We start from the raw sequence: 224,635 nt of genomic DNA, 5'->3' as shown, positions 1-224,635 counted from the left end.
ACCCCCCGCGCGCCCACTGAAGGGGGCAGCTCACGCCGTGGAATCCTGATGGAGCCCCCTCGAGGGAGAGGAGAGGACACGTTAAAGTAAACCGCCGAAAGCTCGCGCCTTTGCACACGGCCCGCTACCGGGCTCTTTTCCCGCCTTTTCTTTTCCTTTGTACTGTATACTCCTACAGCCGTTTGAGGCGTTACACACGCATATACATAGAAGTATGCATATATATATATATCTGTCCTTCCACTTCGTTTTCTCAGCCTATAGCAGTCTCGCTCGTACAGGCTCGCTTACCCACAGTCTTAGCTCCCACATTCGCGTCAGTTGGTGCGTCTGAAGGGAGAGGGTAATACCTCTTAGATCTGCGCGCCTGACTCGCAGTTTCAGGCAGCAAAACGATGCAGTCAGCGCTGCTGTCGTTTTTACAAAATGCAAAAAACAAAAAAAAGGGGGGGGGAGCGCCTGCACTATTTGTGTGCAAGCGTGAATGCTGGTAATGGGGTGGTAGGAAGAATTGTGAAATGTATCTAATATTAGCCACTGTAGTTTACACGTGTGAGATGCAAAAAGTGTCTTGTGTGGGAAAGCGCTGTTTCATATGACCCTCAACTGTGTTACTGTATTTGATTTTTCCCCCCATTTCTTGCAACAGTAATTGGAATATAAAACTTTAAAGTTGAGTCTGATTTCATCAGCAAGATTCACAAGTCACATATAATTGCTGTAGAAGTATCTCATGGTTTATCACTGTCCATGTACATGTTGCTTCACAAACTAGATAACGTTAGGGAGACCAAAGAAGGGAGTGATGGAGACTGGTAAACTGAAAATATGGTATGGAGTTCTTTAAGAGACATTTAGGCTACAACATTATGTGGGGACCAAGAGGTTATATGCAAAAGGTTTGATGGAAAAGATGAATGGAAATTGATGGAAAAGATGGCTTTCACAGAGGTTTGAAGCACTTCCACCATAAAAGTCCAAAAGTTTCAGACTCACTATTTTCTGGTAGGATACAATACCTACTTGCAAATTCACATCACACAATTAGCATTGATTGGGAGGTCTTGCACAGCAAACCTACTTCCCACAAATATTTGTTTTTTGTCCTAAGGAAAATCATTGGAAAATGTACTAAAAAGTGTGGGATAACCCTTGATTTGACAATGTTCCAAGCTGATGGCACAAAATTAGGATGAATGCTCAACAAATAGGTTGTTTGGAAGCAGCCATATTTTTAAATTTTCAACTGTTTGGTTCAGATAGAGGTACTATGGGCAAATATTATTATGCCCAACTGTTTTCATATTTCTGTTCAACATTATCATTCACAAGGACTGCATTTTAAATTCTCATATACAGTGTAATAGTGCTGGATTGTTTGTTGCACAGAGGTGTATGTTGAATTCAATAGATCTACAATATTCTAATAGAGAATGATGAACACTATCAATTGATACAACTTGTCACAATAAAAAGTTTATAAGTATTACAAAAGGCTTGTTTTCCAAACACAAAGTAAATATTTACAAAAAGTAAATATAGCTATGTTGGCCTACAAGAAAATTTCCAAAATCCATATTAGGGAAACACCTTGATTAGCCCAATCAAAATATCACAAAATAGTGTGCATTACAAGCTTTTGAGTTCCCCAGAACTATTAATCATTTACACATTTAAACAATCTATGGCATTTTAAACTGTATTGGTTTTGTTTGTTATTACAGTATGCATTTTTGTGTTTTTATATTGTAAACTACGCTGTGATAGTTTTGGATCCCCAATTTTATTGGGGAGGGAGGAGGCAAGCCCCACGCTGCATAATCAGTCACATGATGAAGTGCAATCACACCTTTTGAATGGCAATGCCATTCAATTGGGGGGGGGGAGCTCAATTGGGGGGGCACAAAGTTGTATTGGTCCCTAGGAGTTGGCTCCTATGCTTCAGATGGTGGTATAGAAAATTTATAAATAATTACAATTATAAATAAACCAATAATAAATAAAGCGGAGTGGATGGGAGAAAAAAAGTTGGCTATGGAAATGATTGAGTCTGCATCTCATCAGTCTTCAGATGGAATGTGGGAGGAGTTAGGAAACATTAAAAGGAGGCTCCTTAAGCACAATGCAGCTTTCAGGTTGCACCAAGGGCTACAGGAAAGAAGGAACAAAGAATAAAGTCTTCAGGAGAATTTGAAAGCTTATATACTATTTTGTAATATTTTGGTTGGTGTTGGCCTAATAATGCACAAATGACAACGTTGGAATTATTTTTCTGTTATTTTCTGTTTAACTTGGGAAATCCAATAAATCAATAATTCTCCATTTTCAATATTGCAATACTAGTCTACTTGACAGGGCTACTGTAAGGATTAATAGCATGATAAATTATATTGTTCTGCAGAACATAGAAAGGGATTGAAAATAATGCAACATATTGAGTACATTTTATCATGAATTTAGTATTGCTAGTGCTATTTTGAGAGTTAAATTATTGTGTCTTTTAGACAGAAAATGGAACAGGAGAAATCTTTTAAATTGATTGTACCACCAATACTGAATAATACCCAAGTATCTGCAGTCAAACCACAGACAATCAAACGAGATGGACGATGTTTTCAGGTAAATAAAAACTCTTACTTTAAAATATATATAGCAAGTTTACAAAAGCTGACCAGTGTTTTAAAAATTAAAGATTACCTGTATTTCCATTTATCTACACTTAAACATTTTAACTCAAAATGCAACATTCCAGAGTTTTGAAATTTGAAACTAAAAACCAAAGGAAAATGCCATTCATATGAAAATTAAAAGTAGACACTCAACTCATTCTAGACAATGTTGGGCTACATGGACAAATAATCTGACACTATTATAATACGGCTTCCTGTGTTTATTCGTGTCTATGTGTTTATGATCCTATATCCTAGTATGTTCCACTTGCACTTATGGTTTGCCCCAGAGTCACTGGGGCCACTCAGTCAGATGGGTGGGGTACAAATAATAAAATTATTATTATTATTATTATTATTATTATTATTATTATTATTAATTCCTAGTTCCCCGTATGTTCTACTTCCTCATTAAAATATCTGAGTTGATCTTTGCCCACATCTACATAACCTACTCTTAGCCTTTTGGAGTGGAGTGCTTGAAGTTATGAAATTGCCCAGTATGAATATATTTTCTAAGACCGTAATACCCCTAAATTAGAATTAGTTTTAATGACAGCTTAACCTGATTTTATAACTTGGCAGTAAGTCCTATTGATTTTAGCATATTGCATTTCCAAGTAATCTGTTTATGATTGGAGATGAGCATGTCCATTAAAAGGTATTATTATTTCTATAATGTTTTATTTTTCCAGGATTTTAGCAAGGGAACTGAAGATGATTATAACTTGCCTTTTGGGATGAAAAGTATGTCAAAACATATAGAAGTCATAGGTAAGATTATAACATAAAAATAAATATTAAAGAAGATGGAATGGCAGACCTTGAAAAGTGAAGTAACCATTAGAACTAGAGCCAGTTTGTGCTGGAGTCATCGTTGAGAACTTCTGCAGTATTTAAAGCTGTGTTGTTTGTATTAAAATTGTACTTTGTTATATATGTCGTTCATTTGCTTTCTATTATTTTTTGGTAAGTCAGAATCCAATATATTCTGTATTCCATTTGTAGCCTATGATGTTTGTATGGACATACACTTATTAATAAGTGTCAGGGAACTGCCATCGGAGAGTCAGGTGGTGGAAGGGCTCAAGGAGGCTAGGAGACCCTCAGATGCTGAGGAAGGGACCAGCAGGGGGAGAGGGAGAGTTCCTGGAGAAACTCAGGCAGAGGGATGGCTCCAAGATGCTTCCAGTGAGAACAGCGGAGAGGGCTCAGGACCTCCGCTGGGGACGCCTACTGTGCGCAGGAAACTGTCACGCAGAGAATGCAGACGGAGAGTTTCCGTTAAGGAACTCTTATGTTGGCGTAAATTCCGGAAGCGCCCACTGACGGATTCTGCCAGCGATTGAGGTAGCCATGCACCCATGGCTCCGCGGACTGGGAGAGTTTAGAAACTGATTTGCAGAGCCTGGAGGGCTTAAACGCTTACGCACGAGTAGCCCCCCTAATCCCATAACAATAAGATTAACACATAGCAATTTAGGAATTAATACTGTTATTCAGTTGTATTGTTATTATAATGTTTGTAACTTATAATTAAGCATATTTATTGTTAAATAACCAGACATTAAATGTTGTATTTCCAGAACCTGTAAAACCTGTTCTTGAGCTAGAAATGGAGGTGAGTTAAATATACTGTTGCACGCCACCCATATCTCTGAGTGGTGCAAGATTCCAGGGGTTCCAGGTGCTCACCCAGGGTCAGAGTTTCCATTTTGAAATGAGACACAGCAGAGACTGTGGTGTCTTTAGGATATATGGTTTATTTACACATACTGTATATACAACCTAAGCCTATGATGGAGGGGTTCATAGTATCAACACCTTAAGAGGCTCTTGTTTCTCCCATAGCTGCAGCCTTGGATTCAAACAGAAATCAAACATTGTGTTCTGACCCTCTCTACAACTTGTTGCCTTTACCAGCCTGCAACATTATTTCCTCTAGGTTACATCATAGCTAACTCTGAACTCTGGCCTTTTGTCTTATAGCTGACTCTCAGTTGAGGGAGGGCCCCACCCATTTGCTTTCTGGCACAGAGCCCCCTCTGCTTAGCTTTTAAAATGACCTATTACCTTTCCTTTGTTCTCTTAATGGCCCATCTCTCAGGCGATCTCCTGACCACTGGAAGCTGGGTCCAGGGATTAAAAATCTGGCATTCAGTTTAACCCCCCAAGACTTGATTAAATTCTAACATCTTCCTTTAGGGGAGCCAGGCACACTCAAACTCATAACACTACATTTTATTAGCATTATCTGAATGGTTTGGATCACATTAGTTTCAGTTCTCAACTTTCCACCTATGTTCTTTCACCATGCTGACACCTAGTTTCTCAATTTAGAAATATACAGGCACTGTTGAAAGAAACTGATTTTATAGATCAATTTCAATCGGAGTTTAGGTCCAGTTCTGGCACAGAAACTGCCTTGGTTATCCTGTATGATGACTTCTGTTGGGTGAGAGAGACAGGGGAAATGTGTCCTTGTTAATTCTCATTGAACTTTCCATGGCTTTTGATACCATTGACTATGGTATCCTTCTGGAGTGGCTGTCCAGGTTAGGAGTGGGTGGTACTGCTTTGCAGTGATTCTGGTCCTACTTAGATGTACATTTCCAAAGGATGATGCTTGGGGAGTGCTTTTCAGTCCCTTGGAACCTCACGGTTAAATTTTATCCTCTATGTTATCTAAACATGCTAAAAACATTCCTGTTCACAGAGGCCTTTGCTGGTTCTTGATACCAACTAATTGTCATAACTTTTTAGTTCATTTTGTGGTAACTTGACTTATTTTTATCATTGTTGTATTTTTGTTGTTGTTTAGTCATTTAGTCGTGTCCGACTCTTCGTGACCCCATGGACCAAAGCACGCCAGGCACTCCTGTCTTCATTGTATTTTTAAGGGACTTTATTCTAAACTGACTTAAGACGTTTTCATAAAAGGCAGTATAGAAATGTTTTAAGTAAATAAAATTTCAGTCACTGTCACAATACTAAGTTGTATATTTCATACTGTCCTTGGTGCACACAAGGAACAGTTTTTTTTAATGGCTAATGTGGGTATCAAAATTTAAATGAAAAGGCATTTCATTAAAGACCTTTTAATTAAACATTATATAATAAATTATTAAACCTGCCTTTATAGAACATGGAGACAATGAATGAGCTTTATTCAAGGCTTTACAAAGAAGCTGAAAAGATCAAGAGATGGAAAGTCACTACAGAATATGAATTAAAGGAAAAGGAAAGAAAATTGCAAGAAAACAGAAAGATTATAGAAGCACTACGTAAAGCTATTCAAGAGTTACAGGTGAGTGTTTATAACATTTTGAAATATATAATTTTAAGATAAGAATAAAATGCTTTAAAAAAATTAGGGCACAGTCCATCCCAGCACGGGTGCAATGTCTGCACATGAAGGGATTGTCATAGCCTGCTACACTCTCCAGCCTCAAGCTGTTGCAGGGATCAGACTCTGTTGTCCTGCCCACTAGTCTGCTGTGGCTGCTGTGAGTGGCCGGGCTGTAAATGTGATTGTGGCTGCACCATTCTGCAAAGCCCTGCGGGTGGGGGTTAGGATTGTAAATGTTTGCTGACATTGTCCAGCCCTCCTCTCTTCTTCCCCAGTCCCTGTCATGAGTTGAGGGAGAGGTGTTGTACATGATTTTGCAGGAAGAAGAAGTGGAGTCTATTTGTACAGTATCATGTTGTATATATTATTGAGGATGACCTATTTGCTTACAGATTACTTCTTGCTTGGGTATTAAATAAAGATTGGTAAAATTAAAACATGTACTGTACAGATTACATATGTAAATCATGGGATCTTGCCGGAATTTTGTAACTTTCAAGCTTACTTTCATTTCAAGCTTTTAAAATGCACATATAGTTTGTGATGTAATAAATGCAATAATACCCAAGTCTAATAAATATGTATTTTGGGAAACTGACATTTCCCCCCTTTGATAGTGATAATTATTAGTTCATCCAGACAAAAGCATGTTTTTTATATCTTTGTTTTATAAATTTAGTTTGAAAATGAAAAACTAAGCTTAAAACTGGAAGATGTAATACATGAAAATAAAGATCTTCTAAAAGAGTAAGTAATGTTAGGATAATAATTTTGTAGTCATTTGTTTAATCTATAGTATGAGGCAATTACTAACTCCTTCTAATTACACTCATTGTCATGAGAGATCTGTAAGATAAACCTTTATCTTTTATAAAAGTAGAACTATTCCTATCTAGGACTCATGAGTTTTTCAGGTTGTTCTTCTGTCCTTGGTACCACACTGGCTCATAAAGTCACAAAAAGTAATCAAAACCTGCATGTTTTTGCGATACTTTGTTTGCTCTTTTTTTTAAAACTATTCTTCTGTGTCTTCTTTAGTGTGTTTTAAAAAACACCACTTTTCATAGCTGCATTTCTGTGTGCTCCTCCCTTCCTTATTTCTTCCCTTCCTGGTTGTTTTCAAGTGGAGAGGGCTTTTCTCCTTGGCAATCAGTGACTTTTGGCTTGAAACCTTGGGCAAGGTTTCTAAGAAGCTCAGTGTGCTGCAGTGCTAGAGATCATTGGAGTATTACAACTCCTCTTGTACTTTGTCCATAACAGTGGTGATGGGAGAGTGGCAGGCAACATGGCTGGTGTGACTTCAGTGGTCCTGCTGAATATGACCAATAATAGTTCCACAATGGCTTCTGCAGTTCCCCCATCCAACTTGACCATGGCAGCAGCCATTTCTCAGCACAGTTGTGAGGTGGACTGTGGCAAAACCAGCTGCTGTTGATCAGTGGAAAGCCTGATATATGGTGGAGCCTGTTCAACCACATACTGGCCAGACTCAATGGCTGTCTCCCTGCCACCTGACTGTATGTGACAGGTGTGCAGTGGAGGTGCTTCTGGAGGAAGAGGGGCCTGCTCAAATGCAAGTACAAAGAACTTCTGTTATGGCTTTCTGTTCTTCAAGTGAAGATTTTTATGAGTTTCAATCATCTCATGTAAATTAATTGCCTTTTGCTCTGTCAGACCCATCTATTACTGTGTTTCCTTTTGATCAGTTTGTCCCTTTGCCATAAGGGCAGCCTTTGCAACTGACAGATTCCATATTGCATCAAATTACAGAAGCCTTACTAGGAGATATTTCTTAGCACTTTATAAGTCTTAATGTGGTTTCTAGGCGGGACATGGGTGGCACTATGGTGTAAACCACTGAGCCTCTTGGGCTTGCTGATCAGAAGGTCAGCAGTTTGAATCTGTGCGACAGGGTGAGCTCCTGTTGCTCTGTCCCAGCTACTGCTAACCTAGCAGTTTGAAAGCACACCAGTGCAAGTAGATACCGTAAATAGGTCTTGCTGTGGCGGAAGGTAAATGGCAATTATGTGCGCTCTGGTTTCTGTCACAGTGTTCCGTTGCACCAGATGCGGTTCAGTCATGCTGGCCACATGACCTGGAAAGCTGTCTAGACAAATGCCAGCTCCCTTGGCCTGAAGCGAGATGAATGCCACATCAAATTCTCCTTTCTATATATTATATTTTTCCTTGCCCACCTCACGAGAAAAGAAGACTCCCTGGAAAAGACCCTGATGTTGGGAAAGATGGAGGGCACAAGGAGAAGGGGACAACAGAGAACGAGATGCTTGGATAGTGTTCTTGAAGCTACCAGCATGAGTTTGACCAAACTGCGGGAGGCAGTGGAAGACAGAAGTACCTGGCGTGCTCTGGTCCATGGGGTCACGAAGAGTCAGACAAGACTAACCGACTAAACAACAACAATTTTTCCTTGCCACTTTCCCTTGTTCAAGCAAAGTGCTGGCTTTATTTATAAAGACAGTGCTGCATATGCATTGAACTCAGTGTTATATAAATTACATGGAGACAGTGTTTTGTAGCACAATTTGAACCCTTGTCCTAGTTGCTAGGGCACCGCTGGTTTCTCCAGGCAAGCAACCCATCTGTAGCCTCATGACAGCTTGTGCATAAGGAAATGTTGTGGTTTCTTTGTAGCTGTTTGTCTGTTGGGTGTGTCTACTGGGTGACATCTTGGGTTTTTTTTTTTTTTTTACTATTTCCCCCCTCCCCTTATTTGCCTGGGTAATACAGATTTCACAGGATTTCAAATTTTCATTACTTATTTCTGTAAAGCATAATGGACACAAATAATACTAGGGATATAATGCTGATATAACTGTTTTTCTCCCCAGAAACAGTGCTACAAGACATTTGTGCAATTTGCTCAAAGAAAAGTGCATGCAATTGATGGAGAAGTCTAACAAATGTAAATATCTCTTTAAAAGTGTTTGCATTCCCCCCCCCCCCAAGATTCTCATAGACTGTTTATAACCTCCTTTCCCATGTTAGCCTTACACTGGGAACTGCTTTGCTAGTCAGTTCTGCAGGAAAAGCAACAGCTTATAGTCTTACAAACAGGAGTTCAAGGTGCTGTTTTTTAAACTCCAGATGTTCCTTTGCATCGTTAAAAACAAGTAGGAGAGCATTATTTTGTTGGGATGAACTGAAGAGCAATTCCATATGATGGGAGTACTAGAAAGGCATTCTGAGTTGTGACTCCTTAGTTGCAAAACATCTTGTCTCTAAAGACTCACTTGAGTTCAGGAATTTTAGTAGAATAACAGGTCATTGCTATTCTTATTACTTTATCTATGATTTTTTTTACATATTAAAATAAATATTTAATCTTTTATATTGTTAATTTTGTTTTAGATGAACATGAACAAGAGGAAACCAGACAGATGTATGTGGATCTTAATAATAACACGGAGGTAAAAAAGACACATATTTTATAGTAGCATTATATATACACACACAGCACCCTGGTGTCCTCTGTGATGGTGCACACGTGCTTTCAGTTCCTTTTTGCTCCAAACTCTTGCCTCTCATAGTTCATTTTCCTTAAATTAAATATAGAAAAAACACCTTTTAAAAAGGAGAGGTGTGAGCTGTGGTTAGCCCAGGATTCAGCTGATAGCATCCTTCAAGGATTTGGTCTTCGGTTTACAGATGTTATATTGCCTGAGATCCTACAAGTATCAGCACTGTTTTTTAATATTTATGTGCAGTTGCTGAGAGCAGTTTTCCATAGGTTTGGGATTACTTATTATCAATAAGGTAATGATGTGCAACTGTTTATTTCATTAACTCAGGGATGAATTAAATATTAGATAGTAGACAGATCTGGGAATCTTGGTCTCCACTAACCATTTAAAAGGTGGTTAGAGTGCATGATCTGTGAGAGGTGGCAAGTGGTGGTGGTGGGAAGAGCACTTAGCCCTTATTCTTCCCATCACTTGTTATTCCCTTCTCCTCCCTTACATTTTCCTCCAGCTAGGGTAGATGTGTGTTTGCTGTGTTTGGCAGAAAAGCAGATGGGGAGTGGGTTATTCCCTCCTCACTCATCTGTTGCCTCTCCCCTCACAAACCACATTATCCACCTACCTTTTTAAAGATGAGCCAGCAATGCTTTCAATTAGTAGGTACTCTTTAATGTCTTAAGAAAAAAGATTTATATCAAGGGATTGTTCTAACTGTTGAGTGAATAACTATTGGTGTCAGGGGCTCCATCGGGGTGGGGGGCTTTGACCCCCCCAATTTTCAAAGAGGGAGCTGGGCCCCCTCAAAATTCTGTGGCACCTGGATGTGTAGTGGCTACCACTGCTAACACAAGGCCCACCAGGCTGCTGTTGCAAGGCCTCCCAAGCCGCTGCTAATGCCATAAGAACTGCTGGGCTACTAACAGACCTGCTAGGACACCAAAACCAATGCGGAAGTGCAGCCGCAGAGGTTTGCGGTGGCTCCTCCTGCTGCTGCTGCAGAGGGGAAGCAGCTCCTGGGCCATGGCAGCAGCAGCAGCAGCAGCAGCAGCAGCAGCAGCAGCAGCAGCAGGAGCTGCTAGCGCTGCTGGCCATGGAAAACAAGCTGCTGTGGAACGCCTGGACATGACATCATGATGTCACATGCAGTGCCAACCCCCCTCCCCCATTTCCTACCCAATTGGTGTGAATTTTAAATATTTAAAAAATAAATTCAGCTTATATTCCCTGGCATTATAGGAAGTTTGTTGTTACTAATTGTTTATTTACATCTGTTAGAGAATGATACATGCCTTTGAGGAACTTCGTGTACAAGCAGAAAACTCCAGATTGGAAATGGTTTTTAAATGTGAGAATCTTTTTTAAATTTATGGCATTTGTGTAATTATTTGAGAGAAGAAGTGGTTACTGGTGGGAGAAGCCTGGGATGAGGGTAGAGCTTGGATGAAATCAGTAGTAGCTAGTACGGCAGCACGGGTGGGACACAGTTGCTGTCCTTGCTTCCAAACATGGATTGCAGGTGCTTATTGAGAGAGAGAGGAGATGCAAGGTACAGGGAGCTTGGCACACAACAACAGTGTCACACACTGTACCAAACTCCCTGCACCTCACCCCTCACCCTTCCCTCAGTAAACGCCAGTGATCCACTGTTTTGGGAAGTCTGGAGAGCAGTGGTGCCCTACATGCAACTCCTCACAGGCTGGTTGAAGCTTAGTGGTACAGTAACTTCTCTGCATACAGAAGATCCCAGGTTTGATCCTTGGCATTTCCTGGTAGGGCTGGGAAATACTTCTGTCTGAATCCCTGAAGAGCTGCTGCCAGGCACTGTAGAGAAAACTGAACTAGATGAACCTAAAGTGTTGAATACCAGAGCCTTTTCACAGGTCCAAAACCAGGCCATGTCACATTACATTGAGATCCATTGTTATACAGTAGAAAAAAGCTATTTAAAGATTGTGGAATTACACCAATACGTGGTGATGGCCACTGATTTAGCTTTAAAATGGAATTTGATATATTTATCACTGCTTACTAGTCATGATTGCTAGTGACTAGTTAAATGCTTCCTCTAAGAGGCAGAGTATCTCTGTATGCCAAATACTAGGGAACAATACATTTTGCTTATGGACTTCTCATAGGCACCTGGTTGTATACTGTGGGAAACAGGATGCTAGGCTAGACAGGGCTTTGATCTGGTGTTGCAGGAATCTTATGTTCAAAAGGGTTGAGAAAATGATATAAATGAAAATTTTACCTGTTTTCTTATTTGATCCTATACAACTGCCATGTTTGTAAATCACCTTAAATAATTGAATGAGAGAGTATTTTAAATAAGTTTTAAAGAATCATTTTAAGACTTCCAATTATGATTCCCATTTAGCTTTCTATTTATTATAAAAACACAAGAAGCAAACTCAGTGGAAATGCCTGTGTTTCATACCTAGGTGCTGATGATAATAGAATTTTCTGTAACATGAAATTCATAGTGGGGAGCATTATGCATGCCAAAACCATGTGCTGTGTCAGGAATTATTCCTTCCTGCCATGTTGTTTTGGAATGCAGGTACACCAGACACCCAAGTTTTCCTGTTCTTGTCAGCTACAGTGTTCAAGAACTCTTCAGTCAAAGGAATTAGAAAAGGGTAGCTGTCAAGTTGCTCAACTTTTTGTCTTTTGAGTTTATTGAATGTGCCTTCTTCTATGTTTTTATTTCTGAACTGGACTGGTGTTTTTTCCCCCTTTTTCCTGTTCATTTATAGCCAGAACAATCCTAATCCCCGGAATTAGGAAGTGTTATTCCATCTACCTTTGCTAAACTTTACCAGACTCTGCAAATGCAGACCTCAAAGTGGGCTGTTTCTGGGGTGGGGAGTCAGCAGGCCTGAGCTGAGCATGATGTGCACAAGCCAGAATTATCTGCAGCAATCTTGCACTTACATACTCACGCTATTTATGTACCCCCATCTCCTACCCTGCATCATCTGAAACAACAAACTGTGGTTAACATTAATTATGGTTTGTTTAAAACAAAGCAAGCCAAGGAGAGCGCACCAGCTAGATTCATGCTGCAACTCATTCTGGGTCATGCACATGGTGCTAAACTATAATTTAGCATACGGGTGAGAAACCTCAAGCATTGTAGCCAAATGTTCACATCTCTCTATCTGGCCCTTGGTTGATCCACATCCCTCCTGAAACACACCCACTCTCCCACTGATCCTGCTTTATACCCTCCTTGAGTGTTTTGAGCCTAGCTGACCTCTGATAATGCCTCTTGATTAGAAGATAGAGAGGGGTGAGTGAATCTGTGTAGAAATAGCCTACTGTACAAAACAAAAAATAAAATAAAATTCATTTGTTGATCCATCCACTTTTGCTTCTGGCCCATCAGCCACTGGTATGTGATTCCTGAAAAGTTGCCATGAGTGAATGTAGTTTTGAGGCTGAAACAGGTTCTCCATAATTGGTTTAGCAGGATGTGTGTGAACATACACATTGACATATGAATGAGTGATATATATAAATGTGTGAATCATCTTCCTCTTTTAGTATTTTTATTATCATGTAGTTACTAAAAATATCCATGATTATTTTTTTTTTGGAAGTAAAAGAAGAAGCAGAAAAAATAGAACAACTTGAAAAAGTCCACAAAAGAGAGATGCATGCAATGGAAAAACAGGTTTGTTTTATTGTTACTGAGATTAATAACATTATGTTAGTTATTAACAAGACCCCATATGAACCAACCAGGACTCTGCATTCATAATCCAAGGCCCTTTTTCATGTGCCTCCTCAAAGGGAGGGTGTCAGCACAAGAAAGGGTCTTCTTAGTGGTGGCTTCCCACTTACTGAATGCTTACTGAATGATGGCCTGGTGCCATCATTATCTACCTTTAGGTGCCAGGCCAGAACATTTCTTATTTTGCTAGGCTATTGGCTTTTAATTAGCTGTGGCCTCAGACAGTTGGTGGGATGTCTTAATTCTGCCTTTTTATAAGTATGAATGTGTTTGTTAGTCACATGAGTTACTTTTTGTAAAAAATGTAACTAATAAGTAAAAATAAAAAGTGGAACATGCAGCAGAATATTGCAGTTTCACATCTGGTGCAGTTTTATACCTGGTTTTACATCTCTCTCTCCCCACCTCCCTGCCACAACAGTTATTCAGCATTCCTCAGTCTTCATTGAGCTACAGTGGTACCTCAGGTTAAGAACTTAATTCATTCCGGAGGTCTTTTCTTAACCTGAAGCAAAACTTTAGCTAATGAGGCCTCCTGCTGCTGCTGCTGCGCCGCTGCTGCACGATTTCTGTTCTCATCCTGAAGCAAAGTTCTTAACCTGAGGTAATATTTCTGGGTTAGCGGAATCTGTAACCTAAAGCATATGTAACCTGAAGTGTATGTAACCCGAGGTACCACTGTATTTGGGGGTTCTTCTACTCTAACACTGTGACCATGCCACATTATTGAATATGTACATACTCACTTACTCACTCACTCACTCACTGACTCACTCACTCACTCAGAGGCATATAGCTCAACCTCCTCAGCTGATCCATGTAGATCAACTGATGGTGGGGGTTATATTGCCCTCCTCCATCAAATGATCAGTCTGAGAACCAGGAATGGCCAACTTGTATCTGCTTCAGGGTGCTGGACTTCACCCACCTCAGCGCTGTCTACTTTATATTTTCCTCTTTTTGTCAGTCGGTGGGGTCTTGGGAGCCAGATTAGATCTCTGAATGGGGTGTTAGCCATCACTGGTTTAAACTAACCACAGATCCCAGTTCAGATGACACAACACTGTGGTTAATTATTGATAAAGGCATGTAAAATTTTGCATGGTGGAAAAAGTGCATAGAGAGACATTTTTCTACAACTCTCATAACATTAGAATCTGGAGTCATTCAATGAATGTTAGAAGATTCAGAACAGCAAAAGGATGCACTTCTTCACATAGTACATAGTTAAACTATGGAATGCACTGGCATAAGATTTAATAATGACCACCAGCTTGGATGACTTTATAAAAGGATTAGACCAATGCATGGAGGAAAAGGCTATCAGTGATTGTTAGTCATGGTGGCTGTGTAATGCCTTGAATCTGAACTGCAGCTAATTTTAACTATGGTTAGTTGCAACAAACTGATTTCAGACTATAATTTATGAGACTAGCTTGCTTCACGTAATCACGATTAACATTAAACACAGCTTAAGAGTTTGAAATAAATGCTAAATTGTGATTAATCTAAAACAGAAGTGGAAGCTTCTGATCTCTTCATGGCTGCGCAGGAGGAGGAGCATGCAAGCCCAATATGAAATTCATAATTCTAAACCATGGTTTAGCCTATTGTCTGAATGCAGCAATGTAAGATTATGTTGTAGAATGATCTTTCTCATATCTCCTGTAACTGATAATGGTTTCTATATCTAAAAAGGCAAATATTAAACCATGTGCATAACACAGAAATGGGAAGCTGAAATGGCAAGCATGGCTATTTATGTGCATAAATTATTCTTTTTATTAGGTGTCAGATTTGGCAGTGCAAAATGGTGAAAAAGATAATAAAATGAAACACATAAACCTACAGTTACAAGAATCAAGAGAGTTCATTGCTGAGTTAAAAGAAATCAAAAGTAAGCATTTTTATGATTTTATTCCAAATAGCCTTATTAGAAGTAGTGGTACAGCATACTGAACCAACTGGTTGCCCTCAGATTTTTTTTTTTTTAAAGATTTTATTTATAAACACTATTAACAATTGCAAATGTTGTAAACTGATGATTATACAAATAACTACCATCTTTGATATACCAGTGGTATTGATATGGAGATTGTTTAAGCTACCCAAATTTCTCTCATTGATGCAGACAGACAAATTTGTGCATTGGGACCTGTAGTATTTGCAAATGAAATGAAATGGCTATTGTCCACATGTTCTTACCAGAGTATGATTTGCAAGTTCTTTAAATTTTTCCATTTTTGTGTCCTTGAAATAATAGCTGCAGCTAGCATCCATGTTACTAAATCCTTCAGTTATTTATTATTTATTTAATTTCATAAAATGTATATACCACTTGATTGGAGAAAACCTCAAAGTAGTTTACAAAAAGTTATAAAGTACCCACATGTCCATCCCAAAATTCAACAAAGCAAGTTCAGGAGACATATTAGTTTTACAGATTTTAGACATTTATTTATGGATAAAACTTAGAGATCCTTGGGTTTCCCACCAGAAATGGTAGAAGGTACCTTTACCACCACCTCCATGGCAACAATTTGTTGAGATGTCATTTGGTAAAACCTCACTGGCATGCACTGCCACCTATGGGTGACTTTTAATGTACACTCCCTTACATATGCTCACACTGACCTATATGTACTGTACAGTCTAAATCAGAGCAGTCCAACCTCATAGACCAAGTGGGCTGCAAAAGACTTTGGCACAGAACCCACAGGCCACACACTGAATTAAATTTCCATATCACTAAGTACAGTTTTTGCAATATTGTTAATACTATTTAATAAATACAATGAATATATTCAAATTAATAGCTTTATTTTTTATTAAACAAATCTAATACACAAAGTCAGGGTGAGTCCCTGACAGATAGATAGACACAAAGCATGGATATGCCGAAGGATCTGTGATTTGAGTGTGTGTGCGTGTGACCCCTGAAATCCTGCCCAGGGAAGATCCGAGCACATGGAATGCGAGTCAAAGCGATTTCAAACAGGAGCTGAGTTTGCTCTTCCTGCCAGGCAGGTTTTTTCACACAACTGAGATCTACCCACTGTGATTGCCCCAAACCTCAGAAATGTCTGAAAATGTGTTGTCTTTTACTTTTAAATTTAGAACAACATGATGAAGCGTTAAAAAAAGCACAGACCAAACAAAATGACTTATTGACTGAACTGGAAGAAACTAAATGTTCTTTGCAAAAGGCAGAGGTATGGACTTGCAATATTTTTTGTACAATAATACAGAACAGAAGTGAAAATTTTCTGAATTGTATTTTAATTTCAATATATTCTTTATTCTGTTTAGAATACTTGTAAGGGTTTAGAAACTGAGTTGCAAACTGCAGTAAAAACATTAATTCAAGTAACTGAACAAAAGGAAGAAACAATAGAAGAATTTAAAGAATTTAAAAGAACAAGTGCATCAGTTATTGATGATCTCCAGGCCAAAGTTTCCAGTTTAAAGGAACTGCTAGAAAAAGAAGAAATGAGGTAAAAATGACCTTACATGCATACATAAGAAAGAATAGCACTATTGGTGATAACAGGGTTTCACAGAATGACAAGAACATTGAGAATCTGTCACTTAATTACAAGCTTTGCCCAAGTCTTAGGCATTTCAATCAGTAAATATATGTCTCTTAACAGTTATACAAATATGTTTCTCTCCCAAGTTCATTGCTATATGATTTGCTGATTTAATCAATTTTTTATTTCTTATTAAATCATACGCTGAATGTTTTCAATGAATTTAATAGACAGAAAGAACTCAGGGATGATTCAGATATATTGGTTTTGGAACTTCAAAAGAAATCAGCTGAATTAGGTATGTTGAGAAAATGGAGGTACTGTGTTTTTTAAAAAACTAATTATTATTATTAGCAATGATAGTTCTATTATATGAATATTAATAAGTCCTGTGTTCAGTATGGTAATTCAGTAGTGCAGTAGTTATTGTTTCCTTTGTTAGGCAAGAAAGAAGGAGCCAGTTGTTTAGAACCAACAATGTTGGTTCTCAAATTGTTTTCTGCTAATCCTTCTCTTTCCCTTAGGTAGGAAGTTTTAATATTCTCTCTTTTCAATACACAGTGATTTCTTTCCAGGGAAACTGAGTAATTCTGTCTTTCATTCTTGAGTATCAGTGGCTCTGTGTTGGGACCAAACATGATGCTAAATGTAGCATTGGTAACCACATTGGTTGGGGTCGGGGGGAGTAAATAGATGGTTCTGGGGAACTGATTTTTGTCTTGATTTCAGCATGCAGGAAGGGGAAGTTTAATTCTTTCCTCCCCCACCATGCCCCATTGAAAAATCCACTCACACACTTGCTATTAGCTCTAGGAGGGAAGTCTTTGTTAGAGAATTTTATCTGCTAGGACTAGAAGCAGGAGGGAGACAGTTTCATTTGGGGCATGATGGAAAAGACAGGGCACAGAATCACAGACCTGTAGAGTTGGAAGGGACCACAAGTGTCTTTTAGTCCAACCCCCTGCGATGCAGGAATCTTTCACCCAATGTGGGGCTAGAACCCATGACCCTGAGATTAAGAGTCTCATGCTGTAACAACATCTCAGCACATTGTGTTCCTGATGAAAATAGGCCCTCAGAAGGGCCTAATACAGCTGAACTTCAGGCTTGGATAGTCTGAGGCACAAACAAAATTGATGGAGTGCAGAATGAGGCCCTCACATTTGGCGTCTATACCCTCTTTGTGCAGATTGATATCATCTTTATTTTGCAGGTAGATTTAGGTTCATGTTAGCAGATATGTATCAAAGTAAATATCAGGTGTTTGGTTTGTTTTTGTTTTTAAATCCAACTGTATAATGTCAGTCTGTAAACTTGATTTGGAGCCACTTTTGTCCCTGCAGATCCTGACTCATTGGTGCTTGTACTTTTATTTTTGGGTGTACATGCAAAACATTTTAAACATACAAAGGGTGCTCTTAAAGGGTCTGCTCCACCTATCATTGGATATTGCTGAATACTTACTATTTTATTTATATAAAAGCATTTCTAAACTACTTAATACTTAAAATGTGTGATGCATTTACAAAAATACAATATAAAAACAATAAAACAGTATAATAAAAAAACACAGTAAAACAGTATCAGGCACAGGTCAAGAAGGCACATGATCAAGAATATAGTTGACAGTACTCTTTCCACAGCATCTGTTGTATTAACAAACTGATCCCACAACACATTTGAGATAACTTCAATAACTTGCTGAGTTGAACTTAAAAGCAAATAATATATGCTACTTCTTAACAAAGAATTCATTATTTTGTATTATTTGCATTTATATTTGTTGCAGAAGCAATGGTCAAACTGAAAAATGATAAAGAAAAACAACTTGAAGAAATGGAAATAGCCTTGGTAAGGGACCTCTTATTTACACCACTTCACCATTTAGTTGTATTAAAAGTTCCATTTCCTTCATTATACTGTGGATTAATTCTTCAAACCTCTACCAATTTATTTTAATTACCAAAATACCCAAGAACTATTCATACACATAGTAAAGCATACTTGTCCTATGTTCAATTCTGCATTGGATTGTGATCCAAGTATATATTGCCTACAATTTTATAATCTAAGGCCATTATCCAAGTTCACAATCATCATTGTCTTCTTTGTTTTAAACATAATTGGTATTTAAAATATATTATTACTATATGGTTTTAAAATATCTGTATTATTTAGGAAAGTTCAATCAAAGTTCAAAAAGATTTGAAGAACCAGTTGGAGTATGCACAGTCAGAAAAAAATCAATTAATAAAGGAAAAGGAATCTAGAATTGCTGATGACTCTACTATTCAGGTTAGTTTGTTTAATTTTCTTTGTTGTTGTTTGGTGCAGCAAACCCGCTTAACAAAAAATCAGACAAAAGGAAAGTGATGGGAAATGCATGAGAAAGTGTGGGATAATGATCAATTGATGGGGAGACATATAACCTCAGTTATGACTGAAGTTGCTAGATCATGTGACCACTTTGAAAGGGGCTTGGAAAGGGGCTTGGAATAGTCTCTTCATGCCCTGCCATATCCTGGAATGCCCCCTTTTGTGGAATTACACCACAACTGAGCTGTGGTGAAGAACTTATGCTGGTGTATCTCTGGCTCAGCCAGGGTAAGGGACTTATGCTGACATAACTTAGCTGAACCAAGAAAGCTCCAGACCCGCTGAATTCAAACTCTTTCATCCTGGTATGTTTGGGATTTGGATTGCACTGTTTCGCTGGATCATGCTCTGAGCATAAAACTCATACAGAGCACCATGGAGCTTGCAGAGCCCTTTTGCCTGTTCTTAGCATGTGCACACATGGTAGTGGCCAAGGCAACCCAGAGAGTGGGAGATCTGTGTGCTCAATCTAACTCGCTGTCAAGTTACTTGAGCTCCAAACTACTAGTATCTTGACCATGTATAGAGGGAGAAATGAATGGAGATGTGGGGCGCATGAACTAGTGCTACTCAAGGATTTCATTCCATCCACATTTTAAGCAGGTATCCTTCAGTTTTCACACTTTTTTAAACTGCCCTGTCTGCTGTGGGAAAACTTCAACTAATATAACACAACTTGTTTCATTGAAGTTGTTGGACACAGTAGGTGTAAAGTGCAAATTCTTTCATACTTTTTATCTGCAGAAGAAAATGCATGACTTGGAAATGGAGTTATCTAGAGCATTTGAAAATAAACAAAATTGCTTAGCGCAGCTTACAGCAGTGACAGCAGAGCTCGAAAATGAAAAGTATGTTCTTATTATACATAAAAACTAGCAAAATGTTGCTTATGAAAGGCTATTTCATTTCATGTTTTGTTTTTAGTGAACTATGACATGTAAAACCCTAACAAAAATTGTTTTATTTTTATTATTACTGTTTATTATTTCAGTTTGTCACATAATAAAAAAATTCTCTTGGCAACTGGCACAGTTTTTAAAAAACCATCACATTTGACCATGTAAAATCAAAATAGCATCTCATGCATATGTACAGAAACTGCAGTTAGCATGATAATCATATCCCCTTAGAATTTTTGAGAAGAGGTACATTTAAACATAGCTCTGAAAGGATGTTAATGTTGGTGCCAGGTGGACCTTGTTGGGTAAAACATTCCATAGACATGGGCCACATCCAAAAAGGCCCTTTCCCTTGCCACCATCCTCTGAACTTTTTTCAGAGGCGGTACATGGAGAAGGACTCAGGTGATGAACACAGGGTCCTAATATGTTCAAGTTGCAATCAGTGAAGTTGTGCCAGAGCTGGTATTATATACTTATTCTGCAATGTTCCTGTTAACTCTCTTGCTGCTGCATTCTGCATCAGCTGTGGTTTCCAAGTTGTCTTTAAATGCAGGCCCACATATAGTGCATTGCACTAATTTAATCTATAGGTCACTTGAGCCGAGATTACTGAAGCCAGGTATCCTATCCAGATAGGAACGTAGCTAGGCCACCAGGCAAAGATGGTAGAAAGTCACTGAAGTGTGCCTTCATTGACAGTAGTAGATCCAGGAGCTGTGTCCCCAAGCAGACAATATTGTAGTTGCAAAATCTACATTGACTTTAGTACACATTAAATTTCTTATATACACTACATTCCAGCTCACATTAATACTATTTTTATTTATATACGAATAATGTATAAATAAAAATAAAATGTTTACATTATTCTATCTGATGCAAGCTAAAAACAGTGAGACACAATCCAGCCTACTGATTTCACCGAATAGTAGCATTGTATAAACCTCTCTCTATGAAACTATTTAACTGTAGGTGGTATCTGATGAAGCGCTTTTGCTAGCACAGGAAGGGGGGGAGGGAGGGAGAGGAGAGGCAGAAGTTCCATTGCACAAGTAGAAATCATTGAACTAGTAGAAGCACTTCATTGGATACCACCCAATGTATGGATTGTGTCTATAATCACACACTTGAGAAGTACATATAAAATAATTCTAATATTTCTTTATTATTCTAATAGAGTAAAGAATGAGCAACTAAGCCTGGATTTGAGTAGACTTTTATTGGACAAGGAATGCATTGCAACAGAGAAAAATAATATAGTTATTGATTTTAAAAAGCTTCAAGGAGATCTTAAGGCAGGTTTCCCTTATTTTCATTGTAATAATGAAATATGGTTATGATTTATTTTTATATTGTTTAATGCCAAAATTGACTTATTTTTATATTTTATAAGCTGCTTATGATTCCACAAATGTTAAAATGTAGACATCCATAATTAAAATAATTATAGTAAAACAACACCATTAAACAATATTTCAGTTAACTGAGTTCCATTTGTTGACAGTTTTACCTGGCAATGTAGGAGACGTTGGTATTTCACTAATGTGATTCATAGTTGTTTAGGACTTTATATGTAAGTATCAAGAAAAGAAATATTTGGATGGCTAACAGCTAGCCAGAACAGAGATGGATGGCCAACAGGTAGCCAGAGCACCTCCCTTAGGCCTGCTGTGATATGTGCCCAGCAAGGGACAAAACACACCACGCTGGCCCACCCCAATGGCTTAAATAACATTAGTTATTTAATAGCATTAGGCATACAACAGTGCCTTTTGGCACCCTGTTACTGAGTTGCCAGGGTATAGGCACATAGCCCCTGTGCTATCATCGGAGACTGGCTATGCAAGAAGGAATGGAGCTACGTGGAACAATGCTCCTAAGCACCAGTTCACAAAAACTCTTCAGGAGGATCAATGATACTAAAAGTTGCTGGGAGAGCCAGCAGAAGCAATATGGTTGCACTGTGTCTGTCCCTCCTCTGGAGATTGTCATTTGTCCAGGTGACCAAGGCTAATTCTCTGCCAAACCAGGCCTAAACCCAGATTGCAATGGTCCATATAATCAATTTCTTCCAAAAAAGGTCTGTAGTTGAACTTGCACCACCCTCTTGAGCATCCCCCCCCCGCCCCGGGTATGAGCAACTGGGCAGTAGTTATCAAGTACCTCAGGGTCCAGGAAGGTTTTTTCCAAGAGTGAACACACCATTGCCTCCTTTAAGGTGGTGAGGACTGCCCAACACAAGAATGCTTTAACCACCCACTGAATCCACCTTGTCTCACTCACCAAATTTTCACGAACAAGCCAGGATGTTCAAGGACTGAAACAGTAAGAAATGGGATGCAGTGGCGTAGAGTGGGTTATCAGCACCCGGGGCAAGGCAAGTAATTTGCGCCCCCTAACCCACGGATTTGCGCCCCCTAACCCGTGGATTTCCCTAACCCCCAGATGTTGCGCCCGGTGCGGCCGGCCCCCCCTGCACCCCCCACGCTACGCCACTGATGGGATGGAAGGACAAAAGTACATTGTCCACATCAGGCCTCAATAACTGGAAATGTTAATATAGAATTGAATAAAATAGCATACTGGATTCCTCACCAGAGACTATATTATCACTGGCATCAAGATCAGCATGAAGATGATAGATTTTGTCCTCAAAGTGCCTAGCAAAATGACCACAGCAAAGTCTTTGACTGTATCAGTGTCCTATTAACAGGGACAGGTAATACCAGCTTTTTTTTACCACGCAAAAGAGCTCTGTTGAGTGACTACTTGAGGACATGGAGGCATCAATGGTTCTTTTTTGCTGACAACTGCTACATGGTAGAGGCGGTTATTTGCTCTAGTTTTATTGGCTTCACACTGAATCTTACATCACTTACTCTCTAGCCCTCATCCAACCTGTTTCATTGCTCATTGCTCATCACTCAGAGGAAAACCAAGGAGCACAATGTTGGAGTGGGGTAGTCCAGAACTATCATGCCAATAGCCCTCCTCATCTCACTGTACCAAAAAGATGCAAGGATTTTCACAGGTTCATCAACTGTTTTTACTGGAATATTTATCAGATTCCATAAATCTCCAGGGATAAACCATCCAAATAAATCTCCTACCTCTATATAAAGGGCTGGTGTCCTAAGTCCAAACTTTATCAGATAGAGGTCTAGTCATAACAAATGGGTCAGCTCTATTCTTCCACTATCCAAACTATTCTTAACTTGCCCTGAAGTAAATAGTATATCAAGCATGTACTGTGTATTGGCCCAAGACAACTTGAAACAGCTCCATAGATGTCATGGAGGCCTTGAAGTATTGAGCTGGTCCAAGCTAGGCAACCTCTGTGTGAATGTTGAAGTCATCCAGAACCACTGTCTGCACCACTGTTGAGACTACTTCTGCCAGCTCAATCAGGGATAACAACACAAACAACGTAACAGGCTGTATGTAACTATATAAATTCTTTTTCAAGTGTGATTCAACATATCATATCAAAATATATGGTTCTATAGACATCTCATTATGTTCGTTTATATAATCCAGAGTATGCACAGCTGATGAAGCCCGGTTGGGCAAAACAAGGAATTATCCTGGAATCCTTGTATTATTTTCTGTATGTGCCATTCTTCTAAGTTCTTCGTCTGATACCTGCATACAAGGAAAGCTAGAATTCTTACAAGCATCTTCACGTGGAACACTACAAGATTGATATAAGAATTCCACACCATGGATATTGCTAATATAAGAACTGAATAGATTGTATTTCCTGGTCAATCTGCTGGGCTTTAATTTCTCACAGTATGTTTAGTTTATATGATAAGTTGTTCTATAGAACCATTTATTTTGATATGATATGTTGAATCGGACTTGAAAAAGAATTTATATAGTTACATACAGCCTGTTATGTTGTTTGTATTGTTATCAGTTTTGCATATACGTGACAAAGGGTTGGGTAGTGTTTTGAATGAGCTCAAGCAGGGAGGCTATTGGGCAGTAGGTACACCATCTGCAACCCCAGTCCTGTTGACCTAACAACAGGTAGTATCTCTCAGGATGCACTGCAAGGCAAACAGGGTTTTCTGGTAAGCAGACGAGATGGACCACAGAGACTCTCAACCCCTAGTCCTTTAGCCTTGGTTGGTGCTGTACTGAGTACCTAGAGGTGTGTGTGTCAGGGTGGGAATAACTTTGTCAAATCTACTCCACCCAGCTTACCAACCAGGTCTTGCTTATACAAGCAAATTCAGCTCTCTCATCCATAATTAAATCATAGATGAGGGTGGACTTATTATGTACCTGGCATTGAATAACAGTTCCACCAATCACCAAATCACCAGTTACTTGGCTGCAAGGTAGAGGGAGCAGCCTGCAGCCAATCCCCCTCTCTATTTTTTTTGATACCTATATTTTACCATATAATAACTTCCCCTTCCAGAAACATGCCAATACCCTCCACCTCACCATGCTTACTCCACCATATCCCACTGTGCTCATTATGTACTTCCCAACAGTCAAAATGCAATATTTGCAACCAATCTTTCAGTGGCAACTTACATCATTATCTATCCACCCAGGTTATCCAAGTGTGTAAACAGGAACAGCTCATCTAAGTTCTTACCAAAGTTGTTCCTCCCCATGGCATTCCCCTGGGCATCTAGAATCTGAATTGGAAACACATTGTGACTTCTGCCTCTCACTCAATAGCAACCCATTCTCTTCAGAATATCAGAAGATGGCGCTCACACCCTTGTTGCTTTCTGTATTGCATATTCTATATTGCATTCACATTTTTACTATGTTTGCATATTATATTGTGAAATTTATTTGTGGCAGTGGGCTATCCAAGGTAAATGTTCCATTTGTGGCCATTTTTATATTAGTATATAAAGTTCCATGCATATCATACCTATTTTCAGTAACAGATTGCTTTTAATTTTGTTCAGGACAATAAAAAGATTGGAGAAAAGGCTGAAAAGCAAATACAAAACCTAAAAGAAACAAACATCCAGTTAAGGCAAGAAAAAATGAGAATCTTTTCACTATATTATAGAATGTTTTACTATAGAATATTTTCAGTTTCTATTATAATTTCACAGTATTAGGTTCTTACTGCAATCCTAATCTTACTAACCTGGGAGTAAACCCCTTTGAATTCAGCAGGCCTTACATCTGACTAGACACCGTTAGGATTGCTTTTTAAGATAGTTCAAGTCCTATTGAAATTGATGGATCCAGTCAGTCATGACGTAAGGCCATTGACTTTCTTAGGAACTAAGTGCAACTAAGGTCCATGACGAAAAGCTCTGTGTCTGAATGTTGTTGTTTTTGCCCTGGAGCTTTCCCCGCAGAAATCCTCTCTTCGGCGCTCAATCAGAACAAACATTGATTTGGGTTTTCCACAGATTGCCATTTGTTCCAACTGAGCTTTAAAGTGCAGGTTAAGTCTGGACTCAGCCTATTGTCTTTATTCTTATATACTAATGCCTCTTTTGTTAAACTTAACTGACATAGATCAGTTTGAAATTAGTACATTATTCAGAATCAGTTCTTAGCTGTTACTGAAAGTTTTTAAAATTTCAAATCAATTTAATTTACCCTCACATTTAAAATGTGGAAATGAAATAGGTGTAAAGATTAATGATATCTTATTAAATAATGGGCCTTGTCCAGTTGAACCCTTGTATCCATCACTGGACACTAGATTTCTTCACCAAAAATGAATCAAATTATTATCAAAACAATTGGTTCATTGCCTGAGACATTGAAAATAAGACCACCTCCCTAAAACATTGTCTTACTTTCAAAGACTGTTCCACAAAAAAACACCCTGCTGCTAGAGGGAAAAGCCTACCTCGCTGGGGGACCCCCTAGTCTCAGTTCTTCAATGCAGCATGTAGCAAAATGAAAAGAGACATTTCCGTAGGTTGACGAGGGGTTAGCTGGGTTGGGCTCTATTCTGATCACATCATTGCCTTGCTAGGTAGAAGCTTTTAATAGTTGGTTTAGGGAAAACTGAGTCTGTGTATATACCTTTAAACACATCTGAAGCACATTCTTTCCTTCAAAGAATTCTCAGCATTTGTTAAGGGTTTCTATGTATTATAATTCTGTAAGTAGTAAACTACACTACCTATAATTATTTGAGGGGGGAAATGTGTTTGTGGTTCAAAGGTATGTTAGGTACACAGTCTAAATTTACTGGGCAAAATTCCACCCACTGTTTCTGGAGTAAAAGGGTTCCCTGGGGACTTTTACCCCACCTCCCCATGATGTTCTCCAGGATCAGATCTGCAAAGAAGGAGTCAGTCAGGAAGTCTTCTGGCTCAGATTTTGATCTGTGTCAAACAAGAATTTAGAGGTTTCAAATGCTTGCTTCTCCTTTGAAAGTGAGCATTAGGGGAACCTTTGGCTCTGCAGATGTTGATGAACTACAACTTCCATCAGTCACAGCAAGCATGGGCAATGGCCAGGGATGATGGGAGTTGCAGGTCAGCAATATCTGGAGGGCCAAAATTCCCAACACCAAACATAGCCTGCAAAGTTGTTTTTTTTTCGGGGGGGGGGGGGTTCAGTTCAAAGAACCAATAGGTTGGATGGGGGCAGTGGAAAGAACTTGCCATGCAAAAGGATGTCCATATAGGAAGGAAAGTAGAATCATAGAATAATAGAATTGTATAGTTGGAAGGAACGATGCGGGTCATGTAGTCCAATCCCCTGCAATGCAGGAATCTCAATGAAAGTGTCCATGACTCTGCTTTAAAACCAACAATGAAGAATCCATCATCTTCTATTGTCTGTTCTGTTGTTCTATTGTCAAACAGCTCTTATTGCCAGAAAGATCATACCTCAATAACATCGGACTTAGAGTAAATAAAGCCACTTTTTCTGTTCTATATATTTAGTCAGCTATTTGTTAACTGTAATAACCCTTTCTGTTAATTTGTCATGTAGCAATGAATTAAAGTGCCTAAAAGAAGAGATGAAAAAGAAAAATGAAGAGGCAAAAAGCAAACTTGATGAAAGTGAAGACAATGTATGATATTGGTCCTTCTTATGTAAATATTTTAATTGTAAACTGATGAGCTAAAAAATAATTTATTTATTATAAAGCTTACAATGTAGGAACATTAATTAATTGTAACAATGTAAGAAACAAATGTTCCTTATAATCTTACTTGGCAAGAGCAGAAGGGTTAGGGTAAGCCCCTTACTATCTATATCAGGGATGGTTAACCGCCAGTACATATACGTGTGTGTTACGTGTGATTGTTCTTGATCATAAATTAATGCAATTCAGGAATCTTGTTTATACCTTTTTCAATAACTGTGATTACTTTCTGTATAGATAAAGTGTTATATTGAAAGCTGGATGTGAGGTTTTTTGGTACGCTTAAAGACAGTAAAAGGCAGGATTTTAAATTATGAAAATATTATCATTAAAAAAATTTGTCAGATTTTACAATATAATTTCAGGTTCGAAATATTGAAAATGAAATTTCTAAAAAGGAAAAACAACTGAAAACATTTGAAAGCAAGGTATGAAAATATAATTTACTTCATGTTTGTTCAATGCTTTATTCTACAATGTTTCAGTTTCTCAGAAACAGTATTTACATAGAAAAAAAGCATATGCATAACTGAAATGCTTGTTGCAATCATCACTGGTTTATTGTTTCATTTTTAATGATTTCATAGTTTAATTATTATTAAGATAACTTATAGATGTACATGTTTCAGAAAGTAGTTACAGGTAAGCAAATTATTTTATGCACATACTTAAATACAAATTAAAATAATCTTAGCACAACTACTCTAGGTTACAATCCTGCCTATATATGCCACATTTACTTCAGTGGATTTATAAAGAGATAACTATTCACAACAGCAAGCTTAGCAAGCTCATGAGTAAATTCTATGCAAAAGGATTTGTTCTAACAAAATAATTACAACTAAAATTAATATTGTAATATCTACCTGCATTTTCTTAAAAAAATCATTTTTATTGAAGTTATCAGAACAAGGAACAAACAAACAAACAAACAAACAAACAGAACATCAGTAGGGTACATGTTTGTCAGATGTTTTAACAAAAGTAAAGTGATCATTAAGTACTTATTTGGTATCTTATTGTTTGAAATATATTTTTATCAATTTTTAGATTAACAGTTTAAAGAAACAAATTGAAACAAAATCCAGGAATATTGAAGAATTGCAGCAAGATGTAAGTACTGTTTTAGAATTATAAAAATATAGATATAGAATTATATCATTTATAAAATGTAATTGCATACCAGGGTACCAGGAAGGATCCTCAAGCAACTTCTGGTAGCATAGAGTAGAACTGCTGTCCTTCTACAGTCATATGTGGTTGGCTACCCACAGTCTTTATGAATTTTCTCAGAATTCAGTACCCCAATATTTTCTGTGTGTGTGTGTGTGTGCACGCGCGTGCGAGTGCACGTGCACACTGGCCATCCTGTTGAATGCTCTACATTGTTGGGAAAAAATAAAGACAAAATAACTGAATATTTTTACTGGCCCAATTTGCTTATTATGTATCATAGCTTTAGTGGCAGAAAATCACAATATAATTTTAATTTCGTAAATATAAAACCTTACTTGTTAACAGAACAAGGCTTTGCGAAAGAAAGTTGCAACAGAGAGCAAGCAATCCAGTATTACAGAAGAAAAAGTAAGATGTTTGATTTCTGTGTCATTTGAATAATAGTTGCAGAGGAAAGAAGTATAAAATTTGAGGAATTAAGACCTACAAGATGTTCACTTTTGTGAATGAAATAGTCAGTGGCTAGGGAAACCCAGCCAGATGGGTGGGGTATAAATAAATAAATTATTATTATTATTATTATTATTATTATTATTATTATTATTATTATTATCCATTTCAAGTTCTAGTTTTGTTCTTCTGGAATGTCTTCAATACTTGTTTGCATAGTCAGCAGAGCACCAAGATCATTCAACAAGTTGCCCTGATATGATCTTCCACTAGAACTGGGATTTGGAGCAGTTAAATTACAAGTACATGCTTGGCTCTGAAAAGTGGAGATACAGTTTGTCATCTTTAAAAGAGCAGCCAGAGACATAGGAAGCTGCCTTATACTGAGTCAGACCATTGGTCCATCTAGTTTTGCATTATCTATACGAACTGAAGGTGGCTCTCCAGGATTTTAGACAGGAGTATCTCCCACTCCTACCTAAAGACAGTGGCCGCTCAGGCCCCTGGGGTGGCGTGCCCAGGAGTGGGGTGAGCTGCCCATAGGGTCAGGGCACACTGTGGGGCCTCCGGAGTGTGCCTGCCTCCGCCCACTTAGCCACCATACAGCTGAGGGGGGGGAGGCAGTGGGCGGACCGTTTGGGCAGTGCGGAGCCTGCATGCACTCAAGCCACCATGTCTCTCCCAGGAGAGATGCATGGCTCGGGCGTGCTGCAGGCCCTGCAGTGAGTGCCTCCCGGCATTTTGTCACCCCCCTCAGTGGTGACACCCAGAGTGACCCACACCTACCACAAACCCCTTCCTCTGCCCTTGCCTAGAGATGCCTGGTACTGAACCTAGAGATGCTTGGGATTGAAGCTGTACTTCATATCTTCCTTGGCACTCCACCACTTTCATCAGAAAATGGCAGCAGATCTGATTCTGCATATGAGTTCACTGCTACTAATTCTCTAAAACTCTGCTGATATATGCTTTGAGTACAGAAAAAGAGCTCTGTGAATATAACATACAGTACTTCATCTAATAACAGAATAAGAGCTACTTTCCCTTTTGAAGGCTTCACTGGTTGCTGTCTCCTTACTGCTGCTTCAATTGCAGTTACTTCAAAAGTCCATTTGGGAATACTTTTTATCTCCTTTGGATCACTGCAAGGGAAAACCCAAAAATGACAGGGGTGTTCACAGTATGCTAAAACAGGCATCCCCAACCTTCGCTCCTCCAGATGTTTTGGACTACAATTCCCATCATCCCTGACCACTGGTCTTGTTAGCTAGGGATCATGGGAGTTGTAGGCCAAAACATCTGGAGGGCCACAGGTTGTGGATGCCTGTGCTAAAATATATCCAGCAGATTAGAGATTGCATAGGCCAGTCTTTTGACTTTTGTGATTGAGTCATACATTTTAAATTACAGGTGAATAAATTACAATTAGAGTTGGAAAATATAAAGAAATTGCATAAAGAAACAACTGACAACTATAAAAATGAAATAGAGAAGGCTAGAGAAGCAGAAGAAAAACTTTTCAAAGAGGTAAGAGTTCAAGTTTTTTTTACATTTTGTAAACTTGCATAAACTCGTTTTTATTTACATGATTGGGATTTATCAATCTGCTTATCAGTTCCTAGCAGTCTCTGTTTATCATACTCTGTCTTACTCATAATGTACCCCACATGTTATGGTTCGGGATGAGGACAGGAAGCTTCAAATGCAGGTTTTTCTTTCAGGTAGAGAGCTTAAAAACTTTCACACTGGGAAAACCTGATGGAAAAAGAGCTTTAAGCTCTGTGCCTTGGTCAGCCAAAGGAAAGGTTTATCCTACAATCTTGAGCTGTGGGTGTTTGATTTCTGAGATGAGAGAAATGAAACTGGGAGTTCCTTTCACAAGTATAAAAGATACTAAGGCTAAATCCATAGAATAAGTGCTACCCTCCTAGACTGTATTAAAGGCACAGTAGTATTATACCATGATCAGGAACTTTGGTATGACTCAGGTATTTCACTTGCCAGTGTAGCATCACTGTTCATTCAAAGCCTGTTGTTTGATCCACTAACTAGAACTAGGGTGGTTGGATTAATTACTCTCTTAGAATCTACAACTTTTTATAATAAAAGAAACAGATTTTTTTGTTTTGTTAAAATTTAGTCTTTAATTGTTACTTTAAAAAATGATTTATTTTTATCCATATTGGTTCAGATGGTCTGTTCCATTTGTGCAGCCACTGAATTTAACTCATAGGTTCCACATATAATTATTGAATATCAATATTATTTCATTAAACTATTTCATTCACATATGATATTAATAGGCAGAGAGAATGAAATTCGTAGCTGATGAAGCAGTAGCAAAGCAGAAAGAAATCGACATTCAATGTCAGCACAAAATAACTGAAATGGTAGCACTTATGGAAAAGCATAAGGTAAACACAACTTATTTTTATACATACAAGCTAGAATCAAGAGAAGGGCCATGTGGGATGGAGCTGAGGATTGCTATATTTGCTGCATTGGTTCTCATTTTCCAACATACGAACTATTATTTATATTATATATATTAAAAGGTACATTTAAATAGTGAGATCTGCTGCAGCAAAAAAGTAAGTGTAGCTCCAGATGTAGCAATTTAAACATTTGCATTTTCATGAGGTACTGTATTTTTTGCTCTATTGGACGCAGTTTTTCCTCTCCAAAAATTGAGGGGAAATGTGTGTGCGTCCTATGGAGCGAATGCAGGCTTGTGCCATAGCCGCGCACAACCCCTCCGGCAGGGAGAGGCTGAACAGGGCTATGGCTTCTTTAGCTCCACGCAGCCTCTCCCGGCAAGGAGAGGCTGCACGGGGCTAAAGGGGAAGCCAAAACAGCGAGCGGGATCCATTCCGTTCGCTGCCTTGGCTTGCTCCATAGCTGCGCGCAACCCCTCCAGCAAGGAGAGGCTGCACGGGGCTATGGCTTCTTTAACCCCACGCAGCCTCTCCCGGCAAGGAGAGGCTGCACGGGGCTAAAGGGGAAGCCAAAACAGCGAGCGGGATCCATCCTGTTCCCTGCCTTGGCTTGCTCCATAGCTGCGCGCAACCCTTCCGGCAAGGAGAGGCTGCACAGGGCTATGGCTTCTTTAGCCCCACGCAGCCTCTCCCGGCAAGGAGAGGTTGCGCAGGGCTAAAGAGGAAGCTAAAACAGTGGGCGGGGTCCATCCTGCTCGCTGCCTTGGCTTGTGCCATAGCCGTGCGCAACCCCTCCGGCAGGGAGAGGTTGTGCGCAGCCTGTACGCTGCTCTTTGGGGCTGGGGGAGGGAAATATTTTTTTTCTTGATTCCCCCCCCCCTAAAAACTGTGTGCGCCCTATGGTCCGGTGCACCCTATGGTGCGAAAAATATGGTATTTAATTCCCACCTACTTTGGTGTGTCAGTGATTTATTTATTTATAACAAAAAAAACCACACCCACAAACTGGGGACTGAAATCTTGGTTGTGTGTATTATCTGATGGGGGTGTAGGTGTTATATTGATTTATTTATTTCATTAAATTTGTACACTGCATGATTGTAAAATACAACCTATCAAAAGGTAAAACATTAAAATAAAAAAATACAACCATACTTAAAAACATATCCAAGTTAAAATACTAAAGTAGATTAAAATTACCTTGATATATGTGCCGTTAATCTTTCAACATGTATTTATTTATTTATTTCATTTCTATACCACCCTCTACCTGAAGGTCTCAGGGCAGTTTACAAAAAATATCAAATGCATAAAATAAAAATAAAACAACAACTCAATTAAAAAACCCGCAAGCGATCACTTGCTCCAGAACCTTGCCCAAGAAAGGGAGAATAGCCCCTGTCCAGTAGTTTGTTAGGTTTTCTGAATCCAGGGAAGGTTTTTTTTAAGGAGTGGTTTTACCACTGCCTTCTTCAAACAGGCAGCGACTACCACCTCTCGTAAAGAGGCATTGATCACCTCCTTGGCATAGCCAGCTGTTCCCTCCCTGCTGGATTTTATCAGCCAAGAAGTACAAGGGTCTAGAGAGGAAGTGGTCACCCTGACTGATCCGAGGATCTTGTCCAACTGAAACTCATCCAACACAACAGGACTAGACTGTGCTCTGGACACTCCATGAGATTCATCTGCTATAACAGCAGAGTCAAGGTCTTGGTGGATGCAAGCAATTTTATCCTCAAAATGCTTTGCAAAACAAGTCACAGTGAGCTACCATTGGTTCTATCACCTCCTTTGAGCCAGCCTGTAAAAGGCCTCATACAACCCAGAAAAGCTCTGCTGGACTACATGATGAAGATGCAATGGAGGCAGCAAAGTATGCCTTCTTTGCTGCCTTCACTGCCACTGGGTAGGCTTGATAATGAGTCCTTACCAGTGTTTGGTTGCATTCATTCAAATATTTCCTCCACTTGCGTTCACTTGTATACTTAATATTTTGTTTTGTTTTTTTATATCTTTTTCCCAATGTGAAATTAGTGCTTATATTCATATAAATAAATATACATGTATACTAAAGTAGAGGGGAGGAATCAGACAAAATCTACACCCATCTGGAAGCACCCATTCTTTTAGGGTAGGATTATATACTCACTTACCTCAGAATAAACCTGATTGAATTCCATTAGGATTTGTGCATAAACAGATATTATGCTGCTAATTATCAGCTGAAATGAAAACAGTTCAGGGAGAGGGAAAGCAACTGGAGCTGGTCTTTCAGCAAAGCTAATAGACTTGTGCTGCTTACCACCTTCCTCTGCTGCAAGCAGGCAGAATAAGCAGTTAAATATTATATGTGAATTAACATATGACCATCTCCTCTATGCAGCATCAATATGATAAGACAGTTGAAGAAAAAGATGCAATATTAGAATGCTATAAGACAAAAGAACAAGAGGTATCATCAACAATAGGATCTTTGGTAAGAATATCTCCTATTTCAGCCATGGTGTGGCTACAGGTTATCCATTACTGTCCCATCAGTACCTATTTCTATATTTTATTATGATTCACTGTAGTTTCTTTAATCCAATGGAGGAATTTTTGTGTGGGAACTAGAAGTCACTGTCCAATTTTGAGTCAAAATGAAACCGACAACTTTCTTAAATGTAGACAAATGTTATAACTATTTATAGTACTCCTGTACATCTATAGGAAACATGAGGGACAAACTGAAATGAAAATAAACGAGACAAGGAGTACTGATGAAGATATATATTAATGGTGAATTGAATTCAATAATGTGGCTTTTACTGTTGCTGTCAGATCACTATCTGCCATGCAGAGAGAGGCACTTTATTTTGCAATCCTTTAGCAAAGAAAGGTTGAGTTAAAAAATTTTTTGAATTGTATTTAATTTAATTTAATGTATTTTTTCTGAAAAAGTTGAGCATGTGAACGAGTTTTTAAATAGAGTCTGAGCTACTAAGTTTTTATCTAATTATCATTCTCAGAAAAGTGAACTTTCCAATAAGAAAAAGGAACTCTCCTCCCTTCAGGAGCAACTTAAAATAGAAATGGAAGAGAAGGTATATCTTCTGGTTTTTTAATTTTATGCACACAATTCTGTGAAAATAATCTGGGTTACATAGCTGCTGCTATGGGAGAAGCAAGACCCTCTTGGGTTGTTAATGCTGTGAACCCCTCCATTATAGGCCCTGGTTATATATGTGTGTAAATAAACCATGTATCACAAAGACACCACAGTCTCCGCTGTCCCTTATTCCAATGGAAATACAAACCCTGGGTAAGCACCTGGAACCCCTGGAATCTTGCACTCCTCAGAGATTGGAGTGATGTGCAGCAATGCATTTATGATATATATAACATGATTAGCCATGCACTGGCTAATCTGTGCTACGTAGAGACCTGCTCTGTAAAAGTGGTGGTGATGCAAGCTGAGCAAATCACATTCAGATTGAAATGGAATTCAGACTTGTCAATTTGTATTAAGCACCCAAGTGATAGTCCAATCAAATAAATCACTAGAAGCAATTTTTACCAAGTTCATGAGGATGCCTGGGGGGCAGTAGAGCTGTAAGTCTTGGCTTTGGGATCACTGGTGCTTATGATGAGAAAGTGGGGGGAGGCTGAGGTGATGGGGAAACTGGCATGGTTTAGGTGCACCAGTTGAGCCAATCCAGCATTCCAGCACCCTACCTGTCAAACAGTAGCAACCTGGCTGTCAAGAAGCTAGCATTGCAGCTATCCCACCAAGAAAGCCACTTCTGGCACAGTAAAGAGAATTACCCTGGAAATCCTTACATAGAAATTGCAGAAACAAAAACTAAGTACTTAGTTCATTAGTTTCCCGCAGATTTGCAGTGATACTTTTGTGCTAGGTAGCATATACTCAGTGAGGTCAGGGCAAGATTAAAAGAAATATATATTTGGACCTTAAAAATTATTTGATCTAGCTTGACTATGGAGTTCTCATCTAGGTAATGCTTCACCAAAGATAAAGGATAATTTTAATTGGCCACAGGATTCCCCTATACTAGAGGTATCTAGCCCATGTCTTTAGTCATTTTAGGAGTATAATCTCCTTGAACCTTGACCGTTAGCCATGCTGCCTGGGACTGGTGGGAGTTGGAGTACAACAACATTTGGAGGCTAGGATGGCCATCAGAAAGGGGCAATGGTGCAGACCTGGCCTCATGGTATTGGTAAATCACTGGGAGGGAGGGAGAGAGGAAGCGGCAAGATGGCAGGGAGTTTGGTGCTATGAAATGTACTGGTGGAGCCAGTCCACCTGTCCTGCTGGTGTGTTTGCTGAATGCCAACCTCCCCACCACCTTGCCTATTCCTCTTTCCCTCCTGATAAACTGCAGCAACACTGCTGCCAGGAGGCCAGGTCATGCAGTTGCTCCCCCCCACTCAATTTTCGCATTGGCTGCTCCTGTCAGGAGAGCAACAGGTTATTGTAGGAGCCATTAGCTTAAATCCATTTTGTCTGTCTTTTGAGGAATTGGAGTATTAGACCTCAAGAACAGTTTGAAACCACCATTCTATTTTCTGCTATTCCACATGCAGCGAATCAGATTTCTGATCTTCTAAGATCATTCCCTAATAAATGGAAGATGACTCCCTATATGAAAATAGACAAATGTGTGAAATCTGAAACCCTACACTTTGGAACCTGTGTTTTGTTTTGTTTTGTTTTTGCCTCATGGAATGTACAACAGCTTTGGTGGTGGGGTAAGCACATTCTTTCCACAGTACATGAACCTAATCCACTTGGGGTGTAGGGGGTCCTTCATAGCTGATTTTAACTTTTAAAAAACAACTGTGGTAGAGCTGATAATGGTTTTCTGAGCTTCGCACTTAACTGCTCCCTTATTGTCTTGTGCTAATAAAAAAGTATATTTAAATAGAAAACTTCAAAAGTTTTTCTTAAGTTGCACTATTTCCCTCTGTCTAGGAAAAGCTAGCAAGAGAAGCAAATAAAGGTGACATTTCTAAAAAAGAAAAAAGGCATCAGGTGACCATTACTTCTGTTTTTCAAAATTATTATGCTTTGCTACAATATAGCATTCAACTTTTATTGCATAAGCTACCTGATACATGCATTGTGAAGTAGTAAAATTTTCTAGTAATATTTGTTGTTATGGTAGTTCTGTTCTTCTCATACTTACTCCATATTTTTATGCTTTCTGTAATTAATTGTAGAAAACACAAACATCCTTCATCGAAACACCTAAAACCAATAGCCTAGATTCTCCATCTCTTCATTCCAAAAAGAAAATGTCCCAAAAATTTACACCTGCTAACGTGAACAAGTTGGAATACAAAGAAAAGTCTTCTTGGACACCTGCCAGGGTTTGTTTCTTAATATATTACGTTTCAGTTTTATGTACTTGTTTGTTATCTACTTGTTTATCTATATTTGTTCAGGGTTTGATTTAAGATTCTCATTTCTAAATTTTGTATGAAAAAGTAATTTTCTTTTTCTTTTTAAAAAATCACTATTTAGAAAGTAATATTTAGTTTAAAGTTTCTATTCTCCAAATTTCACTGCTGCCCTGTCCCATCTGGTAAGTGGCAACAGTGTCACTGTCAGGAGGGCAGTGGCATGGCATTGCCCCACTGCACTGGCTGCTTCTAGATCCATGTCTTTGTTGTCTTGTGTTACCTTTATTTCCAGATTTCTGATTATTTTATTTTTTGTGTTGTGTATTTACCACTTTATGTACGGTAGTTACTGAGTGATGCAATATTCCTTCACTTTATTGTGTTTTGATGGCTTCTCTATCCTCAGCTAACCAGTAATGTAGCTTGTCACTTTTAAATGCTGTAAGTAAGCAATATAGATCAGAAGCTCCAGCCACTGACATTAACTTGTTTAGGCTGTAGGTTTAATGTGTAGGTTTGTCATCTATCAAAGCTTCACTAAGCACCCAGATGGTAGAGTACTAGCGAAAATAGCCCCCATCATTTAATACCGATAAGATAGCTGGGTTGCAGAGTTACGTACTGGGGAAGATCACTTGCCACTCTTGTTGTTACTTCATAATTGCCTTCCACATATATGTCTTAAGGCAACATACACACACAGAGAAAGAACACTCATCATTGCAACCAGCCAAGAGGTATCTGTAACCCATACACAGAAGTGGCTCACTCAGTGGTCCAGAGCTGCAATGCTACCTTGCCAGCAGCAGCACTGCCACTTACTCAGAGGGAGTACAGTGCAGGCTGGAAAGCTAGCTTTGCATTTCCATTCACTAGGCAAGTTGCTTATACTTATGCAGCGCTAGCTGAGAAAAAAGGTTGGAATCCACTTCAACCACATGCATTTATTTCACAACAAATTTTTATTTTGGGAAAGCCTAAGAAAGTTTGTAGGGACCACTCCTTTACAATCTACATATATCTTTTTGGGATTAATATTTTCCTTTCTCATTAATCTAAATGTTTTTCACCTTAACCAATCAAGACCTACAAATTTCCTTACAAATCAAGTCTTCTGTGAACACACAAAAAAGTTACATATGTAGTTGAATCTCCATATTTTGGGGCTGCATTCATGGTTGCTTATATTGGGACAGGTCTCACATGCCCAGAAATTACAGGGCATAAGGAGCTGCCTGACAGTACTATCTGTACACAGCATAATTCTAAAGAAAAGGATCTGTGAACAAGGGCTTCTAGGTTTAAAAGAGTCTTTTTTAAAAAAAGGTTAAAGTTAGCATCATGGATTTTAAAAAATATATTTCTTTTATTCCATATAGACTTACACTGTGAAAACACCTCCAAAATCTAAATTACTAAGAGAAAGCACCAGCCTACTTTCAGAAGAAGTAACAAAGAAAAAAAGAAAAGTTCTTTTAGAACTGGATACTCAGTCAGATACCTCTGAGAACGACCTCCTGGTATTAGTTTGAAAATAAGAAATTGTGTGTGTGTGTGTGTGTGTGTGTGTGTGTGTGTGTGTGTAAAGAGGCATTTGAAGTGTTTTTTGTTATCACATGCCATTTCTTTTGCTTTACAACATAAAAATATGCCCCCCCTCCTAGCCATATAAATGATTATCTCATTTATTATTTGGGGGGGATTATCTCACCAGAACAGATGATTACTACTCCCTGATCCAAGGAGCCCTTGGAACCTATGAAGTAACAACTAACCTAGCCAGATCATTTTCCCCTCAAGGTTCACATAGGTCTGAACAAAAAAACAAAACAAAAAACCTTAGATAGAGGCATATATTATGTTTGGTAAATTTCTTTTGATACCCCCCTTGGATTGGACCCCCCCCCCACAGATGCTGGACTCCTATCATTACTGACTGTTGGTCATGCTGTCTGGGTGTTATGAGAGCTGAAGTCCAACAACATCTGAAGGATTACATGTCCCTGATTTAGAGCTTTCCAAAGATCTTTCTAATTGTTATCGGAAATTCTTCCTAATTTGAAATGTCATAGAGTAATATAACTAAGCAAATTATTTCTTGGTGTGTAATGAAAGTCATGTCTATCCAGTCTTCTGTAGTTTCCATTACATACTTATATGAAACATAACACTGTTTTTAGATTGCATAATATTGTTATGTGTTCCCCAGTTCTCTGAACAGTGAGATGGTCTAGAGCTGGTCTAGAAGCAGTGCTATAGGGTTTCATTTCCTTAATGAGAGAGCTAGAGATTCTTGTAATAATTGTTTCTTTGTTTTTCTCCTATATACATACAAAAAGCAAGCAGTCTCCTAAAAGCAGACAGCGCTGCCACTCGGCCTGCTTTAGTTCCCAGAAAACAGCTTATACAGCCCCAGCCTTGTGGTTGCACTTCAGTTCTTAGCTATTCCCAGCTAAGCCCTCTCAGTGCCCTTCTCTTTGGGTGGTGTCCAGCTAAGTTTTAATCAGAGTAGACCAAATGAAATTAGTAAACATGGCTAAGTTAGGTCTACTTATTTCAATAGGTCTACTTTGACTGAAGCTCAGTTGAATACCACATTTTGTTTCCTTCTTGGTTCTGGACCAACATACATAGTGATAACATAAAGCATAAGGAGCTGCCTTACATCAGGTTAGACCCATAATCCATCTAGCACAGTACTATTGATATGTACCTAGCATAATGCTGCACACAAAGATCTGTGAACACAAAGATCTGTGAAGTTTAAAAAGTCATAGGATGTTTTCCCTTATTCATAAACTGGATGTGTGTAATGAAATAATTTTTCCATGTTGTATATTGAAAAAGGAAAAGAAAGACTCTAGATGTTATTATGCATTTATTTTTAAAAAAACAATTTCTTTTCAAGAGCATCGTTTCAGAGGAAGAAATGTTTAAAAAGCTGTATAAAGATTATCCACAAACTTCTTGCCTATGTGTCATGACACCAAAAAAGGTATCTTCACAATTTTACTAAAAGCCAAAACATATATCACAATAGCCATGTTAATAAAATTAAGTGAAGTTTTCAATTTTGTGTACAGGTTCACATGCCACCAACTTTGAAAACTCCTGGATCTTCTGTTAAGGTTGCAGCTTTAAGAAAGATGCGAGATGCTGGATGGACTGCAATCTCCAAAGTGGATAGAAAGAAAAAAATGAAAGAAGCTGGAAAACTTTTTGCATAAGTGAAACTTACTGTAATGTTGAACTAATTGTTTAGTTTATCATATTTGAATACTCTGCCTTCATTACATTTTTGTTCCAGTAACTTTTTTTAAAAAAAGATAGGGTGTCCTGAGTCTGTTAAAAGGGCAGGAAGTGTTGGAATAATTTAAATATTATAAGCTTCCCCAAGAACTTATGTTCTATCTCCTGTAGGTACAGGTGCATGTGTGGAAAAGAATCAATGTAGGGCTCAGTAGAGTCCTCTTTCTTCCCATCCCTCCCTTGCTGGATCTAGAGTACTTTTGCACAGGGCCATCAGGAGAAAAGGTTATCTGGATGCATACATGGTAGGCTTGATCAGGGTTGTAAGTAATGACCAATGCATAGCATTCTATGATCAGCTAAGGACCAGCAGGGGACAGAAGAATGAAATAGTGCTCCACTAAGTCCTCTGCCAATCCTCTCCTGCATGCTCATTTGCATGTATAGGTTAACATAAACAGATTAGAAATGTAAGGTTAGTGAAAGAACGAATCAGAAAAGGCTCATGTTATTTAATTAAGCACAATATTACCAATGAAATTGAAAGTCATTCGTTGTCACTGAGTAGCAGATAACTGTATTCCACTGCTGGAAGTGTTCCTTGTTTTCAAATAAATATACTTTATTAATTTTATTTTCTTATTTTTATTGAGCTGGATAGAAGTTCAAATATTTATTGAAGCCACTTTAAAAGAGTTCCTGTGCTCCAACAATTATATGCCTCCTGGTGGTATTTGAAATGTTCCCTCATAAGTTGAAGAAAAGTCCACTTCTTTTTCACCAGGCAAAAACTCCAGTCTGTATTGTCCAGGTTGAGCACTAAATGGTAACTGATCAATCTGAAGCTCATCATCGTCATACACTGTCATGTTGGAATTAGAAATTCTTGGTGCATCATATAAGCCTCCTGATATTACAAGTGTGTCATCTGGAGTAGCATATCTATCCACTGTAAACAGTTTTTAAAAAATAAATATTACTGGGAATCCAAGCTTTTTCTGATCAATCCAAATCTGAATCAATCCAAAAAGCTAAAGACTTAAAATCTTTCTTGTGCAATGATACAATTTAAGTAGCATTCATAGAAAATTGCCAGTATCCAGTTCAGATGTACAACATACCCAGTGAGGATAGAAATATGTTGGCATGGATTCAAAGCAGCACATGTGAATGTTCTAGTTCTTCCTTTCAGAGGCAGCCCCTTACACTGGTCAAAAGGGTCATTTGCCTTTTGCAGTAGCACCTCAGGGGGCTTTGATATGAGCACAAATAAGTTTTTTGCAGCTGTGCACCCAGTACTCTGTGCCACAGGCCCTTGGTTATAAACATTATTCCTTTACATATTTCAAAAAAACAGAAATATTTTTAAAGCTAAACATTGATACTCAAAAACTTTCTCATACATGCATCTAGGCTGTATCCTTTCCCTGCAGGAAACTGTCACATTGTCTGGTAAACCCAATGTTTCCTGCTGCTGAAACTCCACTTCCATTTCAGACTCTACACTCCACACAACAAACAGCTAATTTTACCACTAGACTGAGAAACAGCAGTAGTACCTCTTGGAGCTGTTTTAAATTGTTACCATTTGCTGTGCCATTCCATTACTTAGCATGTAGTGGTTGGTAAGTGACTAAGGGAAGACAGCTACTATGAATGAATATAAAAAGCTGAGTATTGCCCCTTCCCATAATTACTCATTAGTCTTGTACATGATATTGGTATTTGATTTAAAATATACTAACCTGTTTCAAAAGAGGCATCATAAAGTGGATGATGGGAAAATTGGTCTCTTCGTTTTCGATATTTATTGAAAAAATATATAATGAATCCGAGAATTGTCAGTGCGAGAACAATGGCAAAAAATATGGTTAGGATGGTATCTGAATTGCTCAAACCAGCTCCTTCTGCTGCAATGAAATAATAAAGAAAGCCTACTAATACTTAGTTTAAAAAGCTCAGTAAAACTTAGACCTACCTGCCCGCGGACTGTCTCGCCAGAGTCGTGCATGCTCTAGTTATCTCCCGCTTGGACTACTGCAATGTGCTCTTCGTGGGGCTGCCTTTGAAGAGATCTGCATTGGTTCCCAGTACATTTCTGAGCACAATTAAATGTGTTGGTTCTGACCTTTAAAGCCCTAAATGGCCTCGGTCCTGTATACCTGAAGGAGCGTCTCCACCCCCATTGTTCAGCTCGGACACTGAGATTCAGCACCGAGGGCCTTCTGGCGGTTCCCTCATTGTGAGAAGAGGTTACAGGGAACCAGACAGAGGGCCTTCTAGGTAGTGGCGCCCGCCCTCTGGAACGCCCTACCGTCAGATGTCAAGGAAATAAGCAACTACAGTATCCTATTTTTAAAAGACACCTGAAGGCAGCCCTGTTTATGGAAGTTTTTAATATTTAATACTGTATTGTTTTTAATACTCGATTGGGAGCTACCTAGAGTGGCTGGGGAAACTCAGCCAGATGGGCGGGATATAAATAAATAAATAAATAAATAAATTATTATTATTATTATTAATATTAATATTAGTTTGAAATAGCTTAGTGTTCTGCTGACTGCAAATCAGTGTGGATGTTTATTCAGACATTTGTCCAGTCAATGATAATGGGACTTCTCGATAAGTATATTTAGGGTCTTGGGGGTTACTACTAATATAGTCTAGTTATTGCTACAGATGCTTTCATCATGTGTCATTTTCAATATCAAACAATTTAAGAGTGACTCTTCGAATGTGCATACAAAGGAAGGTAAACATTGTTCCAATATGTCCTTGTAGTCTGATGGGATACCTTTTCCTAAGAACAAACATGCTATTTGGAAGCAATAGGGGAAAAGCTAGGTGTGGGAAGGGTGATTTGGAGCAGATAAACAGGAGGCACTCCTCCTCCTGCCACTTCTCTACTCTTAACATAGCTTTTCACTATAAAACAACATCACAGCATCAGGTCTCAGTTTACATGTGTTTGCCTGTAACTTTATATTTTGTCCATCAGACCTACCTGGAAACTGAATTGCTGAAACTGAAAGGTAGCCCTTGCTGGTGATAGGTGGTGCGGTACTAGAAGGCTGGACTGTCGGTTTTAATGTGGTAGCTGAAGTTGTGACATTGAAATCTTCAACTGTGGCTTGATGTGTAGAATTAGTAGAGAATGACTCTGTTGGAAATGTCATCTCAGTTTTGGCTTCAGCAGTCATAGCTGATGTTTCTGTATGAGGAGAATGGGTGCTTTGTAGAAGCGTAGGAAAGTTGGTAATATTCACTGTTGTTGCGAATGTACTCAAGCTGGCACTTCCATTCTGCAATATAGTGATGTTGCCTGCTTCTGTACTGGAAACGGTCAGCCCTTCAGTCCTAGATGTGGTATTCATTGCTGGGATGTAGTTTGTAGTCTGAAGTGAAACTGTCTTCAGTATGATGGAGACTACAAGGCAAATATATGTTCTTTTGTCCATCATAGCTTTCTGTTTTTTCCTCGTCAATTATGTTAGCTTTTTCTTCTGTGGAAACATATTTAAAACAACAATAACAGAGTTATGGGTATAAATTAAAATTGCTTCTGCTAGGTTCTCTGCAAAAGCATTTAGAGGTGTAAAAGAGCAGAAGGCATTAAACTTTATCTTCTCAATTAATAGTTCTTTCATATAAGGCATACACCTCTCTGAGAGAGACACTGAGAGAGACAAGTAGGGTTAGAAACACACATCCCCTGTTATTACCAATTGATTCTGCCCCTTGAGAGGTAAGAGACAAACATGGATGCTCTGAGTAGAGCCAGCAGAAGCCTTTACCGCCAAACCAAGTATTTCAATGCTTCATTGTCAATTCCGTGGCTTATTGAAGGCATGTACCTCAGCAGAAATACATAAATGGAGTCTTAACGTGTCACAACTGTGATAGCATGTTTTCCTTGGACTTGGGTTAACTTTGATATATGCTAGATTTAGCCCTGAGCAATTAATTTACTGAGTCTTAGATTCCTATCAGTAACATGTGAAAGGTAGTGTCAGACCTCACAGGGCAAATAGGATGAAGATGATTGATGCAGTTTGTAATCATGAGCTGTGAATGTGGAACAATAATAATTGGCCTTTGGCATACTGAAAACTTGTAACCTTTGCCTCCGTTGGGGCTTATCAAGACTGTACTCTGCTAGGGTATGAATACCCTGTGTTAATGTGAAGGGCTTAACAGTTTTCATAGCACTACCAGAACCAGATATTCAAAACAACTACGCTGGTAAGTTATAAGATAAGATAACATTCTTTATTTTGGTCCAAAGACCCACAGAAGAATTTTCAAAAGCAAAATAAAACAGAAATATAGGGAAAGGATTCCAAGGCAGCCAATATGTTTTATCCAGAGCATGTAAGTTTCTATTTCTTATTACTTCTAAGAGGAATTTAGCCACGGTCAGGGTAGTATTGTTTGACATATCTCCAAGGAGGTACTTAAAGGTAGAAGGCTTCAGATTTTCCAGTTAAGTTTACCAATAAGGGTTTAATTAATTGATCTCTGGCTTGTTTGAACTGCTGACATTGTAGTAGGATATTCTTCATAGAGTCAAAACCCTGAGAACATAAGGAGAGCCTATTCTGATAGGGTATGCCAGACAGTCTGCCATTTAGTACTTCTGATGGAAATACATTTAGTCTGGCTTTGGTGAATAATCGACAATAGAGACAGACAGATTCATGAAATACAATGGTAACTGAAAATCATGGCCATAGTGGATTCCATATGCAAATAATATTTGGTTAACAGGTTGTTAACTTGTAGTTGACCTTTATCTTTGAATCTACTGCTGAATCAGGAGACAAGGAAACATCTTATTCTCCATCTCCTGTTTGCTGGAAAGAACAGGACTTGAATTATGAATCTAAAGATATGCATCAGGGCCAGCCCAAGACATTTCGGCACCTGAGGTGGACCCCAAAATGGCTCTCTCCTCCCCCCCAGGAAAGAAAAGGTGAGGAAAGTTATACATCAGGAACAGGGGTGGGGATGGGGGGAGAGATCAACATTGGGACCCGCTGCTTCAGTGGATCCTGCCGCCTGAGGCACAGGCCAAATCAAAGGCTGGAATAGGGAGGGACAACAGAAGGCACGTCTGCCTACTCCTCCAGTTCATCAGCATAATTCAAGTTTAGAAGGCAATTCCAAGCTCGCAACCTGGCAAACTGACAAGAAGCTGCAGCAAGTAGATTTTTTATTTACATGATTTACGTGCTGCTCTACACTTTCTCTTGTCCCATGCCTAGAAAGCTCGGGCCCAAGGGGTTTTCCACTTCTCCTGTGCTTTCTGGGCACGGGTCTGAGTGGTTTTCTGTTTGTCCCACAGCTTTTTCTAGGAAAACCTGCTCTCTACTGCTGAATCACAAATCCATGGAAGACTCGATTGACATTTGCTCTGATTCATCAGTACGGAGTGGGTTTTCCTGGGGGAAAGTGGTGAGACAAGCAGAAGTGTAGACAAACCCATACTTATGTAACTCCTGCTTCTCAGACAGGCCCAGAATCCCCCCAAAGCACTCTTCTTCAGCTTGAGATCTGTGATTCATCCAAAGCAATACACTCCCCTAACACACACACACTCTCCAAATCTCTTGAAACTCACCAAAGATGATGACGGCAGCAACGGCCCGAGTAACAGATACTTAGCCTTAGCGTGTTTCTGTTTGTTTAATTACTTGGGATATGTTCACTGCAGGGCTGGGCAAAGCCCATAGAGATCTCTATGGTAACGGAAAACTATAAAAGAATTCTAAGGTTAGTCATGCAGAACAATTATTGGCTGGGCTGGGCTGGCCTGGCCTGTCATTTGAATATAGCTGAGAAACTTAACAAGAAATGATATGTATGTACCATAAGATTGTGTTTCAGCACAACATGAATTGACAGGTGTATCAACAAAACAGTTTCTACAACTATCCCCATGGAATGATCTTTCCCAATTCTTAAAAGGAAGACTTTAACAATTTCCTTCTCAAGAATAAGAAGAGTATTAAAGCCACTGTGCTTTTGATCATAGCCCTACTTATTTTTCAGAAACAAGAGAGATGGTCACATGATAGTTGCATCATAGAGACATTCCAAATCAGAACAAAGTTGGATACATGATCTGCATAGAAAGAGGGCTACAAACAAGAAGGTGAAAAGAACTCAGTGCAAATAACTAGCACATGGGTGGTTAATGGGTGGCACTCCAGAGCCTGTTGAACTGCAATTCCCCTCAGTCCCAGCCAGTAGCGAGAGATGATGTGAGTTGTACTCCAACCACATTTGGAGAGCCGCCCATTAACAGAGGCTGTTTTAGGGGACACAGACACCCTTCCGGAATTTCTCACCAGTTTGTTTTCTGATGAGTACAGAAATAGTTTAGGAAAGATGTAGTAATTAACCAACAATCTACTGTAGTCTGGTTTACCTTGGGCTGCAGAGATATGACAAGAACGTTCTAGGTGACCCTTCCCAGATTTGCCACAGCAGAAATAGAAGACTAATTCATGAGGAAACAGAAGCAAAGTCTTGAAAAATGAATCTTGTTTGACAAACCAAGCTGCTCTTATGTTTGCTGGTTATTTTCCTCAGACTAGAAACTAAGCCAATCTTTCACATATGAAGAAAAGTAACAACCATACTTATAGTTCTGAAGTCACTGCCACAAGTCCAAAGCTGCACCATTAATATTTTCTTGTGCTCATCCTTCAGAAACCAGCCACATCTGCTCCAAGATTCTGGGAACAATACTTTACCTTACATACAAGCAGGAAGTAAATGTACTCAAATTGTTAACCAATTAGGCCTGCAAAAACAGTTTAATGATTCATACTGCAAGTGAATGATTAACCTGTGACTAGTGCTGGCAAGGATTAAATCAATCCATCTTTTTCATACAAAAGGTCACAGAAAAACAATAACTCAGTCTCAAACCCAAAAGCAAAGCACGGATAACAGCAGCCCAGTTCTAGGACACCTCACTTACCATGTGTTGATCTTCTAATCCAGTCTAAGACATGCTTGAGTTTTGGCTCTGCATTGGATGCATTCAGATGCTAATGGCAAGAGTGTACTTTTCCAGGAGTGGATACTGGTCCATGGTGATAATGGAAGTGAATGCTCCTACATCAGCATACCACATATGGAAGTGTCAATCTAGAATCAAAACCTACCAACATCTGGCAAATCCCTGTTCTAGTTCAGGAACAAATTCTCCCTAATTGGACATTCAAAATATTGTGTATAATCTGCATGCTCACTTCAGAAGCACAAACTGCTGTTGCTTCCTCGCTGCCCATTTTTCCTCCCCAACCCATGCTATGCTTATTCTGATTCATTCCTAGAATCTTAGAATTGTAGAGCTGGGAGCGACCCTGAGGATCATCTAGTTCAGGCATGTCCAACCAGTCTATTGTGGGGTGTCCCTGGTCGATCCTGGTTGATCGTGTGATCCTGGCCTGGCAAAAAATAAAGAAATCACTGCCAGTTTTTTTATAGTGGGAGTAGATCACAGTCTCTTGGGAGTTGGACATGCCTGTCTAGTCCAACTCCCTGAAATGCAGGAATAGGTATTTAGATTTATTTTATTCTACTTAATTAGATTTAGTTTATAATTTTATAATAAAAAGCACAATAACCAAAGAACACAATTTGTACTTTGAAACTTTGTAAGCCATTGCAGCTTCTAGACTTTGAAAGCAGGAGACAACATTTATCTGTTCCTACTTGGACAATATAATGTGGCAGCTAATGCTGGAGATGGGGGTGATTGCAATTATTGATGAGAGCTCATTATGAATTCACAGTAAGGACACTTGAAGGGACCCTAGATTCAGTTTTCTGACAACTTAGGGACTATCCAGATGTGGGGGTTTTTAACTGTACACTCCTGATGATTTGTGCTCAAGGTGGTTGGCTGCTTCTATGCAATCCCAATTTCAATAGTGTTTCTGCCTTCAAAAGTTTCAGGGCAGACATATTGTTTCATTTTCCATTGTGACTTCCTTCTGAAATCCGAACTTTTCATCCCACAAATCTTCCAGGCTTTGTTTTGTTTTGTTGTCCCTCCGTTGTGTGCTGCAGCAGAATAATTAGGTCTGCATCCCTTAACAATCTTTTCAGAATACTGGCACATTTTTACAACAAATGTGACATCATCGTCTTGCCTGCTTTTAAATAGTCATCTTTTGCATTTTCTGTAGCATTGCTTATCATTGAGGCACATCCAGTGCCCTGATATTTGGGTTCCTGGGATTACTCATCTGACGGCAACACGGCAGCGCTATCTTCTGTTTCATGAAAGTGCAACTCGTTGATGTCAGTGAGAAGGATGTTTTGCTTAGGAGAAAGGTTAGAGATGAATGATTAATACCTAAACTGGCTGTCATTGGATGGAGATCCTAGAGTTTAAGCGGCACATGGACAAGTCATGTAACCAGCTGGGAAGCAAGTGTGCCTTAGATAAATCAGAAATGGAGCTGGACTACCACGGTATAGTAGATTCTGAAGAGGTCTCTTAATGAGGGGAATTGTGGAAAGATCTGGTACATGACAGAGGAGTGTATTCAGAAAAAGGCATAACTACAACCTAGTGCAAGGGACTTTTACTATATGGAGTCTCTTGCTTCATTGTCTTGGAGTGAGAATTTGTCTCCTAGATGAAACCTCAGAATCTTCAGCTGAGGAGCTGTGAAGCTGGTCTGGTATTTAAGACACCTAAATACGTAATTTATTCTAACATAAATAATAAATAATAATATTTTTATATTAAAATATTTACATGATGGCCTGCACAAACCCTGCCAGCCGTTTCACAAATTTCATTAGACCAAATATGCATTTGCTCAAGCATAGGATAGGCACATTTCAAGCATCAGCCTCACCCCATGATGATATCTGTTTCCTCTTTAGCTAAACACATCTGATAGATGCCCAAGAGGAGATTCCACACCCCAGTTCACACCCCTTCCCTACCTAGGCAATGCAATAATGGCCCAAAACATCTACCTCTGATGTTTGCCTGCTTACAAGCCCTGCCTTGTATTGTTACACATCCTCTCCCCATTTTTTCAGACTCCCTCATCCACTCCCTTTCCACCAAAGATATAAACAAAGGCTCTTAAAAATAAATAAATGAGATTTTGTCTTTATTGGAACAACTTAAAGAGCTATGCATATTCCTGGCATGTTAAGTGGACCTTGATCTGATGTAGGGCAAACTAGACACTGAGTATGTCTAGAGCCAATGTAGTGTAGTGGTTAGAGTGTTGGACTAGGGTCTGGCAGAGCAGGGTTCAAATCCCTACCCGGCCAAGAAGCTCACTGTGGGTCTATTGGGCCAGCCACTATCTCTCAGTCTAACCTGCCTCAAAGGTTGTTGTGAGAACTGAGGGGGGCAGAGAGAGAGAATCTTGGAGAAAAAGGTGATGTTGCTGTGCTACAACTCCCATCATCTTTGATTACCGGCCATGCTAACTGAAGCCGATAGGAGTTGGAGTCCAACAACTTTTAGAAGGTTCATCTACTGGCTTTAAAAGTACATTTTACCTACTTCTAAATATTGCTGCTTTTTCTGTTCCATACTAGTCACTTCTTCCTTCCTTTCTTGGAATAAATTTTGCTGAAGGGTGCAATAAAAATGTTTTAAATAAATAAAATAATGTCCCACCAGTGTTTCAAAGCTGAACAAAAGAAGAAATAGAACCCGCTCATGTAAACCCATGGTGATGATTGCTGCACTCAATCCAATGCACCATTATCTTGCTAAAATTAATAGGACCGTTGTACTGATGCTGTACTTACATTTAGATCTGGCAATGTTCCAAAGATATCATATGTGAAGACTCCCCTTGATTCTCAGACGGAGCACCTGACAGTCATTCTCTGAATGTACCCCTGCTTAGTTCCTCACTCTCACACAATTTATTTCCTGCAGAAATCCAGGGTCCACCCATCTGCTGAGGGCCCCCATTTCTGAATTAGGGCCACCTGGGAAAGATTATATAACAATGAGATAATAACAAACTCATGTCCATGTGGCTTTGGCCAGCAGGAAACAACGGAGCATGCCCTTCTTTATTGCCAATATTATATAGACATTTAAACTAGGTTTATCCAATCCATCTTATATAAGTTTCCTGGGCATTCAGAACAACACAACATTTCCCTATTACTACATGACGAGACCCCAGAAGTTACATATTCATTCACCAGATTTTGCGCTGCCATGATAGATATTCAACGGAGAATGGTCTATGCTACAATGCCACTACCGAACTTCAGGAGGAGGGGGGGTTGCGGGCTCCCGACCCTGCCCACACTCCCGCGGGGCTGGCGTCAGCCTCGCGGGAAGCAGGGATTCCCTTAATTTACATTCCCCCGCAGCGCCAGCCAATAGGCTGGCGACGGGGGCGGGCCTTCCAGAGGCCACTTAAGGTCGGGGCAGCCCTTGGCTCGCCCCTTTTCTCCTTCGCAGCTAACTAGGTTTCCCACCCACCCACCCACCCACCCTTTAGGTTTTGCCATCGACTTTGCTATGGGCTTCGGCTGGTCGCCGCAAGGGGCCTGGTAGGAGTTTTTCCATTTGGCTAATTGGCTGGTTTTGAAGCCACTTGGTTTTTTCGCCTACCTCGTAGCAAATCGTCACAACTCCCTCGGTTTTGGCGGTAGGCATTGGCCGGTGTATTGTTATGCAAATGAGGTCGGGGGGGAGGAACGCCATCACCTCCCCCAATGCTTGAAGGGTAGTTCGTTCAAGGACTCCGAGGGGCGACGCCTCGTCCGAAACCTACGGAGGCTAGGGCCTAAAGCGCGCCCCCGATCGGTAACCCCTCGGGGAGCGCCTAGGGATATGCATCTTGGGTAGCTCCCCCTGTTGGTGTTTAACCCTTCCCGGTTAGACCAGATAGTCGGTTAGGGGCCAATGCCTAAAGTCAATACCTCTCTTACCTGTAATCAATAAAGTTGTGGCCATTTTTCGCCCATTAACCAAAATACTTGTGTCCGGTGTCTTTATTTATTCCACCTGGGGGGGGGGTATAGCCACGCAATTCAATCCTGAAGGCCCATATTGTTAGATCTGCACTTCTGAAGCCCACCCCATATCGCTGTGTTAACCGATCTTTTAATTTTTCTTATAAATTTTTACTCACCCATTATCTATGCCTAATTAAGTATTCTATGTATATGTTTGGTTCTTGCTCTTATTTATTTAATAATTATTCACTTAGATTCATACTGTTATGCTACTTATTTAGATGTTTTGCTAATGCTGGTCTATGACCGTAATAAAGAACTTGACTCATCATAGCATAGGTTTAAGAGATTTATTATAGAAAGTCAAATTAATTAGTGTTGCTTTTGGACACTTAAGCCCCTTTTGCCATGATGTAGATCTATTTTTAGAGACCTTGAGAAGAGAGGAGAAAGAAAAATGTCCCACAGACTGAATAATGAAAATGACTTCTGGCTTTCCGGTCAAATAAACTAGTCACCAGCCCTATGCAGCCAGTCGCATGATCCACACTTACCATTTCTAGGCACAGTCCTGAACTACAGGGATGCATTCAGCTGAGGCCACATACATGCTATACCTTTTAAAAAAAGGTAAAGGTAAAGGATCCCTGGACGGTTGAGTCAAAGGCAACTACAGTGGTACCTCGCAAGACGAATGCCTCGGAAGACGAAAAACTCGCAAGACGAAAGAGTTTTTCGTTTTTTGAGTTGCTTCGCAAGATGAATTTCCCTATGGGCTTGCTTCGCAAAACGAAAACGTCTTGCGAGTTTGTTTCCTTTTTCTTAAAACCGCTTGAAGAGGTGCAGTTGCGACTTGACCGTGCTTCGCAAGACGAAAAGACTCGCAAGACGAAAAGACTCGCGGAACGAATTAATTTCGTCTTGCGAGGTACCACTGTATTGGGGTTGCAGTGCTCATCTCGCTTTCAGGCCGAGGGATCCGGTGTTTGTCCACAGACAGCTTTCCGAGTCATGTGGCCAGAATAGAACACCGTGGCGGAAACCAGAGCACATGGAAACAGTTGGCAGGAGCTGGGATAGAGCAACAGGATCTCACCGCTGACCTTCTAATTGGCAAGCCAAGAGGCTCAGTGGTTTACACCACAGCGCCACCCATGTCCTATGTCCCATGTCCCCACCTTTACCTATACCTTTAAGGCACATTCAAAGCACATTCTTTCTCTCAAATAATTCTGGCCTCTGTAGTTTGTTAAGGGTTGCTGAGAATTTCATATATAGACCTCTATGTTCTTCCATCACCATTCAAATCTATCCTAAGACCCCCTGATCTGCAAACTGGGCTTGCTTCTCTCCCATGGCAGTTCTTTCCCGGCAATTGCCAATGTCAACAAAGGCTTTCCTAAATCCATATATATGTATTTTCATGTTGTGGTAAGTGAAGAATGAATATTAAATTAATTAGTTGTGCCATCCAGCTGCTAGGCGGAGATGTTATAGTTCTCCATATCTCAATTACATTTCCTGAATGGACAAGTATGAATCTTCAGTAGATATTACAGAGATTAGAAGTAGCAATTAATGCAATTACATAAACAGGTAGATCAGCCAGGAATTAACCAGAGGAGTATAAAATGCACTCAGAGTTTGTGCTGGACTTATTGCGTCTGAAGCAGAATCAATGAAGAATCTGGTTCTTGTGTGAAGGAAAGAGCCGGCTGACGGTCTTTCCAGTTTGGCATCACTTCACGGCTGATAGGTGGGTGTCTGGCCAGTGTTCTATGTAAGTATGTGGGGAATTCAGGAATGAATGCATATTTGTAGATGTTGGCAACTTGTGCCCTACTGTCAGGGTGCCTCCAGAATCCACACTGTCACTATTTTGCAGGAGGGATTTAAGTGTATATCATAAATTTAGACGTGTGCAATTAAATTGCTTGCTCACCCTAGTACAACAAATCTACCTTTTTAAAGACAGGCTGTTTGCAGTAAGTTAAGTCACAGGAAATGTACTGAAAAGCATGGCATGAATTAATGAGTTGCAGGAAGATGTATGGACACTGCACAAGCAAATCAGGATGGATGATCATTAAAGACCAGACATGGGCTTGTATCCATTATAGCATTAAGTAAATGTCTGCACAATGCAAGGATTTCTGCTTGCACAATAGAATTCACCTTTCTCCTCCCTTGTGCCCCGCTAAATCTGTTCTGGCAGTTCTCCCAACTTTTCAAAGCAGATTTGGTGAGGCTGCAGAGTATGCATGCAGGGAGAAAACAGAGAAAAATCCTGAAGAAGTGTGCATGCACACGAAAGCTCATACCAAGAACTAACTTAGTTGGTCTTTAAGGTGCTACTGGAAGGAATTTTTTTGTTTTGACTATGGCAGACCAACACGCTACCTATCTGTAAGAGAAAAATCCTGTCGCACAAGCAGTTATCATTGCACTGACAGGATGAGGAAAATTGATACTGCCCAGTGTCTAACCTCTGTGTAAGCTTTCTGCAAGCAAATTCGAATGAATGTTCAATGAATCTGGAGAAGCCCTCAGAAAAAGGACTTTTCCTAGGGAGCATTCTGTGGCATCAGCCAGAGGCTTGCCATTCTGTCATCGCTTTGTTCATTCAACCTGACACTCTTAGCAGAAGGAGCTCTATTTTCCCAAGCGATACTATATTACTAGCTTATGGCTTACAAATCCTGAGCATTATGTTTGACCTCTTTTTACAGTATCATTAACTTTGGTTTTACTGGGGCTGTTCTTAGTTTGCACAGAGGTTTTAGACTGAGGCAACCATGTACTGAATTGTTATGTGTTTCTCTGCTCAGCCTAGAGAAAACCTTCCATTGCTTCTTTATTCCAACATTTAAGAATGCTTGCTACTGTATGATTGGCAGAACATAATCATTATTGTCCAAGTTATATATGCATGCACCCTGAAGCTCAAGGGTACTTTTTAAGCATTGCTGATCCTTAGATATGCAAGTGCATGGGAATGACAGAAGGAAGAGAAGGGCAAGGTAGCCTTGATGCAGAGATTCTGTGTGTCAGGACAACTGTCTTTCTTCAAGATACTCCTTGTCTTTGCAGATGTACATATTATAGTTTAACTAGGAATTTCCCACTTGGACCTGCCCTCCATCAGTCTAGCTAGGGCACAAATAGCTTACTAGTTATTCTTTATGTTTATGTACACAGAGAACCCATGTACCTGATTGCACAGAAAGAAAAGATCAGAGAGTTTGGCAACGGAGACTGGGAAAGTCCCTTATATTCTGTTAATAAGCTACTCCTGACTTCACAATGTCTAATGTGACTTTGCCTTGCTTTGTTTTTGCATGCAGCATGAATCCTGCCCCTTTCACCTCTCTCTTCCTAGTCTTTGCCCTGACTTTGGGGCAGAGCATGTCCCTTTGTGTCCCCGTTGAGTACATCATCCACGTGGAGAAGAGAGAATGTGCCTTCTGTCTGGCCATCAACACCACCATCTGTGAAGGATACTGCATGACACGGGTATGTTCTTACAACACACTATTGAGTCCCTTCTTGGTTGGTTAGGAAAAAAGAGAGTGTTTAATAAGTAGCTTAGGACCTATGGAGTAAATAGGAAAGGATTATTAGACAACAGGGAAGACGAATGAGGTGATATAACGGTTTGAGGCATTATACTGAATGCGAAGGTGAAATGGGAGACACTGGGGTAGTCGAGGCTTTGAATCAATGGACTTTTCAGAGACATGGAAGTGATCAAGGACAGTTATCTGTTGCTTCTACTATGACATTTTCTTAATTTTTGAGGAAATGATTTTCCTTGAGCACATTCAATAATTATTTTTTGCTTTTTTTATTCTCATGAAATTTGGGTTAGCCATGTGGATTATAGGGCACTAAAGGAAGTGGAGAATGTGACTTCACCCCACCAGCACACAGCAGGCCCTCACCCATTACATGATGCTGGTTTAGGGTTGGTGTTGTACTAGCTCTTCCTCATGGTCTTCAGTAATGGAGTGCCAGGAGTGTGGGTAGAGAGAGGTGGAATCAATATGACCCTCATAAATATCAACCAAAACAAAAGAACAGCGATGAAGGGCTGTAGGTGAGAAGAATGTGGCCGGGGGGGGGGGAATTGCAATTATTATGATGACCATCAATAACTGATGGGTGGGAACTAAGAGCAGTATGTATTGGCAACAAATTGGATCTGAAAAATTTAAGGTCATGGTGAAAGATTGCACTCAAAAGGGTACCTGAGCAACAGGTTGAAAAGCAGGGTTAGCAAAGTTCCAGCAGTTTAATGAAGGTAAATGTTGAAAGAATGAGCAGATGTTCAGGAAGCAAATGGCCACTAGAAAAGTGGAGGGCCAATTCAGAAAGTGAAAAAACCAAAATATATAATTTCAGATTAACTGAATGGGACAAACCAAAAGAAGAGGGCCAAGAGGTCACAACCAATCTGTGGATATTTAGGAATTTGATCCTGCTCAGCAACCCTCCCCCAAATAATCATGCCAAGGAACCACACAAGGAACCAAGCTTGTACCACAAATTCAACATTATGGTGGGACTATGCATATGTCATAGCTTGAAAACCCCTCACAAGGATGAAATGGCCTTTCTTGCTTCAGCAGCACGGTTACAAAAATGTGACCGTTGGGGAGGGATGAGATGGAGAGATTTCTATCTGAGCACAACATAAATTATGCGGGTAGGATTAAGCAAAAAGCAATAACCACTGCCATTCTCTTACAGGACAGTAATGGTAAGAAGCTGCTGCCCCAGAGCGCCCTGTCCCAGGAAGTGTGCACATACAAGGACATGGTGTACAAGACTGTGATGATCCCTGGCTGTCAACACCATGTCGTCTCCTACTATTCCTATCCTGTGGCCGTGAGCTGCAAGTGTGGGAAATGCAACACTGACTATAGCGACTGTGTGCATGAGGCAAGCAGCACTGATTATTGCACTATACCTCAGAAGCTACATAACCTATAAGGCCCCTTCTTTTTCTCTCTCTTGCGCACAAAGACACACTATCCCTCCTGTCACATGGCAAGTTTTGGGCATCCAAGAATAAATAGAATGGTTAGCATATCCAACACTTGTTATGTAAAATTATTTAGACATTTTTTAAAAAAAACACAATCAGCTGCTGTTTTCCATTTTATCCAGGACTCACAGAAACAAAAATAATTTTCAGCAGTGTTACAAAGGTGCCTCTGACCGTGTGGTTGTACAGACACAAGGAATCCACATTCCTTTGTTGGATTCATTCTCCTTCCTGAGGAAAAGCAAAACAAGCCAGCCCCTTCCATTCATGCTTTGATAGAGAAGGGAAGTTGTATGTTCGGCCAGAATTGCTATGCTGTTCTCAGCACTGACAGCTACACCAATATTTCATTAGCTCCTGTGATTTGCTTGTCAGTCTTTGCCATTGGAGATCAAGACCCCTGTGGCACTCCAAAGACTATATTACTATATCGCAAATAATTGTAGACAGCATCTGTCATGGATGCTTTAGCTGGGATTCCTGCATTGCAGGGGGTTGGACTAGATGACCCTTGGGTCCCTTCCAACTCTATGATTCTGAGAAATTTCATGCCATAATAAATTAGGTACCACAGGACTCTTGGTTTTCTTTGGACTAGAGTGCTAGTTGTGTTCATTACAACATTGTTAACTAGCCATATAAAATAATCATGTGTATAATGAAGGTAGACAACTGCGGGGGGGGGGGGGGCAGGCAGGGTATAGCTAGAAACTGAACCATCACCCAGAGCATAGCAAAAGCTACTTCTGCTGAGTAGACATAGTGACAGGTGGTTGCCTAGTGAGCTATATGGATAAAGCACATCTTTCAGAAGACTAGGGTCATTTCAATTCATTTAGAAAATTGGCAAGGCTTACACAAATGTATTCATAATAAATAATAATAATAATATTTTTTTATTTATACCCCACCCTCCCCAGCCAAGGCCGGGCTCAGAGCAGCTTACAAGCAATAATAAAAACAAGATGAATGATTACAACTTAAAAACTAAAATAAAAAACATTAAAATAATTGAAGATTAAAATATTAAAATGTAGCCTCATCGCAGGAGAAGGAAAAGAAAAAAGAGAGGGAGGGAATCAAATTGGCTCCAAGCCAAAGGCCAGGCGGAACAACTCTGTCTTACAGGCCCTGCGGAAAGAAATCAGATCCTGCAGGGCCCTGGTCTCACGGCACTCACGGCGAAGGTGGAAAAATGTCGCCTTGGCTGTTGCTGTAACTTGTGCCTCCATGGAAAGGGAGGCGTCAAGGATTACACCTAAACTCTTAACGGAAGGCAATGGCACTAATTGGGCCCCCGCAAGAGAAGGGAGTTGGTCCCTCATCCCCATGCCATCCCGACCTAGCCATAGGACCTCTGTCTTCGAAGGATTTAGTTTCAATCGGCTCCCACGAAACCATCCAGCCACAGCTTCCAAGCATCTGGTCAGTATGCTTGGGGCTGAGTGTCATCAGCATATTGGTGGCAGCCCAGCCCAAAGCTCTGGATAATCTGGGCAAGGGGGCGCATAAAGATGTTAAATAGCATCGGGGAGAGAATTGCGCCCTGTGGCACTCCACACACCAAGGAGTGGCGCGACGACATTTCCCTCCCTAGTGCCACCCTCTGTCCCCAACCAGAGATAAAAGAGCACAACCAGTTACAGGCTATGCCCTGTATCCCCACGTATGCGAGGCGGTGGTCCAGAAGATCATGATCGACCATGTCAAAGGCTGCTGACAAATCTAAAAGGATCAGCAGTCCTGACCTGCCTCGATCCAGTTGTCTACGGAGATCATCTGTTAGGGCAACCAGAGGCGTCTCCGTCCCTAAACCAGGATGGAAACTGGACTGAAATGGATCTAATGCCGATGTTTCCTCCAGAAACCTACCAAGCTGTTCAGCAACAATGTGTGACGATAGAAGAATAAGCGATTTAAGAAAAATAGAGAGTTTCACCCAAGTTGTCAATAACACATGTAAATAGCAAAGGGTACTTAGCAAAGTCACAGGAAAGACAACACACACAGAACTGGTCTGAACCATTTTATTGTGCCAGGATAAGAGCAAAGAAAAATGATCATTCTTGCGCTGCCAACACATTATTCATGGTATGTCTAGAGACCATCTTATAATTCATTAGAAAAACACACACCTTTGATAGAGAAATTTTGTAGTTAATTATGAACAGTAAAACCTACAATATAGCTTTACAAAAACATAGCTGCAACAGCCCAAGAAAAACTGCTTAGCAGTTTATCTGCACAACATGTAGCTTACAGAGATCGCTAGTCCCTATAACTAGGTTCCAGAGAGCATTTCTGAAAACCTTTAGGTTGATAGCCTACCTTGCTTCCTTCACCTGTTAACCCTTGTATTGTATTACATTGCTCTGTATTTAGCAGTCACCACAGGAACCAAATTCTTTACTCTATGTAAAGTTATAAGTTATAAAAGACAGATATATAAAAAATTCACAAAATTTGTTCCCATTTTTTAAATCTTTGCTAACATGCTTGGAACGATTGCAAGTGCCCTCCCCCAATAATTTTGTTTAAAGTTTCTTTTCCTGTTCCACTCATAAAAAAAGGTTTTCTGACATATCCTCCCATAGCCAGGCTTAATAAAAAGTAGCCATTGCCATTCCATTACCAGAGGCTTCAATCTTCTAACTCCCAGAATGCATCCTGCATTCTACATATTCAGATGACTGTCCTACTGTGTCACAACTCTTGGCTTTTTACTTCATAAGAAAAAGAGACACATCACCATTAGAGAACTATGTGCCTAGTCAGTCTGGCTCCAAAACCTGATAACATTTAATGAGCTCAGGTGGACTTGGCTTTGAGTCTAAGTTTTGACAGAAGAAACACTGATAATTCAATCTGAAATTTCTCTGTTTTCTTGGTGTCTTGTCTGGTGATTCTTGTGGATTCATTCCAGTAAGTCCAAAGAACAAGGGGGAAGTCTAGGGAGAAAGTCTTCCATACTGGTATAGCTCAATAAGAAATTCTCCAACACCAATAAAGTAAATACCTTGAGCTATACCAAAAAGAGGTGCAATGACCAGGGCTCGGCAACCAGCCCCTTTAAGGAAGGCTAAGGGACCCTCCTTCATCCAAAGTTTCCTGAAAGAGAGAAAACAATACCAGATATATTGACTACTAAATTCTGCATCTATCATTTCACAACTCCTGTGTCCAGATCTGAACATTCACCCAGAAAACTCTATGCATTCTCCTTCCAAAAGCTTGAAGACCTGACTCCCTCCTGCGGCTGTATTCATCTCTCACCCTATAAAAAGAAGTCTTAAAAGAGAAAGGAACACACCAGAAATTGGCATGATTCCTACAAGTTTATGGCCAATTCAAAGGGTATAGCTTCCATATGGAAGCTGCTGAAAACCATTTCTGTATGGTTATACTTCAAGCAATGGTTGTGATATTTGACAGCTGGTTCTTCAGCACATATTCCAGGATAAAGCATGTTGGAAGTAGCTTTCAAATGCTATAGCCATGTGCTTAGGGTCAATGAGTTACTCCTACTTTTATCAGATTCACAGCTGCCTTCTGACTGCAGAGGTTATAGTGGCAAATTAGGGGAAACTGCCTTCATATGTCTGAAGATCAGCTTAAAAGGCCTAGTGTGAATGCACGTAAGTACTTTTCATGTCTTCTCAAACAGGAAACCTCCTCCACATTTGACATACTGTTTAACATTATAAACATTTGCTTACACTCTGGCTGAACAGTCAGTTATTCACAGTGCTTTTATTACTTACCGTGCACAATCAATAATTCCATTATAACTCTCTTCGTTTCTTCCCTTGCCCATTGACTGAAGACGAGTTTTTATTACTGCAAAATAAAAATATTGTTTGCCAGGTTAGAAGACTAATGCAGGCAAGCCTGAGAACATTATGACTACAGCATATTAAAATTCGTTCTTTTCTAAATTTATTAAAGCACTGTGTTATTCTGAAGACAAAAAGCTTCCCTATACAGAAAGCCCTAACAGATGGAAGGGTAGCTTCCAGAGATTCACAAGGAAATCCACTTTTCCCAGTATTTCCCTATAACTACTGTATGGAGAAGCATGAAATACATGAAACACAGAAACACAAAAGAGATGAGATATAAATCTTCTCTTACCATCACAGGGATTGACAGACACAGCTGCCACTGAACCAGCCATGCAACCAGCAAGAAAAGAACGAAAGAAAGGGGCTTTCTCTTCCAGGGAATCGTGTCCTGCTCTGTTCAGATGGGCAAACAGTGGGAAATAGATGACCGAGAATGGGACATCCCTAGAACACAAGAGTTATTGCATTTTTATAAAGCCACATACTGTAAAAACTGGGCTGGGAATGGGAAGGACAAGATGTTCCATCCTTACCTCAGCAAGGTGGCTCCAAGACCCTTGTAGAGTCCTTTAATGCCCTGGGTATGCAGAAGCTCGACTGCTATCTGGGTGGCAGATATCCTCCTTGGAAAGGCAATTGGTCCTACATTGTATGCTCTGGCTAGAACAGGGCTGACAGCTAGAAGCTTGCACCCAGGAGATGAACAAGGAACTCTGCTCACAAGCTGCTGAGATGCTGAAAGCACAATTAAAAATATGTCAGCCTCATTGGTCACCTGAAATTTATGATTTCACCCTGAATATATACAAGTCTGAGATGCATTCTAAATCTGATTACCTGAAGGTCTGATCCCTGGAAATCCCTTCAACTCCTGTATCAGAATCTATAAGCAGCTCTGTGATAGTGAAACATAAACACTATTTGGACATTCTAAGGGCTTATCCACCCTTACCTTTCCTCCACACTTTCCAGGTGTGGCTTGTGGTTTAAAGCTCTGTATCCAAGTATAGTCAAACCTTGGTTCTTCAACGTAATCCGTTCTGGAAGCCCGTTCGGCTTCCAAAATGTTTGACAACTGAGGTGCGGCTTCTGATTGGTTGCAGGAGCTCCCTGCAATCAAGCGGAAGCTGTGTCGGATGTTCGGTTTCCGAAAAATGTTGGAAAACCTGAGCATTTACTTTCGGGTTTTCAGCTTTCGGGAGCCGAAACGTTCCAAAACGGAGGCGTTTGGTAGCCAAGATTTGAAAGTTTGAGTGTACTCTCTTTTCTGCTCTGGAGCCTTCACTGTAAAAACCTGCTCTTTACTGCTGAATAGGAGCTAACAACAATCTGTTGAGAACTTAAATTGCCATTCATTGTGCTTCAGCTTTAAATAGTGTGGGTTTTTTTGCGGAAAAGTTCAGGGGTGGGGGGAAGCACTTGGGCACAGAGCTTTAAAGTGCAGACCTGTGCCTGGAAAGCATGGGGCAAAAGATAAGTGTTGATACAACCACATGGAACAGGCCATGCCTATTGGCCTTGCCATCTATGAGCTGAGGGAAGGTCTGAAGAAGGGAGTCTGTTATATGCACATAGGTTCCCCCTGCAATCTGAAATCCTGATTTCACAGCAGGGAGCTCTAGCTTATGTGCTGACTTCTGGTGTCTTGCCTTGCTCTTTAACAGTGTTCCATATTTCTGGGTCATAAATTGCCTCCATAAGACTTTGCTCCTATACAGATAACGCAGTACAGATACTTATTTTTTCACTTATCTGGCTCAATAACTTAGAAGCATTACTGAGTTCTGGAACTGATTAAAGCACTGTTGTGCCTTAGATTACCATTTCTTGTCAATTAGGCAATACATTCAAATGATCCCTTATGGTAGATAACTTTCTGCAGCCACCATCCATAGCAGGATGAGATAAAATACCAGACATTTATTCTACACACACACACACACACACACACACACGGTAGGGACAATATTATTACCAATCCCTGTTCTTGTTTTACAAGCCACCAAGTTACTACTGACCTCGCTTATGACAGCCAAAACTAATGATAATTGAAACCTATGCCAAACTGAACATCTCTTGTTCTACAGTTCATGTTAGTTTGTACATAACACCAAGCCAAATCATGGTGTGTGCATATGTGCTCAGTACTTGCAGCAAAAACTGCAGCTACTTAACTCCTCCCCTGGGTCCTGCTTAGTTTGGCTTAGTGTTATGTCTCAACATGGAGTTGCAGTTTGTCTCCTGTTACAGACTACAAGTCCAGGTTCACAAGTAATGCTAAGCCAAACCATAGCTTAGCCTCAGGTAGCCTAGCAGTAGTAGGACTTGGGGAAGAGTGAAGTGGCCATGATTGTTACCATGAGTACTTGCACACTCACATGTTGATAGTTTGGCTTAGTGTTATGTGTGAACTGGACTATTGTATGAAATGGCATTTCCGTGCACTCTGGCACTTGGCATGGTGTCCCGTTGTGCTAGAAGCGTTTAGTCATGCTGGCCACATGACTCAGAAAGCTGTCTGATGACAAACACCAGCTTCCTCAGCCTGAAAGTGGAGATGAGCACTGCACCCCATAGTCAAATCTGACTGGACTTAACCATCCAGGGGTCCATTACTTTAGCTTTGTGTGAACATCCAAGAACCTGTTCTCAGAGATGATAGGCAAGAACTGTTACCTAGTCGTCCTGCATCTTGAAGTTGGATCTTCAGCATCTCCATTGGAGTGGTGATAATAACTTGGCAGGTTCCAGCACCACAACCGGCCATCATCTCCTTAGATAAAGAAAGGGCTACCCTGTAATAAAAAGAGTTGTTATTATTATAGTTATTATTATTTTAAACACTAAAGTATACAAGCATGAAATATCCAAGAAAAGGAAAAGGCTGTATAAAGGAAATACATAGTTTATGTTCAGACTAGCAAGGGGATTTGAGAATCAAAACCATTGAAAAATGACACAATAGCTTCTTGCAGTCAATATCCCATCAGGACACAGGATTATATTATTTATGTTTACAATCAAAGTCACAAGATTTTGTCAGTCCATATAGAGTTGCATATTGGATTGTCAATGCTCTGTGTTAGATCTTCCCTCCCTTTCCCTGCCCATCCTGCAGCAAGCTATGAAGTTTTTCAAAGATGTGCTTAATACATACATATTATCCTCCTTGCAATATCTGGATTTTGACAAAGTTCAGCAAAAGAACTTGGGAAGTAGCAATGATCAAGAAAATGATGGAGTAGCTTGGGATAGAAATGCATAAATAATTGTGCATTACAGAAGTCATGAGAATGAGCTACATCACAAAGATAAACTGTTCTTCCAGCCCATTGGCCCTTCAAAGTAATTTATCCAGCGCACAGTAAGTTTTGCTTTCTGTTTTCAATAATTACTTGTCTTCTGCTTATTCAGAAGATTCATAATATTTCATGCCTTGCTATAAACATATTATTGTTCATTCTGCTCTCAAAGGTGATCAAAAAACTATTTAATGAGCTTTGCACAATTTGTCACATTCACGTAATGGAATCCGCAATGAACACAGACTTAACTTATGTATGGTACAAATGAGACAGCTCTAGTATCTCAAGTTAACATACCCATCCTTGGCAAGAAGGTGCCTAAAATAGTCATTAGCAGCCAGTTTGATAGCCTTCTCGGGTGTTACAAGGGTCAGATTCACTGCTGCACCTAAAAATAAATACATACTTAAGCTTAATTGAAATTAGGAGATTTTCTTTGTTTTAAAATATATTTTGATTATAGGTATCCCACATCATTTATTGTGACAGGGACTCAGATTCCAGTTTTCAAAGTTATTGGAAATAGCCCAGAAACTACTACTGGAGTTATACAGTCATTTACAAAACTCTAATCTTAAAAGCAATAGCAGATTGTGGCAGAAGGAGAACAAATGGAAATCCTGTTGTGTGAGCAGACTGCATCTCATTTTGCACATCTTTGTTTCAAATGTCTGAGCTTTGAACAGCCAGCTCTATGCATGTTTACTTAAAAGTAAGCTCCAGAAACAATGCAGCTAACTCACTAGTAAATACATTGAGATCTCCAGCTCTGACCTTTCAAGATGAGTCCCTAATCATAATGGTTGAGACCCAAATGAATAAGTCCCCAGTTATCATGAAGTAGTATAACTGTGTTAGTTACAGCCAGTTACATGTACAAGGAAAAGACTTACCTCTGTACATTCCAAAATAGCCTTCTGAACGCAGTGTTTTCATTAGACAATCCAACCTGATCAAGACACAAGAGATTACCTGTTGCTAAGACACTCTTGTCATATATACTACAAAAAATATATCATATCAAGCCTTAATAATATGTGTTTTATGAAGAAAAATAAAATAACCTCATTATAGCTATTTAAATACAACTTATAATTGCTTATTTATAACCTTTATTGTTCCCTAGTATCCAAAATGAGGCTACCGTAATTTTTTCATTTTCTATTTACCTTATTTCACTCACCGGTACATTATTCTTTATTTTATACATGCAAATAAAGACCCTTACTTGATGGAATCATTCCATTAATAACTGTGGATTTCTACTTTCCCAACACCTACATCTATCTGTAGGTACTTGCAAATGGTGAAAGAGCTGCTCAAATATTAAGTCAATCTAGATGCAATACATTTCCAGTGATCACTTACATGCTTTTGTAGACTTGCTGTCCACTTCTCTGGTTCTGTAGCCTGGTTTTAACCAGGTCAATTGGAAATATACAAGTAACGCCAATGATCCCTGCAGCTCCTCCATTAATAAGTTTAGCGGGCAAACTGAACAAGACAAAACAGAATTCCATTGTATGCAATTGAATCAAGAATTTCCAGAACTAGGGGCTGGAGAAGAGTTATGCTGTATATTTATTTCATTTATATCAAATTCAGCTCTGTGATGGACCAAATTCTGGCTTCTTTGAGACTGGCCACAGACTATGTGTTGCTTTCAGCATTGCTACAATAAAGCTTTTATAACACTTCATATGCAACAATGGTACACATCTGTGACATACATGAAAAAACACAGGATTGTAGCCAAGGCTGCTGTTCCACTCACACAATGGAACTTCCTTCTCTTCTCCTTTCCCCTGCAGTCCCCTCACCCTCAAAATCTATTCCAGAGTCTTGGGGACCTTTTACAATGTATTTTTTGGACTGTACAGGGAGAAGTCCAGTTGTACAAACAGAAGTGCAGTGTTGGATACAGTCCATAACATGCAGTGTTTCTAAGTATGTGTTTAATGTATGTACATCCCTCAAAGAGCTTCTTATGTGCTCAGTATAAGCACATCATACCGAGACTCTTGCATGTTAGGGCTGCATCATATGCACAGCCTTGCATTACATTTATGACTCTATGCCACAATAATCTCTCTTTTCTTGTCTCCCTTACTCTATTCCATGTCAAATCAGACTGGTTCCTTTGGGTCTCTCATTCCACCTTGTCTAGAGAGACAAGAGAGACTATTTATGGAATGAAGAGAGCTGCCCTGCTACATTTCAGACCACATGAAGTTATTCTTCAGGAGTATATATACTTCTAGCTATTATGAGGTATGTAAGAATAGCCATTATAACTGCTCTTAAATACATCTTTGTTGTAATTTAATCTCAAATATTTTTAAACACAGGTCTTTGAAATTTGTTATAAAACTATTGATCAAAGAAAGAAAGAAAGTTATTTGTATCCCCCCCCCCCCCCGCTGGAGCTGGGCTCCGAGCGGATAACATCATATAAAACACAATATACATAAACAATCGATTAAAATGCATCCCAAAATTAATTCAAATAAAATTAAAATTAGACTGGACAAATGGCCATCCTCAAGTTAAATAAAATAAAAAACCAAACATTTTACATACTTCATTTTGCAGCATTTGTTGTCATGTTCATTCTGTAAATCAATTGCACTGTTTCTCCAATGCCTGCTTTGAGGCTCACTATATTTCTAAAACTTGGGAAGGACACATACCTAATCTGTTTCTCAGCCATCTTCTTTGGGATTACAAAGGAAAAAGTGCTCCAAGATCTTTTTGGTCAGTAAGTAATACAAGCTGCCGATGGTGAGAAGTTGGTTCCTCAAGGAGACAATTCTGTCTAATATCTGCAGAGTGAATTGAAGCTTTAAAATCCATCAGTGGTCCTATAAATAATCCAAAGTTATCTCATTGGCTGTTTCAACATACAGGCATTTCAAACAGCTCACAGCATCTCAAATTCAGTATGACAAATCAGAATACCCTCTAACCACTACTGTTACACCAAGTGTCATCATCCGTTATTAATACCTAGGTGATTAATTTATACCGTAAGAGATGCAACTGAAATATATTATATTGATGTAGGAATGACTGAGGAACTGTGACATTATAGGGAAGATGGTATCTTTAGTGACATAGGGTTGAGGGTGAGAAGTCATGCAGAAAACAATTTAAAATCATAATGTACTATTAGCACAAATGAAAAAATAGTAACTTAGGCTGCAATCCAAAAACACTTACTAGGGAGGAAGTGCTACTAAACTCAATGGGAGTAAAGCAAATTTTGTATAAACATACACAGGATTGCATTGCATGACTTCAAGGAATGGGCATATCTGTGAAGAGGAAGAAAATACTAATATTTCCTAGGGCAATTATGGAAAGTACCCCTGGAAGGCCATGCTGAAATGTGTCAGAGCAATGCCATTATCACATGGGCAGCCAGGTTAGTAGTTGGGGTTCCCCATTCCCATGATGAGACAACACACCAGTGCTTCCAGGGAAGACCATGCTAAAATGTGTCAGAGCAATGCCACTATCACATGGGCAGCCAAGTTAGTAATTGGGATTCCCAGTGCCCACCGGGGGTGTCATGCAATAAAGAGCAAATGACCAAGAAGCAGTGACGAGCCTGGAGGTAGAGTTCCCATTACTAACATCAGAGAAGAGTACGTTGCACAAAAAGTGAGATATTATTAGCCTACTATCCGATCATCTGATACGCATAGTCTGTAAAGCTCACAGGGAAATTTCAGTTGCGGCATTAAGGTGTCTCCAGTTTCAAAAAGGCTCTTTAATTTTGTACAACAGCAAAGAAATAGAGCGACAGTTTTGATTTATCCTTTCCTGTGACTGCTCAAGGTAGTTGTAATTATATAATTACTCTTGCCTAAGAAAAACAATGAAAAGTGATCTCTGCTTTGCTCATCCCATATTTCTTTTGTCAATTCTTCTTGTACCAAATTCCCACAATGGTGCAATTTAGCAAAGCAATACTAAAAACACATGCACCACAAATAATTAAATAATAAAGCTCATAGCAAAATATTATTTAAAATGCAATTATTTGGATATGTGAGATCCTGAAATCCGCTGAATCACATTCCACTGCTCCTGAAACTCTTTCTCAACTTCCAAGGGAGGTAAGATATGAAATTCACTCTCTCTGTCTGCGCAGTGTGCTTTAGCTCAGGGGTGGGAACCTTCAGGGTTGCACAACCTTTTTAAAAATAAAAATAAAATCCTGAAGTCCACCAACTGGAGCCAGTTGCAAAATAGTACTGGTTGGAGGGTGAAAGAAGAAACAACATACCACATGAGCAGGGTGGGGAATCTTAGGCACAGGGGCTGAATGCAGCCCCCCAGGCTTCTTTACCTAGCCCCTAAAATTCTCCCTTGGCCACACCCCTCAGTGGCCCTGCATCTCCCCTGGAGCGCTGTTGCCTGGCTGGAATATGTCCTTGAACTCCAATAAAGACTCTTGCTTCTCTGGATGGATGGAGGGTTTGAGACCCATTGGCTATCTTCACCTGATTTAGCTGGCCAGTTGAAGCTGTTCCTGGGGTGTGGCCGTTGTTGCATTCTGACAGCTTCTAGGAGCCACAGGTGAGAGCTGAGTGCAGGGTGGAGATCAAAGGTGGACAAACTACCCCAGAAGCAGTAGGACCTGTCCCCCACCAGAAGTACCTCCCCTAACACATACACCCCAGAACAGGTACAATACACAAAACTTGGAGAAGCTACTGACTGTAGAAGAAGCAGGAAAGTGATGAGATGCTGTTGTGCTCTGAAGCCACTTTTCATCAGAACAGAAGTGAATACTAATGAGAAATGGATATGGGGCTCAACTTCTAGAATGCAAGGCAAGCCCAGGGTGTTCTGAGCTGGTTCCAAGGCTCAGTTCTGGGCCATTACCATTTTGGGCAGGGAGAGACACACTAACACTTATATGCATGAAATTTCACTCCTTCCATCAGCAGGAGGCAGAAGTAGGAAGCACTGTAGTTAGAAAAGTAGTTGGTTCAGAATTGGTTAGCACTTTCTAGTCAATTATTTTTTTCTGAAGCATTTTGCCAGCAGACTTTCTGCTGGGAGTACAACAGAGGATGCTATGTACAGGGTTGCAAGCAATGAGCCCAGCAATGATAGCTTATTCCAACCTCGTCCATGGCTGCTTCCTTCAAATTCACCCAACGATGGTCTACATACAAGTACTGGCTCTCTCAACCTGCATCTTACAAAATGCTCCCAGTAATTCTAATCCATATACTCTGCATACTGTTCTAAGATTACAGCCTTTTTCTGGCAGGTCTCCTGGGCCTTTTAACAGCTCCATGCCCTGGCAACAGTTATACACATAAAGCACTCTCCATCACTAAACCGTCATGACAGGCTGCATTTGTCACATTTCTGTGTCCTTTTCTTTTCGGCAAAAGTTGATACTTTCTACATCCTCCAGGCTTTTCCATGCTTTTTAAAGCTGCATTTAAATTGCAGTCATATACTCACTTACTTTGGAGTAAGTCCCACAGTAGGGTCTTAATTGCGCTTAACTGTTCTGCTTTTATTGTTTTACTAATCCACCTGGTTTTATGCAAGCCATTCTGGGAACCTCAAATAACTAAGGGCTCAAATAACTAAAGGCATGCAGGGGAAAGCAATGGCAGGGGGTTTGTGTTGTCAACTTTAATACTGTTTACAAAAAAACCAAACAAAAACGGTACCAGCCCCACTACCCTTTTGTGGTTGATTCCTCTTATTTTCCCAAGCAGAGAAGGTGAGGTTGAGTGGGGAGAGGTCTGCACAGAATGTACATGGGGTGGGGTGGGGCTAGTGGTTATGTTGCTTCTCCCCCTTTTCTCATCCCCTGGTGGTGGATGGGGAAGAGTGCCATTTCACAAACACCATGCCTCTGATGGACTATACCCCACAAAAATTTAGCCATAATAAATGGGGTGGTTTTAAGGTGCCACCCCTTCTCTTGGAAATTATGTGGGGGTTTATCACCCTCTCGCTGACAAACAGATAAGAGGCTTCAAAGAAAGGGTGCTATATTCCCCCCCCCCCGCCACTCTTCACAGCTTCACAGAAGACATAAAAATTGAGTTAAGTGCAGCTTTATCAATGCAGCATTAGGAACATCTGTTTTTCTGCCTGTCAGCCAGCAGTTCAGTGAGACACAGGAGCTCTAGAAAAGGGCATTTTAACACAAATACTTGTACCCATATCCAGTGCATAAGCAAAACAAGCTATAGCTTAGCCCCCCCCCAAAAAAAATTAAAGAAAAAAACAAAACCTGGATGTACATTTCCAAAATATAAGATAAAAAACAACTAAAATAGATGAGTCTTTGTAAATTGTTTCTAAAGGCATTTTTGTTATTTCCAAATGCCAATGTGTTTGCATTATTACGTTTGTTATGAATAAAAATCAATTTAAGTTAGAGCTTAATAATTTCACTATTAATATACTTAACTGTATTTCACTATTAATATACTTCTTAATTGTATTTCAGTTCAACAATTACTTTGATAATATATATATTTTGTTATGTGCAAATGGCTTTAGATACCCATTAGGTCCATAAATTACCATACCGTATAGCACATATTCAACACAAAAAACAGAGACAAGTTGTTGTTGACAAAGGACAGCTGGACATATAAAGGGCCCCATTACCTCCAAAAGCTTAGGGCCTCATCAAACCTAAATCCGGCCCTGCCCATATCCCTGCCCCTCAGTACCATTTATCTCAAGGAGCCACCCTTGGCCATGAATATTATTAGCCCTTATATGCCATGCCAAGGAGGGGGTAGGTATTTGAAATCAAATGGCAACGGAGCGGTCACCAGGCAACACGAGCTGTCCCTCCCCTCGGGTCAACTGACGGCCAACGGCTCTCGGTTTCAAATTCTACGCATTTACTCACCCAGCCGCCGCTCCATTGGCAGGCAGGTAGGAAAGAACGGCCGCCGCCGCCGCTCAGCCGGCTGTGCGTCTCCCGCCTCTACAGAAGGCGCGCTGCGATTGGCCAGAGCTGCCGCAACCCACCCAATGGTAGGAAGAGGCTGGGCTCGCACGCTTCCCCCCGCCCCCTGAGTCGCCGGCAGTAAAGGCGCGCTGCTCAAAATACACTATGGGTCACATTGGCAGCCCGTTCACCGTTAATCTCCTTCCTTTCAGCTCCCCACTCCTTCCTAACTTCCTTCTGCACTCGCAGCTCCGCTCTTCCAGGTCCTCAGCCTGGAGCATATTTTAAAGGCGCGGCTTGTGTGTGTTTTGATTGGTGAGCAATCAATCAATCAATCAATCAATCAGTCAATCAATGGCTTCATTCTGCAGGTGGCTGGCAACAAGGCTAGCTGCCATGATCTCAGAACCAGCAGAGCCGTTTGAACGGGCTGCTATAAGTCCACATGTATTCCTGCTTTCTTGTGCACTCCTTTGTCCAATGTTGCTGCAATGTACCTGCCAATATTTTGGGAATAGTTTCTGCTGAAGGTGCATTGGCTGGGTTGAAGATGTAAGATGAGAAGGCACCCACTTGAGCCGGTGCAACGATGCAGGCAAGAATTTATATATCGGGTATAGGGTGGTATATAAATTCAATTCATAAATAAATGAATAAATGTTTCATGGATGGAGCTTATCTATGTGTGTGTCTCTTGGGGGTCGGTGGAGCCCTGCTTTTTTTTTACCTTGTCAGCCTACATCTAGGATAAAAGAAAAGGGCTACTTTTCAGATAAATAGTTATGTTCATAGCTGTCAACGTTTCCCTTTTTTAAAGGGAAATTCCCTTATTACTAATAGGATTACTCACAAGAAAAGGGAAAAGTTGACAGCTATGGTTATGTTACATCTCTGTTTAGAACATGTGAGGGGAACTTTTGGCCTTCCTGGTTTTGCTGAACTACACCTCCCGTCACCCTCGGCCCTTGGCCATGCTTGTTGGGACTGATGAGAGGTGGAGAGTCAAGGTTCCTCAAACCTGCTTTAGAACCACCGATGCCTTCCTGCTGTATCTTGGCAGCAGAGAAAGCTATAGGGCTCTCCAAGAGAAGTAATGTGAAACTTCTCAGGAACTTGGTTTGTGGGGCAGGCAGTTGCTCATCTCAGCACAAGCCCAGATACCTCAGTGCAAGACCAACTTCAGTTCAGCGTTATTTGATACTCTGTACTGCCTGAGGGAGAAATGAGAAAGGGATGGCTTACATATAATGTTCCGTTTTTCCCTGGCTTTCTCCCCTTTCCCCAGCCCCTATTGGGGCTGCTAATGAAGCAGCAGTGCAAAAAGGCACATTGTTTTCAATTACTATGTATGCCTCTATTCCAGGAAAATCTGCAGAGGTGAGAGAGTGAAAGGTGCAAGATGGACTATGTTCAGCACGGGATAAGTTAATGCTCCACAACAACAGAAATCCTAAAACAATTTGCCTCATGCCAAAATATTTTGTTTTTTTATATTGTAGGTTGTACTGGACCATTTGAATCTATTTGTTTTGTCACTGTTATTAAAGAGAATGCGAGCCAATTTGAGCATAATATGTACAGAAAGATTGTCTATCAATAAAATTGTGTCGAAAGTGTTCTCCCCCCACCCCCTTGAAAACTTGCTGTGGTTGTGTGCAAGTTTATTCCTACTGCTCAATTACTCTTACTGGCTGCAGTTCGGTACACTGGTGCATAAGCCTTGAATGTCGCTGAGGTCAATGAGAGAAAAAGCATGCATAATAAAATCCATAGTTTGCACCAGATGTGGGGAAAGCTTTTCAGACCATGTGGGGAAAGCTTTTCAGACCAAAGGCCACATTCCCTTTTGGGCAACCTTTCAGGGGCCACGTTCCAGTGGTGGGCAGGGCCCCAGGTAAAAGTGGGTGGCGCAACAAAGGTAAATGCTACCTTTGTACAGTAATTCAGTTTTAAACACACATATCTGCTCCATCTTCCATCCAGGTAAGCAAGAGGCATTATCAGTGTTCAGCAATATATTCCAGCCATTCCGGGACAGGTAAGGTTAGTGAAAGGTGTGGCTGGGGGGAGAGAGGGTGCTGTTGAGAAGCAGGTTACAAGGGGAAGAGTTCAGAGGGCCAAATTGAGATTCCTCACCCTTTGTTTATGCCTTCTTCTTTTGCAGCTTGCTGGAGCTGATCGGAGTTGTTTAGCGAGGTTCCTCACACCTGATTTAAACACTGTATGAGCTTGGAAATACCCTGTTTTCCCGAAAATAACGCAGTGTCTTATATTAATTTTTGCTCCCAAAGATGCCCTAGGTCTTATTTTCAGGGGATGACTTACTTTTCCATGAAGAAGAATGCAGTCCACATTTATTGTCTAATTGTGAGTCAGCCAGACTCCGTCAGGGCAGAGCGAGCAGCAGGTGGCAGCTTGTCGTGGCAGCGGCGTGGGCTCTCTGATTTATAGAGACCTTGCACTGCCTGAAGAGTTCTGGCTGTGCTGCGGCCAATCAGTGAGCTGCGCGGCGGCGCCCGCCGCTATGGTCCAGAGGAGTCAGACGCCTCATGGTAGCTTCAGGGGCCTTATATTCTGGGGAGGCCTTATGTTCGGGGGGAGGCCGTATTATACGGGAGGTCTTATTTTGGGGGGATGCCTTATATTATGGCGAGAGGCAAAACTGGAAGTAGGTTTTATTTTGGGGGGATGTCTTACTTTTGGGGAAACAGGCACCTCTTGATATCTGTGTTCTTGAGGCTCATCCTAGCTGATTTGATGCAGTTTTGAACTACATCTCTCACAGCCAAGCCTCTTAATTCACGGGTAAGGAACACACATACATACTATTAATTCAGGTGGGATCCTCTACCTACCTGTTCTGTCTAGTGCTTCCAGTCCAGCCCATCCTCTCCTTCTCCACCAGTGGAGGCTGGCATGGTCGTCCAACGAACATGGAGCACTTTAGGCTGCAATCCCTATACCCACTTACATGAGAGTAGGTTCCACTTCACTCAATGGGACTAACTTATGAATAAACATATATAAGACTGCAATATTAAACAGGCAAAAAACCACCAGCAGCCATTTTGACACCTATATAAATATGTATCACAGCTCTCTCAAATTGTTTTCCTTACATTTTCATTGCTTTGCAAGTGTCCTTTCCATGGTATATTTGTAATATCACATACCACAACATACCAGTCATCTGAAAAAGGACTTTGTAAGAAACAAGAGGCACCTAGCTTGGCTTCCTGAAGAACTCGTTCCATGATATGTGTTTTTTTTGGGAAAACCTTCCCTAATTGATACTAAGAAAATGGGTAGTCAGTGAAGCAAAACTACACAGTCATTTAAGTCTGCAGCACAAAGATAAAAGCAGTAACCCTCCACCACAGCCAATACTGCATTACAAGGAAGAGCCACAGGTTGTCTATGTATTTTGGATTTGCAGGAGAGCAACCAAATATTGAAATGGCAAAATGAGAGTAAAAGCACATTCCTATGCACGTCTACTTGGATATGCTATTAAGTTCATTGGGGCTTGTATATAGAACTACAACTTGAATGAGGTGCAATGCACAGGATCAAAACATGCCATGCCCATCATTCACATGGCTCAACATGCTACTAGTATATATCCTAGCACCAGTGCTTTTTTCTGGGGGTATGCAGGGGTACGCATACCCCTAAACGTTTTGCAAATCTAAGTTTGGCCTCTTGAGGGGCAGTATTTCAATATGAGTAGGAAAATGAGAGTACCCCTAAACATTTTTTTAAAGGAAAAAAAGCACTGCCTAGCACACATTCATTGCATTGTTAGTGCAAATGTTCTTTGGAGCCATAGACTTTCCCCCTCCACATCCCAAACCAGTCTGTTCCACACACAACATACCATCCGAGATATATCTGAGAAAGGAAGCTAATACATGTAATGTGCATTAAAATGTTGGTCAGCAAAAAGAGACAACCACTACTTTCATTTCAGATTATTATTTTTATTAGATTTCTGCATCAACTTCAGTAGAGAAAGGCTGATAAAAAATGCATTCAGAAAGCAGGCCAAACTAGAACACGTTTCATTAACAGAACAAGGGCTAATAACATTTACAGCCAGAGGGTATGGCTAGATGGTGAACAAATTTGCTTTCCCATGATAGGAACTTGATGCACTGATGCTGTCAGATATCAACCATGCTGTGAAGGAGGACTATGTTTATTTATATTTCTACTAACATTTGAAGAGTTAATGAAGTCTCTTATACAAACTTTAACACATAGGCTTTAAAAGGTGGAAATAAAAACAGTTTTGCACATCCATTTCACTAGAAACTGGGCACGTGTTTCCAGTGGGGGTATCAGCACAGGAGGCACGGCTATTTTGCAGCTCTGTGTTTTCAGGCCTTGCTTTGATCCCTGCAAGTTCCCAGGAGTGGCCAGGTGCTACTTTTCAATAGACACTTCGACACACCACTTACCAAAAGGTCCGAACTCAGTGTAAACAGTCATTCCCATGGCTAGTGAGAATGCCCATATTTACATTAGGCAGGAGGACAGAGCATCTATTAGATGCATAATGTACCCATGGCTCCACAAGGGACAAAGGTTAGAAAAGCTTCCCCTCCAAGTAAGGGCTTATTCAATGTATTTTTTAAAGGGCTCTCAAATTGTTCTTTCACCCTCCCTTGCTTAAAGCAGCACGGCGTCGCTTGGTGAGTCTTGCAGAGTCCTACTGCTGAGGTAGACCACATGTGCTGTGTTTGGTAGCTTGGGGAGCATTGCTTGCTCAGCAGCGGTGATATCCTGAAGAGGTTTGGGAGAATCTGACCACACTAGCTCCAAGGTGTTCTCTATCTGCTGTCTGGTGTTCCTGCTGGATCCCTACATTTCTCACACTAATCCCTCTTAGGAAAGACACTGCACTCCTTATCAGAGCTTGGAAATAGAAAGGGAATATTATCATGCTTCAGGCAAAGAAGTAGCAGCACACTGAAACGGGGAAATTCCCCACAGGAACCCAAGGTGGCACCTGCCTGCCACAGCATCGACCACCAATAGGCACAGCTCTCGTTTATTGTAAACATTATTGTACGTCTACTAAATGTGAGGGAGAAGCCGTCTCATGATTCTTTGTGCTACTCTCATCAAGGCCTGGTATGGTCATCTGAGTGTGCCAAGTTGCCAACTTGGCTGAAACAAATGTCTGAAGCCTGGGCAATCGTTTGGAACCCGTGTTTCCAAAAACAGACTGACAGCATGCTCCCTGATTGCATACCATTAGTAAACACCTTAGAAAAGTACAAAGGTTAAGAAAGTGATAGAACTAAATAATAATCCACCAGTATTTGCCGATATATCCTTCAGTATGCAATTGTAAATAATTTATGACATAGTGAGGTGGGAAGGCTACAGCTGTGAACTTTTTAAAGGCACCAATAGACTTAATATATGATGCTTTCTGGGACACACAAAAAATATATCCAGAAAAATAGGCACCAGGTGCCACTACATTTCTTCTGATCTAAAATTCCAAACTAATCATTTTTTATTTTTGGAAAGCAGCTGAGGATTGGTATAACAATTTCATGCATAGAAAGACATGCAGGGAAGTGAAAATTCACCAGAAAGCAGTAGAGTTCAAGTCTGACTTTGATTAAAAAGAAAGAAAAAGACAGGTCTACTTGCAGAACTGGCTCCCAGCCCTGTTTCCAAGAAGGCACTTAGAGGTTAAAAAAAAAAAAAAAGCAACCAAGCAACAACAGATGGTATTTGGGAAGCAAGACTGATTTCTCCAAGCTTGGCAACTCTGATGAAGTCGGTGATGAAAGAGACAAAAGCCAGAATGTCATTGTTGCTCTGAGGCTGAACAAGCAGTGCCCATTAATTCAAAATAATGGTGTGTGTGTGCATGTGTATATCCCTGCTGCTCTACTTTCACAGCGCTGCCCAATCTGTCTGTGTGGATACCACATCCCCACCCTTGGCTTGCAACCCATGGCTCAGTTATCAGCACTATTCAGCAGACAAGGGTGAGGTCTGCACAGGACAGAGCCATTCCACAGAAATGACAAAAGTGGAGAAGTTGCCAGCTTGGAGTCTTTTCTGAACTGGTGCCATCCCATGACTTTGCTCTGGTATTCATAGTTTCCATTTAGCAGAGGGAGTAGGTATAGTTCTATCTGCCAATAAGGAATGCGACAGTCAGAATGAAGCAGAGTAGAACTCTTCCTTCAAGCTGCATTTAGGTTAATGGCTCACTTGTCTCATAAGTATAAGGCAGGTATGCAAATAGGGCTCAGCTAAATGGGGCTTCCTGGGTTGATCCTGAAGCATAAAACTGGGAGGGCAAGGCATTTCCCAGAGTGGATGGTAGCTGACAAGGACCAGCACAACTGTGAAAACACTGTAGAAAGTTGTATTACAGGGTCTGGGACAACACTCCTAGTTCCTGAAATGGGATCCAAATGTACAAGTTGTCCCTGAGTTGTCAGGGTCAAAAGAAAGATCAGGATTGGAAAATGGAGGAGGCAAGGACAAAAGCAGAGCTCACAGATGGAAGGATAGGGTAGTCTATGGAAAGGCCCAGAAGTTCTTGTTCTCTAGTGACTGTTCCGCATTTGGCCTCATTTGAGAATTTGTGGGCATTTTAATGGAGAAGATGACCTGACTCCTAAGGGAAATACTAATTATTCAAATAGAAGAGCAAAGTAGAAATGCTTAGAAATAAATAAAAGGACACATATACCACTCGCAGCTACAGTGGGCTTTACTCTCCCTGCCAAAATCTTATGGAAAATTGGCAGAAATTCCTGAAGTCTTCATTTTAAAATATTTTCATCTAGATGACAATTTTGGAGCAACGATGCACACCCTCTCCACACACAGACTATGGTATATACAGCTATTTCTGACCCCCCCACCTGAAAATCTCAGATAAAAATGATGTGTGATGCAGACAATTCTGCTTCTCTGACAAAACAGGGACCTTGTTGAGCCTCTCAGGGTCTTGGAAGTGTCTTTCATAAACTGGGAGCTGGGCTTGGGTGCTAGGAGCATGTGCGGCCTGCAGCAAATGACCTCTTGTGTGAGTGGGGCAAATTGTGCACATGATGCACGGATTCCTGAGACTATGCCTAGCCCCCAGCATGTGGAAGGTGTCCAAATATCTGAACTGGGCCAAGCAGTAGAGACTGATAAAGTGGTTTAACTGAAATCTAGGGAAAATGGGGTGCACATGAACATATGTTTGGGGAAATGGGAAGAAAAGGTTACGCACAACTTGGTGTTTCTCTCTCTCTAACACATATGCACACATACACACTTGGGTGCACACTACACATTCCCTAAGTTCTCAAACCTTTGAAGAAATTTTGATGGAACAAAGGCTCATGAGGTACATAGCATTTTAGAAAACACGTGGTCTTTCACTAACCTGTTCTTTTAACATGAAACAAAACAAAAGAACTGAATATTAAACAGGACAAAATAACAGAGTTCTGACTCCTATAATGGCAGCTTGCCAGAAATGGGCTCCATATATATAAATATTCCAAGGATGCAGCTCAAGGCCCCAGTGATTGTGATGAATCAAGACTGCACCATAAAATATTTCCCACCGCCTGGCTGGTTTAATTCCATCAGATTATTTTTCTCCATGAAACATTTTTAGTAGAAATAAATAGAAATAATGTAAAACACAGAGGCAAACAGTAAACTAACTCCTGAGGTATTTCAATCATACAGTGTTCTTTTTCACCCACAATGCATCTTGGACAATAATAGCATGACTTGGTCACACGTAGGACAAGGACCTAACTGAAATGCCCTGCTGGAAGCCAGCCTCAGATTCTCAGAAAGAATTGGTGGAAATAATCGGTGTTGTATTGCTACTTCTCTCATTCCAAAATCTTGACCCTCCCACTCGGTTTGCAGGTACCCCAGGGACAGGATTTCCAGAAAGGTCAGTGCATGTTAGCCAGAGAAGCTAGCTTTTTCACTGGCATCACCTTTATAAAGTGGATCCTATGCACACATAGTCCCAGGAGACTGAGCAGCCTCTGTTCAAGCAATAAGTCTGAGTCAACTACCTTCATTCCTAAAACAGGGATAAGGCAAAGACAGACCATTTGACATTTACTTTAAAAACTAATCTCTAAAGGCTAGTTTGGCAGCTACATCTTACTGTGCTACAGATGACATGGAAGGATGCTCACAGCATGCTGTGCTTTAACCACCCAGAGTTTCTCATTTTTGTCTCTAGTCCTTTCCAAACAATCAATTTTTTAGCAAAATAAATGTCCAGGCTTGGATTCACTGGAATGCTAAGTAATATCCTGTCAACACAAGGATTCTCACAATGGGACTCCCCCCCTTCCTCTTCCCTCCTACCCTTAAGGCTGTTCTGGGGGTTCCCCAACTGCCCAACTGGAGCAGATTTGGGGAGGACATGGGACACACATGGGGCGGGAAGGGGGAAGTCCCATTGTGCAAGCGAGAATCCTTTTGCCACAGTTATTATCAGTTTGTTGTACAGAGTTCAAACAACTTCCCTGTAGCTTCTCAGCATAACTGCTTCATGGAACCAACTGATTGTTGTCTGAAATCTCATTAATGCCAAGTAGGACCCAGTGCCCACCTGCTCCACTCCATGTCTGCAAAATATCGGGAACATTTATTTTAAATGTAATTTTAAAAACTGTTCAGTGTCCTCATCAGCTGTGCTACTACAGTACTGCAGTGCTCTTTCAGTGCTTGTCTACTGCTGTTTTTTTAACTGTTTCTGTGCTAAGCCAGTGCAGAAATGCTCATGCAGCAAATGAAAAGTTGTGAACAGCAGCATGATTATACCCTGCAGCAAATCTATGATCCTTATTCATGAAGGCTGCAGTCATATTGAACAGAGAGACACATAATGTCTGAATAAATGTGTTTAGGACTGTGTGGCATGGGTGCGACAGAATATGGAAATATTAGTGCACAGTTGTGAAAGGCACAGTTTATATAGCCAAAAGTTGGAAGGTGTGATATAAACATTAAAGAAACTTGTGTGATTATGATGCTAAGGTACCCAATGTAGTTGGAAGCACAGCTTTTCAATTGTGCAGAAGGGACCTTTCCTTTTGCGGATATTAAAAATAATTAAATCAAAAGGCACAAAGTGGTGTTTATTAGAGAAAACAGCAACAATCAGGAAGCCCAGTGTATATAGAACACGGTTAAGCTCCTCATCAAGGACAACCTGAGTTTTGGAAAAGGAAAAAAGAGAGAGGTCCTTTTCAAAAACATTGCTGCACAGGTCTCACAAAAAGTTCCCATGTTCCCAGTTAATTCCATTTTACACTTATTAATTGATTTGACTGGATGCTGCCATCTTTTAAGAAAAGCCTCTACTTTCTTTTGTGCAGGTCACTGTGTTCCCCATGGAGCCTTCAGGGATTAAAGATAATTCTGCATGTGACAAAGAAAGCTACCGAAACTCTCCAAGGTGAGATGTCCAGGAACAGAGCCAATCGTGTATCATTTACTTCCAATCCAATTGGTTAAATGTAGTCACCTTTGGACACTGTTGGATAAAAATGAGATGGCTTATCAGCAATGAGGAGGCCACTTGGAAAGGGCTTTAGCCTGGGTATGCACCCAAGTGTATATATACTGCAGGAACGTGCATGCAAAAATACAGACACCCACAAAACATACATACAATCATATGGAGTACCATATATACAGATATCTGTGCAGCTGGACCACATGCATCTGTGTGCCTACAAACAAACACACATGTACTTGAACATGGAGATATAGGCACTGATCACCTGCACACATGTGCAAAGTCATGTTTCAAATAAATTTTAGTTTCTAATGCTGTCACTGCATTGAAGAAGACATTGTTACGCCCATCCTATTTGTTTGCTTCAGATTTCCTTGTCTTAATTTAAATGCAAACAATGTAAAACTCTCACGCTCCCCAAACATCTATCTCTCATTCTCTCTCTCTCTGTCAGTTGGTTAACGCCACTAATTAAAATGGTTACAGTTGTTAAGCTGAGCGGACAAGTGCACTTGCAGATTCATCCAGAAGTCCTCCGGTCTCTGGTCCCTAGGGTGAAGATAATGCTACGAAGCAAGAGTTCTAGAGCATGTCTCTTGTGTTCCGGATTGCGCAGCAGAGGACCATGCTGAAGACCATGCCAAAGATCTGGAACACAAGGAACATATTTTAAAGGATGCCCAGGAAACACGGGGAGATTTTTGTCACTATGTCTGGCAGCTCAGAGAACGTTAGTGATTGCTCTCAGGCAGATGTGGAGAGTCGAGTCATCAGAGAGAAGCATAATCCTTAATGTGAAGCAGGGCATGGCTGATATCGTTTGGAGCAATCCTCACATATCCAAATTTCTGTTCATTTGATGTGTGTTTCTGTCCATTTGGTGACTTAGAGCCAAACTAAAATACGATGCTAGTTGCATGAAAGCATTTAAGATGCACGTTTAAAGAATGCAAATAGCTGCTGAGTGGTGGGGGTTAAATCATGCTAGGTAGGTGGGGTCTTAATATTGTCATTTATATCACAATCCTGATGAAATTATCCCATTCATTGAGCTGCTATTAGTCCTGTGAGGGAAACCTCTGTTGGCTTCCCTCTGAGGCATGGCAGCAGCTTTGGGGAAGAGGACTATTCATATAAATTGTGGTGTAGGGGGAGGGGTTAAACCACACTTTTCCATCTGCCATGTCTCAGTCCTACTCAGGGTCTCCCTGCATTGCCTTTTTACATTTGAAAAAAAATCACGCACATTGCTTCCTTTTATGCAATTAAGGCCACATTTATTCTGGCCCTGAGGATCGGCTACAACAGTCAGTCTTGTGTATAATTATTATCACTTATTTCATTTATGAATTGCTTTCTATGAGGCATCCTGAAGCAATTTTCAAATATGTACACACACAGAGAGAAAGAAAGAGTTCAAAACAACAGTACAGACATAAAATCCATTCAAACTGATATAATGCTGACACCTAGAGGCTACATGGTACAACTTGCTGAGTAGCCAGCATCAGAGCAGGGAAAACAATGTTCTCAGCAGAATGCATTGAGTCAGGCCCAACTAGACATGAACAGGGCATCCATTTTGTTGTTCATACGTCTGCCCCACTCATGTGCAAAATGGGGTGTGTACAAGTGGCTTGGGGATCTAATTTTAATAGGAGTTACTTCCAATATCAGAGCTGACCAGGGGAGAAAGGTGTCTGAAGCAGAAGAGTATGAAGGGGTTGGTGCAGACATGTGAATAATCAGGGCTGCCTCTGTCATGTTTTCCGTGGACTGCCATTTGCTCCAATTTAACTCCAAAGAGCGTGTTTTCTGGAAGAAAGAAGCAGCGCAAAGGCAAAAGTGCTTGGACCCATACTTTCAAGGCACAGGACAAGCAGAAGTGAGGATGAGCCCTAAGTTCCACACATGGGACATCTACATTCATACTCTGAACTCCTCAGCAACCTGATTTCCACTGGCTTGGAAGGACCTGGGGGATTCACAAACACATAGATAGCAACAACAGAAGCAGCAGTACCAGTATTGTCATCAGATAATTACTCACTGTGATCCCAGCAATTCCAATCCCAACAATGCCAACTAAACGAAGATTTGTGTCAATGAGAGTCTCGATTTCAGTCAGACAACTCTGTTAGAGACATGAAGGTGTTGACAATGCTTTAAACATCAAAGCAGTCTTGAAGAGCCCTTCCGGTTTCTACTAAGGACCAGTTGACACATTCTTGGTGGCAACCATGGGGAAAATCTACCTTAGTAAACCCCTTTCCTCTTCACAACTTCTGCCCCTGACTGTCCTGTTTGATGTAGGAATTGCCTTCCCATGTTTGCTTCCTCTGAGCTACCTTTGAGAAGAGTGGCTTGAGGAGCTTCCTGACAGCAGCAGCAGTTCTCACCCACCCATACCTCACCAGCTTTGTCTCTCTGCTCCATCTTGCCTTCCTTGCCTTTGCTGTGGTTGGGATTCTGGTTTTTGAGGCAACCCAGCACACCACTACAGAAGCACTGGCTTGAACCATCATAATCTCCTAAATGTTTGATATTTGTGCCTGTTATAAGCCTAACTGGACCTCACATCACCACTCTAGCATGCCCGAGCCCTGGGCCCTGATGACATTTATTAAAACTATTCATTTAAGATCGTACACATATTCAATCAAGGCCTACTCAGAGTAGACCCACTGAAAGTAATGAGCCTAAGTTAGCAATGTCCATCAACTTCAATAGGTCAACTTTGAGTAGAAATAGCATTGAATAGCACCCATAAAGTTTTGCTGTGATTTTGATGTTGCTCTTCTTATAATTTGCTTGGTGAAACCTGTAAACAAGGATTAATTTGCTGCTGCTTCCTTCTGACAGGTACAAGCATACAAGAAGCAATCTTGGGCATACCAGGTACTTTTGTTCTCTCATTTCCTTATTGCAGCTTCTCCTAGTTGTTTCCTGTTTGGTTTTCTCACAAAGTTTTGTGGCATTTGTGCATCAAGAATTGAAGCAGAGAGAGGAACAGTGCAGAGGAAGGGTGTTGGTGTGCCACAAATTGCATAATCTGAATCTACACCACAACGGCAAATGCTACGAATAAAGTATGCTGCTTAATTTCACCCAATACAGAATTAAGACCTCTTACCTAGGTAGAACCTGCTATGAAAGTTTGGGCACCTTTATTTAATTCAGCCAGGTTCCATCAGATTCTGCTAGGCCTCTTGTTTGTCAAGAGACCTTTAAGGACTGCACTGCATGGGCTTACCCTTTCTTGCAATGCCATGGTCCTAGGGAAAGTCCCCTCTCCCATAAAGCTGCCATTTGCCCTGGGAAGAAGCGCAGATAAATACAGATAAATGTATTTCATGTGTTGCCTAATTTGGCCTTGTTTCTCGGTGTGACATGAGCAGGAATACATGTGAATCAGCAAGCAAATATCAAGGATAAGGGAAGCAAGCAGGCTGCCAATGATTTGCTCTCCCTTCATTAAGTATTGCTTGTGCTTTGCAGTGGTATTGTTCAGATCTATAAAGGTGCCCAGAGTTAGCAGGGTTGACAGCTGCTGGAAAGTCAGTCCTGCTGGCATACTCCTCAGTAGCATCTCAAATGACTAATGGAAAGAAAAAAGACCAGTGCCAAATAGCCCTCGTCCAGAGCATTTCATCTGGCTTCCCACCAGCTTTGCTGACTTACACGTCTTATCACATCCCAGGGCTATTTTTTGCAACATGTCCATCAGAGCCACTTACTCTGGGCTGTTCAATGTCTTTTGGACAGGTGGGCTTCACTGCAGCATCATTTCCTCCTCTCCCACAGCACTGAAGCTGGAAAGACAGAGATAACATGTTAAAAGAAAACCACCAAACACCAGACAGATTTTTTAAATAAAGAAACCCCCCTCGTAAATAATAAATTTCTTTATTATATTTATGAGTCAGTCCATAACAGTGTTCTTTCATCAACCTGTAAATTCACATTAAACTCTTGTTCCAGGCTGAAGTTTCATACGCTCCAAAATATACTTGCACCAATAATATTGCCCACAGTCTACCCTTCTACTACTGTTTTCCCCCTGTTCATTGTGCATCTCTTTGATGGAGTACAACCCCCTGAACTCTTGGTTTAGTGCAACCAACAGTGGGGAAACCTTCATCCGAGCACAGCTGTAGGCTGGACATGATGATAGTTTAAAGAGATTTGAAACTGGCCTGATGTGTCCATATCTCCCTGCGATGTTTCCTCACTGGCTACTGTAGCACTCAAAATGCAGGCAATATTAGTTCCTAACAACATCCTTAGTTGGTACAGCAGTAACAGAGGTTAGGCCAAAGGTAGTGACTCCAACAGGCTCCTTAACTAGGAAATTAATTGGACTTCTAAGCAGATATGCTTAGCATATTCTTGTTAAAAATTTTTTTTAAACAGTATTGCCGGGGGGCCGATAGGGGGGGGGGAGAAGTGCTGAAAATCTGCTGAACCTGACAATTTGAATGTATTTCATTAAGCTCAATTTTCAGCAAAGTCAATTAAGCCAAATGAATTCAAGCACAACCATGCAAACTAAAGGACTTATTGAAGTCAGGGTTCACATACTATTCCAATCTGTATGCAAATAGAAATATCTGCTTGATTAGGCCATTTTTATCTAGCTTTCAGCACTGGCTTATGGCAGATCCTAACCTAACTCAGAGGGTTATTGTGAGGATTTTTTAAAAAAGGAAATTACGCACCCCACCCTGAACTAGTTGGAAAAAAGGGCAGGATAACAGCGTAATAAATAAATGTAAATAAATAGACCGAAGGTCTTTATTGTTAAAGGTATTTAAGCCATATGCCATAGGGAATCTTGCCCACTTCCTGTGGAATGGGAAATTCAGGTACTTTAAGTAAGGAGCACCCACCAGGTCAGAGCAGTGAAGATGAAGCAAGCCTTAACCTCCATTCCTGTATGCCTGACTTAAAGCCTTCTTTTGAAACTTCATAAAGGCAGCCTTGATAAGCAAAAGATATGAATTCAGAAGTTACTCACTGCTTCATGGTACTGGATAAGGGTTTTGTTGCTTGTCCCCACGTTATTCACAAACTCTTCGTAAGCTTCCTCATAGATGTGCTGGACCTCTTCAACAGCCTGCAGTAAACCAGACAGACAACCTCAATGAGATCATGATGGTGACAATTGGAGGGACTATTCTGCAGTTTCTTGGCTTCCCTCTAGGCTCTTGGTCCCTCTACTACTTGGCAGGAAGGAGAGACGAGTGAAAAAAAGACAAGCAGAAGGGAAGAAATCTGACTTTACTGCATAGCTTTAAAGAAAGGAAAACCCAGAGGCACAGCATGACCTGGGGGCTGGACTTGGCTAAGAAGGTACCAAAGGAGAAAGGCTAGGCAGCAGTTTGACCACCTTTTGGGTTGGCAGATTTCCTAGAACCATAGAACTGTAAAGTTGGAAGGGACCACAAGGGTCATCTTGTCCAACCCTCTGCAATGCAGGAATCTTTTGTCCAATGTGAGGCTCAAACCCACAACTCTGAGATTAAGAGTCTCATGCTCTACCAACTGAGCTATCTCATATGGAAGACCACCACATTCACAACCAAACGTGTTAAGTGAAGCCAATAGGTGAAATCTGCCAGGGCACTGTAGTTTTATATTTAGGGTAATAAACTACTTAGTATGCATTATGCAAGAAAGAAATGTTTCCACCAGCAGCAAACTTGAATTTGCCACTGAGTGGCTCCCTGAAAAGTCTGCATGTGTTTGTTTAATTCACACTTTAACGTTTTTAGGTGTAAACCTTCAAATGCGCTGGAATCAGTGGGACTTCTACACCCATGACAGCTCCTTATATCATAACATGTTCATCTGGTTCTAACCTCCTCTGTTTATCATCAAAGACACATTTACCTTTTGTTTGTTTTATGCATTTATAAACTACTCGTTAGCATGAGACTCTGGGGATGGGGTGGTGCACAGCAAACATTGAACTCACCGCTTTCTTGCCAAGAAAAGCAAAAACTCCTGCAGTGACTTCAGCAGCAAAAATCACCAGCAAACAGGTAAAGAACTGCAAAAGGATGGAGACAGGATTACAGGCTTAGGTTTTACAACCTTCCCCTGACGATCTGCAGTAAATATATTATGCAGGCCACAGGGTAAAGGGGAAGGGCTGTGACATCTGCTTTGCGTGCGTTCAGTTCCCATCATCTCCAGGGAGGGCTGGGAAGGACAGCCATTGTTAGTGTAGAAAATACTGTGCATTAAGGACCAATGGTCTGACTCAGTATAAGATAGCAACCCATGTATGTCCAAAACAGGGAAATCCTGTTTAATGTTGGTTTATTATTGTCAGGGGGCTGCCATCGGTACAGGGAAGGGAGGCAGAGAGGCAGTTTGGGATACAGGGAACCTCTGAAAATCTGGAGAAGCAGTTCCCCTTCCTGTGGTGGGGAAAGCCACACCTCCAGTGGGGAAGAGGGGAAGCTACCAGAGGATGCTGTAGGGAGCCCCAGCGCCGCCCTTCGTCAGTCTGAGGGTGTGAAAAGCCACACCTCCCGGGTAAAGGAGGGGAAAGGGCTAGAGGATGCTGCTGGGAGCCTCAGCACCACTCCTGGCCAAGCCGGCCAGGAGGGAAGCACGCCTCTTCCATCGCCCACCTTGCGCAGAGGTGTAAAACACAAAGAAGGAAGGAAATGGCTGGGGGTGACTAAGCTCTTATGTTGGGGGAGGACTTGAAAATGACCACTCCCGGATTCTGCTAGCAATTGAGGCAGACATGAACTTGTGGTTCTGCACTGTAAATAGTTTTGCACCAAAATAAAACCTGTAAAAGACAGGTCGAAGTCCTGACAGGTTACTCATGAGCAACCAACACTGCCATCTGACAATTATGGAGGATCTTAAATCATAGTTTGATCTTGGTTTAAGATTCTAGCTAGCAAACTGACATTATTATAGATCCTCCCTTTTCAGATGTAACACGGAACTCGGGTTTTAAGAAATCTACGATGGAAGTGTCAAAGCTGGAGTGTGAAGGGAAGTGGAGAAGAAAGGACCTTACGCTTACTAGGTGTTTTGGTTCTGCCACAAGGTGAAAGGGGTAACAACATATTGTGTCTGAAAAGCCCTAATTTCACACCCAAGTTGTGCATAAGTTCATTACTTACTGCTCCAAGCAGGCACTGAGATTCTCGCGCAGCTCCACAGCACCCAAAAAACCCCACAGTCATCATCAGCACGCCTGCTCCTATTAGCACATAGAGTCCTACGGGGAAGACAGAATCATCAGAGAAAGAATACAAGGAACATCTCCCCCATGTCATTTCCTACCTATGCACTAGGGATGGTTCTTGTCTGCCTCCCCTCCCTCCCCAAATGGGACTGTTCCATGCAATCAATTTTTGGCACCAAGTAGGCCAATGATGTCCTGGGTTACTAGAGCTGCATCAAGCATCTTCATTATATGGTTTCTGTTGTTTGCTGAAGACACACTTCTTTATCCTAGCCTTTGATAATTGTAAGACCTCTATTAGTTTGATTTAAATTGTTTAATTGGATTTCAATACTGCATGATTATATGATTATCACCTGTTCTGGGGCTCTGTGATGAAAGGCAGGTTCTCTTAAAATACAATAGATAGGCCCACTCCTTGGCCTAAGGATGAGCTCAGAAGTTTCACTTCTGCTTTAGACTAACTGCAGTCTGAAACCCTGACACATTGTGATTAGTCTCAACTTTAATCATTGAAACAAGTTAACTCCAAACCTTAGCTTATGAAGCCGGATTGTTTTTTTTGTTTGTTGTTTGTTGTTGTTTTTTATTTAAAAAAATAGTTAAAATTAGCCACAGTTTAGGAATTGGATGCAACATTAAACCGTGGTTAATAAAAAGTGGAACTGGAAATTTCAATCACCTCTTTGGAGCTATGCTGGAGAAGAGAGAAGCAGCAGTTGCACATGAGCCCAATGCTCTGACATGTGATAATAAACAAATATTTTTTGTTGTGTTTGAACTGGGTGTATAGGTCCATCCTGTCTAGCATTTTGTTCCCACAGTGGCAGCCAAATGCTTATGGGAAACATACAATCAGGACAGTTAATTATTTTATTATGAATATTTATAACTCGCCCTTTGTCAATACAGATATCTGGGTGGGGTACAAGATAAAGGTGTTCAGAACAGAAAGACAAACAGAACATGAAGGCAACAGCTCTTAACAATAAAGTTCTTCCTAGCATCTGTTGCGTTTTCTTCCTCTATCATTTCCTGCATCACAATCATAACATATCTGTGTGCACTTGAGCCTCATTCTATATGGTGGCTGCTTCATAACAGTAATGCAAATTAACCCACTGTATACACATTAGCTTATTTGCATTATTCTTCTTATTAAAGAATTGAGGAGCTTTGCTGTGGAATTCCAGAATCTTGCCTTGAATATGGACTCTGAAAGGGCATCTTACAGGGAAGAAGGGCATCTACAGGGAAGTTTGGGTTTGCTAGTTTAAGGATTCCATACAAGGTATCAATGAAGCTTCTCCAGGTGTCACAGATAGGGAGAGTTGCTATGGTCCTTTTGCAAAGAAGGCCTTGAAACAGTCCAATTTCCTTAAAAGTCAGCATTCTTCAACCTGGTGCTCTCGAAGCAGCCCCAGCAGTACACTTCATTGGCTAGGACTGCTGAGAGTTGCAATCTAAGTTCTGAGAAGTCTATGGAGGTTTGAGAAATACCTCTATTCAGTGGCGTAGCGTGGATTGTCAGCACCCGGGGCAAGGCAAGTAATTTGCGCCCCCTAACCCGTGGATTTGCGCCCTCTAACCCATGGATTTGCGCCCCCTAAACCTAACCCCAAGATGTTGCGCCCGGTGCGGCCGGCCCCCGCTGCACCCCCACGCTACACCACTGCCTCTATTTAGGATAGAACTTTTCCTGTAGATGAGCAACTGGAACTCTATGCCCATAGTCAAGAGAAGCATCAGCTGTTATCTCCAACAAATGAGGTAGGACAGGGAGGAACTTGGAAGATGACAGTGTGTTCTGCCACTCACCACCATGCCATTCAGATCACCTAGGAACAGGTGCTATTGTTTGCCAGCATTGTTCACTTTCAATTCCAGAAGTGTAATAATGCTCTTCTCTGCCACCCTCCCTGCAAAATATGGCTCAGTATGAAGCCATTGGGTGGATTCATGCTATGTCCCTGGATCAGGTCAGGTAAAGGTTGTAGCTCCACAACTGATATTCACCCTCTGAGAAGTGTATGGCTGCACAGACAAAACCTTCCGAGTGCTGAGATGCAAAGCCAAAGATGTTCCACCAGAGGGCAGCAGGAGTATCCATTAGGCTTCACTTGATGTTGCCCATTAAGGCACTATTTGAAGCTTTTGATACAAAAATGTTTTATGTTTCTTTAGTTAAAAACCCCAAAAGGTTGTTTTAGAAATAAAGCACACCATGTTTTCTGTTTCTCCAGAAGCATGTACAGTATATACCTGGGACCTGATGTATACTATGTACCCTGTTTTTTGAAATTTCAGCTGCTTTTTGAAATTTTAGACAAAAGTTTCCCCAAGCAAAGAAGTTGCTTGAACCTGAACCTTCAAGATATACTCTCTAGCACCAAGAAAGATGCTTTTCTGAGAACACTGCAGTTTCCAAACCGTTCCAGGAATGTGATTTCTGCAGGATCATCACATTCACATGATTTGGGCTAGTCACCTCTTTTCTCCCTCTCCACAGATATTGGATGCCTTTTCTCTCCTAATACCACTTCTATGTCAGTATTAGACGTAGTGCCACCCTGTGCAAATGTGCAACATATTTTCAGAAGTGCACCTGTGGTGGGGCAGTCATTGGCATCACTGCAGGTTGCCTGGATGGGGATGGGGCAGGGTGGCAGTGAGGTCATGATTGTGCAGACACACCAGTGTGAGCACTGGATTGCCACCACTGGTGCACCCACACAGGCCTGGCCCCCAGGCTCATTGTCCTATTACCCTGCCCTATCCCCATCCAGGTAAATGCCAGGGAGGAAGGATGTGCTCCCTTCTTCGGTAGTATAAGTGCCAGAGCGATGGTTTCATAAAACAACACCCTAAAAGACACCTGCTTCTTGGGAGGAAAGCAATGACAAACCTAGACAGCATCTTAAAAAGCAGAGACACCAGCCTTGCCGACAAAGGTCCGTATAGTTAAAGCTATGGTTTTCCCAGTAGTGTATGGAAGTGAGAGCTGGACCATAAAGAAGGTTGATCGCTGAAGAATTGATGCTTTTGAATTATGGTGCTGGAGGAGACTCTTGAGAGTCCCATGGACTGTGAGAAGATCAGACCTATCCATTCTAAAGGAAATCAGCCCTGAGTGCTCACTGGAAGGACAGATCCTGAAGCTAAGGCTCCAAGACTTTGGCCACCTCGTGAGAAGAGAAGACTCGCTGGAAAAGACCCTGATGTTGGGAAAGATTGAGGGCACAAGGAGAAGGGGACGACAGAGGACAAGATGGTTGGACAGTGTTCTCAAAGCTACTAACATGAGTTTGACCAAACTGCGGGAGGCAGTGGAAGACAGGAGTGCCCGGCATGCTCTGGTCCACGGGGTCACGAAGAGGCGGACACAACTAAACAACAACAACAAAACCATTGTGACCACCACAAACTCAATAAACCCACTTATTACATGCATTGTACTTGTATTGGGCCCTGTTTCTGTGACTGTAAGTTTTAACTGTAATTTGTTCAATTCTAAATTGTAGTAACCCACCTTGGAACCTGCTGGTGAAGTGTGTGAAATAAATGAAATAATAATAATAATTTTGAAAGAGGGAGGCTAATTCTAATGGTTGATTCATGAGTACTTCATTCATGGGGTTAAATGTGGCCCTCCAAGCCTCTCTGTCTGGGCCTTAGGACTTTCCTCAAGTCACCCCCTTGCTCCCCAAGCTGCAAACCCCACTGCTTCACCCTCCGAATCTTTTTGTTTGATTGGAATGTATCCTTGAACTCTGATATGCTTCTTGCTTAGCTGAATGGAGAATGCAAAGAGGGTTTGAGGTTGTGCAGAAACTAGCCCCTGCTGAGGGATGCCATGCCTGAGTTACACCAACCCCTGAGTCAGCTACCTCTGGGTAGGTGAATAGTGCATGTACCCAAGAGTGCTCCTGTCCCTCTCTTCTCAAGTTTGATACTTGATTCCCAGGGTGTTTGATCATCTTGCCTGCTCTCTCTTTTGCCCACAATGTCCCTTCTTGTAGTGACCAAAACGAATCCATTGGTGGCCACCATCCCATAAGGTACCACTCTCTGCCTGCTCAGTACAGAATAGGCAGGAGGACAAAACCATGCCAAGGTCAGTGCTGAATGTACAAAAGTAAAACTGACACTGATGCTCTGACCACTTTCACTTCTAGCCCCTGCCCAACACAGGCATGTGGCCCTCAGATGCCTGCCCAGAAGGAAACATGGCCCCCATGCTAAAAAAAAATTCCCCAGTCCTGGCCTAGCCCTTGGGACGTTGTCTAGAGGGAAAATGCTGGAGTTGGCCATCCATGGCCTAATACACTATGAATTATAAAACCAGCCGTGAACCGAGATGACCTTATCTTGCTTGAGTAATGTTGAGTGCATACGTATGTCAATGAGGGCTTTTAAATCTCTCTCATTCATATTTTCCAGCTGGTCAGCATGGGGTGGGGATGTACCAGGCTCTGCTAGATCTTTGCAAGGCAAAGGCCAAGCCCTCTTAAAGAGAAATGTGAGAAGTTTTTTTCATTTTTCACCCTTGTCCAGGAAAGCCCTTCAAAGGGCAGGCAACACATTCTCTTCCGCAAGGGAGTCTATTCAGTGAGTAAGGTTAGAGGTGCTTTCCCTTAACATGCCTTAAAAGGGAAGCTTTGCTCAAAGATGACAGTTCAGCCGAGTGAGTCACACAAAAGTGAAGCACTAAAAACCACTGAAGCGAGGGCAAATTGCCCAGCAATTAGGGCGCTGTGGAGTGGCCAGGGTCTGGCATCCTGCCTCAAGGCATCATAGCTTATTGAGATAAAGAAAGCAGCCGGCTTTGTAGAAAAGCTCCAGGCTCAGACATTTGTGGGCACAGAAGTGAATGAAGAAGCAAGAGGCAACCTTTGGGAGGTAGCAAGGTCTACAACTTTATCAACTGTTGAACAGGATCTGCAGGGAGCAACAACTTTGCTAGCTAATTTACAGTGTTGGGATTTCCATTAAGGGACGACCTGTTCCGACTAAGCTCTATCCTGGCTCTGAACCAGAAGCTGTCAGGGTACTGCCTCTGCATCACCATCCCTACACCACTCATAGTGCATTGACGGATCCTTTGCCTGACTCATACATGCTCTTGAACTAGCCAGCTCTAGGGGGGTGAGCTAGGCACGTCCCCAAGAGAGTTCCTGCCCCCTGAAGCTTGATACCCATGGCAGAGTGCTCTGAGGGAACCCCACTCCTTCATTTTCAGGGGTGACTACTTTCTCTTGGAACCAAAGGAACCCATTTGTGGCCACCCACCATCTCATAAGGTACCACTCATTGGACAGTACAGGATAGGCAAGATAAAAACAACAACAACACTCCAAGGTCAATGCTGATTGGAGGGTGGAATTCCTACATGGTCCTGAATGACCAGCTCATCCTGCCATGTGCCAAGGGATAGGGTGTCTGTGCATGCACCAAGCTGCTTGGTAACTTTTTGACGGCCTCCTCCAATTGGATTTGAACACCTGTAGCCATCTGGCTGACCTGCCGAGAGCCTGAGGGCCCTGCTCTGTCTCTCTCCACCTGGCCTAAGGCGCGGCCTGACAGGCTCTTAAGGATTGCTGCTGCTGCTGCTGCCCAGGAGGACTGGGGTATTTGGGGGGAAATTTTGTTGGGAGTTTTTGCTGCTGTTACTGATACTGATTTTTTTGTATCTTTATTTTTATGTGGAAATTGTTCAGTTTGGTTATGTAGGGTTTTTTATGCGTTTTATTACTACCTTGCTATGTTTGTTATTATGTAAATTGTTTCCTATTGTAAGCCGCCTTGAGCACTCTTTAAACTGTGGAAAGGCGGCATACAAATAAAATGATGATGATGGCTGGCATTGGAACTTCGTCCCACCTGCTTGTCAACATGTCCTCACCCCTTCACGATGCGATGGCTGGGGCAGGAGCATCCTTGGTAAATCCTCCAGGGTCAAAGGAAATTGCTTCAAGGGCACCCGTTTTCCACCTCTGGTTTAGACCATGCAAAAGACACTTCAAGGAGTTAGCCAGGGATCCGCCTGCTTAGTTCTGCCTCCTATGTGGCAGCTGCTCTTTCGCCTCCATTTTGCTCTGAGTAATAAGAGAGCTCCCTCTGAGCATGGTGGTGGTGGAGGTGACAGCAGCAGCCTCACAACATGGCTTAGCACCTAGTAACAAGGGGGGGAAAGAGGGCTTTTTGTGTGTGCGATGACCATGAATGAACAGGGTCTTTGTTTCAAGTGGTGAATGCAGAATTCCATCTCTCTGCGTTGCTTATGGGCAGAGAGGACTTTGCAGCTGCAACTTGGGTGGGGGTGTTGTGCGCACTGAGGACACAAACTAGCTCTCTTCCAGGCAGGCAAGCTGTACATTGCTTGTTCCTTCTCCTCTTCGGGGTCCTGTCTCTAAGGTGACATGCAAACCTTCAGCCAGTGTTCTGCAACATAATTAACCTCAGAGGAAGTTTACTTGTTTATGCAGCCGGCGTGAAACGCGCTCGAAACCCCACAGCACCAATAACACCCTGCCTAATGATGTAACTCCTTTCCAGAACAGTCCGTGACTGCTACCATTGTAAAAGAGCCCAAGTTGGGAACAGACAATTCTTTGCTAGACAGGGAGCTTATGGTGGTTTATGTTCAGGCTGATTTTGAAAATATCTACTGTATCATCATTATGTAAGTTTGGAGGGAAACATCCACAGAAACTTTTAATGAAGCTTAGTTTCCATCTACACAACACAAATTAGACTTGGGAGTAAGTAAAAACAAAATACTTGTAAGTTTCATTAGTTTAAATGTGCTCGTGGTCATTTTGTTAATTGTGTGCTACTTTTGAGTTGTATCCAGTGTAGCTCCAAGTACAGTGGTACCTCGGTTTACGAACTTAATCCGTTCCGGAAGTCCATTCTTAAACCGAAACTGTTCTTAAACTGAGGCGCGCTTTTCCTAATGAGGCCTCCCGCTGCCGGTGCCCTTCCACCGTTTGGATTCCATTCTTAGACCGAGGTAAAGTTCGCAAACTGGGACTTAGTTCCCATCTCCTTGCTGATGGGGCGTTGCAGAGTGATGGGGTCACAGCCACAGCCCTGACACTCATGGCGGTCACAGCGGAATGTGGGATGGGGCAGTCCAGACCCAACTGCTGTATCAGCTCCTGGTTGGCACAGTGATGAGGCCCGATGCCACTGCCACAGTGAGACAAGCTTAGGATCCCAGGCAGGCTGAGCACCATGCCCCCCCCACAAGATTTGTAAGGAGAGCTGGGTGGAGGGAGACCTCTGTGCAATGCAGCACACACACACTGGTAGAAGGAGGGTTTGGATTGCTCTACCCCAAAGAAATTTCAGTAAAACTGTCATTATATCACTCAATAAAAATGACAATACAGTACAGTGAAAATAGACATGTACAATCAAGACAGCCATAAAGATTCAGCATAATCATATTGATTGTTCTGTGCCTGTTTTAATTGTGATTTTATATATTGGTGTTTTTTTCATGGCAGTGCTATGAAGCTAAGGTTTGCAGGGAGCTGGTAATGTAGAATAGAGAACTGTGACCAGTATCTTGGAATATTTGTCTCAGCAACAAGCTTCCTCTTTTTACTGAGTAATTTTTCAGGGTTAATTATCAAGAATATTGGTCATGTTCAGAGCCATAAATAAGGTTCCCAGTGACAAGTCTACTTAGCCAGATATTAAGGAGAAATTAAGTCTCCTCCCATTTGAATTACAACTCAGGAAGTAAATAGTTCAAGATAATTACAAACAGTAATTAGACAATTGTCCACCCTTCCTTTCTCTTCTCATAACTCCTCATCAGTGAAATTCAATTTTCCACTCTCTTATTTTTACTGCAATAGCATTTGGAAGCTTTTATGGAATCAGAACACAATCCACAATCATAATAAAATATTGTGCAAATGCTTACTCTGTTACTGCTGTATATTTATCCTAACAAATGATTTAGGATTTGGAATGCAATGCTTCCAAAAAACAGACCACAGTATCTGTAGTAGGCACCATGCTTCACTGTATGTTAAACTAGAGAAAACAGAGGATTAAAATGGATTTGGGGGGTTTCTTTATTGTTCTCTAAAGAACTTTTGTGCCCTTACTGAGGGCTGGTTTAATTTAAATTACTCAATGTGGTGCAGAAAGACATGGTGAAAATGGCCTGATTTGCATAGCAAGACACTCAGAGCAGGTGATTTCACCCTGCCGCCACAAATCTTTTATGATGCATGAAGTAACTTAGTGGAAAAAACTGGATGATCCCTGTGGTGAGCTGCTTCACATGAAAATGTCACCAGGTGATAAACACAACTTGGAATGGTCTCCACATGACAGCAGAAGGTTGAAAAGAAGCCCTTCTCTCCATTATGGGAAAGTAGAAGAACAGACACTGGCAGCTATAATGGTGCTTAATCATTGTGTGCATGAGACATAATGCACATTTCTGTGTGCATTTCAAGGAGTGCAGAGTATCCACTTTTCCAGGCTGGAACTGAATCTAGGAAGATAGAAGTTGTGCTGGTGGAGAAACCAGACTGCAAGCAAGTTTGGGAGAAGGCTTTACCTAAGTACCAGAGCATGTGCTGGGCATGCCAAGGGTCCCTGACATCTCCAGGTAGAATTGGGAAGACTCTCAACTGAACCCTGGATTTCGGTATGTAATTGGTGCAGACAGTACTAAGCTACATGGACAAATGGCCGGCCTCAGTATAAGCAGCTTCCTATGTACTTGCAGAGTTTATTTTGCACCATCAAATCAGAAGCGAGTTCTCTGCATGGCTTATAATCAGATGGGTTCCTGGCTCAGAATTACACAAAGTAATGACCCCGGTCAGGGGTGCTGCTAAAGTCCTGGACCAGGGAAGAGTGGTTTGATATGTTTAAAGTCCCTGCCTTGGGGCAAAACCTCAAGAAATGCAATGAAATTATATATACCAGTTAATAAACCCTCTATGTAATTTGATGAATGAATTTAGACAGTGCTATTTTTCTAGAAAAAGAGGTGTCAGAACTCACCATGAACACCTCCCTTGTTCTACTATAATGGCAATGGCGCCCACCTGAGAGGTGTTGGAACTGAGTTCCGGCTGAAAAAAAAGCCCCAAATTTTGATTTTTTAAAGCCACATGGCTGATCTGTTGTCTTTTTCCACTGTTGCTTTCTTTCACAGCTGAACCATTTAGCGACTTCTAACAGAATGAAACTAGATGGAAAGAAGACTCAGGCAGAAATGCAAAAAACTTCAAGCAGGTCATGTATAAAGATTATGGCATCTGCCACTTGACACAAATCCTTTAATCTAAATAATCTTGGTGACTTTTCTCTGTAGGGACAAAAGAGGCTGTTTGCATACAAATATTTGATTGCAAGTATCTATTTCCCTCACCATGTTGGATTTTTAAAGAAATCCTGGCTGGTCACCAGCCACTTTATCCCCAGTATATTCAGCTGCAATCCCTTTATTTCCAAATGTGCGATTACGACCTTTGCATCCTTGTGAAAAAATGAACAGAGGTGGAAACTGGAGCCAAGGGCCGACTCATGAAAATGATGACATAATGATAAGGGCATTCATATCTATCAGATAATTAGAACTGCAGAGCATGGGAAGCCAAACAAAGATTTATAATTTGGCATAATATTTGGACTGTTTGATTATTTTATAATTTGGAATGTTTTTAATGTGGCTTTTATTGGAATGTGGCTTAAATTGGCTTAAATTGGAAAACTTAATAAATATTATTTAAAAAGAAAAGAAAAAGAAAATGGATAAAAGAACAAGACCTGGTATCCCCGAAACATAGGGACATAGTGATACAAATGAGTAGCTCAGAGTTAAGGGCTGCTTGATGGTCACTGACCGTAGCAAAACATTAGGAGAGTATACCATACTATCATTTTTTAATATTAAACACGTCAGGATGCTGGGACTGATTTCTTTCATCCATGATGGAACTGTGGAAAACAGGGCTGGCTCGCCTGTTTTGGCCAAAGGCCACATTCAACCTTGGCCAATGTTGGGGTGTGTTTGGTGGTGGTGGTCCCACCAGCCCACATTGGATGTGACTAAAACTGGGTGTGCCCCCCCCCTCGTACACTCTCCCTTACACACATTCACTCTCAGGGCACACAGAAACAGCCAGGCCCTCGCCTCAGCTGATCCACACTGTTCAGTGGAGGAAGGAGGGTTATTATTCCCTCTCCTTTCAGCTAATAATGAACATGATGGCTGGGGAAGGGGCCATTTGTATTCCCAGCAAAGCATTGGACTCCACTCAATTCTCTGTCTATTCCCTCCATCCCTCTTTCTGCTACTGCTGCCAAAACTTATGGTGTCAGATTCAGAAGCATTTGCCTGCGGGCCGGTTCAGGCTCATGAGCTTGGAGTTAGCGACTGTGGGTGTAAAAGCTCAGCAATACTGAATGTCTATCTTTTAAACGACTACTTGGTTTTTTGTTTGTTTTGCCATGTAGTAAATTTGGTGTGTTGAATCCTGTTAAATGTAATGGAGAGAAAATGCTGTTAGCGGCCACAAAATCTCTCTGGACTAAATACAGGAAAATGGACTCTTGTGAATCTATTTCTGAGTCATTAAAGGGGAAAAAAGACATTGACAATGCTGGAATAGAAAGTAACTAAAATCATACGGGGGGAGATTTAGCACAGGCAGGCAAATGAAATCCGTTTATTAATATGTATTGGAATACATATTATAAAGATCTAGCACTGGAACAACTTGGTTTTGTTATCTAACACATATTGTCTTTTTCTTCAAAAATAAATTTATTCCATGATCTTTTTCAGGGCACAATCCTATGGTCCTTGGGGGAGTGTACCAGGGGCCTAGAATTTTATGGATCCCCTCCCTGTGGGTGAAGAGGGAGGTCTGCTATCAGAACTCACCTCCTAGCCACTGCAGAAAGGACTACCGCCATTGCCTATCCCTAGTTAGGGCTCTGAAACAGGAAAGGGTTAAAAGAGGGTGCTGGGAGGGGCATATCAGAAGAGGTATGGACTCAAATTCCTCCTGTTCTTCTGAAAGACCCCAGGATCGGGGACAAGCATGCCAGCCCTGGAGCTAACTTACCAACTACAGTGGTACCTCTAGTTACGAACTTAATTCATTCTGGAGGTCTGTTCTTAACCTGAAACTGTTCTTAACTAGAGGCGTGCTTTCGCTAATGGGCCCTCTTGCTGGCACTGCACTGCTGGCACACAATTTCCATTCTCATCCTGGAGCAAAGTTCTCAACTCGAGGTAACTCTTCCAGTTAGCGGAGTTTGTAACCTGAGGCATTTGTAACTCGAGGTACCACTGTACTTCTTTTCCCTTCTGTTCTCCCTCCCCCAACCCTTCATGAGAATCATATCACTCTGGATTATAGTGGTTATACCTAGTGCTTTTTTCTAAAAAAAATGTTTAGGGGTACTCTAAGTTCCAACTCATATTGAAATACTGCCCCTCAATGAGGCCAAACTTAGAGTCGCAAAATATTTAGGGGTATGCGTCCCCCTGCATCCCGCTAGAAAAAAAACAATGGTTATACCACCAAAGATTCTCCCTCTCCCACCACAATTGTATTGTTCTTCCCAAGTCATTGCAGATGGGGAAAACCTATTTTCCACCCGGTTTGTGCGTATTTATGTGTTTTACAACCACTCATTACTTTGTATCATTTTGGCACAACATGCACACATTTCTTCATGGGTTTTATGTGCCTAGGAAAGTGACAAACTCTTGCCAAAGTGTTTTTAATATCTAAAACAACAACAACTCCCCAACCCTCCAGCTCAGAACCACACGTGCCTTTTGGCTTTTACGTACATGTTTTTGTTCTTTAGCGGTGGTAATAATTAGTGTTCTGTTTTGCTCAAATTAAAATTAATTTGATACCGATATAAAAACTGCGGCATAATAAGAACGCCAATTACTAACCCTATAATAGAAGAAATCGTCAACAAAGACACAGGGAACAGATGGAAATGGAAACCCCTTTTTGTATGGAATAGCCATTGTACATGTAAAAACAGCATTAGCTTAGGCTTTGGTGAGTAGCAGTAGTAGTAGTAATAATAATAATAACAATTTTATTATGTATACCCCGCCCTTCTGGTTGGGTTTCCCCAGCCACTCTGGGCGGCTCCCAACAGAACACTAAAAAGAGAATAAAACTTCAAGGACTATGGGGGACTTCATAATCACTGTGTAAGACAAATCGGAGCTTTGTACTGCCTATAATGTGGACAACCTCATCAAGACCCAGGTAATTATGAAACTGAACCCATGTCCTGACCAGTGCCCCCCACTACCCATTTCAGGCTATTCCCATATTCTCAGCTGCTACTTCTGTTTATGTGAAATACTTGTCTACTGGAGCTGTGCAATTCCCCACAGAAATCTAAGGCAGCTGGCTCTTAATGCTAAAACAACAGAGTGGCTCCTCCCTTTAGTGCTGCTTGCCTGTAAATTCCACGGGGGAATTCCTGAAAGCAGGTGCAAAACAAGCAATGGAAGCTGAAGCTGAGGCACAGAGGCAGATTTGAATTTAGTCCATTATCACCTCCTGCACTGCAGATCACATTACACAGGTGCAAAGTTACTGACACAGGAAACTAGGCATAAATCTCATATGTTCTGCAGCAATGACCCTTTGCTCAAAAATTAAGTGAGAAGAGGTAGAAAGAGAACCAGAGGTGGAATCTGGCATCCAGTGGAAATCTGCACATTAACTAGGGTGTTAATGTGTATGCAGATAATGATTTCTATATGTGTGCCTTCCTCTAAACAGGACCTCCAAAAATCTATCTCAATGTTTCCTGGCTACATAAGTGAGCAGTGCTTGATGGGATGTATTCGCCTGGAGGATGCGGACCATTTGGATCCCTTCCAGTCGGGATTCAGGCCTTATCATGGGACCGAAACTGCCTTGGTCGCGCTGGTTGATGATCTCCGGCGAGCTAGGGACAAAGGTGAGAGTTGTTTCCTGGCTCTGCTGGATCTCTCAGCGGCCTTTGATACAATCGACCATAACATCCTTCTGGACCGTCTAGAGGGGCTGGGAGCTGGGGGCACTGTTATACAGTGGTTTCGCTCCTTCCTCCTGGGCCGTGTTCAGAAAGTGGTGGTGGGGCATGAGTGTTCAGACCCCTGGGCCCTCACTTGTGGGGTGCCTCAGGGTTCCGTCCTCTCCCCCATGCTTTTTAACATCTATATGAAGCCGCTGGGAGAGATCATCAGGGGGTTTGGACTGGGTGTCCATCAATATGCAGATGATACCCAGCTCTACCTCTCTTTCAAATCAGAACCAGTGAAGGCGGTGAAGGTCCTGTGTGAGTGCCTGGAGGCGGTTGGAGTAGATGATAGAGAGGGAGAAGTAGATCCCATGCCCTTCAGCTACAATGGAGGAATGCAGGGGCACTTTAGGCAGAGAAACAAACTGCCCCTCTATCCTAATAGAATATTTCTTGGTGTAAACTCATCCTAGCCAAAACTAACAACTAGTAGTTAGGATGGATGGCGGCTAATGGATTGAAGTTGAATCCTGACAAGACAGAAGTACTGTTTTTGGGGGACAGGGGGCGGGCTGGTGTGGAGGACTCCCTGTGCCCCTGAAGGACCAGGTGCGCAGCCTTTGGACTCACAGCTGTCCATGGAGGCACAGGTCAATTCTGTATCCAGGGCAGCTGTCTACCAACTCCACCTGGTACTCAGGCTGAGACCCTACCTGCCCGCGGACTGTCTCGCCAGAGTGGTGCATGCTCTAGTTATCTCCTGCTTGGACTACTGCAATGCGCTCTACGTGGGGCTACCTTTGAAGGTGACTCGGAAACTACAACTAATCCAGAATGCGGCAGCTAGACTGGTGACTGGGGGCGGCCGCCGAGACCACATAACACCGGCCTTGAAAGACCTACATTGGCTCCCAGTACATTTCTGAGCACAATTCAAAGTGCTGGTGTTGACCTTTAAAGCTAAACGGCCTCGGCCAGTATACCTGAAGGAGCGTCTTCACCCCCATCATTCTGCCCGGACGCTGAGGTCCAGCGCCGAGGGCCTTCTGGCGGTTCCCTCATTGTGAGAAGCAAAGCTACAGGGAACCAGGCAGAGGGCCTTCTCAGTAGTGGCGCCCGCCCTGTGGAACGCCCTCCCATCAGATGTCAAAGCGATAAATAACTACCTGACATTCAGAAGACATCTTGAGGCAGCCCTGTTCAGGGAAGTTTTTAATCTGTGATATTTTACTGTATTTTTGGTTTCTATGGAAGCCGCCCAGAGTGGCTGGGGAAACCCAGCCAGATGGGCGGGGTACAAATAATAAATAATAAATTATTATTATTATTTGCTACCCCCTCCCTTCAATTAGTGCTTTTTTGCCCACCACAAGTCCTGGAAACTTGAGTTCCATTGTAGGCACAGAAAATTCTTTTATTTTTGAAATACAAGATTTCAATCGACCAGTTTTGCACAAAAGAGTGTTCAAAAGTAATTTTTAAACATGTGTGTGTCACTCCAAGCCAGGAAACCTGAGGTCAATTTACTGTGTGCATGAACCTTTTATATTTTTTATTACAAGTTTTTCAATATTTGCACAAAAGAGCGGTCAAACATAATAATTAGAGTATCTGTGTGTTGCTCTAAGCCAGGCAAGGATTTGGAGTCACTCACATGAAAGGCTGCTGCTTCCTTTCCTCCCATTTTCCTTCCCCACCTCATGTACCTGCAAGGGCAAATTTTATTTTAATTTTTAATGCAGCTGTTTTATAAAAGAGCAGTTCTGCATAAAAGAGTCTTTAAAATAAATAAATAAATACCATAAACATGCAAAATGGAAGTAGAGGGCATGATGACAAATGGCACCCAGCGAAATGTTACAATATTTGTGAAAAAATCTGGCCACACAAATGTGTCCAATATGCAATTTAATATTGGGTTTTCTTTCCTCTTCAGATTATTCAGAGACTGGGAAAATCCTAATTTAGCAGCGGGGGAGGTGCAGGCTGCCACTTGGATAAGGAGAATTGTTGTGTGCATGCCACAAATCACATTGAAACAAAAGCATCTTCAAATCCAGGCCTTGTTTGATTAATGCTAGGAGCTGATTTGACACTGTTTATCCTATTACCCAACTTTGTATTACCTAATGCCCCTTCTCTGCTGATTTCCTGAATATATAAGCTATTTCCTGCACAAGTTGCCCTTTGCCTTTAAGCACTTTTTCATGCCCTGCTTCTTGTGTGTTAAAGGTAACCGTCAGGGCTATTCTATTTCCCGAACAAATTGGAAATCAGTTATACGCACCAATGAGGTAACTGGCAGACACCTGAACTTACATACCAGCGCTTGACCCTGAAACACATGCAACAATAATAAGACAGGAGGTGCTTCTGGGTATGCGCAGAGTATCTTCCCTTCCCTTCTTCACCACTAAATAAATCACAGCTACTTCTCTCTAACCTACAGAAAATCTACAGAAATGGGCATGACTTGCAGGCACTTCTTTCATTTCGGCAATTAAGCACACCCTACGGATGGTGACAGCAGCCACAGAATTAAAAGACGCCTGCTTTTTGGGAGAAAAGCAATGACAAACCTAGACAGCATCTTAAAAAGCAGAGACATCACCTTGCCAACAAAGGTCCGTATAGTTAAAGCTATGGTTTTCCCAGTAGTGATGTATGGAAGTGAGAGATGGACCATAAAGAAGGCTGATCACCGAAGAATTGATGCTTTTGAATTCTGGTGCTGGAGGAGACTCTTGAGAGTCCCATGGACTGCAAGAAGATCAAACCTATCCATTCTGAAGGAAATCAGCCCTGAGTGCTCACTGAAAGGACAGATCCTGAAGCTGAGGCTCCAATACTTTGGCCACCTCATGAGAAGAGAAGACTCCCTGGAAAAGACCCTGATGTTGGGAAAGATTGAGGGCACAAGGAGAAGGGGACGACAGAGGACAAGATGGTTGGACAGTGTTCTCGAAGCTACCAGCATGAGTTTGACCAAACTGCGGGAGGCAGTGGAAGACAGGAGTGCCTGGCGTGCTCTGGTCCATGGGGTCACAAAGAGTCGGACACGACTAAACGACAACAGAAACAACAACATGGCACATCTATATATAATAGGATAAGGGACAGAGGATGACCAGGGGCATGCAGAACAGGCTTCTGCTGAATGCTAGTGGGCAGAGCATTTCTAAGCATGGAGTTGCAACAAGATAACCCAGATAACCTATTCAAGCACTTATATGAGCAGGATAAGAAGCCCCTTGTTCTTCTCAGATAGCTTCCACTGTAAACCTAGAGCTGTCACCTTTTAACCTTGCAGTTTATGGACAGTCCAGCCATTCATTGTACCATAACACCAGCATAGCTATGACATCAGGTGGCATTGTTCAATTATGGGGGTTTATCAGCAGGTTTGATATTATTAAATCTGGACTTCATCAGGATTGGGAGTTTCTTTCTGAATGTGTTAAATAAAGTCCCTATGGCAGCGAATGGGTGGCGATTGCTACGTTTGCACAAATTTTGGCTGTGCACAGAAACATGAAAGATCTACTGATGCTTCTTGATTTTCTGGCAGCTTGACTTTATTGCTTTACTTCTCTACACTCCCTACCAGTCTGTAGCTGTATGTGTGTGTGCAGGCCTGCCAAATGATACAGCTGACCAGTGGGCCACAAAAATAATAATAAAAAAATCTTATACCATGATCACAGTGCAATCCTGTACACATCCATGCAGAGGTGAATCCTATTTAGAAGAACAGAATCATAGAACTGTTCAGTTGGAAGGGACTATGAGGCTCAACTAGTCCAACCCACTGCAATCTTTTTGCCCAAAGCGGGTTTTGAACCCATGACCAGGAGATTCAGAGTCTTGCGCTCTACTGACGGAGCTATCCTGCAGGCTCAATGGGACTTATTTGCAGATAGGCGTATATAGAATTGCTGCATAGCTCTGTAAGTCTTCAAAAGTATCATGAGAGTATCTGTTGTTACTGAAACAGCCTACAAGAATTGTGAATGGGTAGCAACTCAATGTATGCCCCTGTTTAGATCAGCCGTGAAAGTTATGAAAGATGGCAAAGGCGCTGGCACTTCTGCAGACAGGCATGCGAACACTAGAGCCATGGCTATATATAACCAGTTCAGCCTTTGGCTACTTGCCCTCCTTACCGCTGGCTGTTTGTTTATATTTGCTGACATCTTGTCTCATACCCAGATGGCAGGTGGATAGATTCTGCAGGGATCAAATAGTTTGGTTTCTATGGTGCTGCTTAGATGCATTTCCTGCCAGCCTGACTCCTGCGCTGTAAATTTAGCACAAAAGCAATGTGGAATTTCAGCCCACCTGGCTGGGGCCTGCACCTTGCGCCACGGCACACGCTGGAGCTGTTAGCACAGCTGCCTGCCTGTTGCTGAGGGGACGGAGTCGGTGGATGGAAAAGATGAGCAGTGACCTGGCTTTGAGAGGGAGGCCAGGGGAGGGATCCTTCCAAGAGGGCAGGGGAGGCCTGCTTGTGGGTAGAGTTGGGATTCTGCACGACAGGCGCAAGCCAGCTCAGTGGAAAGTACAGGACTGTAATTACCAATGATTATAAAGTCAAAAATACTGCAGATCCAGGAAAATCCCTCCATAAACAAGCTGTAGACAGGAAGGAGAGGTATCCAGCCAGGAGTTCCAAATGGCCATGTGAATACTGGATAGGCCAATCTCAGCGGCAGCAGCAACTAACTTCACATTTTAAACCCCACGTGCCTGATTCTCGCAGCACTCCCCTTCCCTTGGATAACCCAGCCTTTCAGTCTTCAGTTTACAGGGGTTGCCCAACATGCCCTTCAAGGAAAATAGCTAAACCTGCTTATATTAAACAAACGAAGGCTTTTTACTATATTAACAGTGGGCAAGCCTTTTCCATACTGGCTGTAAAATGTGTGTTTCCCGCAAAAGTTTTGCAATGCACATTTATAGCACATCTCAACATTCAGTATTCAGCCAGCGTGTGAGAGCCAGTTTCTGAGCAAATCAGGCTGTATTGTTCCTGATAAAATAGGCACTGTTAGCAAATTCAGTACATATCAATTCCTGTGTACAATGAGTTGTATAGTTGAAATTAATGTTGCTCCAGATTCTGCTACAAGCCCTGGTTCTCTAGGTAAAACTGGAGGAGACCTGACTAACCATGTAATTTACAAACTTCCGCTTAGGTTTTAAGCATGTTGATTCAAGGCAACGTCATGGTTCAACATGGAAACACAGGACTCATTTTCTTGCTGGAGAATGTCTGCCCTTTTGGATTAAAGCAGGGGTGGAAAACTTGTGGTCCCTCCAGACACTGCTGGACTACAACTCCCATCATCCCTGACTATTGGCCATCATCCCTGACTATTGGCCAGCCACTGACTGGGGCTGATGGGAGGTGGAATCCTCAATGGCTGCAGGTTCCCCATACCTGAATCTAAGGGGAAGAACTGAAAGTCACATTGCGGAGAGCAAAGTTGTGCAAAGGTGCTTCCAACTTCAGCTCCTTTTCATCCAAAAAAGCGGCCACAGCCAGAATCTACACCTCACATGAGGTTGAGTCCCAGATTAGAGCTTAGTTTCTGAGGTTTGTTTCAGGGAAGCCAGCACCACTGCAAAGAGAATCTCCCACAAAAGCATTCTGCTGTGTTCTTAATGGAAAGAGAAGGTACTTGCACTTTGGAAGCAAGTGTCTCTTCCGCTGCCCAGCACCCACCCGCAGATGATGGATGCCCAAAGAAGGCAATGAAGCACTGGCTTTGGACCGATCTCATTGGAGGCGCCTAGCTGTCCAAAGCCAAAGAAGATCTGTACGGTTGCCAACGTAAACAAGCGAGGGAGAGGGATATTTAATGTAACTGAACAGATTTACATCTCCCTGTCACATTGATTATCTGAATCCCTCTCTTCCGCCAGGCTCCTGAGCAGCTGCCCCGGCGAAGAGAACAAACACAAAACCACAAAACCCTCTCATGCTGGAAAACTACAGCTGCCAGCTTTAATGGACCTGAGAACACCACACAGAGCTCTTCCAGAGGAGCATGCCTTCGTGAAAGGTACTGCTGAATCCGAAACCAGGAGAATGGCTCTGAATGCCGCAACGCAAAGGGTTAGAACACGAGAAGAAACTCTTACCAGGAAAGTGTGCTGCCCCCATCTGATTCTTCACTCCGCTTGCACTTTTATCCCGTGAACCACTTTTACAGCCTTTGTCTTTCCTACATGATGTGCCCAAGACTACTGGAACACCCTTGACAGTACAGCATGTCAACAACAGTTCAAAGTTACTGGGGTAACACCAGTGTAGATGGCCTTCCCATGGGTTTCATCCACCCATGAGTTATGGAGCTGTCCTTGGTGCCGTACTGTTAACATGACAACTCTAGAACCAGCGATCAGGATCAATAACCAGCACAAAAGTTTTAATCTAAATTGTAAACTAATCTAATCTACTTTAAGGCCTTGGGCCAGCCACACTTATCTGGGCATCTAGGAACATCATCATCGAATGCCCTAGTTGTACTGTGGAATTGCAAGGGTAATTTTACATAATTGTTTTTGACAGAGAAAAGTTCACATGTGCAATGATGCTTTTTTGCCAAATGTCCACCAGTTGGTGTGCTATTGAACAGCATCCTATAAGCCAATTTTTATTATTTTCCACAGCACAATTAAATGGGGATCTAACAACATAGGTTCATAGGAAGCTGTCTCATACTGAGTCAAAGCAATGAGTCTACACTGACTGGAAGGAACTCTCCAGCATTTCAAAGAATGTTTCTCCTAGAGATTATGGGAGTCAAACCTGGAAAGTGCTGGAATGAGACCCCTGGAAATGAGAAGGGGTCAATTTCCTCCACGAGCGTAAATCATCCCATGGATGAGCTCATTGCAGGTGCAAGTTCAGCAAACCCAGTTGCTATGGTGACGGCCTAGTGCCCTCACTATATCTGTGGTTAATGCATGTTAGCTCCGTGCTGTCAGTCTGGTTAATCTGACCGATAGTCATTGTTACTTGTCCAACATTACATATTGAATAGCTGAACTTACAGTGGTACCTTGGTTTACAACCATAATCCATTCTGGAGGTCTGTTTGTAAACCAAAACAGGCTGTAACCCAAGGCGCAGTTTCGCGAATGGGGCCTCCAAAAAAAAATTGTTCGTAATCCTCCCCCCCCCAAAATTGGGTTGTAATCCTAAAAAAGGTTGCAAACCGGGACACACACTTCTGGGTTTGACGTGTTTGTAATCCAAAAAATATGCAAACCAAGATGTATGCAAACCAAGGTACCACTGTATTTATAGTGATGGCGATACTTTGTACTTTGTATAAATCTGTAGCTGCAAAAACCTACAAGCTGTATATATCTACTTCCAGAACTGTTTTACTGAGTCTTATCTTCTGCAACCTTTCTCTGCTTCTGCGTGATGATTGCTACTGGGAGCAACTTCTACTGTGTGGGCATCTGACCAGGAAGCAGATACTCTACCACATAAGACACACTATTACTGTCTCTGTGCCGGACTAAATATATCAGACCCATTTGAAAAGTACCATTTCCCATCTGAGAAGCATGACTGCTTGTTTACCTACTGAGTCCTTTACAAAGGCAGTTGGGCACTCTATAAATCAAAACGCCGTTCTTTGTTTTTAAATATATCTTTATTTTCTTGTTGCAAAATTGCACACATATAAATAATATAACATGACTAACAAAAAATGGGTCGGGGGGGGCAGAGGAGCCAACTCGAAAGGGCGGAGGTCCCTTTTGTTCCTCCAATACTTGAGGGGGCCTCCCCCCCATGTTAATGGGCATTGCCATTCAAATGGTGTGCATATCAGTGGGGGCTTACCTGCCCCCCCCAATATTTTATTCAAGTTGGCCCCCCTGCTGGAGGGGAAAATGTCTTCCTTTTTTCTAACTACTCTGACTCTTCTATACCCTTCATGAATGGGTATTCTACCAAAAGTAACAGAAATTCTGAAAAGATTATATCTCTTTCTGTACTCTGGTTTCTCTTTAGATTGTATAATTTTTTTCTTTCCCTCTTCCTACTGAGAAATCTTATCAAAATTGAACTGGCAACACTCCCTTGGGGAATGCCATACCCATTTCAATTTGTCAGGCGCCCGCTCTTACTGCTTTTGGGAGACAGCTGAAAACCTCTCTAAAGTTTAATGGAATATGATTTTATTGCTGATTTTCACTGCCACTGTTGCAATAAAAATCTCTTTTATTATTTAGGGGGGCTTTTATCCGGTTTTAAATTTTTATCACTTTATTGTTTTAATATGTCCTCAGCTACCTCCAGAGTCTCTGACTGAGGGACATGAAAAAAAAGTAGTTTAATAAGGAATAGTAACTGAGAAACATGGGCATTCGACTTGATAACATTGTGACCTAAAGGCCTCCAACGGGATAAAACTTAAAATAATAAGTTTGTTACTTCCCCAATCCTGGGTATCTTTTCCTACTTATTTTTCTTTTGATATCCATTTATTTAAGCAACAGCATATATTTCGATAACATACAACAATGAAGTATCAAAGAAAAGATACTGAATGGAAATGAAGATGAAACATACACATATACAAAATATGAATTTGTGTTGTGTTGTTCACAATCCCTGGAAATATATTAATGATATTATTGGTGTTGGGGGCTAGTAACATTAAAAAAAATGTTTTATTTATAAATATCAGGATATTGTTCTCAAGGTCTTATGTCATTGTCAGTTAAAGTTAAAAAGTTTTTAAGAATTCCAAATAGCATTTTTCACAGGAGGCATTTGAAAATTGTTATAATCATTATATATATATATACACATATAATTGAAAATGAATCTTGTTTTGCTTGTCCTCTAATACACCATATTTTTTGAGCAAAAATTTCAGCAGGAGCTGAACCAGATCTGACCATACCATAAATACTGATTCACTGTACCACACTGAATGCTACTGCCAAGCTCCTGTGAAACTGGAGGGAATTTTATTCAAACTGCAATATGCTTCCTAGCTGCAAAGCTAGGAAATGATCCACTTGTTTACATTAACAGATCCATGGGACATAGGACAAATATAAGAACCTCTAGGATTATCTGAAGGTTAGTTCAAATGAGCATGGTCTGCCTCAAATTCCCATAGCAAATGTTACTTGAAACACAGCTCTCTCCCCCCCCCCCCCCGCTTACACATCGAGGTCAGATTTGGGATGTACTAACAAAGGGGTCAGCAAACATTTTCAGCAGGGGGCTGGTCTACTGTCCCTCAGACCTTGTGGGGGGCCAGACTATTTTTTTTTTGGGGGGGGGATGAACGTATTCCTATGCCCCACAAATAACCCAGAGGTGCATTTTGAATAAAAGGACACATTCTACTCAAGTAAAAACACGCTGATTCCCGGACTGTCCGCGGGCCGGATTTAGAAGGCGATTGGGCCAGATTAGTTTGCCTATCCATGTACTAACAGACACATAAGGGTGTGGGACCAAAATATCAACAGAAATGCAGGCTAACAGCATAACCCTAAAGATGTCTGCTCAAAAGCAAGTAAGAAGGAGTTCAGTGGGGCCTACTCCTAGGTAGGTGGGTATGTGATTGAAGCCTTAAACTCGTTTTATATAGGGGGAAGTGGGGCAGATTGATACAGATAAATTTAATTTCATATTTCATGTAACAAAAAATGAGTCAAATAATAAAATAATAAAACATTTGGCTTGATGCATGGCATAACTAATCAATATTATAATAGGAATCAAAAGAACCAATAAAGTTAGAAGATAGTGAGAATGTAATGACTTCAGTAAAAAAAGGGGGGGGTTGTATCATTCTGCCCCACCTACGAGGCACTTTGATACATTGGATGGGGCACTTTGATACAAAGTGTAAATTGTATGAGAATAGTAATTATTTGCAAAAAATTAATGAAAAACCTATTTTTATTGTGAGAGATAATAATCAGCCTTACAATTTGTTACTTAAAATCTAAATTACGTATCAAAACTAACAGTGTTTCACACATATCATAGACTTTATGGCAAGTTTTCTTAACAAAACATCAAAACTTATATTAATCTTTCCTCAAACACCTATCCATTAAAAAAAACTTTGCAAAAACTTAAAAAGTATAAGAACTCACATTAGTTAGTAAAAAAACAGTGATTTAAACAAAATGCTTATAAAAATAAGATAATTACTTAACATTTAGCTTCTATTGCACATTATATCCACTTAAGTCAATAGAAAAAGTATAAAGAGATGATGTTCGAGTTGTGCCCTTTGGGAAATTTGCTTTTGGCAACAGCAAAACAACATCCTTGAAATCAACACTTGCCTTATCTTCTACAACGGGGAAGACAAACATACAAGATCCTGTTTTTTTCCTGAGATATGACACTTGATATTCAGTCATATTATATTTAGAAATGACTTTGGCCACATAGTAAACAACAGTTTTTTCCGTTTCAAATTTAATGAGTTTAGAGATTTCATGCAAACTTGTATATTGGGGCACTATTGTACACTAGTGGGGCACTTTTATATGTATCAATGTTCCCCGTGTCTTAGTGTATCAAAGTGCCCCAACAGACATTTTCAAAAATACTAACAACTATTAATAAAACCACAGAACTTATTTAAAAATCATGTGTAATCCTGATTACTGAGTGGAATAACTTACCTTCGGTATTTTAAAATCTTAACTACGTAAATGACGTAAAACAGTGTTGGAACACTTTTACATTTCACGTAATTTTTTAGCTAGCCGTGCTAAAAACACACCTACCCTCATCAAACGCCAACGGCTAGCGGGTGGCACAGTCGCAACTGTTGTACTCACACATGTATAGACACGTTTTAGTGATGTCACGACACAAATAACATTTCTCGATATTGAAATATTGTTGGTATATCAATGTGCCCCGTGCATCAATGTGCCCTGCCTCCCCCCTACCTGGTGAAAAGGAGCCCTACATTAATTTGTGCATTTCTCAGATTGTCATTTTTATTTCCCATACTTACTCCCAAAACAAGAGCACAGGGTGGCTAACAACATAAAACAATGCATCAAAACACCAAATAAATACTCATCAATAACAATAGCAGCAGATAATACTGTCACAACACCAGTCATTCAGGTTTTCAAATTGTGTTGTTGAACTAGAGTGGGGACAACCTGATTTCACAGGTAAGGTGCCAACACCAAGAATGCCCTGTCATGTGCAACAAACCTCACCGCCACCACCCGTGGAACCACAAGCAGGGCCTCTCCTGTTGACTGCATTAACAGTCCAGCTTGGAAGGCATTTAGATTCTTGGATGAATTAACAGTTCCATGAAGAAAGATTTTCTAATGAATCCAGTTCTTATTTCCCCCTTTGACTAAAACCTTGCTGAACAATTGTATCCCCAAGGGGATACAAAATGGGTGCCAATCACTCTACATTCTGGCTTGTGTACTTCTTCAGGTCTGATGGTTCTTTGTGCTTGAAACACCGGGCTCTGGGCCAGCTCCTCACTCTGTGAGATACACTTAAAGCTCTCAGGAGAGATGTCAGCCCTTGGGAGGAATAACAGAGGCTCTGTGATACTTCAGCCTTGTCACAAGTTCAGCTTTGCCAGTATTTCTCTTGCCCTGACAGTTAACACAGCCAGCCAGGCAAGCAAGCTTGTGCTTTCCTTCCTTCCTACACATGTGGGACTGGATAAGGATGAAACAAGCGTGAACAATAAAATTTTGTCACAAGATCCACATCAAATGGAAAAAACCCTAAAATAACTGAATTCAAATGCCTTTTTGGCACAGCCCACGTATTGTGACTGTGCTTTCTGGATGTTACCCATGTGGATCACTTCACATTCAAATCCACAATGTAAGACACGGGGTCTCTGCATGGATTCCCCTTGCCTTGGCAATCCATTGGATGGATATGCTAATTAGCAAACGAATGCCAGTTTACTAGCTTGTCTTTCCCCTCCTTCTCTGTTCAAAAAGCTGCCCATCTTTTATTGGCTTGAACACAGCAGGGACATTCTTTTCCTTAAAGTTATTTGTGGGGGTTTTTTAATAGAAAAATTAATCAACTGTTTAAAAGTTTAAAAAACTCCAACAGGTCCTTCCAATCTCAGTCAAACAGAGCTCAACTTAGGAATCGCCCCACACTTCTGCTTATCCTAGAAAACAGAGGCCCAAGTGGTTTTCTGTTTGTCCCCCACTTTCTAGGCATGGGTCTGAGAGGTTGTGCCTTTGTGCTGCTTCTTCCCCCTAGAAAACCAGCTCTTTGGTGCTAAACTGGAACAAACAGCAATCCGCAGAAAACCCAATTGCCCATTGTTCTGATTCAGCGCCAAAGCATGGGTTTTCCTGGGGGGAAGTGGAGGGTCGAACAGAGGTGGGGATAAGCCCATAGTCACCATATGCTACAAATGGGGTGAGGAGAAAGATAACAGTTCCTTCCTCCCGAGTCTGACCTTTGGTTAATCCTAAAATGCAGTAAGAAACTGAGGACCTAATTTTACACAGCCTAATTTCATGTGGGGAAAATGGGAGGGGAAATCTGACAAAGTAAAGAGCAATAGAAAGTGAAGAAGTGAAAAAAAAAAACCCTGTCAGAAATGAGCCTGGAACTTACCCATGTACACTGAACTTACCCATGTACACTGAACTTACCCATGTAAATGTATTCTGGAGAGGTCTTGTCAGTCGCTAAATCTCTTAATACGTTTCCAAACCGCAGCCATAGCCCAAACGCGACGACAGCTGAGCCTGCCAACTGCAAAAGCAAAACGAAATTCAAAAGGTTAATAGCTAAAGGAAGGGTTGGTGAGCACAGAAAATCTGCAAACAACTGCTTATTTCTCCTTGGAAACTCCAGAGCAGATGATTCCAAATTCACATGCTACACTACAGTATAAAGATTGCTATTGGCATTTACACACATTTGTCTCTGTCCAAAACTCTTAACATTCCTGTGCTAACAAGGATGAATACAGACATTTTGATGTATAACCTCATAAATGCTCTCAGGTTTGTTTGCTTTTTTTCATTTAGACTCTAAACTTTTCTCATTAACTGAACTCAGGGGAAACTAGTTGTGCCTGTGTTATGGCAGAAGCTGGCTGTGCACGATACCGGTTGGTTAAAAACTGGTGACATCCCTAGCCCACTCCCTCCTTATTCCTAAAGCAGCATTCAAACATGTAAATATGATGTACATGTTTTGTTTTTGTTATGATTTGTTTTTGTTTTTGTTAAAAAACAACACAGGGGAAACTACATTTAATTCAATAAATGTATCCACAGTGCTTTAAAAATAAATAAATTGAACAACTCAGCTGAAGCATGGCACAGGAAGGGCAAGGCAGACAAATAAATCAGTGTTGTTGGCCAGTATGCCTGTTAAATTTGCCACCTTAGAAGCAGGAATCCAGACATGAGATGTCAAATAAAGAATTGTGGTAAATTCTGATTTGCATGCATATATGTTTGTACACATCCCTAGGCTACACATAGAAAATAATCTGACAGTTCCTTTACATGCGCTCATATTTTGACATCCATTTAGTGAGGAGTTGCATTTTCTCTGGCCATGGAACATGAGATGATTGTCTCTCTGCATGATGCTTGCATACGTTGCTTTATAAATATCCCATTCATGTTGCCTTCAAGAAAAGCTCTTTTTCCTTGGGCAAGGAACCAAAAGTTAAGTCACTTCATCTTGAACTAAGTGATGTTACCAAACACTTAACTGCTCTAGTTCATCACTAGAATGGCAGACCCACAAACACATTACCTAAAAGGCAGGTACTAACCCTAGAATATAATTTATTTCAGGCCAGAATAATTCAGGATGGTTTCCCTAACTATGGAGGTGATGGCTTCCCTTCAATCCAGAGTTTTGGTGTCAGCTGGCCAGTCAGTTGTCAATCGCTCCTTTAAGAGGGAGAAAATGTCTACTGAAACATACAGTGTGGAGGGAAGGCAATCTCTTTGCTAGGGAAGTTCAGGTCCTCAAACAATCACAAAGTCGAGAGGGAGAGAGAAAGAAAGAAAGAAAGAAAGAAAGAAAGAGTATGCCTCCTCCAACGAAGCTGAAGGGAGAGGAGGCCAGGGTGCAGGCTGAGGAAGCAACCCTGTTTTCCTTCATGGAAGAGAGAAAGAGACAATAGCCAGCACTTTTGCAAGGCCACACAACACAGAGCTTTGTGTTGCTGTGCGATTTGCAGCTGCAGCTGAGGAACACCCGCCTCACAACTCTGTACTCATTTGCACTGTAGTAGAGTTGAACCTCATTCGTGTGAGGGAAGGGTGAAAATGGAACAACTGCAAGAGAGTGACATTGAATACTACCCATCTGGTTTGTTCCGAATGCCACCCAGAATATCCTGGTTGCAAACCTAAATTCTCTCAAAACACTACTATTTGTAACACTCCACTAATATTATTTCTAACAATGTGCCAGTATTTGTCACACTGCACTAAGGTCCTTTCAAACTCTACACTGAGACACTGCTCTAAGGTAAAGGTAAAGGTACCCCTGCCCGTACGGGCCAGTCTTGCCAGACTCTGGGGTTGTGCGCCCATCTCACTCAAGAGGCCAGGGGCCAGCGCTGTCCGAAGACACTTCCGGGTCACGTGGCCAGCGTGACATCGCTGCTCTGGCGAGCCAGAGCTGCACACGGAAACACCGTTTACCTTCCCGCTAGAAAGCGGTCCCTATTTATCTACTTGCACCCGGAGGTGCTTTCGAACTGCTAGGTTGGCAGGCGCTGGGACCGAGCAGCGGGAGCGCACCCCGCCGCGGGGATTCGAACCGCCGACCTTTCGATCAGCAAGCCCTAGGTGCTGAGGCTTTAACACACTGCTCTACTGTAGGGTAAAAGAGACAGTGACATCTCAAAGGTGCAAGTTATGCTATCTTTCAGGGAACCCTTGCCACGGAAAGCTGCAGACGAGATCTTGTCAATATGCTGCTTACAAGCTCTGCCTTTGCCAAACTGCTGAAAAGGTCCTCAGACTTCACAGGGAGAATGAGTGGCTTATTCAGAGTGTGAGCTGCCTTTCACTTAACTACTCCACCAACAAAGGCCCGCACAGGAGCCTAGCAAGGAAAACACAAGCAGTCCCTTTAAGTGGGACTGGCTGTCAAAACCCATCACTGAGATGCAGCTCCATCAGTCACAACGGATCCCTTCTCCCGCTTTCAGCAAGGCCCTTTCCTTCCAGGAACGCTCAGGCGGAAGGGGACTCTTTGCTAAAAGATTCAGGTCAATACAATCAAACGGAGACCATCCAAAAATAGTTAGAAAGCTGAAAAGGCATCTTCATTTCCCAGGCATTCATACATTCCAATTGTCCCTAGTTACCATGGGCAGTAGGTACTAATTTCTGGGACCTGTCTGTCCTTGGTAAAAACACTATTTTCATTGTGGTGATAGTTTGTCTTTTTGTGAGATGCTGGGAACACTTTTAAACTGCTTGCCCACATGTTTGCTAAAATTCTTAAGGATGCCCTGCGTTCCTTCGAATCCTCTCCTTACTGAACAACCTAAACAGTTAGTAAATATTGCTGAACATGTTGCAGATATTAAACACACACATACCCCAATAGTCTGATCTGTAGTAAAGCTGAAAATTTGGTTAAACACAAGTGAAACCTGTAGCAAAATTTTATAGTGTGGAATGCTGTGATCCAGGATTCCAGTCACTCGATTCCATTCTCCCTGCCCCCATTTTCTTCTCTGCTCCCCCACACTCAGTGTGCTGCAGCCATTGAGCATGCACAGTCCACATTGGTCTGGTCCCCCTACCCTTAATCTCCCCTCTAAATATTTGTTCTACTTGGTAAACTTGGAGTTCCGACAGGTCTGCCCCTACCTCCCTCTTGCCTGTGGGTGGTGCCATTTTGAGCAATGGAACTTCCAGACTGAAGACCAGAAATAGAGGGAATGAGTCTGAAACTCAAAAAAGGAAAAAGAAGAAAAAAGAAAACAGTTGTGGTCAGTTTATGAACACATCCTGTTTCAGCAGCAGCAGCAGCAGCTTTTGCAGAGTAAATGAGTCAGAAAAGAAGGCGTGTTTGTGTGCTCCCCTCGCCCGCCTTTTAGGCAGTGGTCCTCAGTGTAAGAATCATCCTTTTATGCACAAATAAGCATCTGCTGTATCTGCGAAAAACTGGAAGGTACTGTATGTGAATGGGCGGAGCAAATTTCAGTTACAGGAAATGCAGCCACCTAGTCTGAGGAAGATGGAGAAAGCTCTTGCTCCTTCCCAGAAACCACATAGAAAGGTAAAACAGAGGACTGGAAAGGAGGTTAACCGAAGCTTATTGGTGTCTTGTAAAATTTGCATTTATTTGCAAATATACAGGCTGAGCATAAGTAGAGGCACAGCTGAAACATCAGACTATCAAAAACTATTGCTCCATGTCATATTACGAGAGACCAACAGACAGTATATCAAACTGCTATTCACTTTCAAAGCACAAGGCCAGCTCTCCGTTGCTGGCAGATGGGCAGGTAGCTATTTATTTGCATTTATTAAAAGCATGTCTACACTGCCTTTCATTTATAAGAAATACCAAGGCAGCGTACTGAACACCCGCCGCAATGAAATGAAAGATTTTTTTTTAAGGGGGGGGGAGAGATGTGAGGCCACACAGTGCTGCTGACACAGCAGGTACACACTCTTGCAACACTTGCATTCAGTACAGCCCCTTCACACACCAGATAAACATGCAGAGAGTAGAGAGCTAGGCAAGGGCCATAATGGCTCCAAAAGAATTGGTCCAAAAGTATGGCAACAACAGAAGCGGCTCTGTGCCTCAACTGTCTATTAGAAAGACAAAAGGCAAGAGACAAAAAGTAAAAGACAAAAAGAAAGACAAAAAGCAGACTGGACAGCTGAGAGGCAGAGCCGTGTCTGATTTCTGCTGGGATCCAAAGCTGTGGCTATGGGAGAAGCAAGACCTGTTGGGGTGTTAATGCTGTGAGCCCCTACATCTTATTGTATATATGAGTAAATAAACTGTATATCATAAAGACGCCACAGTCTCCACTGTCCCTCATTCCAAGGAAACCGAACCTTGGGTAAGCACCTGGAACCCCTGGAATCTCACACCGTTCAGAGATTGGGATGGCGTGCAACAGAATACACTGACTGGCTGTGGCTCCTAGGCTTTTAGAAAGGGGATTTCCCCCTGTCCTACTGGCAAATGCTGTAAACTGAACCCAGAACCTTTCACATGTAAAGCAGATGCTGCTGCTATTATTATTATTATTAGAATTTATATACCGCCCTATACCCCGGGGTCTCAGGGTGGTTCACAGAATAAAATCAAGATGAAAAACCACAAAATACCTAATAAAAACAACAACTGCCCCCCCCATTTTTTTAAAAAGGGCATAGGATGTAAATTGGATCAACCAAAGGGCTGGTTAAAAAGGAATGTTTTTGCCTGGCACCTAAAGGTGTATAATGAAGGCGCCAGGCGAACTTCCCTGGGGAGAGCATTCCATAGATGGGGAGCCACTGCAGAGAAGGCCCGTTCTCATGTTGCCACCCCCTGGACCACTCGAACGCCTCTTACCACTGACCCATGGCCCTTTGCTAAATGATCACATTGTACTGCTTCTTTCTCCACTCCCTATGTATGGGATAAATATTCAGGAGAGATCTGGAACATTTACTTTTAACAGTGCAGCAGTACTTCTTTTACCTTTGCCGGTAACCTAATTTGCCACACCCACTATTGCATCTTTGCCACGGGTGGATTTCCCATTCTGAGGAGTATATACAAAACCATTAGCAGAAGTAAGGGGTTGCCATAAAATACGATGCAGCACTCTGCGTAGGATAAGCCTTAGTAGTGCCTGCCTCAATACCTCCTGGCTTTTTTTGAACAATAATCTACCCAAGCTAACAAACAGTGTGGTTCCAGGAAGCGACTTGCTTAAAGCAGACAGAAATTGCCAATGGCAAAGAAATCCCTTTACATCATCACAGACCCAAATGGAAATAAACACCCCCCTTGGCAGTTTCACCTAACAGCACACTCCCAGAGAGACTGGGTTGTTGGCAGGGAGCCAGGCTCTGCTGCCAAGAGCAATTTCAAGGACCCTGCTGGGCGGTTCTGCAGCTCTGCAAAGCAGAGACCTGTGTGTGCAGCAGGCGTGAGAGGGGGGCAGCTGGGAGCAGTCAAGCCCTAAAGACTAAGTTGTTAAGAAGGAAGCGGTGCCTTACAATGGTGGAAAAGAGGAGCTCTCTTTGTGCTTCCAGTAGATGATAGAGAGGGAGAAGTTGATCCCATGCCCTTCAGCTACAATGGAGGAATGCAGGGGCACTTTAGGCAGAGAAACAAACTGCCCCTCTATCCTAATAGAATATTTCTTGGTGTAAACTCATCCTAGCCAAAACTAACAACTAGTAGTTAGGATGGATGGCGGCTAATAGATTGAGGTTGAATCCTGACAAGATAGAAGTACTGTTTTTGGGGGACAGGGCAGCTGTCAGCAGGGAGACCAGTCTATATGGGAGGCATGCAGAACCTCCAGCTGGCAGGTGCAATTTGGCTCTGCGGGAATCTTAATTCGGCCTGCAAGGTCATTTCCCTCAAGCCGCAGCACCCGCTCGCCCAACACAAAGGATTAATTTTTTTAAAAAGCAGCGTCAGTGGTGAAACCTACGGCTCTGATTTGGCCAAGCTACTGCAGTATCATGGAAGATCAACAAACATTTCAACTGATCAAGGTGATCATGTCAGGAAACAAACAAACAAACAAACAAAAAACCCCAGAAGCTCTCCAACAAAAACATCAACATCTTCACATGGCCAAATCACTCCTACCTCTGATAAAACACCCACAAATCCTCGGATGCAATGCGCCTCAGACACTTCATTACATGTGTTCCACTGTGCCACACAATAGGTACAAATACGGTAAATAAATAAATAAATAAAGCAAGCAAGCAAGCAAGCAACCTGCTATTGACAAAGCAACCCAAAGATCTGATTCAGAATAGCTTCCCCTGAAGTTAGATGTCCACATGGCTTCCTGTTTGGCAAAAACTACTCAATTAAAGCAATGCCTGAAGTAAACCAGTTTCCTTCACCATTTACTTTACTCATCTTTCTTTTTTAAAAAAAGGGGGAAAGGAAAGATCAGATCTCACCAGGCTTCCAACCTGAAAGCTCACCCTTCTGCATTCTCTCTTGCTGTTTATTGTGCAGCCAGGGAGCAAAGAGCCATCAATGTAGCAAGCTGGAGCTACTTAAAACCTCCATCTCTGTGGAGTTTGACTCCTGTTGCACCTCTGCTGCTGTCTGCTGTTCAAATGAATGGCTGGGGCACACGAAGCAGGTGCAGGTGGAATAGACCAGTGTTTTTTAACCACTGTTCCGCGGCACACTAGTGTGCCGCGAGATGTTGCCTGGTGTGCCGTGGGAAAAATTGAAAAATTTGAAAGATTTAAAAATAAAGTATTTTATAATTTTTCATATTTCTGTTTACTTACTATTTCATAATAAAGTAATTATAAAATACTTTATTTGTGTTTATTTGATTCCTATTCAAGAAAATTACTTTATATATAGTCAATATAGGCACAGAGTTAAATTTTTTAACATTTTCTAATGGTGGTGTGCCTCGTGATTTTTTTCATGAAACAAGTGTGCCTTTGCCCAAAAAAGGTTGAAAAACACTGGAATAGACAATGAAACTGGACAGGAACAGGAGGGACTAATTTTCATGCACTGACTCTGAGGGGCAGGCAGAGGGCAGGGCCACCCTGGGAGAGAAGAAAGGGGGAGCAGGGCCCCATAAGATGCACAATTCAGACCCCTCCTGTTGATGCATAGAGGGCTTTTAAGGTTACCACGCAAAACTCCACAGAAACAACAATGTGCATGCAAGCTCTGAGACACTGCAGAAAAGGGCAGAACGCTCCAATGATGAATGTGAAAATAGTAACTTTTAAATTGTACAAATCAAAGCTCCCTTTGATCATAATGATAAAAGAGTAAATTTAAGCCTGTAAGCATTTAAGCGTACTGCCAGGCATAAAAATGCTGCATCACGGTACTCAGGATATTGGCATCAAGAGATTCAGTGCACAGTCTGACTAACTAACTTCCTGTAACCTGCTTCAAGTAACAAGCTACTCAGAAGCAGCTGCTTTTTTCATGGTACGTTACTTAAAAGTGCTGCAGCTACTACAAAGAGTTGCTCTGCATAGATATGTGTAAAACCACCTTTGCCCGCATGTACAAGTCCAAAGCTAAAGTCGGTTTTACACAACCTTTTCAGTGATGGCAGTAACAAACCTCAGCAGTGAGGCGCATTGTAGCGTTTAGGCAATCAGTTCATTTCCCCCAGGAAAAGTTCTTTTGTTATGAGGTTTTCAGTTCACATATTACAAGGGATGGGAACGACAAAAGGGTTTTAGAGGCTTAGTAGCCACTTGTGGATCTTATTCTGTCATGGGCAGGAAAGGAAGCAGACCCCAGAAGGAGTGAATCCTCTGCTCACCAGCTAGTGAGCGGAGGATTCGATCCTGTGGAGTGCAGGGTGTTCCTTAGCCTGTGAAGCAGCACCTCCATAGGACTGAACACTTCGGCTTTCCGTAGGGGTGGGGGAGGAGACACACAGTCTCCTTCCCCTTCCAGATGTTCAGTTAGGGTTTAGCCCTGCCTGCAAATTGATTTGAGGTCAGATCTGGAGTGGGTGGTCCCCAGGTGTGTGTGTGTGTGTGTGTGTGTGTGTGTGTGTGTGTGAGAGAGAGAGAGAGAGAGAGAGAGAGAGAGAGGAGTTGTTGTAGCATTCCCCCCAAAACCATTAGCATCACTTGTAGTGCTTTCTTTTTAACCTCTCTCCACAGTGAGATTTCTAAACCCTCTTGTCTCCCAGCCTTCTCAGTAACACACACACACACACACACACACACACACAGCTGCAGTTGAGCAATCACTAAGAGCCCCACAGTTCCTGGTGACACAGTCTCCTCCACACAGAAGAGATGGACCGAGTCATTGTTCAAGGGATGTGATGCTCTGCTTTATTGTGATGCAACAAATGCAGCTTGCTGGCTGCAGAGTTTGTGAAGCAGGCTGAGTCCAAGGCACGGCGAGGACATCATCTCGTCTCTTTCACCACCCACTCGTAATGAGCCTAAAAAGTGACCAGACCCACGGCTTCCTGCAGAGACAGGCTGCCTCTTCCAAACCCTCATGCAGGCGGGCAATGATCTTCTGGGCATGCACTCAATGCAGGAGTAAACAGTGGAAACTCAGTGCAAACAATTTACTTTACGAGACACTCGGTACATGCTGTCTAGTAGAGGAGGCTTCATTGTCCTCCCACTCACCTACATTCCATTATGCGGACACTCCCTTGCACTGAAAACTATTCTTACCCAACCCCCACTTTCCCAAGGGCAGGAGGACAAGAACACAGCAAGCTAGGAACACAGCAAGCTGCCTTATACCGAGGGCTCATCCACACTCCCACTTGTCCTGTCCCCCAGGAAAACCTACTCTTTACTGCTGAATTGGAGCAAACGTCAATCGACTTTTCTGTGGATTGATGTTTGCTCTGATTCCATGATACAGAGCGGTAGGGCAAAACTGCTCAGGCTCATGCCTAGAAAGCAGGGGACAAGCGGGAAAACTCTCAGACCTGTGCTCTCTAGGTGCAGGCCTAAGGAAGTGTGGATGAGTCCTGAGACAAGCCAATGGTCCACTTAGCTCCGTATTGTCTCCATCGACTGGCAGTGATTTCTCCAGGGGTTTAGGCGGGGTTCTCTCCCAGTCCCACCTGGAGATGCTGGGGATTAAACCTGGGATATCTTGCATGTGTGATAGGAATTTTGAGGTCTTAGTTATATGTTAAATGTTCATAAGTGTACCAAGGCAGATGCTCTACCACTGAGCTATGGCCCTTCCCCAAACAGGATTTCCATTTCCCCTGGATGTGGGTGTGTGTGTCCCAAGGACTTAGGGATTGTCCACACTTCCACTTCTCCTACCTGCTATCCCCTGGGGAAATTGGCTGTTCACTGCTGAATTGGAACAAATGTCAATTGTTTTCTTCTTTGTCTTTGTCTTCTTCTTCTGTGGATTCAGCAGTAAGCAGTGGGTTTTCTTGGGGAAAGCAATGCGGCAAATGGAAAACCGCTCAACCCCACTGCTTTTAGGCATGGGGTGCAGAGAAGTGTGAACAAAGCCGTAAGTGTCTTTGTAATATTTTTTTCACAACACTAGTTTGCCCCTTAAGAGTTTGAGTGATGGTCTATTTCACCCTTGGCAGATCCCCATTACAATGGCACATCAGATTTCTATTTAATTATTGCATTTATATCCCAGCTTTTTCTCCAAGGAGCTGGTTCCAGCCCCCTCCTCATTTAATCCCCACAGCAACCTTGTGAGGCAGGTTTGGCTGAGAGGCTGCTTCATGTCCAAGTGAGGATTTGTACCCTACCCTATATTTTGGCTAAAACATATTTAAAATCTTGAACTATAATACACATCCAGTGTCCATAGTCAAAAAACATGGAGTCATCAGCGCTGATGTCCATGCTGCTCCTCTGAAGGTTTTGCGCAGATAGCTTGTTGCAGAGATGGCAATGTGTGTGTGTGTGTGGGGGGCATTTCCGGGGTGCTCTCTATGCTGCCAAATTTATTGCTGGAATACTGAAATGAGTCCACAGAGAAGGTGTCATGTGGGCTCTGAGATTTCAGCATTGCAATCCCTCACATGGCAACCTTGGAACAGAAGGAAGCAAATGTGGAGCTTAAGTTAAGACAGATCTACATATTGGTTTGAGCAGCTGACCTGCACTTTAGGATTTCATAGGCCACCCATAGGCTTTTGTATATTCAAATTCCAAACAGGAAAGTACATGTACTCAGAATAGGGCAGCTGCAGAGAGAGTCACTGCTTTGAATGGTATTCAAAAGCAAGTTGCTTTCGTAACCAGACTCAGGGCTGCATTAAAGTTTCATTTAAGCAACAAAATAAAATGGAAAGCCATTGGGAAGAATTTGCAATGGGCTTGATGGGCCATTAGAATGGAATCTAGGCATAGCAATCTCTTGGGAGAAATTCAACTTGTCTCCTCATTCCACCATACAAATGGAGGAATCAGCTAAACTGTAGGTGCAGCTACAAAACCATTTATTTTTGTGCTGACTTCCTGACATGTGTTACTTACATTTCTGACAGGGATAATCCACAGTTTTGTTTGACCCATGATTTCTAGGCATAGGTCTGAGAGGTTTTTTTCTTTTGTCCCACTACTTTCCCTGGGAAAGACCACAATTTATTGCTGAATTGGAACAAACATCCATCAAATTTTCATCAATTGCTCTGCAGCTCCTTCTGGCCTCCTCTCAAAATTGCACCCGGGGCCATGGCCCCGACGCCCCCTCCCACGCTATGTCTCTGTGTTAACCTAGCCATACAAGTCACAATCATATGCACATGTGTATCAGAAAGGCCATATCCTCTCAAAGGTCACCCCATTGCCTTAGTTTCTAGGCCCTCTGATGCAATCTATAACAGGACAGCCAATGTGGGGCCTTCCAGCAGAAGCAGATGTAGGGTAGTGTGAGTGGTGCGGACACACCGGGTATGCAGCCAAGGAAGGTGCATTTCAAAGCCTTGTGTGAGGGCTCTGACAAGGTCCTAGAATCCTTCTTCCCAAAACTAGACAAGCGGCCTTGGGAAGGAGGTAGGAGGGCTCTAGGACCCTGCCAGAGCCTCATGCCTTCTTCCCAAACCCCAGATTAAGCCGGTGCCATGAGGGCTGGGGGGAGGGTGTCAAATGGCCTCACAAAAGGGCGGCATATTACCAAGGTCTGCCCCTTCCTCTAGATCAGTGTTTCCCAACCTTGGGCCTCCAGCTGTTTTTGAACTACAATTCCCATCATCCCTGACCACTGGTCTTGCTAGCTAGGGATGATGGGAGTTGTAGGCCAAAAACATCTGGAGGCCCAAGGTTGGGAAACACTGCTCTAGATGTTGCTGGACTGCAGCTCCCATAATCTCTGACCACTGGCTATGCTGGCTGGGGCCGCACATTGGCTATGCTAGATCTATAATACCAGGGAGTAGATCTTTTAGTCTTTATTTAAAAACTCAAAATTATGGAACTACTGAATGAGCACACATTGCACTTTGACAGCCTTCCAAATATGAATAAAAGATTTATCGCAAGACTGCGCATCCCACTTTCCTGAAGCCTCCAGAGAAGGAAGAAAGGGTTCATCCCATTTGCCATCTCAGAATCATTAGAACTTGGAATCAGAGAGTGCAATTAAGGAATCCTGCCATAATGATTAGTAACCTCTTCTAAGATGGCGGTTTCCCACCAGACTCTAGAAGAGCCACATTGCTCTGACCATCAAGTGCAATGCTGGTGGGAAGAGCAAGAGCAAAACAGCCTATCTGTCTCCCACCTAGTGCCCTCCAGATCCTCTGGACTACAACAGGTTGGGGGAGGTTGCTCTACAGGACAGAAATTCAAATAGCTTTTGTGTTAGTCTATGGCACCAAAATCCTGAAGCTGAGGCTCCAGTACTCTGGCCACCTCATGAGAAGAGAAGACTCCCTGGAAAAGACCTTGATGCTGGGAAAGATTGAGGGCATAAGGAGAAGGGGACGACAGAAGACAAGATGGCTGAACAGTGTTCTCGAAGCTACTAACATGAGTTTGACCAAACTGCGGGAGGCAGTGGAAGACAGGAGTGCCTGGCGTGCTCTGGTCCATGGGGTCACGAAGAGTCGGAAACGACTAAACAACAACAATGGCACCAAAAAGCCTCCCCATCTGCTTCACCAAGGCACTTTAGATTTACTTTGGTACAGGTTATTGGCATACTTCGACAGAAGACAGGAGGCATACAGTGGTACCTTGGGTTAAGTACTTAATTCGTTCCGGAGGTCCATTCTTAACCTGAAACTGTTCTTAACCTGAAGCACCACTTTAGCTAATGGTGCCTCCTGCTGCTACTGCACCACCTGAGCACGATTTCTGTTCTCATCCTGAAGCAAAGTTCTTAACTCGAGGTACTATTTCTGGGTTAGCGGAGTCTGTAACCTGAAGCATATGTAACCTGAAGCGATGTAACCCGAGGTACCACTGTATATGCATGGCATTTGGTATTTGACATTTGGCCTGCTCCGTGCTTTAGAAAACTTCTCCTGTGTGATTACTTCCTATGATGCATCTGTTAAGAAGTTCTGCAATAAATAATCAGAGGAGGATCAACACATCTCCAAAGGCAGTAAACAGTAAAACAAAGGCAAGCCAAAGTGCTAATTAGTGGCAAAGGCTCTAGCAGGAGAAAAGGTGTAACACATCACTGGGAGCACCTGTGGCGATGATGGCGGCTGCAGCACGTGCAAAATTTTGCGATGCAAGGCTGGAATTAGCTAGATCAATATATTTGTCAAAGCTGTGTACAAAGTCCTGCTAGCAAAAAAGTGGGGGGAAATGAGTAGCTTGGAAAATGCCCTTTAACCTGCAACTTCTATTGATTTTTTAAGCTGCTTCCATGACCCCATTGCTGACTGCTGCATGCACCAGAAAATGTTCCTTTTATGGGATTTAGTGCCATTGTTTAAACGAGTAATGAAAGTCTCCTCGCAACACTGGAACTGCATAGCAGTGCCCGCCCTAGGTAGCAAGGAAATGGTATTAAATGCAGAGGAAACTCTTAAGAGATGAGATTTTAATCACACGAATAATAAGTTCCCAGAAGGCAAAAGCTTAGTTCGACAGCTATGGGAAATGTTTCAAACAGTGTTATTAACAGTGGTACCTCCTCCTTCTACAGCTGCACACTTGTAGAAAACATTTTCTTTAATGTTCTGGGATGAATGAAGGGTGAAGACAGACATAACTTTTTTTAAATGCAATTTTCCTTTCCAGCTATTAGGGAAGAGGGAATGCTCAAGATACCTGTAGCTCAAGCTTGCTCTGCAAAATGATGATTGGCTGGCAACACCAAGAAACCTTCACTTAAATCTCCAGAGCAGTTTTGCACTTCAGTAATATTAAGAAAGAGAAAAAAGTAGGGGCAAGGGACATTTCCTCATATTAGTTGACAAATGAATAAGACATCCAATCCACAGACAAGGCTGAGCCGCCATTTTGATTCCCAGGTATGCATAACTACCATTTACATTGCAAAGCCTAGAGGGGAAGGGACCCAGTGAGGGTACTTTCTATATTATTATTTATAAAATGTATATGTTGCTCTTCATTCATAGATCTCTCAAGGTAGTTCACAGCATAAAAATACAAGATAAAAACAGAAAATACATAAAAAACAAGAACAAAACAAAATAAAACAATGCTCCCACTCACAACACATTTAACAGGATGCTAGTCAGCCCAAGGCCTGGTTGAAGAGGTGCCTAAAGGTATATAATAAATGTGCCAGGCAAACCTCCTACGCCTTCATTCCTAAAGCTTCAGTAATATAAAGGGATACAATACATTCTTAAGAAATTTAAGGGGGGGACCTAAGATGGTTTCTACACATAGCATATTCATTTTATTGCTTTCTTCCAACGGTCTCATAGCAGCCACAAATTCTCAGGACAGACTTCTATGTTACTTCCTCCTATATGGAAATTAATAATCATGTAAAAATGTAAAAATTCTGGATGCCACTGAAGGAAAAGCAAAATTCTTCCTGAAGGAAAACCGTACTTTAATGCCCCTAGATAAATGCATATATCTATGCTAGACAGAGTTTTTTTATTTTGTCGGTAATGTGTACATGCCAATCTTCCTATTATTTCTCAATGAAGAACTCTGTTAAAATGTCAAAAGCAGGTATATGGATGTCTACAAAAATGGGCGCAATGAAAGGCATCACCATGACTTCACTTGAGGAGCAGCCCTAGTCTACACATAGAGCAGAATGAGGAAGCACCACTTCAGATTGCAGGTAGGAGATCATCGCTTTGTATAGCTCTTTCATCTAAAAACCTCCCTGTTGATAGAAAACCAACAGATCAGGGAACAGAGTTCAAACCTACCCCTTGCTTTGCTTACTAGCTTTCTGCTTGCAGAGAGTGTCTTGATTTACATAGAGAAACATTCACTTGCAGGCTGAAGTGTAACTATTTTACCACCTCTTTCAGCCTCATTCTCTGCTGCTACTATGACAACACTAAGGCAGGGGAGCATGAAAGGACGGGGGGGGGGGGGAAAGGGGCAGTTTGGCATCCATCCAAGAAATACACTTAATAAACAAAGGAACCACTGAGATAAAAGCAACCGATGATCTCTTGCTTTACACTATTGAGGAACATAGGGCAACTCACACATGCTCATCAATTGATATTTTACCCTTTGATGTGCTGATGTGGAATGTATGAATGGCTTCCATTTAAAAGTTTTGTCTTTGAGGTGGCATGGAAGCTCCCTGTGGGACAGTTGAGCTGTGACCCTGCAAGTTGTCAAGTGATTTCTGTTGAGAGTGTAAGCAAGCCTGAGGGCATGGCCCCACTATGATGTTATCTATTGAACAGTCTTTGAATTGAAAGTGATTTAGAAAAAATAAATATTACTGCACTTGTGAACAAGATCTTAGGTGAAGGCTCGTTTTGATTAAATGCGAGCTATCTGGGGATTTTCTTGCTTCTTGTCTGCACTACCCTGTGGCAACATCTGTGGCTGTCCCAACCCCTTGCTCCACCAAGAGCCTCCTCTAGTGCTACTTGCAATTTACCTAGTCATCTTTGCTGCACTACACTTTATGGCTAAGTGTACAGTGGTATCAAATGCCTCGGTACTCAAACAACTTGGAACCCAAACACTGCAAACCCAGAAGTAAGTGTTCTGGTTTGCGAAATTTTTTCGGAAGCCGAATATGCTCCATTTTGAGTGTTACGCTTCTTATTTGAATATCACACCTCCGTTTTGAGTGTCACACTTCTGTTTTGAGTGTTACGCTGAGGTCTGTCTGTTTTTGCTATTTATTTTGTGGTTTTGTTTTTGTGTCTCTTTTTTTTGTTTTTGTGACTGTGTGGAACCCAGTTCAGCTACTGATTGATTGATTGTGTAACTGCAGTACTGTACATTGTTTACTGCTTTCATTTTATGGATCAATGGTCTTGTTATATAGTAAAATTCATGTTAAATTGCTGTTTTAGGGGTTGTATTTAAAAGTCTGGAACAGATTAATCCATTTTGCATTACTTTCTATGGCCTTGGTTTTGAAACGCTTTGATTTTGGAATGGACTTCTGGAACGGATTATGTTTGAGAACCAAGGTACCACTGTACTGTGACTCTATTTGCCTAACTGTTGCCAAACAGTGTTAATGCTTTACTTTAGCTAATGGTAAAGGGACCCCTGACTGTTAAGTCCAGTCGCAGACGACTCTGGGGTTGCGGCGCTCATCTCGCTTTACTGGCCAAGGGCGTTTGTCTGCAGACAGCTTCCAGGTCATGTGGCCAGCATGACTAAGCCACTTCTGGTGAACCAGAGCTGCACACGGAAATGCTGTTTACCTTCCTGCAAGAGCGGTACCTATTTATCTACTTGCACTTTGACGTGCTTTCGAACTGCTAGGTTGGCAGGAGCAGGGACCTAGCAACAGGAGCTCACCCCATTGTGGGGATTTGAACCGCCGACCTTCTGATCGGCAGTCCTAATAAGCAAGTTAATAATGCCATTTCAGCCTTGTAGGGATGCTATAGAAACACAAAGGAAGAGTGTGTGTGGGGGGGATGTTTCATCATGTTCGGTTATGAAGTGGCCAACTCTTAACTGCCATGTATCTAAAAATAAACATTTATACACAGACACCCCCCCCTCAAGTCATGCTGGTAACGAGCAGGCATGTTGTGTGTGATTGAAAACAATAGCTGTTAGAGTCCCACCATTCCATGTGCATGCAGAGAGCTGTGATTTGTGTCTGAATGCATAATTTAGTTTTCATAAGCCCTGGCTGAGGTTGATCTCCATCTCCACATCAGCACTGGTGTGACATTCTGTCTACAAATATCTGAGCCAATGGTTTCATCCTGCACCACTCTATCTGCACTACCATGATGTAATAAGGTCAAGGTGAGCAACTCACCTTCTGAGTGCTGGTTTGTTACTCCCTCTCTCCCCTTCCTCCTGCCCATAACTAGAACTTAACTGAACCTATTAGTGCTATGGATGGCTCTGTATTTTTCTCTTTCAGTCATTTACAGTGGTACCTCGGGTTACATACGCTTCAGGTTACAGACTCCGCTAACCCAGAAATAGTACCTTGAGTTAAGTACTTTGCTTTAGGATGAGAACAGAAATTGTGCTCCGGCGATGCGGCAGCAGCAGGCCCCATTAGCTAAAGTGGTGCTTCAGGTTAAGAACAGTTTCAGGTTAAGAACGGACCTCTGGAACAAATTAAGTACTTAACCTGAGGTAAGACTGTATTTCCAAGCAGAGAGCAGAACTCAAGAGGTTCTACATACTGAACTCAAGAGCTGTTGAGTGGGTGAGAAGCCTCCAACCACACGTTTCTTTTTTAATTTGACAAAAATGCCACTGGAAATAGTTGCATGATGGACAGGTGGGCTGAGTGCTTTTATCAGAGAGTCATTTCCATTTAATATACAGTGCTCCTTAACTTCCCTAAATAAACCTTTGGTATACTGGAGAGACTGCAGTGGCTTGAAAGCATCTCAGGTTGAAAGTTCAGGGCCGGCCCACCCATGAGGCAAGGTGAGGTGACTACCTCAGGAAGCAGCATCCTCAGGGGCAGCAGATCTGGCCTTCAAGGAGTGTGTTGCCTGCTGTTTCTGCTATGGTGCCAGCGGCATCTGTGGCATGCTCCTTGGAGGCTTTCTCTTCGGCAGCCTCTCAAATGCCGCCTCTACAGTGGCCTCTTGGTGAATAGGAGGCACTACTGGTCTCCCCCCCTCTCAGTTCCTGATGTAGATCTTTATTTGCCCCTCATTCCTGGTGTGGCTCTTCATTCCCTCCTTGTTCCTGATGTAGAGCTTCACTCACCCCATCTTCCCTGGTGAAAGGGGAGGGGTGCCATTTTGTGGTTTGCCTGACTGATCAAACAAGGCCAGAGAAATGATAGGCCAACCACACCCTGAAACAGAAAGGGCTGGATGGAGCAATTACTGAGTAGGAGGCAGAAAGTGCCCCCTTTTTACCACCAGCAAGTACTGCAGGCAGGCCTCTGGAAAGTCAGATGTCAGTGCCATGTGTGCATGCCTTGCTGAGGGGAAGAAACAGGATGGGCCACTGAGAATTCTGCAGTTTACCACAGCATACATGCAAGCTCAAAAGCTGGAATGCTCAATCTAGAATGCTGGCAGACGCAGATTTAGGGCAGCGTGACTGGTTCCACTGAAATGGGCACCAAACAGGGGGCGCTGCAGGATGTCACAATTATGACTTAGTGAACTGAGCAGAACAGAAAGCAAGAGGTGAGGGGGCTGCCAAATTTTGGGCTCACACAGAGCGCTGCTGAAACACCCTAGTCTACCCCTGATGAGGGCAACCTCAGCCTATCAATTTGTTTCCCCAAAATCAAGTTTCTAGGCCTGATGACTGTAAATATAATATCAAAATAATATGGACAGTCCTGGTGGAGCATCAGAAGCCATGAGGAGTATGCAGGACTTCCACTAACAAAGGGGCAGGGATTCAGTGCCCTTAACAGAAGCAGAATCAATTATGCAAATGCCCTTAATTTGCAGAACTAGCTGAGCAAACTGAGGACTAAAGTTGGGATTCCATTTCTCTCCAAGTTTCTTTGGAATGAGATGTCAGAATCAGCTTTAGTGACTCTTGTTCAGGATGCAATTTGCATTGCAGGCTTGAACCCCAACCACCCCATTTTCAAAGGGCAAAGAAAATATACTGGGTGAGATTCACCGGCTGAACCCCATCAGGGAAAGCCCTATGCAAGGACTTCTGCTTGTTCAATGGGATTTTCCTCCCCTTGTGTGCCCTGTGTTTCCCAAATTTACCTGGGTCTTGGGAGAACCCCTGGAAGAACATGGGGAAGGGGGAAATGGGGGATTGTACAGTCTGGCAAACTGCAACACTTGCGCAGATGGAACAACGTTGAATTCCACTCAGTGTATATATAACAGAATAGCGTATGTGATATAACAGAACGGAACAGGGAAGAAAGTTTTTATAGGAGAAGAAGTTAATGTAAAAGGATCTGGGAGGGGGGGAAACTAGCAGTGTCAGAATGGGCATGGGTGAAAGTCAAGTGCAAAAGGAAAAGGAAAAGGGAAGAAATGATAGGAGAGGCATATTTAGTTCTTCAGAAGCAACTTGTTGGGTGGAATGGACCCACAATGTTGGCTTCTCAGCAGTGGGGGCACAGATGAGTTGCTTCTGCTTTTCTTAGAACCTCTGGATAAGCAAATTCTGCCTAAAATGAGGAGGTTATGCAATGTCTAGATCCAATGGCTATACTTAGCTTGAGGAAAGCAGAATGGAGATTGCCATGGCAAAGAATTCTGCAATTCTCAAAGAAGGCTGAGATCTCAACACTAAACAATGTCACCAGCTGCTAGCTGCTTATATTAATCTCCCCCTTCATTTGTCACCATCTCCTCCTTTGCACTGTTATTTTGTGACTGGCGGGTGTCAGTCATTTTTAGCCCTCTCACATGGGCACTGGGGGTAGGATTCTTTTTTTAAAAAAGATCATTTTCACTTGTCCCATGTGCTAGTCATGCTGCATTATTTGTACACCTAATTTTTCCTACCTAAATGCAGAGCACTCCATTTCCTATCCTATCAAGATTGCGCTGAATCCCACCTAAGGAATTGGCTAACCCACTCGCTTTGGTGTCACTAGAAAATCTGATAAGCATACCCTCCACTTGTTTGATGATTTATAATGATGTTAAACTAGGTTTGGAATGGGAAAGAGAGGATGAGAAGGGAGAAATATGCAAGATATCATGTAAGGTGACAGCCAAAGCAAGGGCTTTATAGGTCACAGAACCGAGGTTTCTTTGAAGCAAATGTTTGATATGTTTGTACTATGTTGTATATGCTGCTTTGGAACTTCACATGGATGATACTTATCTCCCTACTGCGTACTGCATGGATGGGGAACCTCTGACTTGCAGGTCTACTCAGGTCCACCACATCTCTCTATTAGCCTGCAAATTTGTTCTGGCCAAGCCATAGCCATCTGCCCAGTGGGAGGTAGATAAAATGGGCTTTGTGGTGCTTGCTATCAGCTGATTGTCACTGCTTCAATAATGATGTGCAAAGGGCTTCCCCAGTGCTGTGCCGAATTTTTTTTGCCCATGCAGTTTGGAATCAAACTGTGCAGCGAAAAGCAAGTTATATGCTGATGTTGTAACATCAGGTGATTGATAGGTGGGCAACGCTGCCCCCACCATCAAACTTCACCCATGGGTGTTTGAAATATGGATCCAGGCTACCAGTCAGTTCCAGTTCCCTACTCCTGGTGTACTGCATTGCTAGGGATGGACTGAATATCCTAATTTTTGTTTCAGTGATGCACAGTCACAGGTCAATTCTACAGCATTTTATTTATTCATAAAAATATTTATATATTACTATGCATTAAAAAATTATGGTGGTTTACAGCAATAAAACACAAAAATATACAATGAAAGCCATGTGAAAAAGTTGAAAACAATATTGTATGGGCTTTTAGGAAAGAATGCAAAAAAAAAGTCCACATTTAAATTGTACACATTTTGCACTTTCTCAGAAAATAGGAAAATATTTCCCAGAAAATATGAATTTTGAACATAAAATAAGTATTTTTGTGCACACTTTTTGCACACCAAAACTGCTTCGCAAAATCCGGACAAGTGCAAAATCCAACTGGGAGTTGCATTCCAGTTCACAAGCAAGTCTGGGAGTGTCAGTTTGGTCAGTCTGCTGTGAAAAGCAGACCTAACAAATTCCTCCTTCAAAATGAAGGAATGATGCCCTTAGAAGGACTGAAATAAACTCTGAGTCTATGTAAAGTTATAGAAGTGTATATGCACAATGGACATTCTTAAGCCATCATGGAAGTGTGCCCATAATTGAAGAGTCCCAAGCTGTTCCTTAAGAGTTATTTATTTTTTGCTTCCTTTTAGATTAGCAATCCACCTCACTGCCTGGGCACAGAGAACCACACAGCTCTGGGAAAGTGTTGATAGCAAAACAATGTCAAGGATAAACAAATGTGCCCCATTGTGGCTGTTTATTTCCTTTGCTGTTTCTATGGTTTCAATGAAGAGCTATTTTCTTCTACTGGCGGGCTGATGTTGGTACTCAGATCTAAGAGATGTGTTAGATGAGATATAAACTAGAGTACCAGCAATTAAAGTGATGTTATTCTTTTGGAATTCAGGGCTAAACATCTCTGCTAATGGAAAGACTCTTGTCAGTGTGCAGCAGAGCACAAGATTCTGGTATGCTTAATAGACAAATATGAGAAGCTATGGTTAACAAAATAAAGAGCAAACTTGTATTCATTACATGGCCTACAATACCCTCAGTGATAGTTTCTTTCACCATGTGACCAGAGATGCTGAAACTGAAAACTACTTCTAAGAAAGAAGATCCCAGTTCTCCAAATAATATGTTAGGCAACGGAACAAGCAAACCTTTTAAAGATTGTTGCCATCTTCAAAAGCAAATTATTGATAAATTAGCCCAGTCAGCCAAACAGCAACTTGAATGCAGATTTTAAACAAACTTCTGGCCAACCAGACATAATTAGTCCACAGGCTCTCCTTATGGTGAAAGAGACAACTCATTTCTAGCTGTATTGGCCAAAGCTAGCTTCAAGAACTGCTTGGCTTTCATCTTGCCAGGCTTCCACAACAATCCTGCCCACCAAGGGAGCATGTACGGGCATCAATGCAAGGGCATCTTGGGGGCAATAGCATCTTTAAGGTATTTCCAAGTGCCCATGAAGCCTCTGAGTGTCGCCCACCCCCATTCATTGCCCCTCTTCTGCCTTGAAAAGAGGAAGAACGTCTTTTCACGGCTCAGATTAAATCAACTGAATCCAAGTTTCAGCTTGGCATGTTCTTCAGGTGGTGAGAAGAGGAGCCAATCCAGGGGAAGGGAGCAAGAAGTGACAGGAGAGAGCAGTGCCCAAGGTTCGGTTGGACTAGATGACCATTGGAGCCCCATCCAACTCTACAATTATATTATTCACAAACTCAAAAATGTGTCCCTGTGCCTAAAACAGTTGGCGACCTCTCACGTATGGCCTGCCCAGTCAGCGATGGGGAAGAAGTGGGCAACCTGCTGCTGCTGGTGTTACACAGGGGATACATCAGAAGCACAATCAAGGAGGGCAGCAAATCTCTTAGGGTCTGCCATCTTTAATAGAGACCTTTCCCAATGGCATGAGTTGAGATTCCTGCATTGCAAGGGGTTGGACTAGATGTCCCTTGGAGTCCCTTCCAACTCTATGATTCTATGTTTTAGGGCCTTTTTAGATGACAGTCTCTGGGAATATACATTTCCTGCTCAGATGATGGTTCTAGCTAAAGACATTATTCAGAGGTTGAATATTCTCAGCTGGTGCCACTCAAGCAAGGAAACTTGAGCAGCCATTGAAGCAAAATAGGAGGTGGAAAAGAACAAGGCTTCCCTTCCCCCATGATTGTGACCTCAATGTCAAAAACTCCCACCCCGTTGCTTCTGCTTTTCTGAATTCTTCTGAAGTTGCACCCTTCCCCTCCACAGCACTGGAGTGCAATTGTCTCCCGTGATGCATCAACAATAGCAAAAGATAAGAGGGAGCAGATTCTGTACATTTGCATGAACTCTGACAGCCACCAGAAGAAAGTGCATATTGTAATATTGCTTGTCAGAATTTATTAAAAATTATTGCCTTCACTTGCACTCTGTGCACACCATTCTGCACAAGAGTCGGTAAGCAGCTTGCTTGCTTATCTGGATATCCTCTGCTTTTAATATTTGAAAATAGCAATTTGCCTCAGTACATCTGGAACAAAAGGAACACGCTGCAGCGGACTGGCAAACCATTAATGCCTTTATTGTATACAGGTTCAGGAGATCACAACCAAGAAAGGCTAGATTCCCTACTAATCAACTACAGCCACACATCGTGTCAATGATAGACATTGAAATGTATTCACAGAGTACTGTACTTGGCTTGGAAATTCCAGCTTAAAACATTCTGGGCATTCTACAGATACAAAGGGAGGTCTTCCACGCAGAGCCATAGTGGCGTCCACACTCATGCCACAAATAAGAGAGGCCTGCATTAATCATCGCTCAAAGGGCGGACGCTCACAAATGATGCAAATACATTTTTGACCAAACATACGAAGGGTCCACGACACGCACAAGGGGTAACACTTTATCTCTGGGGAAATCGTTCAAGAAGCCACAAAGCTTTACACATCTCGGAGACACAAATAGAAAAGCTCACAGAATTCTAACCAATGCTCACATGTCAGTGTTATTTAAGAAACTTGTTAGTGGTTTCATGGTTGATGTCCCACAGGGGAGGGGAGCGAGACATTAAACCCCATCACAATCACATGCTTATTGGGGCAATACAGCATTTGTGCTTTTGTAGGTTCCAGCCTTTTTGACTTGCTTTTAATGTGGCACTAGGCTTCACGAACCTGTGACCATATGGCCAGCCCGTAGGTGCAGACAATTTGCAAGTTATAGGCATTTTCCCACAAGAGGGTTGCAGAGACAGACACTTCTCCTGGCCTGATGATCCCATCTGCCCCAAAGACAAAAGATGATCCTATGCAGAAAAGACACACTAACAAAGGTAACTCATTCACTCAAAAGGTTTTTTTACTGTAACTGTGCTATCATGGGTTAGATGAGGATGACAGGTGATCTGTAACACGCTGCTTCCTTCAAAACACACTTAACGTCACACGGCACTTTGCACTAGAACACCTCAGCTTCATTTCCTTTGGATCAGTTTGTACCTGCCTGCTCCCCACTTTGATAGCTGCACAAATTGATTGCACAAAACAGCCATTGCAGAAAGAGAGTATCTACAAAAGAGAGGATCCGACGGAGAAAGGAAGCCTGACCTTCCCCACTGAAGTATCCCACATATGTAGCAGCTGTTAGGTTAGCCTCCCTGTGATCAGAAGCAGAGGGATGCGCAGGGCAGAGCGGTTGAACACCAGCCCATGTTATTGCAATTTCGCTCTAGCAGGCTCAAGAGATCATGAAGGGTGGCATGTAGTAGGGGGTTGTGCAACGAAGGATGGTCAAGGGGGAGAGAGAAACCGGCTGGCTGGGATTGTGCTACAGTTTATCAGCACGTACGTAAGCGTGTCGGTTTGCAGCCTGAAGGAGCGAGATTCTTAGCTGACAGCTGTTTGCGCTTCCCGATGAAGTGGAGACGCGGGAAAGCTCAGTTAGCAGGGAATGAGACTCTTGATCTCAGGGTCGTGGGTTCGAGCCCCGCGCTGGGCAAAAGAGCCCTGCATCGCAGGGGGCTGAACTAGATGACCCTCGTGGTCCCAGCTCCACGATCTATGAAACAGCCTCTCTCTGCTCCATCACCAGACTTTACTGCTCGCCTTTCCCGGGCATTCTGAATCCCATTCAATCTCTCCCCGCTTCTTTGACTACTGCTTCCCACAGCCCCGTAGTCCCCGATTGCCTTTTGCTCCCCGGCCGCGATCGCCCCGCACTGACCCAGAAGATGAAGTTGAAGATGAAGAGCAGGAACTTGACGCAGCGCATCCCTCCTTGCACTCTCCCCATGGCCGGCGTCTCTCTCGCAGCAGCAGCAGCGGCACCACACGCTCCTTCGCCAACAGCTCGCCGCTGCTAACAGACGCCTTCGCCCGCGGTGGCTGCCCGGCTGCGAGGGCGGGGCCGGGGCCTGCGAGGAGGAGGCAGGTGCCGGGCGGGGCCGAGGGAGCGCGCGCGCGGAGCGGAGCCGGAGACGCCTCGGGGTCCCTCGCCCGGGCTCAGCGGACAGGGAAAGAGGCGCCCTGGACTTCGGCTGCCCGGAGAAGAAGACCAGCCCCAGGCCCCCTGTCCCGGAAGAAGCCTCGCTCTCTTGTCCAAAATGAGCACAGGATTCACGACAGTTTCCTCTCCTCGTCGCTCATCCCCGCTCGTGGAAACAGATCCCCAGAGTAAGTTTGGGCACCAATCCAGGCCTTCACGCCACGCATCCCAACAGCGGCCAGATCTACAGGTGCAAGAGAGCGAGGTGGCAGAACGGCCTCCCTTCCCCTTTAAAAACACCACCACATTTAAACCACGTGGAAACCCACAAACGCACAACTCCCTGCAAATAGAAAACTGGCACGCTGGGTTGAAAACGAGCCCAGCTCTTCTTCCGCGTTGCTTCCTTGTCAGAATATGTGCGTTGGAAAAGGCAATCTGCCGTCGGAAGTGGTGCAGTCCCTGCCACCTCTTCACTTCTGACTGTTTCATTCTGTTGCTTGTGTGCAGAATGACCCCTGGGAGCTGTCCATGTTGAAAAAAGGTGTTTAAATCACCTTTGACCTTCCAGCTGTTGTTGGACTCCAACTCCCATGGGCTGCAGCCAGTACACCAATGGAGAGGAATGATGGGAGCTATAGTTCAGTACCATGGGCACAACATAGGGGAGACCTTCTGGACTGCAAATCCCATCATCATTGATCATTGGTCATGCTGGCTGGGGTTGGTAGGAGTTGGAGTCCAGTAACATTTGTAGGGCCGCAGGATAGCTCTACACTGCCTGGCAGCCACTCTCCAGAAATCTGAATTGCAGACTTTCCTAGCTCTTCCCTTCCCAGCTGAGCCTAAAATGACCTTCTACATGCCAAGTATGTTGTCAACCAGACAACCACTGAACTGTGCTCCTTATCATGGAGTATTTGGGAGTCAGGCGAGATCTAATGATTCGGAGGCCATTAGTCTAAATCACAGAATGAGGCCTGGCACGAAACACATTGTGTAATCTGCACTCAGCCAACAATTTATACAACAGGCACTCCTCTGCTCCAGCAGTCCTGTGTGACCTGAGGGCATGTCCACAAATCTCCAATTTCTGAGGAAGGGTTGACTGGTATCCCAGATGAGAGAATGTCTCAAATTATAAACTATCACTCAGTTCAGCCCCAGACTCTGTTTGAATGCCCAGGTGCTTCTCTTACTGCCAATAAAGTGCCCCGTGCCCTAAGCCACACCTCCTGGGAAAGCCCAGGGCATCCTCAATGACTGCTTGTCTTGTGGGTAGGGAACCTCCTGGTTGTCAGTCTGACTTGTCAGCACCCGTGAAGGCGAGATGGTTGCCGCTGGCTGTGTTAACTCTGTTGCAATTTGTTTTTCCAGTCGTCAGGGGAGCTAAGAATCTGGGACGGAAGCCCTCTTGGAAAGCTACTTTTTAGGCTCCCTGGCAGAAAAGTTAAAAGATGCAGGCAGTTTGTAGGGCACTCAGTGGACTACAGAATCCAGTTTGCACAGCAATTAAACTCTGTTGCAATTCTCCTTAGTTTGGCAAATAGCAGGGAACACGCCTTACTGGATGAAGAAGGCTGAAAGAAGGCTGATTGCAGTGCTCTGGGTGCAGGTGGACCTTGGTTTCAAAATGTTGAGAGTTTAGAAGGCCAGCACTTTGAATTAAACCCAGAAGCAGTAGAGGCTGGTCAATTACAGTACTGTCTTAACAACCAAAGTGTGTTCTCAGCGAGCCCCCACATTCTTTCTTACAACCAGTCAGAGGGCTGCATTGCTTGTCATTAGCTCTCACTCTACCTATCATTGGCTTCCCTGCCTTCCACCATATCCAGTGGGCTGCCCCAAAGCCAGCACAGCCCTGTCCATTCTGAACTAACTGTTGGTCTGAAAGAGCGCCTCTGTTCTTCTCCCTTTGCCAGTTCTCAATCAGCCTTCACAAGGAGCACACTAGAGCAGTTTTGGATGCCCTGCTAGGAAGGAAACGGAGGTGAGGCAGACACTTTGGAAGAGCACACTAGCGAAATACTGAATTTGTTTCAAATGTTTATTTTCCATTTAATGCATGAAAAATAACTTGACTCCGAGGTTCCACCAGTTTCAAGCTTGTGCTGGGGCTGCCTTCTTCAGCACTTTTGAGATGGGTCTCTATTAAGATCTGATCTCTAGAATTTTGCAGAATTTTCTTTTCCTGCTAAGGATGGCTGGATATTTGACTCACATGGCATGCAACAGCAAAGCAAGGGGACTGAGTACTGGAAGGGCAAGTATACTCTGTGCATTAAACCCAGAAAGATAAAAAACAATTGTTTTTGCTATACTTTAAAGACAGATAATACTTGAAATCAGGAGTAGGCTTACCATAAGGCAAAGTGAAGCCTGTAAATCAGTGGTGGGAAACATTTTTCAGGGCACATTCTGTTGAGGGGGGACTTCTGGGGGCCATATGTCAGTGGTGGGCAGGGCCAGATACTGGTTGGTAGGACACTTCCATTTAGTCAGAGGTTTCTGCACACCATTTCTCCATCCTCCGCAGGCAGTGGCGTAGCGTGGGTTGTCAGCACCCGGGGCAAGGCAAGTAATTCGCACCCCCTAACCCGTGGATTTGTGCCCCCTAACCCGTGGATTTGCGCCCCTAACCCTTACCCCCAGATGTTGCGCCCAGTGCGGCCGGCCCCCCTGCACTCCCCAAGCTACGCCACTGTCTGCAGGCAAGCAAGAAGGATGGATGCAAAACTGTGTGTATGTGTGTGTGTGGGGGGAATCTAGCAGGGGGAGTGTCTAGAGGGTTGGGCAGAGAGGGCTGCACTTTTTGCTCCTGGGCCTGAGGTTCTCCACCTCTGCTGCAGACACAGATTTTGGAGGTGATTAAAGGTGTACCAGAGTGGGAGACAAATAATTCTGAGTCACAGGGTAAAGCCCCAGCAAAATTGTTCTGGAAAGAACAGAAGCTGGCCCAAACAAGGTTGCTGACTCCCTGCCAAATAAAAGTTAAGCAGGTGGGGCATGGATGAGGAAACTCCAGCAGATACATTTCTTGTGTTAAGCAGTACTTCAAAGCACCGGAGCAGGGCCAGTAAAAAAAATGTGATGGTTTTAGTCCAAAAACACCATTACATTTAAGATGCGTATGTACCTTGGAGTAACCCTCAGTGAACACGAGTGGGAGGTTCTCTTTGCGAAATCTTCTCAGGACAAATTTGTGTGGAAACTGCACTCTCTTATTTAGTTCCAAATGGCAGCTTTACAGCACAAAGGCTTAGCTACCATTTAATAAGATGCCGTTGCATCAGGGTAGCTGTTAGAAAGAACTTCCATTTTATCCTGGCACCACCTGCCAATGCTCTTTTACATGTTGAAACAGGAAACCCTCAATATTCACTCGTGCAGAAGATGGAGTGTATTGAACTGGGGAAGAAGAAGAAGATAATGGGTTATATCCAGTGGGTGCCCTCTGAATATGACTAATGGTGTCACCCAACAATATCAATGATTTATAATGAGCATTAAGACTAAATTATAGGGCATGGTCTAAGCGAATTTGATGTAGACAGCTTGCTGAAGTTGAGCAGGTCTGGCTCTAGTCAGGGCCTGGATTGGAGACTACTCAGGAACTCCATGTATTCTGCTTTCACGGTGGAAGAAAAGAGGGATGCAAAAAATAAATAGTATAAATAATCAAATGTCATCTTACCAGATTTTTCACATGCTATTTTTGGGCAATAGAATTTCAAAAGCAAATTTTGCTGTGTAGAACTAAAAGATAACATCTGACTGTGGATTGTAAGTCAGTGTTTTTAAGCAAAACTGCATTTTCTGACTCCCACATGTAGTAAAAATGACAATTTGCTGTTGGCTCATTTATAAATGCATTGTTTTACCCTTTGCTTGGGTCTGTGAAACACACTAACACACCACTTATTTCTATTGATCCGAATGCATTTTGCATGAGTCTACTTGGATGCTGGAGGTAAGTAGCTGTTTGGTGGGGAAAAGCTTGTAGGGATGAGGGATGGACTTACAGTGTGCATTTTGGTATTAGGGTCCTGGTGGTGTCAAGGTACTGAGCTGTCCTCCCGATGTACAGTGATTCCCATCAGTCTCAGTCAGCCAGAGCCAATGATCAGAGATGATGGCACTGGGAGTCCAACAACATCTGCAAGAACATGTGTCCCATTTGAAAGGCTTAGGTTTCCTATAAGCTGTTAAGAGGTAGGTGGGGTTGGGGGAAGGTGAGGATTAAGGGAGTTAGTATGGGAGAGAATTGTAGGCTCGAATTTGAGATGAAAGGGAGTGCTGTAAGAAGCCCAAAGGCATAGTAGCAAGTGGATGATGTCAACCCTAGAAAAAAACACCATGGAGTTGTACTAACATCTTTAGTGCTAGGGCTTCTGTGTCTAAAAAAACCCACAAATTCAGCAGGTGGATCTGTATGCAGAGAAAATGGAAGGGAAAACTTCACCTGTTTGAATATTCACCTGGCATGCAATTGTAAAAGGCACACAAATTCTCTCAGAAAACAACCACCAAAAATGGAAAAATCTAGTTATGCATGGGGGTCTCATCTCTAGGGATGGAGTTGGATTGTTGAGCACTTCTTATTCCCACAATTAGAGTTTGATGCGGGAAATAAATAAAATCCTTGGGACATAAGCTAATATGAACAGAATGTTCTCTTTATGCCTTGAAGGAAAACTGTTGAATTCTTTTCCTCTTAAGATCAGCCTCGCACATTCCCTTTTAGAAGGGAGTGAAAAAGTATCTGCTTCATTATGCCTGTAATGTTTGATATTATCTGATAAACTCAGAGTGTTAATGCTATGCTGCCATATTTGTTATTATCTGGTAATTGCTGTTCCACTTTGCTTTGGTAATAGTTGTTAATTGTTTCATTGACTTCATTGATATTATAACTGTCAGTGCTTTTTTTCTAAAAAAAAAAATGTTTAGGGCTACTCTCATTTTCCTACTCATTTTGAAATAATACCTCTCAATGAGGCCAAACTTAGATTCACAGAATGTTTAGGTGTATGTGCCCCGCTGCATTCCCCCAGAAAAAAGCACTGATTACTGTGATCGATTATTGTTATGGGCTGCTTTGAAATCTGTTATCATTGAAAAGCAGTATGTAGATATTGCTTATGTAACTGAAACATGCTTTCGACAACAGAGCCAGAAGTTGCCAAACTATCTGCATAAAACTGGCAAGGCAACCCTCACCAATAGCTGCTAGCATTGCAAGATTGCAAAATGAAGGAACAAATAGCCTCCTCCCTGATCTATTAGCAGGAACACAGCTGTGGCTTCTTCTGCCATATTCTTTGCCATGTCTTGTTACCCTGACTGCTTCTGCATGTGACACATTACAATATGGATGGTATGGGATGCTCTGACTTTCAAACTCTTTTCTGAGCAATTGCCTCAAAGCTTATCAGGTGTCGCTTAGTGAGATGATATGTAGGAGCAGAAGAGTTTACAATGCACAGGTTGTAGAAGGGTTTGGGTTGATCTCCAAGGCGTATATTCAGTTCATATGGAGCAACAATGAGATCCATGAAGTGAGCTACCTGCATAACGTATCTATGCTCTGTACCCTGCATCACTTTGGTTTCCATTTCTGGTATACGGACCTCCCGAATAGTTTTAACAAAAGTCACTTGTTGCATGGAACCAGTGAGATGGTCAGAAATGAAGTTTCTCCTGAAACACACACACACACACACACACACACACACACACACACACACACACACACACTATACTTATAGATTAGGTTTCAGGATGTGTTACAAGAACAAAATGTACAATTATAAAACGCGTAAACAGTTACAACCATAAGAGAAGGATAAAAACAATTTAAAACAGCTCCATATATTATTATTAGTCACATTTTGCACTCAAGTGCCTCAAAGCATAAAATAAAGAAGAAACACAGAAAAAAATAAAACAACAAAAACATTGAAATCAGATAAAAATAACCATAAACCATAGCTGAAATGATCACCTGACAATATATTTTAAAGGAACAAGTCCTACCCACCCCAGTTAAAAGGATGAGTGCAACAAAGGCCACAGGAATATCTAACAACCGTCCCAGTTAAAAACATGGGTAGAAAAGTATGTTTTCACCCGGCCCCTAAAAACAGACAGAGACAGGGCCAGGTGTGCTTCCCTGAAGACAGCATTCCACAGACACAGAGCATCCACGGGAAAGGCCCATTCTATATTAAAAACAAAGTTTTAATTAAGAAAGTTTAAAATAGTTCCAGGACAGGTGCCAACTGAGGGCTCGTCTACACTTCTGCTTGTGCCATGCCTAGAAAGCGTGGGTCCGAGCAGTTTTCCCTTTGCCTCACTCCTTTCCAAGGGAACCTGCTCTGATGGACCTGAACAAATGACAACCCAAGGAAAACCTGAATTGTCGTTTGCTCTGACTGAGCACGAAAGAGTGGTTTTCCCTGGGACCAGAGGAAGTGTAGATTATCCCTTACAAGAATCTGAAATCTCTGTGTGAAACAGCTACCACTGCCTTCCCTAAATGGTACCCTTGAATATAAAGTCCAGTCAATCAGGTACATAGTTTTAGGACAACTCTTTGCAAGCAGGAAAGCTGGTTTCCTAACATTTCCCTCCCCCTGAAGAGCTCAAGCCCCAGCCCTGCTTTTGCTCCAAATTCAGAACTAGCCATATAAGAAGAGGCTCAGTTTGAGTATACAAAGGGCTCTATGGAAGGGTAAAACATGCCCAGAATTAATCCATGTGATGTGATTAACTGCCTTATGGCCTGAAGAGTTCAGTACATCTTTTAATCAAGGAACACATGCCTTTATTTAAAGTCTTGAAATGGATGGCTACGCCTTTAACTAATTAAAAGTTCCCACATATTGCTGAAAATGGTCCTTCATCTAAATTGATACCTAAATGAAAAGACACACACTTTTAGTAATATCTAGCTCATAGGAAATGCTGATCATCTGAGTTGCCTGGAAGAATTAAATCACCACAACCTGTGCTTTGCCCAGTGGAGGGACTGAGAGTTCCTTTCCCTGACAGATTATATAGTGGAACATAGTTGCACCGAAAACTTTCCATGAACGAACACCTTTCAAGTTGACCTTTATCAGCATTGAGTCTGAAGGTCCTGGAGCAGCTGCCAGCTCATACATGGAGCCCTCAGCGGATGTGTGAGACTTGCAGCCTTGGAGGAACTGCAAAGCTGATGGAGCCAGACTGTGTCATAAGGATGGCTGCTGAGGAATGTCTCCATCAGATATTGGGAGCTGGATTTAATGTGGGACTACAGTGATAATAATAGCTAACCATCTCTACCACCTGGAGATTTTAAAATATTGAGCTGTTTAGAAAGGCTTTTAAATAAATGGGAGCAAAGGAAGCTGCCTTATTCTGAGTCACACACTATTGTTTAACCTAGCTTAGTATTGCCAACACGTGACTGGCAGTGGCTCTTCTGGCTTTAAGGCAGGGATCTCTCCCAAACCCAGCTGAAGGTTGTGGACTCTCCTTCCTTGGAGGTTTTTAAGCAGAGGTTGGATGGTCATTTGTCATAGATGCTTTAGTTGAGATTCCTGCTTTAGGTGACCCTTGGCATCCCTTCCAACTCTACAGTTCTATGATTCTATGCATGTGTGTGTAACCAGGAATCAAAGAAAGGCAGGAGAAACACACACACACACACACACACACACACACACGACTGTATTCAGCAATCTAGTATTTGGTTCTCCCTGATTACCAAAATGAACATTTGCTTAGTAGAAATAGAATGTTCGTTTGTGCTGGTACAGGAAGCAAACAGAAATGGTCCTGGCAGTATTCACCCACCTATTCACTGTTTCAGTGCTAAGTAAGAATGCTGTATTTTGTGTGAGATGGAGCATTTGGGCCATATTAAACTACTGGGCTGATGGGTATATTTCCACTGGCTTGGAGTTTAGCCTCAATCCGGCCAACTGGAGTGGCAATGAACAGTATGCATGTTCGTGGTGGGGGCTGCGTTGTTCCTTCTCCCCAGTGCAAGGAAAGACTGTCTTTCAGTGAAGGAAAGGACTCTGATGACAACCAACGCAGTGTTTGTTTTCCTTCTGCAGTTATTTGCCAAGGTTTTGCCTGGGCTGTTTTCCCATATTCCAAGGGAGAGAACGCCAGTCCAGTCCAACTCAAACACAGGACACAAGGAAGCAGAGAACCAAATCGCGCAATATTGTGGGAGGCAAAAACTAGTTGGAAAAAGATTCCCCTCTCACTAGACTATTTACAGTTAGCACGTTCCTTTGGTGAGTTCCTCTGTCTGATATTTATAGAATACATTTTACTGAAGCTTGACCTTCTGGTCTAATTTTAAACATTGCCAGCCAAGGATTCCAGGGCTATATTCTTTTTCACAGAAATCCAAATCACAGTTTTCATTCTAAGCAGTAACTCATGCTCCTCGGACCTTGGTGCCTTTGCAGGCGTGACATTCAGGTGATCAGTGATGCTTACAAAAGCATAGGGCTCACAGCAAACCTTGCTTTCAACAGGGAGCTGTGTATTTTGCTGCCCAACACCTATATGGTGTCATAGGACACCTGACCAAACACCAGATGTCATAGGTGGGTGTGGCTTAGGTGAAATAGTCTCTTAAGCCAAATGGGGAGGCTGGAGGTTTGGCACTTCTGCTCTTAAGCATTAATAATGCACCAGAGCAGGGTGGCAAAGATGGTGAGCAGCCTGTGATCAAGCCCTGTGCTTCTGCTAACACCATTTGTCAGCCGATTGCCAGGGCTTGCAAAAGCACAACAGGGCTTTGCCGTCACCAAAGACCCGTTCTCAACTAGGACCTCAGGTTTTCAAAGGTCTCGCATTTCTGAGTGTGCAAAATCTGAGCTGTTCTGAGTTTCTGAATTATTTGGATCCTGTTCACATCTGAATCCAGTTCAGTCCTGTTGCAGCAGAGTGAGGTCATTGGGAACTCAACTTCAAAAGCAGCTGAGGCTTTCTCAAGCCTAAAGTTGGCTCTGTTAAGGAAAGCTACCATGGAATAAACACACACACAACCAGGTTTGCAGTAAAACAAAAGCCCATAGGTTTCTTTATCCAGAGTGGTGGATTTTGGTTTATTTGTTTATACCCAGCCTTAGAAAGGAAAGGCAAGGATAATATAGGCAGAGAGAAGGGAAACAAAGAGGCAAGAGGCAGTGACAGAGAGTGAAGGTTGAGGAGAGGAGGAGAGAAAGGGGAGGCAATACCAGTGGACAGAGATAGGAGGTGACCAGGTGAAGGGGTGTGGAAATTTAAAAATGACTGCATCATCCACTGCTCTCAATTATAACCTGCCCTCTGTGGCTGCTTCTCTAAGCTGTGTCTGCTGAGGAAGTGTCTTATGTTAATATTCCGATCACTCCCAGAAGGGTGTGTTAACAGCCTTGGTCAAAAGCAGCGCATTATCTTTGATGTTCGGCTCTTTACACAGTATTAGTAGGGTGTATTGGAGATAATCTGATGTGGATTTATGGTAATCCGTTGACAATTATTTCTTTTCAGAAGCATTTCATGAAGAGTAGTGTTTTGGCCATTTCTGCAAAATTCTCTGTCTTAAAAGGATATTTACAGCTGTGGAGCAGGAAGTCACTGAACGGCCCACAGTGACAAAGATTAACCCAGAAACTTCAACATCAAAAAGGCACTCTTGCAATCTCACATGCCTAAACCCCTTTCTAGCTCCATAGCGCAGCTTAATCAAGCCCTGGATTTCTGTGACAAATCCAGACCTCTCTGTAAATGTTGCCTTATGGAAATGGTGAATCTGTAAGGTAAATTTTGAATCAGTTCACATTACCTCCAAGCATTTTTAAAATCTCTGTTCTTTGCTATAATCACAGAGTTTACATTTGTGAAAATTGAGGTGAGAATATTACCTCCCCCCCCCCCCCCGTCTGTGCTTCTTTCTGGAGCCAAATAATATACAGGAGGCTGAAAGGTGTGAGTCACTGTGCAATCCAAAAACTGTTTACTCAGAATTAAATCCTATTGAGCATAATAGAGCTGAACAGAGCTTACTCCCTAGTACATTTCCTTAAAATTGCAGCCTCAGCAATCCTATGCATGCGTTCAGTGAGGTTTACTCTCTTTAGTGAGTAATAGTCTCTTAAGCTCTTTAGTGAATGTCCGGACAATTGTAGCCTTGTGTCACATGTGAAAACAGTATACCGTAATTTACTAAGCCTAGGAATTAATTTGGCCTCTTGAGCAGGATGCTTGCTGCAAGAGAGCACAGTGAAATTGAAAATGAATATGAACGAGAGAGATGGCCCAATGACAGTCTCAGTTTCCTATTTACTCTGTTTATTTGCTGTAATTTCATAACAGCAGAATGACATGCAGAACTAATTAACTTGCGAAAAGGGAAAAGAAGCACAGAAGGAAAGCCAGCAGCAACCCTGGTTTTTGTGAAAAGTGGGGTAGATGGAAGCAAGAAGGGAGAAATACCAGCTTTGGTACTTATGCTGCTTCTTGAACAATGGAATTTTAAGTCTGTGAAGTTTTGTATGTTATTTTCTTATAGATCAGCTCCGCGGAGTAGTCTGTTTCCCCTTTTAATTTGCAGAAGGGACACTAACGTGCGGAGACAATACCACACTAGTGTTGTCTTGTGAAGCTATTGTGGCTTATTTGCATTCTCACTGGGACCAAAGTCTGGTGGGGTTGTTTTTTTTGGGAAATAACTCATGTGAAGCATGAGCCCAAGCATGTCCCCATGCCCACTGAGTTCAATAAGACCTACTCCCTTGTAAAAGTATGTAGAGTTGCATCTTTCAAGGCCTGCTTTTATGATCAATTCAGCATGTGTTGGTAGCTGTAAGGAGCAGCCCAGTCTGTACTGCTCAGCCATCACCTACAACCTGAATTCAGTGTTCCCTGTGCCTCTGCAACCCACCCTAAATGCAATTGTGTGTCTGCATGCCAAGAGCTGAATCCAACACAAAGTGGCGCATGTAGATCACTGGTTTGAAACATGTGGAGAGCGGCTGGAACTCAGCAGGGACTGAGCTTTCCCTGCAGCTGCCATATGCCAAAATGATTGTAGCCACTGTAGGCCCATAATCCAATATTCCTATCCAAACTCTGTGCCAGGAGAAGCAATATTCTTTGCTGTAGACATCATCCCAGCATCTAAAGAAGGCAGCATTTTCCAGAGGGAGTTTCAAGATGCATAGAAATGGTGATAGCCATAGCTGTGTGGTAGAGCATCTGCTTTGCATGCCAAAGCACCCCCCTCCAATTTTAATTTCTGGTATTTCCAGGTAGGGCTTGGAGAGACCCCTGCCTGAAATCCCAGACAGCGACTGCCAGTCAGTGTCTGACAATACTGAGCTAGATGGACCAAAGATAGTGATGGATGATTTGCACTATATTGTGCTATGTGGAATCTGTTTTAACCCTTTGTTGTTGTTTAGTCGTTTAGTCGTGTCCGACTCTTCGTGACCCCATGGACCAGAGCACGCCAGGCACTCCTGACTTCCACTGCCTCCCGCAGTTTGGTCAAACTCATACTGGTAGCTTCGAGAACACTATCCAACCATCTCGTCCTCTGTTGTCCCCTTCTCCTTGTGCCCTCCATCTTTCCCAACATCAGGGTCTTTTCCAGGGAGAGTCTTCTCTTCTCATGAGGTGGCCAAAGTATTGGAGTCTCAGCTTCAGGATCTGTCCTTCCAGTGAGCACTCAGGGCTGATTTCCTTTAGAATGGATAGGTTTGATCTTCTTGCAGTCCATGGGACTCTCACGAGTCTCCTCCAGCACCATAATTCAAAAGCATCAATTCTTCAGCAATCAGCCTTCTTTATGGTCCAGCTCTCACTTCCATACATCACTACTGGGAAAACCATAGGGAAAGCAATGCCTCCATAGTGCTAACGTGCTCTTTTGTGGGAGCAAAACAGCCATTGAGTTCCATCAAAGACAATTTCCAAGTGTGTGTGTGTGTGTGTGTGTGGTTCATTATTCTTTTGTCTTTGGTGAGCTGGTTTCTGGAAGTTTTCTGAAAGTATTCACTACTAATTAAATAAACTTCAGCATGGTTATCCTTAAGAGACATCTGCATGTGTTTTAACATGCCATTTTGTAAAGAGCATTGCTAGATGTGCCAGACGAGAGGGACTTGTGCCATGTGGAAGTAGCTCTAAAGCAGGCTTAACCTCGGCCTCCAGCTGTTTTGAGACTACAATTCCCATCATCCTTGACCACTGGTCTTGCTGGCTAGGGATCATGGGAGTTGTAGGCCAAAAACATCTGGAGGGCTGAAGTTGAGGAAGCCTGCTCTAAAGCAAGAAGACTAAGGCTGTGTGCAGTGCTCTCCCACCACATTAGTCTCTATACTGATTCTGCCCTGAGACTTCTAATGAAATACTGCATTTTGATGTGTCCCCCACCCAAACCAGCTTCGATCTGAATGGAGAAACAAATAATAATGACCTAAACGCATTTTAAACCAGTAATGTGTACATAGCCTAATTGTCTCTTCCCAGGTTCCAAGCTGTGGATTCTCCCTTGTTTTGCATGAGAGATGGGCTTGGTGTCCTTGTGTTTGATTTGTGCAACGAATCAACAAATTTCTGCGTACACAAATTCAGAACAGCCGGATTTCCTGGTTGCCACTTGTTTGCTGAAGGCCATTCCAGCTGGCAAAGCCTTCAAACCTTTTCTCTGCTCATTACTAGGGAGCAATCTGTTTCTGTGCCATCGAAAAGGATGGCCTGCCCTTGGGAGAAGCTGAAAGCATTTTTCTGGCTTTTATAAATCATCTAATTCCACTGGGCTAGTGCTGAAAACCTGTACGGAAACAGGAAATGAAACAAAACCAGAGAGAGGAAATGTTCACAGTTTGGTGCATGGCTGTTCCCCGCATTCCCTGCCCGATGGGTTGGGTGGGGAGGGGATTGAGGGTTAGTGACGGAAAACATGTTGTTTTTTTAAAAAAGCCTCTGCTACCCAACCCATCCTCTGTTCCCCATTGGCTTATATGGATGTGCTGCTCATTTGTTTGTGCAAATGTGACAATCAAACAAATGTAAAAATCTGAGCTATTCCCACAAAGCCTTCGCCTCTTGTTTCATGAGTTGGTGGTGCCCCCTGGTGTTAAAATCATCAATGCCAGGGCTTAAATAATTTTTAACAGCCAGCGTTTTTACTCTCTGACAGAACGGCATTCCGAAAACTTTGTGAAAGAAAAAGGGAAGAAAAAGACCAGAGGAAAGAATGAAACATTATTCTACAAGCCCTTTGAGCAGGCATACATTTTGTGAGGTGAATCAACAGAGTCCTGCTCATTTCCACCAGGACTTGTAGCAGGAGGAAGTTCACCTGCAAGTTGGTAGGCTTTGGGAAAACTACAGTTCCCAAGGGCCATGAGGACAGTGTGAAAAGATCAACACTGCTGGATGGCATCAGTAATGCCCTCACTTTCTGTGTGGTTTTACACCATTTGGGACTCAGTTCTTGGCCCAGTATATTTGAAGGAGTGTCTCCACCCCCATCATTCAGCCGGGACACTGAGATCCAGCGCCGAGCGCCTTCTGGCAAGTTCCTCATTGCGAGAAGTGAGGTTACAGGGAACCAGGCAGAGGGCCTTCTTGGTAGTGGCACCTGCCATGTGGAATGCCCTCCCATCAGATGTCAAGGAAATAAGCAACTATCTTACTTTTAAAATACATCTGAAGGCAGCCCTGTTTAGGGAAGTTTTTTTAATGTTTTATGCTATATTGTGTTTTTAATATTTGGCTGGGAGCCACCCAGAGTGGCTGGGGAAACCCAGCCTGATGGGCGGGGTATAAATAAATTTATTATTATTATTATTATTATTATTTTATTTTATTTTATTTTATTATTAAAATCAGCACACGACTTGCAAAGGATTTTGTGGCAGAAAACAAATTCATACTGCTGTTTCCTATGTCTGAGCTCCTCCCACCCCACTGTTCTGGACAACTATTGGATCACCTGACATTTTTAATTATTTGATGTGATTAAATACTGTAATGCAGCATGATAATGATTTGTATTTTTCTTACATTTTTGATACATATATTAAATACTTAGTGCTTGGCAGTTCTCTGCCTATTGAGGTCAACTAATTTAGCATAGCTTTGTGATGTTTTCTTGTGTCAAAAGAGAAATGCCAGCAGTTTGACATTTGTAGGTTACCCTATTGATCATGCCACTTACTGCAATATGAATGAGGTTTTATTACAGTTTACCTATATGGGAGTACAATGATTTATCCTTGAGCAATGGAGCATTGTGTCATCTTCTTCATGCCCCTTAAATCTGTTCTGGGGTTTCCCCTCATCCTCCAGAGCAGATCTGGGGACATTATGGGGTATGCATGAGGAGTGGAGAGGAGCAAATCCCATAGTGCTAGCACAACTATTTAGTTTTGTACTGAGCACTATATCCTCATTAAAATACGCAGAATATTGCTTAAGGAAATATGTATCTAGTGATGGGAATGGCCACAGAAGACAGGTGGTCTTAAGGTCTTAAGGATTGGGCATCTTTAAGGGTGGACTTGAGGATGGTGCCTTGGTAGTGATGCTAGCGTGGATGAAGAGTGGAGGAAGCAGCACCATTTCTTGGGCTCCTCTCAGCATTTCCTGCAAGGGGAGGAATCCCTTCCATACATCTGTGGGTGATAAAAAGAGAAGAAGCAACCACATCTGTACAGCCCTATTTTCATTTTGTTTCTGTTAGTGAGATTTATATACTGCTAAAAATCTGAGCGGTTTCCTTAAAATGATGCAAAATGTTCATTAAAAAAAATAAATCAGTGATAGCAGAACAGGATAAAAGTGGACTGGAGGCAACGTTTCCCAAGTCATTTTCACTGTTGGGTTTTGGACATCATCCTCTCAGCAGTCCCACCCACAGGTCAGCAGGTTAGAGAGAGGACTTATAGTCCATTTGGTGTTGGGGAAATCATTCTAGAAGATGCTTCCCACTCATCAGCAGCTGAGAAGAAGCTGTGGTCTGATGATTTGAAAGGTGAGGCCTGCTTGTGCATCTATCACTCTGGCAAGGACCACACCTACTCAAGTAGTGGCAGCTGATGCTGATTGGAGTTGCTTTCACTTCTCCCCACTCCAGAAAACTAAGGGCTTTCTATGGGTTGAAGCGGTCTGCTCATGCTATAAGCCATTCTTGGATAGCTCATTTGGTTAGAGCATAGTACTGATAATGCCAAGGTTGCAGGTTCGATCCCCATATGGGAGAGCTGCATTTTCCCGCATTGCAGGGGGTTGGACTAGATGATCCTCAGGGTCCCTTCCAGCTCTACATTTCTATGATTCTAATCTGGCTTCACCTCCCTGACATACGATGGTGAAAGCAAGTGTAATTAGGCAGCATTGGCGCTCTCCCATTCCCAAGGATTAAGGTTTGGCCAGCAGTGTGTGTGTGTGTTTGTGTGTTGCCAGATTCAGCTGTACTGTTTGCAACACCCTAAACCTAATTAAGGCTGGATCCCCATGCTAGTACGGAGTTGAGGAAAGCAGCACTCTGGTTATTCTGCAGGACTCGCATGTGCTTCAACTTCTCACCTGCAGAGGGAGCAATCAGGCAAGGGAAGAGGACTGGTGATAATGACCGTTTGCCTAGCACTAAGGATGTGAACTTGGTCCAATAGCGAGTGTGTCCAGGGAAAGAAAAGTGTTACAGGTAAGGAAATGGTCCACAGTGGAACACTGAACAAAACCCATTTCCAAGTGAAATCCAACATTGTCCATTGGGTCTCTTGAACTGCATTGCTTCAGGCCTATATGAGAACACTGCGCAGAATTGTTTACACTGCATTCTGGTACAGGAAAACATGGACCGAGGAGAGGATCACAGTCATTGGGAAGAGCAGCCACAGTGGTATTTTTAAAAGTGGCTCTCCCTTGGCAACCACATCTGCTATAAGGTCAACTAAGCAGCCTCCCCAGAAAACCTCGGTGCGAATTCCCCTTTCAAAAGCAGCGAAACCAAACAGCTGCTCTGATTGTGTGTGGTGAAAATTGGGTGGGAGAGGAATTCCAACTATATCTGTTTCTTAAAAAGCAGAGACATCACCTTGCCAACTAAGGTCCGTATAGTTAAAACTATGGTTTTCCCAGCAGTGATGTATGGAAGTGAGAGCTGGACAATAAAGATGGCTCATCGCCGAAGAATTGATGCTTTTGAATTATGGTGCTGGAGGAGACTCTTGAGAGTCCCATGGACTGCAAGAAGATCAAACCTATCCATTCTAAAGGAAATCAGCCCTGAGTGCTCACTGGAAGGACATATCCTGAAGCTGAGGTGCTAATATTTTGGCCACCTCATGAGAAGAGAAGACTCCCTGGAAAAGACCCTGATGTTGGGAAAGATTGAGGGCACAAGGAGAAGGGGACGACAGAGGACGAGATGGTTGGACAGTGTTCTCAAAGCTCTCAGCTTGAGTTTGACCAAACTGCGGGAGGCAGTGGAAGATAGGAGTGCCTGGCGTGCTCTGGTCCATGGGGTCACAAAGAGTCGGACACGACTAAACGACTAAACAACAACAATCTCTGTTTCTGTTTGCTCTGCTGCTTGTGACCTAGCTCTGATTTTATAAGGAAGAATGAGCCATGAATGTTTGACCAGAAATAGCAATGAGGAGAGTGGAGTGCACTGAACCTCTTTGTTTTCACTGGGCTTGATGGGACCTTGCCTGCACATGGGGGAATCTGTCACCAACAAGGCCACAGCGAACACTCACTTATGAACATTTACCTGTGTGAGTGTGGACACAGCTTCCACCTGTTTAGAAAGATGTTTAGTTTTTAAAAAATAAAAAGTTAGTACATGGTTTCCCATAATTGCCAGGGGAGTGGCCCATCTCTTTTTTCTTGGGTGGTGGAGGAGTCGGGTGAAGGGTGAAGGAACTGCACAGATGTTACAGTTGGGGGCATGGTCTTCTCTCTGATGCCTTGCAGGGCTGTAGGCTACAGTGACTTTTAGTGTTTTGGATCTGGAGTATCTGTAAGAAACTTCCATTTCTTCTCTGCTGTGCCCTTGACTGTGTACATATTACTGGCTTAAAAGGCAGGTCTGTCGTTTTTCTTGATTTGGATCAAAGCTGGGTTGTTACTGTTTTGGGGGGACACATATCAAAACACAACATTTCACAGGCAGGAGGAGGAGGAGGGTGCCTAGATGATCAAAGGTCTGGAAACCAAGCCTTCTGAGGAACAGGTGAAGGAGCTGGGTATGTTTAGTTTGAAAAGGAGGAAACTGAGAGGAGATATGATGTATCTCAAGGGCTGTCACATGGAAGATGGAGCCAGCTTGTTTTCTCCTGCTCCGGAAGGTAGGACCCAAATCAGTGGCTTCAAGTTACAAGAAAGGAGATTCTGACCAAATATCAGGAAGAACTTTCTGACAGTAAGAGTTGTTCAGCAGTGGAATGGTCTCCCTTGGGAGGCGGTGGACTCTCCTTCCTTGGAGGTTTTAAAGGAGAGATTGGATGGCCATCTGTTATGGATCCTAGAATCTTAGAGTTGGAAGGGACCCAAGGGTCATCTAGTCCAACCCCCTGCAATGCAGGAATCTCAGCTAAAGCATCCATGACAGGTGGCCATCCCACCTCTGCTTAAAAACTTCTAAGGAAGGAGAATCCTTTTGTGGGAGTCTATTCCACTGCCAAACAGCTCTTAGTGTCAGAAAGTCCCCCCCCCGAATGTTTAATTGGAATCTCCTTTCTTATAACTTGAAGCACCCCCCCCCTCTTCAATGTGACAGCCCTTAAGCAGTGGCGTAGCGTGGGGGGTGCAGGGGGGCCCGGCCGCACCGGGCGCAACATTTGGGGTTAGGGTTAGGGGGCACAAATCCATGGGTTAGGGGGCGCAAATTACTTGCCTTGCCTCGGGTGCTGACAACCCACGCTACGCCACTGCCCTTAAGATCTCTGAAGATGGCTATCATATCTCCTCTCAGTCTCCTCTTTTCCAGGCTAAACATGCCCAGCTCCTTCAACAAACTGCTTTAGTCTTGATTCCTGCATAGCAGGGGTTTGGACTAGATGACCCTACCAACTCCACAATTCTACGATTCTTGGATTAATACTGCGTGGATATGGATTATGGCCAATGTTATGCGTGTTCCACATTCCTAAACCAGTGGTGGGAGTGCACTGGATTCAGAGTAAGCAGCAGTGCATACACAGCCCTTAACTCAACATAGCCTTGAACTGATGGAGTCCTGCTGCTGTAAGCTGGGAGGCCTTTTTCTGCCACCACACACTGTGCGCCTGTGTTTGTAACTGGTTTTCATTTCTGTGGTTAGCTCTATCCATATATATATATATATATATATATATATATATATATATATATATATATATATATATTTGCTTTCGTAGATTTTCACGGGTACAGGAATGCAGGTTTTGGTGTCCTCGGGTGTCTTCCCGTGTAAAAGTTGGGGTGTCTAGGCGCACACTAGCCTGGGAACTTCCTCTCTGCCCAGAACATTGGAGGCTATACACCACACCCCCTCAACAGTATTTATAGGAACTCAAACACTGAGATCCTGCTCTGTTCCAGTAACAAGAAGCCGAAAGCACCAGCCTGAAGATGACGAGTGAGACCTCGTCGAAACGTCGCCTAGACACCCCAACTTTTACACGGGAAGACACCCGAGGACACCAAAACCTGCATATATATATATATATATATATATATATATATATATATATATATATATATAATTCTTTATGAAGAGCACAACTTTGCACGCACCTGAATCCCACCATTTGCAGAGAATTCTCCCGGTTTCCTGTTTTGATGGTGCTGCCTTGTACGCCCTCAACCTTTTTGTCAAGCCCAAAATTATTCCCCTCTGCAGATTGTTTCTTCTTCAGCCTTCAATCTCAAAAGTCACATTTCGCATATCAAGTGAGCAGTTTTCTGGGAACTGCAGTTTAATCTCAAATTCCAGGCAATCATGCAGAAGCCTTTGGCTCCTGCTTTGATTCTCTGCTCAAATCACCTCACTGGCCCTCACTCATCTGTTTTTGTTGGGTAATGACTCAAGCATTGGCTGGATCTGTCGGTCTGCAGTCTTGTCCTGATGCTGATGTCTGCACTATGTACACGTGGAAGACCTTCAGGGAATGAAATGTTGGCGAGGAATGTGTTGCTGTTGCTCTTTTCCAGCCCGACTCTCTGGCCTGTGCTCTGCCTTCACAGTGGTCCTTGGTTATCATTTCCTTTCCCTCTTAGAAATGCCCCCAGTTCAGTAGCTTTTGCAACTCCAAATTCAGGGGTTTAGTCCAAGATGAGCAGAGTTGGCACAGTCCCTTACAGAAATAGGCCCAGTTCATATTCTGACTAAAGCAGGTCTGTGATCTGTTCCTAGACTAGACTAAGTGTACAGGCAAAAGTATTGAATGCTGGAAAGTCCAGACATATGAAAATAATATAGCAGTGTGACAAGACGGTAAGCAACAAAGAATCAAGAAAGTGGTTGATGTCAGTTTGCGTGAAACCAGACATTTATTTTTGAGGCAATAAGGCTGGCTGGTGAACTGAGGACAGAGGGTGAGCTAAGAGTGAGAAACAAGGATATGAGATGCTGGGGCCAGAAAGGAAGAACTGTTATCCTTTCTATTGTGCATTCATGATGATTTGTAATCATGATAGTATTGGAGCAGTTATACACAATCCCACTTTCAATATTGTTTGCCCCTGTTCTGGTAACACAAGGGTGCCCCTCCAGATGGCAATAATACTTTCCCCAGCCCCCAGTCCCTCTTCACAGTTTAGTCAAAATCACATCCTGCTAATTCTCCTTTTTCACTAAGGGGCAGGGCAGGGGAAATATCTTGGGGCTTTATTATGGGCATTTGCCTGTAACATGTGTAGCTAGGTCCATAGGTAGCTTTCTGAGGTAGCTTGTAGCATCTTCTGCAGACATGGGACTCAGCTAGACTGGTGAAGAAAAAGTGATTTATATGTGTTGTATATGCGATACAGTGTTACCTCTGGCTACGTACTTAATTTGTTCCGGAGGTCCGTTCTTAACCTGAAACTGTTCTTAACCTGAGGTACCACTTTAGCTAACGGGGCCTTCTGCTGCTGCTGTGCCGCTGGTTCGCAATTTCTGTTCTCAGCCTTAGGTAAAGTTCTTAACCTGAGGTACTACTTCCTGGTGAGAAGAGTCTGTAACCTGAAGTGTTTGTAACCTGGAGCGTTTGTAACCCAAGGTACCACTGTATAACATTGTGCCACCAGATGGCGATGTGGAGTCCTGTTTTTCTCTACCTGTTTTCCCTGTTTAAATTTACAATGCTTTAAACAAAAATGCTTATTTGATGTGTCTACCTGTAGATCCAGCTTGTACACACATGCTGGAGCCATCTACTGGCCTGGCCAGTAAATTCTTGTAATTGCCACCATAGAGTAATTTTTAAAGTTGCAAGATGACAGAGACTTTGACAAGTCAGTTTAAAGACATGCCTTTCGTAGGAAAGAAAAAAAACTTCAAAGCAACCACAAGAGCTCAGTTTACCATGATCTCACTATTTCAAGGTCCCCCCCCCCCAATTTGAGGGGAGGGTGGTAAAACATGCTGGCATGCTCAATACCTTAGAGTGTTGCGGTTTGGGATCTCTGTTATGGTAACAGCAACAAAACTGTCACCCTGCAGGGCCGGAAATCCCCCAGAGGGTCCTAATTAGCACAAAGCCAGGCTTGTCCAAAGCAAATGCAACTGTGGCACCATCAAAAGCTTTGCTGTGTCGCAGTGAACCGCAGGGCGACAACTTCCCCCCTCCTTGCCCCCCTCACCTCATGTTAACAGGTGCCATAATAGGGAGAGCATCAACAATGCCCCATAGGCATGCTGCACACTGCCGCAAGATTTTAAGAAGGCTGTTCCCAGGGAAATTCCTGGAAGGCTAGATGTTCAGAAGTTGGGTTGCCCCTGCTCCCCCAAATGCATTTTTTTTTAATGAAACATAAGCTGACAACTGCCTTGTAATTTCTAGTTAGAAAATCCCCAGTTTTCTCTCCCATTTTGGGTTGCTGCATCTCATGGTGGGATGTTCTGCTCCTGTACACAGGATGTTTCTACCTTAGCACAGGAGTAAGAAACCTGGGGCAATCCAGATGATCCTTGAGTCTAAGAAGCTCAGCCAGGATGACCGGTGGTCAGGGGATGTGGGGAAGGGCTGTGACTCGTTGGGAGAGCATTTGCTTAGTGTGCAGAAGGTTCCAGGTTCAATCCAGGACATATCCAGGTAGATCTGGGAGAGATCCCTGCCTGAAACATTGGACAGCTCCTGCTAGTCGGTGTGGGCAAGACTGTCATGAACTGGCAGGGCAACAGAGCGAAGAAAGAGGATCCTGGCGAGGGGCGTAGCCAGGAGTGGGACACACTGGGGCCAGCAGGGGATGGGGAAGGAAGTACTGGTGAGAGCCAGTGTGGTGTAGTTGTTAAGAGCGGTAGACTCGTAATCTGGTGGACCGGGTTCACCTCTCTGCTCCTCCACATGCAGCTGCTGGGTGACCTTGGGCTAGTCTTCTCGGGAGTCTCTCAGCCCCACTCACCTCACAGAGTGTTTTTTTGTGAGGGAGGAAGAGAAAGGAGAATGTTAGCTGCTTTGAGACTCCTTCGGGTAGTGATAAAGCGGGATATCAAATCCAAACTCCTCCTCCTGTTCTTCTCACAGGGTGATGGAGGATGATAAGGGGATGGGGGGTCAGAACACAGGAACCAGAGCAGTAGGACCCAGAGCCAGAGGGGTCTCCATGAACACGGTAGGATCTGAGACATAGGGAGAAGTGGGAGAGGTGCTCTAGGAGGCTGAGACAGGCAAGGCCCACAGCCCAACTCCCAGCTGACCAGGTGAGGCCTGCTAGTTCTGTGAGGAGGTGTGTGATTCCTCAAGTGGAGTAGGCTTGGAACAGGTGAGGGTGACCTGCCTCATCAAGCCCAGATGCTGCAATCAGCATGCAAAGTACAAAAGGGAAGCAGAGCTGAGGTGCTGGGTCTGCTCAACTGCCTATCTTGATGCACCTCAGGCTGGATGCTTCAGGATCCTTGTGGGACTATGCTTGCTTTGGGCTTTGGGCATGTGGATTGACCCTGGACTGGGGACTTGACATACTGACTTGCTGCCAGGTAGGCCATGGGTTCAGGACAAAGACTGATCTAGGTTTTTTGGATAATAGGACAATTCCATCAAAGGTGTAACTTGGTTCCATGTTTTGCTTAGAGATTTCTTCATATCACTCAATGTGATTTGCGTGAAATGGCATCTAAAAATGATTTTCAGCATATTTTCTCTTGTGGCTGCTGAGACCAATTTTAGAGGTTTTTGTTTCCAAAGTTTTCCCTGTTTGCCACCAGATGTTTCTGTATTTAGGTCTTCTTCTGGCTTGTGTGTGTTGTGTCCATAGAGAAATGCTGAAGACCTATCCCATGGAGAAATTTATAGAAGTTATGGCCAAGGCCATGGAAGAATCCAGTTTTTGCTTAAAAAGAAGTCTGCTTTGTATTATATTTTCCCCTTATATTATGGACAGAAAAGCATTAACAAAAAAAGTCTGGTTTCAGACTTCGCCAAGGCTGAAGTGTGAAATTCAGCTTTGGGGTTTTTAATTTGGCTTAAGAGTCTGACAGTATTGTTGTTCAGTGGACAAATAAGTTGTCTGTTTTTCTAGTGCTTTACTCTGTTGCTGTTAAATGGACAAATAAAGCAATTTGTTAGAAGTTAGCTCTGAAATCTATAATCCCATGCAATACAGTAAATTGCCACAATTTCTTTTGTTTTCCCTTCAGCATCATGTAACAGTGTGTGGGGTTCAGTTGTAAGTCAAGAGCCCTTAGCTACAAGTTATAGCCCTTGCCTGCCCCTAGTAGAATTATTTCTGCAAACACCCATGACTGGTGTGAAGGTGTGGTGCTATTGCTTACTAGGAGTGGAAGGGATGAGGTGATGCGGAGGTTGGTGCGGATGGGAACACCAGATTGACTCCATTGTTGCACCTTCCTCCCCAACATCTTCCCCTTCTCTTTGGTAAACAGAAGAGACTCTGCTGCCAGGAAGTTAGTATGGCAGTTTCGTTCCACTGGGTGGGCCATTTCTGGCCAAGAGAGCATTTAACAACAGGGTATCTTAGAAGTCTGATACTGGCCCACAATGTTTTTTCCAGAGCTTGCCTTTCATACTTTCCGAAGGTGGTTCCAGACTATGCTGACAGCATCTGTAGATGGCAGGTATGCCACCAGAACGATGTCTTTGTGTCCATAGTCAAAACATAGATGATATAGCTCATTGTGCTTTATGTTTGTCCATTATATAAGGTTTCCATCAAAAGATTCCTTAGGCAGTAGCAGTGTTTTGCTGTGTTGCTCTGATTTGTGTTGTTGGCTGGTTTAGACAGATATGTATTTTATATGACCATGATGTTTGTTCAGTAGCTGCTGGGGGAAAAACATCTTATGGGTTATGAACTATCCTTTGCTATATCACATAGGGTGATCATCTTATATAAGAGTGTATTGCCACTGTATCCAGGGCTGTGTGGATTTCACAATGCCATGATGACATTACACAAATGCACATAGTAGTACCTCTGGTTATGAAGTTAATTCATTCCGGAGATGAGGTCCATTCTTAACCTGAAATCATTCTTAACCTGAAATCATTCTTAACCTGAGGTACCACTTCTGCTAATGAGGCCTCCTGCCGCTGCGCCGCCGTGTGATTTCTGTTCTCATCCTGGGGCAAAGTTCTTAACCTGAGGTACTACTTCCAGGTTAGCAGAGTTTGTAAGCTGAAGTGTTTGTAACCCAAGATGTTCATAACCCCAGATACCACCGTATAGAACTGGGACCCAGAATCCAGGTTCCTGATCATGTTCCTTCTCTTTAAATCACCATTCCCTGTCTAGTGCTGGCCAGATGATGTTGGACCAAAGTTCTCATCCTTGACTGTTGACCATAGTGGCAGGGGCTGTAGTCTAAGATCTGGAGGGCACCACGTTGGCTGCCCTTGGAAGTTGGCAAAATCTTAGTGCTGTAGTCTCACATTTGTTTTAATCTTGTGTTTGGATTCTCTCTCTCTCTCTCTCTTTTAAAATAATAACAGCACCAGTAAGGGAGGTGAGAATCTGGATTGGAGGAGAGTTTACTCCATTCCCTTTTACCATTTCTCTGTTGGCTTTAGATTTGGGGCCCTCTCTTTGTCACTGCCCATTTCCATGCCCTTTCCCTCTGGGCCTAATCCAAGCCACTGTCCAGGAAAAAACCTCAAGGCAAGTGGAGGCTGTTCCTTCTGCTCCTTTATTCTGTCCCTGTGCTTACACACTTGGAGGGAGCAGCTAAGCCAGGCAGCAGCAGTGGAAGAGGCGGCGGCAGAGTACTTCTCAGTTCTAGTCTATTGCACCAGCCCTCAAATGCCCTCCAAAGATGCCCTGTAGGCTTTGGGTTGGGGAATCTCAAGCATAGGGTGCCTCTCTTACTGGTCTTTAGAACTCACCCCCGGCAACACCCCTAATGGTCCCTACTTTGTATCCCAAGTGTTTTTGCCTGGCTGGAATGTGTCTTTGAATTGCCTTGATGGAGGATAGTGTGTGTGTGTACTGTAGAAACTACTCTACTGTACAATTGGTTTTTTGCTCCATCAACTTTTGCCTATTGCCCCAAGGGTATGTGATCCTTGGAAGGTTGACCTGGGGCTGGAATAGGTGACCCACACCTGATCTAACCCAGTACTGGCAGCAGCTCTCCTTGGTTTCCAGCAGAGGTATTTCCAAGCCCTGCTGTTTGGAAATCTGGCAAAGGACTGATACCAGCAATTGATACCAGGCATGGCGTCTCCCCCCGAGCTATCTATGGACCCTTCATTTGTTTAAACTGGGCTCTGCCCTAATGTATATATAAAAGGGGAGAAGGAAAGGAATTTTTAGAGCAAAAGGGCATGTTGGTGAGAGAAGGCAAACCTACCTGTTACCTTCCCATAGTGCCTCTCCATGTGAGCAGGAGCACCAAGTTGTACAAGTGGGTAAAGTGCTTCTGGACAAATTAGGAACATAGGAAGCTGCCTTATTAGAACATTGGTTCATCTATCTCAGGCACCCCCAAACTTGGCCCTCCAGCTGTTTTGGGACTACAACTCCCATCATCCCTAGCTAACAGGACCAGTGGTCAGGGATGATGGGAATTGTAGTCCCAAAACAGCTGGAGGGCCAAGTTTGGGGATGCCTGATCTATCTCCATATTCAGACTGGCAGGAGCTCTTCAGGATTTCAGTTGGCAATGCACCAAGCCACCATGTTAACAAACCTTTTGAAAAGGAAGGGGCAGGAGACCTGAGGCCCCCTGGATCACCCCCTAGCGATGCCCCTGCCTGCAAGCATGCTAAGTCTTTCAGAGCCCATTTCTGGTATTAGAATTTGGCTGCGGAAATAGACTGCAGAGGAAGAACACTAAGGGCAGAAGGAAAGTTCAGCTCCCTCTTACTATTTTGGTTCAGAGTCACACCCTTCCCCAATCAATCAACGGGCCTGAGGAGGTGCCACATGCCTTGCATGCAGAAGAATAGAAAATGAATGGTGGGCTAAATGGAAAAACTTGGTCTGACTCAGTTGGAAGCTGCTTGATTATGTTCAAATGAGTCAACCCTGAATCCCATTATCTTGACTTTTTCTGTTAACTGATGGATTTGAGAGATATGGAGCTCTGGTTGAGTTCTGAAGGGAGCCAGCAAGATGGACCATTTTCCTTCTGATATTCCACATTTCCTTGGTTTTTCTTAGGAACATGGGGAACTGTTATACTGAGTCAGACCACTGGCCCATGGCTCAGTCTTTCCAAGACCTTTCTGGCAATGCTGGGGGTTGAAGCTTGGATTATTTGCATGCAAAGAATCTGTTACACCACTGAGTGACATTTTCTCAACAGTTGGGAAGGGTGCACTCCAAACTTCCCACTGCCATCATGGCTCTGCAGAGTGGTGGAGCCACTGCTGCATCTGCAGCCCAGCTGTTCTTGGTGATGGCATGGGATGGCAGGGAAATCAGGCTGATTGGGTCCAGATTGAGCCTAATGCTGGCTGCCAATTGCTGTGAGACTGACTGCTGCCTCCGCATCCTCAGAGTGCCCCATTTAGAGGCTTTCTGCTGGCCTCCATTGTTAGCGTTGCCACCTGCGGACCTCCTACCATTTGCAGCATCACCGCCAGCTTGCGTTACTCTGTTGGTGACTAGCAGGAGGCTGGCTCAACCAGCAGAGCCCCCCCACAGGCCAACTTAAAATGATTTTGGATTGTAAAACAAGCTGGAACTGGAGCAAAGTGCTGCTGTGCAAAGTATTCTTGTTGTGGCGGGTGGTGCTGTGGTCTAAACCTCTGAGCCTCTCGGGCTTACTGATCGGAAGGTTGGCGGCTCGAATCCCTGCAACGGGGTGAGATCCCGTTGCTCCGTCCCAGCTTCTGCCAACCTAGCAGTTTGAAAGCATGCCAGTGCAAGTAGATAAATAGGTACTGCTGTGGCGGGAAGGTAAACGGCGTTTCCATTAGCTCTGGCACTTGTCATGGTCCTCTGTGCGCCAGTAGCAGTTTAGTTATGCTGGCCACATGACCCGGAAAACTGTCTGTGGACAAACACCGGCTCCCTTGGCCTGAAAATGAGATGAGTGCCGCAACCCCATAGTCACCTTTGACTGGACTTAACAGTCCAGGGGTCCTTTACCTCTTGTTGAGGGTTCCAGTCCCACTTGTAGGATAGTCCATTCCATCTCTATCAGTCCAGGCACCCAAGAATCACGATTCTGGACCCACTTGGGGATACATAGTCCTCATTTCTCCCTTAAAGTTTTGTTGCTATATCTGCAAATCTTGGTGTTTCCTTGAGCTTTCTTTCTTTTCCTGTGTGGATGGTGCAGTTTTGGCTATATAAGAATCTGCACTCAGAGAGTGAGTTCACTATTGGTATACAGCAGCCTTTCTCAACCTGGTGCTCTCTGGGTGCTTTGGACTACAACTCTCATAAAGCACTGGCCAGGACTGCTGGGAGCTGTATCCAAAACACATGAAGGACACCAGGTTGACAGGGTTTTCTACAGGATAGGAATGACAGATTCGGAATAGCCCCAGTGAAGATGCCAGGAGGGGCATTTGCCTCCTCTAGCAATGGGCACAAAGTACCTTATTGGCCAGCAAGGTAGCAGGGGCCAGACTAGTCTTGAAGATGAATCGCTTCAGGAGCCAATGTATTCTGGTTTCTCAGGCCAGCAGAACTATTTGCTATATATTTTAATAGCTTGCTTGGTTGTTATGTATTTGGATGTCTGTTAAGGTATTGTGACCAAAATTTGCATGTTGGTTCCTGAGATCAAGGAGCAGGTTTCTGTCTGTTTGGATACAATTGGATGTGCTTTTGAATCAAGATGGTGGACTGAACCATTGGAAACTGCACTGATTGTAACCACTGATTTCAAAATTTTACTGATTTTTCTCTCTCTTTGGTATTGTCAAGCAACACCAGGGTACAAGACTCCAAATAGGTTACAAAACAGAAGTCCTCGTGGAATTGTTTAGGTTTGGCTTCATTTATTTGTATAGGATTATTTGAGCCTCAAAGATGCAGAATCTTGCAAATGCTCAAAAAAGCAGTTATCAAAGCTATTGTTTAGAAATATTTATTCCTGAGCCAATTCTCAGCAGCAAGAGGGAACAAGATAGCTTTTCTCAGTGATGTTACAACAAACTCAGGGCCTTGGATAACCAAGTTCAGCTTATAGTGAAGGGCTACTCCTTTGCCAAAATTCTGAACTTAGAGCTGAAGTTTTCTGTTTCTTCACAGTAAAGTACCAGCACCAATGGGTGGGAATTGTAGAGAAGCAGCTTTTGGTGGAGAAACACTAGGAGAAGCTTCTTGATAGCAAGAGCTTTCCAGCAGTGGAACAGACTTCTGCAAGAGGCTCTCCTTCTTTGAAAGATTATTTCATCTGGCAGGCAGAAATGTTTGTACTCATGGAATGATCATGATAGTGCAACGTTGAATTCCCTCCCCCAGAAGTTCCACCTGGTTACTATAGTTAATGTACATCATGGAACCTATAACCCAAATGTTGACCTAAACCTAGGAACCCTCGTGCCCAATTTAGCAATGATATTTCAAAAAACAAGCCGAACCTGTCAAAAAATGGGCGAAGTCATGCCAAAGTGATTTTTCAGTCCTTCATCTTGATTCAAAATGGCATCCAGCATCCAAACATCTATGAATACCACTGTCCTCACCTTGGGAACCCTTGTGCTGAGTTTGGTGATGATATCTCAAAAGGCATCTGAACACAGAACAAACACACAGAAGCACAAACGATTTCCCAAAAGATATAGTAGATGCTGCCATCAGGTCCAGATAACACATGCTGGAACATGCCCAAGAACCTTTGCCCTTTTCTCTAATGTGTTTTCACTAGAGCAGTCTTCCCCAACCTTATGTCTCCAGATGCTTTGGATTTTAATTTCTATCAGCCCCAGCCAGCACAGCACCATATAGTCCAAAGCATCTAGAGGTCACCCGGTTGGGGAAGGCTTCTCTGGCGAAATGTATGATTGTACAGGTTTTTTACCACATATTTTATTTTCAGCCAAGAAAATTAACTCAGACTGTGATTAGTCAAAGTGTTAGCCATCAAGATCACACAGAAGCTAGAAATGGAAAGCTTTTCCCTTTGTGGGAACTCATGAATAGCCTGGACTGTCCTTAGTGGCAAGCCAACATTATATTTTAGCCATCATTAAAGGGCAATGGAACAACGAGGACAACATGTTTGTCATCTTCTTGACTGTTATGAGCTGATTCACCACTGCTGTGTCATAAGGCAAACAAGACCTCTGTAAGGAGCCTATTGCGTCTTGAAAGCGATGACCATATTGAAAGGACGGAATTACCTCTAGGCCAGAGGAGGGCAGACTTCAGGCTTCCATGATCTATTTTTTCTGTTACTTGAACCATAAAATCCAGCAGCCCTGGTAGAAGAACCTGCCAATTAAAAAAGGTCATGCAAAAGTGCAGACCCAGGTCATTGAGTCTCAGCTTCCACAGCCATTGTCCACCATGAGCAGGGTTGGCAGAAGAAGCAGCAGATATTTTATTCTCCTGACAATTGTGCTGTTTGAAATGGGCATTTTATATTTGACGTCCTTTAGTAATGTTTTGTTTTGAAATGCTCAAGATAATATTTTAATTTTCTGTTAAGCCTTTCCTACTCCCAGGAGGGAAGGGATTGTGAGCGGGAGACGATTCTTGCGTCATGCAGGGGGCGCTCCGCCCCCTGCTTCAACTCCAGGGCTGGCACCACGCCCCTCCCCAGTTGGGCACCCAATAAGGAAGCTCGGCAGGGGCGTGGCTTGCTGCTCAAACGCAGCCACGCCAGCCATCTCTACCATTGCACACACTCCAGGTTTTCATCTCCAAACTTCCTTAATTAAAATTTTGAGAGGCCTCATTTAGAAAGAAAATGAGTTGTTGTGGTTTAAAGCAGTGGTTCTCAAACTTTTGTTCTCTGTGAGAATAAAAATTTGTTCGTGCAACACTGAATTTTTAATTGATAAGAAATACACTGGAAAACAAAAAGAAACAACTCCTAGCAGTGCTTCATTTATAACATAGAACACCACTACTTTATAATATAGTTATTTATGTAGCAATGCAGCTACATAAAAACATGAATAATTCCCTAAATGGAATTGTATTTGAGCCTCTTACATATGTACCTTAAGCGTGTATACAAACTCAATGAGATGTGTGAGCATGCTTTTGCTGGGTAATTCATACCTATTAGGTCTAATTTGAGACAAACTCCCATCTCCTCACCAACACAAATAAGCCTTTCTCTTTTCTGATCTTACATATTTGTCTGAGTTGAAAATCCCAGCTCACAACAATGTTATGGAGAGCTGTAGAAGAATAGCCAATGCTCTTGAAGAGAGGTGTGGATTCTGCTTCTGGTTCTCTCTCTCTCTCTCTCTCTCTCTCTCTCTCTCTCTCTCTCTCTCTCTCTGTGTATATATGCTACACTACGCTACACTACACTGAAATGTTGTCCCTCCATGCTTGCCATCCTCTCCTGCCACACTGGCGTGGCAAACTACACCCTTTCAGAACCACTGGTTTAAACCATTAGGAGCCACAAACCCTTGCAGATATACTGCTGATTGCCCAGAAATCCAACAGTACAGCCCAATCTATATTGTGCCCATCCTCACTCTAAGCTATAACTTGGCGTTCCCAATACCATGTCTTCTGATGCTTTGGACTACAACTGCCATCACTCCTGAACATTGGCCATGCTGGCTGAGGCTGATGGGAGTTAAAGTCCAACAACATCTGGAGGACACCAGGTTTTGTGCGTGTACTGTGACTGCTCTTTGACTACATTATGTCTAGTCTTGTAAGAATCACTATTCAGAATCTGTTCTTCCCTTTTTGGAAGCCAGTGATCAGCTATGACTTCCTCACAGCAATTAAGAGATTTATGAGTGGAAAACCAGACACTAATGGTTACTAGCTAGTGTCATGGACACATTTGCACCTTTACTACAAATCTGTTGAGAATTATAGTCTTATTACTCAACAGCAGAACCATCTGATGCTGGATACCTCCCAAGGCATTTCCTTAAGTCCAAACAGGGTTATTCCTGTGGCCAGTTCAGGTTCGTTTCATCCTGTCAACATAGCAACCCCAGAAGACCTTGAATCACCCGTTGTCTAGGCTAGTGGTACTCTCTAGAGTAGAAAGTCTTCCAAGGGGCAGTGTGAGGAGAGAAAGTGACTAAATCCAAAGTGTATGCCTCAGTGTCAAGGAAGTTTACTAGACAGGTTTTAAAGTATGCATTTCTGTGGTCCTTAAAAAATGCTCTGAGGTTGGAATGTGTAATGGGAGAACCCAGCAGGGAAAGGGATGGCATACTTTCCCTTCTTTCACTTTATTTACATAACGGACTGTGGTGACGTGTGATGTGGTGAGGAGTAATTCCACTGGAGAACTGCTCTCTTGGGCAAATACTACAGATTGTGACACCCAACCATGCCACCCCTTGTGAAAGCTTGGGCTCAAAGGTCAGTCCTCAGGTTTTATTGGGTGCACATCTTTTGCAAAACAATTGAGTAGAGAGGTGGCTTGTCCTCCAACACTCTTAATTTTTTCACCAACATTACAAAAATTGTTAAGTTGTGCCCATTCACTGGATCTTGGAGTTGGTCATTGCCAATCCACCCATCAATTCAGTGGATTCTGGGGCTGTTGCATCTCATTGCTCTTCCACCCATCCATTTCCTTGGCTGTGTTGTGGCTTGCTAAGACCTCCTTCCCAGAATCCCTTGCAATACTGCAGCCACTTAAGAGTTGGAGGGTGCCATCTAGTCCAACTCCCCTGCTCAAAACAGGAAAGAGATGACTGTCCAACTGCTGCTTGAAGCCTTCCTGTGAGGGAAAACAAACACACTGGATTGGATTGGTCCAGTCCAAAGCACACAATATTGTAGCCCCATTGCCTAATTGCTTGCTGTAATAGAAGTTAAAGGCAGCTCTGTTTGATCTAAGCAAACGTCTGTTATGCTCACACATACACCTATCAGATGCTTCTAGAAAAGCTACAAATGAGATGAGGATTGCCCTCTCCTGCTGTTGTCACTTCTCAGCTGGAATTCAGTGAGGCCCTGCCACTGTGCAAGGAGCACATTGCCTGCTTTGTCCTCTTGGACCAACAACCCTGAACCCTGATTGCTTGGATGAGTGGCCTTGCTGAGCAACTAGCCCTGATAAATCAGTGAAACCTCCTCAGAAACATAGACTCATAGAGTTGGAAATGACTCCTAGAGTCATCTAGTCTAGCTCCCTGCAATGCTGGAATTTCAACTAAAGTATCCATGACAGATGGCCATCCAGCCTCTGCTTAAAAACCTCCAATGAAGAAGACCCCACCACCTCCCAAGGGGAGTCCACACCCTCCTTGGAAGAATTGACTCAGATAATGTGTATGTGAAAAATATCTTTCCTTCAATAAACCAGAGATCCTGCAATGGGGAGGCATGTGAGTGAGCTCCTTGTTGGTGCTGCCTATGTGCTCAGTTAACCATGCCATAAACCCATCCCTGAATATCCATGGGCATCTCTTTGCCACTTTCTTCTGCCACTGATCCTCCTTGCTTGTTTGGCCATTCCTTGCCCTTCCAAAGCATCAAGTTGGATGTTCTTCCTCCACCGTTTCCTGCTTCTGAGGCACAAAAGTGTGCCTATCAAGCCATTGTTTGGGTTAGGAGGACTTTCCTACTTGCTACATTTTGGGCTGGGCAGTGTGTTTTTGCTACAAAGTCCTACCTCAGGCTGGCCCTGGTTGAAGGAGAGCTGGGTATGCCAGGTGTACAAGGAATGTATTTTCCTGATCAAGAAGGGGGAGCATTGCTATTAGTAACCATTTCTTGTTTACTTCATCAGAAGAGTGTGTGTATGTGTATGTGTATGTGTGTGTGGTGCTTAGTGCAGGTGTGTCTAGAAATTGTTTTTAATGTCATGGGGGTTGATTGCTTTGAGAAATGGCTTTGATTAGAGAGGTGATGTCAGTCTGTACAACTCAGCAGTGTTATTTATTTATAGGGTTCAGGACAGGGTTGAGTTTCAGGGAGTTTGTCCAAGACAGGAAGGTTTACAAATGCAGAGAGAAGTTTTAGGAGGGTTGAAAAAGAAGGCAGGAGAGAGGCTGAGAATCAGTAGGAAGGAAAGTACAAGTTAACGGAGCACATCAAAACGGAGAGGTCCAGCAGAGTCTAGCTATTGGCTTGGCTACCCCTTATCAAAGAGACAGTCTTTGTACCATCCACTGCTGACTATTTTGGCCAAGTAACATGGTGCCTGGATTAGTTGCAGTAGTGTTGGTAGTATTAAACATATACACAGTCCAAGTAACCTGTGGCCCTCCAGATGTGGCTGAACTACAAATCGCATCATTCCTGACCATTTCTCATGCCACCTGGAACCAATGGGAGTTTAGATCCATCAGCATCTGAAGGGCTACAGGTTTCCCATCCTTGGTTTAGGTCCTAAGGTAACTCATGCATTCAGGCCTGTGCAGGGTGGGGGACAGCCTGGTACCCTTGCCCTGGGTCTCAGACGGCTAAGCTGACCACCCCCCTCCAGGGACCAGCTTCTTTTTTGTTTCAGTTTATAACTAATTTTAACAAGACTCCCACCCTGGGTGTCAGACAAGCTCTGCATAGGCCTGCATGCAGGGATTACAGTTCTTGAGGGCTCTGCTTTGGGTCTAACCTACCTTAAACCTCAGTAAAAAGTAGGGCTGAAATTTGAGCTTAATTTTTATGTATTTTTCTGTGTATAAGATGCCCCTATGTATAAGATGCCCCCTATTTTTGGGGACTCCAAATGAAAACACCCTTCAGCACTACCCATGTATAAAACGAGCCCCAATTTTAAACCTAATTTTTTGGTTAAAAAAAACCCCTAGTCTTATACATGGAAAAATACAGTATCTCTTTGCATCTTGTTCATGACCATCATCTTCTGTAGTTACATGTTTTTTGTATTCATCATCAGCTTCCTTTCCAACTGAGGCTGCTGCTAGTATGAACTGGCTGAAACATTCTTTTGTTTAATAGTGTCAAGGAAATGTTCCATGCTTCATGGTGCCCAATGGCAAAAAAGAAACAACAAAGAAGCCCATCAGCCATTCTCAAACTTTTCCCCCTGTAGACTTGAATATTGTGAGGGCTGGTCAACATACATAACTCAGATTTCAATAATGTGACGGGCATGTCTGTTTTGTGACCAACGTGTAATGTTTGTCAACTTTAGCCTTGACCAAGTTCAGTGCTTCTGTATTTAAAAGTATGGTGGAACACCTAAAGTGAGGTTGTGGCCTTGACTATTGTTTGACAACTTCAGATTTGAACTATCTCCCTTTAGTCTATCCCTTGATCCATAGTCATTCGTCCTTCCTAGATATCTTGTGTATTTCCTCTGTGTCCTCTCCCTGTGTAAGACTGGTCTCTTTAAAAGTCATGGCAATTGATGAGCCCCTGCCAAAATGATTAAGGGTACGTGGCAAGGGCATCCCAAGGACACTTGTTGCACCCTTAGAAAATAAAGACTGCATTTGTGAGAAGAAAGAGATATTTGAGCTGAAAATCCACATCCATTAATCATGATAGAACAGGGTGTTTTGAGGTTCCAGACAAAGGCAGGCCCTTGCCTCCACCATCCTGACACAATTTGGATCCATTCTAGCATCATTGTTCTCTTCATCTGTTTCCATTCTCTTATGAATCCGTGTGCTTTGGGGAAGAATGTGAGAGGGGTTATATTTGGGAATGGTTGGTCAAGGTTCTCTTACAGGGAGTCTTGAGGCAGCTAAGAAATTTACTATGGCATAAGCTTTAGTGGACTACAATCCATTTCATCAGATACATGGCTAACAAATATACCTGCCAAATCACAAACACATGGGTTAATGAAAAAAAGAGAGATTGAGCAGTGAGGTGTGTATGAGAAAGTGAAAGCCAATATTATTTTTTCAAATAGTCTAGTTTCATGAGCTTACAGTAAATTCCTCATTTTTTCCCATTTTCTGGGAAACTTCTTGTTCTGGTAAGTCAAGTGTTGTCATCCTGGATCATCACAAACTGCTCCACTGTGGAGAGTCTGACTCAGTGCCACTGAGCACTTTCATTACTAAGGCCGATCCCTAGACGAAGGCTGCAGAAGGAATTGCCTGGAAGGCTGCATGCAGGGAGATCTGGAAACTGTATAGACATGACATGGGTAGACCAGAACCTAATGCTCGAATCCCTTTCCAGATTTCCTCTGTTTCAGACCAAACAGATTCCATTTCTCTCTCTCCTGCCCCCGCTAACCCCCTGCCCTACTGATGTGTTGTAACTCTGAGAGTAAATAGAGACTCGCTAGGCACCCAAGCCAATGTCTCTTGCAGCTTTCCTGAACCTGATGCCCTCCAGATGTAGCTGGAGTGAAGCTGCAGCCAGTGTGACCAGTGGTCAGTTATGATATGAGCTATAGTCCAAAACATCTGGAGGACACCAAGCTGGGGAAAGCTGCCTCAGTGGGACCATTTTATTCTCCCTGGCTTTTTAACATCTGAGGAGTTTTTATATTTTTTATGGCTACTATTTTCTCTTGCTGTTTTACTGATGGCTTTATTATATTATTTTTATTTTATGAACAGATAATCAGTTACTGGAGAGTGATATATGAATTAATAAAACACATGAAAACAAGCTTTATAGGAATTCATGACAGGAGAAGGATGCCTATGGAATCCTTCACTCTCAAAAAACCTAGGTCAACTCCTGCATTTTTGCTGATATGCATCTAATTGACTTTGGTCAAATCAAAGAGATATGTGTGAGCCAAAATAGATTCTTATACACACCCAACAATATATAGAATCATAGAGTTGGAAGGGACCATGAGGATTGTCTCGTCTATCCCCCTGCAATGCAGGAATCTTTCACCCAACATGGGGCTCAAACCCACGGCTCTGAGATTAAGTCTCATGCTCTGTTGACTGAGCTATTTCTCAGGCTTAAGAAGGATATTTCTTAACCTTCAGCTTGGTGTCTGAAATATACTTGGAGTCAAGAGTGGATTTCATGCTCTTTATTCAGCTCATAGTGGTGAGGAGGAATGAATCCCCCCAAATATCTGCTTTATATAAATTATTTACACAATGGACCGCACGTGATTGGCTAATTCCGGGATTTTCCTGTAGGCCAATCAGGTTGTGGATTCACTTCCACCTGGAGCTGGATTGGGTGGCTGCTGCGGACCAATCATAGTGCTGCATTGTTCTAGGACCAATCAGACTGGTGCATTTTGGATCCTATTCAACTCAGTACATAACAGTGTCCAAAGATCTTTGGTGATTTCTCAGTCAGAAGCCTGCTGGGATTAGGCCAATGGCCCACCTAGTCTAGCATTCTGTTCCACAGTGGCCAGCCAGATGGTGTCTGAAGGCCGCAAGCGGGACATGAGCACAACACTCGACTTGCTCTGCTTACTGTGATTCCCAGCAACTGGTATTCAGACGCATGATGTCAGTGGAGGCGGAACATTAACTGGAGGTAGAACTTTTTAAATAGCAACTATTATTTATTTAGTGGCTCTATCCACTATACCACACTACCTCTCTCAAAAGGAATCGTGTCATCCTTGGCATATGCCTTGTTAAGTAGAGGCACCGGCAAGAAAGAGAAAAGCACATAAAAAACCCAGATGCACCCCAAACGCTCCTCATCCCACATGCATATGGTCTCCAGCTTTTGGTGGGTTATTGTAGAAGTTCAAGATGTCTGTTATGTTTCCCCTGGAAGGACCTCACTCTACAACAAAACCAAGTATTTTTGGCAACGTGTAATGCAATTGCACTCTTAATGTGACTTCAGATGAAAGTCTAATGTCGGTGATTTAGAGACTGACTTCCTTTTGCATGGGAACTCTCTGTAATGGCATGCATTTGCCTTGCTTAGAGACATGTAAGTTAAATTTGGTCAGGGATATAGTGTAGCAAGTTCCTGTTTCTATAAGCTTGTTTGCTAGTCTGGATAATATATATCTATATAAATTTGGCTGGTAAAGAAGCTTCTTTCTTTAAAAAGAAGGCTGATCGCCGAAGAATTGCTGCTTTTGAATTATGGTGCTGGAGGAGACTCTTGAAAGTCCCATGGACTGCAAGAAGATCAAACGTATCCATTCTTAAGGAAATCAGCCCTGAGTGCTCACTGGAAGGACAGATCCTGAAGCTGAGGCTCCAATACTTGGGCCACCTCATGAGAAGAGAAGACTCCCTGGAAAAGACCCTGATGTTGGGAAAGATGGAGGGCACAAGGAGAAGGGGACGGCAGAGGACGAGATGGTTGTTCTTGAAGCTACAAACATGAATCTGACCAAACTGCGGGAGGCAGTGGAAGACAGGAGTACCTGGCGTGCTCTGGTCCATGGGGTCACCAAGAGTCGGACACGACTAAACGACTAAACAACAAAAAGAAGCTTCCTCTTGGAGGATGGTAGATTAGTTTTGGAAATAAGTGTTGTGGAACTGCAGGGTTCTGGGGAGGGGAAAAAAGGGTTTTATGGAGTGATAATGTTCTGGAAGAGGACATGGGGTTAGAAAATAATGAAATCCTTTGCCAATCAGACCTAGTTGGCAAACTTTCTGAATACTTTGGGGCAAAGCTGTAGCTGCAATAAATACCTTTCTTGGCTGGTTTTGTTTCCTGGTCTTCACGGCCATAAGAAGGGTAGCCCATCTAGTTGAGCTTCCTGTTCTCACAGGGGCCATCAATGTTCCTAGCATAAGCCTCACTGATCCTGTAAGTATTGAGCATTCATTCCCATCAGTCTTGTCTTGTAAACTACTTCAGGTGCCATTTTGGGGAGTGGATGGGTATTTTAATGATGCCAGAGTGGTACGTCCTCTGATTATCGCCCACTTGGATTACAGCAAAGTGCTCTATGTGAGGATACCTTTGATGGGCCGGCCCTGACTTTGGGGAAGGTTGCTGCATATCTCTGTACACTAATATGCAACTGAAGACAGACCATGTTGCACAGGCCAATCCTGCTTTGTACTGTATTTGATTATGCTGCTGGCAAAGACTTTTGTCTGCTGTGTTTCAGCTGTGAACATCATTTTTATCTCTATTGCTTTCTTAATGTTCTGTATCTTATGTATTTTTATTGTATTTATTTTGTTTTGTTTTATGGGCATTTTTTGTAGCCTGCACTTTAAATTGTTGTCAGTCACCTGGAGTGGTTCATGAGCCCAAGAAAGCTGGGATGTATATTTTTCAATGCAAAGAAAGAAATTTAAATTCAGGCGCAAGAGAGTATCTAAGATAGTAAAGTTCTGGAATCTCACCCACCCCAGCCCGAACATCTTTTTGAAGTAATTCTTGAAATAGTTAAGGTACTCTTTTGCCTCACAAAAATAACTTGCACTAAAACAGTTTTCAGGAAAGCGGGTTTTTGGATGCAAATGTTTTAGAAGAGAAACACATGTGCTACACTCAGCCTGTGTTCTTTGAGATGTTTTTGAGCTCCTTCACATTGTAAGGGGAGTCCATAGGTGGCAGGGACAGCAATGTGGTTGGGGTGGGAGCAGAAGATTATTGTTGCCATTCCACAATAGTCTCATTTTTGGCAAGAGACCAAAGAGGTGAGGCACCTAAGGTATGATCTAGGACTGCATAAATGGCAAATTAAAAGACTTCTAGTGCAACTTTAGACATCCTGGGGCCCTCAAAATGTTTTGGACTACAGTTTCCATGAACACATACAGCTGCACTGCTTGGGGCTAGGGATAGTTGCATCTGTCAGTTTTGGACAGTTTTGGACTTGGCTCCTTATTTTCCCACTCTTCAGTTCTCCCTTTCACTTTGAAATGATTACTTTTTCAAAGAAAGTCCTCAAGAAAACTCATTGGCATTTTAGCCTGAATTTCTCCTAATACTGTATATACATTTTGGTCTGGGATTTTTGCTTTTTGTATGCTATTTTCACAATCCCAATATATGCATTTTTCTACACATCATTTGGCTGGAGAACTGCACTGCAGAAGTAAGAAGTGCAGATTTTTTTTAAAAAAAATGTTATTAAAATATTTTCTTGGGTAGCAACAGTACATACAGTGTCTGTTTTCAATATGAGTCCTTTCTACAGACCAGTTTTGATGGTGGTTTGTTTCACATATTGTGTTGGAAAGTTTGAATTAGGTAAGATTAAATGCGAACTAATTTCAATTTCTCCCTCAGGCCTAGCTGGAGCTTATAGGAGTTGTAGCCTAAAACCTCCAGAAGGCAACAGATTGGCAAAGAGTATTCTAGTGTATCAGCCATTAAGCTGAACATTGTGGCCTTCAAAAGAAGCCATTTATAAGGCATCCCAAAGCAGACCTCTAGGCAGAAGGGCTTCTGCTGCTGCTGCTGCTGCTGCTGCTGCTGCTGCTGCTGCTGCTGCTGCTTCTTCTTCTTCTTCTTCTTCTTCTTCTTCTTCTTCTTCTTCTTCTTCTTCTTCTTCTTCTTCTTCTTCTTCTTCTAAATTTGGATACTGCTCTTCATCCAAAGATCCCAGGGTGGTTCATAACAGAAAAATACAAAATGACAGTACAAAATACGTAAGACAAAAACAAACCAACAACTCTCCCTCCCTCACATTAATATTATTTATTAAATGAGAGAAACTTTAGCAACAGAAACACAAAACAAATCCTATTTGGCCCTGTATACATGAAGGAGCATCTCTATCTCCATTATTCAGCCCGGACACTGAGATCTAGCTCTGAGGGCCTTCTGGCAGTTCCCTCACTGAAAGGTGTGATGTTACAAGGAACCAGGCAGAGGGCCTTCTCAGTAGTGGCACCTACCCTGTGGAATGCCCTCCCATCAGATGTCAAGGAAATATGCAACTATCTGACTTATAGAAGACATCTAAAGGCAGCCCTGTTGAGAGAAGTTTTTTTATGTTGTCATAATTGTTTTAATTTGTTGGAAGGCACCCATAGTGGCTTGGGGAACCCAGTCAGATGGGCAGCATATAAATAATTGGTGGTGATAATGTACAAATAGCTCCTTAAGAAGCTTAAAAGTGCCCCATCCATGCTCAAGGAGGAGATGTCAGCAGACTTGGAGAAATGTGAAGGTTTGGAAAAACTGGGGGGGGGGACCCTAAAAGCGGGTGAGGTAACAGCTTGGTGATGAGTGAGCTAACTCACTGGGCACTGAATATGGACTGACTGCCAGGGGTGGAGATCAGAAAACTGGGAGGTAGGAAAGGGATGGAGTATTTTGGAAAGGGGCATGACTGGCTAGCATCCTGAACAGGAGCTCTCCACTCCATAACATTCTCTGCAGGTCCCAGTTGTATCACGTAACACTGTTACTAGCATAAAAATATTTTTCAGTTTAATTGATTGATTCTGGAACATTTGTAACCACAGGAAAAAAGCCACACTGGTGCATTCGTCTTCATAACAGCCCATTGCAGTGGATCATCACTACTTACAGACGAAGAAATGGGGTGAGATGGAACGATTTGATGGAAACAAATTTACTTTTCCATCAGAATTTGAATAGAGGCCTTCCAGCTCAAAATCCAAGATTTGTACTGCATGAACAATACTCAGAATGATGGGAAAGGGAACTGCCTGTGAAAGCTCTTAGGCTGGAATTGAAGGAAGACCACCCCCACCTCCGACACCCCCCCAAAAAAACATAGGCAATAGAGATACGGGAGGGGCAAATATCTTCCCCTCTGCCATAAGTAATAGAGGGCACACCATTTGGAGTCCTTGTAATATGAGGGTTATATTCATCTAAACATGAAATATATTGATTCTTTTTAAAGCCACATAGTTTTGTCTTTGTTCTTAAAGAGTCAGCAGACATGTATAGTTTTTATTCCTAGGTCAATTTCAATTTTTCCTGGCCGATTGTCTGCCATTGAGCTCCAGGTACAAAAACTGGCTGTACAAAGCTACCAGCACGTTCTGCATGACTGTATGAGAGGCGGAACGAGGGGAGAGAGAAATTAATTTATCACAAGGTTGAAGGAAGAAGCAAGCGGTGAGAGATGCCATAAAAGGGGATGAAGTGGCCAAAATTTCATTTTAAGTCTGAGATGCTTTAATCTGCATGTCAAAATCCACAGGTATCTGTCTTCCAGCAAGGGGAGAATGGGAGATGCTACTCAATAGCTATTTAATGTATGCCAGTGTTTAGATAGACAGAAACTTGGTATCTTTTGATTCTTTGAATTGATTCACATGGCAGTTGGACTCTTTAATTTTATCCTGCATAGCTTGAATCTGTATGAAGCAAAGTAACTTTGTGTGTGTAAGCATTCTTCATTTCAGCAGCTGAGTTAGATGGGGTGAGTTCTTTTGTTGTTGCTGTTCTTAAATAACTGGGAGACAGAAGCCCTTGCCAATCTATGTCAAATCACCTAGCGATTCGCCAGTAGATTCCAAACTACCTTCTGCACACCCTTGTCCTAAGCTATATAATATAGGTACGTTTAAGCTTGGAAAGAGAGTAAACAGTTTGATCGGTTTGCCAAGTGCTTTCTCTCCCTTTGAAATCCTCTCGTGGAGGGTTTGGGGCACATTAATTTTATTTGCCTAGCTTGTTTTCCAGAAATGCACAAACTCGTTTCAATTGCCTCTCTAAAAAGATGAGCAAATGATGCTTAGATAAATCCCACTAGAGGGCACTTGAGCTGTATTCAGATAAGAGGCATTGGAGGCGACTCTTGAAGGCTGGCTCTTTACAAACCTACCCTGTGAAACTAGATGTCAAATATTCACCAGATGTTCTGTGGACATTCATATACATGCAGAATATTCAGCAGATATTTGACATTCAATCATATTTGCAACCATTTGCAAATACTTTTAGCTTTTCTCAAAAGACTCCTCACTTGGTTGTGATGTTTCCCTTTAGGTGAAAATCTGCAGCAACTGTAACTAAAACCCTGAACAAGTTTAGAGGCTGTGCTACTTCCATGTCTAATAATGTGCCATAGCTGTGGATCTCTCTGTTCTATCTTTTTAAAGAATAGCTATTTACATTTCAATCAGTACCTATTTGTGAGTTCAGCATCCAAATCAGGATCCTCCTCCCAGTTTGGCAAAATTCCCTCGTGGTGCAATCCTATACATGTCTACTGAGAGTAAGTCCCATTGAATCAAATTTTCTCCCTGGTAAAGTTGTATAGGATTGCATTTTTAGAGACACCCATCAAATCAAGAAACTGGCAATTCTCCCAAATGTTCAACATCCAAATGTTTTTTGGATTGCTAACTCAATGAATGGGAGCACAAACCATTCTGCCTTGACTGACTAAGCTACAGTTGTTGGAGAGAATGAAAGCTGAGAAACGTCCCACTTCAGTTTCCCCCCATAAAATTAAAATAAGTGGATAGTGTTGGCTTCTATGCTTTGTGGGTATTTCATTCTTACTACTTATACATAAGGTTTCTGTTTGGTCTTGGATTTGTTTGTTTAAACATTTCTGCAAACATCCAATGGCCTTTAACGATGCCATGAGTACTACCTAAAGGAACTTTTCATCTTGCTCAGAGACATGATATGTGGTTTTAAGAACTCCTGATGAACTGTTTGAGCATTTATCCTTATTTGCTTGCACAAAACTTACACGGATGCTAGGTAATATATGTTGAGTATTCATTCTTTTACTTAAAAATTTTATTATTATTTTTTGTAATATATAAGAAAAAATAACTTACCTTAAATTGTATACAATATATAAATTTAAATGAAAAGAATGTACAAACATTAGTGATTGACTAGTAAAGTAATACAGGTATTTCCAAAAAAGGCACATTGTCCTGATCAGAAAATAATGAGATTTATACATCTCTAAGTGTTGCATCACACAATTTAAAATAGTTAGCAGGTTGTAAAATATAGTTTGGGCTTCCAGTACAATAAAATGATTACAAATTATCACAACATGTCCTTCCATAGAGAACATAGATTGAGTAGGGGAGGTATTTCAATCATGATCTTTGTTAGTCTCATATATTATAAAACAAAACCACTTTTTGTAAATATTGAGCATTCATTCTGATTTGTTTGCAGGGCAAGAAGCATTTAGTTGGCATTCATCTGATTTGCTTGCAGGGTATTTATATATCTTCCCATTGTTCATTCATTCATTCCACACTTTTCAGTGTATTTCCCTGTCACTTTCCTAACTGCTGAAAGCTCATTTCTTTTAAAGTGTTGTACTGGGGCACAAAGTGCTTGAATCTCTCCTGCAAAATACTGACTGGAAAGGCTGAAGGAGTTGGATCTTCAGTTTGGAGAAAAGACAATTAAGGGGAAATATGTCAGTCACCTCCAAATATCTGAAGGGCTGCCATATTGATGATGGAAAAGATTTGTTCTCAGTTGCTCCTGAGGGCAACCAATGGGTTCAAATGACAAGAAAGATTACCAAAATTTCTCTGGTGGTACAAGCTGTGGTAGAATAAACTCTCTCTGAAAGTGGTGGGCTCTCCTTTGTTAGGTGGTCATCTGTCCTCTGCTTAAAAACATCTAACATGGATGCTGTGTAAGCAGTAGATTTGTTGCATTGGCAGAAGGTTGGATTGGATGCACTTTGTGGTCCCGTCTAGCTCTGTGAATATATTCTTCTTGTTTAGGTTGCTGTTTTTCTTTGAAAGAGCCCATAGGCCATTATCCCCATCTGCTGAAGGCAGGAACAGGTTTTTGCAGAGCTTGAGATGCTATCTGGTAGACTGAATGGAACTTCTTGTGGCCTGGACCTCATCTTTCTGCAGTTGAAGGCTGAGCCTGGTGCACCTTTAGGGTTCAGAATAAAGTTGGCACTGGGGCCTTATCCCCAGGCACTGGAATCTTGGAGTGGACTTCAGCGGTGAAGTGTCTGTTTGGCATTCCTGTGCCCGGCTTTTTTGTTGTTGCAGAATGATGTTAAGGAGTGGCTGAAGCCAGATGGAACCATGCAGCACAATTCAAAATTCATTTCAAACAGATGATATTAATACATCACCAAAGCAAGCTTCACAGAAGAATGGACCCAAGTTACAGCCAGACAGCATCATAGGACTGGCTCCTTTTCCAATAATATGTTCCTTCCCGTGATGGCAGACATAAACCTGTGTTCTGCAACTGTTTCTAATTCATTGCCCGTTTTGCTTGCCAGTTGGACAATGAGACATAAGGCTTTCACGTTAGCATTTTAGGTTTCCAAGACCCATGCTCTAGGAAAACACTCCTTGGTTCAGCCTTTCCGGCTACTGCCATAGGTGCCTCCTAGGACTTAGATATAGGAAGCTGCCTTATACTAGCTCAGAATACTTGTCCGTCTAGCTCAGCATAATCTACTCTAGCATCCCCAACTTGGTCCCTCCAGATGTTTTGAACTACAAATCCCATCAGCCCCATCCAGCACGGTCAATGGCCAGGGGTGATGGGAGTGGAAGCCCAACTTCCTGGCAGTAGCTCTCCAGGGTCCTAGACGGAGGACTTTCCCCTCTCCTGCTGTTTGATCCTATTGACTGGAGATGCCAAGGATCAAATCTGGGAGATTCTGAACACAACACTTGCTCTGCCAGTGCACTCTGGTTCATCTCACACAGGGAGTGGGCAGGTTCTTTAGAGGATAGCTTCATGCAGGATTGTTTTTTTTTTTTGTATTGGAAATGGCGTACAAACCATGTACAACTGTCATATGTGAAGAATGTATTGGTGTCTATTTTCCTGCTTGTACACGTTTTGGGAAGTAAACTGGCCACTTCAGAACTTTGGGGCAAGGAAAGGACAGGAGACACTCATACAGATTCATGAAACACCATGCTGGATAAAGGAGGGGCTGGATAAACACAGGGAACTGGAAGAAGGGCCAGAGTAGTTTGCTCCTTGGCAGAGCCCATCTTCCTCTGATATTTCACCAGTTATGACTTGCAGTCTTGGATTCTGTTCTGCAGAAAGGCAAGAACAGCCAGCAACTTGGGCATTTCCTTGCATGATGAGTTCTAGTTTGAGGAATGCAGCAGCAGCAGGTGAACTCTCTACCCTGCTCAGGGCTTTGCCCTTAGAGATCAAACTCAGAACATGCTCATTTGAGGTCGCTTTCTTTGCGCAAGTTCCAGGAATGACTGGAGCCACTTCTGAAGCTGTCCAAAATACAGAAGTCTTTAGGCAACAAACTACCCACATTTAAGAAAAGAAAAGATACAGGCTGTACTTTGGACTCTTAAACCATTAGTCTTGTGGGCTTCAGATTCCTATCTCATCAGAAAATGGCACTCCTACAAGTGAGGATTGTGGAATTTGGTGCAGCTGCTTAAAATTTACTGCTCTAATAAAAATCTTATTAAGGTGTTGGGCCAGGGCACTGCAGAGCAGCTGCACCAACTTGAGGTCAGTGTTCCATTAATGTCAGATCAGATGCTTTTAGATTTCAAACACTTGTTAGTAAATCCCAATTCCTTGCTATGCTAAGAAATTCTGTTCATCAGACCACCAATAAAACACAGTATGTCGCTGCTTAAAACACTTAGGACATCAATAGCACATCTGATGGGGCATATAATATGATACATGAAATAAAGAAAACAGAATTGGCATGATCAGGGACAATTTATGCAGCCCATTGGAATTATTATCCAACTTGGCTAAATTTCCCTTTCATTAGGGGAAAAAAAAGGTAAAGTCTGAGGAATGATAATGTTGCAATACAATAAAATAAAAATGATTCATGCTTCCAGTTGCAGGATCCTCTCCTGAGAAGGCAGCAAAGAGTATTATGTTTTCACGATGTGTAAATCTGGAAACAGCAGGGGAAAGCCCTGTAGGCCACAGAGGTTGATGAACTCATCAGGTCATGCGAGTTCTTGCAGTGAAATCCATTATTGTGCCAATGGAATGTAAAATTGAATGCTAGCAATCACCCCCAGAAGCCACAGCCAGGCTGTGCAGCAGGGAAGACTCAGGCAGAGCACTGAGCTGGCACTGACCACAGAGAGGAAATGACAAGTGGGAGCTCATTGTGGCAGACTCTCTACACCACCGAGGTGAAAGTACAAGAAGCTTCAGGGAGGCGCCTGGCAAGCAGCTGTGGCAGAAAAGTTGGCGCCTATGAGCAGGTATTCCTACCAGGACATCAAGCGATGTATTCTTAAAACCCCACCATTCAGCTAAATCAAGACAAAAGCAACCTAGTGAGTCATAGCCATTTGTAGGATGCCACCTAAAGGTAAAGGGACCCCTGACCATTAGGTCCAGTCATGGCCGACTCTGGGGTTGCGGCCCTCATCTCGCTTTAATGGTCCAGGGAGCCGGCGTACAGCTTCCAGGTCATGTGGCCAGCATGACTAAGCCGCTTCTGGTGAACCAGAGCAGTGCATGGAAATGCCCTTTACCTCCCTGCCGGAGCGGTGCCTATTTATCTACTTGCACTTTGACATGCTTTTGAACTGCTAGGTTGGCAGGAGCAGGGACTGAACAATGGGAGCCCACCCCGTCACAAGGATTCGAACTGCTGACCTTCTGATCGTCAAGTCCTAGGCTCTGTGGTTTAACCCACAGCGCCACCCACATCCACCTACTAGTGGACAAAGGCTGTGGACTCTACTTGTTTTACAGTTCTTCTACACCACTTCTTCAAGACAGTTCAAAGTAACATATATCACATGAAACCAAAAGCAGGCTTATGCTTCGTGTCCTCCTAGTTAAACACTACTGGCAACTGCCAATGTGATGGGAATGTCCGAACCTCTGCTGGGGCTTGTAGAGGAAGCGGAAGCAATAACTGGAGCTGCTTCAGTCAGGTCGAGTCAGGCCAAAGCACCGCTATGGAAGATGCTATCTCAGCAAAGGAGCAGAAGGCTTAAGGCTGGCAGGGCCATCCCTTCCAGTGGCAGCACCTCTCTGGTAAACTGTCTGCATTCTTTAAAGGCCCCACAAGCTTATAATGCTCACATGCTCTTCTGTGTTGTGGCGCAGGATAAGCTGCTGGAGAATCAATGCTAGAGCCTGATGATGGCAAGAGAGCCATGTCCTCAGGCTGGGATGTGGAGAAGAGGGTGCTGAGGGCTCCCTCCACCCCAGTGGAGAGACCTGTGAGCTTTCTGAAACTGTCCACCTTGGGACAATGCTGGAACCCAGGTGTGGGGAAACATTCATTCTTATGTACTCTCTATAAAACAAACAAGCTCAGCTCCTAGGCTTCTGTCCCATTTATAGGAGAGTCCTGCTCACATATAGAGTCCATTCACTATGAATGGCGGTGCCTTTTGTTTAGAATGAGAAACCTGTTGCTGAGTAGGTTCTTTGTTTCATCTCAAGGAAGACAGACACAGATGCAAAGATTGAACTGGACCTTTACTTAGGCCACAATCTCACCATATATTTAAAGCACCATGATACAACTTAAAGCGGTCATGAATCCCCCAAAGAATTATGGGAGTTGTAGATTTTTAAGGGTCCTGATAGTTGTTAGGAGACCCTTGTCCCCCTCTCAGAGCTACAGTTTCCAGGGTTCCCTGTGAAAAGGGATTGGTTGCTAAACCATTCAGGTATTTGTACCTTTGAGAGGGGCATGGGGTCCTTCTAACAGGTCATTATACCCTTAACAGCTCTTTGGGAGAAGCAAAGACTGTTTAGAGTGGTATCATAGTGCTTTAAATATATGGTGTGAATGTGGCCCTAGAAATATCAACCATTGCTCATGACAGTTGAAGCAAGGACTCACAACTAAGGAAGACCACTTAGCTTTCTTTTCCTATATATGTTAATGCTTTAACAGCTTTGCCTTCTCTTTCAGCTCAGCAGGTCTTAATAAAAGATGGTTGCTTATTCCAACCAAACTTTGGGGTGCAAGCTGTAGCAGACTTTCCCACTGCAAGAGTCTACCACTCGCCTATCAGCCCCTTTCTATTCTAAATGTCACAGCAAACTAAGCAGAAGCACAGAGCACCTGGTCTCAGCCTTTCCAATATAGTGAGATTCATTGCATTTTAAGTTAAATTACAGCTGTCATTTCTAAATTTGCCCATATATTAGCGTATGCAATTTTTATAAGGAAACAGCAGAAAGTCTCGTGACACTGAGCGGAGTGTGGTCTAGGCTTCCTCAACCAGGAGCCCTGTACATGTTTTCATTCACAAGCTGAATGGGTCTGATGGGAGTTCTAGTCTAAAACATTGGTGGTGGGCACCAGGTTGGGAAAGGTTGCTGTGGAAAGTGGGATCTTTGATGAATGAGTAGCAGCTCTGGTCTTCTGCGATCTTGCTGTTCCTTCAGCCCTTCTGCATTTCTAAGATTGCACTCTGCAGGATTTCCATTGCCTTTGACTATTTTCCAGGGGAAGTCCAAACTGCTGGACTTTCTGAGAGTAAGCCAGAAAATATCGTGCAGTTTCGTAAGTGTCAGAGACCTGGGAAAAAACACAATCTGACTAATGATACACAATGCAGCAACGTGCTAAACTGAGAGCAGATGATGACCCCCTTTGGCCAGGCAAAGGAAATGTGTGACCTGTTTTGAATATACGTACCAGGGCCAGAAGACAGGTCATGGGACAAGGGGCTAAATGAAACCATATTCCAGGGCCCCTCGCAAGTTTCTGAACCACAAAACCCACAGTTTTTGTCTTTTGACATATTCCCATACTAATGCAGCTATGCATACCCACTGCCAAATCATTTCCTGCCTTTTTAATCTTCTGGCTTGATGCATTAGGCAAGGAACCAGTGTTCAAAGTTTTGTTGTTGCAGCAGGTCCCCTGTGCTATGATGAGGTGTCCACTATGTTCTCAGTCTTTAAAGGAGCTTTGAACAAAGAGCAAGATAGGCCATGCTGGGAAACTGCTAGATCAAAGTGCCACTGAATGGGCCCCATTTGGCTGAAATCCTGCTCTGGAACTCAACTCACATACTTGCTAATCTAGCCCTAGGAGTAACAGAGAAGACAGAGGAGAAAGAAGAGCGTAGGAGGTTCAGTTGCTAGGCCTCTTCATGCAAATGAGAGGGAGAATCTGTCTTCTCATGACATAAAGCAGCCCATCTGAGTCAAGAGGAGCTTTGGAAAGGAACAAAATTGTCAAACCGTTCCTAGAAAAAGCAACAACTGGAAATGCTACAAGTGCACTGGGCCGATAAACAGGTGCTGTGTGTTGTAGGGACCCTTTGGTTATGTTGAAGCAGATTTGGAGGAGGCAGATCCTGCACTTGTTGTAGCAGTCATGTTGGATAAACCTGTGATTCCTGCTAATGGAAGTGGCACTTTACATTAACAGTTCTGCAGGACATTGGCTTTCCAGGCCTGTTCTGGCAGAGGGGGAGGTTAAGGGAAGCCAGAAGTACTGAGGTCACATTCTGGCCAAATGAACGATTGCCTGCACGCACCAGAGGCTTGGTTTGAGTTGCAGAGCTCTTTCATACAAATATATTTTCAGCTTCACCATCCAGCATTGCAGCAGCACATAACTAGGCATGTGGGAAATGCCCAAGGGAAAGGCAAATCCTGTACAGCTTCTGTTCTTCTCCCTATCAGCTGTGTGGAATGGCAGGGGCAAGTGAAGTTGTCCATGCAACTGTGGCAGCTAGACTACTGGTGGCCAAAAATTGGAAGAGTGAGGAGACTCCCTCAATGTCAGAGTGGCAAATTAAATTTTGCTAATATATTGAATTAGCCAAGATGACAGCGTCAATCAGAAAGCAATCAAAACAAAAATTAAGAAAGGAATGGAAGTCTGTTGAAAAATATATTGTACAAAATTACTTCAATAGAAATTTCTGGATAAGTACTGATTGAGTTCATTAAGCTAAGATGCAATGATTTTAAAACAGAGGATTGATCAATGTGATGAACAATTAAGGATATTATGCATGTGGGTTAAGGAAGTGACATGGGTATTTGGGTAAATGGTGAGTTGGGTATAGGGTTAGATGTGAGGAATCTATATATATAATATAATATATGCTATGTATAGTGCTGAAATTGTATGGTAACTAAGATGTAATATGCATTTAATAATAAATAAAGAAATAATGAAGTTGTCCATGCATCATGGATTCAAAATGCTCAAGCAGATCCCTGGAACTGGACTGTCTAGGCAAGAACTGTGGGCTTTGAAAACATTCCCCAGCTCCCAGTTCCAGACAGAAAGTTGCAAGATGGGTGAATATCACGTGAAAAGGTCCAGAAGGGGCTGCCTTCTCAGTGAGGGGCAAAGAAAGAGAGACGATAAGATAAAGTCTGTGGATAAATGATTGTGAATATACTCTTGCTGTGCCAAGCAGGGTTGGAGGAGGAAACCATTTTAAACGGACTTATACACAGAATTTGGCAGTTCTGACCCTACTAAGCTGTGCTCCCCATCAATCTTCTCTTCTACTGATCACCTGCTTTTGTTAACAACACATGTGCATTATCTGTTTTTCCTTTTTTAAAAAACAAACACCCAACTAATTATATGCAGGGTTCTTTGAAAAAATTATATGTATAATATGCTTAAATGATTCAAGTGCCATTCTGTGCTCTGTTCCTGAAGCATAACTATATATAAGTACATTAATATATGCATGTTTTTATACACATGTCCTTTGTTGTATTTGTTGTGTGTTTATGTACTGGATACTTTCAGAAATTGGGAGTGTATGTGCATCTAATAGGCACAATAATGCATAGAATATATAAAAAAGTTTATTTTTAGTGGAACTGGTTGGGGTGAGGGCTCTCACTTACCACTGAGATGGGAATTAGGGGGGGGGGGAATCCATGGAGATGAGCTCAACATTGAAATTTTTCAGAGAATTCTATCCCTAGATGCAAGTTCTCAAGTAGAGCGCCTTTGCAGGCCTCCCTTTGGCTTCTTGTCATTGGCAGTCAAAGCAATTAACTTAATCCTCAGCATTCCATTGCACAGGGTAAAAATAATTATTCTAAACTAACTGAGGATTTACTGTTTGATTTTGCTCTAACAGCTTCTGACTTTTAACCGTTGACGGAGAGCCGCAGGCTATGCTTTTCTATATGCATTTCCTCTGTCGATGTGATTAAATAATTCTGCTACATGGCTTCTCATATATTAGCAGACCCTTAGAGTAAGAAGCCTCTTGTGCTGTGTTTGAGAGGCTCTCTCTCATTTTTACGGACACATTGCTGATGCTTTCTTCTGGATTCTGTGTCATCCAGTTGGAAAGGCCAGAGGAACCATAAGCCTCTTTGCTTCAGGCAGAGGCAATACCATAAGAATTTCCTCCAAGAGGTGTCCCACTGAATAATACTTGTGTGTTGCAGGCTCCCTTTACAAAGATCTTTGCTGTGATTCTCTGCAAACTAACCTTGGAACAACTCTCATTGATCTCTGTAAAGCTTACAAGAGAGAGCTCATCCACCCTTCTGTTTCTCCTGTGCCTGGAAAGCATGGATCTGACCAGTTTCCCACTCGTCCTGCTATTTATAGGCACAGGTCTGAGCAGTTTTGCTCTCCATTCCTCCCAGGAAAACCTGCTGTTTAGCAACAAATTGGATCAAATGTCAATCTGGAGAAAACCCGAATAATGTTTTCTCTGATTCAGGGGTAATGATTGGGTTTCCCTGGGGGGAAGTGGTAGGGCAAGGACAAGTCTGGATGAGCACCGAGATACCAACCAACATAGGATCAGGCATATTGATGCTAAAGTTAGAATGGTCTGCACCATAAGCCCCACTGAAATAGTGGGATTGACTTCTGAGTCAACATGCAAGTCTTGGGAGGAAAAAGAAACCCAGAGAAGCAGTGTTTGGAAACAAGAAAGCAGTGGAGGCCTCCCGTTGGAGGGAAGCAGCTTAGTATTTGGGAGGTGAAGGGGAGAGCATGGTTGATTCCAATCAGACCATGACAAGTGCCATTTAAAGGGAGACATCTTGATGCAGGAAGGAAATGCAAGGGGGAGGGGAAACCCATGAATATGAAGAGCTAGATATCAGAACCTAGATCGAAGTTTTAGAGAAAACACTAGGGTGTCATAAGCTTTACAAATAGCAGGAGGCAGGATCCTGAAAGGCATCAGAGGAAAGACCAGACATGGGGCTAATTCATGTGCAGGACTCCACAAATTTCTATGAAGTTTATAGTAGGAACATTTGATTCCTATTCAAAGGGTACAGACTGACCCACAACCTCCCAGGACTCCTACACTGATTCCCAGATGTTTTCAATATTGATGACACAGGTCAGCTGCTAGTTAAATCGGCCTCGGCTCAGCACTGACCCATGGCAAACTCATAATGTGGGCAAGCCCAGCATTTTGTATTCATTGTCACCAGAGGCCTCCGACAAGCAGATGGTATTCAGCTGAGACAGGAAGCTGTGCATTAGTGCCAGACGTGACAAAAAGGATTTTAACACCTTGAACAATTTTAACCTCTTTGAAAATCGAGTCTGAATTGGTTTAGACTGAAATTGCTGTGCACCTACACATATGCCGGTATACAGCTATTTCACACCTGCAATGCATAAGCTTCTGCGTACTATTTACTACCAAATCAACATGACATTAGTATATTTAGGTTTATTGTGTTTGTCCCTGAACAAACAGCAGCTCCTAGGTAGTGGTGTTTTTTGGCTACCTTTAGAACAATCTTCTTGAAACTGATGCCCTCCCAGAGGTATTGGACTACAATTCTCATCAGCCCCAGCCCACACAGCTGGTGGTCAGGGATGCTGGGCATGGTAGTCCAAAAATATCTGAAGAGCACCCCACTAGTCATGATAAGGGAACACTGAAAGACTGAATCAAGCCAAAGAATGCAAGTGAATTAAGGTCCATGAAATAGGAGAAGGGGGTGGTTTTTGTTTGTCCTCCCTCCCCCAGCTGTTTTAAGGGGAATGTTAGTGCTCTCTTGTTTGTTACGGTATGGGAACTGCCACCCCATAAAAAAGTTTTAAAATAGATTTTATTTTTGCAAAACATCATGGGAAGGCAAAGGGGGACCTGTTGGTGACATTTATTATGAGAGATGTCCTGAGCATGATGCTTATGCCATGGAAGTGGGAGCTAAAAATGAAGGGTTAAAGGTGGGGAGATCAAAACTGAATGTGCTCAATGATCAAGAAAAATCTTCCTCCAGAGATGTTGCATGGATAAAAACTCTACTTTTTAAATTTATTTTACTGTAAACACACACACACGATTGAGAATTTCCTGCTTTTTCTGGAAGTACCCAAACTGCCAAAGCCTTTTCCTCCTTGCCTTTAGTTTAAATGTGAGTGCAGGAAATGGATTTGGAACTGGATCAAACCAGCTTTCAGCTTTGCCATCCTTCACTCAAGATTATAAACATGAGATTATTGCCGCATACTTCCCGCATGTGTCCTACATGTGTCTCCGTTCTTTATGTTGCGAGCGCCGCAAGTAAACACAAGTTTCAAAGAGCTGTATTGAAGAAAGCGTCACTCAGCTGACCCAGACAAGAATGTATACAGAGGGGGAAAGCAAAGGGTCACTTGGACTTACGAAGGGACAAGTCCCCATGTCGCTGAAAAAAAACCAAAACAGATTCCAACAAAATCCTACAGAAATCAGTGAGACGTCCAGTTCAGTCCCATGAAAGTTCATTCAGAAGAAAATCCAACCAGATTCAGTGGGACTAAGTGTCACTACAGACTTCCTTTTAAATTGTGCGTTCATGTTTATTTGTGCTGATGGTTGTATCAGGGTGGTTCCCTCTTTCAGTACTGTACCCTACCATAATGTGGAAACCGGGTCCCTCTTCCACATAACCTGTGTATTGAGCAGTTATCCCAATTTGTTTTACAAGTTTGCAGATTATGGTTAGATGATGTTGGCTGTTTATTGAGCATCCTTTCTGATTTGTCTGCAGGGAGGTTAAATGATGGCCACATCTGCACCATACATGTAAAGCACTATTATACCACTATTACTGCCATGGCTTCTCTTGGAGAATCCTGGGAACTGTAGTTTAAGGGTGTTGAGAGATGTTAGGACACCCCTGTTCACCTCACAGGACTACAATTCCCAGAATCCTCTGAGAAGAGGGATTGATTGTTAAACCACTCTGGAAAATGTAGCTTTGTGAGAGGAACAGAGGTCTCCTAACAATTCTTTGCCCCCTTAACAAACTACAGGCCCCATAATTATTTGGGAGAAGCCATGACAGTAAATGTAGTATAGCAGTACTATAGTACCTCGGTTTTTGAATGTCTCCATTAACGAACATTTTGGTTTCCAAACACCGTAAACCTGGTAGTAAATGCTTCGGTTTTTGAACACACCTCAGAAGTTGAACATGCCACGTGGTTTCTGCTGAGTGCAAGATCCTGAGGCAAGAACAGCTGTTGGCTGTTGAGTTTTCGGTTTTCGGATGTTTCAGAACTTGAACAGTCTTCCGGAATGGATTACATTGGAAAACCAAGGTACCACCAGTACTTTTTTCTGGGGGGACGCATACCCCTAAACATTTTGTGAATCTAAGTTTGGCCTCATTGAGGGGAAGTATTTCAAAAATGTGTGTACCCCATAACATTTTTTAAAAGAAAAAATCTCTGGGTACCACTGTACTTTAAATGCATGGTGCAGATGAGGGCATAATTACACCAAACAAGTGTTATCCCACACTTTCCAGTCACTTTCCTTATTGAAAGAAGTCTGGCTTCAAGGAGGAAGTAGGTTTGTTGCACAAGACACCCAAATCAGCATAAATTATGCAACCTGAATTTGCTGGAATGTGATTTAATTCCGTCTGAAAATAGTGACAGTCCGGAAGCACCCTGTATGTCTCTTTTTGGCTTATTGTGTTTGTTTTCTTGTTTGCATAACTAATGCTTATAGTCTTTTTCTCTTGTCAACAATCTTTCCTTCAGGGCACCTGATTATTTGAGCCATATATGGAAAGTCTCTTCCATATAAGCAGAGCTCCTGCCCCCTCACAAATCAAGCTACATCCACAAAATCTCTTTTGCATAGGGAAGCTAATTGGGCACACATTTTGTGCCGGGGCCTGCATCTGTGCACAAGCATACTTTTCGTTTGCTTGCAGCCTTCTGCTTGCAGCATTGGTATGCTTGATATGTTTCACCTTGGGACACCTTCTGCTGTTGGAAGGCTTGGATTTGGCCCCTGGGGAATCTGCCCACTTGATCTCAAACCTAAACAATCAATGGATTTCTGGCTCCTGTAGTTTGGGAGTCATCTGGAGCAACAGTTTAGTTTCTAGAACCCCGGTTCATATTCATGTTGATTGAAAAGGCTGCCATGGGTGAGCTGTAAGCAGCTGTCAATGTTGGAGCCAGGTGCTGGGAGCCAGGAATTGCACTGGGGTCAAGCTAGAAGAAGTAACAACCCAAGGCTGGAGGGAGCCAGAAAGCACCAGAGCCAGGAATACAATTGTTGTCAGGACAAAGTCTGAACCTGAACAGGAAACCCCTAATAGATGGAACTTCCTGCTAGATGAACTTATGACAAGCCTGTATGTGTGGAGCTATGTAGTGCTGTTTGCTACCCCTCAAATGCCATTTTGGCTGCTGCTCACCACATGTGGCCACTGTTAACAGTAGGGCTGAGCCAAATATGGAGAGGCATTTGGGTGGCTTTTCAGATGTCAAGGGCATAAAAAGAAGCAGCCTTATGCTGAGGCCGTTGGTCCATCTAGCTCAGCATTGTCTATAGGGAATAACAGTGGCTACCAGGGTTTCCAGCTGTGTTTTCCTAGCCTAGCGGTCAGCAACCTTTTTCAGCCGTGGGCTGGTCCACTGTCCCTCAGACCATGTGGTGGCCCGGACTATATTTTGGAAAAAATATATATGAATGAATTCCTATGCCTCACAAATAACCCAGAGATGCATTTTAAATAAAAGCACACATTCTACTCATGTAAAAACACCAGGCAGGCCCCACAAATAACTCAGAGATGCATTTTAAATAAAAGCACACATTCTACTCATGTAAAAACATGCTGATTTCCAGACCGTCCATGGGCTGGACTGAGAGGGCGATTGGGCCGCATCCTGCTCACGGCCCTTAGTTTGCTTACCCCTGTCCTAGCCCTTCCTAGGGATGATGTGGGTGCTCTAACACTGAACCATGGCCTATCCCTAAGGGGAGGGTAGCTATACAGGGCATCAACATTGCTCATCCATTTTGCCACGATAGCCCCACATAGCATTATTCTTAGGGTGGTTCTGGGAAACAATGGTGGGCCTCTACAGATGGCAGTCTGGACATTTGCTACTGCCACCATCCATTCTGTAGGTTTCCTTTGAGAACTTTCCACCAGCCAGAGCACAGAGCTGTAGGCTTTCGTTTCTACAATCCCCAACTCCTAAAATGATGCTGATGATGATAACAATAATTTATTATTTATACCCTGCCCAACTAGCTGGGTTTCCCCAGTCACTCTGGGTGACTCCCAACAGAATTAATTATAATACTAATAAAAAAAGCAATACAACATCAGACATTGAAAACCTCCCTAAACAGGGCTGCCTTCAGATGTCTTCTAAAAGTCAGATAGTTGTTTATTTCCTTGACATCTGATGGGAGGGCGTCACACAGGGTGGGTGCCACTACCAAGAAGGCCCTCTGTCATTGTTAAACAGCATTAATGGTACCCTGGTAATCAAATGTGACTTGTGCGCTCATATCTCTTCCCTGATCCTCTTCTATTAGAGCACATCTTGTTTCAGCATGGCATCGTGTGTGTTATGCCAGAGATGTCCAAAAACCCATTAAGAAATTTCACTACTTGCATTGAAAATCCTTTAACTCCTATTGAAAGTTCCTTCAGATATCCTCCTCCCCCCTAAAGGAACATCCAAATTAATGTAAAATTTCACTGTAGGTGAAATTCAGCAGCAAACTCTGGATCTATGTGACCCACCTGTTCCTCAATATCATCAACAGGGCCGCCCCTACTGTTAGGCAGAGTGAGGTTGGTGCCTCAAGCAGCTGATTTTGTGTGTTATGAAAGGCAACAAATTGCTAAACCTTTAACTGTTTTTCTAAAAATTGTACTTTTACTTGTAGGGATTTTCTGCATCAGGTGTCAAAATAATTGGGCTGCCTTGATCTTGGAGTGGGCGTAGGTGAGAAGCATTTGATACTCCACTTCAGGCCAGAAAACATCTTGGCCTATTCCTGACCTCTAAACTTATTCAATTCCTTTATCTTTGTTTAAAATTCTTAAGCTGTTTTGCTCATCAAGACCCTCAAACTCACCTCAAGTTACTTCCAAGATTGGCTGTGAGCATTTGTGCTGATATGCTCACAGAACATGTGCATGGAAGTTATACAATGTTGCCTGTTTACTGAGCATTCAATCTGATGTGTTTGACATTGCCAGCGAGTGATTGTTATCACATATTTTCAGGGTAATTTTCCATCGCTTTTCTTATCAGACTTCTTGCGGTTAGAAAAGTGGCAGGATAATAGCACTGGAAAGTGCAGAATAACATCCACATTTTGTGCTTATAAACAGCCTATCTGGAAGTGCCCCCAAATGCCGCTTTTGTCAAAATCTGGCAGCCATGCTATGCATGTCACTTGCTTGTGCCACTTTTCTGTACATTCTCTCCTGGCAATGGTGTTGCACAATTATTATTGTCCAATTATTTTTGTTCCTGTCCTCAGCAATGGGGTCAATCAGTTTGCAATACCATCACCCCCCCTCCCTGTGTTCAATAAATTATTCTTTTCATTTGGCTTTGCACACACATACACATGTCATGGTCACATATTCCTGTCAAATATTTTGGGAACACTGTTGAATAAACTGCTGAAGGGGTTAATTGTTTTAGGATCCCCATTTCTCTGTCTCAAAGTGCTAAAGTTGAACTTCAAGTTTCTAATCAAAAGTTGAAACCAGATGGGAGAGAAATGCCAAGATTAATATGAAAAGTATGTTGCAGAAAGATCAAATGAAAGGGGAAAAAATGAAAATGTTTTCAATTGAGCACAGCATCCTTCTAGCGGCAGATTTATGTAAAACCAAGAGCCAGTATGAGCCCCCACTTCTCTCTCTCTCTCTCTCTCTCTCTCTCTCTCTCTCTCTCTCTCTCTCTCTCTCTCTCTCTCTCTGTGTGTGTGTGTGTCACACAGGTGACAATGAATTAAGCTCTGCTGGGTGGGACAGCACTATCACAGTAGTAGGGTCACAATGTTAAACTTCCCTTTTCTCATCTTAAAGTGAGAGATTAAATTAGGCCAGGTAAGGGTAAAGGGACCCCTGGCCATTAGGTCCAGTCGTGGCCAACTCTGGGGTTGCGGCACTCAGACAGGAGCCCTGAGAGCCAGTGTGGTGTAGTGGTTAAGAGCGGTGGACTTGTAATATGGTGAACCGGGTTCGCTTCCCTGCTCCTCCACATGCAGCTGCTGGGTGACCTTGGGCCAGTCACACTTCTCTCAGCCCCACTCACCTCACAGAGTGTTTGTTGTGAGGGAGGAAGGGAAAGGAGAATGTTAGCCGCTTTGAGACTCCTTCGGGTAGTGATAATGTGGGATATCAAATCCAAACTCTTCTTCTTCTTTGCAAATGGGTCATAGGCAACATCTTTCTTTCTTTCTTTCTTTCTTTCTTTCTTTCTTTCTTTCTTTCTTTCTTTCTTTCTTTCTTTCTTCTGGTAAATTACTTGGAACCCCCTGGGCATGGCATAGGCGTATGTCCCTGGTACATTTCCTAGTCCTATGCAGCAGAAAAGGCAATGTTTGGATGGGAAATCTCTATATCCTGGTCCTTGATGTATCTTTCACGTAAGGAAGACATCACTGTCTTTCTGCCACGAGGCCCAAGTAAGGATGACATTCTGTGGTCTGATCCACGTGTTCATATGTTCTTCATTTAGGAACTAGACATTCCCCACATCCATTTTTTAAAGGTAATTTCTGAACATCACGAGCATCTGTGCATGTGCAGACTTTGACAAACCATGCAACAGACTTCTGAAAGGCTCAGAATTCAAATAGCAAATATGTATGATGAATGCAAATGAGTGCATTTTGACATCTCGTTGTTGTTTTAAATAAAAGAGCTACCTGATGGTCATGCATGTATAATGTTAACAATAGTCAATGGGCTGGTAGGGCAAGGGGGTGGAAACCAGTAGAGCAAAGGGAGGTGACCTATAACTAAATGGGTCAGGTCCAGGGTAGGGCCCAGCAATGAAGGGCTGAGCCCACAGAAAATGTTCTAGTCATCTTAAGACGCACATTGACTGCATGTGTTTACAAGCTCCCAGACACTAAGCAACACCATGCAGACATGGTACCAGGCCAAAAGAATTCTATGCAACCCAGCCTGCAATCATTCTAAGCACAAAGCAAGGGGTAGGAGTATGTAAAGAGCAGATAACTCAAGTGGATTAGTCCAGGCACATTTAATCACACCCACAAATTGCATGCATTTTACTAAAAGATGAAACATTTAGAAGACATTGGCCTGTTCATCATCACTATTTATTATATGTTCACAGACCCACCAAAGCAAAGCATATGAAGAATAAAAGCACTTGCATTGAAAATAATAATAATAATAATAATAATAATAATAATAATAATAATAATAATAATATTCTTTATACCTCACCCATCTGGCTGGGTTTTTCCAACTACTCTGGGCAGCTCCCAACAGAGGACTAAAAACAGAATAGGACTTCAAACGTTAAAAACTACCCTAAACAGGGCTGCCTTCAGACATATTCTAAAAGTCAGATAGTTATTTATTTCCTTGTCATCTGATGTGAGGGCATTCCACAGGGTGGGCGCCACTACCGGGAAGGCCCTCTGCCTGGTTCCCTGTAACCTCATTTATTGCAGCGAGGGAACCACTAGAAGGCCCTCAGCGCTGGACCTCAGTGTCCAGGATGAACAATGGGGGTGGAGACACTCCTTCAAGTATACAGAGCCAAAGCTGTTAGGGCTTTTAATATAATACAAAGGATAAAACATACAAGGTAAAAATACCATATGCTACAAAAGATAACGAAACTTAAAATATAAATTAGCATTAAAATGGGACTGCCATTTTGCAAAACAGAGAAGAGGAATATGGCCAGAAAGTCTGTTATTAACTTGTTTGTATCAGACAAGGAATATTCTAGGTACCATTCCCATGTCCTTTTAGGGTGTTTCCTCTCAAGGGGACAAACTCATCTATTATGTTCTTCTTTATGAAGATTAAATTCAAAGAAGACATGGCCCAAAATTTTGGCTATGTTTTACAGATGGAGAAAGCTGACACTGAATCCAGTCCCAAAGGCCACCTGAAGATCATTCAAGAAAGTGAGCCAAACCAAGCCGCAGGCTACACAGGCTGAGTTAGTGAGCATGTGCAAAATAAATATATATTTGTGGACAGGAAAACTGGGCAGAGGTCAGGGAACTAGCTTTCGTTTCTCCTGTCTAGCAAGTAGTGTCCTGGACACCCCCCCAAAAAAATATATCTGTAGAAGTAAATTTGTTTGTTGGCAACCATGACAGTCAGCTAGCTGGATCACTTGGCCAGTAAAAAAGTACTTGACACATTTCCAAGGAATGCTGTTATTGCTTTCTGGAAATGAAGTATGACATAGGACATTGGGGTCAGGTCCATGGTATCGTTGAAATGATTTGGCACCTCTGCCACTATCCACCAGCACTCTGGCATATCCACTATCTTCTGGTATTAATCACTTCAATTAACAAGAAAGGCAACAATGGCTGAACCTTCTGGGTTAATTATATCCCTTCAAGATGAGTGGCTCAGCTGATGAATAGCTTGGCGGTAGGGTATCTGCTGTGCCTGCAGAAGGTCCCAAGTTCAGTTGCTGGAGGCTACAGGTAGAGCTGGTGCTAGATGAACCAGTGATTTGACTCAGTATAAGACAGACTCCTAGACAAACCTAGACAGCATCTTAAAAAGTAGACACATCACCTTACCAATAAAGGTCCGTATAGTAAAAGCTATGGTTTTCCCAGTAGTGATGTATGGAAGTGAAAGCTGGACCATAAAGAAGGCTGATCACTGAAGAATTGATGCTTTTGAATTATGGTGCTGGATGAGACTCTTGAGAGTCCCATGGACTGTGAGAAGACCAGACCTATCCATTCTGAAGGAAATCAGCCCTGAGTGCTCAATGGAAGGACAGATCGTGAAGTTGAGGCTCCAATACTTTGGCCACCTCATGAGAAGAGAAGACTCCCTGGAAAAGACCCTGATGTTGGGAAAGATTGAGGGCACAAGGAGAAGGGGACGACAGAGGACGAGATGGTTGGACAGTGTTCTCGAAGCTACCAGCATGAGTTTGACCAAACTGCACGAGGCAGTGGAAGACAGGAGTGCCTGGCGTGCTCTGGTTCATGGGGTCACCAAGAGTCGGACACGACTAAATGACTAAACAACAACAACTAGACTCCTATGTTTCTATGACTCTTGGAACTTACTTTTGCACACTGGAAATAACCCCCCAACACCACCACACCACACACCTTGTGCACATAATCTCACTGACACTTGGGACAGAGGCCCTCCTATGTAATGCAAGGTAGTCGCCCAAACCAAGCCAGGATCAAGGGCTAAGCAAAGGAAGATGCCGCCAGCAGCCCTTCATTCCAGCATTTAGACAAAATGTGATTGAAGAATGACCACTTGCGAGCCAACGTTACATTTCTGTTTTGTTGAATGACTGTATGTATATGGGCGGCAAAACACTGCAGAAACAGGTCAGCTGTACCACATGGTGTGCATAGCTCAACATCCATAGAGGGGAGCAGAAAATTCATCAACGGTTAAATATTTTCCTGTCCTAATGATGCATCCTTATTCAGAGCTCTGGAATCCTCCTCTTTCCTTCTTTGGGGAATATGCGAGTAGAAAAATGAAGCCATGGAAAAGCCATGGTCTGATTATTTAAGAAAAATAAGTGAGACTTGTAATGATGCCAAAGCGAATGTTGGCTGTTCTACCACTAAGAATCTTCAGGATTCTATTAATATCCCTTGCTGCTGCTGCTGCTGTTGCACCACGAGTCAAGACTGCAAGCAGAAGCAGCAGAGCTAGAGGCTCACTGCGAAACCTCAGAGGCCACAAGCAAAGAGGTGTCTCCGGATACAAATGAAGAAGATATGTGGGGAATGAAATTGTCTCAGGGCTGCCTAGGAGGAGCCAAATGACAAAGCTCTGACTAATGAAATAATAATAGTGTGCTCATCTATAGCACCTTTTCCGCAAGGTATTTTACAAATGTTAATTAGTTGTGCCCCACCCTGGATGAATAAGATATGAATCATCACATCCATGATGAAAGTGGTAAGGTGAGCTCTGAGCATTGGGCCAGAGGAGTCGTGCCTTTGAACAGAACTTGGGCACCTGGACCGTTTCAATATGTTACTAACCTTACTCCCATGTTACTCTATCACTGCACTGTGGAAAAGGGGGAAATTATTTGTATTGGCATGGCACATTGTGTGGGTGTTCAGTGCTTGCTTCACATAGATCAGAGATAGCCAATGTAGAGCTACCAGTCCCATCTGCCTCAGCAAACACATCCAGTGGTCAGGAATGAAGGGAGCTGTAGTCCAGTAACATCTGTAGGGAACCACATTGAGACGATTGGAACAGTTCTTACAACAGAACCGTAGCTCAGTGGAAGAGCATCTGCTGAAGATTGAAGGTTCAATCCCCACCATCTCCAAGCAGGGTTGGGAAAAATGGGTTGGTACTTCAACCCTGGAGAACCAGGCAGTGTAGACAAGGGTGGGAGAGCAATCCTCTGCTCCTCTAGATTCTGCTCAGATGTGTGACAAAATTCTTTGCAGGAACTTCCAACAACCAGCTCCTGACACAGTGGCATGTCCACTGCAAGCAGTTAGACCACTGGGTCACCTTTGCATTCACCCCCGTTATCACATAGAACACATCCAGTTGATCTTTCTTTCTTGTGCAAACTTTCCTTCAGGCACAATATTTAGCAACTTCTTTAGGAGACATAAAAAGATGTTTCCACTTTGGGAATCCAGACCCAGTGAGGTTTCCTGCAGCTTTATTCCGCCCCCCTCCCCGGCCAGGTTGTTTCGTTGAGTCAGTTACTCACCATGTGTAATGCAGATGATTAATACCTGTTGGTCCAGACACTTGAGTCATAGCTTACCTTACTGCTCATGTAATAACAGGCTGATGCTCTTTGACTTGAAGTCAGTGCCAGAAACCTAACTGTCGCTCCAGCCACATAAAGGGAGACCCGCGCCTTGTAATACACCCCCAGGGCCCTGTGTTTGAGAGGGCTGCAGCAGTTAACAGACCTATACTTGGCTTCAGTTTTGGGCTGTCACCAAGTTCTAACATTTGTGGTCTCCTTCCTCTGCTGTCTCCTGCTCTCGTTTGGTCCCTGAGCTGTTTTTGACACGTTATTTGTAGAACATAAAAGTTAGTGGAATGTGGCATATTTAGCTGGGAGCCCCTCGCAGACAATTTTGGCTCCCCCACCCCGCCTTTGTGCCCAGAGGGATGAGGGCTTCTAAGAAGACTGATCGACAATTTACTCATTTTTGCCTGACACTTGGGTAATTGTTTAACTGAAAGTGCTTATATTTATCACAGAAAAAGGGGTCTATATTTATGAATCCTCTCCAAATGATTGGCATAAAGTTGTTCCGTGGCACTTCCTATTTATATAACGTGGAGGCCCTGGTCTTCACAGCCCCCCAGCTCATATGGGAGGCTAAAACCCAAATCAACATTTCTACAGATGGGTGCAATGCAAACACTTGGTAAATTTAGATGATGAACGTATTTAATTTAAAGCACACATTATTTGGCTACAGAGATGTCTGGACTGGAGGGGTGGGGAAGTAGCCTTTGCACTGATGCCCCAGCAGCACCTTTGGGTGTAGAGCGATATATAAATTTTAATAATAATAATAGTAATAATCAGCTTCAATGCCAAGGAAATGCAAAACAAGAAGAGAAAGAGCTTGGTGGAGTAATTTGGTTTGCTGAAACCGATAGCCCAGCTTCCCTGCGTCGTTGGCAGGATCAGATTTGGAATAGTTTAGATGACAGCACCACAACCAATAAGGGGAAGCTGTTGAGTATGTGACAACATCCTTTTAGAGGCAGGCTTCAAAAAGCTTTTGGCCAGTCTTTTTAAAGCAGCTGTCCCCAACCTGGTGCCCTCCAGATAGATGTTGCTTGAGTCAATATCCAATCAGAATGTACAATGGCCAGTAGTGATGGGAATTGCATTATCTGTGACTTCTCCAGTGATCTGTGGCTTGGCTCACTCTCTAGAGTTGATTGCTGTGCTTGGAGGTTATTTCCCATTCTCTGATTTCTGATTACAAACTACAGTTGTGGCTTGGATTGGATTATGATATGTGGGAGGCTGTGACAGCACATGCCATGTGCCCAGATATGACAATGCTAAGGAGGGAAGCAGATATTTTTAAATATATATAAACTGCACCTAGGGTGTCAAAATGGCATTAGCTGGTCATATCCCTGGGTCAGCTAGGAAGGATTTGCATACCACTTTCCCCCTTTTTCATGGTTCAGATTCTGAATATTCAATGGCAGCCACTGTGTCCTAATCCTTATAGGAAGAATATTCTCACCTTTACATGGATATTCCTTCAAAGTTCACCTCGGATAAGGTCTAAAACATTGTTTGCAAATGTGCATTAACATAATTCATCACTTTGAAATACCAGGGCATTTAGATTACTCCAATTCACTGGGAAAATAAATACAAGGAGTTTCAGATTGACCTTTGACTCAGAAATGAAGTGAATTTAAACACTGGAGAATAAACAATGAGGAGGCCACAGCCATTTAGGCAGCCATGATCCTCCCTGACACCTCTGTCTATTTATGCATTTTGCTATTGATTGGGCTCTGTAACCTATGAGGGGCCCCTTGTTCTTTTTCATAGCAAAGATATGAATAGAAATAATTTTAGTATTAGAGCAATTGTACAGGATGGCTCTGCCCAACAGAGTTTTGATCTCACCATGGCACCTCTGCAATTTCATTGCAAAAAGTATTTTTCCTTTTAGCATAGCCCTTATCTAAAATTTGCACAGATATGGATTTGCAAAGGAAGGGCAGTTTTTAAAAGGCAATTTTAAAATGTTTTCTCTTAAGCTGTGCATCACAAGGTTGAAGACTATCCCATGTTACAAAATTGTTATCTTAAATCATTTTGGTAAACTAACATGTAATTAAAATTCTAACTGAACAAATATGAAATATCAAACAACTTGAAATACTTCAGCATGGGATTTAGCTTTTCAGAATCAAATTTCTTAAAAACACGTTTTTTTCTTGGTGCTACTGGATCTGAAGATTTGATCACTTAAATGAATTTTCAAATTATAGCATCAGCCCAGCAGAAAATCAGGAGGAGTGCATACATATGTATGCTTGCAAGAGGAGCAAGGCAGATAAATATTCTAAGTGCTGGCATAGAGGGAGTCACCATGTTCTAAAGGTCTAAGGAACACCACACCAGTTTTAATTATGCCAATTGTAATCGTATGACAGAGTAGAAATACACAGCCTATTTCAGGCCAACAGGAACAAAAGTAGACACAGAGAAGAAAACGTGTTGAAGTGTGTGGCGCTATAAATGCAGTGCAGCTGTTCATCGAAACCCTATCAAATTATATTGTAGGGAGTGGAGAGGTGTGAAGGGATGAATATATTACAAAGAGATAACACATTGAAAATCAGTCATTTAATATGTGAACTACTATATGATGAAACTGTCTGGTTTGCTTTCCACTTGAATGTTTGACCATGAAACAGTGATAAAGTAGAGCCAGTATGTTATAGTGAGTACAGTGGTACCTCGGGTTAAGTACTTAATTCATTCCAGAGGTCTGTACTTAACCTGAAACTGTTCTTAACCAGAAGCACCACTTTAGCTAATGGGGCCTCCCGCTGCTGCCACGCCGCCGGAGCACAATTTCTGTTCTCATCCTGAAGCAAAGTTCTTAACCCAAGGTACTATTTCTGGGTTAGCGGAGTCTGTAACCTGAAGCATATGTAAATTGAGGTACCACTGTAGAGTGTTGCATGGTTACTGGGGAGAAGTCATTCTCAGCCTAACCTCACAGAGTCAGAATAAAATTGGATAACCCCTTATATGATACAGTTGTACCTTGGAAGCCAAGCGCCTTGGCACTCGTACGTTTTGGCTGTTCTGGTTTGCAAATGTTCTTTGGAAGCTGAACGTCTGGCGCAGCTTCGGATTGGCTGCAGGAGTTTCCTGCAGCCAATCGGAAGCCGCACCTTGGAAGGTACGACTGTACTTGAACTTTTAAAGGGTATGCACATGAGTGCAATAAATAACAGGCATTGTGGTAACTTGAGCTTTCTGTGGACTACATACAAATTACCTTTTTAATACAGGCACCGTAAAACTGTAAGGTCGGTGTGCGGCAAAATGTACACTCATCCCTGTGTTTTCACCATCTGTGTTTCATATAGATATTCACACTTTGTAAAAATTGGCATTCAAAGCAGACTAGTGATTTACACTCGTTTGCCACGTAAATTTAGTTACAAATAAGTACATGTGCGATGACAGTCTTACAATAAAGCCAGTTCTCACTGCTGAGAAGCCAATTTTGAGGCATTGACTGGACCATGGGTAGGCAAACTAAGGCCCGGGGGCCAGATCCGGCCCAATCGCCTTCTCAATCCGGCCCACAGATGGTCTGGGAATCAGTGTGTTTTTACAAGAGTAGAATGTGCCCTTTTATTTAAAATGTATCTCTGGGTTATTTGTGGGGCATAGGAATTCGTTCATTATTTTTTTCCAAAATATAGTCCGGCCCCTCACAAGGTCTGAAGGACAGTGGACCGGCCACCTGCTGAATTTTTTTGCTGACCCCTGTAATGGACACATGAGTGGTAGGCATATTAAGCAGATGAGAGAAGTCCAGTAAAAGTCTTCCACAGCTGGTTTCATGCAGGGAGAAAGCCATGATGATGATGATGATGATGAATATTCTTAAAGAAATGCACTTTTAAAAAAACTCCAATTGTTTGGTGAATAATATTTTAAGGGCATTTGTGCTTAATGGGTGAGGAGACAGAAATAGGATTTAAGTGTGGGTGAAAAAGTACAAACCAAAGGGACTTGTTCCAAACAGGAGAAAAGCAAATGTTCCACGAAAAAGACTCCAGTTTGGAACAATTTAGGAATTACATATTGTTTCTGTCTAAACAGTTGATGCCAAAGGCTTTGTATACACTAACCCACTTGTATTTTCCCTTAAACTGGGATTGTTCTTGTTCATCCCCAACATGCTGCCTGAGACTAGATCCTGTTGTCCACAGGGGTATGTGTGGTTACTTAATACACTTTTGAAAGCTATCCCCTTGATTATATTATCCATGCCTTTTCCTCCCTGTACATGCCCCAGGCGAATGAAGAAAAAAAGGGGTGATTGCAGTCTTGGTAGATGCTCACCCACAGCATTATTGGGCAAATGTATCCACACCCTCTATTGCTGAGACCGCCTCCCTCTGTTTCCAAAGGAACACACTGTGAGGCAATAGAGAATGAATCTGCAATGATCTTTTATTTTTGGAATGAAACCAATTTCTCAATTAGCACTTTTCACGGGCAAGAAATATGCAATTGATCAAGACTGTGTGTGGAGTACACAGAAGAAACAACTACTCTGTATCCATTGATTATGGGATAAAATGTGTGTATACAACCTCTGTATCCCCTCCTGTACCAGGAAGGTAGATAGATAATGTTGTAGTGGATAATAGCTTATTTATTTCTGACTTTCCCTCCAATAATTCAAAACAACATAGATGGCCTCCCTCTGTGTTCTATTCCCACAACAACCCTGTGAGGTAGTTTAGCCCAAGAGAGGTTGGCTTCATGGCTGAAGATTTTCCCCAGTCTCCGTCTCACAACGATAACCACTGCACCAGACACAGAATACTGTATATATTGGATTATTATAAACCTCAAATTTTAACATAACAATTTCTTTGTTTATAAAATTTTCAAATTCTATTTTTTAGAAATAAAAATTATTTGTGAATGTTCTAGTAATACCTTTTGTGTGTGTGCTGTGGCTGCTGTTATGTCCCCTTAAAAACGTTTCTAATAAAGCTTTCTGTGTAGAAACATCTGCAAACTCATAAAAGAAAGCATGGAATGTTATAAAAGCTTGTGATGTGGCCACATAAACAGCAAAGCACATCAGCGAAGAACTATTCAGCGTTGCTGTGCCTTTAAATAACAATACAAGGACTGGCTTCGAACATACAAACAAAGGGCAATAAATACATCATGTACAATTACACGTATCAATAGAAATGAACAGTCAATCCCTTCCATGTGCGGATTTAAACAATTTGGAGCGCTTCTACATGTACACAACATATGTGCACTCATTCAGTGATGGCGATGTGTTGGTTTAAAAGAAAAACAAAAATAAGCCAGCAGCTCAGAATCCTATTTATTTCATTTCCTTTTGATCAGTCTGTGTATGGAAAGCCAATGATGGAAATGGATGGGTGATGTAAGACTTGCAAAAATGCTACAGAGGATCAAGCTGCACTTTTCCTCATTGACCCCAGGCCTTTTCCAAATCAGCAGATGCACAGATAGAATGGGGACATAATAGCCTGAAAGGATTTCATGATCAGAAGTCAGCAAGGTATGCCTTGGCAATATCACTTCCTGTGTTCATCTATTGTCCTTGCAAAACTGAGAGTTTGACTTGGCTTTGAGGGAAGGGCATAGGATGTAACTGGGCTTGCTATGGATGCCCAACCCACCATGGGGGTTATTTCACAAACTGTATCCTCAATCTCATCCTACAGAAGATGAGAAGAAGATTCTTCTCCAACATCTTCATGTATAAGCCATTTGGAAGCCTGTTTTTACATGTGTATTATTCTGATCTATCTATATCTATCTATATCATACATCTATCATCTATCTATCATCTATCTATCTATCTATATATCTATCTATCATCTATCATCTATCTATCTATCATCTATCTATCTATCTATCTATCTATCTATCTATCTATCTATCTATCTATCTATCATCTATCTAATTATCTATCTATCTATCTATCATCTATCATCTATCTATCTATCTATCTATCTATCTATCTATCTATCTATCTATCTATCATCTATCTATCATCTATCTATCTATCTATCAATCATCTATCTATCTATATCATCTATCATCTATCTATCTATCATCTATCTATCTATCATCTATCTATCTATCATCTATCTATCATCTATCATCTATCTTCTATCTATCTATCTATCTATCATCTATCTATCTATCTATCTATCTATCTATCTATCTATATCTATCTATCTATCTATCTATCTATCTGTCTGTCTGTCTGTCTATCATCTATCTATCTATCTATCTATCTATCTATCTATCATCTATCTATCATCTATCTATCATCTATCTATCATCTATCTATCATCTATCTATCTATCTATCATCTATCTATATCTATCTATCATCTATCTATCATCTATCTATCTATATCTATCTATCTATCTATCTATCTATCTATCTATCTATCTATCTATCATCTATCTATCTATCTATCATCTATCTATCTATCTATCATCTATCTATCTATCTATCTATCTATCTATCTATCTATCTATCATCTATCTATCTATCTATCATCTATCTATCATCTATCTATCTATCTCTATCTATCATCTATCTATCTATCATCTATCTCTATCATCTGTCTGTCTGTCTGCCTGTCTATCTAGTACTGCTTCTTCTACTCAATGCTCAGTGAAATTCATATCCTCCATTTGTCCTTTGGTCTTACATGGATCCTACATATTGTCCCAACATCACCTGTTCATGATGAGTGTTGGATACGTCTCTTTACTGTATTGCCTCATATGTCTCTCCTAAATATATGCTGTGCTTTGGCTGTATATCCTTTCATTACTCAAATAAAACTTTGTCCTGGAACCAGAAGTACTCATTTCTACAAGTCATTGTCTAAAAACTTCCCGCTATGATACTGGAGCAGATCCAATTTGTGATTGGCTCTGTCATGAGAACCAAGCAGAAGACTCCAGGGAAATCTGTGTCTTCCTCTATTGGTTGGTTGCATGCAAACAAACCTGATCTGGCATTGTTGGGTTATTGCTTCCTTTAGTCAGTTACAGGATACAAAATCCGAGTGAGAGAGATTCTGTATTCCATATGCTGTGATGCAGACCACAAAACTAATATGCTTGCTGAGCAAATCCTGCTTCGAATGCCACTAGAAAGCTGCTGGAAGAATCACTACCTAGAAACCCCCCAAATTGAGATTCTTGGTTTCTCATACAGTTTGCTAAAAGAAAATTGAGAGCAGGAATATTTGTTTCCAGATTTGCAATTACCTGATTATTTCAGGCAATGCTTAATGTGAGCTTCTAATTACTGATGTCTATAGAAGAATACAAGACACTCTCATTTTTCACGCCATAACTTTTAGTACATGGAGTAGCAAACAGAAGTACTGTGTTCTGGAATTGTTAGAACTGTGACCAATTCAGCCTTTCAGAAAAATAATGTAGGAGAAACATTGCATGTTTTTTGTTTTGGCTTAGCATTAGATGAGCTTTTTACTCGGACTAAACTCTGATGCCTGGCTGGGCAAAAAAGTCTCCCATTAAGAGATAGTTTCAAGTAGAATTGGAGTGAGAGTCAATTCAAAGTCTCTCTTACTGTGGGAGTCTTATAAAGGAAAAGAATTCCTCACAATGAGTTATTTGCAGCCACCCATAATTCATGCTCAGCACTCTTTTATTCACCATAACTCCCAAGAATTGTTGGTTTTTATTTAAATCTTCAGAGGTGTGGAAGAACCAATGAAGCTTTTCCTTCTCTGCCAAGATGATGCATTGCTTACTTTAAACGTTTCTGCTGGGGTGCTACTTTGCTTCAAGTACCCAACACCACCTTTGATCAATGGTCAGTTGCACTGCAATGTCATTTGATAAGGTGATAGGATTGGTCCTGGGTTTGACCCAATGCAAGGCTGTCTCCTATTGTTGTTTTTAGCAGCATATGCATTTATTCATCATGGGTCACATATGTAGCTTTAGTTGACTAAGCAGTGAATGGGACGCACCATCCACTCATTCTGTATGAAGAGTTCTACATCTCTTCCTGCCTTCAGCTATATTAGGTTCACTAAACATGTGGAAAGATGGAAGAAAAGGGAAATCCTGGCCTTCTACAGACCAGCTTTTGTGAAAATTTCTTCTCTTTAATTAGGAAATCAACAAGAGAACACATTAAATACTAGATTGCCTTTAACATGTCCAATTATTTTCTTTTAAATATCAGCCATATGCCGGGGGGAGCACAAGGACCACTGCAAATGGAAAAGGGCTTACTCCTCTCCCTCAGTATGGACTAACAAATGGCAAAGTGATCAAAGGCAGCTGCCCTGCCCCCATGATGAACAGCTTCAAGAGAAGGGGGCAATTTTTGACAGTACCCTGGTTGGAGGTGGGGGAAAGGAAATAATTAACCCCCCTCATACCCCATGTCCTGTCCTCCTCCTCATGGTGGTTGCTATTTAGAATAAAGGAAATAACAGACACATTAAATGCAACCACACACACATACACATTGTCTAGCTTGGCCCTGGAGCTCACAGACAGAACTGATAATAAATAAAATCAGATGGTTGCTGAGACAACATACTCTGTGACCTGGGCATGGAAGCACTTTCTTCCAGACATACAGCTTGAATGCAGGCGAGCTGAATGCCTCGGGGAAAACAAGGACAGACTAAAAGCCAGAGGCTGGGTCTCAATGAACTTTGAAGACAAAATGGGTTTTATTTTTAAAATAAAGGACATTTTGAAACAGACAACTTTGTGGTTTTTACGGCTGGAGTGGAATCTGGAAACCTTGGGTTTTGTTCCCAGGTCTGTGACTGAACTGATGTTTGGAAACCACAAAGTGTGTGCTCTGCTTCTTATGCATTCTTCATCTGGACACTGAGGACAATAAGCACCCATATTTGCAAAATGATGACATGTGTGCTCTGTATGTACAACTCTTAAGGCGTGTGTGTGTGTTGAAATGAGTCACAGCTCATCCGTTGCATTCATGCAGCCATCCTGGAGAATCTGAATAAGCAAAATGACTTCTTTCCCTTTCCCTTTCCCCTTCAATAAGCTGACTGCTCCATTCTCTGAATCATCTAACCTTTCGTCCAGTTTTGTGCAATTGCTGCCTTCACTAAGATTGCACGGAGTAGTGTGCAATCCTACTATATAATGTTTTGCTTGGATTGCATGTCTCTGTGATTCATTAAGTTCTTCCCCAGTTTTGATTCACTGGCTGATATTTAAAACATTTAGACAAACCTGCATTTTAAAAAAAAGCTTGATGTGATATGCAATTCTAAGCAGCCAAAAGAAAAGGAGGATCATATCAAGAAATATAGAAAACAGGTAAAAGCAGAAATGTTAATTATCCTCTCACTACAGAAACATCCAATAACTTCTGTTTGATTACAGTTGGTTAACTAACTGTAGGTCCAGAAGCTGTTTCAGTGGACAACATGCCCCAAGACAAATAATCATGCCAGTATGATGGTTATGTGTATACAGTGGCGTAGTGTGGGTTGTCAGCACCCGGGGCAAGCAAGTAATTTGCGCCCCCTAACCCGTGGATTTGTGCCCCCTAACCCATGGATTTGCACCCCCTAACCCTAACCCCCAGATGTTGCGCCCGGTGCGGCTGGCCCCCCCTGCTCCCCCACGCTACGTCACTGTGTGTATAGCTCTGAACACCAGTTACTGAGGAACAGACGTGGGGTTAGTAGTGTGAGAACAGGATACTGGACCATATGAGCCACTGGTCTGATCCAACAGGACTCAGTGGGGCTTTCTCTCAAATGTTAATATTTCATTTGGTAAGGTTTAGTCATTTCACCTGGATTCACGATGCTGTGATGCAAAATATAAATAGTTAATCCTGAATCAAGGTGCCACAAATGCCAAATGTCCATGTAGCCTTCAATGTATCTGGGGTGGCTTGGGCCAGTCACTTTCTCCCAGGCTAAGTTCTCCATCTGTAAAATGGAAACAAACACATGAAATCTGCTAGTTTGCTTGCAACTCAATAGCAAACTGGAAAAGGTGTTTGTAAGCTCAAAATGGTTATGGAACTGACCTGTGATAGTAATATGCAGACATTTTGTTCAGCTCATGATAAATATACTTGCAGTGATTACAAATTCAGACAGGACTTTGGATTTGAGCCAATTGAATTGAGCTTGGTTGTGTGTTTAGCTCATCAGTACTTCAACTGATACAAGGCTTCTTCCAAGGTTATTGGCACCTACTTATCCGTTTCTGGGCGTGTGGCGGATTTTATTTACAAAAGTGGAAGTGAATCTGCTCTTGATTCCTTCTAGATTTCTATTTCTGTGAACTGGTGCAATCAGTTATCAAAGAACAGTTGGCTGTTTGATTGCTACCTTTAAAGAAACAGAGTAATCCCTCTGGGGTTTGTTGTATTTGGCTCCAGACTTTTTGCTTTGAGTGAACTGGGGTAAACTTCAGTCTTCATCAGCTCAAAGAATGAAAGCTTGTTGCCATAAAGTCAATAAACATCACACTCCAGAAGAAAGTTTTTCCATGGACTCTGCTGGCTTCCCCACATACTGATGGTTCAACAACACCAGTCAACAATGTTTGATTTAAAGTTGGTGGTACCTTCTCTTCTTTCTGTCTGGAGAATCTTGGCTTCTTTCCTTCAATTTTCTTTCTTTGATTAGAATCCCCAGCCATCACACACCTTGCCACTTACTGAAAAAATGATTCTAATGAAGATCCACTTCGTTTAATAGATCATTCCTGTCTAATTAGCTAAAATATTTCCTGGCTAGTTGCCCCAGCTGAAAGAGTTGCAGAAACATTCTGGCAAACTGACTCTATACGGTATATTCTAGCTGGAAAGGAAACCATGGTGTTTTTAATACACTCAATGGTTGTTTGAGACAGACTGTTCAGCAATTGTGTTTTTTTATTTTCAGACATAGCTGTGGATGAGGGCAAGGGGTGCCGGATTTTTCATTAGTGTTGCCTGAGCCCTTTGCTTTGGCAGGGAAGACACTAAAGGAAGCCACTCACGAGCAATGAATTACAAGCAGGCGTTTCCTTTACATTTCCTTATAATCTCAGGTCCTCAGGAATTCTATCTAAGTTCTTACCTGAGGGGGCATGCCCAAACCTTATAGAATAGGAAATGATATTAAATTCACGGCATGCTACAACCTCAGGGAAAAGACTATGAAGATGTTATAACTCGCTAAAATGTATAAAGGCAGGTCGCCAACATGCTGGAGATGCAAAAAGAACATAGGGTCATACTTTCATATGTGGTGGAACTGTGTAGTTATCTGCGAATTTTGGAACAGCATCTACAGTGAACTCAAAAAATATATTTAAATTTACATTTTAAAAAAGAGCAGAGATCTTCCTATTAGGTATACTACCAAAGAATTTCAAAAAGATATAAGGTCATTGTTTATGTATGCAATCACGGCAGCTAGAATAATAGTGGCAAGAAACTGGAAAAATGAAATACTACCAACAATAACAGAGTGGCAGACCCTTATGATAGAGTACCTGCAGCTAGCAAAACTGACGGGAAGAGTCAGAGGAGTTTCAAACCAGAAAGTATATGGAGAATGGAAAATATTTAAGGAATATCTAAAATTGTATTGTACAAACAACAATATACTTGCAGAACTAGATTGATACTTGTAAGCAAAAAGTGTGTTAGATATTTTATCGGATTATATAAAAATAATATGAAATAATATAAATCTGTGCGAGAAAACATAGACAATATAAGCAGTATAACGAGAATCATTGGAAGTTTTACATTCATTTTTTTTATTTAAATGTATTTTCCTTTCCTTTTTTTCTTCTCTTCCTTTCTTTCTTTGTTTTTGCTTTGTATGACTTGTTATCTATGTATATATGTTTATGTGGGAAACCAATAAAGATTATTCTTTAAAAAAAGAAAGAATAGGAAATGAGTTGAACGCCCAGCATAATAATTGCAGCTGGGCTGATTCACTGGCACTTTCACATCTTTCGCATTTCTGAAAACTGAAAGTAGTAAGGTGAATACATTTAATCAGTCCCACTGCTCCTCTGACACAAGAACATTTTGCCTTGTGTACCTCAGTTGCCTGGTCCAGCTCAGATCTATATGAAAACCAGGAGAAGGGCCAAAGCTCCATGATTTCCTTGCAGAAGGTCCCAGATTCAGTCCCTGAAGAGTTGCTTCATGTAAGTGAAGTCAATACAGAGCTAGATGAAACAATGGCCTGATTTGACACAAGGCAGCTTCCTTTGGGGGGCATCTCACTTTGAACTGGACATCACACATAGCAGAGCATAACCACAAAGCATATCTTTGGTTCGATCGTTGCCTAGTAAGGGTAGAGAAACTTCCATGTGATATTCCTGGGGTGGTGTACTAGTCTGAATGGTTTACCACAAAAATATAATGTAGGACTGAGGAGCCTGTAACCCTCCAGATGTTGCTGAACTATAATCTCTGGCTATTGGTCATATGAACTTGGGGGCTCCCTCAAATATTTTAGGGCCCCCCAAAAGGACCTCCACTCCTAGGAGTTGGCACCTATGGCACCAGATAAGAAATCCAGGAAAACAAGTGGTTCACCGCATGGTTAAGTGCACCCTGAGTTGGTTGTTAGTATCTGTCTCAGGAGACAATGGAGGAGTGAACCTCTGGAGGTGTTGGGGAGTTACAGTGCCTGCTGTGGCTGTAGAGACCAATGAGGGCGAGACTTGTTGGAGATGTGTTGCTGCAGGTACACCACAGTGTTGCTGAATTAGCAAACCCTATGTAGCTCCAGCCGTGGTTGGGATGGGTGGGTACCCTCTCAAGCACATGCCTGGCATTCTTCAATTGCGCTGCCCCTTTTCTGGATTCTAAACTGGGGATCCCTTTCAAGATTGTCTGAGTTAAACGTTGTGATTAGAATGTGGTGGTGAATAATTGCTTTCCTTTGAGGTCCTCTAAATTTGGGTTAGTGCATAGTTAAATTCCTATTTAATACTTCTCCTGTCACAATCAGAGCCAATAATGAACATCCTTATATTTATTGGCTAGTGGGTCTTCCCTTACAAGGGCTTTGGGTTTGAGGGATTGGATGCATTCTTTCCTTTCTTCAGCTGTTTAAATCATCTCCATAGACTTTGAAACATTCCAGTTGTTTGTCCTGGCTATGTGAAATCTTGCGTCAACAAGGGAAGGAAAACCCTCATCTTCATGCATGTGGCCAGGAGCAAACACCAGCTATATGAAGAGTTCATAAAGTTTGTGGATTGCTGAAAACTTGCTGAACCTACCTTGGGGTCTCTAGTGCCTTATTAGTCCAGTGCTGTGGGGATGCTATATTTATTATGTTAATGACATTGCTGCAGAGGACACTGTTGGTTGTCAAATGCTCACTTAAATAAGCAGTGATGGCAGGTAAAACTACCAGTGACACCACAAACCCCATATGATTGCATGGGGACTGAGAGGAAATTGTCTGGCAGTTTGAATGCAACCAACAGAGGCAGATGCCCGAGTTTTGCAAGCAGGTTTGGGAGTTGGGGGAATACCACTGATTTTGCGTGTCAGAAACTGGTGCAGCACTGTATGGCTGAATAACTGATTGCCCCTCTGCTCAACTTATGTAAATGTGAATTAAAAAACAACCTCAAATGCATCTATACTGCTTTCTGCTTCCAAAGGAAAGGACCCTATAATGGTTAAGTCTTGAACCCCCTGGCCTCAGTGTGTCATCTATAAATGGGACTTATGGTTGCTTATATGACAGGGTTGCTTCAAGGGCAGAGATGATAGATGGTACATCGTTTTGAGAACTAACTCATAAATATATATAGTTTTTATTTTTTTTTTTTTATAAAAATTTTTATTAAGATTTTTTACAGATACATATTTAACAAACAAAATAAGTTTCATAACATCTTTTCATTCTATTGCGGACTCCCTCACGTCTCCCGCTTCCACTCTCATCATTAAAAACGAATTTTCCAAGCAAATTATCATCTTGTTTATACTCTTAAGTGCAATATTTAGGTTAAACTCAAATAAAAAATTATAATTTAATGGTAGACAGTTATTTCTGCTCTGGCTTCCTTGTTAGGGTTCAACCAAATTACAGTACTTTTGTAAATAAATCTTAAATTTCTTCCAGTCTTCTTCAACCCTCTCCTCTCCCAGGTCGCGGATTCTGCCAGTCATCTCAGCCAGTTGCATATAGTCCATCAGCTGCATCTGCCATTCTTCCAGTGTTGGTAGATCTTGGGTTTTCCAGCTCTTAGCAATAAGTATCCTTGCCGCCGTTGTAGCGTACATAAAAAATGTTCTATCCTTCTTTAACACGTTCTGGCCGACCATGCCCAGAAGGAAGGCCTCTGGTTTCTTGGTGAAGGTATACTTAAATACCTTTTTTAACTCATTATATATCATTTCCCAAAAGGCCTTCACTTTAGGGCAGGTCCACCAGAGGTGAAAGAATGTTCCTTCATTTTCCTTACATTTCCAACATTTGTTATCAGACGAATGGTATATTTTAGCCAATTTCACTGGGGTCATGTACCATCTATATATCATTTTCATTACATTTTCCTTCAGAGCATTACATGCTGTGAAGTTCAGCCCGATAGTCCATAACCTTTCCCAGTCCTCAAACATAATGTTGTGCCCAATATCCTGGGCCCACTTTATCATAGCCGATTTAACCAATTCGTCTTGTGTGTTCCATTTCAGCAGCAAGTTATACATTTTTGAAAGTACCTTGGTCTTAGGTTCTAGCAGTTCTGTCTCCAGTTTCGATTTCTCCACCTGGAATCCTAACTTTTTATCAATCTTAAACACTTCCTTAATCTGAGCATAGTGTAACCAGTCTCGCACTTTATCTTTCATTTTCTCTAAACTCTGCAGTTTCCAATTGTCTCCATCCCTTTCTAGTATTTCCCAATATTTTGGCCAATTGGCCTCCATATTGGGTCTTTTTCGGGCCTTGGCCTCCAAAGGTGACAGCCACCTCGGTGTTACGTGTACGCTGGAATTAAAGGCTAACTTGAAGATACCAGTTACAGATAGGTAGCCGTGTTGGTCTGCCATAGTCAAAGCCATTTTTCACCTTCTCAACCCTTGCTTTTTCCTGTAAGACCTATTGCAGTTGTTAAGAGTCGTCAACAGGCTCATCGCAGCTATCTGCCAATCACCCATTCCCACCACCCTTCTGAGTAATACCCCTCCCCACCTTCTCACTATATAGAAGGGTCTGGTGACTTCTGTTTCAGTGTATCTGAAGAAGTGTGCATGCACACGAAAGCTCATACCAAGAACTAACTTAGTTGGTCTTTAAGGTGCTACTGGAAGGATTTTTGTTTTGTTTTGAAGATACCAGGTATATCCATCAAATCCAAGCAACACTTTCTCCATCACTTTATATTGTGATATAAGCAGTTGTTGATCCACTTGTAAAACAACAAGCAGTTGTTGTTCCACTTGTGAAATTATTTAGCTGAATATTGCCCTGTGTATTGTTGACAATTTTTTTAAAAAAAGATTTCCCTGGAAGACAACACATAATTGAAGGCTTTTTACAGTCTCAGAGATAAAACTTTAAAATGTTTATTTTTAAAAAGCCCAGCTCTGGCCATTTTAGTATGTGGATGCTTCAGGTGCAGAATACTTCCATTTTATTTTATTTTTGACATTTTTATCATCCCTAAAACACCCCCTGTGACAAATGTGTCAGAAATCACATATTATTTACTCCTGGGTGTGTTGTTGTTTGTCCCAGGCCTCCTGCAAAGTGCAAAGTGTGAATTTGGGGGACCTGGGGTCAGAAATAGTTTAGATTATGTCAGCTTGATTTGTTTCTCAGTTGCTGCCTTTTAGGTAGCAGACTCCTCAATTGTATTTTCTGAAAGCCAGTTTATTGATGGTAAAAGGCAATGAGTGTTGGAAGCTCCAGAGTATGAAGGCCTCTGGATAGCTTCAAAATAAGCAACAGCCATCGGTTTGAGGGAAGCAAACATGTTGGGTTCGCACAATAGATGCATCTGAGGCACGGTCAGATGATGAGAACAACTGTAACAGGATAATCAAGCTCTCAATGTGTACAATGCTGTGGAAATGGAACACTCATTACAAACATTTTTTCCCCTTTCTGTTGCTGCTGCCAGTGTTGAGCAGGCCAACAGAATTAGCCAGGATCTGGAAGGGAGTGTTTTCCAAGAGTTAACGGCACAGATGTTTTGGAAATTTAAACAGGCTGTCAAATGTAACATTTGGGAAGCAAAAAAGCTGTTTGTATTTAAAGCAATAATAACACCACCGTTTAGTTCTGGTTTTTTTTATTTTTTTAAAAGAAAGCCAGTCTTTCCAATTCACACATGAGTCTTTCATTCTCCAGCTCTTGCCATGTGGTAAATGCAGCATCTACACAACATGGATACTACTGGGTAATGAAATTGTCTTTTTTTGGGGGGGGGGTAACAACTAATGGGAGTGTTCATGTGAACCATGTTTAAAAAGCAAAGCTAAACTTTTCCCCACCCACAGGAGCCTAGACATGGCAAAACATGTAGGCAGCTTTGACCCCCTTTTCCAACATCCCACATCTTTGAACAGCTAGGATATCATCAGAGAGACACAACAGTGTCTGTGTGGGGAAATCATCATTTTAAAAGTAGATTTAAAGAATTTCTGAATGTTGCAGCTGAGGCAGTTGAAGGTCTCCAGTTGTGCACATGCACTTTGGAATTTCTTCACTCTGTGTTCCTCCCAGTGGTCATTCCTACTCTGGTCACTGTTGTGGATGTACAACCTGACTTGTCAAGTCCCCTCTCTGAGGCTACTCTCTGAGAACAGAGAAAGGCCCTGTTGGGCCTATTCAGTTCAGTATTCTGTTCCCATAGTAGTCAACCAGATGCCTACGGGAAGCCCATAGTAATATTGTGGCATAATAATATGTGGGCAGTAGCTATTGTTCCCCAGAAAATAACATTTAAAGGCATAATGCCTCTGACACAGCAGGTTATATATGTTCATCATGACTAGTAGTCCTGGGATACTAGTGATCATAGCTATTATACTGTTCCAGTGTGCAGCAAATACTATCCATCCCTTTCCCCAAAAGAAACTGGGGAATCTTCAAGTTGAGGGGAAAAGATGCACAGGGCTAGGATGGCTCTATTGATTGTAGGAGAGGAATATGATCTAGCATGCTATAACACCAAATTGAATAGTTTTCAGGATCCTGGCCCTGCATTGCAAATAAATCAGATTTGTGGGATTTCTTTTACAGTATAATGGTCCTAGAAGTTCCCTGTAACAGAAATAATGACTGAAATAGTGCAGCAACAACAATGACAATTATTTAATTATTTAAAAGTAACTAGACTGAAAACCTGGGACTCAGCTATACAGCTGCAAATAAAATGTTTTAAATGTGTTGTAAAGTGCAATATACAAATGTGACCCTAGATGGCGAAAATGAGCTATGCCAAATTCAATGTATTTTTCAAAACATTTTTTTAAAAGCATTTTCACAGCATTTTTAAATGTGTGCACATTCCACCCTAGATAAATCAGCCTGAGCTCAACGGGACTTGTTTCTGACATGTATAAGGTTGCACTTTCCTTGCTGTTATTACTGTGTAGGGATAATACTCTGCCTCATTCAAACTATATCAGTATCCATTCCTTTGCTACCTCAGAAATACTTTTCTTGGCTTTTTTAATGGAAAAAAAATGAAATTAGAAAGCACTAATGCAAAACTGAAAAAAGCTGCAAAACCAGAAACTTATCTTCGAAAATTCAAGGCCCCAGTTTACTTGATTAATTTCATTTTGCTAAACTTTGTTGATAAGAGCTCAAGCACTAGATACATAACTAAGCATCATGCAAAGTCAACACTGCTGTAAACATCTTGTGAAACACAGTCTTGTGCAGAAGTCCCGTTGGGACACATTGAGCCATTAAGACTTCAGTCAATGACATGCTGAAACTTTCGTAATATCTATCGCTGAGAAGTTGTCTGATTTTGAGCTCGTTGAGTATAGCAAGTGAACAAGACCTTTCTGTTGCTTATACAAGCCATCCCTCTTACATCTGCTGGGCGGTTTTCAGCCAAAGCCAAATAACATTTTAGCAGATCATCACTGTTCTCTAGTCTGCAGGTGTTTGGCCTGAAGCTTGTCCAAGTAACTTGTTACAGTTCTCGTGGAAGATCTCTTTCTCAAAATTCCTTAAGACATGTTCTTACCATACCAAACGTCCACAGCCTTTGATATGCACGGTGATCTGTGCCACAAACAGCAGTGCTCATTTGAAGTGCCCATTTCCAATGGGGGGGGGGAGGGGAATGCTCAGTGGCCAGTATCAAGTAACCAAGGAGACTACAGTCCTCCTGCAAGGTGGAATCTCACACCTTAGAAGCTTCCATGAATTTCCTGATCCAGGTTAATTGCTGTTTTGCTCCACAAAGCACCTGGATCTGATCATTCATTTTCATTAACAAATCCTGGCCAGCATTTCTGGAGGCTTAAAAATATATATATATATATATATATATATATATATATATATATATATATATATATATATATATATATAATGAGGAAAGTCCCCTGGCAGCTAAAAGATGCAAATTGAGGGAGAAGCACCAAGTGAAGTCTAATTTCAGATGTAGTTCCAGGAAGTTATTAGGCATGTTACACAATGTGTCAGGTGCAGTTGGAAAATGAGTAGACAGGGCAGGGTGTTCCCTTCCCTTTAATCTCCTGGTTAGGCAGGTAACTGCAGGGTGAAAAGGCAGCATGTTCACTGCATGGGGTTTTCACCCAGAGATGGCATTTGGCTTTCTTTAAAGGGCAATAAATTTTGAAGCACTGTCCAGGGCCTGGTAATCTGCTTCTTTACTTCAGGGCAAAGGAATACTGTCAGCTGGGTAATTACTATCCATGTATTAATTCTTTGATGTTGCAAAGGCTCCAAAAACTCATTACAAAGAGAACTGATGAGAAGGTGATTCCCCTGGTTAGAGAAAGGATGCCCCACTAATCCCTACCCACTTCTTCCAACAAAAAAGAAAATGGCCTGCTTTTATCACAGGGAACCCCATTCTCTCTGTTCTTATGTAGGTCTTTTACTTAGACCTTCTGTGATGAATGCAAATGATTCTCTAGTAGGAAGAAGTAGGTGAGGAATTTCTACTTTGTGCAACAGGCCTTTTAGCTAAACAGCTAGATGTTCATAGGTCTTTAAAGGGTTTGTGCTGGTTTCCTCTGACTCTTTTTTAATTAATGCGCCCCATTGGGCTATAAACCCAGGGAAATTACCACAAGGGGGCATTTACAGGGGAGAATTGTCTCACACAGGACAGATTAAGCAGCGCTGGTCCCTCACAACCATTGTGAAAGTTCTTGACTTCTGAGCATCTCCTGAAATTCTACAGCCCAGCAAAGGGCCCAGTGAGAAGAACTCATTGGACTTGCTTCTGTTCAGCCTGCTTGCTGAACAGCTCATCTAGTACAGTGTCCTGCTCTCACAGTGGCCAACCAGATGCCTGTGGAAAACTTGCAAGCAGGACCTGAGCTCAAAAGCACTCTACCTTCCTGCGATTTTCAGCGAATGGTATTCAGCAGCATTCCTGCCTCCGACTGCATTGTTCATTCTCTTGTTGCTCTCGTCCCGGCAATAGTGGTGATGACAAGGAAAAGCAGTAGATGACTCTGCCTGAATGCTCTTTGGTTCTCTGCCAATCATGTACTTAGAGAGAGGGAGGCCCATGGAGAGGGTCTTGTACAATGACCCTCCAATACCTGGAGCTGGCCCTGCTAGAAATAAAAGTCCTATGAAGAATGGTCAATTCAGCATAAGGAACAACAACAAAGCTGGCATGCATCTGTCTCAGCAGACAATGGAAGAGGTGCCTTTGGGGACAAGGTCTAGCTGTTGGAAGATTGCAGTACCTGCTGTGGCTGTAGAGACTGATGTGGGAGAGACATGTTTTGTTGCATCAGGAACAGATGAATGTGTCCGCTTGTGCTTCTGAACAACAGCAAGAAGAAATCATTCAAAGTCTTCGAATATTATACACATCCAAAAATAACAACTAGTGAAATATTTCTTCTAATATAAACCCAGTTACAACCAGCTAGCTTTAATCATATTGCCAACAAAGACTTCCTAACCATGAAAAAGAATGAAAATAACAATAATTTGCGCAATAATCCTTTGTCTTCAGTACCTAGGGTTGTGTGCAAGAAACATAGTACCTGCAAAATATGCCACCTTTTGTTAAGACATTGCTTACTTTTTATAGTTTTGCTCACAAATGATGCTACTAGGAAGCTGCTGCAGGGGTGATCCATGGCATTTTGTTGCCTGAGGCAAATGACATGATGCCACCCTCACATTCTACAGACTGGCATTTGGGTTTTAATTCAATGCTGGTGACAGGACCAGCATACCACGCCTGGGGGCAGCAGGCCAGCTTACGGGCTGCAGGGCAGACCAAGTTAGATGTTTCAGAAGGAACGGTGCGAGGCTGCAACATCTACCACCTGAGGTGAATGCCTCACTCTGTCTAATGGTAGGGCAGTCTTGAGCTAATGTCTGCTTCTTAAGTAGATACAATCAGTTGAGCCCTTGTGCTGTACCTTGAGGAAAGTTGTGTGTGATTAATGAAGTGCAGGCCTGTGTTCACTTGCATTTCTGCTGTTGAAAATTATCTAGCAAGAGCCCACAAGGAGGGATGATTTATATATAAACAGCATCCTGTTGATAGGTGGGAATGGCAGTGGATTTTTACAAAGAACTTGTTAAACATTATATAGCACTTTATGCCTTTGAGCTATACCAGTCACAATGAAGTTTTTCCCCTCTTTCTTCAAAAAATGCAATGCTCAGTGGAGGAAATCAGACCACTAATTAAATTATTTTGAAATGGAAGAAAGTAAGCTGTTTCCCTTGGAAACTGTCTTTTTTCTTTGTTTCTGCCTTAATCAAAAACAAACACTTGTTGCTGCAGAGGCAGCTCACCCCAGTGATGCAAGCAAACCAAAGAGAGGGATTAAGTCTGTTTTCTTTCTTAATGTTGGTCATATAAAAGTGATCCCAAGATATTAGAATTTTAAGTGTCTCTTATTTCAACTTTACCAGGCCCTTGATGTCGGGAGCCAACAGGGCTAGAGTTCGGAGACTTCAGATCCTTGCTTTCTGCACCCCATGTGGTGAGCTGCCCAGGGCTAAGCAGCTCTGAAGGTTCCATGGATTATGATGCAGTGACACAGCCTGACTCAGAAAGGCCCAGGCACTCCACTGCTTTCAGTTCTGAATGCTTTCAGCTCAAGCCTGTACTTCGCTTGAGTGACAAGCAGCTTTTTCTTGACTATATCTGCCCGACTGCTCAAGCTCACTGTACGTGTGCACAACTCACTCTGTTGTATGTCCAGTTGCTCATCTGTGGGATTTCCCCTCAGGGGCTGGTCCTTCCACTTGCCTTTTGTTTAGGATAGCCACCTATACATTGCCATCCCAAAGACAAAATACAACACACACACAAAGGATAAAAGAAGACACAGATTTGCATAGCACTATGATGCTCAAGTGGTCCTCCTCACTTGCCTGACATAGTTTTGCTGTTTACCTTTTAGTTAGTATACATTTATGATGTTAGTGTACCTTTTTGTTCAGTTTTACATATATTGTATTTAAATTAAATACTGTTTAGTTGTATTTTAATGTTGTTCCTCTCACTGGGATAGTGTATGTAAACAACAAAGAACGGGTTACATAGGAGCCAACTCATAAAATATTGTGCACTGTATCATATGATTGATTATGTGGGGTGGCGCTTACTTAGGCCCCCCACAATATTTTATTCAAGTTGGCATCCCTGGCGGGTTAGAAATAGTGCATGTAATAAATAAGAAGTGCTTTAAATGTTTTGTGTAAATGTGGCCTCTATTTGAACACACATGTTATGCAGGGCTGGATTAAAAATTGGGCTCCCATTTTTTAGGCCTTTAAACTTCCCAGCTCAGCCACAAAGCTCTCTGAGTGACCTTGCGCCAGTCCAGCTCTCTCAGCCTTATCTTCCCCAGGAGGTTGTCGTGAGGAAGTCAGAAAAAAAAATAGATGCATGTATGTCTGCATGCTACGTTGATCCCCTTCCCTTGGAGGAATGACATCATTTCTGACTTTGCCGAAGCCAGGAAAAGAAAAAAGTGGTTTGAAGAAATGCATGTAGTGAATGATATTTGAAGGTTTGGGGCATGTGGTGTTCTTTTTATAATTTGTTTGATTACTTCTATTTATTCAATTCTTTATTGTAATATGAAGTGCATGCAATTTAGACCAGGCTTCCTCAAACTTGGCCCTCCAGATGCTTTGAGACTACAATTCCCACCATCCCTGACCACTGGTCCTGCTAGCTAGGGATCATGGGAGTTGTAGGCCAAAAACATCTGGAGGGCTGAGGTTCAGGAAGCCTGATTTAGACTTTCCATCCTCTCTGCCATAATCCCCTCAGACTTCTAATCTGGTCCTGACCATACATATGTAAAACATTTTTGCCTTGTTAGCTTTACCACCAGCTATTACCCTGAGTGCTGTCAGGCATGTTGCCTCCAGGTGAGTCCTCCCCCCTCTTCTCCATAATTTGTGTTTATGGAGGGCAGCAGAGCCACCTGGTCCCAGCTGTAACATCTATTCACAGAGAACTGGGCTAGGCTAGATGGAGGAGGTACCCTTTGTTTTGACATCTGTTATCCACACAGCTATATCATGCTGCTGCAAGTGAGTCCGCCCCCCTCCCATTAGTCCTGTTTTTGAAGCTCCACTCCACTGGAGGCCAGTCTTCTGAAATGTCTCCAGGAGAGATCCCAGAGAGCCAGGATGACATAATTGCCACCCAGAACCTGGCCTTTCATGGATGAAATACTGGCAGATCCACTTATTGGGGTGGAAGGCTCAGTGCCTCTCCCTGTGCCCTAAGGGCATAGCTTTCCTGCTTTCCCCAGACTTGGAGAACAACAAGTGCTTCCAAAGAATAGAAGTCAGCACTGGCACAATTGGATAAGAGCTCAGCTCTTCAAGGAGTCTGTGCCAACAGCAGTAGAGGCCTTGCCAGCCTATGTAAAGCCTTAGCTCTCTTGGCTGAGACATCCTCTGTAGCTCAGCCAGCAGGGCCCACTAGGAGCTGCCCAAGGTCCTGACCTGCTTAGAGAGACATGTTTTGACGTTGCCTAGACTTGCCTTGGCTATGCCTGACCTATTTCGAAGAGACTTTGATTGTTACTTCCGCTTTCTCTGTTAACCACAAGTGCTGGGAGAAAGTCATTTGCTTTGGGTCTAGGAGGAGCTACATTGAAATACTACTCTGAAACTGTCTTAAGTACACATTGTGATAATTTTTGAATAATCTTATCATCTGGCCATTGGCAATGATTCACACATACCTTCTTTTCACTATCAGTGATGTAGAGTTATTCTGCTTTCCTGACCTTTCTGTAAGCTTGGAATAATGAAGGCTTTTCATATTGTCAGGGAACCTTTTAACTTCACTTTTTTGCAGCTGATTGATAGTTTACTTGGGTTAGTTGTTGAATTTACTGGAGGGCTGGGAGACCTGTTGTTCTTTGGATGTTGTTGGACTCCAAACCTCATTGTCCACAGCCAGCAGGGTCAGCAATTAAGGATGATGGGATATGTAGTCCAACATCTGAAGGTCCACAGGTTCCTGAGCCCTGCTTCAGTGTTCTATCTGTTGCCTTCACAGGTTTCTTTTCTCTCTCTAAATTTTGTTATTGCTAAACACATTGAAAGCCATCAAGTGATAAGGTGAAGTCAAAACGTTATAAATAAAGGTCAATCCAAAGAGTGGGAGATTCCATGGTGGAGAAGCTGCCACTCAGTGGCGTAGCGTGGGGGGTGCAGGGGGGGCCAGCCACACTGGGCACAACATCTGGGGGTTAGGGGGCGCAAATCCACGGGTTAGGGGGCGCAAATTACTTGCCTTGCCCCGGGTGCTGACAACCCATGCTACGCCACTGCTGCCACTTCCAAGCCCTGGTAGCTTGTGTTGGCCAGAGCAGAAGAACGGGAGCAGCTTCTTCTTTCTCATGGTGTTGTTGCTGTTCTTGTTTTAAATCTTCATTTGACTGAAGTGGAAGGAAATTAAACTTTGACAGCTCTAGGGCTAGCATAGTTTTGTAGGAACTTGTGGAACAAGGGGGCTTAGGATTCTCTGGGTCCACAGTCTCCCCTGATCCCCTTCCCCCACCGATCACCCCATTTCAACCTCCACCATGGTGGGACAGTGATAGTGTCCCAGGCGCAAGGAACCTTAGAAACGTAGTTCTTCAGGATGCCTATAGGCTCAGTCTCCAGACTAAAGACTCAGTCTCAGTGGTATCATAGGGTACTCCTCAGCCTGGTCTCTGACATAGGGCTTTAAACATATGGTATGACCCATAGTTGAGTGTTCTATGAACACCTATGGGGCTTGCTTTTTCCAGAAGGTCATTGCATGTAAAGATGCTTCTTTTTGCCTTTGGACTCATGCCTCAGAAGCAAACAAGTCTCCTCCTTCAGGTATTTTCATTTCTAACAAAACTGTATTTGTCTTTGGCAGCAACGAGTCAGGGAGACGGCTTTTGAACTTTAAGCTGTTGCTGTTAAACAAAAACGAAAGGGGAAAAAGGACTGGAGATGATATTTGCCAACAGAGGCATCGCTCAGCACACAAAAATAAAATAAAGAAGTTTGTTAAAGCAAACTCAGCTTGCATTGGGAGGGGGACAAACTTAGGATGAAAAGTTTCCATTTTGGTCCGCTGGAGGGGTATTAGCATCTGGCTGTTGTATCATGAATTTTTGGTACTAGAAAAACAGTTTGATGGGAACATGGAACATGTGGCACTCTAGGGTCAATAGAAGCTCAAATCAACCCAACTTGTTGCTGCTATTTATTTTAGGAGCGCTTCCAGTAATATGGCTTAGTAGTACTAATACTTGTTTTGTGCATCTTAAACAGCAAAGTGGGGGAAAAGAAACCTATCACTGCCACATAGCTTGCTCTGTTCTGTGTACAGAGAAAACATGGAGGGAAAAGATGGAGAAATCAGTAATATTATGTGTTTTTCAAATTTAGAAGTTTACCCCCTTGTTGAATTACAGTGTAAAGTGTTGCGTCTCCAGCCATCACCCTCTGATATTGTGAAATAAAAAACTAGAGCAAAGTTT

The 224,635-nt window shown here is 42.3% G+C and overlaps 5 protein-coding genes and 2 long non-coding RNA genes across 18 annotated transcripts; 4 read left to right on the top strand and 3 right to left on the bottom strand.

Annotated features, from left to right (window-relative positions):
* The first annotated feature begins 302 nt into the window (after positions 1–302).
* SYCP1 (synaptonemal complex protein 1) lies at positions 303–40,493 on the top strand. Of its 4 annotated transcripts, none has more exons than XM_081913895.1 (32): positions 303–324; positions 2,505–2,619; positions 3,365–3,443; positions 4,256–4,290; positions 5,812–5,976; positions 6,698–6,765; positions 8,868–8,941; positions 9,388–9,446; positions 10,773–10,842; positions 13,100–13,173; positions 15,022–15,130; positions 16,351–16,445; positions 16,543–16,727; positions 16,994–17,061; positions 18,553–18,614; positions 18,942–19,058; positions 19,884–19,987; positions 21,219–21,336; positions 24,979–25,049; positions 26,987–27,068; positions 27,509–27,571; positions 28,194–28,256; positions 28,665–28,727; positions 30,180–30,296; positions 31,073–31,183; positions 33,588–33,680; positions 34,213–34,287; positions 36,180–36,239; positions 36,428–36,577; positions 37,990–38,130; positions 39,519–39,605; positions 39,694–40,493. In XM_081913895.1, exons 2-32 carry the CDS (start codon positions 2,512–2,514, stop codon positions 39,835–39,837), a joined length of 2,910 nt encoding a protein of 969 aa, XP_081770021.1. In that variant the 5' UTR covers positions 303–324; positions 2,505–2,511; the 3' UTR covers positions 39,838–40,493. The 4 variants fall into 4 exon arrangements, with proteins under 4 accessions (XP_081770021.1, XP_081770020.1, XP_081770019.1 ...); XM_081913894.1 differs by lacking the exon at positions 303–324 and adding an exon at positions 357–490; XM_081913893.1 differs by lacking the exon at positions 303–324 and adding an exon at positions 362–501.
* On the bottom strand, positions 39,933–46,596 carry LOC309371350 (uncharacterized protein). 2 transcript variants are annotated; one of them, XM_081913904.1, is made up of 5 exons: positions 46,504–46,596; positions 45,480–45,613; positions 42,864–43,362; positions 41,605–41,769; positions 39,933–40,808 (listed from the first exon to the last, which is right to left on the bottom strand). In XM_081913904.1, exons 3-5 carry the CDS (start codon positions 43,318–43,320, stop codon positions 40,573–40,575), a joined length of 858 nt encoding a protein of 285 aa, XP_081770030.1. In that variant the 5' UTR covers positions 43,321–43,362; positions 45,480–45,613; positions 46,504–46,596; the 3' UTR covers positions 39,933–40,572. The 2 variants fall into 2 exon arrangements, with proteins under 2 accessions (XP_081770030.1, XP_081770029.1); XM_081913903.1 differs by having other exon boundaries at positions 46,290–46,582.
* On the top strand, positions 43,369–55,932 carry TSHB (thyroid stimulating hormone subunit beta). Of its 4 annotated transcripts, XM_081913908.1 has the most exons (5): positions 43,369–44,230; positions 44,676–44,831; positions 48,064–48,211; positions 54,181–54,349; positions 55,586–55,932. In XM_081913908.1, exons 3-5 carry the CDS (start codon positions 48,177–48,179, stop codon positions 55,826–55,828), a joined length of 447 nt encoding a protein of 148 aa, XP_081770034.1. In that variant the 5' UTR covers positions 43,369–44,230; positions 44,676–44,831; positions 48,064–48,176; the 3' UTR covers positions 55,829–55,932. The 4 variants fall into 4 exon arrangements, with proteins under 4 accessions (XP_081770034.1, XP_081770035.1, XP_081770033.1 ...); XM_081913909.1 differs by lacking the exon at positions 44,676–44,831; XM_081913907.1 differs by having other exon boundaries at positions 43,369–44,831.
* A 1,964-nt stretch (positions 55,933–57,896) lies between these two features.
* Positions 57,897–69,911, bottom strand: LOC309371349 (mitochondrial glutamate carrier 1-like). 4 transcript variants are annotated; one of them, XM_081913899.1, is made up of 10 exons: positions 69,753–69,911; positions 65,721–65,891; positions 64,399–64,524; positions 63,924–63,979; positions 63,328–63,418; positions 62,402–62,520; positions 60,259–60,460; positions 60,015–60,169; positions 59,645–59,720; positions 57,897–58,991 (listed from the first exon to the last, which is right to left on the bottom strand). In XM_081913899.1, exons 2-10 carry the CDS (start codon positions 65,738–65,740, stop codon positions 58,832–58,834), a joined length of 1,005 nt encoding a protein of 334 aa, XP_081770025.1. In that variant the 5' UTR covers positions 65,741–65,891; positions 69,753–69,911; the 3' UTR covers positions 57,897–58,831. The 4 variants fall into 4 exon arrangements, with proteins under 4 accessions (XP_081770025.1, XP_081770026.1, XP_081770028.1 ...); XM_081913900.1 differs by having other exon boundaries at positions 69,688–69,906; XM_081913902.1 differs by having other exon boundaries at positions 65,721–65,852; positions 69,688–69,906.
* On the top strand, positions 64,532–72,279 carry LOC309371353. 2 transcript variants are annotated; one of them, XR_014169067.1, is made up of 3 exons: positions 64,532–65,301; positions 71,963–72,017; positions 72,144–72,279. It is a non-coding gene; the product is annotated as an uncharacterized lncRNA (long non-coding RNA). The 2 variants fall into 2 exon arrangements; XR_014169068.1 differs by lacking the exon at positions 64,532–65,301 and adding an exon at positions 69,946–70,294.
* A 1,665-nt stretch (positions 72,280–73,944) lies between these two features.
* Positions 73,945–77,987, top strand: LOC309371633. Its single transcript, XR_014169229.1, has 2 exons — positions 73,945–75,302; positions 75,359–77,987. It is a non-coding gene; the product is annotated as an uncharacterized lncRNA (long non-coding RNA).
* Positions 77,988–79,104: 1,117 nt separating this feature from the next.
* Positions 79,105–136,600, bottom strand: TSPAN2 (tetraspanin 2). Its single transcript, XM_081914480.1, has 8 exons — positions 136,441–136,600; positions 112,435–112,537; positions 86,660–86,757; positions 85,486–85,560; positions 84,526–84,624; positions 83,246–83,320; positions 81,559–81,642; positions 79,105–80,156 (listed from the first exon to the last, which is right to left on the bottom strand). The coding sequence occupies exons 1-8, from the start codon at positions 136,507–136,509 to the stop codon at positions 80,091–80,093; spliced, it is 669 nt and encodes a 222-aa protein (XP_081770606.1). The 5' UTR covers positions 136,510–136,600; the 3' UTR covers positions 79,105–80,090.
* Positions 136,601–224,635: the final 88,035 nt, after the last annotated feature.

Source organism: Podarcis melisellensis (assembly GCF_964234715.1).
Source record: "Podarcis melisellensis genome assembly, chromosome: 6".
Taxonomy (NCBI): Eukaryota; Metazoa; Chordata; class Lepidosauria; order Squamata; family Lacertidae; genus Podarcis; species Podarcis melisellensis.
The sequence above is the reverse complement of the archived record's forward strand: the minus strand, read 5'-3'. Positions and strand labels throughout refer to the sequence as shown.

Bases quoted from the DNA above. Each gene is read 5' to 3' on its own strand.
- LOC309371350 (XM_081913904.1), bottom strand. From the start codon at position 43,320: ATGATGGACAAAAGAACATATATTTGCCTTGTAGTCTCCATCATACTG. The intron at 41,770-42,863 runs GTAGGTCTGATG...ATTTCATTGCAG, and splicing joins TTCAGCAATTCAGTTTCCAG to CAGAAGGAGCTGGTTTGAGC. The intron at 40,809-41,604 runs GTTAGTATATTT...AACTGTTTACAG, and splicing joins TGATGCCTCTTTTGAAACAG to TGGATAGATATGCTACTCCA.
- LOC309371349 (XM_081913899.1), bottom strand. From the start codon at position 65,740: ATGGCTGAGAAACAGATTAG. The intron at 62,521-63,327 runs GTATGTTAACTT...TTTTTATTACAG, and splicing joins CACCTTCTTGCCAAGGATGG to GGTAGCCCTTTCTTTATCTA. The intron at 58,992-59,644 runs GTAAGTAATAAA...TCTCTCTTTCAG, and splicing joins GGAATTATTGATTGTGCACG to GAAACTTTGGATGAAGGAGG.
- TSPAN2 (XM_081914480.1), bottom strand. From the start codon at position 136,509: ATGGGGAGAGTGCAAGGAGGGATGCGCTGCGTCAAGTTCCTGCTCTTC. The intron at 84,625-85,485 runs GTGAGTTCAATG...GGTTTACTGCAG, and splicing joins CTTTTCTTGGCAAGAAAGCG to GCTGTTGAAGAGGTCCAGCA. The intron at 81,643-83,245 runs GTAAGTGGCTCT...TGTCTCTAACAG, and splicing joins AAGACATTGAACAGCCCAGA to AGTTGTCTGACTGAAATCGA.
- SYCP1 (XM_081913892.1), top strand. The intron at 13,174-15,021 runs GTTTGTTTTATT...TCTTTTTATTAG, and splicing joins TGCATGCAATGGAAAAACAG to GTGTCAGATTTGGCAGTGCA. The intron at 31,184-33,587 runs GTAAACACAACT...TCCTCTATGCAG, and splicing joins CACTTATGGAAAAGCATAAG to CATCAATATGATAAGACAGT.
- TSHB (XM_081913909.1), top strand. From the start codon at position 48,177: ATGTCAGTGAGAAGGATGTTTTGCTTAGGAGAAAG. The intron at 48,212-54,180 runs GTTAGAGATGAA...TTTTGCATGCAG, and splicing joins ATGTTTTGCTTAGGAGAAAG to CATGAATCCTGCCCCTTTCA. The intron at 54,350-55,585 runs GTATGTTCTTAC...ATTCTCTTACAG, and splicing joins AAGGATACTGCATGACACGG to GACAGTAATGGTAAGAAGCT.